This window comes from Brienomyrus brachyistius, chromosome 25, assembly GCF_023856365.1.
Source record: "Brienomyrus brachyistius isolate T26 chromosome 25, BBRACH_0.4, whole genome shotgun sequence".
In the NCBI taxonomy this organism is placed as follows: domain Eukaryota; kingdom Metazoa; phylum Chordata; class Actinopteri; order Osteoglossiformes; family Mormyridae; genus Brienomyrus; species Brienomyrus brachyistius.
In genome coordinates this window covers 1,190,268-1,434,060 of record NC_064557.1, presented here as the reverse complement: position 1 = coordinate 1,434,060, position 243,793 = coordinate 1,190,268, and the positions used below count along the sequence as shown (strand labels likewise).

The 243,793-nt window shown below is 41.4% G+C and overlaps 7 protein-coding genes, 1 long non-coding RNA gene and 2 other non-coding genes across 24 annotated transcripts; 5 read left to right on the top strand and 5 right to left on the bottom strand.

Moving 5' to 3' along the window:
- Positions 1-1,279: 1,279 nt before the first annotated feature.
- On the bottom strand, positions 1,280-15,563 carry LOC125720734 (uncharacterized). Its single transcript, XR_007385554.1, has 3 exons — positions 15,484-15,563; positions 3,386-3,532; positions 1,280-2,924 (listed from the first exon to the last, which is right to left on the bottom strand). It is a non-coding gene; the product is annotated as an uncharacterized LOC125720734 (long non-coding RNA).
- A 974-nt stretch (positions 15,564-16,537) lies between these two features.
- trnaq-cug (transfer RNA glutamine (anticodon CUG)) lies at positions 16,538-16,609 on the top strand. Its single transcript has one exon. It is a non-coding gene; the product is annotated as a tRNA-Gln (tRNA).
- Positions 16,610-16,993: 384 nt separating this feature from the next.
- Positions 16,994-21,994, top strand: tmem33 (transmembrane protein 33). The gene is made up of 8 exons (XM_048996530.1): positions 16,994-17,177; positions 18,322-18,394; positions 18,488-18,582; positions 18,747-18,934; positions 19,918-19,985; positions 20,213-20,346; positions 20,544-20,627; positions 20,819-21,994. The coding sequence occupies exons 2-8, from the start codon at positions 18,350-18,352 to the stop codon at positions 20,946-20,948; spliced, it is 744 nt and encodes a 247-aa protein (XP_048852487.1). The 5' UTR covers positions 16,994-17,177; positions 18,322-18,349; the 3' UTR covers positions 20,949-21,994.
- Positions 21,995-23,152: 1,158 nt separating this feature from the next.
- Positions 23,153-23,225, top strand: trnaf-gaa (transfer RNA phenylalanine (anticodon GAA)). Its single transcript has one exon. It is a non-coding gene; the product is annotated as a tRNA-Phe (tRNA).
- A 3,358-nt stretch (positions 23,226-26,583) lies between these two features.
- On the top strand, positions 26,584-31,320 carry exosc9 (exosome component 9). The gene is made up of 12 exons (XM_048996527.1): positions 26,584-26,838; positions 27,090-27,184; positions 27,381-27,500; positions 27,860-27,962; positions 28,651-28,788; positions 28,942-29,024; positions 29,124-29,256; positions 29,505-29,593; positions 29,959-30,102; positions 30,228-30,394; positions 30,489-30,567; positions 31,074-31,320. Exons 1-12 carry the CDS (start codon positions 26,773-26,775, stop codon positions 31,150-31,152), a joined length of 1,296 nt encoding a protein of 431 aa, XP_048852484.1. The 5' UTR covers positions 26,584-26,772; the 3' UTR covers positions 31,153-31,320.
- Positions 31,321-35,687: 4,367 nt separating this feature from the next.
- LOC125720730 (annexin A5-like) lies at positions 35,688-49,441 on the top strand. Of its 2 annotated transcripts, none has more exons than XM_048996529.1 (13): positions 35,688-35,815; positions 36,092-36,121; positions 39,124-39,208; positions 44,034-44,128; positions 44,532-44,645; positions 45,630-45,720; positions 45,889-45,968; positions 46,167-46,217; positions 46,696-46,789; positions 47,001-47,096; positions 47,417-47,475; positions 47,568-47,690; positions 48,978-49,441. In XM_048996529.1, exons 2-13 carry the CDS (start codon positions 36,119-36,121, stop codon positions 49,038-49,040), a joined length of 954 nt encoding a protein of 317 aa, XP_048852486.1. In that variant the 5' UTR covers positions 35,688-35,815; positions 36,092-36,118; the 3' UTR covers positions 49,041-49,441. The 2 variants fall into 2 exon arrangements, with proteins under 2 accessions (XP_048852486.1, XP_048852485.1); XM_048996528.1 differs by having other exon boundaries at positions 35,726-35,871.
- Positions 49,442-62,062: 12,621 nt separating this feature from the next.
- Positions 62,063-63,265, bottom strand: LOC125720733 (fibroblast growth factor-binding protein 1-like). The gene is made up of 2 exons (XM_048996531.1): positions 63,118-63,265; positions 62,063-62,994 (listed from the first exon to the last, which is right to left on the bottom strand). The coding sequence occupies exon 2, from the start codon at positions 62,959-62,961 to the stop codon at positions 62,299-62,301; it is 663 nt and encodes a 220-aa protein (XP_048852488.1). The 5' UTR covers positions 62,962-62,994; positions 63,118-63,265; the 3' UTR covers positions 62,063-62,298.
- Positions 63,266-66,738: 3,473 nt separating this feature from the next.
- Positions 66,739-118,945, bottom strand: LOC125720726 (prominin-1-A-like). Of its 9 annotated transcripts, XM_048996515.1 has the most exons (28): positions 118,412-118,945; positions 98,451-98,509; positions 95,939-96,144; positions 86,175-86,295; positions 85,628-85,691; positions 84,228-84,317; positions 81,122-81,330; positions 80,930-81,004; positions 80,416-80,479; positions 78,638-78,797; positions 78,166-78,318; positions 77,333-77,456; positions 77,103-77,206; positions 76,882-76,966; positions 76,563-76,709; positions 76,232-76,303; positions 75,748-75,840; positions 74,998-75,015; positions 74,164-74,217; positions 73,794-73,874; positions 73,638-73,706; positions 73,097-73,186; positions 72,325-72,440; positions 71,639-71,659; positions 71,106-71,174; positions 69,817-69,902; positions 68,580-68,614; positions 66,739-68,430 (listed from the first exon to the last, which is right to left on the bottom strand). In XM_048996515.1, exons 1-26 carry the CDS (start codon positions 118,632-118,634, stop codon positions 69,833-69,835), a joined length of 2,637 nt encoding a protein of 878 aa, XP_048852472.1. In that variant the 5' UTR covers positions 118,635-118,945; the 3' UTR covers positions 66,739-68,430; positions 68,580-68,614; positions 69,817-69,832. The 9 variants fall into 9 exon arrangements, with proteins under 9 accessions (XP_048852472.1, XP_048852474.1, XP_048852473.1 ...); XM_048996517.1 differs by lacking the exon at positions 71,106-71,174; XM_048996516.1 differs by lacking the exon at positions 74,998-75,015.
- Positions 118,946-125,956: 7,011 nt separating this feature from the next.
- On the bottom strand, positions 125,957-157,366 carry LOC125720728 (transmembrane anterior posterior transformation protein 1 homolog). Of its 2 annotated transcripts, XM_048996525.1 has the most exons (15): positions 157,140-157,366; positions 147,224-147,354; positions 144,332-144,450; positions 143,147-143,179; positions 139,885-140,047; positions 139,589-139,724; positions 139,355-139,452; positions 139,052-139,121; positions 137,557-137,637; positions 137,153-137,262; positions 135,759-135,818; positions 135,593-135,661; positions 134,866-134,942; positions 131,988-132,142; positions 125,957-129,270 (listed from the first exon to the last, which is right to left on the bottom strand). In XM_048996525.1, the coding sequence occupies exons 1-15, from the start codon at positions 157,327-157,329 to the stop codon at positions 129,038-129,040; spliced, it is 1,725 nt and encodes a 574-aa protein (XP_048852482.1). In that variant the 5' UTR covers positions 157,330-157,366; the 3' UTR covers positions 125,957-129,037. The 2 variants fall into 2 exon arrangements, with proteins under 2 accessions (XP_048852482.1, XP_048852483.1); XM_048996526.1 differs by lacking the exon at positions 143,147-143,179.
- A 4,678-nt stretch (positions 157,367-162,044) lies between these two features.
- Positions 162,045-219,502, bottom strand: LOC125720683 (LIM domain-binding protein 2-like). Of its 5 annotated transcripts, XM_048996421.1 has the most exons (10): positions 219,259-219,502; positions 203,274-203,376; positions 184,285-184,460; positions 179,914-180,036; positions 175,468-175,551; positions 171,982-172,105; positions 170,129-170,182; positions 169,249-169,382; positions 167,777-167,806; positions 162,045-164,969 (listed from the first exon to the last, which is right to left on the bottom strand). In XM_048996421.1, exons 1-10 carry the CDS (start codon positions 219,388-219,390, stop codon positions 164,739-164,741), a joined length of 1,191 nt encoding a protein of 396 aa, XP_048852378.1. In that variant the 5' UTR covers positions 219,391-219,502; the 3' UTR covers positions 162,045-164,738. The 5 variants fall into 5 exon arrangements, with proteins under 5 accessions (XP_048852378.1, XP_048852379.1, XP_048852382.1 ...); XM_048996422.1 differs by lacking the exon at positions 167,777-167,806 and having other exon boundaries at positions 169,243-169,382; XM_048996425.1 differs by lacking the exon at positions 167,777-167,806.
- Between the last annotated feature and the right edge of the window lie 24,291 nt (positions 219,503-243,793).

Genomic DNA, 243,793 nt, shown 5'->3' with positions numbered 1-243,793 from the left:
AAAAAGGGGGGGGAAACAAAACAAAGACAGGATGTGATTTAGTTGAGGGTATGAATGGATCGGCGGCAGAGGGAACGTAAATGAGAGCCAGTGAACGATGTGCACTTTTATAAGGGCTGACAATGAAAGGCGAAACAATAATCACTCACAACTTTGATGGCTTAAACACATTCTCTGGCTGGGCTTAGTGTGTGCAGGCAGCAACTGGCACGGGGCAGCAAGGTTAAGTAGAAGAGAAGGCAGCCATACTTCAGACTGGCAGCAGGCAGCACCAGAGATAATCTAATCAACGGCGCAATTCAATTAGCCGGGTCTCTGGGGCGGCCATCGGAGGCGAGTCGAGCTCAGCACCAGCACTGGGACCTCCTCCCCGACGGGCTGCCAGCCCCAGTTAGCCGCCGTAAGACCAATGCAGATGAAATTTGAAATATGAAAATCTCGGATAATTTATGGGAGTTGTCAGGATGGCGGCAAAGCCGCCGGGCCGGGCGAGTCCCCGCGAATGCCTGGCAGACCGGGCACGAGTCCCTCTCGCTTGGTGCATAACCCCGATGCGGCGCTCTCTCCCTTCGACACACGCACAGACCGACTCCAGCGCACAATCCCGCCTGTGTGCTTCTTGTGTGCCCCCCCTGCAGCCACCCCCCCCCCCCCCCAGCTCAGAGGAACGTAAATAAAAGAATAGATCATCAGTGCTGGCAGAAGTGGAACCTGTGAGGGAACACGGGCAGCGATTCTGGCAAATTACACCTCATTACGTCCGGGATTGCACCATCTCGCGCACCAGAGGAGATTTGTTCTCATCTGTGCGGATTCATTGGGATTTTTTATTTTTTTTTATTTCGGTCTCCATTTTCAAATGTGGAAATCAAATTACAACACAATTACTTTCCACCCAGGCAGATGTTTATGTTTGTGTAATGTGTTCTGAGTACGCCATTTTGTCTTTTCCCTATAGCCAATTTTCTTTCTTTGAAATAATATGTACAATAACACACACAAAAAGCACTCCCCCAAAGCCTCCCACCAGAAAAAAAGGTATTTTTATATTCAACATCCTTGCAATTTTCACTGTAAACATTAGATTGCAACTTATTTTATCTATTCACACTCAGTTCATCCATCCATCCAACCAGCTATCCATCCATCCATCCAACCAGCTATCCTGATTAGGGTCACTGGACCCAGTATATTAAATTATTTTGAAATAAGGGACTTATAGCATGTTTATAATATATGATACACTTATTGGCAAAATCGTAATATTATAGACATTTTATTTTAATGTTGTTGAAAAAGAAATATTGCAACATTCATGACAATGCATTTACATATTAGGAAAAATATATTTCATACATGATTTGACTCACATTTACAATATCTCAGGCTGGGTTATAAGCATTTTTGCTATTTAACCAGACGTTTTGATCAATGTGGTTGATTTTTTTAAGCAGTGACTAAGACGAAAGCCAATTAACAGTCTTCAACCAGATTTTATTACACATTTGGAAATTGTTCTAAATTTCATTATACTAAGTGTAGTTGACAATTATTGACTATAAACATGCAAAACATGGATCAGTATTCTGGATGTCAGATTTTCAACACTATCACGGATAGATTTATTTTCAATAGAGTATAAACTTGATATTGTTTTCACAAGACAAGTCTGTATTGGTACATTGAAAAGCGGCATAAAACAGTCATTTTTGGAAAATCAGTGTAATTGTGCCAAAGATTCCATCCATCCACAATCGGTTACCTGTACCTGTTATGTATTTCTCATGTCTACTTATTAGTGAGCTACTGGCAAGGGAGCTACTGGAAATATTGGACCTCCAACCCAGACCAATCAAATCATGTTACAATTTTTTTAGCCTTGGAATTATCCTTAACCCCCCCCCCCCCCCCATCTGCCTTAGCAGCACCCTTACCTACCACAAACATCACAAACATTATGTAATATCAGTGAATTGCATCAGAAAGGACTGAGTGTGTCTCTAATAATCCATGATGGCTTTTATAATTGTACATCCACTATAAATATCAGTAAAAGAAAACAAAAAAAAAACAGATTTTCTCTGCTGTCGAGTGAGTTGAAAGTCCGACCGGATGTTCCATGATCACAGGCATGCACTGCTGCTTTTGAAAGGGGGGGGTGGGGGCTTATGAGGACTGTGTGAACTCAGCATCACGTCCATCAGAGGCGGTAAAGAAAATGCATTATATAATATTACAATAGTGATTTTGTTTTTGTTACGAAGATGTGCAAAATGTGTTTTTAAATGACAATAAAACTGTAGCAATGTGTTATTTTAAATGTACTTGTCTCATTATTTATTCTCAAAAACATAGGGTGTACTGCCACTGCTAACACGATGGGCTAGTCACCTTCATGTCACAGCTTCTCAAATACAGGGGGTGGGGGGTTATTCCACAATGCAAGGTTTTTTTTCCTTTAGCCAGATAACTTTAGCAAAAAATGTAAGGATTGTCCAATAGGAATGTCACTTACCTGTCCTCTAATTGGATGTGCTTCACGTTTGGCTTCAAGTTGCCCTGTGTGGTAATTCTGCTTTGTGTACAGGATACGCGCTTCCACCCTGTGTTGTTGACTAACAAACAGATTTGCTTCTGTACAGCTACCTTAGTCAGAGACATGCAAGCTAACGGCAACTGTAATCCCCGTCATTGCATGCAGTGGCCTGAGACGGAAAAAGATGGAAATTTTAAGGCACAGGCACAGCGCAGCAAACTGGACATTCACAGGCGACGGCAAAGTGACGCAGCAGAGCAGCCAGCGTATGAAAAGGAGAGGCTTGTGAACGGTGTACTTCTCTTTCCTTCCGCCATTCATCACAGGGATTGTGCTCTTTTGGACTGTGACGGCAGGAATCAGGTGCTCATCCACCCCAATAGATTTCCTAGCAAAGCATCACACTTGTTAAATCCAAAGGTCAACCGGTGGCCTTTTGAAGGCGGAGACACAAAAGCTGCATTTCTGATTCTCAAGTGAGAAAAAAAACACACCATTTCAGAGACATTTGCAGTTCATGTTTTTACCAAGTAAATGGTGGATTATTTTATGCCTCTTCATTTATATCCAGTTTATAAAATCATATAAACAGGAAACAAAACACATTTCAAGTCACAAATTGACGTATTATATTCAGCGTTTGATAATATAAAGTGATGTTAACAACATTTTACAGAGTATAGCCTCTAGGTTACCACATTCAATTTAAGGGAACCTGAAGAGTTGGTGATAGATTCCTAAAACAACTCATGCAGGAATAACAAAATTTGTATCTGATTTAATATCCGCTTGATGCATATGCAGCCGTGCTTGGAGGCCTGGTTGCGGCTGGACGGGGGTGGTGCTTACTTGGGTGGAGGCTGCGTGTGAGCGATGGAGCGGTTGTGGCCAAATCCAAATGAAGGGGGGGGCCGTTGGGGCTGGCGAGTTGCAGGAATGGCCGATTACCCCCGGTCCCTGGCGGATGGCCTTGCTGCAGGACGTTGTGTAAGACCACTTAAGTAAATAAAGGAAAGCGGGTAGGAGATTATTGCTGTCATTGTGCTGCCGAAGATGTTGAGCTGTTCCTCACAGCGCCCACCTAGGACCTATCCGGAAAGGCCAGTCAATGGCAGACAATAGTGGCGTTAAGTATGACTGTGGGTTTTTTTTATTGAAGGTTGACCCCTCATATCTGGTGCTAGGGAGGGGGGAGTTATGGATCTATTGGTTGCCTATGGTGCCGCTCAAGACTGAAGCGTGGCAAGAATTTTTTTAGGCAGGCGGGGGGGGGGGATGGAGGTTTGACTGCCTGGTTGGTGTCCGGCCAAAATCCGCCGGTCACAGCACAATAAAGACCCAATAAGAAACCAAGATTACAATAACCCAATGTTTTTTATATTTTAAATAAACATTTCTCCCATAATAGTAGCAGAGACTTCCATGTCCATCTTACAGGTGTTTACAGGTGTTTGGCCCATTAGCAGGCATGGTTTGGTTCTTCCTTTTAAGGACAGTGTATCTCTGTAAGTCAAAAAGAAAAACCACACAAAATATGTATTTCGATACAAGAAGCACATTAGGTGTTTATAAGGAAATACAGTAGTGGCTAAAATTGTGGAAACACCTACCATTTTGCAGCATTACGCTTTAAAAATTGCTACACTAATATAGTAAACAATCAAGCCATATGGACAAATATACACTGGACGATTAATCAAGTAAGTGGAGCCACAGCTGAATGATCTCTAAAAACCGGAAGGGGTTCTACAATTTTCCCCACTAGTGTATATTTTAACGCAAACAAACGTACCATTAAGAATAATTCATTCTGATAATGTCACTTGTTCATTTTGCACTTCTTACTGCTTTCAGTCGCCTTATGCGCTAAAAGGCAGCCGGACTGCCACCCCCTTTAATTACCTCCATCAGCTTTTTTTTCAGTTTTTTTCTCCCTCCCTCCCTGCCCCATGTGGCACGGGTGCCACACCGTTTTCTCGGCGGCGGCCCTCTGCGTGACGGCTGAGGGGCGCTGTGTGTGTGCATGCGTGCGTGTGCGTTTGCCCCCCCCCCCCACCCTCCTTTCACCCTCCCCACTTCCTCCGCGGCACTTATCCGGCCTCAGACGGCTGGTGGCTCAATGGCTAAATGGATTATTGGACAACAGAGCACCTTCCCTCCCTGTTTCGCCTCAATATGCTTGGGCTGTGGCTATTGAGGCCGCCCAGCCCATCTACTATCTGGGCTCTATTGAAGCCTCTATGGGGCTTTCTCCGGCGAGGGCTCAGCCTTGCCCCCCGATTCATCAATCATCTCCCTCCAGGCTGGGTCTCTGCGTAAAGACATGCCTCATTACACCCTTCAAGGAGATGCTAAGGGAAGGGGATAGAAGCAAAGGACAGAGAGAGAGAGAGAGCAAGAGAGGGAGAGAACCAGAGAACAAGCGGCAGGGCAAGAGAAAGGCAGTGAGATGCATTACCTCCTCCCAGGAATCCACATGTATGAATTCAGTTCTTCCCTGTAAGTCCAATCTCATTTTTCAGGCCCAAAACCAAACATACACACATACCAACAATTATAGTAATAATCAGTGAAAATGCAAAAGTTCAACCCTACCATTAGATTAAAACCTGCACACCCTCGTGTGCAAAAACATGTATTAAATGTATACAGTGAAAAACCAAAGTTCCTCTGGTAGCTCTTAAATGTTGCACGCAATTAATTGAGTAACTTGTAACAATGTTGCCTTCATTCTCAACAGGAGAAAAAGAAGGAGACGCAAAGTGTCTGGGCTGCCAAATGTATCGTGTACAGTTGTGGTTTTTAGTTTTTATCTGGTCTTAGAGTCGGGAGTATTTTGACCCTCTAGGCTGCCATCGCACTTGTATCAGTAGCAAGTTCCTAAACTACAGCACACTTTAACAAACACTGTCTTTTGACGTTTTCATTTGCTAATAAAATACTGAGCATAGCGAAGACTGTGGAGGCAGCTGCCGAGTGGTCTGTTATATATCTATGTTAAGTTTTTATTACATTTATTAAATTTCCGAGGAAGAAGTCGCTGCCTTTTTCCTATACAGGAAACCTCTACGTCAGTTGTAACCAATCATATTCATGTATATAACGTATTTTGCATTAATTTGACAGACTGTTTGCTTTCTGATCTGAGTGCATTACATTTTTGCCATGTCGACCATCGTCACGTAAAAATCTGTTAAATCAATTAACTATTAATAATATAAATTGAGAACAACACTCTTTTTTTGTTTTAGTGTGTTGACACTGAAAACACGATACTTTGCCTCGTTATATACTAAGCAGATTAGCTGTTGTGTTGAGCTTATATTTACAGCGCAGCACTATGTATCTGTTGTATAATCTGCACTCCTCGAGAACCATCCAGTCTGCAGGCATTCGCTTTTCAACTTTTCAAAAACTGTAGCAATTCACTTGCAACTGGATCAGCGGGTGAATTTAATATCTATTCAAACGCTGACTGTAAAGAAAGAATCAAGAGACAAACCAGCTAGCAGATGCTACAACGCTCATTTTCAGACTGGCAAACACCAGTTTAATTTAACCAGTTTTACATCGGTACATAGTCAATCACATAGACAGGGGAAGCATAAACTAGATAACTGCTTAAAGGTATCATTATTACAGGTCTGCAAATATGCGAAACAAATCTTAATACCCAAACCTAGCAAGCAAGTAATCAAGAAAATTCGATTTATATGTGTGTGAGTGTGTGTGTGTGAGCGTGTATATACACACAAACACACACACACACACACATATATATATATATATATATATATATATATATATATATATATATATATATATATATATATATATATATATATATATATATATAATATTATATTATATTTACTGACGACGCAGAATAACCAGTTTCCGTTTTAGAAAGAGGAGAATTAAACTTTTTATTTTGTCTCATACCACACTGGAAGGAAATCGTTGAACTTTCAGAACAAAAATCAGCTTCCAAAACTACAACACATGCGCAGCTGAGACACTTCTTCGTACCTTGATTACTGCAGAAACGACAAGCTTTACCGACAGGTTAAACAGCATGTAGGGAAGGACGTAAACAGCTGGTACCTTATAGAATTTTCCATTACCGCTCTAAATTCTTTTAATGTAATTCTTAATTTCATGTAAACACAGGTCCTAATTATGAAAATACGACAAGCGTAACAACGAATTATAGAATTAAAATTATGAAATTGAAAGACAAAGCATTAGCGGTCTTAAAAGAGCTGGGCAGTATGTATACCGTTTACATCTCCTCTTTCCTTCCTTTTTTAAGGCAGCGCGCACTATTCCTGCGGCTGCTTTAACTTTTTTAATAACGATTTTTTTTTTCTATGCCGTAAACTCTCACTCAGTTCCTGGTGGAATTGCACAATCAGATTAAGGTTATATTTTACAGCAGACTGGATGGAGCAATAAAAGAGTGTGCACGGAAATGGGTCTTCGCCCATCAATTAGATCTCTATTAGCAGCCAATGCGGGCCTCACCGCAGGAAATGTCACGTCCCTGCTCGAGCCAAGCCGCTCCTTCTCTCCTGAAATTAAACCATTTTTCATGGCTCGAAACCTCGGTGCCAAACCGCCACGCTTTCTCCTTCGCCAGCTCCCATGCACAAAACGTGCACAGCTGCGTATCTTTTGCCACATGGAGCATGTAGGCTACGAGCGCATCGGCCACCAACAATAACGGCGCCACGTTCTGCAGCGTCCAATAGTTCAAGCACCTGCAGATCAGTGTCAACATAATCTATCATGGAAAAATTATATCAGCTTCATTATTAATGATAAAACATTCATTAAAGCGAGTGCCCCACATTAAGGAAATTAACACCACAATGGGTGACATACTGTACCTTTGAACCATCTACCATCGTACATTATCTCAGTCAGCCATTCTTGTTTCGAACGTTATTAATATTCATATTTTGCGTATTAATGTTTTTACGTTTCTTACGATTGGCCTCTTGATTATTCCTATTGCAAACCATTGTATTATTTATTTTCTACCTGAGACAGCCATAGGCCTGCGTGTTGATTTAAATTGTAGGCCAAGGATTTCGTTTTACGTAGTAACTTTCAGTCAACTACTGTCCAAAAAAATGTTTTGCCCTGCACACATTCGGAAAAAAATATTTCCGATTGTAGTTTAAAAATCTGTGATTTTTCCCCCCTGAATCATATGACCGGTTTTTGTGGATGCCTTTCTTCGGGGTCCACTTTTCTGCCAGCCATAAAGTTTTTGATGCATTCATCTGCGCTTATAGATATGTCTCTGTTTCCATAAGAATGTGCTACAATAACAATTGTAATGGTTTAGTAAGGATCATTTATCATCAATGACAAACAAAAGTAAGACAGTGCGTCAAATAAAGCTGTAAAGGGACGTTTAAAAGGCTACGGTAAGAAAAAAACTCGATGTTGGGGGGGGGGGGGGGGGGGGGTACGGAACGAAAACGAAAGTGTCACGAAATTGAAAAGTAACGTTTGTATAAAGAAAGTACTGTTGCCTCATTCAGACTTGGTATATGCATTCGAATGGACTTTTAGGTATCGACTTGGCAGAAGTATCTCCTCAATGCCTCAATGCAGCCAAGACAGACATGCTCTGGGGCTGATATTATAATTTTCATAATGCTCTTTTATGCGGAGCGAGTCTCCTTCAGTGCGGAGCCCGCAGAGATGCTGAAAGAGGCTTTGAAATATAGAGGACTAAAGCCGGTGAGAGCCCCGAGCCCCCTGCTGGAGTGAGTGGCATGTCGTGCCCCGGCTGGGGCGCATCTACTCCACCAGCATCAGCCATCTCCTTCAGGCCATCCTGCGTTCTCATTAGCATGCCAGGCATCATCATATCCGGGAGATGACCGAGGTATGCTGTGCCACTATTGAAGAACAGCACAAACCGCGAAACCTCTGAGTGAATTACAGCATGCACCCTAGGATTAGGAAAACGTATACGTCACCTTAACAAAATTATCATTTATTTAAAAATAGGCCTACAGGACTTATGTAACGCACTCATTGTGCGATCGGGTTACGCTTTAGACAATGTTTCACAAAGTGCGGCTGAAAGCCACTTTTGCATTTTGAATTGTTGACAGACGATTCAACGTCAAAATCACTAGCGTTAATTCATGCTATATAGTATAACAGAGGGCTGATAGTTTATTTGTCGCCAGTTTCAGTTTTATACATATAGGCTAGTGCTATAACGTACTGCAATCAAACCACAGCTAAAGTCTCATTCCCGCTATTTTCCCTGCTACTACACCGAAGCAGAAGACGTGTAAACATTTTTGCGACCAGTAATATAATACTCTAGGCCTACATTTAAATATCAACGAGGTATGAATTAGCAGTTAATGACTAAAATGACAGAGAAAGCAAAGTTTTCCAATTCCCTATAAATTCTGCTCTGAGATCAGACATTAACCAAACAGTCATTTAATGTTGCAACACACGTTTTGGGTACCTGTCGTAATTTGTAATGCAGACGATAGAATGGTTAATATGTTTGTTCCAGCTTTTAATCCTGGGCGATAAACAAGTTTTTTTCAACAATTTCTATCAAAGAAACGCCATTTATCATCTTACGAGACAGCATATTTTTTTTTATCTAGTTCTCTCCGTTTTAGACCAGATTCAGCATTTTTATGGAAAACCGCAGTCAATTTGATTGATGAAATCTAAAGATGTCTAAAATACTACCAAAGGTCCCCAACTGTGGCCCTCCAACGGGGTGCTTCAATGTTGTCATTGTTACTAAGAAATAAAGCGAGAAAACGTAAAGAAATGTCCGAAAAGTTCGAGATTTTGGTTTAAAGGGGAAAGAAATTAAGTTCCACAGCCATTCTTTCAGTTCACACGTGCAGACAGTGGGAAAGCCAAACCGTTTCCACCTCAGCTGGATACAATAGCTATTTGTCCCGAATATGAGCGTGTTTAAATGTGCGCAACACCATTATGCTACATAGTTGACATCAAACATGTAAAAAAACTCATTGCATAGCCCATTTAAATCGGCAATGCTATACTTTAGACTACAAAAAAAAATCGCATTTTGTTTACTTCCACAAAAGACTGAGTTTATTGATTATTCCGGTGGGAAGGTCTCCGATACAGAGCGTTAATATCCCGTATTTCGTCAACAATATCAGCATCATTTTTATTGACAGAATCATTACTTGGCGTTTATCGCAGCTCATTTGCCATGATGCACAGCAAGACTATGTCACCTGGCCAATTGACCTTAATTGATGCTCTCTTTTATTAAAAATATATGGAGCAAGCTACTACGACAGAAAAAAAACAACAAATAAGACCCCTCAATAAGACACGGCCACCTTAGCGTCACCTATGGGAGTTTCCATAAATCTCTCTTCATTTTAACTACATTTGCCCCCCGTCTGCTTCAGGCAAATGGGGCCCGTGTCAGGCTAGTGTTTATGCCTCAGTGCTTAAGACCACCTGCTCCAAAACACAGACAAGCTCTTGTCAATTAGCCACTGACGAGCAGGTCCTGCATTTGCCGGAAGCGCTTCAGCAACCAGCAGCATACAGTCCCTTCAATTAGTATCAATTTCTGTCGGGATCTCCAGGGAGGACGCATGGCGCTAGGTCAGGGCGAAGCGAAGAAAGTCAACAAATACAAGTCGTAACAGGCGGCCCTATACGTAAGAGCTTTTTAGACAATAGTTTCTGATGTGCTTCAATTCCCTGCTATTAATATGACGTCATCGGCATATCGAAAGTGTATTCCCGACTCCACAAATGACGTCGATATCAACATTGCCTTATTGCGATAAATATTTAGTGCGATTTTAATCAAATTCAACGTGTAAAGGCTACTGAAATTTTGTCAATTAAATTGTGACATTATTTTGGATTGTAACATTTGCTAAGAAAGTTCACGTTGTCTACAAAGTAGATAAACTTAAAAAGAATTCAGTGCACTCTGCGGTCTGTGTCACCCCAAGCAGCTGGTGGCATCTAGAGCACTCGCTGCCCTGGCCTTTGGCCTAAGGGGGGTTCGCTCGGACAGGCCTGTCCGCCCGGTTTAACAGCTCAGTGGTGGTTCGGGTCAGAGGGGCCAAGTTTCCAGCAGGACAAGCAAAATCTCCGGCAGTGGCAGCTGATTCAAACAAAACCCCAGAAGATCGGAAGGCCCGGGGAATCATTAGGGAAGGAGTTTGTTTAACTAATTAGCAAGCTGTGTAGTCATGGGGAGACTTGTAGAACAAGGCACTTTTTGAGGAAGATTCAAGGTTCAAAGTACAGGATGAGGACACGGCAGATTCGGCTGTGTAGCGCCCTGAAGTTCAAGAACAGTGCAAACAGCGCATGCCAGCGAGGAGAAAGAGACGGCAGTCAACTGAATAGGAAAATAAGTCAAATGACGGTAAAGAGGGGAAAAAAATTCCAAATTAGATATGGGAAAGTTTAGGGAAGAGGTCGCCGGGTCAAGAAAAGTCAACAAGAGTGCAGTCCACATAACAGAAGGAATTTAATATTAAAAATACATAAATCTTCAAGTGAGGGCAGCAGCATAATAGGGACAAAGCGACCGAGTGTTGGAGTCAACACTGATTTGTTAACGGCAACAAAATTGATTGTTTCAGGTTGTTAACATTTAACACAAAAGTTAACATCACAATAAAAGTTAAAGGCAAAACAGAATTGTGTCCACAACCATAATTAAAATAAGCGGGAAAGTTGCAATCGTAAGAATCGCAAATCGATTTCTAACTGCGTGAACAGAAGAGACTAAAAATATCAATCGATAGAAATTTCATAGTTCAATATTACACTATATGTAAATACATTCCTTTTTACATTAGTGTTGATTTAAAGTAAAATGTACCTGTTGGTGAATTATTTTATTGACAAATACTTAAATAGACCATTACAAACAACACCAGAATTAACAATAACAATGTTACTCAACACGTAATATCAAGGAAGATATTATTTCGTAGAAAAGGCGCATCTGGGGTCAGTGCCAGTCGGTCGGACTCCCATAAAGATGTTCCAACTTCACCGCCATGCAACATTCTTTATCAAATTACCCCTTTCATCAACCGGGTAATACCCATCTGTTTAACAAGCCCAAAATCTTTCGCCGATATCCATACGTATCTTAATAGCTATATTTTAAAATCCGGGGGGAGGGGGGTGGTCCACGAAGTAGGATTTCTCAGTTGGGTTAACTTGAGCTAGAAGTCATTGTTCAATAACAATTTAAGTAAGGGCCATTCCTATGACAGAAAAGTCTTCTAGCTAAAATTAACCCAACTAACTGAAATATCCTTCGAATGGTATTTATTTGCTTAGCTGTGTTTCAATCGCGGTATTAAACGATTAACAGGCAAAAACTGAAAAAAGACTCGCGCGCGCACACATACTTCTCAGATAAATGCCTTAACCTTAAACTATTCCCAATAGTAATTTTAATTTTATGGTGTAATGAATAAATTCCCTATTTAAATGACAATTTCGAAATGCCTCGATTTAAACGAGCATTGAAATGTCCACAGCCTTATTTAGTTCATTCTTTTTATTCTGTGAAGTTGTGTTTTTACATCACATTTCGAGGCAATGATGCAACTGCATAAAACAGCCATAATGTCAACGTCGGCTTTTCAGCGAGGTCCCGTATTTCAACCGCGTCTTTTTTCCTCCTAATTTGTGTGCGCGTGAGCCATAAGAACTCCATCTGACCTCTGGCAGTTGCGTGTGTGTTTAATGACCTCTCTCGTACGCCTTATTTGTTCCAGATCTGTCTACAGCGAGCTCAAATACCATAATTCACCATCAATGGCATTATTCGGGAAATCTTTCCATTTTGACAATTTAATACCGTGGTTTAAGCTTCATCGTGACACTTATCATTAGTTTGCACAAATATGTGCGTAGATACGGGTCTTCCATTGGATCCCTCCTTGCTTTAGGGGAACATCCTTAAATTAACACATCCGATCATTGAAGCAAGGTAGAACGAAAACGATCCCACGCGCAGGCCTATCTAGACCAGCCTTAAACAACCCGACAATTACTACCAGGTTCTGCATTCTGTCACGGAACAGCTCAATTTAGCGGCCGTTTAAAGGGATTTCTGAAATATTTTTCCTGTGAGAATAACACTCAGAAAAATTATTCCATGGAGACCTCACCTTCCACAGCGCTTCAATAAAATAAGCATCAAACCCACTCGATGAGTATATAATTTTTAATATATATGCAATACATGTTCACTTTGTTACCTTGACTGACAGAAAATAATATCGGCACATCGCAATATCCATCCATTACTTTCAAATGATCTGCACGTTGTATCTGCTTGTGCATTGATTAATTCATTTCCTGATTGAGTCTGATAAAGCAATAACTATATAGCTCGGGTTTTAACATTTGCTCTTCTGGGGTTATCTAACAATGCCTCTTTTGGGAGCAGGACGGTCAAGTTGCTTAAAATATTTTTATTAGACCTATATATATTTATAAATATTTTAATCTTATTAGTTTTAGTCTCCATTAAAGTTGGGGTTCGCTTAGGCAGCTTAACACATTACACAATTATTAACACGAATAGTAAATGACATCACTCTAGTTTAGTTGAAGTTTAGTCGTGTTTTGCGACTAACTGGGTAATACGCAAATTCGTTAATATATACGTTAATATGCAACACTTACCGAAATGTTAAAATCCTCTTACTATTATATAAATAATGCATTAGCAATTTAAGATATGTACTGCATTCTGTAGATTCATAATGAAATAAAGAGATAAAATAATTAGGGAAAATATGAAGACAAAAGGAGACAAAGGGGTGTGACGTTGCAAAAAAATGGAATCCGCAGAGATAACGCACTACAGAAATTTTACATGGAAAGATGCACAACGTTTAATACGGAATGTGTGCAGGAAGTTGTCTGGCCGTGGGCTCCACCCAGCATGTTAGCGAGAAACAACGCTGAAATCTAATTTCTTAGTGGCGGAAGATTTGTATCCTTATATATATCCTGTAGTCACCGTGAGCATATATGCAAAAATAAATCTACTTATTATGTAGTTTCTGCGTTTTACTAGTCCATTTGCAAATATACATGGAATCGGTTTAAAATCGTACAGCAAAAAGATTACACGCGAATATGAATTCAAATGATTTTTCTCGTAAGAGTCAAGTCTTCCATCAAATCGGCTTCTAACGCCAGAAAAGACTATAAAGGAATACAGGAATGTGTGGGTACGCCCAGTCTGTTTTGTACGCACAATTACGAAGTGACCGTGGCTAGTTGCATTTGAACTAAAGAACAAATGCCTTAAACACACAGGTCATTCAACTCGTAGATTATTTAATCAGTGTTTAAAATGTAATGTTTAAATGTTTTGATACATTTTTTGGATAAATCACACCACTCTATGCTAAACCATCTATTCGACCCGCTTAAGTACAGGCCTACAAATGTGATATATACTCATCTGTTAAAGTGTATTTATTATTTAAGAATTATTGAGAAGAAAAAAAAACTGAATTTGTTTTTATGTTTTACTGCACACTTTCGATGCTTCCTTTTATGGTTTGTTTTAATAAAGCTTTCCTCATCGCGCTTCTCATTTTTAAATAAAGGATGTGAATAGCTCCCTTTGGTCGCTCGCCTAATGTTTTCAAATCACAATTCACAGAACAACTAAAAAGGCCCACTCTTATTTACGGTAGTCATTCCGCTCTAATTTCTCGGGGTCTTTTCACTTGTCACGGTTTTGTTTTTCGGCTTTTCAATTCCATTCTCTTTCACATTTGCTTGATTTCTTTTTATTTCAATACAGCTGGGAAAATAACACAAGCTTTCCTCTGATTCCAACGGAACTTCCATTGAAGCTTTGTTTTCGTTCCTTTTCTCTTTTTTTTTTTACCTGTTCATGGCTTCACTGTCCATCGTTTCCCCTAGTCTGAAGGAATTTTCTACATCGGACTGTCCTGAAAATGCTTGGTAGCAGTTGGAGATTTTTTAAATAACCGACCAGGAATAACGGAACAGAAATATAACGAGAATTTTCGTTTCAGATTAATAAAGATTTTTAATCTATCAAATAGCGTCCTAATCGTCAGTATTCATTACATACAATTCATGAAATGCAAAGGGGTTCCTACAATGACATCAAAGTATTGTCGTTGTTCAAACAACAATGGTAATATTAAAATAATGGCATTAATACATGTATTATTTTTACGGTTACGTTTTTGATATCCGTTTTCTTTCCGTAAATACGTTTGCAGTATATAAATGAGAAATGTCATTTTAATAAATTGTACTTTTGGGTGTGTTCATGCTCAACGAATGCACTGTGGAACTAAGAATACAAGCGGAAATAAAATACAAAAAGCACTGCACAAAACAGAAACAGAAGATGACGAAATTTAGATATTAAAGAAAGAAATAGAATGTATGCACAATAAGCCAATGGGAAAATTCAGGATTATACATCCTTCTCTTGATATATTTAATATTCGAAATGCGTTTTGTGCTACAACGAATTTGTTATGGCTATCGTCACATATTTAAGAAGTAGGCCTTAAGCCTAAAACAATAAATCACTTCAAAGTTGGAATTAACAAGCTAAATATAGATATTGATTATTTAATCCGTATTCTTTTAAATATTTAGGTTTAAATAAATTTTAAAAAAACAAACGCATACTTACACGGAAAGTTCACGTGTAGCCTAACATCATATCGAGCCACTCAGCTTCTACTGTGTTTTGAGAAATGTTTCCTATATCTACGTGAGAAGCTACTAATCTTCGGTTGAGCAATTAAAAAGGAAATATGAGCATAAGGTCTACAGTGTAATATAAACGGAGCCAAAAACAAATAAAATTATCCGTTAAAATCACCATAACAATAAGTACTTACAGCGAACTTGAACCAACCTGGGAGACAACAATATATCCGTTTTTGTTGCTATACGGTGGGATTTGTCTATTTCTCTGACAGACTTAAAGGAGTGGGAACTTTGCATCCTTCTGCACCATTTTATACATGATGAGTCGTCAGTAATAGGATTATTAAACAAAAACCGTCTCAGGCGCTGGCGTTAACCTTTTTAAATGCCTAATTAGGTTTTTGCACAGAAACAATTCGATTTAACATTGCATTACCTATATTTCCAGCTGACGTTCAAGCAACTGAAAATGCATTATACGGCTATCTGCCAAAAATCAAAATATATATAATTTCACAAACAGTAAATGTACAGTACATATTTTAAAAATTCTATCTGTATGATCTTCTAAACTAATTACCCTCGGCTGCTGCCTTGCTCAATTAAGGTGACAGGGAAGCATCGTTCTATTGTGCGCCATCTGGCGAGTGTTTTATGAAACACAATCACCTGCGTTTTGTAAACTTTTCTTTTTCTTCCGTCTTATTTCTTTTGGGCTTGTGTAGGCCTAACAGTTACAGCAAAAGTACAATTTATATAAAGATTTATAAATGCAGCTGAAAATAGTTTATTATTGAATGCCGTGTAACATATTTCATATAGGCCTATCAATGAGGATTCCATACGCTGAACATGAGATTGTATGTAGATTAAACGTGCATGGAAAAGAAGTAAGATTACCTGAAATGTGCAACTATACCGTCACCGTACAGCAGGTTTCCTTGCAGAAATGAAATAATTCCCGGCGCATTATTATCTTTCTAGAGCGCGACAATTATACACATGTATTGCTAAGTGGCGACCTCTTGTGGGTGACATGATTTAAAATTAAATTCTGCATATATGAAGATAGCGACACCTATAAATCTCAGGTTTACTGGGATGATCATATGTCATTAAAGAAGCAGACACGCCGTGGGTAAAAATTATAATCCCGACATAGATTTCAAAGACACATTTACATCATAACGTTTTAGTTCTGAATAAACAATTCTTTTACAAAGTTTAAGAAACTGTACATCTTGTGGTTCCATGGTGTAATGGTTAGCACTCTGGACTCTGAATCCAGCGATCCGAGTTCAAATCTCGGTGGAACCTACAGCATTGTGAAATTTTGTGTCATTTGAACTTGAATCTTTGCTCTCACTCTTTTGTATTTAACACGTATTATTATTTCCAACACATGGCTTATGCGATCTCAGCTACAGAAATAGGAAATGAATCAAGCAGTGTCTTAACGTAAACACCGCATAGCACAGTATGCTTTGAAAGCCCATATTGTTAAGGTCGGGTGTATATATGTGTAAAAAGTTTTAATATATCACATACGATTTACCAATACTTTAAATGATGCGCAAATATTTAGGATCATTTCGACTAAGTTTCCTTGGTGCTGTAAATATACTTCATATTGCATCATAGATACATCTCGCGGTGGATTGGGGAATTTTTATGCTGAGGGACCGATAGAATATCGCGAGTGCAAGCTGAGCGAGATTTCCGGTTTGAGCAGAGTAACTAGAAGTGAAGACTAGCGAGGAAAAGGTTTATTGTGCTTGTGGTGGGAGGTTGTTAAAGACTACATAAGTACATTCTGTCAGTTATTCGTCTTATTCAGAGGTAGAGGCGGAGTAAATTAAAGTTCAATCGCGTGTATTATATTCAGGTAAGTATATTCCTCTCATCTCGTACAACCTTTCAACACAGGCTGGCTAGCTAGCGAAGAGCGCCTATGCTAATTCGGGAACATTCCATCTCGCTCCTTCGTTAGCTTCCTAGGGAGATGGTAGTGACTGACCTTTCGTGTTCATTCATTCTTTTTTTTTTAGCAGTTTGCACATCGAAGTAAATATCAGGTGGTTTATTTTCTCTGCATGGGCGTCGTGTTGCGTTAAAGCAACGTTCTACGTTCATAATTTGCATTAGCTTAAAAATCAGCTAGGTACTTAATAACCATGTTGCTCAATGATCTTGTCACGGACTTAATTATTAGTTAGTTACAACCGAGGCTGACTGACAAACCTCTACAATGTTGTAAAAAAGATTTTGTGTTATGTTGCAAAGAACGCTATCTTTACTGTCTTATATTGTACATATAATGTACGACATCTATGACACTGGAAATGTTACGGTTAGTTAATTGTTGAGTTGCAGAGTTAGCTTAGTTCGATTTGTTTTTGTTCAATTTACTTTTTATGTATTTACATTGTTTAATGGCATAATGGCAGTAACGAAATTGCAACATTCATATTTCCTCAAATTGCTTTGACCGTTTCATTGGTTAATGGTATAGGTCTTTGTCACAATTATACTAGTATTGTTATTTTTGCATTTTACTTATTTACCAGCTAGTTCTGCATTTAGCAGTTAAGGGCTTTGCTTTGCTGAAGTGCCCAATGGTAAAATAACCATAATGATATTTGTACTGGGGGACCTTCAGATCACTAGATAATGCAGAACAAATTAGATATTCAGATTGTTCCACCTACAATTTTAATGTAGCTATAATGACTCGGGGAAAGATGTGAAACGTCCTCAATTTTCTGCTGGACACACTTTAGACTGCTAACCTTTGTTAATCGTTACAATTATCACTTTAAAGATTTCAGAGACCACAATTTGATGCAGGTCAAAATTTGCGAAACGTCAATCAGACATTTTATACATGGTGGGAATTATTGGGTGGGGGGTGTTTTCTCCATGTTTTAATATGTGGAACTTGGTTGTTACATGCAGCAGTACTTAATAACCGAACATCTACGTCAAAATGTTTGAGGGCGTTTAATTTCAAGTGTCCTACACTTCTACAGAAGCAGAACTGCGAAGGAAGATTTAGCAATGGCAGATAGCGAAAACACAAGTCCACCTCAACAAGGTGCAGTGGTAAGTGCCTTTCGTTTTAATGTATTTTGCTTTAGGTCAGTTGGATGTGTAGTAGTATCAATGACGGCCTTTTTTTCTCCCCGTTTATTGCAGCAGTATATGTTGAACAACAAATTGGAGACCGCTATGTGGCTCTCGCGCTTGTTCACAGTCTACTGTTCAGTTTTATTCATCCTACCACTCTTAGGGTGAGTCTTTTTTTCTTCTTATATGTGAGCTAATTAAAATGTATTTTGGGTTCCTGGTATGGCCTTATTTAGATGATTCAAATCTATAAAGGTTTGGGTGATCAGATAGGCCGAGGGTGACTTTGGCGGCTTGCTTAATTGTGCTCTTTGATCTCTTCTTTCAGACTGCATGAGGCTGCAAATTTTTATCAGCGCGCCTTACTGGCCAACGCTCTGACCAGCGCTCTCCGGCTGCACCAACGACTTCCGCGTTTCCAGCTGAGCAGAGCCTTTCTGGCCCAGGCCTTGCAAGAAGACAGTTGTCATTACCTGCTCTACTCTCTCATTCTTGTCAACTCCTACCCAGTCACAAGTATCCTTCCTCAGAATCTCTGACTAAAACTCGGTGTTTTACGTTTTTGGCCTATAGTTGTTGTTATAATTATTGTCACTATTTCTGGAATAGAATAGATCTTTATTGTCATTGTTTAAAAAAAAAAAAAAAAACACGGAAAGAACGGTTAGCAGCTCTAGGATTGTCAGCCTAGAAAATGACATAAATGTAAACATTGATATGGACAAACATAAGTAACCCTAAGTATCCAGGGACATCACCTGACATCATTATTATTTTTTTGATATGCTTTATATATTTGTATCCCACTATGGCACCTTCAGCCATTGAAGTGATGTGCAACCATGCAAGCAACAGTTTTTTAGGTTTTTTTTATTTTTGTGGAGCCAGTGGGCAGGGACAGATGTATGGATGCTATTTGCACCCAGGTGCAAATAGACACCCCATAATAATCACAGAAGCTCATGACGGGAATAATTGTCCCAGTTTAATACCCAGTATGTTAATGTCATCACCAGTCTGAATATTAGTGACCCTGTTAACAGTCCCCCAGTCTGTTTATACGATTTTTGTCTAATTGTCCAGCTATACATCATACACATCACACGCATCCACTTAAATCTCTTTTGGGTATATTAAGGAATGCTGCCTAGGGTTGGTAATATCACTTTTATAGTGGCTTACTAGTGAAGATAAAATTTTCTTAGTCCAGTATTCAATTACTTTATTGAAAAATGAATTACCAAAATAAGTTTAATACACAGGAGATAATTACTTTTTGCTGGGTACATTTGTAGCAGTGTAAAATAGGTGTTCACCGTTGTGACTTAGTCTGTTCACTGCTGTTTATTGGCTAGAAAAGCTATAGCTTGACCTTATTAAAAGGCCTTTTTAATCCCTATGTCATTTGTCGGTTGCCAGTAGTTTACCTGTGGATTTTGGAGAGTAGATACATGGCAGGGGTTTGTTGGCTTATGTTCTTCCTTAACCATCATCTTCAGTGAGTATCTTTCCAGTCTTTCTCTTCTCCCTGCTTCATGCTACAACGTACACAAAAAAAGTCCTTGATGTAAGTTTTTCATTCTTTTTTTTCCAGGTTAATGAATTTTCCCCTGGAAACAAAGTACATTTATTATTTTGCTATTACGCTGCTAATGTATATCTGTGTTTTCTTTATGATTTACACAGTGTGCCACTGGTTTTATACCTTTTCAGTGCATTGTTGGTCATGAAGGAAATGCGATTTTAAGAGATTTTGTATTTGGAAGAATGTAACCTTTAGATCTTCCTGTGCAGACAATGGGCCCTAACAGCTTGGCCTTTGTGAGGAGTTTCTTGAACAAGCTGACAGCCAACCAGCAGAACATCTTGAAATTCATTGCCTGCAATGAAATCTTCTTAATGCCAGCCACTGTATTTATGTTATTCAGGTTTGTATCAATTGATTCAAGTTAATGTGGATCATCTGTATCAGTGGTCTATGTCCACGTACTATACAAGGTAGACCATTTGTATCAGTGATTTACATTAATGTATTTTCCAAAGTCAAGTCAATAGTTGTGAAAAGTCAAGCCAACGTCTGTTCAATCTTACATTCTAACTTAAAATCTCCTCCACCCTATTCCAGTGGCCAGGGGAGTTTATTGCTACCTTTCATCTACTATCGGTTTCTCACCCTCCGCTACTCATCCAGGAGAAATCCTTATTGCCGGTAAGAGGCTGTACCCCCCCCCCCCAAATCTGCTTGAAAATATACCTTGTTGCATGATACTCCCATGTCAGAACTCCCTTCCATGTGTCATTTTCCCTCGTACCCTTGTTTGGACATCTCCTGATTAGCTCCTAGTGTTTACCCCCCTCCCCCCAGTATGATGCTCTGCTTACATGTTCCTCTCCCAACAGCACACTCTTCACTGAGCTACGCATCCTTCTAGAGCACTTCATCATGAAGCCGTCATGCCCGGCCTTCCTCCGGAGGATGTGTCACAGCAGCATTGCTTTCGTCAGCCGCCTGGCTCCTACGGGGGTCTGACCACAGACTGTCGCCGGATGTTGGGATCTCTCTCCAAAGCAACTTTCCAGCACTGGGGGGAAAAAAAGGACAGTTTGTCTGTTAGAATGTCAAGGTGGTGTTCCTGCTGCTTTCTGTCATTAGGTTAGAGTGAAAATCCAAGTAAAAAAAACGCTGAAATCAATTCCACCTCCAAAAATAAGCCTCTTTGGGGAAAATACCATTGTCCACTACTTGTATATTATCTGCTTTGAATATTGTAAGTTTATTTCCACCCCCCCCCCCCTCCCAGTTAAACCAGAGTTAGAAAAAAAAAATCGGTCAGTTGGAATCGTTTCTGTGGTGTGAAGAGAAGTTGGATCCGCTGTAATACTAACACTGTAAACTAAAGTTTTTTTTAATGCCAATCTGTAAACAGGTTTATTATGGACATACAAGCAGTAGGGGATGGGAGAAGTTTATGCATTTGCCTGGTATAGATTGTGTTTCATTTTAAATGGTAAGAAATCTGAAAATAAAGTCAGTGGCTATAAAGCATGCAGAATTTTTGCTTTGTTTTTAAAGAACAACATTTTCTCAGCGTTTAAGCCGAACTAATGTCTGATATGTACAAACCTGTATGTCCTGTGCTAATTTATACAAAAATGTTATTTTTGTGTAATATTTTTCAGTTTGATGTCATTGGAGTTTTTTTTTTTTCCAGACTAATTTATCTGCATGTTATGATTTCGTCTGCGGTTCCACCAATGATTACACTGCATTTTAATGTGTGGTGTATCAGTGGGTATTACCATTGGAAGGGTTGTTTGGCCATTTTGTGATTGTAGGCATGGCTGAACAAATACACATTTGCATTGTTTTGGATGTCTCCAATTCTGATGTGTACACTTACATGGTCTACGATAAAACTCGGTTACTAGGAAAGTTTTGGACAGTTATTGTGAAGTTTGGATAGTAATATATTGCCATTCGTAGATTATATAATTGCTAGTGACAGCCCTTTTTAATGACTTGCTGGGGGCTCAAGGGCCATGTTTTTGGCAATAAACAATTCCTTGAAAAGCTTCCTTGGTAGAAATGCATGTGTGCATGTGGAAGAACAAATGTCTGAAGCACCCCGGTGTTCATGAATTACATGCACCTTACTTTTTGCCTTTATGGAAAGACCTGGATATAGAGATAACATTTGTCAAGCGATGTTGCTGTGTGAAATTGCTTGAATAGGTAATGGAGTAACTCTTCTTGTTATAAAGTTATGAAAGCAACTATATGAAACAGCTCGTACAAACAGACTGAAAAACGGTACATATCCCAGGACCGTCACTGTTATAAACCTGAAATGAATGAAATCAACTCTGTTACTCTGTGCAATACTGAGCCCTCACTGTATGTCTGTCTACATATATAATACATCATCTCCATGTACAAAATGGGCTACAGTGCAACTCTCAGTTGTAGCATAATGCACTGTAGATAGATATATATGTGTATTTATTTCTATTCTATTAGAAATTCAGCTTGATTATTTTTCAGATTTTTCTTACTAAAATCATTCTGCGCTGAAAGGAACTGCACCTAATTTCTTTGTACAACGATAATAAAGATTCTGAAACTGGCAATTTTAGCATCCAGAATGCATCCTGAGTAGAATATTCCATATGGCCCACAGCTTAGCGGTCTGTGCATTGAATCCAGCAGCTAAACTTGCGTGGGTTGACCATTATGCTGCTCTCTTTCACTGGGCAGGTCCTCCTTATAGGCGACATAAGCGTCTGGCAATTCTTGCCTAGGGTTCCACAAGATCCAGGGCCAGCTCAGCCTCCACAACTGATTTCCACGAACGTCAATGTGGTATTCATATATCAGTTGGATAGCCATGTCCTGGTTATGTCTGGGTACCCTGAAATAATAATATTGCAATTATGTAATTAAAGGTCTGACTAAAATTATGGGCTCGTCCATTATAATAGGCCTACATTCACCTAATTAGTTAATCTTAGCACCTAAGCAAACTATACTGTAACTGTACATAATGACAAGTACCATGATGAAATTATTTGTTGAATAAGGTCACTGGTTTTGTTAGAGACGTTAAATTACTCCTTTGAGTAAAAATGTTGAAGCAGAGTAGGACTTTGGGAAAACACTGATGGAAGCCAGGGGAAATCGTAGATTTTTTTTAAAATTAGCATCAGTTCACAGGTTCGAAAATCATATGCATATCTGCCGAAATAGCTCAGTTGGGAGAGCGTTAGACTGAAGATCTAAAGGTCCCTGGTTCGATCCCGGGTTTCGGCAGTGGGTTGAGGTGTTTTCTCAGCTTTTCACACATACATGAGATGAAATGCGAGACAATGCTGGAATATTTCGATGTTTTGATTCCGAATTCATGTTGCTATTAAACCATTTCCATTAGTAACCAACTCTCCCTATCAGCGTTGTTTGGAGGAGATCCTGAGTGGCTAAGGATCAAGTTATTACGTTGAGAAGAATTTGATTTTTAAAAGTAATACAATCAACGAGCTATGGAGAACTGGGGTATCGATCTTACTAATTCATACACCCTTCGCGAGCGATCTACCATTTGTAGCGCCGAACCCTAGTACGTTTCGTTTAGATTGGGGGGGGGGGGGGGGGGGTGGGGGTGAGAGAAAATTGTAGGGAAGACGAGAGGAAGATGAAGTGAAAGGGGAACAAAACGAAATTTTGAACCGAGAGAAGACTTTAGGACCCAGATGAAGACCCTCCGTGATGATAAAATGGTTAGATAGGTCCAAATGCCACGAATTCGAATTCTGTCTGAATAGCGAAATATAAAACTGAAATTGGGTGAACTATACAAAGTGGAAGATTTTTTGGTAAATGATTTAGAAAAATCTCATGAAAGCCATTTGCTTTCAACTAATCTTTTTTTCTATTAGCTGCAGGTCTCCTTAAAAGGTTTTGTCTGGACATTTAAACAATCTATATAATATTTAAGAGTTAAATGGGATAAAACCTAGACAGGCACCTCTCATTTCTTTATGAACTTGTTCAGGTGAAGTGCGACGGCTCTTCTAAAATGGCACAGTGGTTTTGTTGTATAGAGGCAACATATTCTTTAATTGCACAACGCAATATTTCATTGACCAAGAAAACAAACCATAGATAAATTCAGTGTAACACTTTGTTCACAAGATCCAGCTACTTCAAATAAGTAATTCTTTTCTTTTTCACGTCATTAATGTCTTCAAATCTCCATTAAACATTCCTTGGTATATTTTAGCGACCATAGCCCGTGGATGAAGTATTTTCGGCCGACCGCGATTGACCAGTTCACCACCAACGACATAAAGTATTATTCTTTTATCGTACCTTGATCTACCTACAAACAATGGTCAATCGCGATCGAAAAGTTGGGTACCTCGGATCTACATTATTTACATGTAAAAGTGTCCCATTTACCTTAAAAATACTGTCCCACTTTTACCGCTGAAGTGAGACAGCACTAAAGACAAAAGCAAACAAAAACGGAATATATTTTTCCAAAAATTTGCTTTATTTTTAAAACAATCCCCAGCTCTCTTCTACTAAAATACATCTTAAATGACGTACCTCAATACATGCTTATTGGTCGTTGTCAGTCACGTGTCTGCACTCTGACACGCCCCATTCGCCATTTTGAGTGTATCGCGGATGTAAACATGTGGCTAATAAACTTAATATTTCATATTCAGTGTTTTTTCTCCACAAAAATGTAACGTTTTATGAAACTTTATAGTTAATCTTCATTACCAAAATTTTCATTGCCAAAACACACCAGTCATTTAGGTGAAAGAGCCAAGAACGCCACAAAAATGTAATTGGACATAACTTTATTGGTAATGTTTAAAATAAAATAGAAGCGGAAAGCAGAACACAGGCTCGGTATACAACCAGTTTATACAGATCCTTCTAGACATCATGTGAAACGTTAAAAACCGTACTTGCAAATGTCTCTATACTTAAACTATAGCTAGGCATTGGTTTGTCAGTGCACAGCACACAGTGACAGCCTTATCTAGCATTGCGGCTTATAATCCATGCACGCGAATATACACTCTTCGTTACCTCCTCTACCTACTGTCCATATGCTCTTTGTCTCATGTTGTGCTCCACCTTTCTGCCATTTCTACCATGTGACTTAGTATGACAGCCTTTCACACAGCACGAGTGTCCATCTTATCAGAGATAATGCCGATGTTATGTCGAGTTAGGCTACCGTAGTGCTAATCGATAGATCTAACCCTAACCCCCCCAAAAACCCTTATCCTAAATCTAACCCAAACCCCAAACGGTGGACTGCACATACACAAAAAGGCTCGATAGTACGTCTCGATGGGTAGCTGAACTGCGTTGTACACAACCAAAATGGCGATTCGACCCCCAATACACTGCGACTTTAGCAAGGGTAACGTCAGCTGACAAAGACCGATAGTAGCCTTCTTTCGAAAGATTTACTTCGTTTGTCGGTCCACTTCCCGCATGGTTGCGCTACCCAACGTGTCTTGACATTCTGAACACAGCCATCATAAACACGCCACACGCAAAAAGCTGGTGAAGACACTGCTGATTACCTGGATCAGGTGTGTTCAGTCAATCAGAAGCTGAAAGACAGCTGGAACGTGTGTGTGGGGCAGGGATAGCTGGAAAACAAGCAGGGCAGTGGGTCCCGAGGATCGAGTTTGAGAACCGTTGCCTTAAGTCAATCTACAGGCTGATGTTGTTGTCTAACATTAAACAAGCTGACAAACAAAAATTGGTTCAAATTCCCCTTAAAAAAACAAAAACGAAGACTACTTGAAATAATCGGTTGGAATGTATGGTTACTCACAGTTGGAGACCACTACACTACAACAACGTGAACTATAATAAGAAAGAATAGAGCAACGGCTCCATCTAGTGACAAAACTGTGATACTACCCAGGTTATAGAAAGTTGGTTGGCGTTCGATGAGTCAGGTGCGCTGGGAGGGAGCAGAAACGCGGACTGCTAGGGAGACCTCGGGGACCGGGTTGGAAAACAATGCCCTACATATCTCAGTACTCGCATTATAATCTGAAACGGGACATCGAGAGACAGGGTGAGACACACTTGCTTCAGTAATGGCTTGAGCGCCTTACTCATTGATCCAGCATAAGCCCTTATCTCTTTTGTTCTAACTACGTGTTCATTGACTTAACAGCGTTCATTGCAGAGTGTAATGAATAGCACTCGGGACTCTAAATCCAGCAATCTGAGCTCATATCTTAATGGAACCTGTTATTCCTTCTTAAGACTCATCTTAGCTTGACTCACTTATTACTTTGCGCTTCTCCCACAAAGGTTTACTCTTGCTTTATTTAAAGAGCTTTCCTGGTGTTAGGTTATGGGTGATTTTGTATGGCTCTTGTTCACATAACCTTGCATTGGAAACATAGCCTAGCAACACTAGTGCCCAATTTGGCTCATTGACAGCTGTATGCTTGTGCTGTATTATCTTCCTCACTTGCATGTTGCTTTGCACAACAATAAGAGAACCATGAATTAAAATGATTGAGAACACTGCAGTTCAAATGCTTATTGCATTTTTGCAAAACCAATGGAATCATATCGATATTAAGCACAAGTTTCTGGTGCTCAGACAGAGGGTCCCTGGGGGTGGGGGGATACTCAGTTTGATCTAAACACATTTCCGAATCGGAATGTTCCGAAATTTAACGGGTTAAAATCGCTCAAACAAAGTGACGTCATCAACGTGCGCCTGAATGTAAGGGAAAGAAATAGTAGAAGCAAGGTGTGGGTAGTGTGATTGGGAGATTGTCCGTATTTTTGTATTATTTAAAACATGAGAGAAACACCATTGTCAAATTGCGAACGGCAGTTTCTGTTGAAGGCAATTGAAGAGAAAAAGGTAAAGTTCCGCAGAATATCCAAGTCAAATTTCAGGCGTTACTTTTGCTGAAGTTCGCGTAATCCTTCATGTCACAACGTGACTTTAAAATATATATGCTATAGGTGGCTCCATTATTTACACGGATTATAATCCAACAAAATGAATATGTTATAATTTAAATCGTGTCAGCACGTGGAATTCTTGCATCATAAGCTTTATCTTTGAAAATATTTTGCAGCTAAATCATTTTTTTCATTATTTTCCGGCAGCGTTTGGATGGAAGACAGACATATGACTACAGAAACATCAAGATTACGTTTGGAACCGATTATGGATGTTGCGTTGTTGACGTGGGAAAGACAAGGTGAGTAATTTTAGCCCGAGTTGTGATGTTCGTTTTCTCGAATGTTAGTTAAAAAATCTGTGTTTTTCTTTTCTTTTGTAACTGTTGATGAAGTCATTTAGCCCTACAATATTTAGGCTAATTTCAGTGTTTAAAATATCTTCATTTTTGAGTACATATTCCAGTTTTGGGATCTGTGTGTGTTTTTAACATGCAGAGTTTTGGCGCAAGTGTCGTGTGAACTGGTAGCTCCTAAAGATAATCGACCAACGGAGGGGATTATGTTCATCAACTTGGAGCTATCGCCTATGGCTTCGCCTGCTTTTGAATCTGGCAGGTATGGTATATTTATCATTTGGTAAAACTCAACAGTTGTAGTAAATAGCAAGCATGCATGTATAATTGTACAGTTTTAAAGCTTTGATTCAGAATGCATGCTTATTGTTAATTCTGCGACTAGATAACTGAAGCAGTTCACGATTCTAAAATAGCAATGTATCTTAATTGAAGTCTTGGGAGCAGGTTGATGATAATGTTTGACTATTAAATCCCCGTGTTTTCTCCTTTGTCATAAACCTGATGGTTCTTAATGTCCTTTCAGCTGGTTTAGATTTGCATGTCATCTGTCTGTTCATTTCCCAAAACAAAGATGTGTGCATTTCAATACTGAGTTCTCTCTTGGCTCTTTTCTTTCAGACAGTCTGAATTACATGTGACGTTGAATAGGCTGTTGGAAAGATGTCTCAGAAACTCCAAGTGTCTTGACACAGAGTCACTTTGTGTAGTATCAGGTGAAAAGGTAATTTTTTATTTTATAATTTCTAAGTTGCCTTTAAATGCAGTGGCCTGAGACTCAGTCTAGGTTTGTAGGTCCCCATTTCAGTATATGGTTCAGGTGCATCCTAGAGGGGAAGCCTGTGTCCATTTATTGTGAGGCCTCAGTTATGCAGCTACAAACTAAATATAATAATGAACATGCAGCTCTGTTGCTTTGAATGCACTTTTATGCTTTGTTGTTGTTGTGCCTGTAATTTCTGTGTTTTTATATACACAACGAAACAGAGGTTTCTGCACACTGAGATTTTCTGCATTTGCGTGCCACTTATCAATGACTAAAAATACACTTAATATTCTTTGCTAAAAAATAAATTTACAGTATGTTCACCATTTGGTTACCTTTATTAGTAAGAAAATGTCATCTTTGATTCATCTTTGACACATGCACCGTTAGAGACATTTTCCATGTTATAATGGAAACTTGTTTTATTTAACTTGTATTTTCATTCAAAGTTGTTCACTCAACTTTCCAGTGTTGAACAAAAATAAAAAGTCTGCGTTTTATCAAATAAATGGAAAGTAAGTGGTAAGACCTGTGGTGGCCAAAAACGTTTGACTGGTGGCGTAGGAACTTACTGCCTCAGTGCGAAACATTCTGTCAAAACAACAACAAAAATTCCGAAGGGTTAGGTGTATGTGTTTGTTTTCAGGTATGGAAGATAAGGATAGATGTGCACGTGTTGAACCATGACGGCAATATCATGGATGCAGCGAGCATAGCGACTATCGCAGCACTGTGCCACTTCCGACGCCCAGACGTCGGAATTCAGGGAGAAGAGGTCACCATCGTGAGTATCACTGAGAAATTCCTGTACCATCTGCATCTTATTCAGTTCCTTCCCCAACAGTTGTTGCACGTAACTGCTAAATTCCGTAATATAGTAAAATCCATTGTGTACATAATGTAATTATAACATAATAAATGTTAACCTCCCCTACAGTACACCCCAGAAGAGAGAGACTTAATCCCTCTCAGCATCTACCACATGCCTATCTCTGTCAGCTTTTCCTTCTTCCAGCAAGGGTAAGTGTTCAAATATCTAAGTTAACTTCCCTTCGTCGCATCTCTCTATGCATCCACCTTGGAGCGCTCTACTGAATTATCGTTTCTGTTCTTTTGCAGGACTTATCTTTTGGTGGATCCATGTGAGCGTGAGGAGAGGATAATGGATGGTCTGCTGGTTATAGCAATGAACAAGCACAGAGAGATCTGTTCCATCCAGTCCAGTGGAGGAATTATGCTCCTGAAAGAGCAGGTGAGATCAGTCGGAATCTCCGCACCTGTCTGGGATTTTTTTCTGTATTTTTGTTAGCAGAAAATAATTTTAACAATTGTGATGTGCATTGTATGTAAATATTTCATTAAGAGAGTGTCCTCAGTGTTGCTTTTCACGAAAACATATGAAACTGCATGTTTAGTAATACCTGTGAGTTTGTGGCTTTTTTTGTTAAATCTGATGTGCGCTGCAGTACTTTGGCAAAATGTAAATGCGTAATTTTACAGGTTCTTCGATGTAGCAAGATTGCAAGTGTCAAGGTCTGTGAGATAACAGAACTAATCAATAAAGCCTTGGAAAATGACAGGAAAGTTAGGTATGTTTTTGAAATTTTATTTCAAAAGGCTTCTCCTTTGAGGTTTAAACCATTGATCTGGGTGAAGTTTTTCTGCTTAACGGGAACTATTTGTACCAGTTGTGTACCATTATTTAAAAAAACGAAGTGTTTGTCAGTAACCTCATATAAAAGCCAGGTCATTCGGATGCATAACATCTTCCTTCAAAATCAGTGATACCAGAGGTGGTAACAAATTTGTGTGCTGGGTTGGGGGTGGTAATTTTAAACCAGTCACCGATTTGGTGATACAATTTGGTGAACTGCAGGAGAACCTGCTTGGGCTTGTTTTGGTTTTACTGTCCAGCTTTGGTTGATTTCACAGCAAGCTTTACATATATGTGCAGGAAAGAAGGTGGCAAATTTGGTTTTGCGGAATCAATGGCAAAAGAACGAATCACAGCACTGAAGACTGAGATTGCCCCCGTTGAGATGACAGATGTTGAGAAGGCCGTAGACGACATCTGCAGAACGGAGGCTCCACGTGAATCGTATCCTTTGGTTTAAAGCTTCTGGTCTGATTTTCAGGGAAAGCCCTTTGTTACCTGGAAACGCTGGTTAGATGGTTAGAACTGACTGTGCCTTCTCGACCCCAGCTTTTCCTTGACAAAAGGAGTGTCCCATCACCAGTGGTACGTGACCCAGGAACAGGCCAGGTGGGAGAGGGCCTGCAGAATGCTTGGGGCCTGGATGAAGTGGAGGAGGACGAGGAGGAAGAAGAAGATATAGAGCAGGGTGGACCTGAAGAACAGCCTGAATCAGAATCCATCACATCTACGAAAGGTAAGTGTTAATTTATGGGTCATGTTAACTTAGTCTAAAAATGTATTCTTTGTGTTCCTGCCTAAAGTGACTTAATTGTATTCTTCATTTTCAGGGGATGTCGTAGTTATCTCAGACAGTGAAGAGGAAGAGGTTGTAATATTGCATCAAGGAGTACAAATAAAGGATTTTAAGTAAGGGAAATATATGTAGATATTTTTATGTACTGTCCCTTTCGTGATATTCCATTTCTTTCTGGTGTTACAAAATGTCTCTATGTACAGTAATGAATTAAATAACTCTTAAGGTATACTTTCCTTTCAGATGAAAGAATTTTTTGTATCCTTTCACTCAATAAATTTTTTTTCCCGTTTCAAGTTAATTAAACCTTTTGTTCTATAGGTCTCTACATTCATGTACAATTTAGTTTTGTCTTAAGGAATGTTAATCATTGTTCTTTTGTCATCGTGCATTTCCAGTAGTTACCTTTAAATTTAGTGATGTCACGGTTCTAGGGTTTTCCTTTATGAAAATGTTCATAAAGACCATAAAATGACCGCTTTGATTTACTTGTAATGTGGTCCTTATAACAAAGTGTTCATTTCTGAATGGTGTTGGCCACAGGACTGCCCAGTTATTGTCCGTTTAGCCACAGGACATAAAATGTCTGAGAGGCTGCTAACTTAGCTTGTTTTAACAGGGAGGAGATGAGCAGTGGCCAGAAACAATGTACAAGTGCATCGAAAAAGAAGAAGAAGAAGAGGAAACTAGCCCATTAACAGACATTTGACTCAAGCAACACCGGCAGTAACAACAAATTACATATTGTATATCTGCTTATTATGCCTATGAGAAACGTTCATTGAAAATTATATTGATATATTTGGACATTTGGATTAAGCTGTCACATGAACTAGCAATAAAGATTAACTGGAGTAAAGACAAAATGTGAAAATCAATGTACTAAGGATATTCTAAGTCAGGGCTCTTCAAATCTGGACGTCAATTCCAAATTCAGGCCTTGTTTTCAGTCCTCCCAGGCTGTTAGTTGAATATTTACTGATTCTGATTGGCCAGAGGCTTCACACCTGGCTCACGGGTAAAGGGAGGCTGGAAAATCAGCAGGGCTCAGATGTTGAGGACTGTGATTTGAATAGTCCTGTCCTAAGTTTACAGAAAACACTTGACTGCATTAACCACCCTTAATTTGAATACCTGGAAGAAACCCCATGAATAGCTCTGGCCTGGTCAGCATCATGTAGCATTGCCGGTTTGATCGATTGGGGGGGGGGGGGTACTTGTATATCTCTTAATTCTGCCAACGTTTGCAAACTACTGAAGGAACAAGTATCAAATAACACAAGTCAAGTGCTCATCTCATATTTGTTCATCATTAATGAATAGTGATGCATCTTTCACCTCAAGTAGCTACAGCATTTGTTCATGATTTGTACTTCAGTAATAACTGAATTACTCCAAAGTATTTGTGCCCCCTCAAGTAAAGTGTTACTGTTTTTCCCTCTTCTGAGAGGAAGCAACTGTTTTTGCCGACCTCATAACCGAGCCCTGGGGAGAGCTTGGCATTAAACATACATCAATATTTATTTAGATAACACCACAGGGTCTACAAAGTGCTTAACAGACACTTGAACAGAAGAAAAAAAAGAAAATGACAGGTAATTAAAATAACTGAAATAACTACTTACGAACAACAAACAAATCATAAACAATCACCTTATAGCACCTATATTTACAACAACTAGTTTCTAAATAATTATTGGTGTAATAATCAGAAAAATAAAGAAATGGTAATATTGGTACATGTACAAAACACATAAAATACGTAATCGAGAAACTTCGGCACCAGTTTCTACACCTAGAAAAATAAGTGCATCATACATAAACTGAAGAAACCTGAAGAAACGATGCCATTTAGTGGTAGATGGCTTTTGGTCTGGTGGCCTCTGTCCTCGTCCGTCCCACTCTGGGTCCTCCCCAGATGACCCATGTCCTCCTCGGCCCAAGTCCTGGTCCTCCTCAGGTGGCCCCTGTCCTCCTCCACCCTTCTCCATCTGCTCTACAGGTGGCCCTTGTTCTGGTTCGCCCATCTCCTGGTCCTCCCCAGTAGGCTCCTGTTCTCTTCTGCACTTCTCCCTATCCTACACAGGTGGAATGTCTCTCTTTGGAGCTCCCTTTTGGTCTGGGATCAGTTTCACCAATTCACTGTTTGATTTGGTGATTTTGGGACCTGGGCTTAGATTGTGACTATCTGTGCCTTTGGCCGAGTGACCGCTGACTTTATCCATGCTGAGTACAGCTTTATCTTTTTGCCCAACCTTTCTCAGTTTCCTCCACACTCTGAGGTGAGCGTGCTTTGTCTTTGGGCCCTGAGCCTTTTCATTTTTCAGTCCCTGCTCCTTTGTGCAACTTAATCCCAGGCTGTTTTCTTTCTGCCTCTTCCTCCTGAAGATGTAATGTGGGTAAACAAAAGTCGAGTCAATTTTTCTGGAGTGTCTGCTCTGAAGTTGTCGCTAAGACAGTCATGTGAAGGTGAAATCAGCCTTTATATAGCTAGAACTTCATTGACCAATCAGTGATGTCTTCCACCACTGCATTCCGTGCTGACATCACGCAGGGCTAGCCATATAAGGCATTTGTCATTATATTGTTTATACCAATACAGGATTGCTGATTGATGTTTGAAATCAGTAGTTTATTTTAAAGTACTGTACAGTACTGTACTCTGTAAAATGAAATATTTTCTGATGTTTGAGTGATATACTTAGGCTCAGGACCGGCGTCAGAGCGGATCTACCGGGCTGGCATCTAACTGACTATGGAGGGGGGGGGGCACTATGAGCGGCACTAGAGGTTGACAATTTCTCATGACTCCTGTGGGTCACGGGATTACCAGCGATGTTAACGTTAGCTGCCATCAACAACAAAAAAGACCCAGACAAGTGATCAGTCATCATAAGGCCACTTAAAAAAAAAAAATTGGTTCTCGTCCTTTTTTTTTTGGATTGTGTGGGTAGGGGGGGAGAGATTTTTATTTTATTTTTTTTTACAAATTTTGATTGACTGTTTGGACTTTCAAATATGTAAGAAAATACATATTTGAAAATACATACCGAAGAGAGCAGACCTACTTAGTACGCCTCCTCAGTTCTTCCAGTTTGTTGCGTTTCAAATATATTAAATGTAAGAAAATACAAGAATGTAAATTCCTTGATCCATGTGTATCTCATAAATGCCTTCCCAACTATGGATTTGGATACTTTATGCTGATCTTTCATTCATGAATATAAAAATGATACTATTTGAAACCAATATTCTGTTTGTCATTCCCATTCTAAATGAACAACCAAGATTTTAAAGTATATATCTAGAAAGAAAGTGTATTAAAACATGTTAAAACACGAGGAATTTACAAAATACAGGAACCTGAATGGTTGAACAAGGAAATGCAACTCTACAAACAAGTACTTAAGAACATGTACCACATCACTTCCCCAGATTTAAATCTTTGCACCAGCCCATCTCAGGCAGAGACAAATTTAGGTTCATGAAACCATTCCAAGACTAGGATTACACAATTTTGAGAAAACTAGATTGAAGCTAGTATTTTCAAGACTATATGAATTTAACTGCACTGGTCCAAATCACATCACGAAACCCTGTTCTATTCAAACACACTGTCCATGAACTATTCCTTCAAAAGTCTTTGAGAAAGTCTGAACATATACACACTACAACGATTCACGTCTGATTCAAGCCCTTTAACCCACGTCTTGGAATGGGTTTTTTACGCTTGCAGTCTGCACATTGCGGGTTAAAACCCGGCTTATCCGATAGGTCCTCTTCAGAGCCACAGAAAATGCAGATCAACTCATGGCAGCCTGCGGAATAGTATGTGTATTCAATATTGGAATGGCAGGACAGATTAGCCCTGACAAAGACCAAAGAAGAAAACGCACATGGCAATGTTTTGTAAACATTCACTAGCCAATCAGATCGTCAGAAAATATCACGTGATCAAGATTGACCCAGAAAATGCAGGGATGACTTAAAGATGGTCCGAAAAAAATTATCAATCATCGGCTTCATATTTATTTTTAAAAAGCATCCCATCCTGATCCTCTGCCATCATGTCGAATGATACATCTCATAATTGATGAATGACCGAAATAAAGTTGTGATTTCATAAAAAAATTCCTAACTCACCAACACTAACTCTGACAAATGACAGTCGGGCCCTGTCCAGCAGCCGAATGTTGTCGTACACACCATCACTGAATTCAGCGTAAAAATCGGCTAGCGAGACATCGTGGCCGATCTTCACACCGTACCAGTCTTTCAGGAGCACCCCTCTCCCTTCCTGGGCGATACTGGCCACCACAAAGGCCATGGCATGGAGAAAAAGACCTAAAACATCCGAGAATTTCCCCACTCAAAGTAAGTGTAAACAAAATGGCTGGAAAACGGCATCTGCGCCGAGGGTTCCCGAGGGTTATAAGACTATATATCAATTGGATTTCACACACAAACTGGGAGACATAGGCCTATTCTCAATCACTACCCTAATGTGACCGCTGGCGGTTGAAAATTCTATTTTATCATACTTTCCGCGCGAACGTCAAATGCTGTACCAAACAACAACCAATCAGCACCAACTAGCCTACATTCTTTCAAGTGAATTTATGACAAAAAATATTTGAAACCGCTCTTTATTAATTTCGTGAATGTTTACACGTTTAATATCAAAAAAAAAATTAGATATAAAAATGAATATTTTGGAGCCTGTGGTGGTGGGTGCTGGAACGTGTGCAGGGGGGGCATGGCGACTCGCTAGGGGGGCAATGCCTTCGGATGCCCCCCTTGACGTCGGCACTGCTTAAGCTGCATCTCGACGCTCCCCATCACGGCTTCGACGCATCGCAGGGTCGCATAACAAATGAAAAAAAAGATTATTTTTTTTTTGTGGGGGAATTTTGCGAAAGCCGCAGTGGACACGCGCAGGGCGCCTGACTCAAGTCAGCGGGTGCAGCGAAATGGCGTCTCCATGGCAACAGGGGTAATAAACACCGCCGGAGGCCGCAAGTTTGAAATTTGACTTAAAGTCCTTATATGCAAATCTCGCCACCATCTAGGCAGTTATTTCATAAATATTTTAATGCTGTTCCTAGGAACAAGCTATCATAAAAACTTTTTTGAATGATTTCTTTCTTCATAGTAACATGGCTGTCATATGGACTATCAGAAGGACGTCCCCAAAAAGAAGTGACGCGGCCGTCCGGGGGATATCCTCCGTCTGTGCGTAGTTTGCTGGGCTTCTTTCTGCCCTTTTTTCCAAGCCCGACCCCACAGGACCATGTGAAGTGAACTTACCCAGTTGGGAGTAACTCGTGGGCGTTACGGGGTGCGGCAGAGACGCAGAGCCAGGTCTGGTGGCTACGTCGCCGTGTCAGTTCGCGTCTCCTCTTGTTCCTGACAGCTTCGTAAGATTCTTGCTTTTATGTAACAGTTCGAAATTAATACGCTTCGTCAACGCGTGCCGTTTTAATCTGAGATTTTAAACAATAAGAGCATGAAATCTTTTATAAAAAGCAGAGAATTTATTAAGTGGAAATGTTTAAATGGAAGTTTGACTGATGGTTACTTCGATCGTTCGAATGATGGATTTTTTGGCTGATTGTGTGTTTTTCCCTCTACAAACAGGTTCCGCTGAAGTAACGTACTCTGACCATGGTAAGGGTTTTCAGTTACTTTTCTTGTTCACTGCTTTCGCTATAATATGCAGACTGCAATTTATGAATATTGCCGCTTTTTACTGTATATACAGCCGATAGCTACATTTTTGGAAATCCCTGCATTGCGCAGCGAAATAAAACTTCTGCTTAACTTCCTGACATTTCTTTTTAAAAAAAACATATGGATTTTTTTCCCGGTAAAATACTCTTATAAGCTAGATTTTATATATTCAATGATTTCGTAGGCTAAAGGGATTATACGTTTATTACTATTCTATGCTCCGTAAGAGAGAAAATGGTAAATGAGTGTTTTTTTGAAAAGAGAATGAAATGTACGTGTTGGCCTGAACTATATGATGGAATATTGCAATGGATTCGGTTGCTATAAACAACTGTCTTGCGGTTTGGATAGGTTAGTAATTCGTTTCTTATGTTTAATGAGCAAACCAGGAGGATGAGCTGTGCTTTGGTTGTGACTCACACTGGTGGGTAGCAGCCCTAAAGGGTGGGTCCTTACTTTTTCATGGCTCTGGTTGTTTCCACAACTCCCAGTCTGTTGCAAGCAATTACTGGGCGAAGACGGGACCGCAGTTGTTTTGCTCTCTTGGATATTTGTGTGGAGTTTACAGTATGACTGTCTTCTGTACAATATACTAGTGATTGGTGCAAAGCTAATAAAATCTGATAGCTCTTTAAAGCCTCATTAAAAATGTTACCTATCATAAAAATGTTTTCTTGAGTACTTTTGTTAACTGCATGAAAAAACTGTTAAACTGTTCAGTCTGTGTCACTTTACAATTGATCACATACCATAATATATAGACCCGGGCTGGAGCTTATTTAACAACTGCTTGTTTTAGACATTGGTTTGCTATAAAGCATTCCTAATATAGCAGCATGAAGCCAAATATGTTTTACTGGGAATAACCGGAAAAATGTACTTAGTTTGTGTGCATGTGTCAATGGATGCTGTAAAACACCCCCCATACTACTCACCAGTACAGATGCCATAGAATTTATTTTGCTCTTCCCATGCTGGTTGACACTTTGCTGTTGTGGTTTCTCAGGTTAAGTACTGTGTACTTTGTCATGCTATATGTCTTGTTATATGGTAACAATCAAATCTTCAAACTCTACTGCATGATGTTTCATCCATATTTTCAAGCATGCAAGTATGGGTGGTTCTAAATATATAGTTTTGGTGCTGCAATTAAATTATCAGCAGCATCATTTTTAACTTTAGACTAGAAACCGGTTTGAAATGTAGGTAGGCAAGTGCATAGACAATGGGTATCACAGCACTGACAGTTCACTACAGTTACCTACTCAGGTTTAGGGTAGGTTAATTAAATAGCTTAATTGAAGGAGGGTTGAGTTACGCATCACGGTGAGTATCATAACAATGGGCCAACTGCTCAGTGGTTAATTTAGCCACAGTTTTCAGTTTAAACTGAATTTAAAGTGCAACAATTCACGTGGCTTCGTAAACTCAATTGCTACCCCCTCTCTGCCTGTATAGAAGTCACAGCTGGATTTTAAACTGAAATTGAATACAATGCCGGTTTAGGAAATACTTAATCACTACTAGAGGATATTTATTCTGCAGTTTGTTTTAAAATGTTCCGTGTATGGTTTAGCTAACAGTGTCCTCAAATCAGATGTTAATATCCTGTTTAATATTTTGCAGTCTTTATTGTTTTATGTTTTTTTTTTATTATACTGTTTAATATTTTGCAAAATATCCTGTTTAATATTTTGCAATCTTTAAGCATGTAAGGTATTTCAGTATGTCAACCCTAGTGATGCCTTCAACTAACAAGTTATTATTACATTGGCTAGCCTTGCACAGGCTAAAGATTTTACAGTGTCTGGGCTTAACAGTTCTTGCTAAGTATTTACCGTATTGTGTAGCTCTTGGTCTCGTGTTAAATCGCACTTACAGCTGTGCTTATTTCTGGAAACTCAGCCTAGCCGCACATATACTTAGCTGACTCCGTGACTACCTTATGCCTATTTTGTACCATCTGCCTCACTTGTGTGTCAGTTTGCATTAGGGTGTGTGTAGGCAAGTGTGTAAGTGCAGGAAACAATGATGTAGTGATGTAATGAACATGAGTGGAAAGCATTGTGGCCAGGGTTTGTAATAGATTTGTGGCCGCTCAGAACATCCCTGCACTCAATCAATGTACTGTGTTGCTAGGAGACTGGATGTGGCATGTTCGCTACCCGATCTCGTGGTTTAAGTTTCTAAACATGCATCTCACATAATAAGGCTCTTTATTTCTCCAGGAGGTCACGTTTCATGTCTGGGAACCATTGTGCAAAGATGTTTGAGATCACGTTTGTGCATTTATATTGTTTTGTAGCAGTACTAAAGTCAGGTTTATGGTGGCGCAGGCGGCAGTGCTATCGTGTGGCAGCTGCAGGGTTACAGGTTCGAGTCCTGGTTCCTTTTGACCCAATCAGAGTGTCTTTGAGCAAGACACTGAACCCCAAATTGCTCCTGGTGTGCAGGTTGGTGCCTTGCATGGCAGCCTCTGCTACCGGTGTTTGAGTGAACATGAGGCATAAGAAATATGTAGAGTGCTTTGTGTAGACAAGTGCTATATAAATGCAATCCATTAAGAGTAATCCAACAATCAAAGAGTTTGACAAATCTTCCAATGCATTGTTTGATGTGTAAATTTGTGTAAGGTTTATAATTGGGTGTGAATTGAATAAAAACAAGTACTTAGTCTTTGTTTGTCAGAATAATGTATTTACTGCACAAAGACAGTAAACTTTATTCTGATATATTTGAAATGTCTTTAGCTTCCTTTTGTCATGCTGGTCATGAGTTTGCCCAAACATTTCTGAGCACTCTGGCTATGTGCAAAGCTCCCTCGGTGGTAATTTTTGGTACTTCTGCCTGAAAGATGGCCTGTGACGGTACGAAATCATCGTTAAAAGTCCGGTGTTAAATGAACCAATCGGAAGTATTTGTGTCTGTTTGCTCACCAGGCTGCCAGAGGAACCGTAAAGCCATTTGCCAACTTCAATGCCAGCCATGATGCTGAGGTTCTCTACAAGGCAATGAAGGGGTTGGGTAAGCTAAGCGCTCCTGTTTTAATAATAATAATAATAATAATACATTTTATTTAAAAGCGCCTTTCAAGACACTCAAGGGCACTGTACACAACAAATGATAAAACAAACATAAAAGGAGATAATTAACATAATCCTTAAAAAACAATCCAAAATAAGAAGACAGATTCAAAAAATGGTTATATGGAATAAGCAGTTTTAAACAAGTGAGTTTTGAGTCTAGATTTAAACAGAGGAAGAGAAGTAATGTTAGTAATGTCGGGAGGAAGCGAATTCCAGAGCCGGGGAGCAGAGCAGCAGAAAGCCCTGCTCCCCATAGTGGCAAGACGGTGGGAAGGGACAGAGAGAAGAAGAGAGGAAGAGGATCTGAGGCAGCGAGATGGAATGGCGACCTGAACCAAATCAGACAAATATGGAGGGGAGAGGTGGTGTATGGCCTTAAATGTATACAGGAGGATTTTGAAATTGATGCGATATTTAACTGGTAGCCAGTGAAGCTGCTGCAGAACAGGAGTGATGCGGTGGATAGAAGGGGTCCTGGTGATAATGCGAGCAGCAGAGTTCTGGACAAGTTGGAGCTTATTGATGGATTTTTGAGTAAGACCAAATAAGAGTGAATTACAGTAATCGATACGGGAAGTGACAAGACTATGGACAAGAATGGCGGTGGCGTGTGGGGTGAGAGAAGAACGGAGACGATTAATGTTGCGCAGATGAAAATATGCAGACCGAGTGATATTATTGATATGTGAATTAAAAGATAAAGTGCTATCTAGTATGACACCAAGGCTTTTCACATGTGGGGACGGGGAAACCAAAGAGTCATCTATGGCAATGGGAAAACAATTAGTTTTGGATATTGTTGATTTGGAGCCTACTAGAAGAAACTCTGTTTTAGTACTATTAAGTTTAAGAAAGTTTGAAGAAAACCATGATTTAAGTTCAGCTAAACAGAGGCTAAGGGAAGGTGGAGGAAGAGTGGAATCAGGTTTAGTAGACAAATAAAGCTGGGTGTCGTCGGCATAGCAGTGAAAATGAATATTATATTTACGGAAGATATGACCAAGAGGAAGAAGGTAAATAATGAAGAGGAGGGGCCCCAGAACAGATCCCTGGGGGACACCAGTGGCAACAGGGGAAGGGTGAGAAGTGAAAGATTTAAGCTGGATAAACTGAGTGCGGTCAGACAAATATGATTTAAACCAATCTAATGGTGTATGGGAGAGACCAATGGAGATTAACCTACTAAGAAGAACAGAGTGAGAGATAGTGTCAAAGGCTGCGCTCAGATCAAGGAGAATAAGAATAGTAAGAAACCCAGAGTCAGCTGCCATAAGAAGGTCATTGGTTATTTTTATGAGTGCTGTTTCAGTGCTATGGAGAGGGCGAAAACCGGACTGAAACTGTTCATATAAATTGTTATTAGTTAAGTGAGAATGAATCTGGGTTGCAACTATTTTTTCAAGAATTTTTGAAAGGAATGGTAAATTTGAGATAGGGCGGAAATTATCAAAATGATTAGGATCAAGACCTGTTTTTTTCAATACTGGGGTGATAGCAGAAGTTTTGAAAGAAACAGGAACGGTTCCAGTGGTTAGTGAAGAATGAATGATTGCAAAAATAAGGGGAAGCAGAGAGGGTAGACAGGCTTTGACTAGAGGTGTAGGAATGGGGTCTAACTGACAGGTGGAGGATTTTGACTTACAGATAAGATCTGAAATATCAGAAACAGAGGGAAGCTGAAAAGCAGAAAAACAATGTAATGGCAACATAATTTCAGGAGAGGTACTACAAAAAACATCAGGAACCAAGTCTTGATGGATTTTGTGAATTTTGTTAATGAAAAATAACATTAGAGAGTCACAAAAGGAGGATGAATAGAGGTGAATAGGTAGAGAATCTGGTGGCTTGAAAGTAGAGTTAAGCAGTGAAAACAGTGATTTAGTAGAATCTTCATTTGAACAGACAATGTTAGTAAAATAAGTAGATTTGGTTTGATTAATGCATTCCTTATAATATGAAATATGATTATTATACATTTCTTTATGGATTGTGAGACCAGTTCTTTTATACAGACGTTCAAGCTGTCGACCCTTTGCTTTCATAAGCCTGAGTTCAGCTGTATACCAGGGTGCTGACTGAGAAAATAATACAGATTTGATTTTTATAGGAGCAACAGAATTTAAAATACTATTAAGACTACTGTTATAATGAGAAACCAGATCATCTAAAGTGAGCAAGTTATTGAAATGCAAAATACTTGAAAAAGCAACAGAAAGGGTGTCAGAATTAATTTGTTTGATGTTACGGTAAGAAATGGTGCGAGGATTCTTTAATACAGAAAGGGTCATTTTAACATTAAAAGAGAGTAACAGATGATCAGTGATTGGCAGTTCGTCAGCCTTACAGTTGAAAGGAGTTAATCCAGAGCAGCAAACTAAGTCCAAAGTATGGCCCTTAGTATGAGTGGGAAAGTTTATATATTGATTGAAACCAAAACTGTCGAGGCAGGATGAAAAGTTTATGGTGAGAGGATGATTACTGTTGTCCATATGTATGTTGAAATCACCCAGGAGTATTATATTAGGAGAAATAGTAGCCAAGTGGGTCAACAGATCGGCAAAGTCACTTATGAAATCAGAATTTGGCTTTGGAGGACGGTAGATAGCAACTACAACAGTTGGAACAGGTCCCGAGAGTTGACAAACAACGGATTCAAAAGAACTAAAGATAGGTACCGACAACGACCGAACTTTCCAATTCTCACGATAGATTACCGCAAGACCTCCACCACGGCCGGACTCCCGAGGTTGACAGGTGTAAACAAACCCCGGGGGAGTGGAGTCGTTGAGCTGGGAGAAATCTTTGGGCTGCTGCCACGTTTCAGTCAAACAGAAAAAATCAAACTTACGGTCGGTGAGGAGGTCTTGAACGAGATGTCCCTTGCTCGTAAGCGAGCGGATGTTAAGCAGACCGAAGTTGACACAGGTGCTATCAGATTTGGCGAAAGTGTTAGCCGACCTGGCCAGGCTGGCTAATACACTGTGGTTAACAGCCCGGTCAGAGTTCAGTGGAGAACAGCGAGAAGTGGACCAGAAAGATTGTATTGGCTTGGCGTTGTCATAATGAAAGTTCCGGCGAGAGCCCCGATGAATATACTTTCGGCGAGGGAAAAATGCGATGTCCGTGTAAGGATGAAGCACAGCCGGCGGTAGAGCAGCCAGGTGAAAGCGAAGTCGGAGGAGCGCATCAGCTGTATACTGGTAAAGGCCAAAACCAGGTCGATGGACCAACGACATGAGAGTCCAGGCAAACACGAACAGTACACAGGTCCTACCAGACAACATCACAGGGGAAGACGCCGGAAAACCAGGCAGCCAGGTAAAATGAATCCGTCAGATATTGTAGTCCGTGGGAGACCGCAGCCAAAACAAACCGGTAGGTTAAACTAGGCCCAATACTCAAACTCTTGCAAAATCCGCCAGTAGTGTCAGAAAATATAAATAGATAAAAGGTGTTTACTAAAAATATTTAAAAATAAAATTAAAAATAAGAATACCGGTGAGAATACCGGTGAGCAGCGGCAGCAAAAACGCGCCAGCGTTCACTCAACCTTTTATACTATATACAGCGAAATAACATAAGCTGGTGGCTGCTGTCTGTATGAAATGTATGTTTCTGTTTTGCAGATGTGGGGTCAGTTTCTGAAATACCCAGAATTAGAATTGTTTGTTTATTACCAAGTACTTTAACATACATAGAATTTACTTTGGGGTGGCATGCAAGAAAAGCAAGAACAATAAAGATAATCAATGTATAAATTACAATTTTGGTCTGAGTGTAAGATGACCCCTCACATTTTCAGCAACTCTTTTTGGAAGAAAGTTTGGGGGAATACCAAATCTTCTCTATAAAGAAGAATAATTTTACTTGATAAGAACACATAAGAAGTTAACCATCTCACTGTTAAAAAGCAACCACAAGTAATCGCATTACAATAAGTGCATGAAACTGCGAAGGAGGGGAAAGGGTTTGATAGACAATATTAAAGACTGTTTACTCTGACTGAGACATTTTGGCTAATGGGAACAAGCCTGACTATATAGGAGTTTAATATTAAATTTTAAGAATTGTATTACACTACGAAAATTTAATTTAGTCTAATCAGACTGTAAGGCTACATTACATATCAATAAATGCATTAATCTGAACACTGAAATAAACGATATCACAATTCTCACAATTATCTCTTGCTTTCTATATCTTTCAGTCCTATTAGTGTAGACGGGAGGTGGATAATTTTTAAATATTTTAAAATAATTTTTAATCTACTGTTGTATGTGTATAATGAAATTAAATTCTAGTCCTTGAATGAAAGGTGACCCCAGCTTTTTTCATGTAATTTTTGGGGAAAAAATACCGTCTTAAATTCGGGCCAAAATAGTGTATAAAAAATTAAATACTGCACCCAGTGGAAATTGTACATACTCTAATGTTTACATTTGTTTTTCCCGAATGTAATTGTTTTTCATGATGTGAATAAATGTGTGTATGTGTATTTTAGGAATGCATTTTATGCACAAGTAGGTTTACTGAATCAGTGGGAAAGTATTGTTTGTTGTAAATGGATATTTTTCTCTTTTTTCTTGTTTTCCGTGGGTCTGAGTTCAGCTGTGTGTGTTTTTTTTAAGCAGCATTTATCCCGTTTGAACTGAATATGTCTGTGGATGAACGCTGCATGCTTGCATGAAATCTTGCTTTCAGGAACTAAGATACTCCTATCATATCCCTGTTTTGTTTTTCTGCCAATCATTGTTGTTTTCCAGGTACCGATGAAGAAGCGATTCTTACACTCATAGCGGCACGAAGCAACAGCCAGCGACAGCATATTAAATCGGCCTACAAGAGCACATATGGGAAGGTCAGGGGTGGTGGACGTTTGGCCTTGGCGACTAGGCCATGATACAATAGCCCACTAATGTCATTTCGAATTTTAAAGACACATAACGAAAAATAACTGTGCTACATGTGAAGTAGCTATAGTTCATGGCACTGAAGGCTTCACACCGTCCTGTAGTATTATACCTGCCCTGGCTACAGATACGCAGCCCCTGTATTTTCTGGTTCCCTGTTGAGTTGGCAGCCTGGAGCAGCACCTTCATGACTTTTTAGCCGGATTCACTCCATACTTGGGGTGTTTGTTACTCAGCACAGGGATGACTGTCATTTTCATATGAGTCATTAAGTAAAACAGAGACAGAATAAGCAGGTGGTAGACGGATGGATATGTTGCTCGCTTCAGTACGTGTGCCTGTTTCTTTCAGGACCTGGTTGATGATCTGAAATCTGAACTTGGGGGAAAGTTTGAAACACTCATCGTTGCTCTGATGACTCCTCCTGTGTCCTATGACATATATGAATTGAGGAACGCAATAAAAGTAAGGATGTATTTCCTTCACTTTTAAATGTTTTGCCGCCTAAACACGCACATTTTACCTTTTGCTTCTGAAAAGATCGATTAAATGTCTCCATTCCCACTTACCTACCACACACACGCTATAATTACTCTGCACAGTAAGAATTTGATTATATTATTGGTGTTCGACACTGATAGACAAAGTAACCCAGTGCTGGCATCTGACAGTGATTGACAGGCGATTATCATCTTGTCCATGAAATTAGTATGACTTGGACTGCACACAAAGCAAAATAACAGATTTACTATGCGGCTTTTATTTCAGTGTAGCATTTCACAAGCATTGCCCTTTGAACACAGTAATGTGTTCGCCATTCATGCAAGTTGGGAAGTTCAACATTGTCACATCACCAGCTACTGTCTTCCAGTCAGCGGCCAGAATTTCAGCAGTTCAAGTGAAACTCCTTGGGGGTAATTTTGTGCTTCCCAACTTCTGTGGATGGTCAGAAAAGACATTTACCACTATTATTTAGAAAATTTAGCTATTCTTTCTCTGGTCCTTCTTTCACTTATAGGAGGGAGCAGTCTTGACAGGCCAAACCTAGAGATAAAAAAATAAAGAACCATCCGCAATTTGATCATTTTTAGATGAACTAGGCTTTTAATGGTGCCCAGTTTTATTCTTTTAACTCCTCTGAGACTTCCAACATTCTTTTTAGTCTGTGTTATATTTACTTATCTATAAATAAAATATAGTGCTGTGACTATTGATCTAAAGTGAATATTGACCTATACCATTAATGATGATGATGGTGTATGTGTGTGTGTGTGTGTCTGTGCGGGTGTCTTTGTGCATGACTGTGGGGAGGGGGGTGTTGAATATCATTATTTTCCCCAACTGTATTTTTAATTAATATATTGTATTTTTAGGCATTGCCCAGGGCTACTGCATAGATAATATTGATGGTGATTAATTGCTCTGGTTTCCACTACTCGTGCCTGTCAGGGTGCCGGGACAGATGAGAAGGTGCTGATTGAGATCTTGGCCTCTCGGATGGCTTCCCAGATCAAAGAAATAGCTACTGCGTACAAGGCAGGTGAGGGTTTGTGGGGCTAAAGGCTCTGAGAAATACCTTCTATGTTTCGACCCAATTCATTTTTTTGTTCGTCCGTCTATCCAGAAAGTCTGTAAGATAGTCTCTGATAATTTCGTGATTGGTTATTGGTTACTGTAAATCGTGCATGATTGTGCTGCTGTTTCCCAGAGTACGATTCAAACCTGGAAGACGATATCACTGGGGACTCATCGGGACACTTCATGAGGCTGATGGTCATTCTCCTGCAGGTGATGACCCTCTCCACTCAGTATTCTTTTAAACGCGCACAACCAATTCCTTTTAAACACCCAACCAGAAATAAATAAATATCCTGTTTGCTGTAATAGTTTTACATGGGCATTACACCTCTTTTTGTATCGGATATCGATATCAGACATAATCAGAACAGCATGTGAAGTGTCTGTTTCTCTCCTTCTTTGAAACAGGCTAATAGGCAGCAGGGAGTTGATCAGGGAGCCATTAAAACTGATGCTGAGGTAAAACCTGTCATTTCGCTACCTGGCTACATTCCTGCTATCAACATGTTTATCAGAAGAGTCTGTTCCACAAATAAATTGCAGTTCACAGACTTACATGTGTGGAATTGGATCAGTATTGATTGAATGAGTCAGTTCTTCATTTATTCTTCGATGCTTTGCATTGTTTGATTACAATGTGCTTTTCGTGGGGTCTGGCCTTGTGTGTTTGGGTGCGAAAAACTATTGGTGTGTTTGAAAAACTATTCGGCAGTGAGAAACTTCATGTGGTCATCCAGACCCAGATGAGCTGCCCTCTGTCCCATCTGGTTGTTAATTGCACAGCGACATCACTGTGGTCAGCATGTAGTCAATTCTGTGCTCTTCAAACTATGGAGGTGTTAATGCCTATTGGAAAGGGTTTGATAAACAGAAGTGTTTTTAAGGTGATCACACACCTTCAAGGTCCCTACAGATGCCTTGTTGTGGCTCCCTTCAGGGACTGTTTGCCGCCGGAGAGCAGAAGTTTGGCACCGAAGAGGAGACTTTCATCACCATCCTTGGTAACCGAAGCGCAGCTCACCTCAACAAAGGTGATTATCCAGGACCCTGCAAGAAAACTAATTATCCTTGTGTTATTCATCTATTATGAATTATCAACCATTCAAACAAGATGGCACATGCTTGAGGACGCCAGCAGAATCAAAATCAGATTCAGAAAAACTGGTACAGAAATTGATCCTGGACAGAAATTGCTCAGCAATGTACTCATGGGTGTGAAAACAATGTATTCTGCATTGCCAGTGTTTGACGAATACAGAAAGCTGAGTGGCTTTGAGATAGAGGAGAGTGTACAGAGGGAGACGTCAGGAAGCCTGAAGGAGCTGCTTCTGGCCGTGGGTAAGTGCTGGTCTGCTCCTTCTCCTCAAATGCTGTACGTCCCTCAGACCATGTCAGAGTGTCCAATGGCAGGAAAAGTGGCTACTGTCCAATATGTGGAGCAATTTATAATTAGGGTAGGGTGCCATTTGCTCTGTAATTATACTATGCGCAGCATTTTTAGTGATGTTTCTGCATTCGAAGTGCCGAGATAAGAAACTATGTTATGTTTAGCCACTTATTTTTTGCTTTTTCATATTTATGTGTTAATTACAGAAATACAACGTTTTATTCTTTTTTGATTACATGGCTTTAAAGCATTAAATATCTTTCTTTCATAGTAAAATGTGCCAGGAGTGTTCCGGCTTACTTTGCTGAAAGCCTTTACTGTGGGCTTAAGGTATGGCCACTAAATGTTTTACATGCATGCTGATACCTTTCTTTTCTGGAAGAAGTTGTCTCAGGACTAATCCCAGGCTTTGTGCTTCTCAGGGCGCAGGCACGGACGATCACACCCTCATCCGCATCATGGTGTCCCGGAGCGAGGTGGACATGCTGGACATCAGAGCCCAGTTCAGGAAGATGTTTGCCACCTCGCTGTACTCCATGATTAAGGTCTTGAACACACTTATTACTCATGCCACATGTTCTCTCTTTCCATTTAGGGTAACACTTTGCTTAATAGGGCACACATAATATAGCATTATGCTATTACCTATGTATTAATTAACCACAAACTAAGTCTTAGTTACATACTGAAATCAGTATTACTGATCTCATGTTAACTCATTATTAATGAATCTTGATGTATCTTTTATCTCAAGCAGTTACTTTGTTACTACATCAGTTAATTCTAGTGGTGCAGTGGATCACTGTTGAACATTTTGGCTTCCCCGTGAAATATTTTGATGGGAAAAGGGTGGTGGATAAAACCACCACAGTTTGTCGACAGTGTGGCACGAGGAAGCCGTATGAGACTGGCAATACGTCGGGCTCGGCCGCTCATTTGAAACGACATCACCCTGGTGTGACGGGAGTTAAGACAAAGGCTGCACAACAACTGCTGATATCCGCGCCATTTAAGCAGCACTTTGCTGCCCAATGCGACCGGGCTGAAGCTATTACATATTGCGGTGTTTATAGCTGCAGACATGAGGCCATATTCCGTTGTGCAAAACAAGGGGTTTAAACATATGATGAACGTGTTTGAGCCACGATATGATATCCCATCACGCGGCTACTTCAGTGACAAGACCGTTCCAAGCATGTATGAGCAGGAAAAGTCTAAAGTTATGGCTGAAATAATTATCATGCCCTATATTGCACCTTAATTTGTTTTTATATAATTGCGTGGAATGAGTCTTCAGTTGAATGTTTTTTAATGGGCAAAAAAATACTTAAATAAATAAACGGAGAGTTACATTTGTCTTGTCTTTTTTCTTTCTTTGCTGATCCGAAAATTGATCCGATCCCATCCGAGTTTTTTGATCCATTGTACCACTAGTTAATTCTGTAAATCTTTGTGAACTACTAAAGAAACTGCTGAAGGAACAACTAATGAACTACTGAAGGAATAACTAATGAATAACACAAATGAATTACGATCTACTGCTTGTTCGTCATTAATGAATCATGATGTATCTACTGTAGCATCTATATTTGTTTATAATTTGTGAATTCAGTAGTAACTCTGTTATTACTAAGTATTTGTGCCCAGTAGTGTTACCCCATTTAGTAGCACTACAGTTTAATTTAAACTTGACCTTGAGTCGTAATCATCACCGTATGACTGTTTCTAAATATAAATCTTTCCCTAATAGTGTGATGTAGTGTGATTGACATTAAGATTTTCCTTTAGTCAATTTTAGAATTTTACTGACTAATGCCTGTGGTTTGTTTCAGAATGACACCTCTGGTGACTACAGGAAGACCCTGCTCCTCCTTTGTGGGGGGGATGATGCATGATTGTCACAATGGGCCACTAACATTAGCATTATACAGCACGTAACACAGTCACCAGTACTCAGCTGATAGTTAGCATGACTGCTTTTTTTGTAACTTATTAAAAATGGACAGTTAGACGTGTGTTAACAGAAGTTTTCAATGGCCACCCTGAAAAGAAGTGGAAGTATTTATAATTTCATTAACAGTATATATACTTTTATAGTCACCAGGAATAAATATTAATTAAGGTAAAAAAGTCCGAATATTGAATTATGTTGCACCTTCCATATACAATGTTCTAAAATGTTATAACAAATTGGACGAGTGAATTTTACTGTGTAAACCAAAGGCACATATTTCAATAGACAAAAAAATAATGCTTTTGACTATCGAGTAAAGAATAAATTTTCCTGAACACGAAAGACGGCTTCTGTGCTTCTGTCCCAGGGGTGGAAAAGTGTCCATTTCTTCTGCAGTTGTCTGTTGTTTCGATACACTCTTTTAGTGTTAAATATAAGACTGCTTCCAAAGAAACGATGTACCCTCTGGTTCCATGGTGCATAAGTGCTGTTCCAGCTGCAAGAGCTGCCTGTTAATTATGTCCTTTGATTAGCCCAAATGCAGCACGGACCTGCAGGAATGTGGTCAACTGTTTCATTTCAAATCACATTTCTCCTCTTCTTCCACTGTCAGACATATTGTCTTCACTGATCAACAGTCTCGTGTTAGCTCGAGAAGAGCCTCTCGCCTGGCTCGTGTGCCGTACTTTGGCTTAAAATCTGACACTTTTCATAGCTTGCTGCTGCTCCAGGTAGACATTCACTGCATGTGGTCCACAGGGGCGATGGGCTCCAAAGAAAGAGGCACAAAATGGCAAGAGGGAAGATCCCGAACGTGCCGGAATTGCTCAGTTGGGAGAGCGTTAGACTGAAGATCTAAAGGTCCCTGGTTCAACCCTGGGTTCTGGCAGCACGTGATGTGAGTCTTGGAGCTCGTGACCGGTAGGGGTGTAATGGTTAGCACTCTGGGCTTTGAATCCAGCGATCCGAGTTCAAATCTCGGTGGGACCTGTCATGGGCTCACTTCCGTGCCCCAAGGCACACTCTTGCTCAAAAACCTTTCTTTTGCACTTTTTGTTTCTGGTGTAGCTAACTTTTTCCACCGCTTGGCCGGTTAGCTCTGCTGGTTAGAGCGTGATGCTAATAACGCCAAGGTCATGGGTTCAGTCCCCTCAGGCTTTTCGGCATTGAGCCAGTTGAACATGCAGAGAATTAATATACACTGAAATTGTAATATGAACGTTACGGTATCTAAAGGGGGATTATAATTTAAAGTTTTCTCGAGACACAGGGTTCAAGTCTCAAGTATTTGCCCTCAAGTCCTAGTCTAGTCCAAATCTAGTCTAGTCCAAGTCACGAGTCAGTGAGTCGAGTCCCCACATCTGCTAATTCCTTTAATGACCTAATCTTTAGAACAAAACACGGTCATTAACCGGCCAAGTGTGTTCATATAATGGATACAGTTATTGTTCTGTTGCTAAATATGAAATATAATGCAATCCTCCAATTAAACATAATCTCAATTGTTTTCCTTGTTTGTAAAGGATATTGAATGGATAGGTTTTCCTTAACAATACTTTACTTTTGCATTTTTTTCTTATCTATTGGGCTGGTGGTGTACAAGTGAGGCAGATACTGTATAACTACCATAATGCTGATAAGGACTCCACAAAAGCAAATCTAATCTTATAGTGGTCAACCAGAAATTAGTGCATGATAGTTAATGTTATGTGAAAACTGCTTCAGCACGTTCCTGCGGTTTAGTCAAGAAATTAAAGTAAGTTTATTCATTTTAGAAAAGAAATACCTTTACTCAAACCATTATGCCTTTGAGTTATGCTTTCTCTATCATTCCAGTTAATAATTTCCGGGCTTATTATTGAATTGTTAGAATTGACACTAGATGGCAGCAGAGGGTTGCGTTTTCCTTCCAGGTGTAAGCGAAATAAACTAATTACCTAATTTATTGTAAATGCGTTAAAAGTTACGTTCAAAGAAGCAGATACATCTGATTGGATGAAATTATATTACATTAGAAAATATATCCTTAATTTCTATTAACACAGTATAGGTAAACAACAACGAAAAAAGTTTGTACTCTAAGTAAATAGGATCTGACAAAGTGTTCAGCGTTTCACCACGTACTTGCTTGAATGACAGGCTACTGACGTAAAATCCGCTGTTATTGTCACAGCTCGTGACGCATTGCAGAAGTCCAGAAAATACCTTTAAATCTTAAAAGCCTATTTTAGCTACGAGCGTTTCTCAAAACTGACTTCTATTAAGATCCCGGTGGAATCTTAATCTTTCTTTTGGTATGACACACTCCCACTAAAGCAGGCTTTGGGTGACATTAATAATTTATTTTTTGCATTTACACACACACACACACACACACACACACACACACACACACATTATGTGCAGTAATAATTTAACTGCGCTACACTATACCGATTGTGTTAGATATTTTAACATACCATAACAATAAAATATAATAAAGACCTTGCTGTACTTGGCCTGTATCTCTTTCAAAGGTTAGTGAAAGTTTTGCAAAGCATTACAAGTTGTATTCGCCTGTATAATTTGTGTATAAATCGATCGTAGGTCCTTTCATGTCTCTGCATAACAGAAAACAACTGATTAAGACCCGTGGTTTCCAGTGATCCCAGAGATCTTTATTTGGTTTCTGTCATTGTACAGTTCCAAACCTTAAACCTTTTCGTATGTCTTTGCGTTGCCCTACAACTTCTTGGGTGTTCCAGACTGGTTCTTTTTGTCATTGATTAGCGCTAAAGTCCAGCCAATGGGAGGGGCAGGACCAGCAGTGACTCACATCAGGCCACCTCACTCCACTGAGAAACAATACTGCAACCCCGCCTTAAAAACAATTACTGTGCGGCCCCCCATTCACAGCAGCAGTGCATGTGGGGGCGGGCAGAATGTTGGTGGGGGTGGGGTGTCCCAAATTGGGAGGCCTCTAAAAAGCATGACACTCTTGTTGCAGAAAGGTCTGCAGCCACATTGCAGCGTTTCTTAGTGCAAGAATCTGTAAGGTTACAGAGCATCAATTAGTGGGCCGATAGGACAAGAGTCATAAAACAAATATAGATACAGACCTAAATTCTGACTGAGTACCACACATGTTCATCCTATGCAATTTACTTGGCAGCCAAGATACATTTTCTGTGCACAAATGCATGCAAATTAACACTCTCTGAGAGTGATGACATATCCATCCATCCATCTTCCAAACCGCTTATCCTATTGGGTCGCGGGGGGTCCGGAGCCTATCCCGGAAGCAATGGGCACGAGGCAGGGAACAGCCCAGGATGGGGGGCCAGCCCATCGCAGGGCGCACTCACACACCACTCACTCACACATGCACACCTACGGGCAATTTAGCGACTCCAATTAGCCTCAGCATGTTTTTGGACTGTGGGGGGAAACCGGAGTACCTGGAGGAAACCCCACGACGACATGGGGAGAACATGCAAACTCCGCACACGTGTGACCCAGGCGGAGACTCGAACCCGGGTCCCAGAGGTGTGAGGCAACAGTGCTAACCACTGCACCACCATGCTAACCACTGCACCACCATGCCGGCCCCGTGATGACATATATACATACAAATTAACACTCTCTGAGAGTGACATGCCCACCCCTGAAATTATATATCTATTAGGCCAACACAAATGACACCTATAAAATGTATTAAATTCCAGTTAAGAAAATAGTATGCGTGTACTTATTAGTGCCAAGTGCAAAGCAAATTTTTTTCCCACACTGCAAGACGTCCTTTTGTTAAAATTTTGTCTCTGTTGTAGGAATCGCCTCCAGGATTATGTTATCATAGGACCAGAAAAACGGAAGCAATTTAATCTGGGTAAAGTGCATTGTCTTGAAACATCATGATTTTCAAGATTAAAACTCATAATGACACATTTCCCGTTACATCAAGATATATTACCTGCTGAATGTGAAACTGCACCCTCATTTACAAGACCATACCTATAATTGAGCATAAGTCTATATAGCAAGTCAAACTCCTCGATTCCTCATACGGTAAAATTAATATCCAACATTTTAAAAATGTCAAGGTGTTCATGTTGGGACACAACCTATAAAAAGTGCGCTAACATTTTTTTTTTTGCATACAAGTAAGAACTTGGTCCAATGAATAAAAATGAAGTTGAGATGAGGGGCACTTTGCATTGCAATATTAAAAGGCGGGGCTGTAAATCAAGAGGCGTCAGTAGAGGTTTTGGACATACATGCAAAACCTCGTTACCTGCCTAAAACACCTTTAGATAACATATTTTCAAATGTAACTCAAAAAGCAAGCAAATTGACTAAACTATCAGAGAGGTGTGTAGCAATTACTGGACTGAAAATAGTAGAGGTTCATCCTGTAACTTTTCTGGACTGGCTACCATTGTTGCCTCACACCTCCAGGTTTGGGGTTTCAACCCCATGTTCCCTCTGTGTGCCTGGGTTCTCTATGTCAGTATGTTTACATGCACGATAAGAAAATCAAATTATTGTGTTAGTCCGACTAAAACCAGACTTTTAAAGTACATGTATACATGATCTGACTGAAATCCCACTAAAACGAAGTCTTTGCCGTGCTGGTTATGTCGGCGTACCCTGGATTTCTCCCACATTTGGGAGACTAAACTTGCTACCCTGATTATCCTGAAATGGACCAGAATGTGCATCTGGTCCAGAATGTGCTTGTGCTTTGGAACATGTGCTGCCTGGGATCAGCAGCACACCCCGAAAACCGAGACCAGGTGACTGCAAGATGGATAGGAATTTTATCCAGAATTCTACATGGAATAGCCCAAATGAAACTTAAGCTATTTTCTGGCTGACATATTCAGCAAATAATTCCCAAACTGTATGGCTCCTGTGACAATCAACAGCCACCATTTATTAAATCTGATAACTGTCCATCCATCCATCCATCCATCCATCCATCCATCCATCCATCCATCCATCCATCCATCCATTATCTACCGCTTTTCCGGGTCGGGTCGCGCAGGCAGTCTAAGCAGGGAAACCCAGACTTCCCTCAGCTTGATAACTGTTCTATAGACTATTTTCGCACCAGAAACGGAACTGGATACATGACAAGTACGTCACTCTCACAACTCGCCGATATATATAATCAATTAATTATATTACATAAAGGTGTGTACATTAGTCACCAGGACTCTGACAATTAAATGAAAATTTAATGGCTGTAGCAGACAATATTCTGGAACTGTTTCAAAGGACCATTTGGCAGCCCAATAAAATAAATGAAACACTTTTATAGTTTTATACAGATGGAAAATGTGATTCAAATACATACTGTGACTGCATGTGTATGTGTGCTCATATATATGTCTGTGTGTGTGTATGTATGTACTGTAGGTAGGAATCGGCACAAAGTAAAAATCCTTTTTCATGCAATCTGTTCAGGCTTGTTCCTCTAACCACTCTCCCACTTTTTTTGTTATGTGTGTCTGAATTCTTGGAGTTTTTTTTTCTTGTCCGGTGGAACATCACAAAAACTTATCAATGCTTATTTATAGATCAAACAATCTATGCTATGGTGACTGCCAATTAATGTATAAATACATTTTTCATGAGAAATAAAATAGATAGAAGGAATAATTATCTGATGGTTTAAATTTTTATAGTTAATTATGAAATGTTTTATCCCACAGCTTAAACTCTGCAAGTTCTATATAGCCATTCATTCTGGAAAGCCTACATACTCATTACCATCCCAAAGAATTATATCATTCACTAGTTCTGAAGGTATAATATATTACAAGAAGTTCAGGTTACCTACAGTATACGTCAGTACAGGAAAGACTTGTATGATTTTATGTTTCGGATCAGCGTATCAGGTTTGCGAGAACATGGTAATAAAATGTGATAACCATCAAAAAAAATGGGATTACATGGTTTTGAAAATCTGTTTTAAATTATAATGATGTCTTCAAAAGTTGGATAGAATTGGATAACAAGATAGTTACACGCATATAGATATCGATATACAATCTGTGTCATTCTCAAGGAAGTTTCCTTTTAATTAAATTCTTACTCAACAACCGCATACCTGCAGTGCCGGAGTATTGGATTTCCCATGGGAAAAAGGTGTTTTCCTAAATCAGGAGACCAGGACATTTTGAATTGTTATTGGCTTGAGCATGACATGATCTTTCCCGTCCACCAATCGCGATGCATATGGTAATCACTGGGCTCCTCCTGTTTTTATCTCGACAAAGAGTTATGAACCAGTAGCGGCAACCCAAAGAATTAGATGGTATCTTGGGAAACTATAAGCCGTCAATGTTTGCACATCTAGCAGTCTTATTGTCTTATAAAATTCAATGTGCTGGTAAGAACATGTTGTTGCATTGTGATTATATGGGGGCCATGGGATGGAAGCCTTAGAAGTCTGAATAATGTCATTAAATTCCATTTTAATATCCCTCTGAGAGCATCAGGTTTTCCATCAGCAGACAGTGGAGTCCAGGATGTATCAGGATGTATGTGTCACTGCACCCTTTTTCCTTTTTTAAACCAAATGTCAAGAGAGTCTTTTGAATGCAAAATGCAGTTGCTGAAAAGATGAAGACCAGCTCGGTCGAATCATTTCGTTGTTTGTCTTCTCACATTTTATCTAATTTGTTTAGCTATCGGTTGTCCCAGTCCAGTGTTCGGAGCATTCATGCGCTGCCGTGGTTTTGAGGGAACACACAGTCCTTCCTCAATGCATTTTAGCCAGATCACACAGGGGGCTGGACCTTCTGTGTCGACCGGCAGCCTTTGAGGCAGACAGGAATGTAGCCTCGGCTATTGCCATTGCTGGATGGTGTTGTCCCCACGTCCCCGACAGATTTTAAATCCAACGGAGGCTGTACTAGAATAAGTCAGAAGTCAGATCATTTGTTCCCTGCCTGCCAGACGCACTCGTACTTTTAAGGAGCGCACCGGGCTAACTTGCACCTGTGGTGGCAGTCAGACTGATCTGCAGTGACGTTGGTAGATGGAAGCTTAACAGCTGGTGCTAAACCAAAAAATACTGGGGAAATACCCCCACTAATGACAGAGTGTAAACAAAGCGGCATTCTGCTGGATTCCAAGTGGGTTTGTGGGGTGGGTTCCCGGTCAGTGGTCATTCCAAACCACTAACTTGATTAAATGGTGAATCACTTCTACTGCTCAGACTCATTTAAAAACATAAAATAATATATAGAGTGATTTCACCATTGGGTCCTTCAGTAAGGGCTTTAACCTCCAAGGACTGGCTGCTTTCATAATTGTACGTCATATAGGATTTGGAAACCATATTGGATATAGGATTTGCTAAATATGTAAAGAAAACGCAACATTTGATAAATGAACATATTTTAAAATAAAAAAAAAGCAAAATCATACAATGTGCTAAAGAATTAGTGCCATGTCACAGTGAAGCATGAAATAACTAAAGGAAAACGTTGAAACGAGAACATGTGCACACATGATGGCAGAAGGAGTTTGACAGTCCTGGTCGAGTAAATTCCGGAACAAAGGGGTTGTTACGTTAAATGCCAAAGCCACACATGAATGGGTGACTCACCACAAATACTTCCAGAAACCAAACAGCCATGAAATATTTGCTTAACACTGAGGTGGGCGAACCTTAAAGACCAGGAAGTGAGGCATGTTCCAGCAGTTTTATGTCTTCTTTTAAGGAATTTCAGAAATATCAGGATAATGTACTCGGATTTCGTAACTATTCAGCTGAATGGTTACATTTGTGTCAGTGTCGGGATTGCATGTTCTCCCTATATCACTTACATTTCCTCTTATAAATGAAAGACTTTCTTTGGGGTATCTACCCCTTCCTTAGGCCTTATGCTAGAGTGATCAGATAGTACATGTTAGGGAGTGTCCTCTAAACATGGATTATCTGGTCACCTTACCTCGTCATTTTATAGAAGGAGGGATGTGGTGACCTTTGTTTCCTCAAGACCACAGCCCAACGTGGAGGTCGTTGCCATGGCAAAAGATTATGGGGCTCCCCTTGCCACAGTTGTCCTAGCATTTCCAATAAAAAGTGCCTTGCATAATTGTAGTGCCACATGATGTATATGAGCGTGGTGAGCGGTTTTATGGGAGTAGACTTTGATCAGCTCTTCCACTTGATGAATGGAGGCTTAGAATCTCGCATGGCCTGCTAACAGACTACGTTTACGAAAACAAGACGATTTTGACAGTGGAAGGTGAGACTTGGTTACATTCAGCCAAGGTTATCAAGTCAAGTAGATTTGTTGTAATTTCAACCATATACACAGTACACAGTAAAACGAAACAGGACCACGATGCAACACAAAGAACAAAATCAGAAGCAACACACTTATGAATCAATCTGGGGCCTCAGCAAAACATGTATGTATAATTTATTAAATGAAGATCTCTTTAACAAGACTCTTCCCTGCTTTTATTTATTTGAAATAATACTTGGTTAGACAGCTGCATGTCCGTCTTATACTGGGTTTTAAATTCAACAGCTGGCAAATTCTTTGCTAAATAAACATCACAATGCTTTTGAAAAGAATCTGGTGTCATTTATGTATTCACCACAGATCTTTATACGTAAATAAGAGGAAACACCCTAAGGGGATTTAGGTGTTACAAAGGAAGAGACACACAGTCTTTTCAGGTGTCTGGGACTTTGCCCAGAGAATCTCTTTGACTGTCAAGCCAATATTACCAGTATATTTTGCTTTATTGTAGAATAACACCAGTCACTCCTGCTGCTGTGGATTCCAGGCTGTAGCGTTGCGAACAGACGACGGAACACAAAGCATACGTGCGGACGTGTAGGTAACGAAAACACCCTCAGGAGATGAGCATGGTCGTAACGGGAATCGGGAGCCTTCATCCCAAGCTATTCTCTGCACGCCCCATCTTCCCTGCTTGTGCCTCCTTCTGGAATTCCTTTGACGAATCAATGGCGAGCACCTGCTTCTCTCTGCTTGCTCGCGTGACGAGATAATGCCGGTAATTGTTTCCTGCGGAGGGTCATGGGTTCAGACGCTCAGCTGGACATAAGCATTGTGCGGACTGCAAACTGCACAGCTACACAAACGTGCGCAGTGGCGAAATGAATCTCAAGGAGGACGGTTATCTGACTAAGAGCAGTGCCGCGCGCAGAATTTTCGAAGGGCGGGTGCTTGAATGAAGGGGGAGGAATGGAGGAAATTCTGTCTACTGGCTCATGAGCTACATGACTAACACACAACAGTGTGTGAGGCTCCTGGACAGAAGCCAATGACCAACACTAGATCTCTACAGAACAGACTTTCAGCACATCACCAATAGGTTCTTTAATGAGACTTCCACTGTAGTGTGGAAAGTATGTAGGCCGGGGGGTGGGGCGTGCCTCAGCAAACTAAGCTTCTGTGCCTGTGATCTAAAGATCACCAGTTTGAGCAAGGCCCTAACCCCCAGCTCCCTGGGCACCACAGGTGGCTGCCCTCGCACTATAATCCCCACAAACTTGCTCTCACCTGTACGGAGAGCAAGATGGGGCAAAGAGGCTAGTGGAGGACTTTGAGTTGTGGTGCAGGAAGAAGCACCTACAGCTGAACATCAGGAAGATAAGGAGCTGGAGGTGGATTTCAGGCAATGACAAGGATGTGCAGGACAACAGAGGAGCACTATACACGAAAGGCCAGAGCAGGCTCAGGTCTTTTGATGTTGAGATGTTTCACTAGTCCATCTGTCTAAACTCTGTGTATCAAGGGAGTCACTCCTTAGTCTTTTTTTATCCAGGATTCCTCTGACTGCTCGAGACTCTCAGTTCCTGGACCATTCAGCAGTGGAGAACGGCCATGCCCAAGACAAAAGGGAATGCACGACTACTTAGATCCACTTATTTTTTATTGTAAAGTATTTGCATATTTTATTGTATGGTTTGTGTCACTGCCTGAGAAGATGATCAATCATTTTTAATTTTTCATCAGAAACGTTTTTCCCTCTGAGGAAGCTTTATATATGTAGGATGCATGCTTGAGCTGATTGGAAGGGGCAGGTCACCATTGATCCAGTCAAAGAGAGTAAATTTAGATTGGGCTCACGGGGATCATGTGGCTCAGTGTGCTGAGCCCCTGGGCTTATGATCACAAGGTTGCTGGTTTGATCCTGGCTTTGGGGGAATACTCACATGGCTGTAGGCCTTGTCCTTAATCCCCGGTTGCATGAGCACCACTGCAGGTGGCCATAGCTGCCTTTCACTGTTAAGCTTGTTCTCACCTATGTCTGTGTGTCATGAAGAGCAAAATGGGGTAGGTGAAAATAGACATTCCCCATAGAGATCAAAAAAGTGTTACTAAGCCAGGTATTGAACACCAACCAATTCAGTAATGCAATCCACCCCAGTCCCACTCGTAAGTACAAATAACTGTTCTGCTTCTTCCTTTTCATCTTCAGTGTCTATTTTAGTGCTGCGGTTCTACAGTTTATTCCTTTCTCCCTGAGTAATTCTGTTTTTCCTTTTCCTCCATTATTTTCACCCTTACCCATTTCATTCTCCACCATCCACCCACCGAAAGCAAGACCTCTTCCATAACTATTTAATTAGCATAAAACTATTTAATTAGTCGTACCTACTATTGAGGACACTGTGGTCGAGTCCTCGGCACTTTTTCTGCAGCTCCAATAACCTCAACCCATCACGGGGCGCACCTAGTGTTTGATAACACTTTAGACCTTGGTATTTTTAAAATCCAGGCTATAGCTTTGAGTATAAAACAACACTAGCCATATAGTAACCTTAGTGTGCATAATCCCCTTGCTCTTCTGAAAAAGTTCTGGAATTTTACACAGTTACGGTGCTTTAATTGCCTAGAGCTCAGGGATATAGCTCAGTAATGGACACTCAATGGTGAAGCCCCAATATGACGCAATTCCTGCTTGAAAAGAGTCTATGCGCGACTGCGTGTGGGGTGCAGGACTAACGCGTCATAATGCCTCAGTTTTAGATGGTAACTTGCGAGGGCTGGCCTCAAAATGACACCCAGAATTACAAGAAACCCCATGCAACAAATGATAATATAGCTAATTCACCGTCCTTGTGGGAAAGGGACCAGCATGAGACATAAGGAATAAGAGGGTCTCAGAGGAGGATGTGTGTGATGCTGCTCACCTGTTCCACAGTCCTGTGGTTGGATAAAAAAACAACAACACACATTTAGCCATAGATTCGTCAAGATGAAATGCTCCACTGAGCGCATCAAGGAAATCATTCCATCCAACGGCCATCCGATTGTACAACCAGTAAATCACTCCGTGCAGATAAGCAATGCTGCCTGTTTTTATTAATATCTGCCTGTCTATTTACCTTTGTGCAATAATTATATATTTTATTTCGTCACCACAGCACTGTACCCACTTAAATACCATCTTCATACATTTTTTTTTATATAGAAATTGTTGCATGTAGACAATGTTGTATCGTTTCTTTTTGTATTTTGTGTCTCTGTGTTCTGTGCCTTTCGAAACTACAAAAAAATTTCCTCCAGGATAATTAAAGTGTTCTGATTCTGATTAATTAGCTAGAAATCTCACGGTGTCTGATGAGCAAAAGTCCAGGAGCCATTTGTTTAAAATATTAAACGACTGCATAAAGCTGACCATGTGTCCTAAGGTGCGACTTTCCAAGTAAATTCTACATTATCCTTAATGTGAAAAATGAAAGGAATGAGCAAATACAAATCTAACAACAGATCAACAATTTATACGCAAATACAGCTGAACAAAAGTTATAATTGCTGAGAATTTCTGCGCGCTCAGATGTTTGGCAGCCTGTCTTAATGACTGATTGGCCTTCACTGATTGGTATTATCTCTGAATTTCTGATGACTTTACTGACAGTTCATAAAAGACATCTGCGAGCCCTGTGGTAAGAATATAGCTGTATTGGAATGGCTAATCTGTGCTGGCATGCTTGTTGATATCTTCTGGCTTCCTTGAAGGCTATTGGACCAGCTGAATTATTTCAGCAGGGATTAAAAAATAAATTAAATTAAATAAAAAAATACAATGTTGCAGTGACAAAGCCAAGCAAAACAAAATAACTCCACTGTAAAATATCTTTTCTTTAATAACAGCCCACCTCTGAGAACTCGGGTAAATGAGCCAGTGGCTATAGCTTTGAAGTGTTTCTCTTGGCCATGCGATGCAGTGTGGCTGTGTTTAACGTCGATAAAGGTGAACGTTGGGGTCAAGCACCCATTCATTAACATTGTTCTGTTAATGCTGGATGTGTGAGTCACGCTGCAGTGTTCAGTTGATTTAAAACTGACACCTGGGAGTCAAGGAAAATGCAAGGCAACCTCAGTCCCTAGTTCATCTCTAAAATCAAGCTTCAACATGACGATACAGACAACCCTTTGACAACTTAAGCATGGAGAAAAAAAGTAACAGGCCAGAGCTTAAAGATTCAGCATTTGCCGATTAATGACAAGCGGTCTTGAGTTCCCCACACTGTAAGATACTAGAGGACCGCGTAAAGTCACAAAAACCATTATCAGACGAGTGAGGATATCACCCACGTGTCTGCATCTTTGATTGCGTGTATTGTGCCGTCTGACGTGTGAAAATGTCAGTGATTCCTCGTCAGGAAAAGAGAAGTTAAAAATGTCTAAATACACGGACACAGCTCTTACCAAGAATGCTAATAGACGTCATTCAGAAAATTACTATGTCTAGACTTAATAATAGTCGGAGATGCCATTTTTTCAACCAGATGTTGGAAACTCAGGGAATAACCTGTAAATAATTGATATTTATGTTAAGTAAACTGTGGGTTAACTACAGCATGCATGTATGCTGTAATTTAAAAATGAACCAATTTTAATGCTGAATTGAACTGTATGGAAAACTATACAGTTATTTACATATGACAGCAATTCCGGAGAAAAAGTACACTGGACATAATGAATACATAAAAATATTTATTTAGGCATCTTTAAAACGTATAAATACAAAAGTATAAGCAAAATTAAAACAAACAGTTCGTGGGAAAAAAAGAAATCAAATCAGTGCATTATATATTTGCTTTTTAAAATATGTTAATAATCGTAGGGAAATCCCTTGCCTTTTGTACATTCGGACGCTAGAAAGACATAGAGCTTGAAGTGAAGGGTTTTAATCACACTAGGTGTGTTCGGTACTCAACAATCCCCGTTTTGTACCATTGAGAAGAAGAAAGTACACAAGGATGACCACGAGCCGTTGCAGTATTCTTCTGCCCGTTTTTCATTGTCAACGTCCTCGGTGCACGTCTTGTTACCCTTTGAGGACACAGACGCGGGAGCAATCTCTGTCGCTTGCGGTGCGAGGTTTAGTCTGAAATGTGCGTCCTTGGGGGCTTTTTTGCAGACGCCCGTTTTAATAATGGCATTCACATCCTGGCACAAAGTCTTCTGTTTTTTCAGGGCACGGGCGATCTGCTTCCAGTACATCTTGACGTTGGGCGCATACTGAGGACATTTGGCAGGTGTGGCTGTGTACTCGCAGTTAAAAGTCTCCCCTCCTTTTTTGCATGTGACTCCAAGCGTGAATTTGTCCTCGCCGTTTGCCGCCCAGGTGCACTGCTTCTTATCTTTCGTGGAAAATTTACCCTTGAAGGCTTCCTTTCCTCCTCGGGTCTTCTGACCCTTGTCGCTGCCCCGAGGTGCCGCGGGGGGTTTCTCCGGCGTCGCCTCCTTCTTTCCTGCCCCCTTGCCTTTGCCCTCTCCCTTTCTCCCCTGTCCCTTCTCACTCTCGACCACGAAGACCTGTTGGGCGATGCAGGCGACGAGCAGCAATAGTACAAAGTTGTTAAAGATCATCATCTTATTGGAATATTTTCCACACGCGCTGGGAACCTGCAAAAAAAAAAATTTACAGGAAAAGCAACAATTATATAGCGAATAAATATACCACTATTATTTTTAAATTGACCGGCGAACGTAAAGTTGACCTGAGACTATTGCTAATGTGGATCTTACCGGTTTTGGGAAGTGCACATTAAAAAACGGGATGCTGCTGCGGCTTCTGTACACCTGGAGTACGCGTGTTTGGTATTTATATGCCCCCGGACACGCCCACCACGTCAGATTTACAACACAATGAGTCTCCAAGAGGCGCGGTTTGAAATTCCCGGGATCTTTCCTTAGATGAATAAACTGGAATGCAAATGTCTGGCACGCTATATAGGCGGGGACCTGAAGCAGCACGCCAAAAACGTAAACGTTTCGTTTTATCTTGGGCTCTGAGTGCGTCTAAAGCCTAAGCACGAAGTTGCGTAATACACGTGTCTCATTTTCTTTCTTTTTAATAACACGCATTTTTTAAAGTAACCTCATTCACAATCGTTTAACTATTGGATTTTTAGTAGTAATAATAATAATTTTATTAATATTTTTAAATTATATTATTATTATCATCATTATTATTCTTATTTTAGTCGTGGCCAATTATAACAATAAATTGGCCAACTTTTATTACCTTTGTTCGACTGAAAATCCTCTACAATCGGAAACGCATGAACTTTAAGACTGGCTTTTAGAAAATGTTAAAAAATAAATATCGCCCTCCGTCTATTTCCTGTTTCATGTTTAAAGGCTAGTTTTCAGAAAACGTATTCAGTATAACAATTTAGAGAAGAGTTTGTCCTGTGGTTTAATTAATTTAAGGTGTTAGTTTATGTTAGTGTTATATTTGCCCGATGAAGTTCCGTTTCTCTGTATTGGTTTTAGAATGAACGATGGTATATTTCGGAATTGTAGTCTAATCGTATGATTTTGATTTTATTTTTAAGAAGCAAACTGTTTTAACACTTTTCATCAACAAAGCCATCGAGTCTTCCGCAATTAATTATCGTATCCTATGAAAAGTAAAAAAACATTCCGATTTGATTTTCCACGATAGAGAATTGATGACTAAATCGCCGACATTATTTCAGCATCTTTGTGCAGCAGTGCTACCTAGTGGGCAACAAAGTCTAATGGGCTTGTTTTTTTCCGTCGTGGACCATTATTACAGCTTGTTTGTTCATTTATTGTTTGTTATATTTAAAGCGACTTATTTCATGGAAGTATGAATCATTTGTGGTGGAACAGGGAAAGAACTAAGCTACACAGGGCTCCGGTCCTCCAGGACTGCAGTTTCACTGCCCTCCCATAGATGATCAGCAGTAATCGACCCTGTCATACTTAACGGCACAAGACACACAAATTATAGGCCCTTCCTGATGTTTGGTGTGGAAAAGAGCCCATCTGTATCGTGAGGATTGTATGGAAACTGCCAAAATGTATTGGGCTTTTGCTGATGTCGGTTTATAAAAGTGTTTCCCAATCTCGGGAATCCCCCAGACAGTTCACATTTTGCTCCCTCTCATCTCCCTGCCAAACAGTCCACATTTTTGCTCCCTCTCATCTCCCTGCCAGACAGTTCACATTTTGCTCCCTCTCATTTCCTTGCCAGACAGTCCAGATTTATTCTCCCTTGCCGGGAGCTGGGTGGGAGCAAAAATGTGGACTGTTTGGCAGGGAGCTGGGAGGGAGCAAAAATGTGGACTGTTTGACAGGGAGCTGGGTGGGAGCAAAAATGTGGACTGTCTGACAGGGAGCTGGGAGGGAGCAAAAATGTGGACTGTTTGACAGGGAGCTGGGAGGGAGCAAAAATGTGGACTGTCTGACAGAGAGCTGGGTGGGAGCAAAAATGTGGACTGCTGTGGGCCTCTGAGGACTGGATTGGGAAACACTGGTTTATACAATTCAGACTTGATGGGATGTAATTTAACTTCATATTTGTAATAAGATTTCTATCATTAGTGACTTAAAGCCTTATTTAACCGAATGGCACATGAAAGAAATGTACTCTGTAGTGATTTACTATTTACAAAAAATAAATATGGACGTACTGCCATTCTGTTTGGGGAATACCCCAGTCTTGCCTGCCATGGAGTTCAGCCCCTCTCCCCACCATCACAGGAACCTAACCAGGTTAAGATGGTAGAAATTGGATGGCTCAGCAGGTTGGGACACTACGCTTGTATTTAAGAAGTTGCATGTTCAAATCCCAAGGTTGGCAGAGTGATGTCGCTGTCCTCCCTGCAGACCCTGGTCTCTCAAGAAACTGTTATGTAGCAAAACATTTCCTCTTACACACTACTGAGATGAGCTGAGGATCATTTTAAAGGCTGTTTGGATAAGGCATTTTGAGCTTTTTGGGAATTAACCTATTCCATGTGTAAAGGGGGGGGGGGGGTGTCACGCCAGGTGTATAATCTGAGGGACTCGCTAATCCGCAAAGCATGTGGAGAACGGTGCCAGTATACCTGTGATGTCACATGGTCACTAATAGAAACATCAGAGGCAGGATTGCTCAGCTCAGGAAGCGAACAGTCTGCGAGGATCAGGGCCAAGTGAGGGGCCGGGCACCTCAGTCGCCCACGGAGACAGTCTGAACTGAACTGGCGCGGGGCTATAGGGTGATGAAACATCACGCCACATCACCTCTCCGTATTGCTGCCGAGGTGGGGGCGGTGGGGTTCATTTCTGAGCATTTTCTTTTGAAAGTTGAAAGGGAGCGAGTGATTGGCAGGCATGTCGGGACAGGAGATTTTTTTTTTTCCCTTTTTGTGTCAGGACAAGAATAAGTCGTTCTGCCGCTGCACCTTCGCCCCTGACATGAAACCATCAGAAGGAGGTGCTCTTAAAGCCAGCTGCCCACTTGGTCTGTCCTCACGTGTCCTCAGTGTACTCTAGTCTCTAGCGTACATGTATTTTGCATTAACCATTCTTATGGTGTATGACATTCAGTCAGCCCTCCATTTCCGCAGATGCTGCATCCATGGATTATATTTACACGTATATAATAATAATTCCAGAAAGTTCCAAAAGGTTACACTTGAATTTGTCGCACGCTGAGCACTACACTGACTCCATGAGGATGTGTAAGTATAACCTGCCATTCAATGAAAGAAATCTGAGTGTTGAAGCAAAGAAAATGATACATTGTTGCTGACATGTTCTATGTAATTTGTATACAGTGTTATGACTGTTCATACAACCTTTGCATCAGGGACGGATTACGGACCGGACCAGCGGGGCCGCTGCCCAGGGGCCCTTGGGGTGCAGGGGGCCCGTGGGGCCCCTAGCCCAAAACTATTTGCAACGCTTATCAACAATGTATTTTCGTTTGTCTATTTTAGAGGGCCTACATTCTTTGATCCTCTGCCTACAAGGGCCCCTGACCCTATAGGGAGGGCGTTTGGCTGCCAAGGGCCCTTGAATTGTGGTGGTGGTGGTGGTGGTGGGGGGGGGGGGGGGCTCGCGAATGTTTTACGTTGGGCCCACACAACCCATAATCCGTCCCTGCTTTGCATTGCATTAGGTATTATGAGTAATCTAGAGATGATTTAAAGTATATGGAAAGATGTGTGTAGGTTATACGCAAATGCTACACAATTTTAGATTAGGGACTTCAGCATCCATGGATTTTGGTATCTGCGGGGGGAGGGGGGGGGTCCTCGAAGGTATCGCCCGCGAATACCGAGGGATGACTGTATATAATTCATTAATTCCATTTTTGTGTCTGTGTTTAGTTAAATAAAAAGGAACGACTCAACAAACTGAATTCTTTATTCACAATTTTTACACGTTCAGCTCTCCAGTGGTGTCAAGTTCCAGCAGCAGCCATTGGCCAATTTCTGGGCAGAAGCCCAAATACATAAATGAATAAAAACAGTCCCGTACTGTTTTAAACTGGTTAGAAACTGGCTACTAGTTAGCGCTCAAGCCCTAAACATTCACCGAGCCACTGCATGGCTTGCGGTTCAGTTCGTAAGGTGGCGTTCGGGAATCCTCAATGAACGTACGCAAAAAGAGGTGAAGACGAGACACCCAGGCTACAAGTCTCACACAGCATGTGTGTCTAGTTTGCTTTGAATACCAGGTGTTATAATAATAATTACTGTGAATGCCTCGATGCCTCTCCATAACATTAAACCAGAAATAATATGTTATTACCGCTCAGAAATATATATATATATATTTTTTTTGGTAGTCAATCTTCACTATTACGTTATTTCGTAAAAAAATTATGGAATATTATTTACTTTCATCAGAGCCCCCAATCTAACTCCAAAGACCCCAGAGCTACGATAAAAAACATTTTGGCTTCAAATTTGGCTTCAAATTGTCCCTTTAGTGTATCATACCACCAAATTAAGTTAGTTACTTTCACAGTCAATATAAATATACGTTGATGATTCTATGTCTAAAATCATTCAGTTAATTTCAATAGCTTAATATTGAAGTAACGTCAGATATTATTATGTCTGGCAACAGATGACAGAATGCTTGTTACATCTAATCTTTCTGTGATGCAAAATTATATCTATGCTCATAATATTGAATCCTGTCACAATATACATACTGTCTATATGCCAATAACAAGACAACAGTCAAGCTGTTTCTAAAGAAAATGCTGCGGAAATCAGCCAAGATTGCCTTTAATTTTAAGGTGTGCATATTTACCAATTAGTTCGTTATTATTAATTTTTCTAAAAAAAAAAAAAAAAGAAGAATCTTACATTGTAACTGTTTTCACAGTAAAACTTTCTTTGAGACAACACTGCAGTAACTTACTGTAACTGAACTCGAATAGTTTGTGCATTGTGCAGCAAAACCAGAACTGTATCCTAAATGCTGATGATGTACACAGTAGAAGAACCATAAATACGAAGGACATGGTTTACAAAACAAATATTAACAAAATATACGGGACATGTCCCAAAGTTGACAGCATACAAAATGTACATGTTGGTTTTGTCATGTAACTGCACCGGTAAATATCCTGAAATACTGCTAGCTGTGACGTACGTTGGACAGTAATTCATAATCAGGCTTCAAGTTTTATCTCACTTTGAATATAAAAACAGTGTCGGCTTTAAAAAAAAAAAAAGACACACACACACAACCTAAGAATTTCTGGTGTGGTTTGGTGTTCTGTCTGCTGACCTTGAAAATGGGCAGAGGGGGAAAGTTCAGGTCCAGAAAGTACAAATCCAGACCAAGATTTTGTTTCAACCAACCAGCTGAGCATAAAGAGTGATAGTCACAGAGTATGCAACTGGTGGGTCGAAACAAAACCTTGGCCTGGATTTGTACTTTCTGGACCGGAACTTTCCACCTCTGAAAATGGAGAGGCAGTGGAGAGGGCACAGCAGGGAGGGGGAGACTCTGCACACGTAGACCCTCAACAACGGCCCCTTCAGCAGCTCATCCCTCTATCGTTTTTGTCCATCAGGAACCCTGCGTAGGAGGGTAACAGAATTAAGGGTTTACTTCTCAGGAATGTGGTGACATCCCCTCTTTTGTCTTTAAGAAATGCACAGTTCTTGTTCTCGATTGCTGGTGCACAATACGATCTGTCAAATAAAATTATCTCCATGGAAACTTACCAACGAGGGTCTCTTAATTCATGCCATTGATGGTGCTACAAGACAGACATTGATATGGGTTAGTTAGCCTGAAACCAAATATTGACACAAACTAAATAACTAATGAAATGCGTTGCAATTCTAACATTGCAGCTTAAGGGGAATTTACTTATTTATTTGACAAGAAGCTTGAATGAATACAGAAACAAAACAGCTGAAATCAAAAGCAAGGAAGGGCAGAGTGCATCCACAAAAGAGATCTGTGCTGAAAAAGAGAAGAAGTTAGACCCCAGGTGCTATTTGGTATCTGAAACGGCATCCAGACTTACGCTTCAGTAACCTAAACCACAGCAAAACTATAGACCTGCAGCATTCTGAATGTAACCACTTAGGTACTATCCTTAACTTTACCAAAGAGTAATGTAATGCAACGTAAACATTACATGTTTGCACTTATGACATTGTGGACATCTTTACGCAAACATACTTGACAAACTTGGTATGTCTGGCTGTTTTATGTGATCTGGATAAATGTATTAACCATTTAACATACATTGCAGGAGATGCTGGCGGTTTAGGTCAGATTGTGACACCGTCGGCTGTTTACTGCAGAACTTCTCAGTCAAACTACTTGACATAAAGATGTATCAAATCATGAGAAATGACTTGACACAAGAATCCAAAAGAAGCATGGACACACTGGATAACTCGAGAGATGTTGTGTTTTGGTAGTAAAAACGAAAGCGTGCAGCAGCCAATAATATAATAACTGACAAAAATGTAACAGTTTTTTCATTCTTAATGTAATACAAGTTGAAAATGTACTAACTGGCCAATAATGTAATACATTTTCTGAAGCAATATTGTGATAACTTTTTGCCAATAAAAAGTTATTACTTTATTGGCCGGTTCTTACATTATCGATTTTTATTACATGAAGAACCGAGAAATGTATTACGTTATTGGCATGTTATTACATTAGTGGTAGTTATAACATTATTGTCTGCTATAGCTTGGAAAAGCAGTTGGCGCCATGGCGCCACCTACAGTATGGGATGATGTATCACAAGAAAGGGCACGTCAGAAGAGCTAAGAGGTGCCGGATGACACTGCTGCCCCCGGTGGATGGAGGTCCAAAGTGATGACGGAGGACATGAAGAAAGCAGAGCAGGCCACACCTCAAGCGCAGACCCAGAGGCGCACGAACAGAGCGAAATGAAAAGATGCGATGGACTTCCTGTAGCACGGCTGTCTGTACCTGACCAGTCGGGGTCTCACCAGTCCGCGTGCCTGGGGGGTGCTGAGGCGCGGGGAAATCTAGTCATTGTATCATAAGTAGAGATGCTAATGGTGCAAAAAAACAAGTCCAGGGGATGGTTAACACCAGAGCAGCTTTCACGTGGCTCATTCAGGCCTTTCAGCTAACAGAGGAAAGCTGTAAGCGTGGTAGAACATGTACTGCTTATGGAGGTACGATGAAATATACATGCAGGTCAAAGTAGACCCCACAGAGACCCTGTGCCGAGCAGGCGGCACAATAGGCGGGTGGAAAGAACATTCTAGAACCTACATGGTTTTTAAAGACGGCACACAAAATTAATGGAAAATTCTAATGACACATGAAGAGATGGGCCATGCAACGGGGTAAATGGAATATTATTTTAGGACCAACTGATATGTTGCGAACCACCCAATGGGGGAAACATTCAACAACATTATGAACTGTTTTGACTACAGCCAGCCAGCAGTATGACCCTTTGTGGGCAATTTAGCCTCCAGCTTTTAAACTCTGTCATGCCACACAGGCAGCTGAAGAAAACTGTCGGAAGCCCATTCATGCGGTTAGGAGACTTCCTCAGGTGTCAGGGGTTGTATGGATGACAGATTAATGTGAGTCGGGGGAAGCGAGCACGCAAGGCACATACAATGGTGTCCATGCAGAATGCCTGCAGTCCTACCTCTTCTTACAGCACACTGGGAGGGGACTGCAAGTCAAGGCATGAGTGCCAGCAATGTGCGTGTGCCACCGGCGTTAGTCGCAATTCTATCGTCACGTCATGCAAATCAAGCCCGCGACCATGCAGTCTGGCAGCAAGCGGTGAAAATGTCGACATATTTCTGTTAACATTTCAATAATTGACTCTTTAAATGTTTTACTTGGCAATAATGAACTTCTGTTATCACTGTAATAGGTTCAAATTATTTCAGATAATCTTGCTGGATGGTGGCGATCGCTGTGCTTTGTCACCGTAAGACTTTTCTCGAATATTGAACTTGACTTCCCTGTTGATTGAAACTTCTTCTAGTAAATCCCATCTAAAAACCCTCTTTAGTAAAAGTTATTTGGCTATAATTTGTAGTAATGAATACATACTTAACCAGCCCGTGAATAGGTCTGAGGGTCTTGTCAGATGATTACTATAGCCCTTAACATGCACTCATTCCTTGCATGAACATATCTTCTAAAACACCACTACAACCACCACCGACTGCATCTGAAAGGGCATGCAATTAAAAAAGTATTATATATAGATATACGGATTTTACCTGGCCATTACAGGGTTGGGAATACACTGCAAATGCTGATTATGATAACCATTATTACCAATTTCCATACTGAAACAAAACATTGGATATAAAAGAAATGTAAACAAAAATGCACAAATGGTAATAGATGGAACTAAGTGACAATGTGGTCTGATGCTCTAGAATGACATTTACAGGCTGTACAGATGTGCATGTAATGTGTAAATGGTCAAGTATACATCCTAAGATGCTCTTTCAAATATGAAATAAAGTGATAAAAAATCAAATAAACATGACAGACTTGTATTTGTTTTTAAAGGTTAGGTTATTCGTTTCTGTCGTTTTAAACTGTTTGAGCAAATAAAGCAAAAAAAGGGAACAAAATCTCCACAAAGCACAAATTTTACAAGGATTTAAGGCTAAAGGCAGCACCAGAAAAGTGTAAGAAAGTAGCGTTATAAAATTCTTAGCGTAAGCGGAGAACATCCAGGAATGATAGGTGATAAGCTGGATTTAATTTAAAAATAGAACATAAAATGGGGGCGAAACCTTACATTTTCATGGGTATTGTCACACTACAAAGACATAAAGAAGGAAAAAAAACACCATTACATGTTGTACAATAAATATGGGGTTTCTGGATTGCCGATTAAGATATCGTCATTCTGTATTTTTTTTAAATAAAGTAAAATGTTTTAACTGTCCTCAAAGTGCAGAGTGCACCACATGATGCTTGGAATGGAGAAAATAAGTTATGAAAGACAAGAAAAGCAATGGAAAGGGCAGGAATGGTTATCACAAGGTGAAGTGCCAAGTCCCTGAGACAGAGGAACTGAAAAGAACAGAGAGGAGAACACGGGTTACTAGCAAATATTAGAGGGAAGAGTCGAATAGAAGCGGTGGGGGGGGGGGGTGCGTCAGGGATAAATCAAACAGACAAGGAAGAAGGTAAACAGAAATAGATGGGGAAAAGAAGTGAAGAGAGAGGCATTAGAGAAGGACAAGAAATAGGAGGACAGATTAAGGGCAAAACCAATGGAAGTGAGGAAGATTAGTGGTAAACTAAGGGGAAGGGGCCATTAAAAAGGGAAAAGGGGGAAATAAGGAATGGGAGAGACCAAATGGAAGTTGGGGCCGGGGGGTGTGAGGGGGAGAAAATGGGAATAGGAAAGATCGAGAGAACGAAGAAGAAAAATCCAGTCCGATCGGACGCTTCCAGCAGCGGATCTGCAATACTCACTCATCATATACATCTTCAGTGTCCATTCGGCGATAGAATTTGGCCAGCTTTACGGACAGTATAATGTTGGGTATGAGGAGTACCGTACAGCAGCCCAGCCCAAACCAAAAGGCATTCTGGGAGAAAGAGAAGGAAGTGCAGCTCGTACAGGTGTGTCGCTCCGGTCTTCACACACAACACTTTCTTAAACTTGTTCTCACTGACTTGTGGAAAAGTCAACAGATCAACTCAAAAATTCAAATTAACTAAACTATTTTTTAACTTCTGCGCTGTGCTATAGATATGAGTGCAAAAAATGTGCATATTACTTTTTCTTCCTGAAAGACTAGAGCTCAATCACTGCAGTAACATCAGTTGAACCTTTCTAAGCACCCCCTTTTCGAGTCTGCACTCTCCAGATAAATAAGCTTTTGTTGGTTATTTGATCCTGCAGAAAAGAGTACTTCTATTCTACGAAACGCTGTCCGCCTCACTTGGCACTCAATCGGAACTGGATAACAATTTAAGCCTTGCAGCAACATAAATGTGTCGTGACTCAGTTCCCAAATCATTTCAATTCCCCTCACAAATTCCCCTCGCCACACCTTTGACAGCCTTTCTAACGCATGAGCCGCCGCTGGTCTACCTTTCAGCCCCTACTTTCAGCCCATTGCTCCGTAGAAGTACACGTCTTATGTTTTTCTTGTGGGTAATGAGCAAACTGCAACTGAATGCACCTCCTACCCAACAGCCCCAACAGACCTGAACACCATCACAAGATACTGTATCTCACCACTGAGTCCACTATGAAGCTACAAGCAACGATATCTGCAGTGTCCATGATGTTGCTCAATGGCTTGCAGACCCCCACATCTAGTTCAATCTGAAAAACAGTGTAGCGTGCTAATCAGAATCAGAACCATTCTCTATCATGTTCACATACGTGGAATTTAATTTAGCATGATGTGCGAAACATTGAAGGACAATCAAGATAATTAATATAATACATTATCTATGTCAGTGTTTCCCAACCTGGTCCTGAGGGATTTACAGATGGTCCACATTTTTTCTCCCTCCCAGCTCCCTGATAGACAGTCTACATTTTTCCTCCCTGGGAGGGAGTGAAAACGTGGACTGTCAGCAGGTACCTGAGGAGCGGATTGGGAAATACTGCTGTACGTAAATCAAGATAATGTGCTGGTGCAGATCATTTTGCTGATGTTGCTAACATGGTACAAGCACCTGCAGGTGGTAAAGTTGTACACAGTAAGAAAGTTCAGAAGAGAGAGTCAGGGATGTTATTCATGAAGTGAAGTTCTCCAACAACTACTTACTGAATTCTTGGCCCACTCTATATACTGTTTAAAGTAGCCGACAATGTTCAGGATATATTTTGAGGTTTCCTAGATGAGGAGAGAACAATGAGCCGTGTTAATTAGTGAAGTAGTTTCAAATGTTCATGTTTTCCACTGTTACTTTAGCTACTTTACCTGCTTGACCACTTGCGTCGCATTCTGCGTGATCAGATATTCTGCCATATCGATAGTGTTCAGGATGTCGGTGATTTTCGCCTAAGCATAAACAAACAGGATTTGACAATAACATGTGAGAGTCCCTAAAGCCAAATGATGTACAGGATTTTTTTTGAGGAAAGGTAGTCCAGCTCTTTGCCACACATGGACTTACTACTTACAGAAACGTCTTAACATTTTTCCCAAGTTACAGGTCTACTTCTCTTTAGATAGCTGGCAACAAGGCATCCAAGGGACTAATGAACCTTATCCAAGAGTTCTTTTGAGTGAGCTTATTACACGCTGCTCCTTAGTGGGGAAACATGGAGTGACATCATCCCATACTTACAGGGAGGTCGCTGGCTGTCCTCTGCAGTATCACAATGCTCTGACCCAGTGTGTTCTGTGACAGAAAGCAGAGTACATGCTCACACACTAATGCACATGCTCACATAATGGCGCATGTGCTCGCACAGTGGTGCATACCCTCCTCACATACTAGTGCACACACTGGTGCACACGCTCAAATACCGGTGCACGCCCAGACTGAAACATGTGCAAAATGTGACCGTAAATGCTCAGGAGGCCGGAGATCTCTCTGATGTTTCTGGTGATGTGGGGTACTAATAGTTCAAAGTGGATGATGACTTGTTAAAATTTAACAGAACTACAAGGAGTAAGACAACAAAATAACATGCATGTCTGTGCATGCAGACATGTACAATGATAATCAAATACATACAATCCACACGTTACCACAGAACATTTCAGTGATATATTTAATCACGAAAATTTCTAATATAAGCTTATATCTTTACGTAGGTAATGAAATGCATTAGGAATTTCTAATAAAGTGTGATGGGTCTTTTTTGTTATGCAATATAACCACTTGGTATAATGTGATAATCATATGAAATATTATAATTATGTTCAAAAACATATACTATGAAAATAAAAGATTGCATAAAAAATAAATAGTGGAAAGAATTTATGACTGCTAACACGTACAATATTATTAAGATGATTGATTGTATACGATTTATTTCATTTGGATCAATCAAAACCAGTAAATCAGGTAAGGATCTCCGGAGCTTTCTGCTGAAACACAATCGCAGGCTGCAGGACGGACAGGCACAGATAATGTTTGTCCAGTTTCAGACACTTACAAGGGAAACATGCTTACCTTTGCTCTAACATACTTCTTGGCAGCCGTAAAGAGGAAAACGACAGGGTGAAGTAATCAGAATAGATAAGGCTGACAGACCCTAAGAGCAGCAGCTGCGGGTGCATTTCATGTTGCTGAGTTAGACTTTAAAGTTAGACTTTAAAACCACGCTGCACTTTATTTGTGTGTTGTCGCTCCATTCAATGCAGACATAATGCACTGGAGATACATTGTGCCACAGATGTAACTATGGTAAATGATATAATGTCCGCTTATTTCAAATGCAGTGCTGTCGGCAAGCCACTGCCACTGACTGTTGAGCACAGAATAAGCATTTCAGAGAATTTCAATGGATGTGAATTGAAAGTTCAGGTCATGATGTCACAGAGAGGCACCTGGAACAGCACACAACTGTCTAATACAGGGAGACGGACTTTTAAAAGCGAGCATTTAACCTGTGAGTTTCATTACAGGTCGAGTCCCCAAGCATACTTTCCTGCTGGATAATATAAATACTCACTGGGGTTTTACTTACATAAAAATTGTCCGAGGTCTAGAATGAAGAATGACTGGTTCAGAGAGAGAACCAATCAGATTGTATAGGAGGTGGGTCCAAGCGACTAGAGGAGGTGGGACCAACCAATAAGAAGTCTTGGTCTTGCCTCATCTACAGTCTGATTGATTAGCCCTCTGAGCCAATCATTTTTTGTTCTGTCCTCAGAACATATTTGTGTAAATAAAACTCCCTCAAGTATATAAATAGCCTACCATGGCCTGCTCCATGGGCACCACCCGCTGGCTGTGGATCTGCCGGATGATGGTGGCATGGCCCTTTAGTGCGTTTTCTAGCGCCCCCCGTGGCTGTAGTGGGGATAGAACAGACAGAGCCATATCAAGCCCTCCACTTCCTTTCTCCTGAACGCTGGTTCTGAATCCAGCCTCAAAGGCCTCAATTCTCAACATGTAATCAAGGTCGCCACTGTTTCCAGACCCATCAATGAGCTCTGATAAAGTACCGAACAAGATATTCATAAAACACAATTAATAGTCTGAATATACCAATGGCGGCATAGTTCTGAATTCAATTACTTTGCCCTGTCACTTTGCTTACTGTCTCGCTTCTTGTCTTTTGCATTTTCAGTCAGTCTTCATCTGTGCTCTACATGCACGCTGCTGTAGATCAATAAAGTTCATTCTAATTCTAGTTCTAAAAAAGCTAGTTTTAATTATTCAGATCATCTTCAAAACGCACCAGATCATCGGCCAGAGCTTCCAGTTTGCTGGCAAATGCCAGCAAATCTACCCTCGTCACACCTTTGTTGACCTGTAAGAAATGCAAAGCATGTCACTGCAGAAATACAGAACAGAACGTGTTTACACCTTACAGATACATCCCAAGTCCTTCTGAGCAGGAGTATAATTCCATGTAATTACGCTCATCTCCTCACCATTATGAGCCTACGCAGATTACCAGAGTATAGTAGACAGTGTTTGCAGAGTAGACTATACTCTGCTTGCAAATCATAGATCAGCCAGAGGATGTAGAAACAGAAGGACCGTCCACAGGTTATAAGGCTGGTTACCTCTGCCAGGAAGTTGGTGTAGTTGATCTCATCAACACCTGTGTTGGCAAAATTGAGAAGGTTCTGCCTTCCTGCCAGCTCGAGCAGGACGATACCCTTCAAGTCTACTTTGACGTCTTCAAAGATCCTGGCCATGTCCCTGGTGTACTGGGAGAGAGGAGGACCAGCTAAAAACAGCATGGAACAAACATCGGAGGAGGCTCCAACCCCGGATGTTTAGATGCAGGTTGGTTTATAAAAGGTTTATTTGGCTTTGCGTGTCCATCAGTGTGCTCATGGATCAATGGAGAGTCTATGGAGGGACTCTACACAGACTCACCACACTGGAGTTCAAAAACCTGTTCACATGGAAAATGTTGTCCAGCTTCAGTGCAGAGAAAACACCCTTGTCTTCTTTGCAGTTACTACCAAAAGAAGCATACAGGTACAAACAGGCAACGATGCATTGCAAGAAGAAAATGTATGAAAACTCCTCTGCTGCCACCTGCTGGCAACTTCAACTCCAGCCATGACTAACTCGATTAAAAAATGAAAAGTGACCTGTAGACACTCTCCAGGGTCAGGTCGATCTGAGGGTTCTGGAAGAGCATTCCTGGGAGGAAATTCTTCATGCTTGTACTGACCATGTATGGGGTGTCTATGACCTGCACAGAGAAGTGTTACAAAAACCGACACATGCCACTTATACCAGATAAATCAGAGGAATGTTTCTATGTGCATCCCCAGAATGCACTGCTCTCTGTAAACCATCGACGTTCGCTCTCACTTGCCTTGAAGAGTTCCCTGTTCTCAAAGGGCTCGCACAGGAGTTTCTCCACATTGCCGCCGACAACAAACGTTACGGTCACCACCCCCATCAGCACCCAGGAGAAGATGAAACTGAAGCCGGCGCCACTGAGACACATGGAAAAATGGATTCGCTCTCAACGTTTGATGTTTTTCTCTTGCTATAAATTAAAATTCACATGATCGTCACGGGCAGGGGTGTGGCTAGAGATTCTAGAACCTCACCTTGGGTCCTATGCCCACATTTACATTGTAACAATTTTATAATTTTGTACATTCAAGGGCCCCCGTATAGTGTTGGGCCCCCTGAATCTGCCAGGGTATCCATGCCCCTCTGACAAGCCCTGGTTACAGGATGTGTTTAGAGAGTAACAAACGCATCGAGATACATTCCATTTTATTGTTGGAGTGCGTGGCTCAGCCTCTGTGCCCGCGATCAGAAGGTTACCAGTTTGAGCCCTGCCGTGGCAGACCAGTCATATCTGCGGGCCCCTGAGCGAGGCCCTTAAACCCCAGAATCATACACGCTGCAGGGGGCTGCTGTTTGCTGTCAAGCTTACTCTCACCTACATATGTGTCTATGTGTCATGGAGAGGAAGCTGAGGTAGGCAAAAGGAGAGTTTACTCATGAGGGATCAATAAATGAAGAGATTTTTAAAAGAAAAATAATGGTACAAAATTTGGAAACATGACCACACAAGATCAGTAGGGACAGCTGTAGCAAGGATGGGTATACTGAGATTGCCAGGCTTCAGGGAAGCTTTGATTGGCTGGCTTGCCGCGTGGCCACGCCCCTGTGGAGCGTGAGGTTACTCACGCCATAAGCAGGTTCCCACCCATGTTGGAGAGGCAGCCGCGGGTGGTGGGCGAGGCGTGCTTGTCGTAACCACAGTAACCACAGAGCAGGCCCAGGAAATTAAAGGAAAGGATGAGCACCAGCAAACAGCATATAGCAATGCAGCCCGTCCATCTGCAAAAACAGAAAAAAACATTTTTACTTATGTACATTATGGCAAGTATATACTGCCCCACAAAGGCAAAACACAGTAACTACAGTACACAGCAACTGGCAAATAGAGCTTCAAAGTTATTAGAATTAAATTAAAGTGGAGCCTAATGCATTGATTTCAGTCATAATGCACTTCTTATTAAAATATGCTGTTGGTGTGTTTTGTCATTGTGGGGCACTATAGTGGAAATTCATACTGGTGCAGACGTCTCTGACCGTCAGACACGTTCTGGGCTCCTTCTGAAAGTCCATAAAGGCTGGGCTGAGATGTTACTGGTACCTGTAGAAGTCCATCAGCTCGATTTGTGGGTAGAAGGCCTCGATCTTCACCTGGCTCTGGGTGAGGTAGACGGTGAAGTTGTACAGGGTGGCGTGGATGGGGAACATCTTGGAGAAGGAGGCGATGTTGGTGCCAATGCCATCCAGTATGTCCTTGGCACCTGCGGTGGAGAGATACGTACAGTATTACTCACTCAACACAGGGCGATGGAAGCAGCAGTTACAAATGGAACCTTGATATGGGATCAGAACCAATATCAATCGGCATTATAGTGTCCAGGTTTGAGGGGATCATGTAGAAATGAAGTAACAGGTTGGTGGTTTGCTGAAGGTTTATGGGTTGGTTCTACTGTGACAATGAGGGCATTTATTTCTGAACGTCATTAGCAGATTCTACAAACCGCACGGTTCGGTTCATACCTCGGCTTTTTTTTTTTTTTGGAGAGGGGAGGGTTTTATTAAATACCAACAATTTGGAACACTACAGGGGGTTATTATCCATCTAAAGCCTTTACCACCCCCTCCCCCCCATCATAATCACTCAATCACGATTGGACCAAAGTAGTCACAGGACACATGCAGTTTGAAGAAATATGTATAATGTGTATTTACAAAAAATACAGCTTACCCTAGTTTAAAATAGAATAGTAATTGTGCAATATATATGTGTCATAGTGTCAATTGTGAAAAAATTAACAATGACTTTTGTAACATCAGTAAAGTAATGAGAGTGATGTAATGGTGACGTTCTGGTTTCCATTACCGCGGCATGAGATCGTGAATGTTTGTATCTCAGTTTCGGTCTGGGTTTCATAACTGTTGCACTATTAATATATTTCTTTAACAACCATGAATCGATTTATAAAGCACTAAATGAATGTATGCAAGTGCACCACTCCTGCATTGATAGTCTATGGAAAGAGTACGTGCATCACATTGTTAGAGCAGGCATGATGTACCCATTTGAATTGTGTATGACTAGTCATGTGAGGAGGACGAAATATGCGGAGTCGCAACATATATAGCAAATCTGAAAAGCAAGGGGAGTTGATAGGGATTCTACAGGAATGCATGGTAGGTTGAAGGATTCAGTGAAGATGAGGCCTACAGAGAAGAGGGATGCATTTTGCATCCATACTTCTCCCGCTTTTGTGTCCGTGAGTCTAAAGAAGACTGACCGAAGGAAAAGGGGCCCAACTCCTTAAGGGACCATCCTGCACCAGAAAACTCCGAGCTCAGGAGGAACAGAGCACTGCCCCTGTGGGGGGGGGGGCGGTCCTGACCACTTCACACAACAGAAAACTGGGGCCACTCTTCTGCAGAACCACTTAATTTAGTCTCACTTATCACGTAGGACAGCAAGAGGCAAGTATTGATTTTAATATCAGACCATGGGGGCTCAAAGAAAGACCCAGTTATATGTACATGGGAAAGCAACGAGGTGTTGAAGCTATAAAATATTTTAGCCAGAAAATATACACAATTGCATTTTATATATAGTAACCGACACATATGCTGCTCTCTTTGTTGTCTGCACTATAGTGGAATTACCTGTCGCACTGCCAAGCTTAAATCAGTGTTTTTCTACTGTCATTGTTTTGACAATCGCTGCAGAAGCAAAGACGTCAACACAATTTTAATGTTCTGAAGCATGATGGCAATAAAGTGGCTCTTATCTTAAACCTGAATGACAGTTGGTGAAGTTCATGCCTGGCTGCCTCACGCAAAACGGTTTTATTTGTTGCATTTGTCGTTGCGTCGACAGCCGCCTGCACACACCTGAAACCACGTCCTTCGTCTGCTGCTTCACCAAGGCGGGGGTGTCGTTAAATGATAAATACCCCTGCAGGGAGGCAGCAGACAAAGACAGTGATCAGTCAAGGAAAACTGGCAACATTTTCTGACATGAGCATAAAATTAGAAGGGACTAATTTCGATTTTGAAAAATGTGAAAAATGCTTGACGATCGACTATGGCAGGGGTGGCCAATCTTATCCAGAATGGGCTTTGCAGGTTTTCGCTGCAGCTCCTTAATTAGATCGCTAATTAGCAGACTGATTGGCTGAAGAATCCTCACACCTTGGTTCGAACGGCTGACCTAAGGGTTACCCCAAAAACCTGCATACAGACATATTCCTGGGGTGGATAAGACTGGCCATGCCACGACTATGGGATGGGAGACCATGGTTTGTAGATGTCCAGTAGATTGGACCACAGCGAGACCTGAAAACTGAGGAGCTCACTGGAGGACAGTGGATTGAACACAGTGGGTTAGTTTGAGAAGAATACTAACCTTCTGAACGATGTTGCTCAGGTCAGTCTGGAGAACGGCGTCCACTCGGGCAAGTTCTCCACTTACATCTGGCAGCTGAAATTCAGAACAAGAATATTGGCCTTATAACTATTGGTTAACACGTTCCCAACCGTGGCGACAACGAGCACTGCATTGGAGGCTGTGGCATGGGGAGGTGGGTGGGACACTGACCGCGGAGAAGTTGGCCCCGGTGACGAGCTGGCTGAGCGTGCCGCGGATGTCGTTGCAGGTTGCACTGTCGAAGCAGGCCGGGTCACTCAGGGTGTGTCTCAGGCTGGTGCGGATGCCGTTGAGTTCTGCCTGGAGCTTGCCGGCGCCGTCCTGTAGGGTGTCCAGTGCCGTTCTCACGTTCTCTAGCGCCTCCCTGGTCTCCTGCATAGCTGTGCGACATGGAGATACGCTGAATAACATTCCCCATAAAAGTCTTGCACCCAACAGGCAGCTGGACTCCCCTGGCAGGACTTCAAAGACATTTATTCAGCATTCTGTAGCTTAATTTATATGCTGTTATTTCTCACTCTCTTCAATATAATTCTGCATAGACTGTGCTTCTAGGTAAACTTAATTAAATCACATTTTTCAGCCACCCTTCAACTTCATGTTTGTTAGTTCAGCAACAATTACTTAAAATGTACTTCGAAAGTATTTTCCAGCTGCTGAGGCCTACCTTTAGAATACATATGCCTAATCAGTCATAGTTACAAGGTGGGGGGGGTAGGTCCTGTTCTTGGCTGAAGCTCCCTCATTTGCCCCAAATGCAAGGGGTCAATGGCGATGTGAGGAAAAATGAATTGCACGGGGGGGGGCACAGGGGCAAAGCTGATTGGCTCCAGGAGTGCCCCCTCCTCTGCCACACACAGATTCAAAACATATCATTGGCTAATAATAAGGTTGGCCTCCCTGCACTCTCAGAAAACAGGGGTAAAAATCCGTACCTTTGCTTGTCACTGGGGCCGTACCTTCAAGAGTCTGCCAGTTGTACCCTTAGCTGTGGGTAATTGTACCTTATAAGGTGCAGAAAAGTACTCTGAGGAGCATTTCTGTACCATTGGTGGTACATTAATGCTGTTTGTACCTTTGGGATGTTCCTCAGAGTCTATTTCTGTACCTTAAAAGGTACAATTACAAGGGTACAGCCCAGTGACAAGTGTCTTAGCTGAAGTGTAAGTGGAAAGTCACACGCAGATTTTGTTCTTTTTCTTATTTTAGTCTTTATTTGACTTATTTTAGCAGTGTGTTACACGCGATGGCAGGTCTGTCCTGAGACTGGAAGCTCTCCATCTACTGGGCCGGGTCCTCAGTGACCACGCTACACGCCGTCCTTTTGTCTAATCCTGCCCTTTACCTTTGGACTAAAAAAAAGCTATTTTTTTATTCAGAGATATTTTAACTTTTCGCACTGCGCTCCCTGCTGCAATGCCACGACACTGAAAACACACCAGGCTCATAAACCCTGATATAAAAATAGTTACATTATGTTATTTATATGTTATATAAATAATTTACATTTACCTTTAAAAACTTATTATTAGTTATTTATATTTAATAATAATAATAATAATAATAATCGATACTTTATTGATCCCCGTAGGGAAATTGTCTTTACGCCTCCTACAACTTCCTCTTTTTTCATAGAGGGCTGCCACCCGTAGCGGCGCCCAGGGAGCTGGGGGTTAAGGGCCTTGCTCAAGGACCCACAGGCTGAGGCTGGGTTTGAACCTGCGACCTTCTGACACAAGGTATTACAAGGTAATAAATCTGTTACATACATGTAAATACGTGTGCAGACTTGCCTCAAATTGAAAATCTCATGCCAGCCAGCTGAACAAAGTTGGCATCCCTGGTTTAGGCTCAGTAGCCTAATGATTTACTTTTTTTTCCCCCTCAGATACCGTCATATACCATATACTGGGGTGAACTGTTCAGAAGGTATGACGGTACGAAAAAACTGGTACCACCCAAGCCTACGAGGCAGGTTGACAGGTCACAGCACTCGATGGAAGTGCGGCCGGCGTTACCTTTGAGAGCCCTCTCCACTTTGGCTTGCAATGCAGCAGAGTGGAATGGAGAAATGGAAATTACAAAAATGAAACATCAGAATAAAAGGACAAGGCCTACCGTGAGTATGCAAGGGCTACCATGAGTATCAAGGCCTACCGTGAATATACAAGGCCTACCATGAGTATGAAGGCCTACCGTGAGTATAGAAAGAATTCCCATGTTACGCTAAAAGATTTGAGCTAAGCAATCTACCACCTACACACACACCCACAAACACAACAGACATGCAGTACATCGTGTTTACATTTGATTAACATGATATCTTCTTATACATCATACCTTCACACTGATAGCGGCTATATCACTAACAATACACTGTCTACATAAGATACAAAATAAATGATAAACTAACACCTTGAATCACTATCTTAGTGTTGAATTAACCAGCCATAATACACAAATACAACATCGCACAGAATGTTAAACTTGTAACATGAAATAGAAACATATGAACCGTAACGGCAGAAACGAAATACAATAAATTGAACAACAAAAGAATGCCAGGAATAATTACTTAAATAAAAGCCAACAATAGTTATTATGTGCTACTTACTGCTTGCAAAACTGCAGTGATTTGCAAGAGCAATTCCACATTGATTGCATTTAAATTTATCACCCTTTCTGACAAGCACTTCCCCCTAGCAACCCCCATGTTAAATAAAAGACATACTGGTTTTCTAAGATTGAATTTCAACTCATAACAAGGTTTTCTAACATATATTTATCAGTTAAATCATCCGCACTACCATATTCCACCTTTAATTCATAATAGTATTGACATAAATTTTAAAACCAAAAAGGAACATATATTGAAATGGATAAATAGAACATATGAGATTGTAAGATAAAGAACGTATGAGGTTGTTTCTAGTACAATAAAACATGGGTTTTATTATGGGTACACATGACAGCAACGTAAAACCAATTATTTAACTAGTTTTATATTGCTATATAGGCAGTGTTGGGCAGTTCAGGTCCAAAAGCTACAAATCCAGACCAAGTTTTTGTTTCTACCAAGCAAGTGAGTCCTCTGTGACTGTGACTCTTTATGCTCAACTGGTTGGTAGAAACAAAATCTTGGTCTGGATCTGCAGGTTTTGGACCTGAACTGCCCAACACTGTAACTAGCCAAAGTGGTGAGTTTTGGCGGGGAAAAGGCACATTCTCCTCAGAAACTTAATTCTGGCAGGACTGTGCGAGAGAGCTGTGGCTGTACCTTCAGTCACGCTCAGCACACCATCGAGGGCAGGGAGGACCTCTTTGCCAAGCTGACTGTGAATCCCATTACCAAGCAGGGCCCCAATGTCTGAAGGTGCGAAGAGACAAGCATAATCTCATTACCGACACAGGTAATGAATATCACATGATGTCACATGACATTTTAAAATTTTTATTAAACACATATAACATATTACCAATTATCACTAATCAAACAGATATTTCCTCCTGCCCATCTGAACATGATAATATAATACTTTGTAAACACTGTTGTCTCAGACGCTATTAGGATCCAGAATAATATTATAAAGGTTCATGCCACTGTGGAATAAATGAATCCAGGCACACAAGCAAACAAAATGTGTGTAAATTCTTCATTTGAGTCTCTGGGGCGGTACTGTCAAGAAAAAAAATTGCTCTAGTCTGCAGCAGGACTGCGTACAGAAAGCTTGCTTGTATGCTTTGAAAGTCTGAAAAAGAATCTTAAGACTTTTTGAAGCTGCAACAGAGAATATGCAAGAAAAGAGTTTTTTTTTTCTTATGTAAAAGACACAAACATCACAAAATGGGGCATCAGCTCATCGTGATTAAGGTTGCCTGGTCATTTGCAGAAACGTAACTGTGAGAGCAGCATGTAGGAACAACCAAAAGAGGCGACAAATGTTATCAAATACCAATACAGACAACGCTGTGGAGGCAGAAATTATTTAGTTATAATGTAAATTTTAATGCAATAATGTGTACATTTTTTATTAAAATGAACAGATAAAAAGAAATATTTTTGTCAGTTATGTTGGCCATATAATAATAATAATAATAATAATAATTGATACTTTATTGATCCCCGTAGGGAAATTGTCTTTACGCCTCCCACAACTTGCTCTTTTTTCATAGAGGAAGTTGTCTGCGAAGGGCTGCCACCCGTAGCGGCGCCCAGGGAGCTGGGGGTTAAGGGCCTTGCTCAAGGACCAACAGGCTGAGGCTGGGTTTGAACCTGCGACCTTCTGATTACAGGTTTGTAATACAAAATGACTAAAATGTATTTATTTAAGTAAAGGCAATAGGTATTTCTTTCAAATACTGGACAAAAAACACCATGAACAGAATGCATCATTGCATTTGAATCGGCTCTTTCAGTCAGTTACCAGTCAGTTTAATGAGAATATTCCCAGAAGTCAAGCGATATGCTTTCATTTAAAAATGCATTGGGACTCCCGAGGAGGCTCAAGTGTCAACTTGAGAACATTTGAAATGACCAACCTGATAAAAACAGTCTTTAAGACAAACAAGGCGACCAGGCTGATCTGGCCCAGCACTTATAAAGCATCAGAATGCAATGTGGAAGTGGGGTGGGGGGGGCTGGCTTACTGGCTCATAAAGACGCTGTTTTGTACTTACTGTCAAGGTCAGATAGGACTTTTTTCTTGACTACAGTGTACTGCGCAGTAACATAGTCAATTTGCTGAAACAGAAACAAACAGTTCAGCCAAACAGTGAAGTCAACGAAGAGGAACAAAACAAGGTACCCACTAAGCTACAGGAACAAATTTTCAGAGGCACAAGTGAGGAACAGAGAATTTATCGCTATAAAAAGTACATGAATAGTCTCTGATAAATACACGGTACTAGCAACCTAGGAACTTCCCACTCTCCCTTTACAGGACACACATACATCCACAAAGATGCTGCTGATTATTATGGACTGTGTTTGGGGTCGAGAGGACAAGCAGATTCATATGAAACATCTACTGAAGGGAGGAGAAGATGTGTTAGAAAGTCAGTGATAGGCTAGCATGGGAGGCGGGGCTAACAATATGCAAAGGAGTTGACAAAAACAAACATTAGACTGACATTTCAGGCCTGAATACCCCACCCACTTACATTATGCATATTTATATCACTTCCTATAAAAATCATATGAATCTCCACAGGCTGGACGCATTACCACTGGAGTGTCATTGGCAAACAGCTTGAGGTCTTTCATGTTGGTGTCGACTAGCCTCTTCATGCTTTTGACATGGGAGCTGAGGTTCTGATTGGCTGTGTATGCACACAGGACCCCCAATCTGAAAGAGAAGGACCCACCCAACACAGGCCTGTTCAGTTAAGTTCAGCATGCATTGTGAATGGCTATGTTCTTACTGTACCGTCTGTCTGGCTCGTTGCTCTGGTGTTGTCATCACATGGCCCTAAATTCTCTTTAATTCCATATGAGCTCTCCCACCGTTTTGTTTCAGCCCATTGGCTTTCGGCTCCAAACGCTTTTTCTTACTCTCCCGGAGGCTATGAAAACCCTAGTTTTAAATGGAAACTGGACTGAAATGTAGCTACAACGCTCTGAAATGCAATTTCCCCTTCAACTCATTCTCTGCCTCCCCTAAACTCTCTGCTGACCTGGTGTGTGAGTGTGTGTGTGTGCAAGTGCGTGTGTGTGCGCTATGGGTGGGGGGGGGGGGGTCTTACATCCAAAGTCCAAATTCCAAACAAACCATTTTCTTTTTTCCCTTTTATTATATAATGATTCATAGTGTTACATTATATATACATGTATATAAATTGTATTATCATATATAATATAAATATTAACACTTAACGTTAACTTCATCTTCCTAATGCCTTTATTTTGCATTTGTAGAACAATCAGTGCACCTTCATAATGCATTCATAGAACAATCAGTGCATCTACATAATGCATTCATAGAACATTCATAAGCAGCATGTAAGTATAGTTTAACCTGCTGTAATATACATTAATAACAAACATTATACAATCATATCATTATGTTTATTATAGTCATATAATGCGTGTTATTAATGTATGCAGTATTAAAGCTGTTAAGGTATGTTAGGATGTTAATGTATATTTACATGCTGCTTATGAATGTTCTATGAATTCATTATGAATGCTTTATGAAGGTGCAGTTAATGTAAAGCATTGTCATATAAATTATTATAGAATTGCAAATGTGGTCTCTCCTATTAAATACTACAGAGCATTTTCAACTCCACAACAGTAGGGGGCAGTGTAAGCATGAATAAAAATGATCATTTATCTGATCATCAGCATGAATCACGGTTACGATTCAGAAAATACTCTGCTAAGTTTTGGTTCAGATCACTTTCCTTTTTTCTAGGGCACCCTTCTGCATTTTTAAAGCGATTTGCTTGCCCTTGTGTAAGGCCCTCATGAGCATCTCCGATTTGCACAGTGAGGTTTCTGGACACTATCTCCTGTTTTACGGTATGTAAGAGATAAAGAAGAATAACGTTTTTAAGAAATGGCAGGTAGAGCATTGTGGTAACGTCCATGGCGCTCATTGGCCAGACCCAAACAGTTGTTATATCATACTTCTAACATCCAGACTCAATGTCAGTACGTGTGCCATGTGTTGAGAGAGCTGAGGTGCTGTGAGAGGGTCCTGGAGGAGCTACAGGGATGCAGGCGGTCAGGTGTGCTTCCAGTCCTGGGATGTCCTGGCACCCAGGACAGGTGAAGAGTGCATTAACCTCGGAGAGCCATACTACCTATCCAGCATTCAGATCAAACCCACCGGCACTGGAGTCTGCTGTTGCTTACAGCCTCCCACACCAAAGGCCCTCTTTCCCTTGACAATAGGAGTCGTTCTTTTAAAAGAGAACATCCTTTCCGTAAGCCGACCCTTGTGTGTCTGCCTAACAGAGGACAGAGAGCAAGAGTGATCTGATAAGAGATCAGCCCCACGGGCCTGCACTTAGCCCGGCTGCTGCTTATGAGGAATGTAACGTGAAGACGCTCGTGTTGTCAGTGGGGGCATTTTTAAGCCACGGTTGGTGGAAGCTGAGAGAGTAACAGATACGTACTATAATCGCGCCCTCAGCTTTGCCTCCCGCTTTTACGTTCCTCTGCGTCCTATATAAAGAGCTTGACTGGGAACATTCAATTTCAGCTACACCAGTCGCAAAAGGCCAAGGGTTTTACTCTGAGGTTGTCCTTTAAATAAGATTGTAAAAAGTGCAGTTAATGACGTTTGTGGGAATCGTTTTGCAGGCTGATGGCGTGGCTAGCATCGCGCCCTCTGGGTCCGCGGCGTAGATGAACGGCCGCTGAGAGACAGGAATGCGGCCCGGTGGCGAATCCACGGTTGAATGGGAGCAGGAACTGAAAGGAGCTGCACAAGGGGCACTGTCTACCCCAGGATGTCACAAAGAGCTATTGTGGGGTCCGTGCTCCGGCTGGGAGCCCTGTGGTCACCACGGACCTGAGCGGGGTCGGCGAAACAGCCCGGCTCCCGCACAAAGGAGCTTTGATGCTCAGGGCAAGAGCATTTCAAAATAACAGGCCATTCAGGATGGGGGCTCTTCCCAGCACCATCCCATAACTGTCGAATGTACCGCGGAGCAGCACCGAATTGCATGGACATTTGGAAATGTGATGTGGGAACGGCCTTAAAGAGGAATTACGTAGGTTGTGCAATTAGGATTATGTAGACCAGGGGTGTCCAGGTTTTCTATCCTACCTGTCTTCTAATGAGCCGCACCTGCTTTCAGGTAGCGTGATCATAAAGTAGGTAGAACAGAAAACAGTACTGGACAGTAGCTCTCCAGGAACAGAGTTGGGGACCCCTGTTGTAGACTTATGTAAACCTAATGCTATGGATCTTTGACTGTGTCCAGAAGGTTGTGGGCTCACATCCCATGGCCAGCTCAGTAATCATATCACTACTGGACCCTTAACCCCAACTACTCTAGACATGCTGGGTAAAGCCTGACCCTGTGCTCTAACCCCATGCTTTCCTCACTTGTGTGTTACTTCCAACAAAAGTGCCTAGTAAATATAAAAATGTGGCTCTGATAGGTAGGAATGAAAATTGCTGGCCATTTCAGAAAAGCAATTTTTCATTAGGCAAAGAAGCACTAATATGCCATTCAGTATTTTAATAAGAATGACTACTTGGGGAATTATAATAAAATGAAATCAGACATAATAATGAAATCATTAATGATTAACAGATGACATTGTGTTACGGTGAATGAATTTTTGCAATGGTGGTTTGAGCTGACAAAAAGCAGGCCTAGATGGTGATCTGCCTCTATCTGCAGATATTGAGAAATTAGACACAAATGTGACAACCTTATTTCAATTATTTAACAGATGCTTTTATCCAAAACAAAAAAGCAGGGTCAGTCAGTCCCTGGAGCAATTGGGATTAAGGGAAACCACTGTGAAACCACTCTGCTTGCCATGGGATTTGAACTAGTGACCTTCCGATTATGGGCATTGAGTTCGAATTCATAGAGCCACACGCCATCCCTTTCTTGAAGTGACATATTTAACAGTAAATTTATTTAATGCTAGCAAACTGCTTAGTCTTTAACTGAATAGGGTGAGGTGTGGTGGGTGGCTCAGTGGGTTAAGACTCCACATCTCGTTTGTTGGTTCGAATCCAGTGGGAGGCAGATATATCACCATTTGACCCATAATCCCCACTACTCCTGGGCGTTGGCTAATCCTGACCTCAAACTTTAGGCAAAAGCATCTGCTGAATGAATAACTCCTGGTTAGCCGCAAAAAGGACTCACTCATGGGAACAACGGCCTATCGCCCCTAGGAACAGAACCCTCCAATCTCTTTTGCTAAGGTATGCCTAACTATCGCTTCATTCATTACAGTTAAGTTGCCCCCAATGTGCCTTTCACAAAAATGCTCCTTTGAGTGCCCAGCTAAGATCTCCTCTCTTATTAAGACTTCCTATATTGAAAGCTCAGCTGACAATAGCCAATATGTGTGAAGGGGCCAGACCGCCCTGAGGACCCTCTTCAAAGGAGGTGTATGTTCTTCTTGCCGGCTACGATGCCATTGCGGTATATTGGCCTTAGGAGGGGAGCGAAGCGAGGTCTGGGAATGTGACAGCATTCTGGTCACCAGCCAAAAAGAGAATCACCTCTGATTCAGAACCGGACTTGATTAAACTGGGATGGAAATCGTGGGAAGAAAGCAGGACCCAACCCCCCTCCCCCAACCCCAATCGGCGTTCTTAAACGGTCCGGTCCTGGCAGCGCTCGGAGTGTACAAAACCCAACAATGACATAAACTAAATATTTAATCACCCTGAACTATCCAAAGGGCTGCCCAGCGGGATCTTAAGCCCAGCGGGAGCTTAGCTGTTAAGTCATCGATGTCCGAGAGAGAATGACCTCCACTGGGCAAGCAGACTGAAAATAACACGTTTTCAAGAGGAATTATTTAAACATTCAAACATCATTTTGTGTAAATGACGTCGTAATGGATTGCCACGCGTTATTATCAAGTACCTAGGGGCAACTCTGGGAAAGGCACTGTATAAAAATGTATTAAACCTGTGTGTGTATATATATATATATATATATACATATGTGGATTATGTTTATATTATATTGTGAGGACCAGCTATCCCCCACAATGTAATAAAAACCTGTTTTTTGACGTAGTGGGGATCATTTTTCAGGTCCCCACAAAGATCTGTGAATGCAATCAAACAGGTAAAAATGCCAAAAGTCTCATATTTTGTTTGGTTACTTATGGTTAAGGTTAGGGCTGGGTAGGGGTTAAGGTTCTCTTGTTGTGATTAGAGTTTTCTCCATAGAAATGAATGGAGAGTCCCCACAAAGATACAATTACAAACCTCTGTATTTGTTTGTGTATAGCTACTCTTGAAGCACACATCTCCAGTCAGATGAAGTCTTAGTGTATTAGTGTATTATTAGGGTATTAGTGAGAATAGCTACATAGTACATGTAGATGCACAACAACGACGGGCTTGTGGTTTATCTATGTGTTTCAGTAATGAGGCTTAAATTCTAGTGCACCAAGTCTGCTTGTCCTTTATGTAAGACGGATTCAGTCTAAATGCCGCATCAAACACCTGCCACTTCTTCAGTCCCTCGTAATTACACCCCGAGTCGATATTTCAAAGCGTCACTCTTCACAGCATATAGAAGCCCAAGGTGTAACTGTAATACTTAATCTCTCTGGTCATCTTTCATCACGATATACTGTCTTACTGGTCCATTCACGACACGATCCTGAACATCGAAAGAAAGAAATCACATCAAATTAGCAATTATGCGCACAGAAACATAAAGAAATGTACTTAAGGATAATTACTTATTCAGCTGCTCAGTACAAGAATTTAAATAACAATGATTTTGCATGCTACACAGCAATGACAAGTAACAAAATTAAACTGTAGATCTGAAAACAACAGTTCATGGCCCATTGAACAAAAAACTTAGTTGCAATAGTCTTTTCACTACAAAAGTTTAGACATAAAATTTGCACCAAAAGTGACAAGTGAAAATGTAACTGTACGAGTGTTTTTTTTGTTAATGACCTCATTACCGTTTTTAATCCGCGTGCAAATTCTCCACTGTTTTGAAAGGCGATTTTGACATATCTTACTCAACACCTAAACATCCAAACTCCACCATCATTCCACGGCTGTGTGTGAAGTTGGCAAACATCACCTTTTGCATGAGACGTGCCTTAATAATTTGTGCATGCCGGCAGATTGACAGGTACTGGTCCATGCAGTTTTAACATGTGACCAATCCATTCAGAGCGGGCTGCGATTGCTCATCAAGGAATGGGATTATAATTTAGACGTGCTTTGGTCACCAGAGGGGCAAGGCTGAGGCTTTCGGCACCTGATTCAAGCCTCTCTGCGCAGCTGAGCTGAACCCTGGGGAAGCCCCATCTGGCAACCGCAGAACCAAGGTGAACCGATCACCTCCTACGGAAAGAGGACCCTTCACTGCTGGCATATAAGAAAGAAATATCGCTTTGCACCTGAGACACCCAAATTAGCGTAATACTGTACTTCTAAACGCCTAATTTCACAATACTCCCTAAGCACGGCTCATTATATTTTATTTATTTGTTGTTGCTTTTATCCAAAACAATTCACCTTTTCTTTTGTACAAAGCACAGTCAGCCTGTCCCTGGAGCAATTAAGGATGAAGGGCCTGAATCAAACGCCCAACAGCAATATCACTCAGCAAACACGGGGATTTGAATCAGCAACCTTCCAAACACATATAAAGCATCCCTGCCCACTGAAACACACACCACCCCGGGATAGAATTCCCACCCCCAGAATCCTCGGAGCTGCTATCACGGACCAGTCATGTCGCTGAGAGGCCTTCAGCTTACGGTGAGTTCCATTTAAACCGCGAAGTCAAAAGTTCAGGAATTTCCCCGGGAACGCCCCTTGAAGTCAGCCCAGACTTCCGAGGTAAATGCAGTATGGAAGTCTCCCACCATGAGCAGTGACAACGCCCAGCTCAGAAATCTGATCATTCACCTCTAGAAGAGAATTCACTGCCTGGTGTATCTTACAGGGTGTGCCGATATAACATACAGAGCCATTAATGGACAAACTGTACAATAAAGCCAAGCGAGGAGTAATATAATACTTAAAGAATTGCATCAGTAATTTCCGGTCGACTAAAAATACAGTATAACATTTTTAAAAACATGCTAAATTAACCGTGCTGTGCAGCTATATTGGAAGGTTCCTAAATAGTTTAATGAATAAATGCATAAAAGAATGAAATGTGATTGTTTTTCCTGTAGACACATGAAGATGTATTAGATCTTCCCACAATAATAATTTGTGACTCGTACCTGACCTTTGCTCTAAACACATCGGTGCGTATTTCTGTGTGACTCTTCAAGCTGATGTCTGTATGTTCTGCCTACCTGTAGGTCCTGCTGCTACAGCAGTCTTATACTTTTTCTATGCAGAAGTTCCCAACATCTTGACTCTGAAAAGAAACATTCTTTCAAAGACTGCACTTTGATTATGCTGTGATAACATTGGTACGTGCCCAAGCAAAATCTTACCCATATGAGAAAACACGCTCTGTATGCCGAAAGACAATCCATGGCAAAAACTGCTGTTCCTTTAATACTGAAGACCATGCATAACAGTCTGAAATCCTTTTAAACGGTTTATGTCTACGGCGGAAAGCTGACAGCTCTGTTTCCCAGGAGTGCGAATATCATCTACACGTATAAGCAATCTAAGCTGTTTTGCCTGTTAGAAGAGTGACATTATAACTGTATGAATCCACGGCCTCAGTCCGCAGAGCAAGATAAATGCTAGAGAAAGCTTCCTTAGCTCACAGGAGCATTGCTCATCCAAACATAATGTCAGCGATGGTACCGTAAGGCTAACAAAGTGAAGTTCATCATCCTCCCTGAATTTACAGATGAGCTTAAATGCAGTCTTGGTTGGGGGTGTCATTACATCAACCTGAGCTATCACGAAACCGAAGCTGTTTCAATTGTCTCTTGGCAACAACAATGACGAGGGACGAAATAAAATGCGTTTCGGTTAGCAGTGTCGCCTCACACCTCTGGGACCAGCCCTGACTCCATGCGCTTGGAGTTTGCATCTTCTCCCTGTGTCAGTGGGTTTTCTCCAGGGACTCAGGTTTGCCCCCTACTTTCCAAAAACATGCTAAGATGAATTATATATATATATATACCAAACAGTGTGAATGTGTGTACACTTCAAATGGTTGTTGCCCCCATCTTGGGTTGCTCCCTGCCTTACGCCCGTAGCTTCTGAAATGGGTTTCAGATCGCCCTGACACTGAATAAGATAAGCAGGTACAGACAATGATCAACGTCCACCAGCTTCACTGCAGGGAAAGTTGTTTTGGCACTGCATGAACCAGAAGGGAAGCCAGCAAACACCAGCAGAGGTCCGATACTCCCAGCACTGTATGAGTCAAGATGTTTCTCATTCCACGCTTCAAATTCCAGCATGTTGCATTTCACATTATAGACAGCAATTACAGCAAGACGTGCCACTCAGCAAGCTGTTTGCTTTGGTATTTCAATTTACCTGTTTACGAGTAAAGCAGGAGTTCACGTTCTTTTTAAGACACGCGAGTCTGCAGTGAATACGCAACGACTTATTCCATATTAATTCGCACCTAATTTGGCTGGTAAACAAAAAAATAATGAAAAAATATATAGATGAAACAGATGGGTGTATTTTCATGAGTTATTCATATCTTGCCGACGCGTCTGAGAAGCACCAAGCTAGATATTAGAGCTACTACAAAGAATGAAACACATCCCTCTGGTCATGTGTTACTCTGAGAGAAGAAAGAAATTTCAAGCAGGCGAACTTGTGTCAGAATCCACTAATTGGAGTTCTTCTTCATTTTAATCAATGCATAGAAAAGAAAATATCTGTATAATTAGCACAATACAACAACAACAGCATCCTGCCCCCCTGCTTATCATTAATTATCTGGGATGAGAGGGATAGCCCCTGAGTTACAGGACAGACCGGGCTGATAGCCCCTGAGTTACAGCACAGACCGGGCTGATAGCCCCTGAGTTATAGCACAGACCAGGCTGATAACCCCTGAATTACAGCACAGACTGGGCTGATAGCCCCTGAGTTACAGCACAGACCGAGCTAATAGCCCCTGAGTTACAGCACAGACCGGGCTGATAGCCCCTGAGTTACAGGACAGACCGGGCTGATAGCCCCTGAGTTACAGAACAGACCGGGCTAATAGCCCCTGAGTTACAGAACAGACCGGGCTGATAGCCCCTGAGTTACAGCACAGACCGGGCTCATAGCCCCTGAGTTACAGCACAGACATATATATTTGTGTATTTTATATATATATATATATATATATATATATATATATATATATACACATATATACACATATATATTTTAGAATGACGAAATGAAAAATAGAAGTAACAACACTGACATTTCAGACCATCTTTTGCATTTTAAAACTGTCTAAGCCATACTGTCAAAATAGCTAACAAAAAAAAGAACATACATGAAACACATGAAAACGACGCCTGGATATTGAATTAAAATAGAGTTAAACTACACATAACAATGTGTCATATTTTTGTTCACCACACTATGGAAAAAATGTAGAAAAAAAAACAAAATTTCAAAAGCACTGGTGTGGAACACTGACTAAAACGCAATTATGCAAATGAAACAGTTCAAAAAAAGCCTATCGCAAAGTAAACACAACTTAAAACACACAAATCCCCCCCGAAAGCCCTGCTTTGTGAACAGAAAGCTTTACTTTCACGTCGAGCTCAAAAAGCTCATTTATTCTGAGACGCAGCAGTCAGTGCGGACAGCACAGCCATTTAATTACAACAGCTACCCTTCTTTGGGAACCTATTAGGGGGTTTCTAGGAACGGACAGTGCGTCTCCCAGTAGCTGGAATACAGCTGTGGAATGTCGGCAGTGGAGGATTTTCACGAAACAAAAGAAGAAAGAAAAGGAGAGGACAAAATGAAAGGGTTCAAAATTCTCGATCCGGGGAGATAGACTTAGTGTTGAATATATTTTATTTTTCTTCCGAAGCAGAGATCAGGGAAATCTCCCTTCTATGGGAAATAACTGGGGGGGGGAGAACGGTTGCGAAAGTGAGGAGTGAAGAAGCGTCAGGTTTTTTTTTTATACCCCTAGTTTTCGGTTCCACACTTTGGTCTATTTCAGAGCCTGTTAAAAGTGTTCTATGTGACGCGGTACAGTGTTGATTGGACCTGTGGTCGCGCATCGCTGTGGTTTATGCGTCACGTTCTGTTGGCACCTGGGAAAGTGCCGTCAGTGTTGTGGAGGCCCCCCCACCCCCCACAGTGTCAGCTGAAGGGGGCGGGGGCCGGGGGCGGGGGCCGGACTTACGTGATAATGAATGAGGTGACGGCGAGCATGCCGGTGAAAAAGCCCCGCTTGCAGTCGGCGTTCTTGCGCTGCCGCTGGTGCATCTCGCCGCCGCAGTTGTCGCAGCAGCGGCACATGCAGAAGCAGAGGCCGACCAGGGGCACGAGCAGCACGAAGAGCGCGCCCAGCGCTGCGCTCACCACGAAGCCCATCTCGTAGTAGATGGCCTGCGGAACCACAGAGGCGCAAGGTGAACAGGCGCTGGAGACTTCCGGGTCCGAGGGATGCGGTGTGTGGGGCTTAAGGGACAAGCACAGGGCGCCGACATCTACAGGAGAACGTCTGCTGTACCAGTCATGGATCCAAGAACATGAGCGAGATGAGAACATGGAGCCTAAGTGTGTCATGAACAAACGCTTTAGCAAAACTAATATTACAAATAGGTACAGTTTACAGGTTAAACCTATTTTGTATAGCTGAAAGAGTTACATAAGGACTTACGAGAGACTTGAGCTAACATATTTCAAGCGCTTGACAATAGATAAAAACAAGGCCATATATTTAGAATTGCTGCCTGTAAGTTGTGGTGGAGTTTAGAGGAGAAAAAAAGTTACCACTAATCAAGTGCAATTTGAACACGCGTGATCGTGTACATAATAGACAATATTTGATTATATGTTTGATTATTATTAACTTGGCAGAAAGGCCTCTATGTTACAAAAGTTTGATGTCATTAGACTGATTATACATTTTTTTTTGCTCATTTCAATTATAAATGCATGTATTCATAAACATGTCCATATCTAATGGTATAGATAAGGTTTCTGACACTATATTGAGTGTTTAGCAGAGAATATGGACCCAGTGAATATGAACATAAGTCCAACCAGATGGTTGAAAAAAAAAAGACATCAAATAAGACAATTTCACCCGCATTGTCATACTTTCATACTTTGTCACACTGGCAGTAGATTCAGTTTTCAAAAAAACAACAACATATGGATTATTAATAAAAAAATTCCAAATAAAATTGTGTGTCTGAAAATATTTAACCTTCGCTGAACATTGCTAAAAAGCCCAAAGAGGAAGCATTGAGTTTTTTTTTCCAAACTGTGAGCAATTTAACATCCAAATCGCTGAAAGCAGGAACATCAGCAGATGGTGAGAGAGAACAGCAACATAGAGGCTTCTCGCAGTTGGTGCCGATCCCAGAATCCACCGGCGGAGCGGAATAAGGCGAGGACAGACCCCAAAGAGAGGCTGAACCCAAAGTGTCTCCTGAATCTATAGCAGTGGGCCCCCCACAAGGCTCCCGCAAGGCATGCAAGGCCCCCCCCCCCCCCCCCACAAGGCTCCTGCATGGGATGCATTTTCTGGGCGGGGCAGGAAGGTAGTCATGGGAAAATTTTTCTCACAATTTATCTCTTTCACTGGAACATGACAATAGGCCAAGTGACTACAAAACACTGCGGTTACCTCTGAGAAATGAGGGAGTCAGCTGTCCCAGCAAATTTTTTGTCACTTGCTAGTTTCATGATTAGGCCTACTTAATGCTACACCAGAGCCTGTTGTCATCTAAGCGATACAGTACAATTCGATTAGTTAATTCAGTGTTTCTCAAAACAGTCCACAGGGATGCGCAAACGGTCCACATTTTTGCTCCCTCCCAGCTCCTAGCATACCTGAACCAAACATTCAAGAACAAGCCAAACGATCAAGAACAAACCAAAACAATCAAGCGCAATTCAAAACAATGAAGGACACTGACTACATGATACAGGTGTGCTGGGGGGGAGCAAAATTGTAGGCGCCCCCGAGGACGGTGATTTTAACGGGTGCGAGTTCTCGACGAAGCTCTTCAAATCTCCTTCCCATGACCACTCTACCCACATCATGCTTGGCGGTCAGATGATGGACTACTGGATGTGCTGAAGCTGGGGCGGGTGCTTGGGAGGGTGAGTGATGTTACCTGGAGCGTCAGCACAACGTTCTCGGGCTGAGGCGCCAGAGCGGAGGGAGAGCGCACACGCCAAGCGGCGGCGGCATGCAGGAAACAAAGGCATGATCACGGGTGAATGAGTCATTGTCGAAAGCAAACCGGCACAAAACAAGGCAGCTGTGATTCCCCAAGATGTAAACAAGCAACCCCAAAACAAAGCTCCGCTTTATCAGTGCTTCAAGTTTACATGTGGGCAGCCTATTCATTTTAGGGAATCCAAATGTGCTTTCAAATACATAATTAAAGCTAGTCTAATAAAGGATATGAATATAATTCACAAATTGCGGTCTACATTTTTTAAACAGTACAATGCAGTCAGATCGTTAATTTCTTTACTTATAAAACATATAACAAAAATACTTTTTGGTCACAAACGACATTTAGAATAGAAGCGTAAGCTCTGAATTAATTATCTTGGTGATTCATGTTTGGGCTTTAAAATCGAGGAGGAACTTAAGTAAAACCATGGCACCCATTCAGCGTGAAGCGTCCTAGCTATATTCCTTTAACTCCTAACGGTACCTGTCACATTACCTTCTGATACTGAGCTTGTAGCGTTCCGTAGTTCTCTTTGGCTAGTTTGGTGATGAGATCTGAAATGACATAAGGAGAAAAAAAACAGGTTCAGTGGTTTGGAGAGTAAGAAAAACAAAAAAGTCGATTCTTAATCAAATTCAAGCCGGAGTATTCGCTTGAAGCACACGTCTTATTTTGAACGAATTATGAGGCTCTGGGAAGTTATGCCGTGAAACATTTGATGGATGGCTCAGTCCTCACGACAATGAAGATGCCACTGGGAAGCCTAATTAATATCGGATTCAGAATCATTCCGTCAAATACAATCAACTAGCCAGTGTGGAGTCCCCGAGGGCGTAGATTTGGGTATGGACAGTAGGGACGTTTCCTTACCAATGTTATGGGAGCAGTGTGTGTGTTTAAGGGGGTTGGGGGATTTGAGGCTGATTTGGTCCCTACCAGTGTTCAAACAAAACCTACACCCTTGGAAGTCTTAATTAAAGGTACAACAGAAGCCGGGAACGGAGACCCCCCCCCCCCTAAAACAGTCATTCCAGACCTTGAGCCGGTATCCCAAAGTGAGATTTATTACTTAGCTGGATAACTTGTCGGATTTAAGGTACCCAAGTTTAAATGGACTTTATCTCCCTTCACTTACATTTAGCCCAGACTACCTTAAATCCGGCAAGTTGTCTTGCTAACCCAAAAATCCTACTTCGTGATGCAGGCCCTTGCTCATACAGCTGAGATATCAGCTCTGTTCCAGTTAAGTGTGGGAGGATGTGTCAGCCTTCTGGTAACCATGGCAGGAGCCAGATGAGGATAATGCACATGTCATAAGTGTTCCATGCAAAATAAGTGGGCAAGGACAAACATGGCCCATGGATTCCACATGAGATCTATGCGTGAAAGGATTCTGATTCTTCAAGCGACCCACTGATGGATTGTGTTTGGTGCAAAGTTGGCCGTTAAGTCTACCTAAATCTCTAGCTGACATCCTGCAAGATGGGCTCACATCATACTTGACACAAGCTTGCTGTTGGAAAAGCTAAAAGCCCCCCCCCCCCCCCGCCATGTCCTGCGGTGATTTAATCCGACGCCACGCGGTGTTCTCCAGCTGCTGACAGTTGATAGATGCAGCTTCTACAGTAGCTCAAAGATGCAGCGTGAGCAACAGAAAGTAAGTAGCAAATAGGGAAACAAGTAGGAACACAAATGTAGGAGAGGGTGACCACTCACACCGACAGGAACATGGGAGCAGCAAAAGGTCAGGTTACGTTTATTGATTTAGATTAACTGTTTATTTAAATATGAAAATTATTTAGAATTGAGTTTGCCTAATATTCCATGTTTGAATGTGGAGGAATGTGGAGGAATTTGATTGGACAAAATAGTCAAGCAGGAAGTAGGAAGTTTCAGTTGTTTGGTTTGTTTTTGAAAAACTCACATGGATCCTGGATTAAATCTACCTCTATCTCGTAGCCCTACGTTGCACCTTTTCCAAGGCAGCAATGTCCTTCTTAAGGTATGGTGATCAAACCTGAACACTATATTCTAGGTGGGGTCTTACCAAGGAATTATATAATCGTAACATCAGTTCCCTTGACTTAAACTCCACACACCTAAAGATGTAACCCAACATCCTATTGGCCTTTTTTATCGCTTCCCCACACTGGTGAGAGTGGGACATGGAAGCATCAACATACACACCGAGATCTTTCTCATAATCAGCTACCTTTATTTCAGTGGAACCTATAAAATATCTGTGCTTCATATTTCTGCTCCCTGCATAGATTACCTTACATTTACCTATGTAAAATTTCATCTGCTATATGTTAATATTCTGGCGCATTACAAAAAGGCAGATACTCTACTCCAGAAGAGTCTTTGATACCGGTGGAGACGTGCGTAATGTTAGCATGAATTTGTAAAGCATTTAATGTTATAAATGACCAGGAATTAATAAGTGTCACTCATCTCTGACCTTTTTAAAAGGAATCTTCCCCCCCCCCCCCCCACCCAGTAGCCATCGAGTAGTGAATGAATCGTGGATGTGTGTTTGTCTGTGTGTGTGTGTGTGTGTGTGTGTGGGGGGGGGGCAGTATTATTCAGCTCTGGAAAAAAATTAAGAGACCACTCTATATTAAAAAACAAATCTGCATTTATAAATCCTGGTTTAATCCTGGTTCTGCTGTCAGAGGCTACACTGTGCGACAGGCTGCGTCCAGGATCAAAGTTTCTAAGACAGCAGTACACAAGAATAAGGTGAAGCAGGAGACACTGGGAATGACCAGAAACCAGCCAGGTAGAGGGCAGAAGGGACTTTCTTAGGCCAGAGATGACTGTCAGCTTATCCGGCAGTGTCTCATAAATCAGAGGATGACCTCAAGTGACCTTCAAAAGGAAAGGGAAACATTAAGTGCAGGTGTGAGGTGCACTGCTAGGACAGTGTGTATCAGGCTCTTAGAGGCAAGGAAGAAGTCCTTCATTCGGGCAAGGAAGAAATACTTCATTAAGGAGAAAGAGAGAAGAACCAGGCTGTATTTTGCAAAACAAAATGTGTTATTCACAGATACACACACATAAATTGAGAAACGAGTGAAACAAATAATTTTGCTCTGGTCTCCTGTTTTATTCCCATAGCTGTGTGTGTCATTCTCTGTCCCCCCCCCCCCCCCCCCCCAGCTGTTTCATGCTGAGACAGACGCTGCATCAATAAAGACACCATTGCGGGGGGTGGGGCTCCCTCAGTAAACAACTCAAGCCTCTCGGTTTCAAACATCTATGATGCAACTGTAAATCTGGTTTGAAGGAGGCACCTGAAGGGGAGAGAAACAGCAGAGACCTGTGGTGGGGGGGATGGAGGGGGTGTAGAGAGAGCAGAGGGGGTTAGATTTACCTGCAGTGAGCATAGGTGTAAATATCACTGACGGGTTAGTCTGGTGTCAGTGTGGGGGGCACTATAAATGGGGGAAGTAAAGACGATGTGGAACACAGTTAGATTGGTCTGGTCTGGGGGCCCAGTATGATATGCCTCCATGGGGCCCATAAGGTGCCCCCGTTCTGAGCCACAGTCATTCATATTAAAATGACATGTATGTACTACTGTACTATTTCTACTGCTTACAGCTAATAGCTTTTCCATCACTCCTGAAATCGATCACTTACAGATGCTTTTAAATCCAGGCAGAGACAGAAACTTGGGTTTACAGCCGTCGTAAATGACGATGGGAGGAATGAATTTTCCAAACTCGCCGTGGGCGGAATCACCATGCTGGTACCACTGGACAGCAGCTACTGCCGCCTGCCATCTCACTTTAAAGAATTCGCCAGGCTGGACTGTACGCAGCAACGCAGAGGGTCTAACGTAGAAAACATCCTTTTTTCTTGGGTTTTCACATTAGCCTTCTTATAAATAGGAAATCGATTATGATGCTAGATATTGTTATAAATAATATCAGAATTAGAATGACAAAACTTTTATTATGATGGAGGAAATTGTTTATGATTACCGACTAAACAGTACACAGTCACACAAAAGGAGAACACAATAGACATTACACAGTAACACATGTAATAATTTGTATATAAGAATAAATATTTATAAGGATGGTAATTAACAGGTGGGTGGGTAAATATTGCAGTAGGGAGATGCTGTAAATAGACAGATATTGATAAAAATAGGTATTATTGCACAGGTGCCCGGATTGATTCATTTGTGTACAAAAAATAATAATGTTACAGACTTCATTGACATTAACCAACAAAAACATGTTAAATGTTAATTAATCATAATTGTTCTGGCGACTCCTGAGCCCAAAAGATAATAGACTGTGGAGGGATTTAAATTGTGTTTTTTAATTGCTAGGGGAGATAACTGGTGCATGTGCCTTTGTTTTCATTTTGGTGAGATTGGTTCTACACGACTGCGGTTGTTTGCATCAGTCAGATTACACGGGAAGGAGAGGAACACCGTGGTAAGTCTCGACATTGTCCGCCAAGCACTGCGTAAGATCCATCCAATAATAGTCATCTGTCAATGGGAGCTAGGAGCTTATCCCAGGCAGCATGGTACACCCTGGATGGGATGCCAGTATATTGCAGGGCATGCACCATTCACACACAATATTACAAGTTACAGGAAATTTTGAGGCAATAGTTACTAATTACATATTTTAGGACAGCAGGAGGAAACTGGAGTAATCGACAAGAAACAGTACAACACATGTGAGAAGCTACACACGCACACAGGTTTGTCATTATATCATAACCTTGTAATCAATGTAAAACAGATATTTCTATGTTTTAGATTACATTTACAGTAAATGTAGAGTTCTATAAAATTGAATTTCCCCTTGATTGGACCAAAAAAATGGTCTCCACAAAGTCAAAATAACTGGTCTTTATCACAGGTTGCCACAATGTAATGTATATGTGATTCACATGCACAAATGCACACTCACACACACACACACACACACACCAGGATTCAACCCTGGAGGCGTGAGGCAACGTTAACACCTGCTGAGCTGCCACGTTGCTTCGTAGCCCCTGCACAAATCTTGCAGAGCACAGCAATGCTGATAACCCTGCTATTCAGAGAGATATGAAAGAAGACAAGCAAAGTGAAGACACTTGCATTACCTTCCTGCATATTCATGAGCACCCTCTGGTTACGTGCTCCGTGTGGTGGCTGCGATTAGATGGAGATTGCCTATCATAGATGGATCATAGAGCCAGGCAATGAGACTGCCAGTCTGCTTTCTGGTGATGCCTGTGTGTCACGAGAGCCCTAAGCATTTCTGAGATCAGCAACAAACAGAAGGACAAGCTTCAACACAGAGCAAAGCAACCAGCTTTCAAGTGGGGACAACTTGTGCAAAATCTAACCATATGATCTCAAGTGATCTATTCAAGTGATCTATTTCAATCACTTGACTGAAGAGGAAATTTGAAAAATATTTAGTAACACTTCAGTTGAAGCTTGGCACAACCGATGGGACGAAGGACTTGGGGGCAGGCGTGGTGAAGAAACAATTTTATTGAACTCAACGAATAAAGATTGGAAGTAAATAGGATTGTGAGGGATCAAAATGGGGGAACTGAAACAAGGTAGAACACAGGCAACAAGAAGGTACGACATCAGTGACTGGACTGGGGAACACAGGACTGGGAAGTACGTATATACAAGACTAGCGAGGGAGCTAACAAGAGGCAGCTGGCAGTGGTCAACCAGAGGCTTAAGAATGAGAGGCAAGACAAGCAAGTAACAGGTGTGGCTTGATAGGGTCATGCCAGGGAGGAGACGGAAGGGTCAGATGGACATGGTGGGAAGGATGTAACAAAACTGTCATCTATAATGCCTTATAATGGTCTTTAAAAGAATTAATAAAGTATTACAGCATACTGTATATAATGCACTATGAATACCTACATAATGCATTATAATGGACAGTATAAGAACCAAGGACTGTACATTGCACTATAGTATGAATGTATCTATAATAAATGAGAGCTTCATGAAGCATTTGTAATGCATAATAAATATGGCTAAAATGTGTTATGTCTTTTCATAAATATTTATAGGCATGTTCATAATGCTTCAGGAATGCATTATAATGTGTTATGAATGTGTTCATTGATTCTTATTGACGTGGCATTCATAAAAAGTGTAAAAAAGAATATTTATCCCAGGGCTCCAGAAACAATCCAAAGCAAAAACATTTCTATAGATGTGACCTGTTTTCTCAGGCATATATGTATATTTTTACAGATATCGGATTTTTGTTTTGCTCAGCTTTGCCAAAGAGACGATTATAATGATTACCAGAGGTGATGAGCATTAGGGCTGGAGAAATGCTGCGTCCTACCACACTGTCATGCTATATCCCTGAAGCACATCACCTCACCAACATCACACTGCATCACCATACCGCAGAACAGTTTTGGAGCAAGAAACCTGGACAGCAGGGAGACAGACATGGTATAAATAGCCGTCTTCTGTCAGTGGTTGCTGGGAAAGCAACACTAATTCATCGCTATGTACCAATTACCGATAAATCATTATGTCTAATTTAGACTCCTAGTAACTAATTAACCCCTAAGTGCCAGTCAGTTTCTTGAGCTAGATACAGGTCAGAAACTCCTTATTCCTGTTGTTCATGAATGCATTTAGAAGTAATGTATAGTATACTCCAGTATACTCCACGAACCACTCATCAAATGTCAGTACAGACTCTGCTGCAGATAAACCGGATATAAATTAGCTTTCCCACCCCTGGAAAGAGCTATGAATATTTATTCTGACGTTGATGGGCTGACTAACACACTCCTCCACTACGGCAAGTTCTAGTAGAATCTCACCAAAAAAAAGTGTGTTGCACTGATAGGCTTTATTCTTTCGCATTAATTTTGACGCTAGTAAAAAACAACATTAGGAGCTTCCAAGGACTCTTTGAAAACACCTCTAGACAAAAATAAACATTATCATAAAAAGTAGGCTTGTCATGCACAGTGCCCAGCGTAGGGAACCTTAACCAAGAAACATCTCCGGGATCCAAGACAGCGTGTCAGCTCTGCATCCAGCAGCGAGCGCAGATCTCAAGCCAAGCTTCAGGCCCTCATGCACTTACGGGGCTGTTGACTTTAAAGGTGGTATGAGGATATACACACCTAGTTTTGGCATTACAGTTTAAAAATTACTACACAAATATTGGTGGTAATGATTAGGAACAATCAAAGATTGTTAGAATAAGAACACAGAATGCTGAATAAGGTTCTTTAATCTCTAAAAATTGGAAGTGTTTCCACAATTTTGCCCACTAGTCCAGGTGTAACGTAATACCAATAATAACAGAATGAACTAATATGGTCAACTTAAGCAATCACAATACTAATATCACAAGGCAGGCATAAATAATAATTACAGATTTTTTTATTTAAATGATTGTGTGAGATAATCCCTGCTTTGATCGTTGTTTGTTTCTTTGCGCTAACAAAAAAAAAATTATGACAGAACGTGCAGAATTTCACTACCGAAGTACAGATGATATGTGAACGCTAGCAATCAGAGATCAGACAAAAAGCAAGCAATCATCTCACAAAAGAAGAAAGAGGAATTTAATGAAAGGAATGCCGCAATGCCAAAATGGAGAAGGCAACATTCTGGAAATGCCAGAAAGATAGAAACCCAAGCAAAATCTATTAAAGACTGTTCCACTCAGATGTTCAGCTTGACTTCCTGCATGAAAGCCATCATCTGCCCAGGAAGCTGGGAGAGTCATGCTGGCGAAATCGAAGAACCAGCGAGAAACCATTTGGCTGGAGCCCACTGTTGACATGCCATCTATTTAAACAAGCGGAGAGGAGTGATATGAGTCGTAGCTCTAGGCGTGTGAGCGTGCCGCTGCCTGCACATAATGCCAGATACTGTATTTATCCACCAGACTGCAAAATGAGCAGCCATCCACCTCATCTCCCGATAAGAAACATTTTAACCACAACTCTTATATGAAAAAGATACATGCCGCTGGTCAAGCATGAATGTCCCGCAACCACTTATCTAGAAATCGGCTGCAATGAACTCGGAGGCAGGAAGTATGTGATGAGAAGCAGGCACGGGTACCGTAAGGGGGGCAGGGGGCGGGGGGGCGTAGTTAGGACGAGTCCAAGGGCCCCTCATTGAAAGGGACCCTAAAACTTTTCAAACATAATTAGATTGGTCTGGTTTTAGGGCCCAAAATGCTTTCATGCCCTCTAGCAGCTGGGAACACCCAGAAAGGCATGACAGCCCATTACAGGCTATATACTTACCCTCAAATACAATGGGCGTTTTAGAAATCTCAATCCAGTTTGGCTAACCATACATTTCTGGACTGCAGGGAAAGGCTGGAGCAAAAGAATAAAGAAGATCTGAATGGAAAAAACTAACAAAAAATACCCGCAGGTCAATGAAATGTTAAATTCGCCTTTAAACGCTGTGGGAAAAGTCCAAACCTGACGTCCGTGGTTCGGAGATCTGATTTCAAGAGTGTCAATGCTAATTACAATAAGCGCGACAAGCCAGTGACGGTCAGCTGGCAGACGAGGGAAGGGGGGGATCCAGGAACCACCCCTGGGGGGTGAATGGCTGGGGTCAGAGTGTACCTGCATTGGTACCACACCTCATCTAGGCTGTTCTATTAGAAAACCAGGCAGCAAGATCGTAGCCATGGAGTCGACACTGAGGGGGACCAAGGCCGTAATTATAATATGAACTGGGGGGACTTCGTGAGCACCTATGAGTATTATGATATATATTTTTGAGTATGGCCTTGCAAACCGTACAAAGGGATTCACAAAGTCTGTGTGGGCGTATACAGAAAAAAGTGTTTAATGAAGTGTTTCATAAATTATGAAAAGAAAATAATATATTACTACAGGCAGTACCCCGGGTTACGAATGAGAGTCGAATTTGTAGGAAAATCGGAAAAATTATAATACAGTAAATAATAATGATAATAATAATGTAGTAATACTAAAAGTAACTACAAACGGTTCTGTGCTGTACCTCGAGTCGACAACCCACTGAAGCCACATAATGTACCATAGTATTTCTCCTGAATTTTTTGTAAAATACAATATAAATGATGGCCGTTCGTTCGTAAGTATGAGTTGTCCGTAAGTTCAGCATTCTTAACCTGCCGAATGCCTGTATACACTAAATATTAATTAACACCGGTGACTAAGCCGTGATACATTACTATGAAATACAAAGCCAGCCTTTAACACAAAATAAATTACAGAATGCGTAAATAAATACATCAAACAAATAGCAACTAAAGTAAAACGCTTTATTACTATGTAAGGTCATTAGAAGTTATTTCGGCTCCTCTAATAAATCACAGTGATCCAAAGCGAAGTGTGTCTTATTATTACCTGGCCTTTCATCCAAAAAACTACTCACAATCCCAGCTCAGTTAAAACCTCCTGACCTGAAAATGTTACATCACACCAGCAGCCGTGTCACTTCAAAGGCGTCCTTTGCAAACAGAGCGAAATGCAATAATGCCTTAATATGTCAGCCAGGCAGAAACTTCAATTAGGTAACACTACCTCTTAATTCATCCATGTTATTACACACGCGGGCACACAGACACTTGCCTTTAAAGTGAATGCAGAAGCTGGCAGCAGGCCTATCTGAGAATCATCTCCATGACAGCAATAAAATTCTTTATAACTATAATTAAACCCACTTAGTGCTTCCATAAATAAAACCCTATCTAAAATTCTTGCTTTTTTCCCCAATATTTCCCGCCAATCCGTGCATACTTATTTTCTGTATTCCCCACTAATCCTCGTTCCAGCACTGACAGCCTTCCTAATAATAGGTATTGAAGATATGTCCTCTGTATCCGTCAATCACGTGAATCATTCCCCTCATTATACTGAACATGTTCCATTGAAAAAATGCTCTTTCAAAACAAAGTAACAAAAATGTGGTTGTGTCACGTGACAATACTATATGCAAGGAGTCTTTGACTGAACTGGTTTAAAAAAATGGCACCAACGGGGTTGGCTCTAGCTATACGCAGAACTGGCGGTTCCCTAAGGGTAGTGAAATCACCTGTGGATAGGGTTACCATACATCCGGGCTACCCTGCACACATCTTTCTTTTGGGCCCTAGTCCAAGCGTCCAGATTTAGCACTGCAACTCATATGACCCAATGTTGCAAGTTACAGTGGAGTAACGAAATGCAAGAAAATGGCACCAATTTTCAATATGCGACAGCTACTCGGTATCATCGCACAGCGTTTGCAAGGCTCATGCACACGTTTACTGTAAAAATTAAATGATATGCACATCTCTATACTGTATGTCACACTACTCAGTGTTTCCCTGGACGCAAATATTTTTTTACAGGGTCGTTAGGGAAACCTCATTAATATTCATGACAGAGGCGCTACCTTAATTGGTCGGTGAATGTGAGAACTCATTAATATTCTGATCCCCGGACACATCCTCTTTTTCGTCTCACCAAACATGGTAATCCCTTAGCTGCGGAGGAAGTGAAATGATCATCAGTTTTGTAGGTAACGGCGACCCCTCTAGCAAGGCTTTGCTAGGACCCCTGAACAGGCAGAGCAGACCCTTGGGCACCCAGATTCCTGATAGTGTGAGCAGAAGCACATCTAGGCATCTTCATTAATGTGCCTTCTCAACAGAGCACAGATGTCAAGCAAAGCTGAAGCCTCTTAAACTAATCTCAATTTACACTCCTTCTTTTGGATAAATTCAGGAAGTTTGAGGAAAGCTCCACAAAATCCTTCCTGCCCCCACAAGGTTAGTCCAAGGGTTAACAGAAGGTTATTCCAAGAATCCCTACTTTATTTTCCATTCACGAAAAAATGTAAAAAAATATAACAGAATATAAGTTTCTGAAAAAGCTCCGTTTCAGGGTAAGCCAGCACTTCATTGGTCGGCACCAGACAAATGCTCCAGCAGAACTATTACGGAATATACATTGTATCACAGTGCTGGCCAAGGTCCAGACGATTCTGTCCCTCGATGCATCTACACTAGTCGCCAAGATTGTGGAAACATTTCCGATATTTAGAGACTGCAGAACTTTATTCCGGTTACTCCAGTTGCTTATTTAATCGCCCAGTGTTTGATATTCCTAACAATTCTTTGACTGTTTTTAACCATTATTCGTGTGATGATTTTTAAAAAATGTTTACAGTGTTTACAGTGCTTATTTACGCAAATAGGGAACAACTGACCCAGTACCGTGGGCGTCGTTAGGTCCGATCGCTAGAGCCCTGAGTATTGTGGCCCTGATGCCAATCTTCCGTCAAAAACAAAAAACGCCAAACCCCAGGTAAACTTGACTTAGTCCCCGATATTTTCAATAGCTAGAATCTCCCCTGCGCAGCCATGGACCCGTTCCCCGATATTACCGAGAGTTTGGGAAGAGAAACCCATGAAAGTAAGTCATGTTTGTGCCCCACATGCCAGTTAAATACTTTGAGTATTTAAGGATTAGCGGGGATGTACAGTAGGGATTGGTGATGAATATAGAAAAAAAGGTTGCAAGGATTCGTGCCAAGAGCGATTCTCTAGAGGCCCAAACACAGGCCTGCTACACCAAGTGTTTGGCTGCTGAAGCAGATGGTTGGGGCCCAGAAATTATTTTACGACACAGACCCCTGGACTTACCAGAAAAAAAATAGACATCGTCATAAAAATGCTTGTTCACACTCCACTGGTTAAGACCATAAGATTATAAAGTCCTCTTCATTAGATCCACTTGATTTACTCCGGCAATTTTACCTGCCGGCAGCCATGAAACATTTCCATAGCTTTTTCATCCATATTTACCCTTTCGTCCTTCCTGTGGCAATAATTAAGCTATCCAAGCTAACGATGTGGATTACGCAATGCACCTGTGGTATGTGAAAAACGTCTTAGGCAGCGAAAAAGCAAAATTGTTTAAATAAAGCTTTGCCAAGCAAAAAGAATCTGTTCATCGTTCTTCCCAGTTGTAATACATAAGACTCTTATCCTTAGTGAGTCTGGTTCAGAGAGCAACTGCTTTAGGAATTAAAGAAAATACTTATCAGTGTTGTCTTTCTCAGGATCGCGACCTTAGCATGATGGTGGGATTTGTGTGTTTCAATGGTCCACAGATCTTTGTCATCAGGTAAAGCTCCCTTGGAGAACAAGTTTGTATGGAGAGGTCACACACCCAGAATAGGATTACAGGAGCCATTCTGAGAGGCAGGACTAGGGGTGGCATTTGCTGGCGGGCTCCTAGTGCGCAGACCACCCATGTAACCCAGCCTGGCTCAGCCCAAAATGACTACGTGGAGCCATTTTGCGGACAAGGTGAAAGGTGAGGGTCAGGCGCAGTGGCATTTGGGTGTCAGGAATGAGGAAAGGGCCCAGACAGATTAAACCCTGGTGACGGACTTTGGGAGATAGGTAGGGTTGGGCAGTTCAGGTCTAGAAGCTACAAACTTAGACCAGGGTTTTGTTTCTAGCAACAAGCTGAGTCCTCTATGGCTGACTCTTATTGCTCATCTGGGTGGTAGTAACAAAGTCTTGGTCCAGATTTATAGCTTCTGGACCTGAAATATCCAACACCGGGGATAAGATTGTGACTTTCAGAAGACAGTCCGTGCTTAGTGAAGGAGTAAAAGTCCCTTGGATCGTCTTCACGAGTGACGGCAAGAGTGGGACTTTGACAGGTGGGTGGGCTGGTGACTGCTGATAATGGGGGGGTGTGGGGGGGTCAGTGGTTGTGAAATGAGTTAAGTCATCAATCGAGGCTCGTGCTCTCTCAGTGGATCTACCGCCCAAATCCTGTGGATATATACAGTACAGAAGATCCAGAAAGACCTTGAGATGAGGCTGCTGCACCTTCTGATCGAGCAAAATTATCAGAGGTGATCCGGGGGTCTCATGAAGGATCTGTGTCCTGGGACATTACAAGCTGGAGTGTTTATGTCACCCAGCTGGCCTGGGGAGATCTGTGGATCCATCACAATGAGCTGAAGTCTGCTGCCTTGAGTATATAGCCCAGCTCTGCCCTGCAGAGTAGTGGTGTGATGGTAATGATGATCTATGAGTATATGATATTTTACACGTTTAATACTGTAGCAATGATTTTGGAGTTAATAGAGTTGTAGTTTTTAATTAATGAAAGGAATCATTCAGCAGGCCCGGGCTGCATAATTACAGGAATTGCAAATTCATGAAGTTCAACATAGCCAAAGATCTGCGCCTGTTCACTAACACAAGCAAAACTACAGCAAAGACCAGAACGGTGACCAATATCAGACAGTGGTCCTGGGGGATGAGAACGATCCCTTTAGGATCTGAAATCTTTAGTGTGATCAGGTCAGCACAAAAACAAGCTAGGAAACATCTCTTGCAACAGCAGGCCTTCCTACTGCATTTCCCATGCAGGCCTACCTCAGAAATCTCAAATGTGTATTTCCAAAAATTCCAACTATGGTGGTGCAGTGGTTTGCACTGTTGCCTCCCACCTCTGGGACTGGTGTTCAAGCCCCTAGAAGTGTTTTGTGCGAGGAGCTTGCATGTTCTCCCTGTGTTGTCGTGAGGTTACAGAAGATGGATGGATGGGTATTCCTGTCAAACGTCGCATAAACTAGTTTAGACTTCCTCACTGTTCTGAGCTGAAGCTTTTAATCTCACATATCTAACCAAAACCTAGTAAGAGTAACTATTTGACCTAACAGAAACCTCCAATTATATTCAGCAGGGTGGTTGCTGTTGCTTCAAAATATATGAATAAAGACTTTAATATCCCTCCTCTAATACTGACAGTAGCTTTAAGCAAATATCAGGCACAAATAATTAATGTAAAATCCCATTCTTAGAGCAGAGGCCTGACGCACGCTCTTCTGGCAATGAAAACCGTCATCCCCATGAGTCAGCTTTGCATCATCTCAAACAACAGATTCCCGTTCCCTTGCCGATCGCTGCATGCAGACGGAATGATTCTTCATGACCACGCAGCGGTAGGACAGACGCATTATCGGCCCACGAGCCTGCGCACCTCCCTCATTTTGCAGGGGCCCTCATGCCTCTCAGACACTTCAGATGATGTCTTTGCATCACACTGTTTTCTGAGGAATAAATAAACGGGGATATTTATGAGGCAGGAGAACGGCTACGCAGGGATAAAACACAAGCCGGACTGAGGATTTTTCGTTAGCGTCGTTAGCCTGATGAATATAATCCAGCATTGTCCAGTAGTAGCGACGTGTGAAATGTTGCGTTTACCAGCAGTTCAAACTTTCTCACCTTTCCTTGAATCCGGCTCACTGTTCCCAGACATCTAAACCCATATCTAGTAAGAGAAACCGTTTCACGTGAATGAAAACTCCAATTCGGGTGAGCAGGTTGGTGACTTTTGCTTCATAAAATGTGGAGAAAGGTCTTAGCATCCCTACTCTAATAGCATCTCGCTGTAAGCAAATATTATCTATCGTTCAGCTGTTAATATCTCAGATAAATAAGGCTAAAGGTCTATGTGACAATGATAATCACAAATTTAAACAAAAACAACCCGTTGGGCACATCTTATATAGTCCTACATATTTTTTATAAAATAATATTTTATAAAAATCATGCTACAATAAACAATCAAACCAATCGGCCTGGGGGGTGACTAATAGATTTGAGTTTCCAAATAATCATATTGTAATTGCAGCACATCAAGTAACCCTTTAGAGATAATGCAGCTAAAATAATCCATCAGGTAAGACTTAACAGTCGGGCTTTAATAACCAGAATCGTATTTCTGTATCACGTTCAGCTCTGTCAGTCCCGTGAGGCTTTGGCCATAACCAGGCATAGCGGGGCGTGAGGGCAGTGGACACACATACGGCTCGTGTTAGAGCTGTCAAACGCACCCAACCATGAGGCCTCAGTATCAGTGTTTCCTAATCAGGACCTCAAGGATCTGAGGAAAGTCCACATTTTTGCTCCCTCCCAGCTCCTAGTAGGGAGCAAAAACGTGGACTGTCTGTGAGTCCCTGAGGACCAGGGTGGGAAACACTGCCATCTATGAAGCCAACTATTTACAGTTATAATCCATATTTACATGTGCCAGTCAGCTGCCTGCAGTCAGCTAACGCATCCCTCCCATAAATAATGGCCTGTTCACCTGAATTATGTGGAGGAGCAAAGTTCAGGGGTTTCATTTCAAGCCCAAACCAGAATCACATGGTACATCTGCAGAAAATCAAGCTGTTTGTGGCAGAGAAGCCGAGTGTGAAAAGAAAATACAATTCGCACACTTTGTACTGTAGTTCTAAGAATACAGTACATGTGACATACTTACCTAACTTATCGATTCCTTACTCCAATGTGACGTGAAATACTTTACAGTAAGGAAACAATAAGAAAGGCAATAATTAACACAAGTGAAATATACAATTAAAAAAGTGGCATATATAGTGTGTGTAATGGGGGGGCAGGAGGGACGGAATGAGAAGACAGGTTATTATCGCTTGATTTGGTTTTCCAGAAAGTTCTAAGCAGTACGTAAAGCAGATTCTGATCTTACCTCAGAGAGAATTATCTGCCGAAGGGATAATCCTCTTAAAGTGGTCTCAGGGTTTGGCAGTGATTTGGTTCTTCTGCGTCCACACCCCCTGGTAGTGAGCTAATCTTAAATGCTGTCGTGGAAGTCGTCTTTAAGAAATGAAGGACCTGACCTGACAAGTATGTACACACAGTAACCAATGGATGTGAACACTCTGCGTTGGGCATTTAAATGATTTCACACGCCTAACTCGGTGTGAGCACACAAATGACAATGTTTGTTATTTTCCATTTGCTTTATATTGTGGCTGAATTAACGTGGAGAGAAGCTCACAGCTGACGACTGAGCTGATGGCTGTTGCAATGAGTCCGAGTTGTTGCATTGAACCCGGGCACCTCGGCAGCCGACTGTAAGGTTTCACAAGTTACAAGTTATTAAATAATACGATGCATGTGGATAAGTGAGTCTGATCTCCCCTATTTACCTCCTGAAAGCCCACAAACTTCATCCTATGGGTGAGTTCAACCTTAACTCCCAAGGAACCCTAACCCTAACCCGAACCCCACAACAATTTAAAACTTTACATAGGCATCTATTATTGCATGAGTTACCTTTTCCAATCATGAGGTATATGAGCATTAATTACACAAATGAATTATTGCACTTTTACTGCTTGTTATCTGAGAGTACCCGTTCCTGCTCGAATGACCTTAATCTCAGCACTCATTTACATACCATTCATCAAACACAGAAAATTCAGTGTCTTATACTTCAGTGATGTAATAGTGCACCGACAAATCCGGAATCTATCCCTGGAAGCCTAAGAAATAAGTCATAGGACACCTTTGATAGAATTTAAGTCCATCGCAGAGCACAAACATGCACTGCCACTAGAAACTGAACATGAATTTTGTATATTTGAATCTGCAGGCGTTGCATTAAAAAACTGAATCTGAATTTATTAGTTTGAATTTGAATTCCAGTTAACTTGAAACTGCATTTATCCAAATTCATTTCTCCCAATTCAATTTCAATTCTCACAATTCAATTTCAATTTATTGAAATGCACACCGTCCTTGAGGAAAAGTAATTGACCGTAGGTTTACAACGCAACTAATTTCCACGTTTATGACAGTTCCACAAGTCGGGGTAAAGTGGCAGCGTGTGCCGGGAGGTCGCAAGAGCATTACCTTACGATAAAATATGCAACTGGAGCAACAGTCGAATAAATTTCTGCAGTCTCTAAAAGTAGGATGTGTTTCCACAATTTTGGCCACATATCTGTGTATCTTCTTAACTCAAAATACTGCAGAAAGAATCTCAGAGATTAGGAAGCCACTAATTCAATTCACCCTGCAAGGTAGTGGCGAGCAAATCAGTTTTAATTAAAAGAACTACATGATTTAAAACATATTTCTACTTAAACTATTACTGTAATTTAAGCAGAGTCGGGCAGAGAGACTAATTTCACAGGCCCAGCTATGTGCTAAATGACTTTTCCTCCGCACAAATAATGACATTCATTTATGCAGGGGGGCTAATCTGTCCTCTTCCGTGTCAGATTACCAAAGAGGCCGGGGCTGAGCTGAGGCATTAGGGACCAGGGCTCATGTCACATGGCGGGACAGCAGTTTCTGCGAAGACACCGGCAGGTAGCCGCACACAGTCACATATAAAAGCAAATGCACTGAAATTGAGTTGCTGACTTCTGTTGCCATAGCAAATATTAATTAACGATGCACCACACGCCGTTCCACAATGAAATGTAACGGCAGTCCAAAATCTCCAAAACCAGGGCACCTACTTTCATAATGAAATCAGTGAATGGCTTTTAACCTGGCTAATTACACTACTGGCTGCTCCGAGTAACGTGTAGAACAAGTGGCGCATACTCAGTCGCTTGTAATGAAGTAATTCTCAGTACTGATATCATACTAAAGGGAGCCCAGCTTCACTGCACTGTGCGCTCAGCTCGAACAGTCATAAGCCAAGAGGTATCCATTGCTACGCGTGGATTTGTTTTCATCCTGCAGCCTCAACACCAACTGCACCACACAATGGCTTATTTAATGGGATTTCACATATCAAGGCACAACAGTCTGTCTGCGCCATATAAATTATATAAATCTAGTAATGTAACATAGTCGCGGTGTATGACGCAGGCTGCATGCAAGATTAATTCCTGACACATTAGTGTACCGCTCGCAACGTTTTTCATGGAATCCTGTGCATGTATCTTCATTAAACGAATGCCTGAGGTAAAACACTGCATGCAAGCAGTGGGTATTAAAAATGAAAATGTCATGAGTATGGAAAAAAAAAAATACTGCAGAAAACAGCAAAAGAAAAAGCCGAAATGCTTTGTTTTGTGCTCACTGATTAATTCCTTTCACTGACTGCTGAAATAATTATTGAAATTAAAACAGAGTCACCCTTGTCCTGTATTCTGTGTCGGATTTAACAGGAGCACATGCAAAAAACAGGACATGTTCTGCATGAATTGTGTGTTTTACTTTATTATTTATGTTAAGGTCTTTGCGGGACTCAGGCGAGCTGTTCAAAGACATTAAGAGCGCATTCAGTGAAGCTATTGATGTCGCATGTTATAACTTATATGGTAGTTTATGTGTTGCTCTTCACATTTAGACTGTCGAACGGATATTTGGTTGTGAAGGAAACACTCGATCTAAAAAGCTTAAGCAAACGTCCAGAGGCACAAGCGGGCAAAGCCTAGAGCTGTAATCTGTCTTAGTCACTTTGGTCGAAACCATCTGCTGATACTTGTAGTTATTAATTTACTTATTGCTTTGCAGAGGCTCTTACTTAAAAAGACTTTAGACCCCACAGTTTTCCAGTTTACCCACTAATGGAGCAGAATATTCTACTAAAATTCATCTAAAATAGCCTATTCAAGAATATATCTTAGGCAGAAGATACGAGTCCAGATCTAACAGCTGTCCTAAATATTGTTCTCAGAATAAAAGCGTTTCTTTCATTTACGAAGAATTTTCCGCACATCCTAATTAAACGTAAATCCATGACGTTAATTTTCAGTTTCCTCAGCCGGCCAACATCTGTTCTTCTGCCATCTGGGACAAAAGCTGCCATTTGACAGAAAACCCAGATTCAATTCACACCAGCATTTAAATAACACATCGATAGCACATAGGAAAACGCACACCGCTTTGGCACACTTCCTGACAGTAAGTCTCTTGGCTAAAATTTCTAATTCCTATGACTGCTGAGTTCAGTACAATCCAAGGGGCCCCATATAACACAATACCTTTAAGGCGTAGCAAGGGAGGAAATTCTGTAGGAAGTTCTGAATAAAAAAAAAAAACTATATATATATATATATACAAGGAAATTCTGTAGCAAGTTCTAAATTAAAAAAGCTAAATTAAGAAAAGTAAAATAATAATATATATGTGTGTATAGGTGGAATTGTGCTGTGAAGGTGGACTTCATAAAGCACGCGGCGTATTACGTTGCATGCCTCTCCACCCTTCATTTACACCTAGAGGATCATCCCTTGCTTCTCTGAATAGCACCAGTGACTCGATAAGGACAGTCTGTTTTCTTCCCACAGATTAAACAGCTCGGACTAAGCCATATTTTAATGCCCCTGTGAATACAGGTCAGGTGGCACATCAAAAATTAACCGATGACACTAATGTGTGCCTTAAAGTGCTAGAATGGTTTTGGACACTTCAGGGCCTTCGTGGCAATAACAGCAGCACACAAAGGGATTATTGGAGTTCGCTTTGATGTGACTTATTATTCCATTTTATTGGTAGACGACTGAAAGACTATTTAGGAGTTACGTCACAGGCTGACTGCTACTTCTGTGTCGTACAGAGCAGGAAGGACAAAGGGTAACACAATAGGACAGTAGGTGGTACAGTGGGTAGAGTGTCTGACTCAGTACAGTAACCTATCATAGGCTTTATTCCACTTGGGCACAACTGTTGTCTTGTCTTAAACAATAAATAAAGATAAAATGAAAACAAGACTTACAATGATGACCTGTTGGCCTCGATGGCACATGACAGGAAGTGATGCATTTGTTAACTGGTTTGATACAGGAGACGGACATTTACGGGGTCACACACTAAGGGACCCAAACATGAATGGAACACCTTAAATTTAATATGTAACTTGATTTCTACAATGGACCTGAATGCTAACAAATTAATAAAAAGGTCAATCACGTTAGTCAAATATCGATAACTGAAATTGTTTTTTGAAATAGATTTGGAGATGATGAACAGGATATCGGCGACCGGCACATAACCACCAATCATGCTGCCGGTTTACGGTCAGGCCGGCGGTGACCTCAGCTTAAACGAGCAGCACAAAGCTGGCGACAAAAGCAAACGACATATGGCAGCCCAGATTATACGATTAGCGAATCAGACAGGTGACTTGTCAGGCTACGCCTAATCGCGAGATTTTTTTAATTGGTTGCAGGTGATGAAAATGGCACGCGCTTAAAGCTGGTTCAAGTGGATAGCCGCCCTCCTTTTTCCTACGGCTCTCTGCGTGCCTTCTCAAAACAGCAACTCATAACATGACAACATATTTAAAGAACAACTTCAGCGCTATTTTGAACACGAGACTTTGCACTATATAACACTGTTTATAATTTTGTGTTTGTTTATTCTCATCCGTTATCATTAGTCAGAAGGTCACTCAAGAACTATTGTTTTATAATCGATCAATGCTTCTGTTTTGTTATCGGAATTTGCAATATAGCAATATAGACGCCGTAACTTTGACAGAGTAACGGTAAACTTCCATCATGCGATCACTTTTAATTGCACACCGTGACATACTTTTCGGAAAGCCTAGTTAGGGGAGCCATACATTCCAGCCAGCGCCAATCAAAGAGTTTTGGGAACAACAGCTACAACAAAGCTTACCTCTGGGGAATGGATTGGGTTGCACCACATACAAGAAAGCGTGGACCATGTGAAAGAGAATCCCTATGGGTCCGGGTTCATAATAGGCATGTGTTTCGTAAACTCCGGAGGGAACAAACCCAAAATCCAAAGTTCCTGACTGTGAGTCTTGATCAGCTGCCTGGAGCTCACTGGAAGCGGAGCCCAGACAGAGCAGAATGACTATCCCCACTTTCTCGACCATGACAAACAGCAGACAGGTCCACCAGAGCAGGACGAAGATCAGCTTCAAAAACAGCAAACAGTGGGAAGAGGACTATCTTATGAAGGTTAAAAAAATCTTATTCGCCTGGAATCTGTCTTGGTTCTTAGTACATAAAGAATTAAAAACAAATAAAGTATTCCAAAACGATGGACAAAAGAGTTAAGTTGTGCTCCTCAGGGATGGTGAACATCTCCCCCAGGATCGGTGAATTGCCAGCAGGAGATGCACTGTGGCACTCCCTCCTCTCTGCTCCCGCGTTCTGAGAGTGCTTTCCACCAGTGCTGAGTGGATGCGAGACTCTGTGAGTGAGTGAATGAGTGTGTGCGTGTGCAGGAGGAGTGAGCGCCGACGGCGCTCTGTGTGTCTCTGTGTGTGCGTGCATGTGTGTTACCCCTCGCAGTGGAGGCGCTGTGGGAGCCACAATGGCAGAGGAATGGATTGCATTGGTGATGTGGAAGCTTCAGTAAGGTGGACCTGGTTGGATATTCCCGGTGTGGGAAGCACAACAGCCTCACAATGTCCGCCGAATCAGCAGCATACCCGAGCTAATTTACTGTACTTTGCATCTCAGCAAGGTAATTTTTCACTGGCATTTAAATCTTTCCATATAAACCATTCCGACTGGTGATGTTAAGAGAAGGTTAGAAGGTTCTTGTATCTTGTGGTTTGAAGCTGATGAACACCAGGGATGCCGACCTTGTTCAGCTGGCTGGCGTGAGATTTTCAATTTGAGACAAGTCTGCGCTCACGTTTACGTGCATATAACAGTTTTATTACCTTGTAAATAGTCTGTAGGGTTTACAAACTGCCCCAGTGCTTTTGATGTAGCTAATTTTAGGTTTATAACGGAATAATATACATCTGCCGTAAGATTTCTTGCGTGAGAGTGAGAGTCTGAAAGCGTGAGTGTCACGCCTGATGTGTGAGAGTTGGCAATCTTGTGAACACCTTCTCACCATTGTCACGTATCTTATAAATGACATTTTCAACTTCATTTTACATCTCACGCACCTCATTTCAGAGGTAAAGTCTATACAACTACCATTTTTGTTTATTTGGCTTGTGCAGTACCATGAATCTCATAGTTATTCCTTGTTAAACAGATCATTGCCCTGGAAATGCAGCATCTCACTCAGACAGAACCACAAGACCCAAACACAGAGAATGCGTTGACTAGCCACTGGATGTCGTGTTACAGTGTGATTCTAACATGCCAGAGGGTGAAAACATGCAAGGGGACTGGGGCAACTGGAAGATGTGTGTGGACGAGGGGGGTACTGAGGTGACAAGACCAGTGACAACGCCCTTAGGGTACAGTGTCTCCCAATCCGGTCCTCGGGAACCTGCAGCGGTCCATGTTTTTGCTCCCTCCCAGCTGCCAGAGCAAAAGTGTGGCCTGTCTGGCAGGGATCTGGGAGGGAGCATAAATGTGGCCTGTCTGGGGGTCCCTAAGGACTGGGTTATGAAACACTGTTCTTAATGAAATGAATAAAAGACTCATGATGATGAAACAGCAAGACAGAAACAGGCAGGCTATACAAAGTCTGTCTTACCTGCCGGGATAAACAGTAAAACATATGCAAAGAGAACTCCGGAGGAGCCCACTGTGACCTTACAGCTAAACATGTAATCTTTACATTAACCTGAAACGGATGCGTTTCAGACCCTCAGCCCATGCTATTCCGATTCGGTGTCCTCCCTCGGCAAAAACATGGTAGCACCCAAGACGATTCAGAAAAGGTCAGTGTTCAACTAAAAGCAAAATAAATAACAAGAAATCAGACACTGACCTTATTTCTATCACTTTGTCTTAATATTTAAAAAATAAACTGATACAATTAATGTTTTTTTTTTGGGGGGGGGGGGGGGGGGGATTTGGAGGAGCACCAGTTCTACAAGCACATCCAATTAAATGACGGCGAGGAGCCCAGTGTAGACTGTGAGTAAGAAGACAAGACGAGGACGTTGTCCTTCAGAGCCCAGGGTGACGATCCACATAGACAGACTTAGCTTGCATGGTTGGGTGATTTAAAAATCAGCCTCTTGCCTCTCTGGGGTTCATATCCATGTCACATTTTTCCATGGTCTCATGATTTTCATATTGCTGACATCGATATAACTTTTATTCCCGAATACCTGCTGTATTTAAAATAAACAGACAATAAGAAACAAGCTTCTGCCCAGGTAAGATAGACAAAAAAAGTTAAAGATTAAATTATAAATTAGTTCAATTTGCCTTGAAATATAACTTAGTACTGTAAACATATCTGAATATTCAGATAAACAGAATGTGATGTATTGGCTAGTCAATCAGCACTTTTACCACCAAGCAATAATGTAAACAAACAGCAAATATCTTAACCTAAAAGGCATTGGAAACGGAAATGATCGCTCCCTGAGGTTGCACATTAGATGAATCTTGGTGCGCCAGCATGTCACTGATCCCGTGCCCCTGAGACATCGCGCAGAGCTGAGTTCTGTAACCGCGGTGATTTACAGAGATTTTCCCAGCGTTTCTCGCCCTGCCAACTCGTACTAAAAAAAAAAAAAAAACAGGTTATAAGTGACGACAGGGATTGACTTAGACGAGGCGCCCTCTCCAAGCAACGCCGGCTTTGATCTCCAATTCAGGGAGAGCCTAAGTATTGCCACACACAACAGGGCCTGCTTACTGGGAACAGAAGGCCCAGCATGAGGTTAGGCATCTTTGTGCCAGTGTGAAATGCAGTTAACAGCGCAGTGACAAAGCAGATGATTTGAGTCACTTCATTTTGCAGCAGACGATGCAACACTGCATCCCTGCTGAGCTTTAAAAGCCTACTGTAAGTGTCATGCCAATAAAGTGCCTTTAGTCACTGTTTAATGAAGCACCAGCAAAGTCCATTCAAGTGATTTTATTGCTGGGAGTCATATAGTTCCATTGCATGTTGAACCCAAAGCAGGATACTTTTAGGCGACAGTGTGTGGCTTAGTGGCTTAGGATGCTATGTCTGTTAGTGGCAAGCGGAGGTAGAAAGTTCAGGTCAGGAAAGAACAAATCCAGATCAAGATTTTGATTCAATCAGCCAGTTGAGTGCTCTGTGCATGTGACTCTTTATATTCAACTGGTTGGTTGAAAGAAAATCTTGGTCTGGATTTGTAACTTTCGGACCGGGACTTTGCACCTCTATGGCAAGTTGCTGGTTCGAATGCTGGCAGAGGGATTTCATCGCTATTTGACTGCCAATACTGCACCTGAAGTTCAGGAAATTACATCTATCGTCGTCTAGCTTTGTCTTGACACACTAAAAACAAACAAAAAAAATCCTTAAAAGACGTGAGACTGAAATTCACTACTTCAGCATTAATATGAATTGTAATAATGGCCAGAGTACGGCTCTTGTTGTGTGGTGAAGCCTTGAGCTTGGTGCCGCTTGAGACAGGCTTCCGGTTTGGAGCGAGTGTCTGCATGCTGTGAAAAGTGTAGGAGAGAGAGGTGGATAATTCCGATTGTCTTTTTAAAGACGATAACGAGCACTGTGCCATTTTTACATCATGCCTCGGGCTCCATTCACTCTTCCGCTTGTCTCTCCCACCCGCTCGTGATGCCCCATTATTCTTTATTTCCTTCACATTTATCCATTTTTATCTATTGCATTACACATTACACCCATTCATATATTACAAGGTCCTTTGTATCAGCATACGGTCTTTTCAGTTTGGAAATGAGGGCATTTGAGGATTAAAGCGTAATGTTATACTTCTAAGGCATCGTTACATGCGGCATCAAATTCTGCACACAGGCCACTGGTGTCATTTCGAACTCTAACAAAGCATCAGATTCAGGCAGCCTGGAAGTCTCTGCCCTCATTGTCTTGCCCATGTCCTGTCTTTTCATTGTCCCTCCTTTCTTGTCATCTCTTCATAGTCCCATTTTGTCATCCATATTTTTTTGTAAAATGAATATTCCACGCCATGTTCTATTATTAGTTTTGCTATCATTTATTATTACAAAAAAAAAAAAAACACCAAAAAATCCCAAAATGGCTATCAAAGTCTAGGTACGTCTGTATGTCTGTCACCTCGACTGATTTTCCAACTCACCCAGACATATAAGCTCAAAGTTCCAGACACTTGAGGTTTCCTGTTCCAGAAAGTGAGATTATAGTGAATCTCGCTCAGTTGCTATGGCGACTTCCTTTTCAAGGCTAACCTGCTCGGGGCCAGGCTTACTTGAAGTTAACTGGAGTTAAGTGTCAGAACACCGGCAGAGCCAGCGGTTACTAATAAGTTCTCGAATATAGCGTGCCACTTACTGGAGGACATGGAAGTTTAAATTATTCACTGAGATTTATGTTGGGAACAAGCATCAGGTTCCTGATTAGACATTCTGCCATTTCCTGACGACTATCTTCATAAACGTTATTACAACACAATTTATTTGAACAATTTTCTTCTGCCTTGTCATTGTGGATTCACTCTCAGTTAAATTCTATGTATTGCCTACTGCCAGCAATGGAAAGATTTTTGTATTATATATGTTTAATATACTGGTAAAACAATTGCATGCTGATCCATTCATGAAGTATGCTATCAGTTTATTACCGTGGTACTGTACTCGACAGAAGCCTGAGATGGTCATTAATAAAGAGCTCCACAGAATTGCAAGTTAGTTGGTTTTAAGCTTTAGCAATGAGCAATTTAAGGAAGAATAATTTTATATTTCAGCATTTCGTAATGCTTTTAGCTGCATGGATAGAAACCCGCATCATTATCAATGCCCCTTTGGTAAATGTGTGAGATTGTGTAAAGAGGAAATCCTCACACAGGATTAATGTGCAAGTAATGACGGAGTGAAAAATGTTTATTTTGCACCTTTGCTTGAGATGTAGCTGACACCTCCTGCTGCTTGGCTGGTTAGTGCTTGGTGCTAATAATGGTCACGGGTTCTGTTCCTGTATGGGCCAAATGATCCATTTCTCCTCATGATCCCAACTTACCGAATGGCCCCCTAATCCTGTCCATCACTTACTCTTATCTGTCAGCACCTCTGAATGTGCTGGGATAGCGCAGTTGGGAGCGCGTTACACTGAAGATCTAAAGGTCCCCGGTTCAGACCCGGGTTCCAGCAGCACGTGACGTGAGTCTTGGAGCTCGTGACCGGTAGGGGTGCGATGTATCCTCTGGTTCCATGGTGTAATGGTTAGCACTCTGGGCTTTGAATCCAGCCATCCGAGTTCAAATCTCGGTGGGACCTCACTTCCGCGGCCCAAGGCTCACTGTTGCTCAAAAAACATTTCTTTTGCACTTTTTGCTTGTGGTGTAGCTGACTTTTCCCACCGCTTGGCCGGTTAGCTCAGCTGGTCAGAGCGTGGTGCTAATAACGCCAAGGTCATAGGTTCGATCCCCATATGGGTCATGCTTTCTTTTTCTCCCGGTGACCTCGACCTACCAAAAACCATGGTGTGTCTTCCATGGCCAACACCTGCCCTCTTTCATTTAGGAGGCAGTCCTGCATTCCACATGCTATCTGTTGCACCTGTGTTAACCAGGCTGATCCTCCTGACTCTCGTCTTCGGCCTTTCTCAGCTGCAGTGCAATTCCTTCATTTAGCAAATAAGGAGGAGATTTCCCCTCTTAGTCTCACTTCATCCATCCAGCATACATGGTGTTCTTCATTTCAAAATATACAGCTATATAACAGCTTATGGGTCTTATTGTTATCCAGATAATACCACTGTTTGCTCTGTCCTGACTCCTTACACCTGCATTTCCAAACCGGTCCTTGGGGACCCAGAGCCGATTCATGTTTTTGCTCCTTCCCGGTGGGACTGGGACCAGTGGCCTGTACCACGAAGCGGGGTTGCTGGCTTATCGGGGTAACTTATCGGATTTAAGGTACCACAGTATAAATGGACTTCATATTCGTTCACTTATATTTTGCCCAGACTACCTTAAATCCGACAAGTTACCCCAATAAGCCAGTAATCCTGCTTCGTAGTACAGGCCCCAGGTTGGGAAATACTACCTTACATGAACTGTGCAGGACTAGGTGTGAGAACCACAGACATCCATGGGTTCTGGGTCACCCTGCACAGGGCATGTGGTGTTTCACACAACACTGCCACAATCAGGGAAGACCGATACCTGGCTACACCACCAAATTTGCAAGCAGAAGAACTTCCACTCAGTCTGGCTGACTGCAGAGATGCTTAAGTTCCCCGAGACACAATCTGCTTCTTTAATTAATTGCTCAAAACCATCACCGCTCAGCTGTCACATTTGCAGTTTTTTTCCCCTCATGATTCCGTGCTAATAAAAATGACACACATGCTTTAATTTTCAAATCATCATTTCAAGACAATTAAGTGTAGTCATCCACCAGCCTTTAACTTAAATTATCTTAATTTCTAGTTGTCTTATTTTAAAATCTGAACTGCCAAATGGTCCATATGGAGATACCTTTTCTACTTGCTTCTCCAGAAGCAGCTAGAAGTGACAAAGATGACATTTTCTTGAGCCTGAGAAATATAATTCCAGTGCAGACATGAGCTCGACAACGGCAAATATATCCTCACTGCATACAGTATAGATGTGCTCTGGAAATATAATGTGTAATGACACCATCTGATCCTGTAGGAAGATTGAGGTTAAATGAAGTTAAATAAGTCCAGAGGTGGAAAGTCCAGGTCCAGAAAATACAAATCCAGACCAAGGTTTTGTTTCAGCCAACCAGCTGAGTTCTCTGTGACTGTGCCTCATGTTAAACTGGTGGGTTGAAACAAAAGCTGGAGTTGGATTTTTACTTTCTTCCTCAGAAAAAGTCAATGTTCCGCTCGTGTCTCAGTTGTTGGAGATTTTGGAACCCCTGGCTACCTTCAGATAAAACAATGGAAGAACAAATGTTAATTATAAATGCAATGAACTTACCATTTATATAGGAGTAAATATCCAGGTAGGTGTGTTGCTCTGATGAGAGCCCTCCCAGGGATGCCATCAGTTATCAGCCACTGTTCTGTGAGTGTCAGCTGCTCTATTTGTGTGAGAGGTAGGGGCCTGTGACCGATCCCACCTGCCTTACGGGCCTTAGTCTTCTTCCTGTTGGCTATAGGGCGAGTTTTAATAAGCTGGTGCCTAAAGGTAAGCAAGAACTAAGGAAATAAACCTTAGAAGCAAAACATCTCCTACCAGTTACAATTACATTTCATGTTTACAACTTGTGTCAAGTGCATTTATTTCCATTTGGGTTACACAAATATTAAATATAAAAAAATCCACACACACAAGCACAGTCTATTCAGACAGAATAATACAGTCAAATGATCATTTCAGACCACACAGGTCTGGCAAATGTTTAATGAGTAAAATAGCCTTTATACAACTTTATACAACAGTTTTATAAACACGCACATTGACTCGGTCAGCAATTTTTTGCCAAGGAAAACTGCCATTCTTTTGCTGATGCAGCTGTGTTCTTCATAGTCTGTATTGGCAGACATTCATGTTTCACATTCCAATTGCACGAAATACAAAGCTCTACCATTGTTTTTTGTTGCTCACATCCATGGTGATTCCCAGTGTTAAATGTCCTTTTCATAACAGCTTTTTAAGTTCACTGGGAATATGCAAAAATTGGGGTCAGTCCACCCCGAATTTGATTACCCATATTCAACATCGTCATTCTCATACCGATACTTCAGGGTTTGCTGCATAATGCTCAGTTCAAAATTAAGCTCAGGGTTTTCTTAAACTCATTTTCTGTAATACCGCATTCTAGCGGTTCAATATTGAGAGGAACTTAATGTTAGGTACATTTGTAAAATGTACTTTATAAGACAGTGTGGCTGTCTGCTCACATTATCTAGTTTGGAGCAAGAAAATTAATTTGTCATGCTAACAAACTATGTCTGAGAAGTTAAACCTATGCGTTTATGGTTAAATTTACGGCATGAATGTGTCCGTCAACTGCAAGGTCTGAGGCCCCATGTACATACCCTACACAGACTGCCAATCTTTTTGACTTTCCAAGCTGAATATGTTCCTTACATCAAAGAAAAACCGATAGCAAATAAAAGTTAACTTAGCGGTTGATTTCCTCCATCCGTGTGACTTAAGTTGAGCTGCACGACGAACACAACATCAAGATGTATGGTGCCCTTCAAGGAGGCAGATAAACTGATCATTTACGCCAACACGTCTGTCAGGCCACTGCCACTCACTCTTCCTTCCTCTGTGCCTTCCCTCAATGCCATCTTTAAGGACTGACGTTCTCACTGCATAGTCACTGTATGCCATAGACATCAACAATCAGCCCCGGCAGGCGAAACCCAACCTTCCAAAAAATCTCAACACACATCCAATTAAGGTCTACAGTCCCCCCCACCCTTACAGAACAATAATATGTTACTTGGGTGAATTAAAAAAAATATATTTTGGGGACATTTCCATCTCGATAGAAAAGTGTAAGACACATCACCTAATTAAAATAAGAAATGGCAGCCCTTCAACAACGGAATAAGTTAACAATATAACAAAAAAAAACTTTTATTACTTCCCCCCCCCCCAAAAAAAAAAAAATGTGAAGCATTTCTTACAAATTTGCAGATCTTTGTCTTAAACATAAAATTGAAATATGTGAAACCATTACTCATAATGCTTACGACACATTACAAAGATACTTTGAAGTGTTCAAAATTGTTCCATGCAATGCTATTTGACATACCATCCAAATCGTTAAAATACTATGGTCTAATGTTTCAAAAACAGAAGCCTCATTCTAATCATTATTTCGTGATCAATATTACGCAATGAAGGCAAACATTTTTGCTAGTGAAATATTGTAGATGCTGGTACGGAAATCATGGTTTACATAGTACTGAGTTGCTTAGAAATAATTGCTTTATAACCCAAACCATTGTGTGTCATGCACTTTAATTGCACGTTTAAGTAAAACTCTATTAAATTTATGAAATTCTTACTGTGGGTCAATTTTCTTCCAGGACTATTTCATTGTGGAAATAGAATTGTGATTTTATAAATGAAAAACTTCTGGTTCAGAGACTACACAGGGCAAATGTGAATTAAAAAAAAATAATCTCGTATTGCATCTGGAATCGCATTCAGTTTGCGAAAAAATTAAACGTACAGGGAAAAACTTCTACCATGTGTTCGCATAAATGTGTATTTTCTTGAAAGTTTATCAGAGCTCATAATTTTATTAAAACCAACAAAAGAGTAAAGCATGTTTCATCTACTCCAGTCTCAAAATGCACTCCTAAGAAAATTGCCAGTAAATGACTTGTTCATGAGAAATACGAACAACACTGAAGTGGTCAATGGTGTCTGTAGAGAAAAATGTATCTAAACGTTTAAAAAAAAAAAACCTGAATCTTAAGACCACGTGGTACATCAGTGCAGAATTCAAAGCTAATCTGAATGAGTTCGATATGCGAACCACATCAAATAGTACACTCAATAATGTAGCTAAAAACATTAACATATTAAACTGTGAAATATGCTCAGTGTACGTAACAGGACAGGTTTCCTGGACTATGTACATTGTTTTATGAGGTTTACAGTGCATTTGAATACAAAACCATAAAGTAAATGCAAAATAGGCGATATCTTAACATAGTGATGCCACCAAACTGCTATCTCCAGTGAAAGCGTCAGCTCATTTTCTTCTGGGCGTTAGTTTTGGACTTATCCAAGGGCCGAGGCTTTTAAGAATTGCCGGCAGTAACATGTTACCCAGCTCGACTACAATCGGAACAAACTCACTGGTGCGGCTTGCATTACGACTATCGCATGGTCGTCGAATGCGAAAAGCAAGAAGGAAAGAGGCAAAAAAAAAAAACAAAACGGAGAGGGCTGCTTTCCCAACAGCAAGGGTGAAGTGGGAAGAAAGGGATATTACTGACTCATTCACAGGTTTTGACTTCAAAGCATTTTGATACGGGAAACGGGGAATTGATGAGATACGCAGTCCCTGACCAGCATCCTTTACGCTGCTTTCTTCAATAAAAAAAGGACGCGAATCCGTTCCGGAAGTGCCCTAGGTGCATTCCTTGGTACAGAGAGCCTTCCGAATAACAGATGGGAAGACTCTGGAGTCCTTCATCGTTATGTGCGAGCAGCCCGATGGTGGGGTCACGCAAACCCCGCTCACCATTCTCACAGGAGTACTGCGTGGTCCTCTATCACCAGGCTCTTCTGTTGGACATCCAGAAGTTGGGTCGGTGTACGGGAGATGTGGGTATATACGATTCTTAAGTCAGCAATAAATTATACGTATTTTCAATAAATACTCTAGTGCCTCTCGTGTTTGGCAAGGAACGGTTTTGGCAGTGTTTGCTACGCCAGGCCGCTTCCCCTGCGCGGATTCGAAGAGGAGGCTGAGACGGCTAGTCAATGCGATTCCCGCATATTGTGAAGCGGTCTATTTCCAGCAGATCTTTCTTGGGAGCTCTGTGCTTGAGTTCGGACCCATCCTGAGGTAAGTCCTTCTCCTCGGTTTCGTCAGGCGTGGTCAGGAACTGATCCGAGTTACTCTTGGGCAGCTCGCCGGTTAGATTCTCCTCCCGGTGGACCGGCTGGTTGGTGACAGAGGCGGACAAGTTTTCATTTAGGAGATCACCTACAAAAAACAAGGAAATGGGGAAATTAGGAGCCAATCTCGAAAAGGAGTGGTTCAAAATCACCTCAAAACTGCTGAACGGATTCTATTCAATCACCACTCTGGCTAACAACACAGTGATTTGAAAAACAAATCAACCATAAAACCAGTGGTGGAACATTAACTGGAAAACCAAAAAAAAAAAAAGAAAAGAAAAATGACATTTCAGGTGTTGTAGCTCCACATTTCAGCTGTCATTTCAGAGTTCCAAGTTCTGGAATATAAATGTCACAAACGGGACAGCAAACCACTTCTTGCTGTTAAGAAGCTTAAAGTGAACATCAGCCCAACACGAAAAACAGAGCCCTTTCTCTGCCTAGAGGCACGCTTGTGATTTGGGTGCATTAGCGGAATATGCATGTTGTCTGAAATGAAAACGTTGCATGGGTTTTGAGCGATACTGCGAGCGATGGTGAATGCTCAGGTTGGGTTTTTTTGGCTGCTATTTTTCTTTTGCCAAAATGAATCTTCGGGGAGATTTTAAGATAGAAGTAGAATAAAACTAGACTGGAATAGCGTTGCTTTTGAAAACACCGTCGAAATACCATGTACTGCAGAATACTGTCTGGATGATATGAAGGTATGAAAAACTAAATACTGGCCAAGCCTAGTAAATGCTTAAGTAAGAGAGACACACACTAGGAAAAATACATATACGTACCCATTTCAGTAGCTTTTAATCCAAAAACGTAAAAATGTGCAGAGCATCTTACTGTATGTCCTTCTGCTATTAAGTATTAAGCTTTAAGCGCCTTTCTCTGTCAGGTTAACTAAAGCTTGCGTGTAATTCTGTGTGCTGCTGCAGAATGCCGGGTCACTGCCCAGCAGGATTTGAGGGAAGACCAGCTGTCAGCAGCCAGCACATGACTTGGGGACTGTCTGGACCATACCTGCGCTTAGGGGCAACAAGAAGCCGGGGCGGGGCAGGGAGCACAAAGAGCAGGGATTGGCCAGAACTGCAGGCTGTTCTGTCTTGTGCCGCTGAGGGGTCTCAAGGGCCCCAGGCCCTGAGGCAGAGACAGGGAGACAGAGCGCAAGGCAACCACTGAGCGTGGGCCTGGTGTGGGGCGCACACCTCAGCCGGGAAGCGAACGCTTATGAGAAACATAAGCTTGGAATCTGGGGCCAGGGGAGGCTAGAAGGAAGTACAATAGATGACAGAATGGGCGCAAATAAAATGCCAGTCGGCATGGTATTAGTGAGCATGCTAGCTGAAAGCACAGGCAAGCTGGGTAAGGTCAAAAACCTGCAACGCAAATGCAGGCTTGTACGTGTTTGCAATGAGAGATTAAAGTTCTACTGCAGGGATCCCTGATTCCGATCCTGGAGGGCCAGTCTGTGACACAATTTGCAGATTTCCCTGCGCAAAAACACACCTACTAAACCTGGCAATTAGCTGGTGAGCTGAGTAAGGTGTTCTTGAGAAGGGAAATTTGCAAACTGTGGTGCAGACTGGTCCTCCAGGATCAGAATTTGGGGGACCTTGTTCTACTGAAACAGCTGAATCAATAGTGCAGCAACTGATTACGAATTAGTGTTTTTATGTTTCCGGTTAAGAATGTTGCTTTCCATCGATTGCTTGGTTGGTTGGATCGGTCGTGCATGTACACAAACTGCATACAATCTGATCCTCAGAATCTCTCAATTGCTAGATGAGCTGACCGGTAACAAACAGGCGCACCTCATCTAATTTGTGGGGCTTTTTAAAAATTACTGTCAGAGTGCAACCCTGAAATGACTGTGCCTTTCACTGAAGGAGCCCAAGAAGTGCAGTCCCACCTCCACTACCTGAGCAGTGCTGCTTTAGGGAGGAAAAGAAAAACCTAGATCCTCAGACGTAGAACCAGGAAATACATCACATGAGCTGTGTTAAGGTTCTCCACATGCAGGATTCCAGCAAATAGGCATGGAGTTGACAAAAGAGACATTAGTCTATGACTGCAATCTATAAATTGTAATTATGGATAAAGTTTTAAAGTTAAACTGCTGCAAAAAGCACAGTGATCTTAAGCATACGCCACAGTGATATTTCTAAAAGACAACAAGCTGTGTGCCAGTTGATTCTCAACACTTTCTGCAATTTAATTGGCTGACAAGGATGTGTAAAAATACTGGAAGCCTATTGGACGGTTGCATTGTAGGTCGATGTGCTGTGTGAGCCCCAAACATCTGAGGATGTCGCCATCCTTAACGGCTAAAAGCCAAAATTTGGGATTAGCCCGACTAACACTCACGAGTGTTAAGAAGTGAAAACTCACGAGTGCTCATCTTCAAACTGATATTGCTCATATTTCTAGAATGTACCAGTCAGAGATGCTGCAAAGGTGAAGATCCCAAGAAAGATATTTACCACAACCCCTTATAAATCCAATTAAGTAAGACTTCATAAAATATTCATTTGATTTAACATAACAGCTGTATGTCCTATATGTTTGTCAGGAAATCACTCTATTTTGACTGCTACCAATGAACTGCCACATTTAAATGTAATTAATTCCATTCACTCTATACATTAAATTCATAATTAGAGAAAGGATTTTTATTAGTTGATTATATTGATCACCAAGTATGTCTGACATCACAGCTGGAGAATAGGGAGGGTGTTTCTTCTCTAGAACAACGGTAGGAAACATGCCTTAAGGCCACCCTCCGTGAGTTCGTCTTGTGCCGATCCCTACCTGGGTGAACTGTGAACTTGCCCTTGCTGGGAGTTCTCCCGGGTCCGGCTGCTGGTGGGGTTTGGAACAGCTTCTCCTCCATGTTGGCCTCCTTGACATACAGGCAGGATCTCCCCAGTAGCAATATGCTGTTCAGCACTTTGAGGGTGATCATCCTGCAGGTAGACAGATGGGCTGCTGAAGCAACACGCCCCAGCTGGGAGATCTGTGGTTGGCCAGTGACTTGCTCCATCATTCAACGGAACGAACCACGTGGAACATCTGAAAGGGCTCCAGATAAATCCCGGCGAAGTCGATCACTGTATTTTATACGGTGTCACACTCACTGAACTTCAAAATGTGTGAAACTAGCAGTGAACTTTCGACATTGAAAATTTACCCTAAACTTATGTTCATTGCCTTTTTTAATTAATATGAACAGCAAAATCAGGCCAGTACATTTTAAACAATGTATAGTCAAGAATATCCTGCAATGGGGCTGTCACTATCAATGTGCTGAAAAGCCATGCCCACACAGGGTGAACATGCGAACTCCACACACACAAATAGGTGGAGCGCAGCAACAACGCCACCCTGTTCTGCTTTGTGTCTGTTGACAAATACTCAAGGCAACACCACCAACTTATTTGACAGACTCTGTTGGTAAATAATAAGTTGTCTCTGTCTATATAGTTAATTTTCAGTTCCTAAATATTACAATGCAAACTTTTTCCCAAAGCCATAAAAGCATTACATTAACATAATACATTAACAAAAAAAACAATAAATGAATAAATTTTATATGGTAAGATGATGGGGCTAACTGTCGTTTTAGCGGAGATTATTTTACTTTTTGCATTGCAGTCGTGCTCTGGTGATATTTAAGTCCTGCTTTGCAATGATGACAGACGACTTCACTTTCATTCACTTTTAACGTGAAGTGCTTCCACATAACTGATGTTTTCGTGCTTTATTTAGACCCCCATTCTGCGCACGCCTTCCTCCCGCCATACAGCCAACTAATCGAGAAGGAAAATTTTAATTGATGCTATTTTAAGTATCTGAATAATGTAGTTTAATAGAATAATCGTGATATCTCTACCCTGCAACAACAGGCGCTACATGTTTAAGACACATTTAGGCAACAGTGGAAGCCATCAGGGGCGGCATGGTGGTGCAGTGGTTAGCACTGTTGCCTCACACTTCTGGGACCCGGGTTTGAGTCTCCGCCTGGGTCACATGTGTGTGGAGTTTGCATGTTCTCCCCATGTCGTCGTGGGGTTTCCCCCGGGTACTCCGGTTTCCCTCCACAGTCCAAAAACATGCTGAGGTTAATTGGAGTTGCTAAATTGCCTGTAGGTGTGCATCTGCGAGTGAATGGTGTGTGAGTGTGCCCTGCAATGGGATGGCCCCCCATCCTGGGATGTTCCCTGCCTCATGCCCATTGCTTCCAGGATAGGCTCCGGACCCCCCGCGACCCAGTAGGATAAGCGGTTTGGAAAATGGATGGATGAATGGATGAATTTAGCCATGAGCTAAATGAATAAGCTTTGCAACTGCCTGCATGGCTTCACAGTATGATCCATTAAACTCATGGTTCAATCACAAAGCAGTTTTAGGTTTAACCTCCCAATCCATAATCGCACGAAACTGGGACAGATGCACTGATCTGCTTGCAGCATGAGGCCCGTAAGATAATCTCAGGCTCCGTCATCTGCCCAGGAACCCAGTGCCTTAGAGCTCAAATAGAGGTACCATAACAGAGGAACTGCATTTGGAATGGGCCCCAATTCTAACGACATTTCAGACTCACTTGCTGCTAGCATTTTGAGGCACCGAGTATCATAATCCTGTAGCCATGACTCCTGCCACAGCCTTTCATATGATCGCACTCTAATTTTATATTCCACTCGCTCTAATGTACTCATAAGCCTCCGAATATGACAGTGCTTCACCGAGCTCCCAAAAACAGAACAGTGTTGCGTTGATGCAAAGGTTATATCTTTTTTACAGAATTGAACTGCGACTTCTGAAACCCCGAGTAAAAGAATTTTGCAAAAAAAAAAAAAAAAAAAAAAAAAAAAGCTGAGAGACTTAAGAGGGTTTGCAGCCTCATTAAAAAGGTGATTCTGCATGTGTGCACTGGTGACTGCTTCAGTGTCAAACCTATCCATTAATTACAAAAGGCTTTTGGACCGAATGTACATCATCATTAAGGGTCTGAAAAACGTACAGTAACAAGGATGATCCTTACAACCCTCTGGAGAACTAATCAAAACTAGCCAGCATGGAGTTCTGAGCAAGGCACAGATGTTCAGGGAATCTTTTTTTAGAACCCTGTTATTATACATGGATTGAGTAATGTTTGCGAAACAGGAGAATAACACTGCATAAATAACGTTAATATGGTAGGAAGCTACTTGACTAACAAACTGCAGCACAAAGCAAAAAAATTATAATTACTAAAATTATTAAACGTTTCTGCAATGGTTTTATTTTACCGCCCCCCCCCCGAGCGCAAATGATTTAACAGTTTTAGGAGCGTCTCAACGACGACAACGGGAAAGCTCTGACAGCTGGGACAATGACAAAATACTTCTTGCACAATTCAAGGCCATTATATGCATTACTTATCACACCCGTCTTACGCAAATGCTCCGCAGGAGCAACCTTTAATAAACAGAAAGGAGGGCAACAGTGACAGAAAAAAAACAATATAAGATTAATTGTGTTCTGCACTCTCTTTACTATTGTAAGCTTTAAAAAAAAAAAAACGAAAGGCATACACATTAAAGGGTTTTACTATAGGACGCCATGCGCATTACTGTAGGAAAACGCATTAATAGGTTGCATTACTGAGCAATGCCTATATATTATTTTACCATGCAGTACATCTTACCCCAGGTAGAAGAGAAGCACGCACACACAAGACAGGGATCCCTGAATTTTCACCGAGCTCGTCACCACTCTGATCAGCTGTTGAGACACAATGACATTCCACAATGGCATTCCTGACATTCCACTCTGCTATACTCTGTCATAAGCAGTCACACATCAATCTAGTACCAATTTCAATAAAAAAAATAAATAAATAAATCTAACCTCATGTTTTAGCTCTTAAGAGTTAAATCACTTGCGGCTCATCTAATCCAGTTTTTTTTTCAAACCAGTCCTTGGGGACCCGCAGACGGGTCACGTTTTCGCTCCCTCTCAGTTCCCAGGGAGTTAGGAAGGAGCAAAATCATGGACCGTCTGGGGGTCTCAGAGGATTGGTTTGAGAAACACTGACCTAATTTCTTTCAAAAATTATATAAACCAGTTAGATCAGTAAATATTAACACACTTTAATTTTATTTTCTATAAAACGTATTACTGCATACTCGCATCCCATCTAGACTATCTCCTATGCTTTCGGGGATAAGGACCAAGCACACCATGACTGTTTACTGGATATATGATTGGAAGAGGTGCGGATAGATGGGTGCATGCCTAGGCTTCGGATTTTTTTTTTTACAACGAAACAGTCACTGGTATGGCATGATTTCACACAATCCCTGCTGTATTAATAAGGACAGCAGTGCAGTCGGCATAATTCTAAATAGTCAACTGGAAATTGAGAAACGTACCAGTAGAGCCAGAGGGAGAGGAATAAACCCCATTCGCCGCGACACCGAGTCGCTGTAGTCTGTGTACGCCTTAGGGTACAGAAACAGCAGAGATCACGGTGGGAACCAGCGTGCCGGCAGTACAGACATCTGCCTACATTTCAAACACGGCCATATTCAGACTTACGTTCTTCTGTCGACTGCTGACAAGGTCGAAAGCGAGGCTCGCCCTGTATTCGCTGTACACCTGGGGACGCGACAGCGACAAGTCACTCTCGTTCCCCGACTTCTGACAGCGAGCAGACGGCTCAGAAAAGGACATCAAAAAAGCATCTGCATTTCCAACACCACTGGCTCTTTATCTTAACATGACCACATGCTTTTTTTTTTTGCCTTTATTTACAACAGAATACAATTATACCATAATTATGCCACGAGTCGCACACTGTGCAGAATCGGCCCGTTACTGATGGCGATGCTAAAGGGGCACATCTTTCAACGGGACACTTGACCTATGGAACGATTTGCTATTGCATAACTAATGCATAACAGAGGATAGTTATCAGTATACGTGTTTGCCCTACAACTAAGACACGTGACAAAGTACCATGACTGTGCTAGTGCCACATGCTTTGTGGCATTCCGAATGGTTTTATGGAACACCAATGACACGTGGAATCTGTTCCTATGATACTTTATGCCCCCCCCCGATCCTACAGATCCATCAATAACCTCCCCCCTCCCCGCACTGTCGCCCAGATCATGTAGGATATATGTGCTGCATTCAGATCCGAGAGGTCTAAGTTAGAAGCGAACCCGTCTAATTAAGAGCAGGAATATGATGTTGAGTCATGCATGGAATAGGACATCTGAAGCTGCGTAAAGATCACTTCACATTCACTGCAGATGGGAAAGAACGTCGGCACTGAACAGGCAGGGCCACACTGCATCTGTAAGCTTGCGGGAAATCACTCTGAGGCTATGCTGACGTGCTGTTCCACACAGTGCAATTCTGGCTCTATAAAAAAAATAAAAAATGTTTCTACAGCACCGAACACCTTCAACTGTCAAGCAATGCCTCAAGACCAAGCTGTTCCGGAACCATCTCTACTAGCCTTACCTGCTCTCTGAACCCTGTTAATATCGCACTCTGTCTTTTGATTCATATACTTTTCTTGGCTACTCAGTATGTCTGACAGTGTTGTATAGTACTGTTACTACATCACAGACACCTGGACCTTCACCAGAAGCTCAGCCTAGTTGGCTCCTCTACTACTTCCCTCACTTGTACATCGTATTGGATAAAAGATTCTGCTGAATAAATAAATGTAATGTAATGTGATGAGATGTGCCAGCACAACTAACACAATCCTTGTTGACCTGCTTGGTGCCAACTGGATACCATTCATGTGTAAATCCTCCTGGTCCAGAGATGTACCAGTTGGATTTACGACCAGCTGGAAGAGATCGTGAATTCCTCTATGCCTCCACAGAGCAAATCCTATACACGCCTCCCCTCCATACATTATTTGCATCCCACTGCGGAGAAAACGATCATTTTTCCTCGGATGATTAGCTTACATCTGCTGTGATGTCGTTAAACTTGGTAATGAAGGCGTGCTTCACCACGTCAACAGCTATCTCTGAGGCGATCACCATGCAGACATCAGGAAATAAGACCCATAGGTGATCTAAGTGTAGAAATCAACAAAAAACAAGATATTAACACAGACAGATAATTGTTTTAGTTATATTGTCCATTCAATAACTTTTTTCGTTTAAGCTTCATCTGTAACATCATTCTAATGACAAGATATATATTTGCAATTCAAATGATCACTCAAGCTTTCACTTGACCAACATTATATCAGCTCAAAATAAAGCTCAAAATAAAGCTTAGTGAGAACATTCCAGGGCATGGAGGTATTAATTTCTTCTGCACCACTGCTGCAGTCCCAAGGGATGTTGATCGTTACGCGTTTTACCTGGATTCCAGGAGAACTGCTCCATGTTTCGGAGACACACTATGAGTAGCAGTACGTAGTTCGTAAATCTTTCTTTGATGTCTGCAGAAAGTGAAAAAAAAGCATTCAGTACATTTTGCAAAAAAAAAAAAAAAACAACATCAATCTCTGGACCTCTGTGCATGCGTATCTTCAGCTATGTTCAATGCTTATCAAAGGGATTATATCGATCCACACGACAGAACCAGATAAGCGTCCCACCTTACAAGTGACAGGACTCCAGTCCAGCACAGGGTGTTTTCACAACACATCGCACACATGCATGCACACACCTGCGTTGTGAAAGGCTTTGAAATGTACCGTCAATCACTGCTCTGCTCAATACGAAATCTACAAGGAAGTGGGTCAAACCAATCACTAATGACCGACAGCACATAATAATCCCTTCCCATCCAAACGCATCCCAGAGTTCTACAGTCTTACTTTGTCCATCAACAAAATGAACTGTAACTAGTGAGAGTAAAGCAGAGCCCAGAACTCCCCCCACACACCAACTCAGGTGCTGCAGGCCCACAGAGATGCCAGCAGAGCCTCTATGTTTTCCTAATGGTTTTTGATTTCCCCCAAAATCTCTCTCTACATAAACATACATGGTTCCTTCCACTTAATGGGCTTTTTCAAGGTCAAATTAATACCCTCCCTCCTAAAAACATCTAGGATCATTTATTTCATCACCACAGTCTTACAAAAAACAACAACAAACTGAAACAGCTGCTCAGCTGTACTAGGACATCAGCTAAAAACTCTAATTAAATTAATTAGGAGAAAACGTACAGAAGAAAAACATAAGAACGGCATTCATATGGTGGGAAACAAACCAATAACCTTGAGCTGTAAGACCCCAGTGCTGCCCACAGTGAGCCCAAAAGGAAATTTCTTCCATTAACATGAAATATTCTGCCTGGGTTTGCATGACTGCCTCAAGAATATAAAGTTCCAGATCCAGGACCTGGTGCTGAATCCTGGCTCCCCATCTCCGAATCCCCAACTGTAAATGCCCTATGCAAACTGCATGGAAAGGGAGCAGGTGAGCTAATTAAAAGGCTGTACATTCAACTATAAATATGGCAGAAAAAACTCCAAATTGGCTGCTTAGGGCTTTGTGCACTGCAGTATTCAAGGTGCACTGAGCAATATTGATTTTCATGTCAAAAGAACTACGTTTAAAGTTGAGGTTCAGTGGAATAAGCTGTGAAAAGCATGGGCTGCGTTCCACCTTGTTATTTCAGAAGCAACACCCAAAGACACATAATCTCAAGCGAAACGCATCAGCACCACTAAGGCAGCATTTCCCAATCCGGTCCTTGGGGACCCCTCAGACAGTCCACATTTTTTGCTCCCTCCCAACTCCCGGTATGACTGTCTGGCAGGGAGCTAATAGGAAGCAAGAATGTGGATTGTCTGGGGTTCCCTCAGGACCAGATTGAGAAACACTGGCCTATGGGATCCAACTTACCGCTGTTGGACATCTGAAACAGGTTGTTCTTCTCAAACTTCTTGAAAACGCTTCCTTTTATCTCAACGAACTGCAAAAGTGAGGAATGTGTTTAAATATGACTACTGGGCCAATGCAATGACTGGCTCTTGCATGCATCCATTTCGTCAGAAAAATACACAGTGCTTACATGAACCCTGCAACCTGGAATTCAAATATACACCCCAGTCCTGTGTCAAAACACTGAATCCATTTGGAACCTGTCCAAGACATTGGCATGTTAATTAAGCTTTAAAAGCTGAAATGCTACCCCACAGAACTCACATTATTGGACATCATGATGGTGAGCAGGGACTTGTTGTGGGAGTTGAAGGCCACGTTGAGCGTCGTTGCTTGGACCATGATGAGAATGGCATGGAGAACTGTTACGGAAAGTTGAGGAAAACAAGGCTTCCCATCTACAGGCCATGGCTGAGGCCCAGTGAGACCCAATGGTGAACTTCCAGGGCACCTGCATGAGGGATTAACCACGGCACCCAAGCTGGGGTGAAAGGATACACACATAAAGCACGGCCATGAAGAAATGGGGTATCACTCCTATGTGGGCTCTTTTCTTCTCCTTGGGTTCTGTGGCTGTCCAGTACAGAGCATCCAGGATGTCTTGACCGAAAGATGAGAACAGGCGATCTGCCACCTGTGTGGGGATTCGCAGTTGGAACAAAGTTTGGGAACCCAGTTTCAAAAATGCAAGAAGTGTAAACCTTCCCAACTGGCTACATCAATGTGACACTCATCTTCTTGACAAGACAAAGTCAACAAAACCTTCTGAAAACAGAACAGCGCTTGCACGGTACCTCCAGCATGTTGTAGATGATGTAGAGCTTGATGACCGACTGGCCTCGGATCAGGTGGTACATCATGGAGTAGTCCACATAGTGCATCATTGAGTAGCAGATGACCATGATGAAACCCTTCAAAACATCACACACCTGGGCGGGCTGCAGTAGACGCGAGCCACTGGAAGAAAAGCATGCAAAGGGAAAGACGGAGACGGACAAACAATCAGACATGGGACATTCGTCAGCCCAGCGGGAAATAGAACTAATCAGGACTGGGGTTGCAAAATTCTGGGAATTTTCCCGTTAATTCCCATGGAAAGTTTCCAACTTGGAATATTTCCAAAATTCCCCAGCTTAACTTCCCATGGAATGGAAAGTTTCTCAAAAATTTCTGCCCCTTTGCAACCGCAGGAGAGAAGGCAAATCAATAAAACTAAACAGGAAAATGGGTTCTAGTGAAAAGCAGAATGCAATATTTCTAACAGAAGACCTCAATCAGTCAGAATGCAGGTCTACAAAGGAACAAACGGCGAAGAGCACAGCTTTATGAAGGCCTGCCCATAACACACAAGGCAATAACAGCTGTCATTACAGTTAGTCATCACCATTATGCCACACTGCTTCATGAGTAAGGCTACTACTCAATGATAGTAAAGCCAACTCTTGTAAATTGCATTTCTGCTGAAGCACAAAACACAAGGGCATGACGAGCTGGTAGTGTTTTTTCTAAACAAGTGAAAAGATCAGTTCCATAAATGGTTCTTTAACCTGCAATCCAACAGCAGTTGCTCCACGCTGCAATGTTCCAGGTACTGCGACCACTAGTTGTCAGCGCTGGTCATCAACCTGACCAAAGCGCACTGATATGTAGTTAGTGACATTACCGTTTGAAAAGGATCCATCATTTTATAAAACAGCGTTTCCCAACCCAGTCCTCATGGGAACGCCGGACAGTCCACATTTTTGCTTCCTCTGTTCCTGATTGGCTGGGAGCTGGGAGGTATCAAAAACATGGACTGTCTGGGGTTCCCCCCAGTACTGGGTTGGGAAACACTGTTATAAAACACATAAAGAACATGTACTTTTACAAAATATCAACTGAACGTATTTTGCGAAAAGTGACCATGACTAGTAATACTGTATTTGACTTTTGGAATAAACTTTCAGAAGGGAGAAAATCAAAATGAACTGTAAAGAAGGATAACAACGATCATTTTAAAAAAGAAATCTAAGGAAGTTTTTATATATAGACTTTTATATGTAGGTGCATATATACACTGATGTCTAAACGAAAAACAAATATAGGTGTGAACAGAGAACTGAACAGTCCACAGGATTCCCCAAAAAGTAAGCACATTCCCACCTAATCATGCCCGGACCTGTTCCCATTGGTGGGGCTAACTAAAGACCTCAAACCGGCCCCATGCCGTCTACCTTTCACATAGGAAACTAAGAAAGCGACACTAATAACGCAAGACGAATGAGGAAAGACCATTCTGAAATTACAGTGCTTCTCGCAGAAAGAACTATACCATTTCAGACAATAACTTTCTGGTACCATGGTTTGACAGTTACTTTCTAAGTTAACCATGTGAATTGAGATGTGAGCGATGCTTGAATTCCAGTGTACAAATCAAAACATTTTAATTCAGGATTTAAATTCCCATAACAGGCCCACTTTGTTAACAGCAGACATAAAAAGCTATGGTTCTTAGACTTTGTGGTGCGTTTTTAGTGCCATCTATTGGCAGACGGAGGAAGAAGTGCTTCCACCAGTAGCCAGAGCTTGCATTTAGGGTTCTGATGTGACAGTGTACCTGATGATTCACCTTAAAGCCACATGAAACAGGAAACTGATAGAAATTTAAACAAAATAGGAAAAAATATTACTTCAACTGAGTGTCTAGGTCAGTCACTGGGACAAGGACTGCCGTCATAAGCGTCTGCCAGCTGAGGTCCATTCACCTGGAACCTATCTCACTGTCTAAATGTTGCTGCAATTCCGGGAAGACAGTTTATGCAAAGAAGCACAATTTACAGGAGATGACGTCCACACAACACAGCTTGCCTGCAAGATGCACGGCTTCTAACCTGAAATCATGTCATCTTTAAATCTAGGACTAAGCACAAGACCACGCATGACAAATGCATGTCATGGCTAATATACTACAGAGAAATTATTTATCATTTCCACACCTCTTCTGCTCCTCTTTATCAAATGCAGTAGATTATACAGCATATTTCTATAATTTTTCATTCCTTCTATTTACAGTGTTTGATTCTTGCACAAAAGGAAAAGATACCGAATGAAGTACCAAATAACTGATTAATGCAAGCACAGCGGCCTCTGGTGGACATTTAGGAATACTGCATCTAGTCTAGGACAAAAATATAAACAACAGCTGCACTGGTTTTAAGTATCATTCCCAATTCATCAGTTGCCATCACTCTGTAAAATTCTGCATTCGTTTACTAATTCTTAGCTTCTACATAGCTGGCTCTAATACTGAGATGCCACTGAAGAGCCTGATTATCTGTATCAGGTGTGTTAAATCACGGCTGTACCTAAGCTCTGCAGACTGGTAGTTTATGTGGCTGTTTTATGACAATACCAGGTCTTCCAGAAAAAGGGCGCTGAAGAGTTGCGTTAATAGCTATCTGCACGGGTCCTGTCCAATTTGCGCATTCAACTCAGAAGACTCAAAACGCATGAACGCAGCATGGCAGAGTCGCAAATATTCATAACCATAGTTAGTATCGAGTATAACTATAGATTTTAGGCAATCGATGGAAATTATTCTGATTATTCTGGGGAATTGAGAGCTCACTGTGCATCTTAACGAGAAGCAGGAGTTAACAGGGCAGCTGGGGACAGGGGGAAGCATCGCGGCTTCTGCTGACTCACAGTCAACCTCCTGACCTTGGAGCACGCAGGGATGGTGGCAGGAGGGGCCGAACTGGACAGAAAACCCAGGACCGATGGCTATGTTTGAGTTCCAGAAAGCTTAAAGGTGCCTAGACATGATTAGTAAGGTCAATATAGTGGTTGGCATAGGGTACAGAGCAGGGGGGTGTTACAGTTGGAGAGTTAATGGTGCTGCACAGGAGGGAAGTCAGGGTAGAGCTTGGCGCACACAACCACCCCGGGGCCACTTGAGATGGAAGCGCAGATGCAGGGTGAAGCCAAAAGGTCACACTGCACGGACAGGGTCGATGGGGGGGGGGGAAGCCACGGCAGGACACAGGCATGGGGAACGCCCACCTACTCAGTGCATACCTCCTCTTTTTGCAGAATGGGCATATATTTGCCCTAAAGGTGGAGAGAGCAGGAATACAGTACAATGAAAAGGTACATTCACCTTTCAGGGTCACTGAGAAGATAAAAAAGAACTTCCCTTGAATCCATGATAAATTAAAAAAAAAAAAAGGCTTCTACCAACAGAGGACTAAATGGGTATTGATTCTGTCTCTCTTGCTTATCTAAAACGCACACATGTGCACACACACTCACGCGGAAGCCTGGGTGTCTTTGTATCGCAAAGTATTAGGATGTGAATTTAGAGCTTTACAGTATCTGGTTACAGCTACTTGGCCAAGTGAAGGGGAACAGGAACGTTACAGGAGCTAAAAGTCTAACTAGGGTGAGGGACAGGAAAGTGTAAGGGTAGGGTAGGGTGGGTGTAGGATAGGGCAGGGCAGGGTAGAGTTAGGACAGGGTAGGGTAGGGTAGAGTTCAGTAGGGCAAGGTAGAGTTAGGACAGGGTACGGTAGGGTAGAGTTTAGTAGGGTAGGGTATGGTAGGGTTCAGTAGGGTAGGGTTAGGGTAAGGTAGGGCAGGGAAGGGTTAGGGTAGGGTAGGGGTTCAGTATGGCAGGGTAGGGGTCAGCAGGGTAGGGTAGGGTAGAGTTAGGGTTATAACAGGACAGGACAGGGTAGGGTTAGGGCAGGGAAGGGTTAGGGTAGGGTAGGGTTCAGTATGGCAGGGTAGGGGTCAGCAGGGTAGGGTAGGGTAGAGTTAGGGTTATAACAGGACAGGACAGGGTAGGGTTAGGGCAGGGAAGGGTTAGGGTAGGGTAGGGTTCAGTAGGGTAGGGTTAGGGTAAGGTAGGGCAGGGCAGGGTAGGGTAGGGTTCAATATGGCAGGGTAGGGGTCAGTAGGGTAGTGTAGGGTAGGGCAGGGCAGGGAAGGGTAGGGTAGGGTAGGGTTGGGTTCAGTAGGGTAGGGTTAGGGTAGGACAGGGCAGGGTAGGGTAGGGTTCAGTATGGCAGGGTAAGGGTCAGCAGGGTAGGGTAGGGTAGGGTAGGGTACAGTTAGGGTTATGACTGGACAGGGTAGGGTTAGGGCAGGGCAGGGCAGGGCAGCGTAGGGTATGGTAGGGCAGGGCAGGGTTAGGGAAGAGTAGGGCAGGGCAGGGCAGGGTTAGGGTTAGGGTTAGGGAAGGGTAGGGTAGGGCATGCTCACCTCAGTCCACAGCATGGCAGTGTGAGGAACCTGATGAGTGCCAGTAAGACCCGCAGCGGGAGCAGGGTGAACACATAGAGGAAGGCATCCAGGCACAGGAAGAAGCCGAAGAACATCAGCTGGGGAGTCAGAGAGGAGACAGCATGAGGCCCACGGCAAAACCGAACATTAAGTCACCATGGTGTCCAGTGACAATAAATAGCTTTTTAAAACAGATTGTCCCCAACTTACATCCGATGCGACTTACGACTCTCACATACGGGCCAAGTTTAAAACAAAAGAAAAAATAATAATTAGAAATTAAGTAAACGTATATAAAAATACATTTCGGACAGCCGTACACCTGGCAGAGCTACCCTACCCAGCGTCATTCTCACACCCAGAAGTGCGATTATCTTGTTATGATGTGCGACCCGTCTGTCAGACCAGAACTCAGTCATAAGCCAGGGACAGTCTGTATTAAACACCAATTAAACATTTTATACATCTGCAGTCTTGAATCAAAACCATAAAGACACACACCCCCGTTTCCAAAAAAAGTTGGGACGCTGTGTAAAATGCAGATAAAAACAATGCAATGATTTGCAAATCGAACAAACCCATATATATTCTTAAAGTGGAACAAAAACAACACATCAAATGTTGAAACTGAGAATTTTTTAATTGTTTTATTGTTTTACTAATATATTCCCAATGTGAATTTGGTGCCAACTTTTTTTTGGAAATGGGGCCGTATTTCGAAGCCTTCAAGGATAGTGGTGAAGTGCACATGAAAGTGGTTTCATCTTTGTTCAAAAGGAAAGCGTGTTTCTCTCCTTCACATAACATGCTGCTACTTCCCCTTAAACAAGTGAAACATCAGCTTTCTAACCTCCACTTTAGTCTACGCAATGTGACACTTCTACACAAGATTTATAATCAAACAACCAGAAGATATCAAGCAATCTACTAAAACAGCATTATTCACGGTGATCAGTCTTCATTGATAAAATCAATTTTATATTAAAATACATCAATATTAGGGAATAAATCATATATGTAATGATGATATAATAAAGCAACTACGCATGAAAAAAATCAATGCTGAAACTTCAAAACTAAATTGTATCCATTCAAAACACAAACTTTCACGGAAGACGTGTTAAAATGGAATCTAACTATATCCTATAAGTCAATCATACTGCACACTCTCGTTTTATACAGCAGCTCATTCATATCCATTTTATTTACCTTAGAACAGCGATTCTCAGCCCATGGGGTCACGACCCAAATTTAGGTCGTGGCAAGTTCTGAAAGGGTCGTGAGGAACAGTCGGAAATGTAAGAACTTTAAAACCAGCAAGCTCCCATGCTGACCTACGATCCGATTCCCCAACCACAATCCTAGAATTAGCCTATATAAACGGGTCTTGGGTCTGTGAATGCTTAGCGAAAAACTAGCGAACACTCAACCAATCCACAAAGCCAAACCACTAATGCTTAATTTGACATTCACTGGCAGATCCAATCAGATTTGTGCAATAGGCACTGCGTGCTTGATCATGGCGTTAATTTAGACCTATACTTCATATAGGGTCGCAACTGAGCTGGAATGGAATGAAAAAAAAAAACGGTCGCAGTACAAAAGAAGCTTGAGAACCACTGCTTTAAAAGACATGTTAAATAAACACAGTAGCACATCTTAAAACTGAGGCAAACCAAAAGCAAGAGCCAAAAGGAGCCAGCCAACATATACATATGAAAATGGCTAATGGACACCCCCAAACAGCTTGCTGCCTTAGTGCTGGCCAGTTTTAAATTGGCATGTACTCAGTCCCACCCAGTGGCGAAACGGCATCAATGCCCAAGATGTTCAACTTAAACTCTACTTCCGTGACCTGATCCTGTACCTTACAGACAAAGGCCTGCAAAGCAAATACAAAATAATACCCTATAATTATATTCCGCATTAATTGCACTGTAGATCAAGCGCAGGTTTTGTCCTCAAACTGTCTCATGGCATAATCACTCTCAGTTAATTTTACCACAAGTCTTATTATTTTTCGAGAGTTACTGACATAAATCTCTAGTAAGTAGACATAATCATTCCAATCTCATGACAGACTTGGCAGCTGAATCCCATTTCTCCGAAAGGAATAGCACCAATGCCAGGTTTTGCCAGTAAACTTGGAATTAATAGGTGGAAAAAAAAAATCCTGATTCTCACAGAATCCTTTAGCCAACAGTTGTCCAGCTTACCAGGAAGAGAAACAAAGTAAGACAACGGGATACTTTCTCTAAACAATAGTAGTTTTGTCTCCATCTTGTGGTGTTTATATGCATCTACATGGAGTATTTTACTGATGACCAACAGACTACGGCCAATAAACATGGGACAAAAAGAAACGCGGGTGAATGTGGTGTGACAGAGAAATTAATGTTTTATGCGAGAATCGATAATTCGACAGTGGTTACAGACGTGGCTGCTGAGTGTGTAGGAGACTGGGCAGGCTCACAGAGTAACCTAAACCTGTCCTTGTCTGTTTATGCTACTGTGTGTTCGCCTTGTACTCACACACACATCCATAGGGCAACCCAGTATCAGGCACAGCCAGCCAATCTGAGGTCTTGGCTCAACCCGCCAGCCAGAGAGACCTATTTCCTATTCCAAGACTTGTCCTATTTAATGGGCACACGGAGCTACAGCCCTCCCAGATCATTCTGACAGGAAGTCCATGAGGAAACCATGAGTGCAAAGAGTTCCTCATTTACTCATAATAATCAAATGCACCTCCCTGATCTGTGGGTCTCAAGACTGCACCGTGTTCACATTTGGCTCTGCGCTGTAGCTAAATCCCAAGCTGAATCTCCACAACGGCAAATTTTTAAATGATGCTCGGGTGGGGAGGCCTACCTTCTCCAGCTCCCGAGGGATCCGCAGGCACGTGTACACTCTCTCCCTCCGTTCGGTGTACTTCGCCTCATTGTGTTCCAGGAAGTACCCCCGGGTCAGCTCCGTGCTGATAAAGCGGACCAGTGAAAGGTCTGCATTTGAAAAAGAAAAAAAAAAACAGAGAGGTGACATCAATGTTAAAACAAAGTCATTCAAAAACACACAGAACAGTAATGTCCATAAATACGATGCTCAAGGCAGTACACTCACTGCAAACAGCAGATTACATGGATGCCACACTGTTTTTACCATTTTTGCATCACCAACTATTCTAGGTTCTTTAACACATCTATGACCCAGTATCCAATAAATCATTCAAAAGAAAGAAAGGAATATCTTATTAAATTAAAAAAATTGACAGCAATAAACATGTTTTTAATTCAACGGGAGAGCAGCAACAAGTTAAACAGGTTTTTACCCCCTCATAAATAGTAATGCTTGATTTATACTACAGCAATGGTTTTGAGTACATTGTTATATGGTTATTTTTCCCAGTTTCTAAATATGTTAACCCTGCATGTTTCAGATTTGAATGAACCCACCTGACACACACACACACACACACACACACACACACACACACACACACACACACACACACACACACACACACACACACACACACACACACACACACACACACACACACACACACACACACACACACACACCAAGTCCCTGGATGGTTCTGCTGAGCTCCCGTAAGCAAGGCCACTTAACTGGGGAAAAGCTTTGGTAACATACCTACTTCTAATAATTAGTAGAAAGAGTAAATCGCTTATGACTAAAACATTAGCTAAAGAATTACATGTAGGTTTCTCTGTATGTTAAAAAAATAGAGATTACACCCATAAAATGAAAAGAAATTGCAATTTTACAAAAGTGCTACCCACTGCGACACCGTACCGCCCTTAGTGCTAGGCTTGCACAACATGCAATACTATTATTGACATTGCATTTCATGCACATGCAACTGTCGCTTTGCGGAGACAGACGGCTGTGTTCACTTCAAACCCTCAACATGTTGTGCAAAAACATTTTTGATCAGTCATGGGAAACTAAATTTAGAAAGGTTTGTGATTTTACGATGGTTCCTGTTTTCAACATTATCTAATACAGCGGTTCCTGTACCCACGAGTGTCTGAGGCCACGAGTAACTTGAGTCACGAGCATTTTTATTTAATAAAATCTCGCTGTACCCACATGCAGTGTTTGGAGCCACAAGCAGTACTGCCCGCCTCGTTATCTCTACATGCATAAACGATGGGGAACAAGGGAAACTTGCCCACGTGGATCAGCGGCGGTCAGTCCCTCACAGCATCTTGTGTTGTTAGAATCTCTTTGAGACCATGTGAACTATTTTTTGTGCTTTTTGTCCTTTAAAGGCTATTAAACTAATAATTAACAATGCCTCGCAGAAACATAACCGATTCAACAAAGCCTAAGAGGGCTCAGAGAGTGATTCCCATTGAAATTAAGAACGAAGTAATTGAAAAAACCGCGAAAGAGGTGTGTCTGACTCTAGCCTTTGTTTGGAGTACAACATGAGTTCGTCGACCATATGTACCATCCTTTAGAAAAAAGAGGAAATAAAAAAACTACAGTCTTTCAAAAGTATCTCTACTATGTCTGAAAAATGATTACCTGCAGTGGATGAAGTGGAAAGGCTTTTATTAATATGGGTGACTGAAAGGGAAATCGCTGGTGATAACGTATCCGAAGCAATAATATACGAGAAGGCTCGGTCAATTTACAGTGATATCGCATATAATTATCCTGAGGGCAGCGCTGATCGAGAGTTTAGGGTCAGTAGGGCCTGGTTTCAGGGTTTTAGAACCAGAAGTGGCATTCACTGTGTTAGTAGGTATGGTGAGGCAGCAAGGGCCGATATTAAGGCTGCCGATGAATATGTGGGGAAATTTGGGGAAAAAAAAAAAATGGTATCTCGTCTCCAACTTTGTGCAAACCAGGTTTTTAATTGCGATGAAACTGGTTTGTTATGGGAAAAAAATAATTTGAAGTAATTTGTTGCCACCGCTTTGTGTCTGTTGCCACAACTGATGACAAAACTACCAAGTTATTTGACAGATTTTGTTGGTAGATAAGTTCTGTTTGGTTATATAGTTCATTTTCATCTCTGAAGTATCACCTAAACTTTAGATATCGTAACGTGAACTTTAATATCGTTCAGCCCTACTCAAAATAGTTGAAAACCTTAATGTATACATTTGTTGTAATAACCCAGGTACTATGCAAATTATGTTTAACATATGCAAATGCAAATCTACGCTCATATCATCTGTACATAACTTTCCAAATTCTTTTATTTCATCAGGAGTTTGTTGTTGATTTGTAATGTAAGAGAATTTAAGATTAATAAAGTAATTCTGATTCGGACTGATTCTGAAAAACACACAATACACTCACGAAAAATATTATATGCTTATGTACCATATAATGGAAGATGATTTGGCTATGTGACAGGGCTGTATAACCTTTGTTTTGGTAACGCTTATTCTGACAGAGAATTTAAATTAAATGATTTATATGAAACCGTGTGATGCTGAAGACAGACGTAGCTAACCCTCACATTATTGGGTGAGTCCGTTGAACCTGAATGTCTTCTTTTAAGATGTATTTGCATAGCAGTGGTGCTGTGGTGATAATTTAAGTCCTATTGTGCAACACTGACAGACAACTTCATTTTCATTTACTTTTAACATAAAGTGTTTCCACAAAACTGATGCCTTCACTCTTTATTTGGACGCTCATTAGCGATGCGCTACATTCCTTCCACCATATTGCAAAGCAATCGAGAATAAAAACTTTAATCAATGCTTTAATTATTAAGTAATCCAGTTTAATCGCGTAATCGTGACAGCTCTACTTTATTTGCTAACTGATGCTGGACAGGCCATGATTAGCATTTCATCTGTACCATTTGCATCTCTTCATTTTGTAGATCCACTGACAGCATGTGGGCCGGCAAGGCATAAAGTAACTGCAATTCTGATTGCATCACCATATGCTGTTAGAAAGCACATCAACACCTGTTGGCAAAAGCAGTGTCATGTGAAATACCAACTGCTCTGCCAGATGCGTAATTGGCAGCTTCCCCACTGTGGCTTTATGTTATTACGTAACAATGTAAGCAGTTTTCTTGTGTGAAGCTGTAAATGTCTCAGTCAGCATGTTTACATGCAAGCTAAGAAAACTGAGTTATTGGACCTTTAAAGAGCATATAAACATGTTAGTTCGAGTAAAATCGTACTAAATAGAATCTCTCAAAGTCGGACTAAGACACCCGGATAATGCAACTGGGAATCGATTTACTCCTGCATGTATACATTTAATCGGACTCAAACTGGCCTAGGTGCTCTGCACATGCTCCACATTCCCCCACCGCCGCCCGAAGAAGCTGCTTGGAGCATAGCAGAGGTCGTACAGCACGTACAAAATGTAAAGCGCTGTAAGGCTGTCCAACTCACCGCTCAACTACAGAGTGCTTTCCCACTGCACCAGGTACTGTACTTTTGGTACTTCAAGAAGGTAGCAAAAGTACAGTACTTCAAGGTGTTGGTTTTACACTGGTAAAAACTGGTACCAGCACCGAATGACATCATACTGAATTCGAAAAATGGCTATAGTATACTATGGGACTGGACAACGTGCCATATTTACACCAATGCATGTTATGCGCATCCAATTCTTACATTGCTAGTCAGTTAGATTAAGATCAGGCTTTTTCTTACCTTCAATTTGGTACAGATATCATAGCACAGGGAGTTTAAATCTCGCTAAACCATTTTTACTCTTTCATAGGAAAAAAACAATTTTAATGATTTTTCCTTTTCACAGTTATCTAGTATAGGTTTAAAAATCAGTTTAAAGTTTTACCTCTGCTGCTTTTGCATGAGCGCTGCATGCGTTCTCCAAGACAATCATAATCCTTTTTACCTTTGCAGTTTAAACCATTCCTAGACGGGTTCGTGAGAAATTTATGTTGAACTCCCTTTTTGTTTCATCCATCCATCCATTGTCCAAACCATTTATCCTACTGGGTCGTGGGGGGTCCGGGGCCTATCCCAGAAGCAAAGGGCACAAGGCAGGGAACAGCCCAGGATGGGCAGCCAGCCCATCGCAGGGCACACTCACACACCATTCACTCACACAGGCACACCTATGGGCAATTTTAGCAACTCCAATTAGCCTCAGTGTGTTTTTGGACTGTGGGGGGAAACCGGAGTACCTGAAGGAAACCCCACGACGACATGGGGAGAACATGCAAACTCCGCACACATGTGACCCAGGCACATGTGAGGTAACAGTGCTAACCACTGCACCACCATGCCGCTCCTTTTTTGTTTCATAAATACCCCAATATTTATTACAGCAAAATCACATTGCAATATTTGAATATTTTACAATACCGGGCTGTCATGGTATATTAAAATACTTTATTTCTTGTTGTGCTATCCTGGTCTTGTATGTGTTCTTCAGACCAGATTTCACTTAAAGCTTATATCACTTCATTTGTCCATTTGTGTAAATGGATCTGATATTATTCCACCATATTTTCTGCTAACTTTTGCACAGTAATTTATTTCTAAATCCTTTATTTTACTATGCTAACACTACATATTTTACCTCTCTGACGGCGCTTATTCAGTTCTAACCCAGTCTGGTATTACACCGACACCTAAAACGCAACAGATGACTTTCATATCCCGTCTTTCATTTGGGAGAAACACCATTTTGCCCATATCATTAATAATAGTGGGAGAGTTGTCTCTGATTTACTGAATAAGCAAACGCTGCACTTTAAATATTGTTCAAAATGAACAGCACTTTAATCATTTAATATTTAGCCTAACAAGTCACAGTTGTGGATGATCAAAAGCATAACCATCATACCCAAAACGAGTGAGATGTGCTCCCTGCTCTTTGCCCTGCCAGTGAAGATACACGACTAACTTAACTCAAATGCATCACTTTTGCAGAAAGGAGTCTAGCGAGAGCAGAGTGACGGAATTTTGTCAGATTGGTACTGAATGCCGGCCAGCCCTGGGAACCAGCATTACTGGGTTAGCTAAGCAGCGCCAAGGACATGAAGTGACGGCAATATTTAAAAATTCTGCAGTCTGATCAATCATCTTGATAAGAATAAATGTGCTAAACAGATGCGCTTTAGCCTCCATGGCATTCCAGGTGAAACGGATTAAATCTCACATCAGTTGTGCTGTGTTCAGTTTCCTGTATGCAGCAAGTTGCTAATGACGTGCTTGGCAGGCTCTTTAAACCATTAAATTCATAATCAACTGTGGTGTGATATGACCCATTGTATTTAATATTAGACCTAATATTTACTCAAAAACAATGTGGAAAGCGATTAACTATATTTCTGTCAATGTAAAGGCTGATTTACACTCCTGTGTAGAATCGCAGAGATGTAGTCATGTACCCCACGGCATAGTCTGACACCTGCAGTTACATTTCTGGGGAGGTGTATGTAAGGCTACAGGGCTACAGGACCACCTACAGCATAGCTTCTACATAGAAGCATAAATCAGTGTTTCCAAACCCGGTCCTCGGGGACCCACAGTCGGCCCATGTTTTTCCTCCCTCTGAGCTCCCTGTCAGACAGTCCACAGTTTTGCTCTCTCCCAGCACCTAGCAAATACGGGGACTGTCTGTGGGTCACTGCCATAAATCAAGCTTAACAATTAACAGGTCTTGCAGACTTCAGGCACTTGAATGGCTGCCTGAGTTGATGGCATCAGGGAACAGACAGCTCTGTCCCACTGAGTCTGACCCAGATCAGCAAAGGCAGCAGAAGCAAGACCAATGTCAAGCTTTGATGCTCTCTCCCTCTCTCTCTGTCTCACACACACACACACAGTTGGTCTTCCTATCTAAATGGGGACCGTCCATTCATTTCTATGGGAAAAACCATAATCCCAATCACGACACCCTTAACCCCTACCCAGCTCTAACCTTAACCATAAGCAACCAACTAAAATACAAGATTTTTGGCACTTTTTTGATTGCATTCACAGATTTTTATAAAAATGAGGTTATCCAAATGGGGACCTGAAGAAGTGTCCCCAAAAGTAAGGAAGTTTCAGGTTTTACCAAACTTTGGGGACATTTTGGTCCCCAAATGTGATCTATGCAAACACACACACACACACACACACACACACACACACTCTCTCTCTCTCTCTCTCTACGAAGTGTCTCACCTTCAGCAGCAAGTAAAATCAGTACACAGGCACGGACATGAAGGCAATTTTGTGAAACGAGGCTCATTCCAGTATTGTTAGAGTCATAGGTGATTCACATTAGGTTAATTAAATGCCAATTTGCAATATTTGTTAGCTGTAAATGAGGTCTGACTCTTAGGTATATGAGTTAAAGTCCCAAAGACACTCCCCAATTGTCAGTGCATCAACCACAATAACTGCAAAATTGTTTAATGTGTCAAGGGGAGCAATCTCAGAAATCACAGCAGCATAGATCTACGAAGAAGGAAACATCAGAAACAAGAAAATTGATCACATAAGTCAAAACTCACTGACAGGTATAAACAAAAACTTAACAGGGTAGTTGGTAAATAGTACAAAAAAATGTGATCTATGCAAACACACACACAAACACACACTCTACGAAGTGTCTCACCTTCAGCAGCAAGTAAAATCAGTACACAGGCACGGACATGAAGGCAATTCTGTGAAACGAGGCTCATTCCAGTATTGTTAGAGTATGGGTGGTAATGTAGTTTTTATTTAAGAAAAAAGGTCGCAACCCATTAGTGCTCTGTCTGTTAGGCTGTTTAAAATATAATTCCAGTAACATATCTAATATAACAGTAACAGTCAATGAGCCCCTGCTAAAGTTGCAAGCAGAACCTCTGTTGAACTGATGTGAACATGGCAGAAAACAATGTTTGGCTTTCCTCTTTTTTTTAAAAAGAACATTCTTTTTCGGTTTGCCAAAACTGGAAATTCCTGACACAACACACTCAGTGCTGCATGATTTCCACTGGCATTACATCATGTTAGAAACAACACACTTCGTGGGAGTAGGATCCGGGTTTCAAGCATCTCATTCCAGCCAAAGTAGCTGGCTGGAAAAGACTGTTATACAGATGCAATCAACTGGATAGTGGAGACAAATATTTTGAACAAATTAAATACAAAAAAAAACAATCACAAATAAGCAGACAGACTAATATTTCCGCTTTCAATTTAAAAATTCTTCACAGCTGTTTTGGAATCGTCATTCTCCACAGTACACTGCAGCAATATACCATAATATAGTTCTCTTGCTAAATTTACCTGCTGAAAAACAAGCAGACAATAGGTTCTTTTTTTTTTTGCATGTCCAGCTTCCATAAGACTCTCTGCCTTCCCATCAGCCACTGTGTCTCTCCTGCAAGGTGTGCCAGTCCACATTCCCTGCCTTGTTTGCTAGTCTGACATCAGTGCACAGGTGTAATGTCCCTATCCCATTCAGGGAACAACCTGTCCTCCTATTCAGGTTTCTGACATTCAAGTTTACCCCAGAACACCCGAGAAATACAATCCACACCCTAGAAATGCAAATCAAAACATTTGCTCAAAATCAGACTCATCACATTCTTTGTTAATCTACAAACACCACAATAATATCTGGAATTTTATATACCATACGTGTAAAACTGCAACAGTAATAATTAGTTATTATTGTCCGATGCAGTGTGATGACAGTAGGTTAATTAAATGCTCACTAAATCAACAATTGAACTAGTAGGACAATGAAATGTTGACATTATTTTATTTCTTTTCTGTGTCATTTTCTTATGTTGAGCTGCTTCTGCCATGCAAATTGACCATTTCACGTTCAGGAAATGACCAGGAAATTTCAAGACCTTTTCACCCACATTAAAATCCAATGTAGTGTAGACTCAAGCTTTAGTGCCCATTCTTGCCAGAGAATAAATCATCACACAAAAAAAGCTCTAATCCTAACCCCATGCTAACTTTCTAAGTGCCAAAATAATAACAAAAAAAAACAAGGCAAACCATTGCAAATCACAAAAATAATAATCTTTCTTCATGAAAGCCTTTTGGATTCTGTTAAAATAAAGGTGACCAGTCAGTCAGTTTAAACAAACATTACCCTCCCACAAAGTGAATAATTATTCTGATATTTCCTGACTTGCAATGTTTGTTTTTAAAAAATTATCAGACAAGTGTGGGTACACATAAAATTGCAGCTCATACACCAATCACGTGTATTCACCATATGTTGGCTTTCATGTTATTAACCAACTACTGCCGGTAAACTATGCCCCTATGCACGAGGCACAAAGTAATATTACAGTAAACCCTTCTCTTTCAATGCACAATCCAGACAACTACTTCTGAATTAATGCAAGACTAAAACTCTTAAACATAATGGATGCTTTCCTAATTTTAAATATTCTAAATATGTCCTGATTTTAAATATCGAGATATTGCAGGTACATGCATATTAAGATGTTAAGAGCGCAATTAGATACATTAGCAACTATGCAATTATAAAAATAAAATAAAAAAATCATACTTCTCACATCATGTCTGCAGGACTGATATTATATCAACTACAAGATGTGTGCATGAATCAGAGATCATCTGGTCGCTTGTATGCAGTAAGACGGCAAGTTGGACCTAAATATCTCCTGGGATATAGCCAATTTACAAACAACACCCTTCAACTTCTGCTATATTCCAGAATTAATGAGAAGGTTCTTTCAGCACACAGATTTTTAATTATGTCCCTATATCTCGTTATATGACTGTAACATCACAGGATACTGTTATGTAAAACGGCCATGAATTTTCACAATGCTTAGTTTCCGTTTGCATGAACCTTTCTCATAGTATGGCCTTTATGATCTCTAACCAGGGCCAGTCAATTCAATTGTCGACACAGGTGCCCGCTTAAGGTGCCGACTTATGACGGGGCGCCGTCTTGCCAGCCAGTTTCACTTTGCCTCGGACTGGGGGGCGCTAGCGATGATGCTCGCCTAGGGCGCCACACCGTTAATGGCTAGTACAGTCCTAACAACCGCATATTTTGCAAACACGGGGCGAGGACCATAAAACTGGATAAATCTGGCTTACTAGAGTGATCATGGTTAGGAAAACGTTAGACTTTTTTTCTCCGTTCCCTTGGGTTCCTTTTTTGCAGATCGTTTCCCGTTAGGCAAACACACAGAGTCGACCAACTAACCTGGATATTAATGGCAGTGCGCCTGCAGCTACAGACAAGCCAGGTAAATTATGCTCGAAACTACAGGAAAACACTAACTTTGATGCAAATAAGTTTATAACAGAACATTTCACAGCTGTTATTCCCCAGAGCCGTATTCAGCAGCCCGAAAACTGAAGCCAATGCACAGCGTCAATGTCAGCTAGGGACACGGCGCTTCCCTTTCACCTTTATCGCAAAAGACTAACAAAACGGGTCCGGCGTGAACGAGTCAAACACACAAACTTAGCACAGTCTTCCGTGAAACAATTCGATTAGCATATTTCATATCAATTTAATATTGCAGCAGCCGTTCAGAAATATCCGCGGCTTTTATAGCAAAGCTAAATGAGGTCCACCGTTAAGGAGCCCGCTCTATTCTTCCATAGGCGTCAGTTATTAGTTAGCTATGCAAATTTTCATTTATTTTCCTTTTTACTTCATAAGTTATCTTCAAAGCATACGGGTCATAATACGTATATGGCGGAAATATGCTTTCTAATACCTCTAAAATCCTTTGCATCGTTCATGTCGGTAGCTGTCAGATGTAACTAGCTAACTGACGTTTGCTATACTGTCACTGAGAGTTAGCATTCCTACTCACCTGAGAGATTCCTCTGTTTGTCCCTTTTGCCAGTGTTTCTTTCATAAAATCCCAGGGTTTCTGTTACCTCCAACGTGCTTTTGTATTTCTCGGGCCGTAATTTGCTGTTCGCCGCCGGTTTCTCTTTTTCCTTGTCGTTATTTTCCGTCTCCTTTTCCTCCCCGAAGCCAGACGCCACCGAGTCCGCCATCTTCACTCAGTCGCAGCGAGCGATAAACACAAAAACGTCATTGCTCCACACGCACAAACGGAGAACTACATTTCCCATGATGCTCATCGTTTTTAAACGCTTAACTGAAAATTATACTTTACGAGGTCTGCACAAATGTGTAAATGCTAAAAAACAAAGATTGCACAAGTCACGTAAGAAGCTGTGAAAGTAGTACATCTTTTAAACCTGAATCTTAGATTAAAAAACTATTTTTTCACTCTTAAACATAAAATCTAATAAAAACATCCTAAACCCGAAATATACAGAGATTGTTTTACCTACAAAACATTATTCTTATGTGCTATTTCCGAGATTTTACAAGCATTACATTCATTAGGGACAAGAGAAGAAACATGTATAATATCTGTACAAGAAATATTATCCATTAAAAGATAATTAGTCATTAAAAGATGATTCTTGATGTTTTCAGTTCAAATGGAAAATAAGGGAACGATTGTAAACACACCTTATTTTTGGTGACTCAACCCTGCCATTGATAAACTATCAGCAACAGTATTTACTTTGATTAACAATAACAGGCTGTAATTCTGGGTGTAAATCTGTAATTAATATATTAGCTAAAATTGAATTTGTCACATTTTATGTCATACATTTCGAGGGTAGATATATGAAAAACATTAATTACAGTTACAAGCACAGCTACAAAGGTGATTCACATTAGGTTAATTAAATGCCAGTTTGCAGTATTTGTTAGCTGTAAATGAGGTCTGACTCATATAGGTATATGAGTTAAAGTCCCAAAGACACTCCCCAATTGTCAGTGCATCAACCACAATAACTGCAAAATTGTTTAATGTGTCAAGGGGAGCAATCTCAGAAATCACAGCAGCATAGATCTACGAAGAAGGAAACATGAGAAAGAAGAAAAATGATCACACAAGTCAAAACTCACTGACAGGTATAAACAAAAACTTAACAGGGTAGTTGGTAAATAGTACAAAAAAAAGGCTCATAAACGACCAGCACCTCTGTGACCCTACAGAAAGCAACATGTTATTAGTTTCATGAAAGTGAAATTTATGGCCTCCCTCACCAAGGGATGCCTTCAGCTGACAGTGTCTGATGATATGGGGAATAGTGTCTTGGGAGTCATTAAGACAAATGATTGCTCTGTCGTTTTAGGGCCAAAGAATATGGGGCCATTTTACAGTCAGGACCAGGTGCACCCTATCCCCGTAAATTCAGGTTACTATCAATAACACATAGTATACTGCTTAGTATGCGGACGTTTCACCATAATGTGTTTGGCTTCCTGGGTCCAAACGTGATTCCGGGTTTGAACGTCTCCTCTGCTGTTTGCGTTCAGTGTGCATGCTCTCCCTGTGTCACATGACCTTCCTCCCAGTCCCAAGATGTGGAGTTAGATGTGGAGTTACACATGCAGGTGAAAGCAAACTTGGTGCTCAGAGCCACCTTGCAACACCGGGAGGGTTACTGAAGGGTCCATGGACGTATGATGTGCTGCTAAAGCTAACTGACATATCACCTGTCTTTAATTGCTGTTACTGATTTGCAGCTTGCTTGTACACTGTATATTTCACCAGGATCATTCATATCCCATGTGTGTGTGTATAGACAACTGACCTACCTGTTCTTGTTCTTCTATATTCCTTTTGTATAAGAGTTCTGTAGCACTTAAATTTCTCATTCGTGGGATAATAAAGGTCTATTCTATTCTATTCTATTCTATTCTATTCTATTCTATTCTGTTCTATTCTATTCTATTCTATTCTATGTGAAGGATTTGCATCCCGTCCAGGGTGTATCCCAGTCATCATCATCGCCTGGGATAATGGCCTGCCCCTTGACTTTGCTGTGGAAAGTATGTGGATGGCTGTTTAGCTTGCTGCTTTCATTGCCACTAGATGGCAGTAAAGTGCAATATAACAAATTAAATTATTGAAATTATTCTCAGTTTAGTTTGGAGAAAAAAAAAAACACTCAGGCTTTCTGTTGCCGGAATACAGCATTGATACATTGTGGAATAAAGACAGTCATTTTAGATAAGACTTTTGTTTAATAGAGATGAAAATCGCTGTTCTTAAACCACCATGCCGAGTCTTCCCAAACCTTGGGGACATCAAGCCATTATGGGCCTTTGTGTAATTTTGGAGTCTGATTCAAATGACTGACTACTCATCAAGTCCTCTTAAGCTAGTCCAATCAGGGGAGTTGGTGGTGGAACAGAACAAAAAAGGATGATAAAAATGAGAGGCCAGGGAATCCCCAATCAAGACCAACTAATGCACCGTGGATTTTAGGCCTGAATAACTGGAGGAATGCTGTAACTGCCAATAAAATGCTTGTGTACACTGACTGTATAATTAAACAAATTAGACTAGCTGAGCTCAGTGTCCTGAAAATGCACCAAGCCGCAGACTGTACCCTTAAGGTTCAGGGATCATGCTCCTTGCTTCATAGGTTTAAAGCATGTGCCTGGAGTCGTAGTAGTGTTTTCTGTTTTCTATGCAATCTTTACGTGCTGAGGTGACCTACAGTTATCAAATTGCCTATAGGTGTGAATGTGTGGAGTTTGCTCTGTAGTAGGTTGGTGCCCCATTCTGTGTTCTTTGCTGTTTTGCGCCCATAGCCTTCGGAAAAGGCTCTGCAGGATGTCTGCATAGGACAAACCAGTACAGAAAACGGATGCATGGATGTTTATGAGCAGAAAAATGTCACGCATCACAATTTATGCAGAATCGCCCGATTAACAGAACGTTAAGAGTTCTGCTATTAATTCGATAGACAAATAATATAGACCGACCAAGAACATGATATATCATAGTAAACGATGTACATAAAATATATTTCGGTGATAATAATGTATAAACGACAACAAACATGTCATACGAACAGGATATGACTTCCTGATTGCAGGTTAGATACAAAGATAGATATCGCAGGCTAAATTCCATGAAGCAAATGTAAATGTGACCAGGCGTGACCAAGAAAGCTCCAGTGATGCATCTCTTTTTCTCAGTAAGTACTTTGTCTCCGGCTTGCGAGGTCGACTGGGCCGGAATTTGTTGGATTCCCAGACATTGCTCCTTGAGGTGTTTAACCAGGCGTAAATCTATCTTAAGCTAAAGCCACGGGTCAGATTTGAATATTAAGGTAAATGAGCCCTTGATAGTAAGAGTGAGCGCGGATCAGAGCGTAATGGTCATGTTTCATTGTGATGAAGACGATTAAAGTGGGAGCGTCAGTGTGTGGAATATTAATTCGCAGTGGTGCATTTATGGGGGGGGGGGGGGGAGACAAAGGGATGTAATGCAGAAGTACAGCTGACTCTAATTCTCCCTGACAGTGTGCAATATACACAGAGACGGTTTTAAACTGGGTGCAAAACATCAAACTAGCAACACATCTGTAAACAGTGATCGGTAGACATTAGTTACTGTGGGAAAGGTTAAATAAACTACACGAAACAATGCTAATATACGCTAAAAACTGTTAGGCTTCTGCTCTGTCACTTTAATGGTCTTATTCGCTCTATTTTAGTTTGTAACTTAACGAACAGTCACCCAGTCACATGGGGCTATCCAAATCTAAGGGTGTATTCCAAACTGCTTTCCCACGCTAGCAACAAATCGATAATGAGTGAAATGCTCTAACCTAAACTTATTCTAAACTCGATGTGATACCACATGAGGTGCTATAGTTTCTTATAAGACTCCGCAGTAATAAAAATTATCACTGTCCGAGCAGTGGCCACCACTCAAACCACACATTTGGGCTGGTGTCTCAAGGCTTGGGTGCCCCCTGCTGGCCACATATAGCTCCCGCAGAAAGTTCTGCTAACCAGTTAGCTGGCTACAATGTTCTGACTGTGCTCACTAGCTATTCATATACATTTTGAGACATCTGAGTAAGGGGGCAATGTGACTTTTTTGATCAGGGCACCAGAAATAACAAACCTGTAAACTGGAGAAACACACTATCGATGGTATTTTAATTATAAATAGCAGTCAGTTTGGGTGTGTGTGTTTCAGATTCTTTTACCTGCTTTTGCTTGTCTTCTGACTATAACTACATATGTAGATTGTAATTACAGGACATCCTGAAAAAGTCCATTTAAAGCATTTCTTTGTTTTTTTATGTTTGTTTGTCCTTTGTTGTTTTCCATTGATGCTCTGCAGTTTCATCATATATGGTATTATGACAATAAAAGGTTTTGAATTCAATTTTTTTTTAATGGATAAACAAACTTGTCAAATGTAATTGTACAGCAGTAATGGTCACGTAGCGGTGGTGGTACTATCGCATAGTTGGCTAAAGTGCCTGTTTCATAAACGGGAGATTTTGGGTTCAATTCCCAGTAGTGCCTTGGGTTGACCTCAAAAGCCCTTCTGAGTGTGTAGTTTTTTTTTTTGGCTGGTGTGTGTCTCTTGCCCATTATCTGCAGGTCATCAGTTTAAATTCTGTAACCAGCAAAGTAAAGTCACCTTTGGACTTCTTACCGAGGCCCTTAACCCCAACTTAACCCCTGGATTCTGCCTAATACCAGGCTTTAACCCCAAAACCAGTACATATTTCTGTATGTTTCATAGGAGAGCAAGATGACATATGTGAAAACTATACAATTTCCCCAAGGAGGCGAATAAATTACTACTATTTTATTCTACTTCTTACTTTTAGTGAATTAAATGGGAGAAAGAACTTTGTAAAACGCGTAGGGTTAGCGTGGTTTATTGGCACACAAAATGGCAAAGCATACGTAAAATACATCAGAGATGACATACATATTTGCTAATATTTTACATGTTGTGTTGAACAATATCAATACGGGGACCAAACAAATTCAGAAATGTTCTTCCTTTCTTATAAATGCACACATAAATACACAGTTATAAAAAGAAGACAGCTGAGGCAGGTTAATGACAGTTAGGATCAAAGAAACACCAGAGTCAATTTAAGTACGATAAAAACACGAAAAGCCCGCACATTCTCTAAGAAATGGGTTCGATGGCTTTAAGATGTCTGATTCATTAGCTTATTTACAAAGCTTTGACCTTTGAATGGTGTTCCCAACCTGAAAAACATACCATACTGGACACAAGTATCAGAAAATAGTACTTATAAAAAACAAATGCATTGTTGTCTGTAATTTAACAAAAAAAAAAAATCTCCAATATCTAAGACTGACTGTTGTGAGCAATGTTCATGGATTTAAATGGCACATTCAGTGATATGTTTTAATTCCTCTGACATGCATTGGCTCTCTGGCAACAGTGGGACTGTTGCCATGTATTTGGAGACAGTGTGGAAGAGATGATGTCGATGGCAGGCACATGGCTGGATCAGTGCTCTAGAGCAGCCCCAGTAATGAAGGGGCTGGAAAGCATGTGCACCAACATGCAGACTGTGCACAGAGACAGGCTAGTGTCTAACACCAGGTCTCAGTCTGGGGATTGGATCAGGCGCTGCAGCAGGGCTGAGGGAGGAACACATGACGCAGTGTGTTTCACGGTGGCGTGCAGAGCATCCTAAGTATGGTCACACCGTCATGCACTGACTTTTTTTTCGGATGCTGAAGGATCTATACACAGGAACCCATTAAAACGGTGTTTCTCAGTCCGGTCCTCGCGGACCCCCAGACAGTCCACGTTTTTTTCTGTTCCCCACCAGTTTCTGGTGGAGCAAAAATGTAGACCGTCTGGCAGGGAGCTGGGAGGAGCGAAAACATGGTCCGTATGGAGGTCCCCGAGGACCGGGTTCAGAAGCACGGCTCTAAAATATATTTTGGAAAATATATAAATATTCTCAAAAAAAAAGAGAGAGAGAAAATATACAGGCCCCAGACTGATAATGAGCTCAGTAGTTCAACACGGAGCAGAACTCAAGCAGATGAAGGAGGATTTGGGAAATATAAGGGGAGAAATAAACAAACAGGGGAGTACAAATCACTCCCACACAGCTGGTGAGAAGCAAACTTCACACAGAACAGCCTTACGAGTCCCTGCTCCAAATTCACTGTGCTGGAACATCCATCTGACACAAAGTCACATAACAAACGCCAACCATACAAACTCAAAAATCTTCAAACATCCACTCCCAGTTTCTCCATTTGCTGTTCGATATACAAGTTCACCCAAGACTGGAAGTTGTTTTTGGATCCATAACAATGACAATAAGAAAAAAAAACATATTAATATGAGCATTATACATGCTGTGCTATTGAAAGTCACTGGAGCAGTTTTTTTCTAATGGGAACAGCTTTGGTTTGCAAAATGTAACTTGGGAAGAGTGGCTTTCAGAGAGCTTTGACCTTAACAAGATCACAAGTACAGGGAATGACAGAGGGGTCTTTTAGAATCACCAGTTAGAGCATCCCAGTGGAATAGTGGAGCACAATTATGTGATATTTTCTATTAAAAATGATCAGAAAGGGGTTAGTGAGGCATCAGTGTAAGCAGGAGGTAAAGCCAAAGAAGGACACACTATGCCCAAATTAAGACTTTTGGTATTTACACATAATCAAACATAAATGACTATGGCAAAACTTCAGCAAACGAAATAAAAAAAAAATCAGATTTTTAAGTGTTTTGTCCAGTGTGTTATTCAGTTTGGGAGTCGATATCTTAAAAGACTACTTCACATAATCAGAGTTTCTAAAACTATAGAAATAACTTGGAGCTTCATATTCAGCATCATTTTCTCACTCACACTTAATTTACAACCTGATAGTAACAGGTAGGCTTGATGATGAGGCTAACGATAACAAACAAACGTGAAACAAAATTAACTGGTCTGTAGAAAACAATTAGTGCCACGGTGCAGTGCTTTAAAAGGCAATTCCAGACAAAAAAAAAACGCAAATGGAGGAACATAACAAAAGATGACTCACTTTTGTTTGTTTTGGAATAAAAGATTCGCTTTGCAATGCAAATGCAAATATGCTGAAACAAATGCGGCGTTCTCAAACTCATCGTTTTCAAACTTCCCATCCGGGTTAAAGCAAACTCGTGGGTAGATCCCTTTAAAAGTCACAGACTGCCAGACAGGAGCCTTTAAAGCTTTTTTTTCTTTTTAAATTTGTCAGAGATAGCGAGGCCGGTGTTGATCAGCAAGTCTTGTGTTGGCCAGGCCATCCAGACTGCTGGTTCCTGCTGGTAACAAGGGAGGCAATCAGGTGGCCTCAGATATATATGTATAGCGTGTTGTTCTTGTTCCAGCACACGTGCATGTGTGTACGCAAGACATTGTTTTGTAGTATTCATATTGAGGTTTCTCCTCGCTCTGTTCCAGGGAGAGGACAAAAACAATAGCTGGTAAGTACTGGCTGCTGCCCCCTTGTGCCTGGGATGGGTACTGCACCTTGGGAACCCATCGAGTGCAGCATGAGGTCAGAGGGCATGGCCATGACCTTACTGCGAGGGTTGGGCTGCTGCGGTCTCCGGTTTGGCGTCCTGCCCGCTGGAGGGTTTGCTGCTCCAGGGGCTGTTGTTGCCAAGCGCTGGGGAGCCACTGAAGTCATCCTCGTCGTCGATGCCGTTGGCTGCGTCATACTGCGTGTTCTCCAGCCGCGTGATCAGCCGCTCGTCCTCGTCTCCGAACTCCCCGCCCATCAATGTGGGCTCTCCGACTACCATCACATCCTGCCGACAGAGTGATAGGGGCGGCATGAATGCGTCGCTGGGTGCCAATAGGGGCCAAGCTACATGAAAAGCTATCAGCCAATCAGACGGCAGCTCTGTAAGTTCCCGTTACCAAATGTGACGCTGCCTTAAACACGTTTACTCTGGATTTTGATCTGGTCTCTCTGTCTCTGCAGCATAAAGGAAGCCATTCAGCAGATTTTGCTGAGAAAGACTTTGTGCCTGTCAGAACAGAGACACAGAACACAGTAGACAGGCAGAGTACACCTAGTTAAGGAGAGAACGACAACAAAAGCTTCCACACGTCAAGGAATTTTACATTTTACGTGGACTGTGAAATACTTAAGGGCACTACAATATCCTTTTATGTTAGTGTTTGTACTGTGCAGGTTCCATTTGCAACTCTACAGCGTCAGAAAGCCATTTCAATGAGATGCAATTTAATGGCGCATCCCCAGTCCTGTAACACTTAAAAGGGAGCGCTCACATTCCAGAAAAACAACACTAGTTGTATAAATTTACACTGTTTCCTGGCAGAGCTAAAACGTCAAGTGGAATATGAACTACTAGCTAATAAAGATCAAATACAAAATAATTGGGAAATTGGTGGTTCTTTAAAGTAACACTCGGTGTTTTATAGCTTGAACAATGGTGTGGTATTAAGCTATACCATGATTTATGTCAGCCTGTGGGGCATCTGTGAACTTACATTAATAAATTGCATTTATTAAAAGACTTGGGTTTACGAGTGTTAACGTGAAGTCCACTTCCAAATCCCCATGATACTTTTTTTTTTAGCATAACATCCATATTAACATTAACAAATGAATCAGCATGTAACTGATTCTATGCATGTAACTGATTCGTGTAACTGAACTGCAGACAGACCCACAGAGGCAGGGTTCTTTGGCAGAGATGTGGCCCCTGCCTCTGTGATGCTGACAGAAGGGGCGGAGCTCTCCATGCAGTGGACGGAGCCATGCTCACTAGCAGTTAACCACATGTCCTCATCCGGCCAATCACAAAGCTGCCTCGAATTGTAGCATAAATAGCATAAACTCTCTGTGGCGTGCTTAGTTGTGCCTGCTTGGTCTGAGGGATGAAGAACATATATCACCCTTTGCTGAAGTCCCCCTCCATACACCTTACTGGAAAATTCCAGTTGAAACCAGAACCTTGGCTGCAAAACCACATCTTAAATTTATTCTACATTACTCATCACCTAGTAAAGTTACAGGCACAATATGGACCGAACATATTGACCTACTACTGACGTGTCAGCAAAGTCTCCAAAAACGCGCCTGAAATGAATGTGGAATTTCAACTGGAATTTTCACTAGTGCAAAACTCATGGTAGACAGACACCTTGTGTTATCGACATGTGCGCGCACCATTATTGCATGACTGCGTTGTTGGCCGTTGACATAAACAGTGCGTATGTCCTGTTTGTTAGCACACATGCTAGATCTGAAATCGCTGCTGCCTCTTCTGGCTTTGTCCTCTTAAACAGACTGGGGTAGACCGTAACCTAGCCAGCCTGGATCCCACGAGTGCGTGCGATGCTGTGAGAGGGGGAGCACGGGCAAACGACTGCGTGGGACGCATATCAGCCATTGCCTGTGCAGACTCAACTCTGCCAGGCTCAGTGTGGAGGGAGGCCTCTTGTGTCTGCGTGCCCGAAAAAACGAGAGTCCTCTCTCTATCCGCCAATCCCCCTGCTACCACCAATACACTTGATAGCTCTGCTGCTTGATTATGGTAATTAATTTTGGTAAGGTTTTGACAAAATAACAATATGCGCGCTGATTCGATAATTTGCATAGCTAATTAAGTCATTAACAAAAACCTGCTGATTGCCAACAAGCCCCGAATTTGCCATCTGTTATTGTATGGTGCCTGTCACCAACCCCTGTGCAAAGGATCCAGAGCCAAGCTGTGCGAGAGAGACAATCTGTCCAGCTGACGTTATGGGCTAGGAGGGGCGGCAGTGTGAATGGCAACTGCATCGCTAATGCTCCCCGCCCACCTGATTATAGGCAGCCACTAGGCTGACACTAACTGGGCTTCAAGCTAGAAGCTGACAGGCCCACACCACAGGGATGGCACTGGGGCCGGCGCTGGAGGAGCAGTGAGATGCCCAAAGCACACAGGAGACCGTTCCCATCTTTAGCTCTGAGACGGAAACTGGGGTCTGTTCGACAGTGAGCAGTTTTTACAAAAAAAAAAAAAAAAAAAAAAAAAAAGGTGGATGTCCACAGAATTCTGCTGATGGAATTTAGCCACTTTGTCAAAGGGAGGCAAGCATGCCAGCGGGCGCAGTTCACAGTAGCTGCCAGCAGAGGTCAGTGTTGAATATGCTACCGATTCATCGCGAGTAACCCAATGCGCTCACTCACCCCTCCCCCCACTACTACACTGCCCCCCCCCCACCCTACCACCCCGTCACGACCATGCAGAGACGCCTGCATTGTTATTGGGATCACGTAGGCGTGTTCTCAGCCGCAAAAGTACAACTTCTCCCACAAAGCCAGCAGACGTGCAACATATGCAGTCAATGTGTTCCTCTGTCTGCTGTCGAAACGCGTCAACATCCGAAGGGGGGGGCGAGTTGGGGGGGGGGGGAGGGGGGCTGTGGGCACTGGGGCTGTAATGAGCTGTCGTGTTCCACACAGAGATATATGACAATGGAGGAGGCCGTGGACCCCACTAGCCCCCGGGAAACCCATGTTTAAAGGAGCTACGGAGTTCAGACTTGCCTCTGGAAATGGGCATGCAATGAGTGACACCAAACTATGCATTTTTCATACTTTTTTCATTTGGACAGGATCCTGATGCTGCTGTAGGTAGATAGAAGAGAGAGAGAAAGTCTTACATTCACAAGAAACACCCTTGTTCACTTCATTTACGAACAGGCCCCAAAAACACCGTTTACAACAAGGCTCGAAAGCCAAAACATGCAGTCCCACACACTGATACACTGCGAGCTTTACATTGTCTTGCTCTGAGGAAAAGGTACGCCCCCTGGGGAATAAGAGGAGCATTGCAATGAATTTGGCATCAGCTGGGCAAAATGCTTGGTGAGAAAAATGGGTAAAAAGGGACAGGGGAAAGTAGGCATTACCTCCTCCTGTCCAGCCCTTCGCCATTATTGCTCATACTGAGCGTACTGTGGCCCTCACTGTGTAGATGATACTATGATCCCGCTTAAGGTCTATGCGTGTTTATGAGCAATGTTAAGAGTATCAACCTTGATTATCAAGTAACATTTGAAGGCAGCAGGTTGGTTATTTTCTCCTCCTCTTTCAGAAAGACTTGAGGTCCTCGCTGTTTGTTATCTGGGAATTGTACATTGGCACACTTCATTCTCTGGGACTGTTTACTGAATCACCTTCTTTTATGGGGTCAGGAAATGATTTTCAGGTTTTTTTTTCCCTGTATTGGTGTTGTCTCTGTCTTTCTGGAAAATGTATTATAAAGCTCTTTGCCCCCACTTGGTTGTAAAAGCAGAAATTCATTGACTAACATACTGATTGATGAGTATGAATCCCCTTCTGGGAAGATAAGAATTTGGACTTGCGTTTCTGAATGTCTGAACTATGTTTTTGTGCTTAGACATGGCAGAGCTCTGCAGCTCTGTAAGGGAAGTCTGCTGTACAGGTATCGAGGCGCAGTCAGGAAATATAAACAGGCACCAAAAGCTTCGCCTTCGCATGCATCTGGAAGTGAATCTCAAGGGTGTGCAAAGCCAACATCACACTGAGGTCTGCTGTACTGTAGCACCTTGTCCCCAGAGGGAATCTGCTTTAGCTTTAAGGCAACGGTATCTAAGCGAGAGCAGGAAAACTGAATTTGTATCTTTTATTTTCCGTATACATGGAAGAATATTTGTATCTCCCCTTTATGCCCAAGGTTTTGGCGCATGACTGTATGCGCATGAGGATATTTTGATCCGTTATCGTATAGTATGTTAGCAGGTCATGGCATTATGCTATGCCACAGTATGCTATAACATGCTAACATCACATCTAAATTGGTGTTTCATTTCATTTCATTTCATTTCAGCATTTCATCTCAGTATTTCCATTCATTTCATTTCTTTTCATTTCATTATAGGTGTATATGCATCTGTGCATGTTTTACTTAAAAGTATGGTTTCTCATTGACATGCAAGTACCCAGGTTCATTAGTGCGTGTACGAGGGTATAGGGGTCAGTGAGCCGGTGTGTTTGCCTTGGGGGGGCGAGATGAGGGCAGGCCAGAAGGGGGTGCTTACAGGTACCTGGCTGGAGAGGGTGAAGTTGCTGGCCGGGCTGCGCTTCTTGCCGCCGGCATTCCCCGTGCTGCTGTTGGATGCGCTGCTGGCCGAATTCTTCCTTTTCCGTCGCTTCGTTGCCGTCTGTCTTGTCGGTTCTGCTACCAAATGCAACAGTCAGAAAATGGGGGAAAAAAATGTGTGTGTGTGTGTGTGTACGAGAGAGAGAGCGAGCGAGCGTGCTCTTACAGGTGTTAGCATGCAGGGCAAACAATGGATTAATCATACGTCCTGTCATCTAGAGATGTCTGCTTAAGAAGAGATTCTCCCACTGCATCGTTTGGTATTAATTCATGCTTTGTTCTGTCACCATTTTAACATCTCCCCAGACATGCACTAGTAAGTACAAACCCTTGCTTTACTGTTTTTACATAAATGCTCAAAAAAAAAAAAAAAAAAAAAACACACAGTAAGCAAACTGTTGTAGACAGATCGTGCAGGCTAAACTTGATTAGATTAATTTAATGTGAATTAATTCAGTGGGGAAAATGGAAAATGGTTTCACTTCACAAATTGATAGCTCTGCTATGACTGGATCTATTTGTTGCTACATTCTGGTGGTGTGGCATTACTGATTACACCAGTCCGGAACTTCAAAAGTGACTTGTAGGCCACAGCATAATTGAACACAGACTACCTCTGCAGGCATCCAGGAGAGATATCCCAAATACAGCCCCGGATCGCTACTCGGGAAATGGGCATAAATTTGACTGGGCTATTTGAGATAGGGATTGAGCATTCATGGCACAAAAATGTATTTCGCGATATTCCATTTGTGACTGATTGTAATTCGTGGCTTGATCACTCTATTTGGCATGACATTTTTCATTAAAAAATGAAAAAGTACCTTTTTTGAGATTTGTAGGGAAAATTTCCGTTTTGAAGTTCTGTGGGTGTCCTGCTGAAATCAGACCCAGAGGGAATTGTATTTATTAAAGTAATTACCTTCCGTAATACTGAGACACACAAAGACCTTCATGACAAGACATAGAAACGAAGCATGACGTTATAATGCACCGCGCGCCTACAGCACATAAGGTGTGTATTATTATGGGGCTTATCAATCGAAAACTTTCATGGAATCCCAGGCGTTCTTCAGCAATTCAATTAGACAAATAAGACAATGGTCATATTTTAACTCATTTGCAAGTTACACATAAAACACTGATTACAGCATGACTGAGAAAATGCAACACAGTTATGGTGATTCAGCTATGGAATTTTATGTTATGGGATCTAAAGATGCATTTTTAAAAAAAATAATAACACATTTTAGCACAAAGTACAAGTTACTTTAGAAATAGTGATTTACTGCAGTAGCCTGAAATTGAAATACATTTTTGAGGTTCTTACTAATCACACCAGGGGAGATATTTTGAATTTTATATTTAATTAATAATACGAGATTGGTTATCTGTCCACCAAAATACCAAAGCCCAATATTTAATAGTTCAGTTTGACTGCACTCATAATGTTGTAAATTGGTTCTTTAATTTCCACAGTCTTTGCCAGGTCATTAAATTATTAAACCAGGTGTGAAAAGCAGATATTTACCTCCAAATACCCCATTAATGTGACACATATATGGGAGCCTCCATTTAATAATATATTAGCCTAAAGTCTATTTCAGTTTATCACTCAGTTCATCATACAAATGCTGTTCCGTCTTTACAAAACAGTTTTTCTTTTAATGTCCGTCATAAATGTGAGGCAATATGCCTGGCAATAATGACAAGAAAACAACAGTAACGACTGATCGGCTTTGATATGATGAACATAGAGCACAGAACAACAGGCAGCTCTACATATAACGAGGAAATTAGAGACTTTTGGTAGCAAAATGGCTGGCAGCTTCAGACCAAAAACAAAGAATTTGCATTCTCTTTCAAGTAATACTCAGGAAGAAATGTCAAAGATAATGTATAAATATAAAAATGTGTATTTCAGAATTCCAATAGAAATAGTTCTGTTTAATATCCTTTGTACATGTTCAACTTGACATTCAAAGGTACTGCTCAAAATACCAGAGATTCACTTCCAAGTCTGAGGAAGTCTGAGTCACATTCCTCCTTGACCGGCTCCATGCTTCATAAATAAATTACACGGAAATTAGCAGAAAGCAGCGTTGGTAATAATCAGCTTGCATGAGACTGTAAATCGAGGAAATGTTCATTGGGTGAAACGTGGCAGATAATGAATGAATTAACAGAGCTCTGCCTATAGGAGCTTAGGGCTATAATAGGGAGCAGATGTCATTGTTGTTATTTTGGTGGGGGGGGGGGGGGGCGGGGGGCAGTTGGTGTCAGGCAGAATATTTTTCCCGTATGCTGACAGAAGAGAAGATCATCACCAGGTACTTGTACACAACATTGTTGATGTTCATGCTACATGGATCTTGTGTGATATTTACATTCTCACACTCGAGTCAATACAATCATAATCACCTGCACCAGAATATACACACACACACACACACACACACACACACCCTCTCACACCCCACCCAAATATACACATGCATTACAAACCTTAGCCCACTTCTCTTACATAAACAATCAAACGTATAGAAAATCACCCTTATTTGAGAAGGCATTGAGAAGGAAACCTATTTTTTTTTAGCCCTGGGAACACGAATAAAGTAAGAATAAAGCCAGAGGAGTTGCCAACAGCTAAGTGAGTTCACAAAGCACTCGGTGGTACCTGGTGGGGCCACCATCCTTTGCCATTTCTGGAACAGGCAGGTCTTCAGGCAGTCCCGTGGGCTGAGATTGTAGGTTTTATGCCTGGACATCAGCTCCTGCATAGGCTCCAGTATGACACACAGCTGTAAGCACAAATTTCAGACATGGATGTTAGAGTTGCTGTGCTACTGCAGTGTACGCCCGAGCTGAGACTGTCAACAATCTAAAAGTGAAACAATGTAATCAAACGTGCCGAAACAATGTAATCAAACGTGCCGAGACAATGATACATTATAAAAACCTGGCATTCCTTTTGCTAACAGAATAAATAAGCAACAAGCCAACAGAAGACTCAAGCCCCCTCGTTGCTCTTTTGCCTCTAACACCACAGTTTTGCACCACAAAAGATTTTCTTTAGTTTGCATAAATGAGACAGATGCCAAGTGTACAAAACGTAGTGTTTGCCACTAGATAAATCAGTCACTTTTTTTTTTATCTCTCCCTCATTCCTGCTGTCGATAAAATCCCCAAGTAGAAAGAAATCAGATCTTATGAAGAAAAGAAAGCGCCCAGTGCTGAGCTGGAGACGTCCAGACGGATGTCCACCCACAAATTACGCCGCGACACAGCGTCGTCACGGAAACATATGGTTACCATTGCGCAGGAATCCGCAGAACACCTGGCGCCGTAAAACACACGGTGCTCCCAAAAGCAGTCTCCAGCGATGCAGGTCTCCAGGGAGGCGAATGTTATCTGGTACGAAACGCTCACTTCTGTTACTAGGTTGCGTGTGAACCCATATTCAAAATATTCATCCTGATCAAATATGAATCTCGGCCACATTTCATACATCTTCCATTTAAAAAAAAAAAATACTTGTCCAGATTACAACTGTTTTCAAATATGTCAGCATCCTGCCGAGTACGCTGTCTGCAATTAAGGTTTCCTCCCCATGCATTTCCAACAGCAGCCAATTAGAAATCACGTATGATTATTTTTCATATGGTTAATGAGCCCCCATGCTACACAGGGATTGGGATTTTCACCTCCGTCATCCTCCTTCTGAGCAGTGGCCTGAGCCTAGAGCTCAGGAATGATCCTGTGTTTTAACTCAAACAAAAAAAAAAGAAAAAAACAAAAATGAGGGCTATTTTTAGACTGAATTATAGAAAGGCTGCCACTTTAATAACCCTAAAAGCTACCCGGCATAATCAGACGCCAGCCGGGAAGCTACCTTGACCCTGAGCCAGGCGGCTGTCTCTCTATTTCAAATCACTAAGCGCCACACAGGATGGGGGGAAAAATAGTGTTTTATAAAGACAACAATGACTTAATTTCACTGAAGGAAAAATCTGATCCCTCAGATCAAACCCACAAACATTATTTTGTCACCTGTTCAACCTCGTGGTGATTTACACAGTTCATACAGCCTGAAATGTACTGTAATGACTGCCATTTTCCTAATCTCTTTTTTTTTTGGTCCAAAGTAAACAACTTATTCATTATTTTATATTGCATCTTTTCAACACCCACCACAGAGCTCATGTAAAAGATGTCACTGAAGTCAAGGTCAGATTGTTGATTGCTTAGGTGTGGAGAGGCATAGGTGACCATTACCTCTGGGAAGCTACTCACTGGACTCCGAACCCCATCTTGAACATTCTCCATTCCACTTTTCTGTTTCTTGTAGTTCTCTCTCAATGCCCTGGTAATTCAGCCTTTTCTGACTGGTGTCAACCCACTCCTGTTCAGCTAACCACGATTTTTCACAATATGAATGGGCCCAACTATGTGCTCAGATTTATACCTAATTCAAGTCCAAAGATTTCCATTTTTGATGCTTAAAAGCAACATAGCCAAAGGTCCGGGAAAGTGCCAGTGGCTATTGTCATTGAGTGCCACCCTTCCCATAGCTTCTGATGGTGTCTAGGCCACATATATTCAGTGCTTGTGTTGCCAGCAGATACTGGAGCTGCATATGAATGTTGCTGAAAGTCAAAGGTGAGTCTATACTTCCAAGGCAACCTCTGTCACCTTAATCCTCCGTACAGGCAGCAACGTCGCCCATCATGATCCAGGTTAAACTGCACTTGTTCTAAAAGATTTGCTCGGTCAGTAAAGACTTATGTAAAGACTTGCTTGACAGAAATAGAGTTAAGTTACGGTTTCTAAATTTTCAAACTGTCCTGCGTGAGCACAGACTATGTCAACCCAGACTCAGGAAACTCAGAAGTCCTCACTTCTCTTTGTGAAATCTTCACTAAATGAGACAACACTTTATACATATCTTCCTTGGTGCTTGAATTCATTATTAGTTTACCAAACTAGTTTCAGTTGCATCGACGTTGTCCCAGCGTGCTTTAACTGTGACTACGTCTTTTATAATTTGTAGCTACAAACCGCCTGATCTCAGATTCCACTGTTTATGATAATGCTGAGTAGCGTTTGATGTTTTATTAAGAAATGTCATGTAAAGCTTTCACAGGGTATAAGACGCTGACAATTTGATGTGATACATCGGGACCTCCTTCAAGTTCCGAGGCACAAAAGGCGACACTCAGGATGAAAAAGCAGAGTGTGTAAAAGACTGACACTGATAAATCTCATGAATAGAATAAAAGGTGGCACTGGCAAGAAAAAAAAAAACACGCATACATATTCAACTGGGACACATACGCTTGCTTTCAAAGTGCTGATTTGTCAACGAGCTCTTCTGCTCTTTAGGGCTTACAAGGAAGGACCAGACGCAAGGTTACGCAAGACTCTGAGAACAAAACACACAAATATTTCCAGAAGGTAGGCTTTCATAAACATGCTAATATTGTCAAGACAACTGCCAACAGTTGCCTTTTAGATGATGTCAGGGTTGCCTACAGGTGACTGCTGTCTGTCTCTGCCAATGTGTGGCCCCCGGGACCATTACGAGGGCTGAAATTCTGCCCTGCAGTGAGAGGAATGAGTTTCACTGGGTTTTAATAACTAAGTAGGTCCATGGGTAGGGCCACTTATGCTGTATTTACAAGGTGCATCGGTGTTAAGGACGTCTGTGAATTTTCTAAATCCACTGATCAGATTCAACGGGGTTTATATTACAAAACATGCTAAATGCATTTCCTTCTAATTCACTTTTGTGAAAACATACTTTCCCATTTCATGTATTAAATGCATGAAGGCACACAATACTCCTGCCCCCACTAGAGTATGTTTTGGTGAAAGCCATCCTTAATATCTTTATGGGAGATTAATATCTAACTTCAATGTAAATGTGTTTAAATATAAAAAATGTAATTTTGACAATTAGATTTCTTTACAGTTATCATATCAGACTGGCCAAGGTAGAGGTAAAGCTCACACTGGAAACACCAGACAGCACATCGCCCAACGAGCCACCCAAGAAGCACACATGGACACTTAACACTCCATCGTGGACACAAAGGGCTGAGTGAGGCAGAAGGGGATGGAGGTCTATTGAGGAGCATTGTAAGAGCCCTGGAGATATTCTTACCCTGAGGTAGTTTAGGGTGAAGTTGGTCAGACCCACTCGGGTGATGTTCTTCGACAGCTGCTCCAGCACCTGAGGGTCTTGTGCCTGAAAAGCGGAGTACAGAAGATGTTCGGCATACAAACAAACCAAGTATGGCACCATCTCCGAAGGCTACATAATTACATCGCTCATATTTCAGACGATGCTTGCTTCATGGGTATTTTAGATCGAGAGCAGCTCTCTGTCTCTGTTTCTGGCAGAAATATTCATCGAGGAACAAAGCAAGGAACCAATTCGGGCAGGATGTTGTGGTAGGGTCCCCTCGTTGTTTCAATGACCCCATTCCTCAAACATTCCACTCTAGCAACCCCAGTGACATAACAGCTCCACAGCCCTGTGAAACACTTGTCATAAAATCCTACCACAACCTCATGGCTGGATGATTCAAAGATAAAGAAGGAATCCAACAAACAGCTTTTTTTTCTTTTTCTTTCATAGCATGACTTTTTCTTTCTTTCATGACTCATAAGACTCCCTGCAGCCTGATCACAAAGTGCAAGGCTACGCATCAGCATTAACTGAGACCATCTACTCCCTGGGAACTAGAATTAATTTTACACAAACTAAAGTTTGATAATTCCTGCTGATTTAGTAAAGGTTTAAGCCATTCAACAAAGCAATAATCTGCAGCCGCAACTTGTGTGTTCACCTGCGTATTTACTCAACTGCCATTGAGTGTTTATGTTACTATTATTACTGTTTGGTGTTATTATTATTATAGTGCCGGGCAAAGCTCATGTAGTACCCTAGGCAAGCTCCACCGCTAGCAACCCCACCCCCATGCACCACTCTACATGCTCCTTGTGCCTTAGGAGGGGTTAGTGAAGCTTGCTAGGGGTGGTAGCGCCAGTGTCATCTACTGGGAGTTGACTGGCTCTCATTGGATTGGCATGGCAGGTGGACACTTAGAAAGGTTTGAGAGACTAGCTTTTCAGCTGAGGGATGCTAACTGGATGACTACATAGCAATGATCATACCTGCCAACACTTCTCTTTTCCCGGGTTCCTCTTATATTCCAAAGCCATCTCCCTGCACTCTCCCGTTTTGTTGTATCTCCGTGTAACTTCGTAATTCGTAATTTCAATGGCCCTCAAACTTTATTATGGGTAATTGTCATACACGGACCCATAAGTTTTGCATGTTTGTCTGACACTATCCAAGTTGCCAGATCATCTATGAAACACAATTTGGACACTTAATCCACGCACTACATTCAATTTCAGCCCATCTGTCACGGCAACCTGGCAACCCACAATCCGATTTTAAAGGGGTGTGCACAGGCTTATACCAGTGTTAAACTGCAATGAATCTGTGATAAACTGATGCTGATGCTTTCTCAAAACACAAACGAAAATACATAAATCGGTCTGGTTATTTATTTACTCACTCAACCAGTTTTATTCATTGATCCAACCCCCACCAGAAAAAAACTCTCTAACCTAAATGTTGGCAGGTATGGCAAAGATAATGCCCGCATATGTCTAAAGGTCCACCGAGAAATATAATTAACACATTTTAGAAAATCATCCTGCTTGAGTTTTTATTGTGAAGGGCTACCTATTAATGGCTGTGCAACACAAGGCAAGAGAAAAACGAACCCAAGATGGCCTTCATCCAACATAAACATACGCCAGAGAAACTGGGAGTCTTTCTCTAACAGAATCAGGCAAATGTACTCGTCGCATCATTTATCCAGCTGGTTTGTTGCGATCTTGACCTTAAATGGGCCTTGAGGATATAGGGAGCAAAAACCTTACTCCACTTACTTGGTGTGGATACCGTATAATAGTATAAAAGGTACAAAACAAATCATCACTGCACAAAGCATATAAAATAAAATCTCTACGTGTGAATGGGGGAGTGCAAGGGAATTCAGTAATGGCCCTCCATCATATCTGGAACTGTTTACTGGAGAGCATGTTGTGTTTGCGGGAACCCAACACAGATCCCTCCTGTGCTGAGCATTTGAAAACCCCTATTTTCCCCCCCAGGTAATAATTGTTGCTTCTGTGCGGCTGCTGAATGTCTTGCTGGGAGTGCGAGCAGACGGCAGGTTGTTCGGTTATCCACAGCGAAACAGACGCGCAGGTAGCAGCCCCGAGATGCGATAAACGCGTAAACGGAGTATCATTAAGGTGGCGGCAGCAATTACGCCGGTGCGATGCGCTTCTAGGGTAAACAGCTAAAATTAGTGGCGGCGTCACGCCGCTGGAGCCCAGCACATGCAATGAAGACGGGGTTCCGTGCGCCGTAAACAAGCGACTCCCGCCAGCAGCGTCTTAATGAAGGCATAGCGGCTTGTGACCTCTCCCATTTCACGCAGGTGCAAAACCGGCGAGAAGAATATGGCTTAATGCAAGACAGCCATTATTAACACGCAGGAGCAGTCGAAAAATAAATGGCAGCGGCTTTGCTCAGCTACAATAAACATTACTTAACAAAGGCATTCGTACTAAAGCATTCGTATTAGCTACTACATACATTATCATAATTCCACAGACAAGCAATAATTAAATTAACATTTTGGAATTAAACGTGCCTATTAATAGTACATTAAGAAGCCAATTATGTTAAATTCTAATTCTGCATTTCTTTATTACTTTTTTTGAAAATTAAAAGAGAGTCTCTGAATTCTTCAATTCAAGACAAATGTTCAATCAAGGCACAGTGGATGCATTAAGCGTGGATGCAGTCAAAAGACAAGAAACCTTGGCTTTAGTGCCTGCTCAGGAATAACCTCCTCGCTCTTCAACAAATACAGTTACAATAGAAAGAGACAACCTCCAGCGACTTATGGGGGTATATCAGTGTTAAGCTTCAACAATACCTTTCTATTTTTCAGTTTGGAATTAGGGCAAATACCCTGAAGGCCAATTATAACGCTCATTATTCCAGAAGAGGCTTTGATATAAACTGCAAACTAATGAGTAAAAACCTGCACCGACACAATTTTAATCTACCTGCGATGTAATACTAGTATCTTATCATTTCATTTTAGTTGTTGATAAAGAACTATTTTCATACTTTTCAGCGCTACCGTTTTATTAGCTATGCATGTAAATAAACTGTGCGGTAAGAAGGCATTTAAAAAGGGCACGAGTTCTCCTTTCACAAAGCAGAATTCCTTGCTGTTAAAAATGGGAACAGCAGATGACTGTGAGGTGCACAGAGCTTCTGCCATATATTAAAAATGTTTCTTTAACATAATGAGTCATAAGCTTTATACAACAGACGACTCCCCTCATTAAATGAACAATAAGAAACAAATCTGAAGACATACCACACTGACAACGTGCAGAGGAGTCTTGAGTTTACTGTACACAGAAGGCGATTTCAGAACTGTCATTGGTCATTAATATTACTGTGAATAACGATAAGAATTGGATATTTCTCTAGTTAAAAAAGTAACAATATAATCGTATCAATACAGTAAATATTTGGCATTCGTTTAAAAATAACATAAGACTTAGTTACCTAGTGAATCAATTACATTTTTTATAATCGTTGTGAAAGGGCAAAGGAATTAATTACAAGGTACATCGTTGTATCTGGAGGAAACGGCCGGCCATAATTTTCTTTAACGAGATACACATAGCAATATGGCTGGACTAAGTAAGAAATTAAACAGTAAGGAAAATCTCACCTGTGTCAGCAAGGACAGTGGAAAGACCATAGACCATGCTTACTTTGTTATTGACATTAGACTGACTCCTAGCACCTACACAGACAGCATTCACAAGAACATCTTCTATCTGTCCATTGTCCACCCTGTAGCTCCTCATCCTCCCTGTCTTTAACCTTCGACCTTTCAGAGTATTTTGGGTCTCCTCATAATATTCCCAGAATACGAGGTGGTCTGGTCATGTGTGGTCAAGTGAAGGTTCAAGCTAGATTTTTCTGGTTATTCCTTTAAAAGGAATGATTATTAAAATTGCAGAGCTTATTTAGTTTTGCTTCCTATGACACAGTAAAAAATTTTTTTTTTCATAACTTATTGTCTTGACCCAGCTGACTACTGTGATTCTTGCGATGTGACAATTACAATGCATAACATGCAATGTTGACATTAATATTGCATTTAGTGAGACTCTAGATGAGACATTATTTAATTTTCATAGAGCCACACTGCTAATCCCGTAATGGGTCTAAGGCAGATTATATTGTAGAAAGTAACCAAGGTGAAGACTGGGCACCCATAGAAACATGCGCTCAGTCACTCACTGAAGGTATTTCGATGACAAAGATCTGCCTGAATTGTAGGATGGCTGAGATGTAGCCCAAATAAGCATGAAAACGCAAAACTGGGTCTGAGCTTCATCTTGAAACCTCAATGGTATTATACTGGAATCCATCCCAAGTAAATGACAAATGCACCAAGACGTGTGGTACTTGACAAGAGGAACTTACGTGCACAGCCAGAATGCTGCGGGGGACTAGTTCCCTGTACTGCCTGATTGTAAAATGCCATGTCTTGATCCTCATAAGGTCGTCAAAGGTGAACTCGAGAATCAGACGCCCTTCTGTACAAACCTGTTGGGAAAAATAAGAACCGCACTGGTTATCTTAGTAAAATGTTTTTTCACCACCACATTTTAAAAATCCATCCATCCATCCATCCATCCATCCATAACTACTTATCCAGTAGGGTCCAGTAAGTATTCTAAAGATCCATCATGGTGATGTTATTCTTACTGAAATCCATCCATCCGCTTCCAATCACTTATTCAGTATAGGCTGATAGAGGCACATGGAAACTATCTCGGGCGACAAAGGGGTACAAGGGTGAAGAACTCTCAGGACAGGATGCCAGTCCATCACAGTCGAACGCCTGAAGTAATGTGTACATATGAGAATCGCTTTAAGCATTCGACATTGCACAGAACGACGTTCTCCAATACAAGGCTGCACATAACTTGAATCTGCCACATGCATAACCGCTTGCCTTCGACATACTCATTAATGGCCGAGTTGCAATTGCGTTTCTGTTACGTATTTAGCACTATTGCTCCGCACATCTCTGACTGGCTTACTATCACTGACGGTATCTGTGCACTCTTGAACCCCATGGAGGAATCAGCTGCCCATATGTTACCTATCAAGTATGACATGATATTAAGATGATAAAGATGTGTGCGTGTGAGGGGTTAGGAAAAGGTGAGGTGGCTCACTTTCAATTAAGCCCCGTGCAACGCACGGTGTTCTCACCAGGACTGCATAAGCAGCTGCTTTTTTACAGTAATAAGCTTTACAATAAATAATAAATAGAAAGTAGGTGTAGATACTTAATCTTATAGTGACATGCTTTGAAATGTTTTGATGGTAAATCTCTGAGAAAAGATATAGTTCTGGGACCTGTACTCTGGTATGCATTTGATGATGCTACTTAGAAAGTGGGTTCAAATTGAAAAGCATTCAATTCTGCTTGAAAAAAATTATAAAAGATTTAAAGAAAAAATCTATAATGATTCAACATATTAAAGAAATAGGTAATGCTCATATACACTGTGTTCTGTATTATGGCCTAACATACATATCATATTATTATATACATTGTTAAATGCTTTTTAAATATGATCTTGTTTCCCAGACAATGAATCCTAAATACGAGAGTTACCAATTAAGAAAAACATTTTCTGTTTTGCGGAATTCATGTTATGGTACTCTGAGCTCTGACATTTTGTTGCCATGGAAACCAAAACCAGCTGATTTGTTGGCATGGCAACAGAAAAGATGTAATCCCAGCAGACACACTCTAATCAATGCCCCCCAGCACAGATGGTCTCTGGAGGATCAACAAGAAAGAAGCTGGCAGGCAGACAGCGCGTCACGTGGTACCACTAGACCATGCTCGAAAAGAAAACTAAAAAAAGATTTTTTTTTTCCCCTCCAACTAGTGAATATATAATTTAACCCATTCCAATACTCTGCTCTGCTAAATAAAACATAATAAAACAGTTGACTCGGCAGCCTAAAAATTTAAAAATACTCTGTTGCAAATGTGCAACTTTATTTAACGGCATGCAAATTGCTGAGGGAAATAACTTCAGGAAACTACACTGCCACAGTGCTCATTTGAGCCTGGAAGCCTGGCTGTCGTCTGCAGTCAGCTGTGGATGTGCTGTGTTAAAGCTCAGTGTTGGGTAGACATGTGGTATTTCTATACAGGGCAACAGATACACTCCCTGTCCACATTCCCTAGCATATACTGTCTCAAAAAGCAGCTACGGGAGGCCGATGTTTCCAAGACACCTCCTTCTTCAATCAGTCCCGAAAGCACAATGAAACATATATTTAATAAATGCAGGGCATTTTTCTTGAGATGAGTGTAGGACTCCGATAACTAGAATCATGTACATAGTGTTGAAAATAAGCAAGAAAAGACGCCCACCAAAGCACCTGCTCTTATGTGGAGAAGTGCGACTGGAGGAGTTTGAAATACCTTAGCAATTATGTTACTCTAAATGACAACCAATATCAAAGTCTGCTTTTCACAGCCTTAAACAGGCTTAAAAATGCATAAGTCATGAGACCAGAACAATTCTTTTTTTTTTTAAAAAAAAAAAAAAGCGCAACTTAGCAGTTATATGTCGCTTATGGATTTGTTTTGATGGTAGTTACATTGAATACAATCATTTCAGTTTCTAAGGCGGTCACCTGTCTGCTGGGTTTTTTTTTTTTTTTTTTTAATTACAACCCACTTGGAGTGATAAGGCAGAAAACTCAGGAAACAGCTTGTTAATCTCTCGTGAAGCTGATACTCTTACAGCCTCTTTGTTCTCAGGAAACCCACGGCTGATGAATAATTTACAGCTAGACTCTGCGCTTGGAAACCCAGGACAGGTATTTCGTATGAACGTGGGACCTTCACTGCTCTGTGAAATAAGGTCATGGTTACAATATATGTGTGCGGCCAGAAGTATACATTAGCAGGAATATAAAATTTTAAAATATATGTCTTCGGGAAGATAGCAAATGATCAAGTCAGGTAAAAGCTGTCACCCATATAGGCTGGTTTATATTTTGTCCTGGTTTCCTTCTGGAAACCTCCATCGACTCCCTGAAAACTTCCCGTCATGAAAAGATGCTGAATGAAAAATAAAGTTGCAGCGAAAAGTGGCGAAGGCAGGGATCGAAACCCTGTGTGCGAATTTGCACGAATCTCATCATGAAGTGAAGGCTGAAGACAGCTCAGAGCCACAGACAAGCTCGGTACAGCAGGACACATGAAAAAAAAATAAAAAATCGCAGGACTGAAGCTCACGACTGACACGTCCTCCCACATCCGGGGCACCAGCCAGATGGATGTGTGTCCAGACAAATTGGCACGTGGCACCTGAGTTCCGGGTTAGCCCCTGGCAACGGTGCAGAGGTATGATGTATGCCAGGCATCTCGGGGGCGGGGGGGAATTTCCAGTGCTGCCAGGAGGTCAAAGATGATGACTGACAGTATCCAGGCTCTTCATATTTTTAGCGGGAACGCATGATCACACAGCCACGGGCACCTAAACAAGTCATCGCAAATAGACACTGGTGTTTGAATAGAGATTTTGGTCCACCAGTCTTTTCAAATGCGCAAGAAGGGGATAAGATGGCATATTCCAGAATTCCTGAAATGCAGTGGAATTTTTTTTTGGGGATTTTCCCAAGTATACGCCATTCGGCGTATTGACAATTAGGGCTAAATTAGCATGTGCACTGTCAGGTTTGCATGACTGGGAGACCAGTCTCCCACCCTGACTGATTAATCCACCAATGCGTAGGTGTTTGCAGCCGCATTAACAGCTTCACACCACTACTGCTCCTTCCCAAGCATGGATCCAACCTGCTACCCAGGACCATTCTTCTCCATTCCCTGTAATGGAAAACCTGTGGGCTCAATTACTGTGGAGGTATCAAGTTTGTCACTTCATTCCCTTTGTTATGAATACCCCAAAACCAATGCAAATAGCCCGTGATACGTTTGCGATGCCACACTTCCTGTTTTCATTGAATAGCTCTGCTTTGCCTTTTTCTGTTATGTGGTGGTTCCATTAAGATTCTAACCAAAATGCCAAGAAACACATAATGTCTCTTAATCTGAAGCAAGTAATGCAGCTGAACACTGCAAAATGTGAAAGCAGACAGAAGGCTGTCCGATTTCTCTGAATACTGACTCTTCGTGATTTTATTTAATGCTAACAATAGCAATATAAGGGACTGAATTAAATATTTGACAGAAAGGTAAAAGGGTGTATCTGAACATACTATTTGTTAATGCAAATTATACATTTTTACCGAATATATAGCAGCTGCTGAATTATTAAAAAATCCACCGCCAAGGCACCTGCTCATGTGCCCGTTATTTAAAGGAGCAATTTTTTAACTGGAAGAAAAATCCAAAGCTGAGCTAAAACGCTGCACAATTTTTTAAAAGGTGAAAGTGTTTACACACTATCAAAAATTAGTTCCGTAGACCTGAAGGAAGTGGCAAGGGATCAGGGAATTTGATCAAACCATGAATCAGAGCAAAGAGAAGCTTGCATTTTATGTATCAAAGACACATGCTATCAGAACATGAATGAACAATGTGCTGGGAGAACAGACTCTGGAGTATTTAGATTTCGACCAATAACATCTCATTAATGTGTGATTGTTAAATAGGCTAAAAGCACATATCGTCCTCAGAGCCTGTACTGTGGAGAACTACGCTGGAGTGCTCCAGAATTTAAACTAGAGGCCAAGTAATTTTACCGTTCTGCGCGGGACTCCGAATCGCGGGAGGGGGGCAGAAACCTTTACCTTTGTAAACATCGGTTTTCCATGCTGAGTGACCATGGTGCATTGATCACAGTCCACAGTGATGGATGAGTTATGGAAGGACTCCTTGGAGTGTTTGAGGATGTAATACAAGTCGGTGACGCCGCCTTCGAAACACAGTGCTGAAATATGCGAGGGAATGAGCGTCCTCCCACTGGCTGTGGAAGAGAGAGAGAGAGACAGAAAGAGAGAGAGAGAGAGAGATCTCAGTGAATGTTGCTTATAATCGGAGCAGCAAAGCAAGCACATTATTCTTTAGAGTGGCGCAAGCACTCTGAATGGATTTTAATCAATGCTGATGATCTTACCCTTCTGCATTTCCGGTCCTGTTTATTAAAATCAGCCATACATTGATCTGTGCAGGCACAGGACAGAACTTGTCTACTTTGTATGTTTAAGATGACGACTGGCAAGAGAGGAAGGTGAGCCCCATAGAGCTAATTTGATTTTCCCCCCCATCTGCTGCCATAGGAACCCGTCAGCATCACGATAGAAAAGCAAGAGAGGAAAAGGAATCGTCCCGCTGAGTGGAGAGCGGTCTGGGAGAAAGAATGGCTGGGAGCAGATCGCTCCTGAGCGTCTCCGGGCAAAGCGGTCAGACGCGTGAGGCCTCTCGTAGACACCTGCTGGGCCTAGTGAGCTTGCTCCACAGTGAACCCTTTAACACGACGGTTATAAATGGTCTCAAACCCTAGGGGACCCGGCGGGGAAAGACTTTCAGTAAAAGTGGATACTAAAAAGGACATACCTGAAGGCATGCCGAGGTGCCTCCCACAGGGGGAGAGTACCGAGGGGCCCTGTTCCTTTTAAAACTCCAAAACACTCGTTCTGACTACGGTCTATGCAGTAAATCTCAAATTCTTTCCCGTCAGACGCAGGCATTTTGCTCAGCTAGTTAAATCAGGGTTGCTGTTGCTCATATTCACGGCATTCTTTTCGCTTTAAGCGATTCAGCAAAAAAAACAAAAAAGACTCCCTGGGAACCTTGAAATAAATAGGAACTGTAACTCCATGCAGCCTGGACGGCAAACCATCAGCCTTCGCGGCTAATATCTCAGACCTGCCCAGGATACATCAGGCAGCTGTGGGTTATCAGTTAAGCTAGTGAGCTGAAAAAAATATTTAAAACAACCCTCCCTTCGAACACTTAGGGATGTGTGGTTTAAGCGCTTGCCTTGTAAAGGAAGGCGGTTGTGACCAGCTTGTTTGGAATTCGGCAAGCCAGGCATGACTAAGCGAACATAAAAGCTTGCAAGTCCAACTGCTGGAAGCCGGGCGGCTGAGTGGAGGTGAACCACCGTGAAGGTGTGTGTGGAAGTGGGGCAGAGCTGACCCCAAAACACTGAGGACTGGTTAACACAATGCCATGCACACCTTGCCAGAGCTGGAGATTTTAACATTAATATTTATTTAACTTTTTGTCCAACATGACGTACAAGTCAGGCAAACAACACATTAAACGCATATGGCTGTTCAGGAATTCACTAGGCATGAGCACAGTTAGGCTGAGCTTCCCGTGAATACCCAGGTACAAGTGTAAGCAGTATTGGAGCAAGAGCTACAGAATAACTCTTAAAGTAAGAACCTAATAAGACAACAATTCAAAGAGCAGACTTTAAATGGACAGGTACTCTTCACTTGTGGCATGCAGGCAGGTGTCGAAGGGGCATGGATACCCCTGCAGATTCTGGGGGGGGTCCAATCCCTTAAATGCACATTTTGGTGGGTGGGAGGGGGGGGAAGGGGCAAGGTGACATTTTCTCAGACAGATTTCCAGGTACGCCCCTGTGTGTAGAGCTGTGCAGGAAGGTCGGTGACGTGCATGCCTAATCTGTGAGAATGTGAGGTATAAATTCCCGATGCCCCTCTCTGCCGTGAATATGTGCCGACCGGCTCTAATGTCAATAAATCCAGCCTTGGCTCATTTCAGGTTCATTAACGCTAACGAGTGCTGTCAGTCAACAGGTGGAAGCTGACCTGAAAGCGGATTTCGCAAGATGGGAACATGCTTCTCCCGTTCGGGGCTGCGGTGCCACTTTCTTTGTCTGTGAAAGAGGGTCCTTGCTGCTTGGCTCTGCTTCAGAGAAGAGCACTGCCGAGATGGGATTAGCAATCGCTCGTTTCGGTAAACAGCCAGCACGACACACGGCTCTCAAGTAATGTGTATCCAAACACGCAGTTTACAAATAATTAACATCCTGTTAATTAGTCACATTAATCTGTGCCACTTTATGGAATCGTTCCCTCTGAGTCCACCGGATTGGCTGCCAGTGGCTGGGGCCCGGCAGGACGTAATGAGGCCTTGTGCGACTTTGCCGGGAGCTGGCTGTGAGTGGTAGATGTTGGGGGGGGGAAGCAGCCCCAACCCCCCCCCCCCCTTGCGGTTTGTGGCCACGGTGACAGTGGGGGGATGAGACAGTGTGCACGAGCACACCCACTAACAGCCACGGAGGAACAAACATGCGAACACGCTCACAAACACAGAGCTACACGTGAGCACACCAACACTGACGTGTCGTAGATGTGTTACAGATTCACAGTATTCCTCTCTAGCACAACATCATGCACACGCAGACGCGCACTACTGTGCTTATGGGACTTCTTAATGATTGTCATATAATTAATTATTCCTAAATCCATTCCAATAAACAAAAGTAGTTTAAATTATTTTAGTTTAGTTTTTCTTTTAAGCAGAACATAAAAAGACGTCATTCCCCAACATCTGTTGTTCAGAATTTGTTGTATTTTTGGGGATATTTCATCTTCACAGAATAGTGGGCCCTGAACACCTAAAAATACAGGAATGCGCCAACTTACTAATGAATACTCTCTCTTACACACACACACACACACACACACACATTCAGCACACTCTAAGCAAACCCACACAAATATTACAAACAGGTACACCTGTACACACAAGTTTAATGAGATTCATTAGAGAAGGTGGATCATCCTCGTTTGTGCAGTGATGGAAAATTCAATCATGCTGTAAACAGGCTTCAATCTACTGTAAATCATTTCAGGCAGCAAAACCTCTCTCTGCTGTCAATTCAATAAAGAGGAACAAGACAGGGAGATACAGGCAAGCTTAAACTCAACAAAAATGATGGAATAGATGCAAACAATCGACTTTTTCAATGCATGCCACGTTAAATGCAAGGAGGATATCTGGACCGACTGTGGAGAACATCTGATAAAATTAAGTGGAATTGGGATTCAAAAAATAACTTCCACTACGCTCAAGCAGGCGAGCGACTCACCAGGGGACCCCAGAGGCCTGGAGACTCAGAATCCTACCTCAGCGAGTAAGTGGCGGGCAGGGCTGCACCAGGAATCATGATTTTTTGGCAAGCTGCCGCTAAGCGGGGCCCTGGTTGCCCCTGGTTACTCTCCCAGTCTCTGCGGGGAGTCAAACCATAGGAGGGAACACAGTCTGCTGGTAACGATTACATTGCCCCAACACAGGGGGTACCACCGTAACTCATAAGCGTAGTTCCGGAATTTTTTCTTCCCAAAGACATCTAACAAAGCAGACCGTTTGAAACACCTAGTAGAGCTTCAAAAGGGCAACAGTAAATCAACTTAAATGTAAAATATTTTTGTACGAAACATTACATATAACAGTATACCATAATAGTATATTGGCTGGTATCCATCCATCTTCCATAATTGCTGATCCACTACAGCATTGTAGCAAGTCTCTAACCAGTTCCAGGAAGCATGGGGCACAAGGCAGGGAAAACCCTCGGGGACATGCAGACTCCGCACATGCAAACGGTCAGCCCTGGAGATGCAAGGCTGCCGCTCTGACCACTGAGCCCCTGAGCCACACCATCACGGGTTGCTTCATACAGAAGGCTTAGAAGGCAGCAGAGACCTTTCCTTCCACAATGTCATGGCCAGTCTTTCATAAACGGTGCTAAATCAAGGTCCACCGGAGGTATATGGTCTTCCTACCAGTCAGCGTATTGGGAAGCATTGCACTTGGTGCATTAAAAAGGGGTTTCCTGTGTTGTGAGGAGGATGCTGTCTTTTAGCGACACTACAGCATGACAGAAGTAATTCGGAACAATAATGCTACCACTTAGGGTGTCCGTCTGTGTGCCGTGAATGAAAGTGCATCAGGAGACAGCGGTAGATCAGGAGAAGGGAGCTAACAAAATTCCCTGTCCCATAATAAACACAGGAATAATCCAAAATATACATACATCACTGTATATATATATATATATATATATATATATATATATATATAGAGAGAGAGAGAGAGAGAGAGAGAGAGAGCCTTGCGGTCTGAACTCCCCCCCCCACCCCCGACCCTGAATAGGACAAGCGGTTACAGAAAACGAATTTGTGTGTGTGCGCATGTGTGTACGTGTGTGTGTGTGTGTGTATATATATATATATATATAGAGAGAGAGAGAGAGAGAGAGAGATAGAGACAAATACAGAGAGAATAATGCATAATACAATAATACACTATAAAGACATAAACACAAATTTCTTCTGTTCTCCAAAAAGTTGCCGGTATCTCACTGGACGACTAGAAGGGCACCGCTTCAGTTCCCAAACGTCTCCTCAGGGGCACCCCAGCGTTTCCACTTATTCACTGAATTTCTCCACCAGCTCACTTAAATAATTAATTTAATTGGTTAAAGAAGTCAATGGGGTATCGATTAGCCACGTGAGGTGGGTAGCAGTCGAGTCAAAAAAAAAAAATGCATCGGCGTATTGGATGGCTGCTGCGAGTGCTGTGGTGATTTTCGGAGAGGTTTTTGAAATGACTAAGCTGGCGTACTATAACAGACATAATGCCATGGTTTTACGAACACATCATTTTCTGTGACTGCCTCAGACTTTTGCACCATAATGTATCTGCGAGGGCGTAGATTTGGGTATGGATGGTGTTTGTGTGTGTACACTCATATATTAAATAAAACTGAACAAAAAATACACATTGTGCCTGAAAACAAGCAAGCCTCTGGCAGCGCTACGTCTCTGATTAGAAAGGCAGGGCAATCCAAAAAGCGAGGGGCCAAAGTGATGCGGGGGCAGTCTTGCTTGGCAGGTATGGTACATGGAGGGGGGAGGGACTGGTACAATCGAGCTGACAGTGGGTGCAGCAGAGATACAATAGCCCCCCCCCCCAACTCCCTCGCCTGGTTTGGGGTTTTCCACTTCAACCACTGGGGATTGGACAAGCTAACTGTTTTTCTGAGGTCAGATGCAACACGTGCTATTAATAGCGGCATTATCGCCGCCACCGTCTCAACCGGCTTCGTACCGACCCCCAGGAAGGAAGCGAGTCAGTTTAGTTCCCCTTAGCGACGCCATCAGGGGCACCTCCTTCGTTGTTGGCGGCGGGTATTTTGTTTTATCGCCCTGCGGCCTCCTCGCTTCTTTGCCCATCCGCAAAGCCTCGCTTTGCTCATGGTGATTCACCCCTTCATAACCAGCCCACCGTTGTGGTAGCTGACGCTGGGGTATGCATTGTAAAACCCACACTGCCTATAGCAGCCAGCTAAGCTCCATGTTATTGGAAACACCCACATGGCTCAGACTAAATCAATTTTAATTATGACAATTACACTGTGAATAATAGCTAAGATATATTTGATTTATTTTGGACGGAATGGAGCTCGTTTCCTCTCAGAAAAAAGGTTTGCACTGGTAACTAAACTGGCCACTAAGCTTCTTAGCTACTTGGAAAAATACATAAATATAACCCAACTAGAACCATTACCATGTTATTTCTTACACTGCCTTTAATAATATTTTAGCTTTGTCTACATAAAAGCTTTCTGCATTGTACATTACAGTAAACATTCACAAAAGTCATACAGAGGACACATGATTGGACTAAATGCAAAGGTGTCTTCTGGAAGCATAACAGCATGTGTGCACATCCTGCATGTTTATTTAGCTTCCAACAGAATGTTCAAAATTGTTCCTCGGTGCATAGCTGAGGCACAAAAACCTCATCTTTCACTTTTGTGCTTACGTAGATCATAGATATTTATTGGAACCAGAGTATGCAAATCCGCTGAGGGAAAGGCACTCCAACAGAGTGCAGCACTGCATTGGAATGCTTGTTCCAAGCTATGTCTGGGTAATTGACCGTCTATGCAGGAGCTGACTTCCGATGTATTAATTCTGGGGAACAACACACTTTTCCATTTTACCCATCATCAAAGAAATAGGAAATTCAATAGGCCTGCCCATTAAGGAACACGGGAACCCATAATTGCTTTTAAAATGTGTATCACACTTTCCATTATTAAAATTCTGACTGTGAACACCTCGATACAAAAAATGCACAGCGCAGGCGGATCGCAACCCTGTGATGTAGCGTCCTGAGAGGCGCGGGGGGGGGGGGGGGCTGTGTTGTCTCTCTCTTTCCCTCTCTCTTTATTATTTTGACTGAATCCAACGCAGTGCATAATGTGAGATTTTCATTCGAGCCTCGGCTCACACAGAGAGCCGGGTTTGGACAATAAGGGGGCCCCCGCACCGCCTGCCAGTAATTATCCCTCCAGGGAGTCTTACTCACTCAGAGCTTCAACCAACACTTGACTCACGCTTCCCCCCACCACCTTCCCCCTCCCAGGCTGCGGAGCCATTGCCGCGCCCCCCCCCCCCCCCCCCCCCACCCGAGCAGGCAGTTTCACCGTCTCATGCCTTTTCGCTTCAGAACAATTCCAAAAATGTTCAGAAAATGACAGAAACGAAAGGAGGGGAGAAAAAGGGAAACAGCTCCAGCTCCCAAAAAACTTTTCTTTTGCAAACTATTCCAACAGTCTTTAATTTAACAAAAAAAATGTTTTGACAGCATGGAGGTTAGGTCAGTACCTGGCTCTGATCACCTTGTCCACTGCAGACTTCCATTACGGCCTTTCCGATGGAGAGGGGCTAATGGAGAGGATCCAGAGAACACCCCTATGCTCCCTAAATGTGCGCCGTTAAAAGCCCAGAGAACAATAACCCATTCAGGAGCGTTCCTGTAATGGTTTTTAATTGTAGTGGAACTAATTGCTGTAAATTGCAGATATTTTATAAAGCACTGGCAAGCATTTTCTGCGGTAATTATCTGCCAGGGCTGAGTGGGGCTAGTTTAACTGCTGGTATCGCCAACAAAGTTGCTCAGAAAGTGATGGGTTAAATCAAACACACGCACACACACACACACGCACACACACACACACACACACACAACTGAACTACTCCTTAAACCCTGAAACATGAAAAATTGATCACTGACATAAAAAATTAATTCTCCCCATCTTTTTTAGATGGAGCATGCAATTTTAACACAGTTTTATGTTACTTTGAGCTGCACACTCCAACAACACCACACTTGCAGTAGCAAACAAGTTGTTTCTCCATACATCCCATTCGCATGGGCAAAATGCTTGTGGAGATGACCAAAGCATCAACAAATGAAATGAATATGAATGGTTTGCCAACATGAATAAAACTAGGACCAAAATGGGATTTTTTTTTCAGATATCAGCTGAACAAATCTTACAAAGGAAACCTTGACCAAGGCAATGTCTGCATTTGAATGAATTTCAATAATAATTTACATGAGTTAGAATGGATCTTGAATTTTTTTTTTTGGGGGGAGGGGGGGGGTGGTGGATTTGAATGCTTCAACTCTATGGGATTTCTTTCTCGGTCATCTTGATGTGCATTTTAATAAAAGCAGTTTATGAACCTTAATTTAAAAATTTCGTTTATTCCATATAAAGAATGAAGTAGTACATGTAGTGTGACTCATCATTGCAAGTCAAAGGGAAATCAGTTCCTCACAGTGTCAAATTACCATGCAGCACACCGACCACTGCTTTCATGATCCTACACATGGCTTTGCTAAACAAGTGATAATAATGGACTGTAGACTATACTGTAGATATACAGTTTGACTTCATTTTCATTATTTTAATGTTTTATTACTGAACAATAATTAAATAATCACAGTGAATAATATATGCTACACTTTCCTCACTCCCTTAGCCTTTGCCTGTCATTTCAATAAAATTTTATATAATCTTACCTGATATTTTTTATTGCCCTGGTTCTGATGGGCAATTAATTACAAAATGCCGGGGAAGGAATTCTCGGAAATTCTGAAGCTAATCTTCACTTGCCTTGTGCGACCACCAATGGCCCACCTTCTATAGTTAACTCACCAGATCGTTCAACACTTAACCAGAAAGATATCTTTGTCTTTCTAATGGACCACCTGAAACCAAATGTCAATATTAAATTAACGCCCCATCCAGAAAACACTACCATAGCTACCTAAATCGCTAACTAAGTACTATGAGCTTGACTAATGAGTAAAAATGAGTTAAATGTAATGAGCAAGTAATGAGTAAAAACTAACACATAAACAAGCAGTAGACTGTGCACAGCAATCTTGCCTGGAGAACTGTTCTCCATTCCTCCTGAGCATCTATTCGGCAGGGAAACCAAACATCTGGCTCGTTCTACAGGATGAGCTCCACAACATGGTCACAGATGTATACATAACACCCTTTCGCGCACTTTCCTAATGTTAATATTCTTCTCACGCTCCCATCAAACTCAGTTTCGATAGACCAAGACCCGCTGCTTTATCTTACGAAATCCTCAATGGTAATATAAATCTTTAATAAAGATGCGTAAGATGTTGAGGGGTGTAGCCAGTCAGGTGAGTGGGTGTGGTGTGTTGATCCGACCCACCTATTCCTTCATTTGTGATTCACTAGACGTGTGTTTCCTTTTCTCTCATCCTCAGTAAACAGATTCCGACAGCGAGCCCCGTCCTATCACATGCATCCTGTTCACTCACTTCCCGGCACCCTGCCAGAGCTCGTTTTGTCCCCCCCCCCAACCCGTTGTTTGTTTTCCCCCTTTTGTCCAGCAGCTCTGCTGCACTGATCCAATCCATATTTTTGCAGCCCTCAAGCCCCCCAAATGGTGCACATTCTTTGTGCCCACACTCCCATCAAATGCCCCTAATTTTCCACCCACCCATCACCTCAAAACACACTCTACACTGATCTGGTTTTTAATAAAGCCAGCATTTAAACTTAGCATTAGCATTTAAAGTCAAGTCAAGTCAAGTAAAGCTAAGCTTTATTGTCACTTCAGTCATATACCATACACAGGGAACGAAATTACGTTCCACCTGAACCCCCAGTACAATATTCAAGACAGGACAGATATTACAGTTCCCAACCCGTGTTGGACTTTCTAACCCACTGGTTTAACTGAAAATACAGAGCCCAATTGTGGAGCTGAGAGTGACGGGGGGGGTTCTTGAGAGAAATAAACCAGCCGTGTTACACGGTCTTTTAAAACAGGTTTTCCACTAATCCCCTTAGCGATCCCCAGTGAGCGGGATCGACCCGCGGGAGTGCTGGGGGAGCAAGGCGTCGTCGCTGTGGCGGCATTAGCACTCGCTGTGATTAAGGATTATCAGAGGTAACAATGAGCAAACTGCTCCGTCATTATCATTGATTTCGGCATGCCAGGAGCGGCGCACGAGTGGCGCTCAATCAAAGAGTAAAAAGCTGCTCTGATATATTGTAACAGAAACATTAAGGAAGTCCCAAGAGCCCCGTAAAATGCTAAAGCCCACTTTTAGTTTCTTTGTACTGCAATGATCACAATGTCCAGGTTGTGTTCCCCTGTCTCAGGCTATAAACATGAACAGCTTACAAAAGTAAAAAATGAATTGATTAATGCATAAAGAGTGTGATCAACCGTAAACCATCTAGAATGCTCCTTAAAAACAAATCATTAATTAAGACAGACATCATGGATGCTTGGTAGCTGTTTATCTGACAATTTGTTTTTTTTTTTTTTAACCAAAGAGCTGTTGTTATTATTTTAAGGCCCAGAAAAACAGGAATTCTTAAATAGGAAGCAGTATACTATAACTGCCATTAACTATTAACCTAAAGACACGTACTTGTATAATGAGACTGTTTTAAATTTGTAATTCACAAAATAATGTAACAATTCTGAGATTCTACATTTAATGTCTTTCTTCAAGGGGTAATAAGCTTTGAAAAAGGAAATACGGCTATTTTCCAATGAACTGGCACTTGAAAAGTCCACCTGTTTGATTCGAGCTCATTATTCAACAAGGCAGGAATGTACCACTTTGTTTTAATGATGATCCTGTCAGGAGTGAAAGGCTGACTGAGTGAATCAGAGAATCTTCGGGGGGGGGGGGGGGGGGGCATGGTGGCTGAGGGGGTAAGACTGGTGCCCTGATTGTCCAACGATAGGAGACTGAATCTCCATGCCTGGAGTTTATGTGTTCCTCGCTTTCTCTCACAGACTAAAAGCATGCAACTAGGCATATTGGTGTCTCCAAGTTGCCCATTGTGTGTGTACATGCACCTTGTGTGCAGGGTGTACTCCAGCCATGTGATCTATGCCTAGCTGCAGGCCCCCCTCCAACCCTGATCAGGATAAGTGGATGGATGATGGATAACAGTAAGGGTCAGAGTCTTCCTCCCCTTTGTCAAACTTATCACTGAGTTCCATCCTAATATCTATCCATAATATCAGCTACTCTGGCACACATGGCTCAAACCCAATTCCTTTGTCTAAATATTTGGTAACACTTTACATTAACTGCACCTTCATAATGCATTCATAATGCATACATACAACATTCAAAAGCATCCTAACATACAGTACCTTAACAGCTTTAATATATATATGTGTGTGTGTGTGTGTGTGTGTGTGTGTGTGTGTGTGTGTGTGTGTGTGTGTGTGTTTGCGAGTGTGCGTAACAAACATTATATGACTATACAATAAAAATGTTAATTATTCTCAAATAATGTTTCTTATTATGGTATATTACAAGCTGTTAAGGTATGTTAGGATATTTGGGTATACTCACGTGAATGTTGATACTCATTGAATGCTCTATGAATGCATTATGAAGGCACATTGAATGTTCTACGAATGCATACAGGAATTATGAAGATGCAGTAAATGTAATGCGTTACCAAATGTTTTGTACAAAAAATTATGATCAGTGACATTTGCTTTAATAAAAGACTTTTGCTAATAAATTTCGATATTTTTTTTAACCATGAAGAATGGGTATGACATGGCACTTAATCACAACAGACTTTTTTAAAAGCTGTCCCAGAATTCTTTGATCCTTTGCTAGAGAACTTGCTGAGGAATTTCAGAATTGTAGCACAGGGGTAGAATATTCTGGAGGCTTTCCTAAAAGATTCGCTACATCAGCTCAGACATTCTGCTCACTGATTTGTGCGTTCTGGTAGGCTGATGAGCAAAACGCTCAGTCAACTTAAAATATTTCAGGTTAATAACAAGTCATCAGGCCATAAAAGTATTAAAAACAAAACCAAGTATAACTGTCAAAACGCGGGGACAACCGATGGCTGAAAATTAAGGTGTGGCAGGTTCTATGGTCAGGAACATTCTGCGAATGCAGATACTAAGTAACAGTTAAATACTGTATCTCAATTTTATCACATTGAATAAATGTCCCTGTACTAGCCTGAATGCACTATAAGTTTTATTGGCTAAATAACAACATCCTTAATATCAGACTGACCACACAGTCTGATATTAACCACACATACGCACACACATTCTAATGCATTGACAGGGAGTGTGTGTGTGTGTGTGTGTGTATGTTGGTCAGAGGAGAAATCCTGAAGAACAGTAAGAAAGGTGGTTCAAATCTGGGATAGAACGGGCTATTTCTACTGCCCATTGTTTCCAGAACTGCAAGGGAAATGGGGTTTGTTTTCCAACGGGATACAAAAAGTGGTGAGAAAGCAGGAAGATCGAGGCAGGCCAGCTCAAAACAAAACTGCAGTGCATTGCCAGGCTTCCCATTTCCTGTTTCTATTACCCTCCCTAAATCTGACCTTACCGCCCCTTTTCCAGAAGACCTCTGCAACCTGGCAATGCCATGAAAGTGTTAACCTACCCCCCCCCCCCCCATTATTTTCCTCTCACTCTCACTCCTACCCCGTCTCCCCCACGTGTCGGCATCCTCCCTGGCTGCCGTTGTCAGTCAGCTGTCAGTCAGTGCGGAGCCCGCGAAGGCCCGAGCCTCCCTCCACCCGGCAGAGCTGCAGCTGGGCCAGGGATCCACAGGCCTGTCAATCACTGCAGCAGCAGCTCCGATTCGCCGGCCGCCCTCCTGCATCCCGGAGCTCCCGCTTCCAAAATATCTAGCAGTACCGACAATGCCCCCTTCGTGCCCCCCCCTTCCCCTGCCGCACTGGTTCACGTTTCCTGATCTTGGTCTCATGACAAGGCCAGGCCTGTGAACAACTCCAAAGCGTACGAGAGCTGTGGCTGCTACGGTGTGCCTCCCATGTGTTTTCCCACACATTATTGCAGGATGCTTTGCTGCACCAAGGAAAAAAATAAAACCACGCTTCGGTGACAGTTTAGCCTTACGCCTCTGTCACCCTCACTTTTATCATTCTGTCACCTTTCACACTTGTCAGTATGGCAGCATGCATTTGCTGAACTCTATGAGATGCAGAAATGTAATACATCTAGAGATCTCGGGAAATTTCATTTTTTTAATGGCTTGTCATTTGTCAAATGCCGGCTCATTGTTCCACTATGATATATATATATTTACCTGCAACATTAGTATTTCTGCATCTATTCAGTCTAATAGTATTTATACACACACATGCACGCACGCGAACACACGCACAAATATATATATATTTTTTCTCTGCGTCATCCTCAGACTACACATATAAATTAATCCTTTTCTGTAGGTTGAACACAATGTTATAGCACTTCAGTCGCTTAATTATTACGATCCCTGATCCCGTTTCTACTGTGTAACATAAAAGCATGAGCAAATTGAAGTGATTTACTTTTAGAGCTATTTTTAAGTGTGAAAATTGCTGAAAGATTGCATCATGTTGCAGTCTTTTTTATATAAAAAGGCACCACATTGCAGTATAATGCAGACTCTTTTTTCTAATTATACAGTGTAAGGGTTTTACAGGCAGTGTCAAAGTAGTAAATCCACCCTCGAGACAGAAATAAACCTCAATTAAATCCAGTTACCATCCAACGACAAATGAACAAAATAGCACTTGAGTGTATTGCATTTCCATCAGTCGGATAATTATTTTGTATGCGCTGCAGCAGCCAAGCTGAAAAGCGTGTTATGTGACCGACTGCAGTACGGAGACAGAATGTAAATAGATTTTAGCATTGTAACATTGATAAACAAAAAAACACCCCAAAACAAGCCGGCTGCAGAGCATTTTGGAGAATCCCGGTTATATTAAACAATGCAGGGCCTGCAGATATATTGTTCTCATCTTTTAGCACTATCTTCCCCAACCACAGGTTATTTCCTATGAGCCTCCTGCTAATAAATCACATCCCTCATTACAAACGCCTCCCCTGTTTATTGCCACGTTTGACCTTGGATGCTGCCATGCTTTGGGGAGAAGGTCAACTGACCCTTTTTTTGTGGCAAGAACATGGGAGACGGGGCCTTATAACAGACATGACACACAATATTTGAAGCGGTCTCTACATCTGTGGGTAGGTATTTATTTTCCTGTGCAACAGAATGACACTATATTCAGGAACAAGCCACCAGTCAGTAACCAACAGCAAGAAAGGAGAATGAGAGGGGACAGATGCACTTCCACCCAAAGATCGATCAGAACATTTGGGGAATGAGTGGCTGGACTTGCTGGACTAGGTTAGACCAGTTAGACAAGATCATTATAATTTTTGCAAGCATACTTCATAACTTGGTAAATCTCCCTGAAAGCCATGCACCGCAATATCACAGGAAACATACATGAGATATCATATTCATAGTGACTCAGACAGATTAAAAGCTGTGCTTCTCTGTGGGATGGTACACCTTTGCAAAATATCCTGGGGGAGACGCCAATAATGGTTCAGAAGGGGCAATAAAACTGGCTTCAATAGGAACAATCCTTAAAAAACCCTGAAGCGCCCACAAAAAAACGCTAAAAAATCTCTGTCATGGCGCAATGTTAATGACTGGCTTCAAGAAGAAAGCTCCACTCTCTCTTTTTGGAGGGGTGGACCAAAATCTCCACATCATGACAGGAACGATCTACTGCCTCTTTGCACGGCACCTAGACCCCTTACCATTCTGGATAATCCCTGCCTGCCTCAGACAACAGGTCTCTTGTTACTATGGAGGAAGGAGGTATAAAAAGAGTTCCATCCCCAAGTCTTTACATCCAACGTCCAAAATCTCCCTTCCCATGGAGAGTTCTCTAGTAGCTTATATGACATGCTGAACACATTCAAATCTATTTTAAAGTCTAGTCATTAAGAAGAAAAAAAGGACAATACCCTCAAAAGAAGAAAAAAAACACAGATGAATATGTTCTGTTGGGGAAGTGTTATCACCATGACTAATCTGTAAACAATTTAGGTCTTAGGTCAAAATATTTAAATATGCATTTAACTGATTCTTGGGATTTGTAATAGATAATGGATAGTTAAGCAAAGAATAAAAAACTGCTAAGTGTACATGACCTGAAATCTTTACTGGAAAAGGCTTCTTTTTACATCTGCAGCCTGTATTCATCTCTTGTGCTCCATGCATACACTGCACCAGAATGGCATTCAGAATGGAGTGACCTGCAATCAGGATGGACATCCACCAGGGTGTACATCACCCTTAGTATTGCAGGTCAATTAAGGGACCTTTATTAGATTATTCTGCAATCTGTGCTGCCATTTGAAAACATTTTTCACACAGTTAGAATAATTTAATGCTTTGCTTTGAGCAGTGATTCTGGGGAGGGTTTAAATGATGGTGGATTGGCAAAATCGCACCATATATTGAAAATAGTTCGGGGGCAGTCATTCACGTGTTCTTTAGTTTCATTTACTTTGGAAAGTACTACACAATTTATGCAGAAACAGACTGCAAATGCATATGGGAATGTAGGAATCCCAATGTATAGAATAAACATAAAATCACTTATTTATTCTCATTCTTCTTCAGATAATACGATTAAATGTTGCTCATCATTAAGCTATTTATAGTTTGAGGAATGCAGCTAATTATGGTATTTTGTTAATAAACGTGTGGTCTGTCATTTGCTTGTAAAAGTGGACCCTGATCACAGCTTTCATTCATCGATACATCTTCCATCCTCCTACCACTTTTCATAGTCTGAATTGCTGAGAGACAGGGGACACAGCAAGTAGAACTCTTTATTTCCATTGCATTATGGGAAATTGAATATAAGGTTAAGGCTATGGCAAGGGGACATAAAACCTGTCACAATCGTACCGGTACAGGAGGCCAAGAACACAGACTGTGAAAATGAGGGTATCCACTTGAAGCCCGGACAAATGACCTCATGTAAGCCAGTGCGTTTGATCCCAGGGGGTTCTAATTGGTCGCGTGCCAATCTGCCATTGTCACCCAGAGTGATGGCCATAATGCAGCGGAGATCAGACAAGCAGCCTGAATCACATCAAATCAGCCGTCAGCGGTACACCACAGAGAGGACCTTCAGCCACGACACAGGGGACAACACCACTAATCTGTCACAATCGCTTCACCGTCACGGGACTGGAAACAAGACATTCTGGTGGCTTACAGAAGTGCACCATACATCACAGCCATGTTAGCAGGAGATGTGGAGATTTGTAAAGGTAACGTAACAATGTGATTAGTTCATTCAGGGTTGTGGTGTATTATTTATATAAATACATTAGACTGACCTTTATTTGAGCAGTTCCCGCTCAGTCAGTTAAAGCCAACATTATAATACAAGACTCTTATCTTAGTGGATTACATTACAAGGTATTTAACTGGGGGATTAGACGAGTTTCATCTCACGACACATGGACAGATGATCCTTCAGGGAATCGGGTGCAGCACCCTTTTGGGAACTGAGAAAGTATCCAGTCTCTGGTAAAATAAGGCTAACTGGGACAAAACCAAGCCAGATCCCTTGCATTAGGTGAGTCTGTCTATAAACCTACAGTCGGGTGTATCGTACTCAAACCACTCAAACAATCCAAAAAACAACAGATATCCTAAATTCATCCCAATAATCTGCTTTAATTACAGTTTTCACAGTTCGTGTTCTCAAATAAAACAAGGAACTATCCATCCATCTTCAAACTGCTTAACCTGGTCAGGGTTGCGAGGGGGAGGGGCGGAGCCTGTCCCATGCAGCACACAGCACAAGGATGGGGATGGATAATGGATGTATGAGTAATATCACATGAAATAACACTGTAAAGCTTAGCATTCGTCTCTGTGATGCTTTGACTTCTATACATATATGTCTTAAATTTGTTGCTGCTGAGAAACAGTTCGGAATCTCATGCTGGAAGTTTCTCTTTTCCCGCGATGACTAATTTCTCATTCTGTTTTGCTCCCCAGAGGAGTCACACTTCCTTCTGAGGTATTTTTACTGCAGCTCCTACACACGCTCTTCTCTCCCAACCAAGTGAGTCAGAAAGAAGCTGGGTACCTGCAGGATGTGGCTCAGGTGTTTTTATATTAGTATATATTTTCTATAAGCTCTACACATACAGATATAAACATACACACAAACAAATGTACATTCATTTAATTAAAAATCCATCCAATTATCCAGTATGGGCTCACAGTGAGCCTGTCCCAGGAAGCATAAGGCAAAACGCATGGGACCACCCAGGGCAGGTTGTCAGTCCATCATGCATGTGTCCAGGCCCATCCTATGGGCAATTTAGAGACAGCAACTCAACTAATCACATGTTTTCTGATTGCAAGAGGAAACCAGACTACCTGCAACAAAACTGCACAGAAAGCATATGAACTCCACACACCCACACAATGAGGGGTATAAATTTAACCCATGACCCTTGAAGTATTAGACAAAAGTGATACCCAGAGAAGCACAGTATTAGCCTTTAGCACAGCTGTCCATATTTAAATTATTATAGCTATCACTAAATCATAATGATTAAATCAGAAATATGGTAAATAATTACTGAAATATTTATCATGTCAGAGTTGATGCCTGTCTGGCCGTGTCCCGTGTGTCTTTTCCCCATTTAGCTGGCAGGTCCGGCTGGCTGTCCCATTTGGTGTTGCCCTAGTGCGGTGCCCCAGCTCACTGCGCTGCTGCATGGCTCAATGGGCTGAGCCTATGGTTTAGAGCTTGCTATTCCCTCTGTCATGAGTTTGAGGCTAGCCTTGCCTTTCGTTTAATGTATTGGTTTTATTTTATCCCTCGTGTCTGGTATTGTTTACCTATGTATTTGCTTTGTGCCCTTTACAGTCTACTCCGTCCGTGCCTTGTTTAATTATCATCTATTGTACCTGTGTTCCTGGTCTCTCCTAGTGTAGTTAGCCTTCAGTGTTAGTGTTTCCTAGTCTCTAGTGCTTGTAAATTGTAATGTACCCGACCTGTTTCTTGTTGCCCTTAGTCCTTGTGATTGGTTGATTTTATTATGGTTCCCACCTGTCCTGCGTTTTGTCTTCTTAGTTGTGTATTTAAGTTCTTGCTTTTGTTCTGTTTCAAGCAGTGGTTCATTATGGTTTGTTTTCCAGTCTTTTTCCCAGTTGTGCTCTGATTGAGTTCAGTTATGTTACCTTGTGATTAGATTTAGTTTAGTTAGTCCTTATTTTACCTGTTTTTAATCCCCCCATGACCCCTTTACTTTCTGGTTCTCCTTTTATGTTCTGTTTTGTTAATAAACCCTTTGTTGAGAGTCACCAGGTGGATCAGATCTCCTTCATGAAGCCCCGCCGTAACAGATGATAAAGTTTTGTTAAACCTGATAAAGAGTTTAGATCTGATCCCAAATCAGTGGTGCTGATGCCTTATGTCATCACCAACTAAACATACAAACTTAAACACACACACGCAGTCTCCATTCATTTCTATGGGGAAAACTCTTCATCTCAACATAACGAGCTTAACCCCTCCAAAGTCTTAACCATAATCATCCTCAACCATAAATAACCAAACATAACACAAGACTCTGCATCTTCAGTTTTTTCATTGCATTCACAGATTTTTATAAAATTGAATTTCCCATTTTTTCAGTCTCCACAAGGTCAAAAAAAAACTGTTTTTTTTTTGACATTGTGAGGACTTTTTTGTAATATATACAGTACACACGCATACACACACACATGCACACACCGTTCTGATCCACAGCCCTCTCCAAGCTTCCCCCAGAATCGCCTTGGCATAATCAGCGGCCTGCTACAAAATGCCAAAATATCATGGCACACTGGCAACGCTACAACTAGACGAGTGGAGGAAAACCACGCGGAGCCTATCCTGTTAAGGGAATCATTGCCAGGATACTAACTTCCCAGCAGCTCTGCTGCCACTAACAAAAACCCAGCAAAACAAAGCAAACAGACAGAAAAACAAACATCACTGCACCGGAGGATTTTAATGCACTCTTAGCGAGGCAGAGTCATCCGAATCCTCGCAAGTTGCCGGGGGCAATAAACAAATCACTGTCCACAGGGTAAGCAGCTATTGGATGAACTACGAGCGGCACTCACCATACGTGCAAACAGACATGTTTTTAAAAACCCTCCAGGTCTGTGAGATGGAATCGGAATCTCCACAGTAAAAAAAAGCCAGAGTTGTAAAATACTCTAGATTTTATGATGAGTGATGGTGTTACCAGTTAGATTTTCCAAAGTGAATTGCATCAGTGGTACATGTCCTTGGTTTATGATGCCAGTAACAACCTGGTCTTGTGATTAAATAAAAAATATTACTTATAAGAGGAAAAAACTCCCAAGTGGACACTTTACCAGTTATCCAGTTTACAATAGACTGTATGTGAACACAGTTAATATACCCAAAATAAAAATTCTATTGCCTCTCCATATTTTTATAGTTTTTTAAAATTAATTACACATATAATAAACAGCAGCTACATTTTTATCTCAAAAAATGAACGCTTACTGTATCTCTTTGGTCCATCTTCCAGGCAAAATGAAAGCGTTAAAGTGGCATCATCTTCAAAAAACTCCGTAGAAAAAGCATCCCACCACAGGTTGTCACTTTCCTGAAATATAAAAACAAACATTTAAAGACCATGGAGAAAGAAAGCACTGGAAATATAACCAAATATCTTCCGTTTGTGTTAGCTAAATATCGCTATTTCAGAATTCATCATTCAATTTCATTGGGAATGCAATCATATCAATACAGCTGAACACCCCTGGGGCATACTTTCTTATAGGGAAAAATGTTCAGTCTTCAACCCAATCCCTTTTATTCAAGTCATTCACAGTATTTATTATGTAACGGAAGGACAGGGATAGCTACATACTTATTATTAATCCTTTCATCACTATACCTTGTATCACTATATAAAAGACTTCAAAATATCAGTATAAAAAATATAAAACCTTTCTGAATCACTGAATCGATCTTTGTCTTTTGTGAAAATCAGATTTGACCTCTTAATTGACATTCTTTCCTGGATAGGGTTTCCACAGTAAGACAATCTTTCCGTTTTAGTACATATTCAACACACCTTCCCTAGGTCAATGAGAAAGATTGCCTTAATTTATATAATTTGTTTACTTGAATGTTTAATGTGTCACACAGGTACCACAACTAGAACTGTCTTTCTACAAATTTATTACATTATTAAAGAAATAACCATTGTTTTCATTCCTCAATGTAACCTTAATGACATTCAGTTAAGTTATTCTGGAAGTATTCCTCAAGTAATGAGTCTCTTACACAGAGGCCTAAGGCCAGGTATACTGCAAGCATTTCATTTTAACATGTTAAAGCATTTAGAAAAGTTGAACTACATATAAGGATTACATTCCAGATATAACCTAGGAGGCTTGGACTGCGGATCAGCAACTCCTTCAGATGCCACTGAAAATCCCAAAGACAATATAGACCAGAGAACCCCATAAAGTCACCTCACCACCTACGTAACAACAACTAAAAAAAACAGCATTATGTACGTCGAATTTAAATTCAAAAACCCCGTCTGTTCCATTTTCACTATGGAAAAAAAAATATCTGTCATGATCAATTAGAAACGAGAAACAAATTATTTTCTATGAATTATAATTAACATAATATTTTATTTGTTATAAGTAAAAATTTAAATGTTACTCAAAAGTGTGCAAATCGATTAGCAAAAAAAAACTTATGTCGGTCTCCGTTGATACGCTTGAATGATGTTATTAATTAGATTAATCCTCTCTTGTACTTGAGTTAAAACGTACTCATGCATACAAAAATAATGCTAAGTTTTGCCATCAGACTTAAGTACTAATAATTCGCTCTTTAACGCCTCGCAAATCGCCCCCGGTCCGCGCACACACACACACACACATACGATGTATATGCGAAGAACTAATGAGCGTCAGATAAAACAGCCGAAGAGATGCTGACGCGGGCCGTCCGATCACATCATTATCCCTGTGCCGACTACCGGTTTTAAAACCGGCAAATGATGCAATTAACGCAGCTGACAGCGATACTTAATGTTATAGTACCTTTCCTATATATTGGATATGTGTATTATCTCTTAAGTTCACCAGGGAGTTCTGCCGCCTTCCGTCGAGCGCGCGTTGTCGAGATTCCCGCCTTTTCCCACGTAGCTTAGCGTAGCTTAGTTTGGTAATAGTTAATATTTACATATAAACTTGGTACAATGACGTAATGTAACGTAATTTGACCTGATATTAAAACGTCACAAATGATAAATGATAATAAAAGCGGCACACCTTCGCTCATTTTTTGCTTTGAATAAAACAAAAGACTACGAAAAAAAAAATCAAAATACGTGCAAAAACGGCGCACGTAGGGTACCTTTTTTTATTATATATTGATTTATTTGAATTGAGGGGCTTAGGGATGAGGTGAAGTAGAAATACGCAATTCCTGTGCATTCTTTTTCTAAGACACTCCGTGTTGCTAACATAAACCTGTTAGTGAGGAAGTGAAATGAATGTCCTGTGCCTGACATTGATTTTGTGTTTTGACAGATTACTATTTTCTTAAAGAAAGCTTGCTGCCGCCACCCAAAAAAAAAAGAAACCGATAAGGAGTGATTGTGCAAAGCCTCTTCATACCTTACCCATTCCTCAGAAAGAACAATAAAACATTTTCAGATGTATCAAGTTTTCACTGTTGGAAATTCAAATAATGCTCTGACAGCACTGATAGTCACTGTGTACATGTAGTATCTGAAGTACACAGATCAGCCGTAACATTAAAATCTCCTGCCTAATATTTGCCCTCCTCCCACTAAGAGCTATGAAGGTGTCCTGTGCTATCTGGCTCAAAGACATTAGCAGCAGATCCTTTAAGTCCTGTAAGTTGTGAGGTGGGGCCTCCATGGATCGGACTTGTTTGTCCAGCACATCTCACAGATGCTCAATCGGATTGAGATCTGGGGAATTTGGCAGCCAAGACAACATCTTGAACTCTTTCATGTTCTTCAAACCACTCCTGTATAATTTTTGCAGTGCGGAAGGGTGCATCGTACTGCTGAAAGTGATCACTGCCATGCCAGGAATATCGCTGCCATGAAGGGTGTACATGGTCTGCAACAATGTTTATGTAGGTGGTACATGTCAAAATACCATCCACATGAATGCCAGGACCTAAGGTTTCCAAGCAGAACATTGCCCAGAGCATCACAGTGCCTCCACCGGCTTGCCTTCTTCCCATTGTGCATCCAGGTACCAGCATTTCCCCAGGTAAATGATGAACACGCACCTGGCCGTCCACGTGATGTGAATGAAAACGTGACTCATCAGATAAGGCCACCTTCTTTCATTGCTCCACGGTCCATTTCTGACGTTCATGTGTAGGCATTTTTGACAGTGCACAGGAGTCAGCATGGGCACCCTGACTGGTCTGCGGATACACAGCCCCATATGCAGCAAGACATCTTTGCATCACAGCCAGCATGAACTTTTCAGCATTTCATGCTACGGCGGTTCTCCTGAGGGATCGGGCTAGATGGGCTAGCATTCAATTCCCACTCACATCAATAGATGAGCCTTGGGCTCCCATGTCCCCGTCGTAGGTTCACTGGTTGGCCTTCCTTGAGCCATTTTTGGTAGGCACTGACCACTGCCTACTGGTAACACTTCACAAAACCTTTTGTTTTGGAGATGCACTGACCCAGTTGTCTAGCCATCATAATTTGGCCATTATCAAAGTCAACTATATTCTAATGCATGTCCATTTTTTCTGCTTCCAACATGTCAACTTCAAGAACTGACTGCTCCCGTGCTTAATATATAATGGTACCCTTGACAGGTGCCATTGTAACAAGATAATTAATGTTATTCACTTCAGCTGTCAGTGGTTTTAATGTTATGGATGATTGGTGTATGTTGTCTAGTCCTTGTGAACTTTTTTGTATATAGTAGTATACTGTTTACCTATCATCTCCCTGATTTGCTCTCTGGACCTGAATTACCCAACTCTACTAGCAGTATGCGGCACAGGGAAATGATAGTTTATTCCGTATCTGTATAAAGATGTTGATGGGCTGACAATAAACCTTGAATCTATATTGAAGATTCAAGGGTCTGTCATGTGTGCAGTAAGCAGTCGGTTCCAGTAAGCAATGAAAATCGTTTTCTACAATGTCCTTCTGCTAAACACAAATAACACAAAACATAGACCAGAAATAGCGATTAAAATGCAAGTATAAATTAAATGTATAATGAAATATATAACTAGTCCAAAATATGTTTTGACTGCCTATTATGGCATTATGCAGTAATACACCTCAAACGCAAAAGAGTTCAGGAAGACGGTGATCATAACGTGTTATAACAGCCTCCGATGACTAACAAAGAAAACAACAACACTCTTTTTCTTTTATTGCTAAATGTGGCTAGCTGTGTGCTGGAGGCTCATGGGTAAGCGAAAGAGCTCCCAGCAGACTGTGTGACCTCTCTGGGTCATCACAGGCAGAGCAAAGTAGTCTTTGGGGACCAGCAGTGGGGTATCCCACAACAGTTCAATCACCTTTACTGCCGACCGTGAAGGACAACAATTCAATGGTAAGCAGAATTGTTCAATTAATTAGGCAAAAGTTTATAATAAATCAGACTGAATGCAATAATAAATTTTGCTTTTGTAGGGGCTTGAATGCATGCAATAAAGTATTGCTATAATAAATTGTTCTGCATAATTTCTGTATGGTCCTCTATATGCTTGAGATATAGGTCAAAATGGTACAAAATAACTATGTTATGTATGTAGAAACTGAAAGCTTTGCACATTTTACCCTCACTCAAATCTGTCGGCACCACCTCAAACAGCTGTAGACTCTTCAGAATGGAAATCTTTCCGGTGGAGCCAACTCTATATACGCATGCATTGTTCCCACAAGTACAAATTTTACATTTGAAGACATCCCAATGCTTAGGGTTTTATTGCAGAGCTGCATTTTTTACTGCAGAGTTGAAGTTTCACTCTTCGGGTCAGCATGCGAATTGCTTAGCTGCTCGCGGTAGTCCGGGATGCTGACAGTTGTTCCCCGCTTCCTCAGCTCTGCCTTTACAGCTTGCCCGTGTTGCTTGCCATGAGTCTTTCTTGAGAGCCCTTCAGCCCCTTCAACAGCATACCATTCCCTGTTAGTTATCTGTACGGGCGCCAGCGCCCAAAAAGCGAAGCATGGATGTGACTAACGCGATCCGCTGATGGCTTGGGCTCGGCCTGTGATTCAGGGACCACGGTCATATATAGCTGAAGTCACGTGGATAACGTGATGTGACAAGGCCTCACGGTCGGAACGTAACCGAAACCTTCACGCTAGAACGACACGTACGCATTCTTTTTAGTAGTAGTTACACCTACATGTCAACGACCCGTTCATTTCCCTAAGAAAGGATCGGGGAGGATTGAGGCCTAAATATCATATCTGACTTTGTGGGACATAAAATTCTGAGCAGCTCCTTGACCACTTTCCCCTTACAAGACGTTTTACTATCTGTCTGATCTCAGGAGCGAATATGGCACAACCCCCCCCCCAAACTCATGCCATTGGCCGCCGTCATATATCTTGCGATAAAACATGTCGGCAGCCTCAATACTATGTATAAAGGTATGTGAGCTGAGTCCTCGTGCGTGAATTCAGCTTAGCAGCAGCGCTCTGGGACGACGCCGAAACTCCAGGTGAGCTAACACGCCAACCAGTGGTAGCTCAGCTGATAAACAGATATTGATTTTTACATATCATGCTTGTCAAAGGGATTTATTGAGGCATCAGTGCCTGCTCGCATAAAGATCATAGCAGAACAGCTCAAAGGATTTACACGAAATCCAGCAGATTTGAGAGATTCTGTTGTAAATAACAATAACTCCTTCCTGACAATACATTCTTTCACTGCGATCACTACTAAGGAAATCAGCTTGCTTAGTGTAAAAGCAGTTTTATTCCGTATTTCTCAATGGACCCTGACTCTAAGTACACAGTTGTTTTTTTGTCATAATTTTGTATCTGTGTCATCTGTGATATTTTAAAGAAAATCTCTATTCTGGTGGCATTGCTAGAATCTTTAAAGTCATTTGAGCACAGCAGAAAAATATATTTAACCAAAAAAAATGACTTAATTGCATGAAGGAGATGATATTGCGATAGTGCTTATTGTTAGTCAGTAAAACCTTGATTTATGGCAAAATCTTCGATCTTGATATATTTCAGATTGAAGGCACCTACTCTTAAGAGCTTCATTATTCAGAAATTGCTGTAATCACACCAAAGGTACAGAATTTTTTTAAGCCACAGAATGTATTTTGTTGTATTTGAAGAAGGACTTACATTTTGGGATAACAACAGTCGATACAACTGTCTTCAGTTGAAATATTTCAGTCAGCCCTACTTGAGAAACGACCACTTTCAGTACAAAAATTGTTACTGAAAAAAAATGCATTTAGTGGACATACAAAACTGCATTACATCCTGTCTTTCTGAAATCCATATTATAAAGAAACCCAAAGCAATCTCATAGAATATGAATATTCTGCCAGCAAATTATCTCAGATTTTCAATTGTAACATGCTGCAATGAACAATTAGACTGTATTGCAAATAACTTTTATGCATTTCCCGAACTTCTGGAAATCCACACGACTCACGCTAACTTTGTGTCAATGAGCCTCCAACCACTACTGACAATTCTCGTCACCGTTCAGAAGCCGGGCAGTAACTATACCGAACAAGCCTTTGTCGCTTCGCAAAATACAATCCTACGCCAAAATAATAATTTTAAACTGGAGCTTTCTTTCTCTGTGACTGCACATGGTCAGGGATGCAAAAGAGTATATAAAGTCTTTAAATTGTAGCACGCGTACAGTCATGTTTTTTTCCGAAAGCAAAACCAATCTCAATTTGTTTGTATCGCAAATATGCTTAGTGGGCTAAAATTATACCAACGCCTTAAATTAAACAAGGATACTTCCAAGTACATACTGTGTATATACCATGATAATTTCAGGGACAAACAGTGAAAATAATTAGCCTGGATCATAAATTCACTGCACCATAATAATGATCTCAAATTATACATCACAGCAATCTAATTGTGACCATCCCAAAGAACAATGGGGTAATACCATTGGTTGCTTGGGCCGCAGTTTCAAATTCCCAAAATAAAATGAACTAATGCAGCCTTTAACCGGGCAAATGTTAAGCTCTGCTAAACAAAAAAGCGACGACTGGCAGAAAAGGCCTCGTCTTGCCCCTGTGTTCCTTTATACGCCATCCTTGCTCAATAATGTGGGACAAATTCTTACAGTTGCATCAGGACATTCTGAGGCTTCAGACCGGAATGGGAGCGGACACTTCGAGCTTAATGAGCGGTACCGAGTCGAGTCATAAATAACACATTAACACTGGGGAGAGCTTAACAAACTCCACTAATGGAGATTAAATGAAACTGACAAAACTAAATACAGAGGGACTAAAAAATGAAGAGGCTAACTAATACAAACACATTTCCATTACCGCGGCCAATTTCCCAAAAAGGGAGCTATTTCCTACGAAGCTCCACTACAGCCGTGACTGTGCATGACAGTGATATTGGAAGTTTGGTGCAGACTTCAGCCATCATGACTTACAGGACGCATTTGTGCAAAAACTATCATTGCATCTCTCACTGTGCCAAACCCCAGTCCCAGAAATAACGCTCTGCTAATAACTGAGCTTTTACAGCCCAGCGTCTGTGCAAATGTTGCCTTAACATGCAAATCAAATTTTATCATGCATTCATCCATCTTTTAACCATTTATCCTGGTCAGGGTCATGAGAGAGCCTGGAGCCTATACCAGACAGCACAGGGTACAAGGCTGGTATACACCCTGGATGGGATGAAGCATCATTATGCTGGCAAAAATAATATAGTATTACCAATAATAGGCTTCCCACTCCTGTTTTACAGCTTTCAGCTCATTTATTACAGCTGTTAATGTTATTTTCACCTTCACAGTACTAATGAGTGAAGAAAAAGTTAACATTTAAAAATGGTGGCTATATACTGTTTTGATGTATTGTGCCTTTGCCGCAGCCTGACAGAAATATAGGGACATGAATAAAAATTAAATATCTTCGCTACAAGGCTAAAGGTATGTTTGTATTGCCATTACAGAATGCCGGGGGGATGCGAGCAATTCTTATTCAACATAAAGTCACTGATTGCTTTATTGACGTAATTAGCATTTTATGCAGATGCATTGTATGTAGGTTCTAAGTCTATTGGGTCTAATAACCATATAACTCAGTTTTCTTAGAGTCCACGTAAATTCATAAGATTGCCAGTATTCCTCTCTACATCTCTCTGCCACATTCCCAAGTTCCTGTCATTCAAAAAGCCGCGATTTAAACATTCTATGAAAAAGAGGGATGTGACAGCCAGCCTCGGCGGGCAAGCCGAAGGGGACACATGCTTTCAAGGCCTTGAGCGCCATTCCATGACAGCCCTCCTTCTTATACTCCTCAGTCTTTGTCTCTCCAGCTATGACGCTTCAACGGCACAGCCAGAAAGCATGCTTTGGACCGCCTGTACTGCTGAATCAGCCGGTCTGCTACCGTGCCGTGCACATTGACAGAGCACCCAGAGCAAACGGTCAGAGAGGATTGCAATTACAGCCAATTTTATGCCTGCGGTTTTTATTCATTACTCGGTCTCGGAATACTTATTCTAAGAACAAGACACATTTTGTTTGACGAACATCTTCGCCAAGAAAGACTAGTCATTATGGGTACTTGCAAACAACTTAACAAAAAAATGTTCATAACAAAAAATGTGGGGTGTCGCACTAAATTGGGTGTCAAATGAGGAAGACCAGCACAAGATGATACGATACCCAGAACTGTCTTTGATGGGCTCCATAAGAACCAAACCGAAATATTTATTTTAAAAAATTAGGCATACAATGAAATGCTCATCAGAGACAGCACCTGATAGGCCATGTGCGTTAGAGGGATCGCCCATGTTCACATGGAAATGTGATTTCGCTTCGGTATCAACGTTTGCAAATGGAAAAGGAAAAAACTGCCAATTCTCTCTCCTACCTGAGAATCTTGGCTCTCTGAGATATATTCACGGCTGTGACATAATTCAGTCGCTGTCTTCTCTTCTCTGCCTCTGTTCTCTAGCTATATATACTATATAAATATATAAATGTACGAGTGACATTATTATAATGTTACAAAACAACCATATGTAAGTTTGCTATCGTCTTCTTCTTAGACCATTCCAGAAAACAGCCTAAATTGTGGAAGTTTCTTGTTTTGAGCAAGGCTTTGGTAAAATTATTTTAATTTTTAATTTGTAGTAAGGTGACCAAAAGCTTCGTAATAGAATTTGTGGACACTGTGGTTTTAAATCTTAAATTTGGGGAGGAGGTACCTGCATATTACATGTTATTTTTTCAAGCTGTTTCTTGTCTCTATGTTCCTTCATATTCAAAGGGCTGCGGTGGAATTATGCAAACACATGAAGCAGACCCCAGGACCTCGGCCCTGGGAGCCTATGGCCTTGTATCCTTTCAGGCACACAGGCCTCAGGCTCCACAGCGCTTTACGATTCCCAGCTGCAATACTTTTGCAAAGTGGATACATGGATAGTTTCATTGACCTTTACAACCTAGAGGTCAGGGATTTCCAACTGTTTTCATCCTTACACGTTAAGGCAGTCGGCAGTGTTCTTCATCAGCGATATAATCCTGCTATAGGTAAACGATTGTACAAAACATATGCACTTTATATTCACCTCATAAGCTATTTACCTACAACTGATCAAAGGAATGCTGAACAACCAACTTCAATTGGCCTGTGAAGGCACATCTAGGCTGTGAAAAATTAAGTTGCAAATTCATGGGCGTAAGAGACCCACTGTGAAGGATCTACTACTGCTACCACTGTGAAGGATCTACTACTGCTACCACTGTGAAAGATGCTAGAGCTTCCTAAACATAAACACTATCATATGGAGTTTACTGTAAACAGCTGAATCATTCATTAAGAGCAGAGGAGCGACGTCTTATTTAGAGATTTGTTTGGAATATAAATACTGAAATACTAAATGAAATACTAAAACTTAAGCGCTTAATTTATATCTGTCCAAAAATCTTAACAGGGCTCAAAACAGGAAGTAGAGAATCAATACACAGAATCTAATAGTTCCTTGATTTAAAGCCAAAGAGAATTAAACGATGGATGTGTGACATTTAGTAAAGTAGAACATAGGGGTAAAACCGAACCCACTAAGATTTACCACATAAAAGTGTATTATAAAAACACCTTTGAATAAACGCAGCCTTGTTTACAGTTATTGCCTCTGAAACACCGGATAGCTACTAAAGAAAAAATAAAAGGTCTAATCTCACGTTTCATTCAACGCTCTTTGGCTTTTGCACGCAAGGTCAAAACAGGACTGAAACAAGACGTTATTTCCTTCCTCCTTTAGTTACTAATTGCGCGTCGACGTCTGTCAAAAAATAATGACAATTGGAATATTTATGTAACGTGTTTTCTTTCTTCATTTCGCGTGCATTTACATACAATGAATTATTTCTTATTCGCATGCTGACAAAAGACAGAAGTGGATGGGACCCAGCCTTCTCCGTTATCTGTTATCGGTGCGACACTGCGGCCTGGAAGGAACTCTGGGAAAGTCACAGGAAAAATGTGGGAGCATTGTCCGCGTTTCCTGCAGGCAGGCCCACCGCCTTATTGTTCTACACGCGTTTTCCAAGCATATCATGTCAAATCATACCCACTCCTGCAACATCCTCTTTCCGGCCCGGAGCTGATACAATATTTATCGATTTGTTGTAAGTGCGTCATTACAGATGCTCTATCAGCATAACCAGTGCAAAAACAAGCCCCCTGTACAAGAAAACAAAAGGAAGAGTGAGTACCAGTGTCACAAAAATAGCTCTCCTAACTTGCAGCGATCTCACTGCATCCATGTCGGATCGTGGCACAAACGACGTGATCTTGCATGAGCAGCATTTTGTTCGAAATCCCCAAAAATCTTCACGGTTCCAAGAGTGGTCAAGAAAATGAAATGTACCTGAAATTCAGGATGCTGGCGCCATAAAGAAACTGTAAGTGGTGTCATATCTTGACTGTTTAATTTCAGGTAGCAACGATGAAATGATGTCGACTTCATAAGTACAAAATAAACAAAACAAAAAAATAACCGGGACATTATAGAATGAATGTAAAATGTAAAACAGCTGCATCTCCGTCACTATTACGCACTGAAGCAAACATAAATGAACAGCGAAGGCATTGGAGGCCAAGACTTCTGCCGCCATTCATCACACTCGCGTGAGCCGAGCACGCGAGAGCTAGCGTGCTCCGAGCCATTACTCCAGCATTACGATAGGGATTCCCTCTTGACACATCAGTCAGCGTGTAATCTCCAAACTCACTTCAGGGGTCTGTAGTGCCATTCATCCGGCTTGACAGTAGGCACCATTTCCCTCACTTTATCCCACAAAATTGTAAGGTATTTAGGCAGCATTTTGATGGCCGTAGGGGAATCACCCTGACGGAAATCTTTTTTGTTTTTTCAAATAAAACACAAGGCGGCAGCTCTTTCTTAACAACTCATGCAGATTAATACCAGGGTATAACTTAATCAGGATTACATTTAACACCTTTGAGACTGAAATGACAACAATCAACAAGACCAGATTGTTATGGATCCCGGTGGTCAAATATTCCTAAACATTTTTAGAGGGATGGCACAACCTTGGCGTGGAGGTGCAGCTTATATTTTCCTCTGGAATCCAGGGCTCAGTAGATTGTGCCAGAAATTACAAGCCGTTTAAACAGCACATAGACCCAGAGAGAAGCAAATAACACTGGGTGCTTCAGTGCAGCCTCATTTGGATTACGAGTTTACATAAATGCGTAGATCTGGTACATATAACCATCTGGAATTGCACTAAATAAAGTTAATTATATCTCCTAGCGTTATTGTCTTCTTTAAAACTGAGTTCTGTTTCTCCTGCACACTTTTAACAGCATGATGACGTCATTGCGTCCGATGCCATTGATGATGCCTCTTTCAGTCACCATTGTCATTTTACACGTCACGTGGACATGCAGCCTAGGTTAAGAGGTGTGGGGGGTGGGCAGGGATGGGGGAGCAAAGACAATGATTAACAGCTCAGTAGAAAATTGCATAAGTACCTACCACACTGTGAAAGCCAAGAGAGCACAAAGAATAAGAGGCTATGAGTACCAAAACGTTTGCTTTGGGTTACTGAGGTAACATCCTCCCTGTTAGACCATGCGTCAGACGAATCTCTCTCCTGCAGGGGGAGCCCTAAATTCCCTATTTTAAAAAGCCGCAAGGGCTCATTTATTCTTGTGCATCCTTTATCATTTCATGTAACCTGATAAAATCTCAACGGATTACACTTATTGTATACATGCCATATCTGGAGATTCAGGCATGCCTACTTGATGTTGAGGGCGTTTAAGGTATTTTCGCTTCAAAAGCTTCAAAATTGTCCATACAATTTCAATCAATATAACTTATATAATGGCTTACACATTAAAAGGATAAAAGGTACCCATCCATTTTCTTTACCCGCTTGTCCTAGGCGGGGTCTGGAGACTATCCCAGAATATATGGGCACGAGACAGGGATCAACCCAGAACAGAGTGCCAGCGTATCAGCGGGTGCACATACACACACACACACACACACACACACACACACATCATTCAGTGGACGCAGAAAAAACCCCACAATGACACAGGAAGATCATGCAAACTACACTCACATGCAGCCACGGCAGAGACTCAAACCCAGGTCCTAGTGGTGTGAGGCAACAGTGCTAACCACTGCGCCTCACTGCCACCCACAGCTGAGGCTGATCTATACCACTGTATAGAATCTACACTGTCGATACTGCACAGGTATGGTATAGCTACATGTTTGAATACCCTAAGGTGTTGCCTACACTGTAGCCTCTCCCCAGAAAAATAACTACAGGCGTCAGGCTACAGGTATAGGTTACGGTATATGGTACATGCCTACCAACGGCATAGATTCTACACAGAAGTATAGATCAGCCTGTAATCTATCACCTCTTATGATGTTCTGTACTCAGTCTACATGAAGTGAAGTCTGGCTTGTGGAGGATTTATTTGATGTTTGGATGGATGATCAAGTCAGGCTTCATTCAATATACACTTTCCAGCTGAAGGAATGAGTAACGAAGAATCTGCATGCGCTTGAAGAGCATAGCAGACATTATCTGACAGGGTAAACTGCCAAATGTTTGCAAGCTACAATTAATATGCATGAAAAAAACTCTTTATTGAACTTCAGAAGTTACCATCTGTCAAAAGACTGAATAAACGTCCATCCATCTTCCAGTTGCTTATCTTGAGCAGGGTCTGAGGATAGGATGCCAGTCAAAATATATATATATGATGAATGTTTATTTTTTTTGCTTTAGATGAACCTATTTAAAAGGATCAAAGAATGTGTCCCTGCGGGTCATGAATTGTCAGTCGAGAATAACATTTAAGAGTTTCTGGATACTTTAATTTTTCTTACATATCAGCAAAGATACACGTCACTCTCTTGCATATGTAGGTAGTAACAATTACAAGCTGTTATATGTGTATATTTACATCTTACTCACACACGAAACTATTTTTTAACTCAACTCATTTTTTTAAATTTGATGATGATGATGATGATGATGATGAAAACCCTTTATTGCTGTTGCAATATACCATGTCACTAGTCACGAGTACCAGCGAAAAACAGGCCATCAGCCGACCATACATATACACAAACATCACAGTAGGGGGTAGACCGGTCAGGAGACAGGGGAGGAGAGAAGAAAAGAAACAGAATAACATGAGGAGAGAGGAGGAGAATAAAAAATAAAAAAAATTAATTATTTGATTAATTGATTAATGAGGCTCACCACTGAAGAACAACCTGAAATGTGCCCAGCGACGAAAATCCTAACCAAGTCACATGTCTGATGAACCACTGAGAAAGACAGAGTGAGTATATTTCCAAACAATACACTGAAGATTATGCACAAATACTAGTTCAACCCAAAGACATTTTGCATGATATTTGCCAATCTGCAAATAACACGGACCTTATATTCAAAACCCCACTGATGTACGACTGTGGCGTATGACTAAGGGATTAAGCTTCAGCTTTGAACCCTTTGTCGCTCCAGGTGGCGAGTATCTAACCTATGGCTCTCTGTTAAGTAAAGGCCACTAAACTTTACTATTCTGTCTCTCTCCCGCTAAATTGGCTTTCAAGTTTATGACGGCAATTATCCACATATGGGTTCTGAAGTGGCACATGTGCACCATTTCTGAACACAAACCACAAAGCAGTGGATCTATCCATCTACCAACATCCCCGTCCAGTACATCAGTGTTTCCCAATCCGATCCTTGGGGACCCGCAGCCGGTCCATGTTTTTGCTCCCTTTGAGCTCTCAGTAAAACAGTCCATATTTTTGCTCCCTTCCAGTGGCAAAAACAGACTGTCAGTGGCTCCCCAAGGACCAGACTAAGAAGCGCTGTAGTACAGGGCCACGGGGTGGGTGTGGAATCCACCCAAAGCAGGCAGAAGAAAGGGACACCTTGGACAGAATACCAGTCCATCTCAGAGAATATACAGATGCACAAGCACACTGCCAGAAATTTAGAGCCGGCAATTCTAAAGACGCCTAACTGCAGGTCTTCAGACTGCAGGAGGCCAAAGTACCTAGAATTAAACCCATGGGGGAAAATATTGTTTAAATCCCAGCTCCACATAGACGAAGTGGAGATGGCATTTACACACCTAACCCCTTAGGTGTGAGGAAACAATGTTACCATGTGAAGAACCTAAAATGGATCGAAAGAAACAAAAGCACTGCACCACGTGTCGGACAAAATAAGGTAAAAAGATTAGCAGAAAATGCACCTTTTTTGACAATAAAAGACGTGAGTTTGCAATTGTTTGCTGTGGATTGCAAAGTCCTTAAGCATCAGCCTCACCGGTAGGTCATGTTGCTCAGGGAAAGAACAGTAAACTCACAGGTGACCTCTTTTGCATGCCTCAGTGTATTCATCCTAACGATCAACACCTAACCCATCAACAACAACCCAGTTGGTTTCTTTCACTTATTCCAGTCAGATTTTTACATGCCATAGGATGGATCAATTATTGCTGACCATTTATGATTCCAGGAATTTTCAAACATAGACTGTCATTCGGCGTGAATTTCTTGCTGTTTTTAGCGCAAATTAATTATCAATGCAGTATGGTAGAGTTGCCGACATGCTCTAAACAGAATCAGCGTTCCGAAATATTGGCGTTTCCTTGAAGAATAACAGAGGTTACGTTCGATGTTAGAAATATAGCTACAGAAGTTGGACGGCATTTTTCATTCTGGGTGCCAGGACTCCTACACCTGAAGCAGCACAGTACTATCTGACCATACAAGCAGTCATGCAGCAAATCTAAAACATGGAATAGCTAAATGGGTGGCTGGATAAAGGACGTCTGGGCAGAAAAGGCAATATTTCAGTTGTTGTTTTTTTTTGGTTCTTGTTGTGATTGTTTGTTTGTTTGTTGTTATTCATTGAGCAATGGCAGGTAAATCAATCACTGTATATGACTCCTAATTTACTGAAAGTGCAAAAATCTAGCTAATTAATCTACAACTTATATGCCTTACTATATATTTAAAATATGAAATAACACAAAGCTTGGTCCTTTTGTATATATTCCTTCATATAAGTCTCTATATTGTGTAAGCTAAATAGGCCTCTTGGTAATAGAATGTTCCTGAATGTACATACATTCTATCTCTTAATTGTGAGTGTTCTTTTCAGAAGCGTCATTTTATCTAGAGTAATATATTTGTTTTTAACATCAATTATTTAAATATATTTAGTATTTCCTTTTGCCAAGTTTCATTCTTAACTACGGAAACCGGAATTCCAACAGTACGTCCCTAGTTGCCTACATTGAACAGTTACTTTCATAGCTTGATTACATGCAAACAACATAAAGGACAAAAAAAATCCGGTCCAAGCCGTAGGTAATGCAAGTGATCGTCTTACAAAAGTTCAATGAACCAATAAAATCACACTTTTGGCTTCAGTGAGTTATCAGCTTCACGACCAAAAGCTGTCATATTCCACAGAGCATCAGTCGATGGACACAAAACTTTGAGCGGCGCATTCATTGCAAACACTTTAATACTCGTACACAAATAAGCATTCTGATTTAACTCTGGGTACTTTGTTTCCCTATAAAAATAAGATATAGCAAAGAAAATGTGACGGCATCTCTCCATAGCATGATCGTGGCAGAACATAATAAGTGCATTTGAATTCTCCGATTGATCCATGGTGGAAGAACTCGATCATTTTGGATCCGGACTCACCTCTGAGCGCGACTGGAGCCGTTTGTTCATTTCGTAGATGCGATATTCTGGCTGTACCATGTAGGGAGAATGCCTTCTGTAGAAAGGTCCAAATGGAGAGGAATAGAACGGGTCGTGGGGTGCGTTGGACATCTTGTCTGCTACCGTGGTTTAAGTTGCACAGCGCGATATTACCATCCATGCAGAGCACATGGACCGCACCGCTCCGTGCACTGTAAGCTCACCGCTACGAATGCAGCCACATTCGCAGCCACACGTTGTAAATGCCGAAACCCCCCCCCCCCCTGCACTGAGGCAGGAGAGGGAGGCGTGGGGGGGGGGAGGTGGGTGTTGGAGAACCGGATCGCTACAGGACGCAGTGTGCGGCTTTAGGATACAATTTTTAATAAAGGACATTTTTTATCCGTTTTGTGAATTAGGAGAGAAAGAGTTATGCCTGAATCTAAGGTTCCGTTTCCATTTTCCCGTTCAGGACTTAGACGGTATTGTTAGCTGTGTATATGTTTAACCGGGTGCCTGTCATGTTCAGCAGAAGCCTCTCACTGGCTCACTGTGCTGCATGATGAAGGAACATTTTAACTTTTTTGATCAACTGTCTTATAGTTATCAGTTGTACCGCAACAGCAGTCCTCAGCATAGTCACTAAGCGGGAGAATATTTTGAGTACACAAACACGCAGATAAGGTGAAATAAATGCTATGAGCTGGTCTTGCCTAATCCAAGCAAATTTTAGAAGCGTAATTTAACTCAAAAAAGAAATGCAATAATGCTGTTTGTTTACTGATTCTCCTTGATTGCTGGACGTAACTGTGATATCTTTATGTGGCTAACCCTTTATGCACGCCAGCTAATTACCTGGGGGTTTCCAATAGGTACAATATGCGCGATTCATGATTTATGATGCACAGTATGAACCTGAAACTAAGTATTGGGGAAAATCAGTGACAGAAGGATAGTGTCCTAATGAAACTTCATGCTGGACGTATTTAACGACAAGTCGCACCTAACAACTTTGTGTGTGATCCATTACATTATGCAGAACAGGACAAAAATATGTACCCATTCTGCATAGGGCCCTGAAATCCGGGTGTAACTAAGACCAATCATTGAATGAATGACAGGCTTATAGTACATATACCACAGATGTTTAAAGACACACATATTGCATAATGATGCATATCATTTTCAAGCATTTTGCACTTCAGGAGGTAACGGTGGAATACCCTGAGCATAATAAACACATCACTTGAAATTCCAGGGTGAGTAGACAGGATTCCGATCCATATGGTTTATCTGTGTTGCATAATGTTTCTGTAGGTATGCCGATCTCTATATTATTACCTCGAAAAAACCCGATAGCAACAAGAGAGGGAAAAAATCTGACTCACTACTATGGAGGTATGGAGAACTATAAGGAAAAAGCTGACAGTATTTATACAACACTCTTTCCTGCTCTTTTTTTTTTGGAAAACAACGTGTAGAGAATTAGATGAATGTAAAACATGGAACGATCAAGGGATTTTCTACTATATTCAGCAGTAAATACGTCATTATGCACAGTTAGCAAAAGATTTTATTTTAATTTTCAAAGGCTGTTTCGCTACTAGGTATCAGTTAGGTTAAGTATCAGTAGGTTTATTTGATTAGGGTATTGGCTGAATATGGCAATACCAGTTTTGGGATTCGGAATACATTACATCAATTTTCAAGCACATGTTAAGGGTCAGGTGGCATGGTGGTGCAGTGGTTAGCACTGTTGCCTCACACCTCTGGGACCCGGGTTCGAGTCTCCGCCTGGGTTACATGTGCGCGGAGTTTACATGTTCTCCCCCATGTCGTTCCCCCCACAGTCCAAAAACATGCTGAGGCTAATTGGAGTTGCTAAATTGCCCATAGGTGTGCATGTGTGAGTGAATGGTGTGTGAGTGTGCCCTGCGATGGGCTGGCTCCCCATCCTGGGTTGTTCCCTGCCTCGTGCCCATTGCTTCTGGGATAGGCTCCGGACCCTTGCTCCGGAAAATAGATGGATGGATGGATGTTAAGGGTCTCGGTGATCCAGAAACCATCCTAGCCAGCATAGGGTGAATTCCCAGAGAGAACACTGCTTCGCTGCAGGGTACACGCAAATGTTCGCCCAGTAGCGGTGGTTGAAAGTCTCCAACTAGGAGGAAAGAAGTGGGATCCTTCATGAACACAGGAATGGTGGGTGATCTCCACGCACACAGGAATGGTGGGTGATCTCCACGCACACAGGAATGGTGGGTGATCTCCACGCACACAGGAATGGTGGGTGATCTCCACACACACAGGGAAAAAAAGCCCACGGAGGTGCGGGGAGAGGATGCCACACACTGAGCTGCTGCCTTGCCCAGTATTTTTCCATTTATCTATGGTTCAGATTAGACCTGTCAGCATTGCCCCATCCATGCTAAAGCCTAACATCATTCGCTATCACGGATCAGTCAGGACAGTGGATAAACTCGAATCCACATAAACTTTCTGCCAAAATCGCAGGAGACGGTCACATAAATCAAAAAGATGGACTCATCATCCTCAAGCAATGTGATACATGCTGAATGAAATGTATAAGAAAAGCCAACAATAAGTACCACATACTCTGTCATTCAAGAATTCATTCACCACCTTAAATTTCAGCAATTTTGCTTAATCTTCAAGCAAAGAGCTCATTGTAAGTACCCTATTTCAGAAATGACAATCAAAAAATGTCATTGACGGTAAATCTATTGAGTTTATTTGGGATGACATTGATACGAAGACCAAGACTGCACTGTCAAGCCATGCTAAGCACTTGTAAGCATTTCTCAAGTAACACGGACAGTGAAAAATACTTAGAGTCTTTAATTGATAGAATTTTTTTCAGTTGCAGTCAGTGGCAAAGGTGGATAATCTGATGAACTTAAGATGCTGCCTGTTTTCACTGCATCAGTGCGATTTGTCATTTGTTTGACATTTTCCCTAATTGACATTCTGTACTTTTTTTTGTTATAAGTGTGGTACTGATAGTGCTCTAAACGTAATCCAACTAGCTCCAGGTGTTCAAAAGCCTTTGATTGATGATGTACATGCACACAAAGTCATTGGAATGTTTTGTAAACCTGTATCTAATGAGTGTATCTATCTGCATGCTTATATACAATTTCTATCACTCTCTGATTCTCACTCTGATGTATTCAGGTTTAGTGTAAGGATACGCCCTTATCTTTAAATAAATAACACGGGTTTTCCTCGAACAAATGCTAAATATTTTGCGGCTTCAGCTCACACGGTGCATTATGTAGACGAAATCTGTAAACCAAAATAACCAAAATAATTATTTTAAAAACAAAATACAGTGGCTCAGAGTGCAATCTCCAGCTCAGGACAGGAGGTTGGATTTGACGTTTTGTTTTCAGAATTTTTTTTTTCCAGGGATTGATTTTTCCTGTAAGCTAGAGCGGCGAGTCTTTGGCTTCAACCTATTTGAGAGAACTCTTAAGAGCAAGTCTATTACAGTTTTCATTAAGTTTATCTTCCCCTGTTCTCAAATGCTGTTTGTCAGATTTATATGTATTACAGAAGCATTTCATATGTGTTGCAGAAATATTAACAAGTGAGAATCCCCCCAATCACTGTTACGGTGCTTGCAACAAGGGATATAAATACACCGTTTATGTACAATCAGTGTTTGAGGTACAATTGTCATCATCTCTTCTCATCTTCCCACGGCTTTTCCTAGTGAGGATTATGGTGGCCACATGCCAAGCAGATCAGTCCAGATGTCCTTCTCCTTAGCTATAGAATCTAGCTTGTACTGCCCAGTCCCTGGATATTCCCATGCATGCTGAGAATATAATCCCTCCAGCATATCCGGGATCTTCTGGCCGATGGGACGTGCCCGGGACAGCTCCCTCTGTATCTGTCCAAGTGGCATTCTTATATCATGCCAGAAACTCCTCTGTTGATGCCTCTTGATTTGAAGGAGCAGTGATTCTATTTCTGGATCCCCCTAGAGTTCTGGACTCCGGACTACCATGGAGAGTGTGTCGAGCATACAGAGAAACCTCATCTCTGCCTCTTGTACTTGTGACCTTTCGGACATTATCCACAGCTCATGGCCATAGGTGAGGAGAGGAGCATAGATTGGCAAGTAAACTGTGAGCCTCGTCTGAGGACCTAACTTCTGTTTCACTTCCACGGTCTTCCTGAGTCAATCCCGTCAATCTCACATTCCCCGTAACCATCACTCGTGCAAAACATCTCGAAGTACTTCAGCTACTTCATTAATGGCCTCCTCAAAAAGGAGCAAGTCAAGTACCATGGTCTCGGATTTGCCGGTGCTGATTCTGATCCTTGCCACGTCATATTTACCATCAGATCTCTCAAGAACCTGCTGGAGATTCTGATCACATGAAGCCAATATCATCTCTAAATAACAGGGATGTGACTTCCAGCTCGTCCAGCCATGGCTGAACCTTTAGATCTTGATCATGAAGATCTCAAACAGGATTAGAGACAATGAATACCCATATCCAGAGCCTAGCACCCCATTTAGGTGATTTTCTCCTTTCTTCATTTGAGGGTCCAAAATGCAACCTCAAGTGAATTGCAACAACTGAAAAACTGACCTTAACTGTAAGGTGCTTTAGACACAAGCAATGTTCAAAAGTTTAGCTAGTATCCAGAGGTAAAAAGTTCACGTCCACAAAGCACAAATCCAGACCAAGATTTTGTTTTAACCAACCAGCTGAGTACTCTGTGACTGCGACTCCTTATGCTTAACTGGTTGGTTGAAACAAAATGTTGGTCTGGATTTGTGCTTTGTGGACGTGAATTTTCTACCTCTGGATACAAGTTAAACTTTTGAACATTGTGTCAGAACATGCTGTTCATTATGGACAGCCCAATGGCTTGCAGAGAAGTTCAATAACAATCCGCCACTTGAAGTCATCTTTGAAGGGCATTCTTCCCAATCACTCCCCTCCATTGTTACCCACTTGAGCACTGAATCTGTGTTGAGCATATCTTTATTGATGTCCTGTATCAAAAATATGTATTAAGACTAAAAGTATCAAAGTGGTATGATTGGTATTTTCAAAGTGGTACGGGCAGAAACTGAACACTCAAGGTTTATCGAGAACTGAATATGGATTTTTTTTTCATCATTATCTTTCTTGTTATTTCACCTCATGTCTCTGAACTTCTGGTGGTGATCCATTTCCCGGCAGCAGCTTTCAACCCACTTTATGTCAGCGTGGTCTGCTTGCTGAAGTCATAGTCTGCCGCTCCGCTCGTGTCACCGATACTTTGAAGTAAAACCTTGTTAGCACCTAGACCCTTTACAGTTTGCTTTTTATGTGACAGTCTGCCGTGGCACAAACATAATATGCCATAACTCAATGAAAACGTCAACAGAAGATGACAAGAAAAAGGCTGAGGGAATAGTATTTAAGCGGTTCCTATGCAGCCAATCTAGCCAAATTGGTTTTATCATGAAACCACCTATAGCCCACAAACCCTTTCGGTTTCCATCAGCTGCCTGCAGCATTTTGCCTCCACCCAGCTCCCGCTCTTTTCTTTATTAGTGGGAGGATCAGCAAACCATGGCTCCATCAATGGACACCCACAAAAGGATAAATATGAAGTAAGGTGCGTTTATTTGAACTGGGAAGTCAAACTTTCCGAGTTCCTGGCTGGAAATTTCAAGGGGAACGCAACAATTGAAGTCGGAATTCTGCCTCGGAAAGTCGGAGGATCCTCTGTGAGCCTCGACCTCTGAATTCAAGATGGCTGCTCCTTTCATCAACAGAAGTGAAAGCTGTATTTATATACATTGTATTAGCGCCTGTGCATTGTTTGTGCCTCATTGACACCCACAGCCATACACATAGTACTGTCCAACCGCTATCTGTAGATATGTAGCTATGATGTTTGTTTGTGCAAAATTACGCATGACGTCAGTCTCCTGTGCGACTGTAGTACTCTGGAATTAGGTTGGGAAAGACACAGATCCATAGCAGTTTTATAAAAACACTTCATTTACAAGGAATTTTTGCATTGAACAGACCTCAGCACCCTTAAATACTTTCAGTCTCCAGAGCGGTCAGTTGCGTTACTTTGGTCAGTAATAAACATTTTAACATCACTTACAATACTCTGTGGCCTGGAGTATGTTTTTTTGTTTTGTTTTAAAAAAGGATCAATCCAGTGTACAATAAATAAACAGAATGCAGTTAACACCTACATAGCAGTCTTCAGAGTAAAAGGTTTTTTTCATGCATATGCAATTATATCTAAACTGTTCAGCTTGAACTGTAACACATGTAAACAATGGATCTTCCATAACCTAAAGCTGGGAAAATGGTAAAATACTAGTGGATAATTTATCAGTTTGTTTAAGCAATGATAAATAATTTAAATATGATCGCTTTCATTATTTTGTATTTATAAATTATAATTTCTTTCTGAATATTGCATGTGACTCTCATTACGTACTCATAGTGTGACTACATTAGTGTGATGTCCACGCATTTGCCTCACTCTGCTTGCATGTAAAGGTATATGCTTCCTAAAATATGCTGTACAGTGTATTAAATATCTAAGTGTTACATCCCTTAACAGCTCAGGGGGCTTAATAAAGGTTACAATGTCACATCTACATGGACCTAGACACAATGTAACGTCTATCCCAATAGATCTGGTAATTGATATCATTGTTAATAGCTCACTTAACCCACGTTTTTCTTGCTTACAAGGAGTGACACAGAGAGAGTGATGTCATCTCAATGGCAACCACCACAGGAAGGCATAGTACACAGCACCGCAACACTATGTATGTTAAACTAAGAAAAGCAAGTTCAGTTTTGTGTTAGTTCCTAAAGTTGCAAAACCTAAGGTTATTCTTATAGAGGAGCTTGTCAGTCAAGACAATCTGTTAAAAAAAAGGGATTTTGTGCAGGGAAATGTATTCTTATTGATAAAAAAAAACCTTCAGAGAATCCCAGGGAATGCTGAATAACTAAACATTTTTAGAAACAGATTTCAAAAGGAATGCACGAACGGAGTGGGGTTTGGGGGGGGGGGGGGGGGGCGTAGAATAGCGCAGTGAGAAATGAGCAGCTCTCTTCCTCGCAAGCTAATGTTTACTGAATATGGATGAAATACTGCCTGCATGCTGGAGAGCAGGGCTCTGTAAGGGAATCTCATTAGCATTGTAATAGCTTGCAGGTTCATTTGCATTTTGCCTTGAGTGATTTTTTTTTTCTCCCCGAGATGGAGAAAAGGCTAAAACTTTGAAGCTCCTAGTTGTATTTCATTATTTAAGTTAAAATTTTAATTGAAAGCCCGTTTTGATTATTTTTCTTTCACCAAAAAAATAAATTAAAAAAATACATGCAACATGCAGACAATTTGAACAAATACACAGAACTGCTCTATTTAATTAAACCAACCTATATTTGTTCATAATAATTATTTTAGGAAATCAGATTTGTCTGACAACTACTTTGTAATCAATTAATTTTATATAATGTTTAATTTTGATAGCTAATGAGGCATATAAAAAGAAAAATATGCATGTATTCTATCATTTTGGTTTTTCAGTCACATACAAAGTCTGCACTTTAACGGCTTGATCTGGTTTTATAGCTTTGTGTGTGAATCTTAAAAATACTTCAGACACTTCTGTGTGCATACATGTGCGCATGTGCTACACACATGATGGATGACAATAATAATTCTAATTTATTAATAAAATTAGCACTGCGCTTTCTCAAACGGTACACGTGAAATGCAGTGCGAATCACTTCGCGAGTAAATTTCAAGTTTTCATGTTTACGTAAAATGTGAAATGAAATAACCATTGGTTGTAAAAACAGACTTTGGTCCAAACACGCTTAATTTGTGACCATCTTTTCGTTACCAACAAAACTGCGTAGGGATTTGCATAAAAACCATCTGTATTCTTGTCTTTTAGCCCGAATGCCAGGCCAGTTAGTCACGCGTTGCATGTAGCACTAGGTATGTACTTAAAACACATCATAGGTGTTCTCACGTATATACGTGTGTCTGCTTGTGCGCGTGTCCGGTTATATAGCCGAGTCTTGCAAGCACTCATACTTCAACGTCTGTCGACACTGAGTAGTGCGTACGTTCCTTTTACTCTAAGGTGAAGCAAAGCTGAATTTGGGCTTGCCCAAAGTATAAATACTCAACTGCTGATGCATGCAGCAAAATTTTCATCTCTGTAGTGGGATAAACATTCTGAACGCACTTGGATTATGTCTCAGTGTGATACGAGGTCAGAAAGCAAAGTCACTCGTTCGGTCTATGTTTCTGTGTCCGTGGAGTGCTAGAGACGCATGTCTGAAACTGATATGTGAGCCTGTGTGAAAGATGGGAAGCGACTCAGTGTTTTGAAGCACACAACTGCGAAATTCGTCATTGCAGTCCAGTGCAGCACATGGTCTAAGGAAGAAATAGAATGTACAGTAAGGCCGGGCACTTAGCGTTGCTCCCTACGCACAGATAAATCTGCAAATCCAATCTTACCGTAAACTTTCCCCACTTTTACTTCAAGGTATAGACAATTATTATAATTTTATGTATATGCTACCGATTGAAGATTTGCTAAAGAAGCTAACGAGTGCTATAATTTTTTTGCATAACCCTCTTTCCGTTTAAAGTTCCTCTGCATCTTTGATATATTCTGTTTGATATTTAAGTACATGTAGGGAGAATTTTTATATGATTTTTGGCTTTAATTTTTTTTTTCAGATCAGTCGGCGTAATATGTAGCATGTATTTCATTGTAGTTAATTAACAAGCACTAATTCTGCAAAAAAACATCCCCACTGGCATTGTAAAATGCACGAGGCCCTTCATAAAACATTCAGGCTTGTTTTTTTTTTTTGCGATACTGCAGTGAAATTACTACTGGGTGGGTTCTGTCCAAAATGGAGGACCGTTATGGGTTAGAACTCACATCTGTTATGGGTTAGAATACAGTGACTCAGAAGTTCAGCGCCACTTTAGGGACAAGAAAGGGGCCCTGTGGGGGGGGGGGGGGGGGGGGGGGGGTGTTTCCCAATCTGTTTCCAGTTCATTCTCAGTCCTTTCCCACAGTCAGAGAGAGGACAGGCAAGGATCTCGTGTATATTTTTATGGACAATGTCACCATGGATACCTTAGTTCTCTTCTATTTCAATTCCTTTCTGAGGTTATTCTTAAGAGATTTATTTATTTGCAGTTTACCTTGGCAAGTCCTGCCTGAACTCTAAATGTGAAATATAAATATATTCCATATATTTATACTGAGGATTGTAAAAGCAATTAAAAGGCCAGTTTCGCCACAAAAAAACAATTCTGTGCAATAAGGAAAGACACCTAAAACACACATATCAAGATGCATTCAAATGAAAATAGTCTTTGTATTTTGGCAGATTTTGTTCGAAATGTGGGAACCCGAGCTTTTACTCAGGACATTGATAGAATACTGAGATAATGTACTGTAACACCTTACTTACGACCATGTTTTTAATAATTTATAAACACATTCATAACGAATAATAATAATGCCTTCATGAAGCATTATAAACATGGCTATAAATATTTATCAAAAGGTATAATATATTTTAGCCATGTATATTATGCATTATGCATTATGAATGCTTTATGAAGCTCTCATCTATAATGCACTATAGATACCTTCATAATGCATTATAATGGTCGGTATAAACATTAAAGATGCTTTGTACTGCATTATGAAGGTATCTATAGTGCATTATAGATGAGAGCTTTATTAAGCATTCATAATGCATAATAAACATGACCCTAATGTATTATGCCTTTCTATAAATATTAATAGCGATGTTTATAAAGCTTTAGGAATGCATTATAGTGCAAATGACTAAAAACATGGGCTTAAGTGAAGTGCTACCTAATATATCTTCAAATGCATTTAGAAAGTGTTTACCACTTAATGCAGGTGTTCTCTCCTACAAAGGAAAATTCACTCAGGGGGGAAGTGAAAGGTGCACAGCACAGGTGGGAAAGGATGACCGCCTAGTTTCTGTTTAACTATAGGCCACGACTCGAGGGATTCCCTAATTAACCTGTGTTTATCATAGCCCACTGCACCAGGCTAAGGTGGGGTTCCCTTAACAAGGGGTGAAGAAAACAGCAGCGATCATAGATTCTCGTTGTGGAAACTGCTTGATTGAAAACAAGGCTGCCAAGTTGATCTTTTCCATTTGCGGCTTGTTGAAGAGCACCTCGGGTTGAAGGTCGGAATTCTCTCAAGTGCTGCCTGCGTTCTATAAATGCTCCTTATAACAGCCATCGGCATGCACATAAACGAAAATCCCCCCCCCCCCCCCCCCACCCTGATTCTCCCGCCCAGTACTGTGTCGGTGCTATTTTCCTGCCCGATACCATCTCCAATCTCGTTTCTCTGCTGTTTTGTTTGTGAAATACTTTTTTTATTTCCAAACATCATTTAACGTTTTAGCCGTTTGTATAGAATTTATTTTTCATGCTGGACTGTCTGTTCAAACTGGATCCTGAAACCTACAAAAGATCTAGGTCACTCTTTGATAACAATAATACTTTATTTTCCATTTCTACAAGCACAAAGGAATTCAAGGGTTTTCACATATCACATATGCGATCATGGTCTCATATAAAGCAGACACGCACACGCACGCACACACACACACACACACACACACAGGTGACAGTGAAGCCTGGGTCCAGAGCAGAGGGTCAGCTAATTATTCAGCATCTCCGGAGCAGTTTTCATGGTTAACAGCCTTACTCGAGAGCCTAAGAAGGACATATTTACACTGTCAGCCACGGGATTTGAACCAACACCCATCTGGATAGAGAGACAGACTCAAAATACACAAAACACACACCCTTATAATGTTACCTAATTTTCTAGACTAATGTTAACTATCCTCCTTCCACTATTGATTACATCTTGCTTTTTTACATTTTTATGGAATCGAAATTGCACACACATTACAACATTAAGACAGTCATGTAGCCAACCCTACATGCAACACCAGTGCTTCTCACAACCCACCATGTCCCTGCACTTAACGAAGTTGAAAAAATAGATAAATAAACACACAGTTGTCACCCTAGACCCAGGACCTCAGACCCTGAATGCTCTGAGCTATTGGTTATCGCCTCAGCATAAATTCATGCTCTAGCATCAGCTACTACCGTGACGCATCAGATGGGGAATTACCTGCAGGAGGCAAAGTATCGGGCATGCCTTGTTTCCTGATGTGCAATACATGCATAGATTCATCAAATTTAAGACAAGTGCAAATCAGAGACTGAATTCTACAGATCATTTTGCGTTTTGACATATCAGAGGTGGCTGTGTCAGAAGGTAGCCTGTCAATCAATAAAAGAAAGACGTTGGTAAACTATAGAAAATGCAGCCGATTTCGAAAAATCTGGAGATGTAGCACCGAAAGATTCACGTTCAACGTTCTACGTTAAAATAAAATCTTACTGCTGCGGCGTCGTTATCATTACAAGGTAACAATCAGCCCAGCAAACGAAGACATCAATAAAGCAGGTAAACAATTTGAATGGCTAATCTGTGCAACAGTGCAGCCCAAAAAAATCAATCAATGCAATGAATGGAATGTGGCCTCTTTTCTTAGGGAAGTTTTCTTCCATATTTTTGTTTTATTTAAGCACATAAAAGGTTAAATGCATCGTATTTTTATTAGCTTTGGTTTCTGCCACTGACGTGAAGTGCGTGGGTAAACTGTCATAATTTCTCTTATAAGTTCAGTATGCAATATATTAATAATGTATTGTAAAGTATTATGTATAGATTATGCATGTGTATAATATATGTCTATTTTGCCCATTTTCACCACATTTGAAGACATAATATCAATTGATAACTTATCATACGTGACTTTGTTATAGTCCTTTGTTCTGCATGGGAGCCGAACATATATATGATTTGACAAAATAAAGGAAAGCAGTGACCTGTTATCTTTTTGTTACATTGTTACAGGCATGTTTTTCTTGTGGCTGATAAAGTCAAAGTTTTGTCTTTGTGTTAAATGTCTATGCTGGTTACCATGGAGCTAACAACTGTATTACAATCTTATTTTTATATTGGAATTAACTGGAACAATTTGGGGTGGCATGGTGGTGCAGTGGTTAGCACTGTTGCCTCCTACCTCTGGGACCCAGGTTCGAGTCTCCATCTGGGTTACATGTGTGCGGAGTTTGCATGTTCTCCCCATGTCGTCGTGGGGTTTCCTCCGGGTACTCCGGTTTCCCCCCACAGTCCAAAGACATGCTGAGGATAATTGGACTTGCTAACTTGCCTGTAGGAGTGCTTGTGTGAGTGAATGGTGTGTGAATGTACCCATCCTGGGTTGTTCCCTGCCTCGTGCCCATTGATTCTGGGATAGGCTCCGGACCCCCCGCGACCCAATAGAATAAGCGGTTTGGAAAATGGATGGATGGATGGAACTTCCCTAGTCTGATACCTCACTATCAGAACATGGATTAACTAAGAGCAGTTCACTTGGTCAGTAAACATGTTTATTGTAAGTCCTGTTAACGCCTGTTAATCAGCTGAGGTGACTTTGAAGGTGAATAAAGGCAATAAATATTCCGTTAATTTGAAAATCTGCAGTATGAATGAACAAATGGCAACACCAAAGATACAAATTTTTGCAAAAATTAATACCAAAGCAGAATGTTTAGAATATCTAATAACAATAATTTTAATAGCAAATATATGTTTGGCATATGTTTTAACAGTGACATAAGCATTCGCTTTAAAGATATGAAAGTAATTATTTTATAAAACACATACTGATTAAAATGGTCTCTTCCTTTTCATCGAAATATTTGCTAAAGGACAGTCATATCCTTGGAGACTCTACATCAACTTTTTGAAAGAATTTTTTAATAAACAAGACTCCATAATTGCAAATTTAATTGAATCCAAGGGCTGATAATACTTGCTGCAAGCATAATCATTAAAATAATTTTGGAGTACGACAGTAAAAATCAAACTGTAAAATATCATTTGTGGCTAATCAAGAATTCACAATTGCTTGGTGTGGCAAATTCTATTCACACAGACATTAATATTGCAGTTGCAGAAAAAAAAAAGTATTTCTACTTAGAGTTACAGTGTTATTATCCAGGACTGATGCATCTATTATAATTTATTGTGTTTTATTATGTTTTATATGCCATGGAACTTTATTGTCTTGATGTTGCACTATTGTCTTGTGTGAACCCCTTCCAACACCGTGTTATAGCATGAGAGATTGTGTCACACAAGAATTTCATTATATTTTCTGAAAACACACAATAATAAAACTGGAAACTAGGAGAATTTTGGTTGAAGTTCCACCCTCTGAACGAGCCATTTAATACTCCCCATTAAAACATATGATTGTTTATCAGACCCGCCAATGCTTGGTTTGGCGAAAGCTTCTCTACGGTAGGGAAAACACTCCGAGATAATTAATCAGAGTAGGAAGAGGCAGGGCTGGCCGTGGTGGATGTCCGCGTCTTCCCATGAGCCCCTCCGTCTCTGCTGTGGTCGCCCTTTCAGCGAGAGTCTCTGGCAGCAATTTGACAAGCCGTCTTCGTAATTGTGTCTGAGGCCGGGGTAGATGTGAGGCGGCAGGCAGCGCCCCGGCCGCTCTTGGCTTGTAAGAGCGGGAATCGGGAGCGGGACAGTGAGGGGAGCAGCGTGGTTCCGATCCAGAAGGGCTGCGGCGTGCGTGTGTGTGTGTGGGTGGGTGTGTCTGTGTGGGTTATGTATATATTACACTGTGGGTACCAAATGTCTCCAGAATGTGATAAAAACCTGTTTTCACCTAGTGAGGACATTTTCCTGGTTCCCTCAAGGGGAAACGCAGTTCTATAAAGATCTGTGACCACAATAAGAAAATGAAAAATTCGTGTATTCCGTTTGGTTAGATATGGTTAAGTTTTGGGCTTGGTAGATTAAGGTTGTCATCGTCGGGATTAGGGTTATGCCCCTAGAAATGAATGAGTCCCCACAAAGACATAGATACCTAATCTGTGTGGTCTAGGTATACCTTACCTTGTGGGGACCAAATGTCCCCACAACGTGATGAATTCCCGTTTTTTTTTTTTTTTTTACCTTATTGGGACCAGTTTCCCATATGGGAAAACTTTATTTTATAAAAATCTGGAACTGCAATGAAAAAACTAAAAATGCAAAAACTGTATTTTGTATTTTATTTGGCAACTTATGGTTATGATTAGGGCTGGGTAGGGGTTAAGATTGTCATAGTTAGCATTCGCATTTTTCCCATAGAAATGAATGAGTGGTCCCCAAAAAGACATGATTACACGATTGTGTGTGTGTGTGCGTGAATATTCTGATTTTGGTCTCCACAGGGGGAAACTCGGTTTTATAAAAAAAAATCTGTGACATCAATCAAACAACTAAAAATATCAAAAGTATTTTTGGTTGGTTACTTATGGTCAAGTATGGTCAAGGTTAGGGCTGGGTAGGGGTTAAGGTTGTCATTGTTGAAATTAGGGTTTTTCCCATAGACATGAATGTACACCCCCCACAAATATCTGAATACAACCGTGTGTGTGCGTGTGTGTGTGTGTCCATGTGTGTGCCCGTGTATTTGTGTGACCGCAGGTGAAATTAAAGCACCACAGAAAATAGGAGATATGGGGAGATCGGCAGTCAGGACCGTGTCGTCCCGAGACTCAAGCGATGTGTGAAAGGCTGTTGATCAATGTGTGGACTTGCAGTAGGCAAAGCGAAAGGGTCTTTTTTTTGGGAGCAACAGAGATTTCAACCTCTCTGCCACCTTGCTCGGATGAAGTGGAAGTAATTCCACTGGGCCCATAATTCCTGCCACGTGATTATGGAAAATCGTGCTTGCAGCAACTAATATAGTTATTTTTCTGTCAGTGTTATTTACATCACACTAATTTCGTAACCCGCCCTTCATTTTAAAACAGATGTTGCATACTTGTGCATCTTGTCATTGCATTTATGCTAGAAATCCTATGCATGGCACAGCCAGGCATGCGCTGAAACTTCAGAGAATCACACAATGCAATACAGAGCCTGACAAAATAACATTTTAAATGCGAGCACTGCTCAAAGCACCCTTTCAGCAGCTTCCCAGTTTGCCATGGATGCGTCTTTCTCAGTGTTGAACAGGTTTGCGCTAGTGCTGATATCATGCTCCTTGGTCTTATCTTGGTCTCCCACAACCAGCAAATCAGACCCGAAGACTTGGGACCGCAAATTGTGAAATGTCGCATTGCATTCATTGCTGTAAATAACATGCAAATATAGACCAAATCGAAACCGATATAATACATTTTTGCAAAACAGGTTCTATTTAATGCCATATTCTTAATCATCACCTTTATTGGGTGTTTTGGCTTATTTCACCCTCCACTTTTTTGAAAGGAGATCAGAGTGAGCCTGGAACCTCTCCCAAGGAATAGCCTAAGTGAGATGTCAATGTCAGTCCATAGACACTAGGGGCAGTATGGAGACATTGGGTCACATTTCTTCAAAGAGTGAGAGAACAGCCATGCAAATCATGGGGAGATAATGTACAAACACCGCACACAGCGGCATGAATGAGCGCCAACGCTGCAGCTCTGGAGGTGTAAGGTCACAGCGCTACCCAGCCAGCCACTGCACCTGCAGTGAAGTTACAAAGCTATGCATCATATGAAAGTCTTTCAGAGGTTCACATGTTCCTCTGCTTTAAGCAACCAGTTCCACAAGCTGCCTCTGGCTTGGTAGCAACCTGAAAGATACATTGAGGGTATATACTCTAATTTTTAGAAAAAAATGCTCCTACTTTTAGCATATATACTCTTACTCTCAGGATGCATACTCATGCTCTTAATATACATGCTCCTACTCTTAGCATACATACTCTTACTCTCAGCATACATACTCATGCTATTAATATACATGCTCCTACTCTTAGAATACATACTCTTACTCTCAGGATGCATACTCATGCTCTTAATATACATGCTCCTACTCTTAGCATACATAATCTTGCTCTCAGGATGCATACTCGTGCTCTTAATATACATGCTCCTACTCTTAGCATACATACTCTTACTCTCAGGATGCATACTCATGCTCTTAATATACATGCTCCTACTCTTAGCATATATACTCTTACTCTCAGGATGCATACTCATGCTCTTAATATACATGCTCCTACTCTTAGCATACATACTCTTACTCTCAGGATACATATTCATGCTGTTAATATACATGCTCCTACTCTTAGCATACATACTCTTACTCTCAGGATACATACTCATGCTGTTAATATACATGCTCCTACTCTTAGCATACATACTCTTACTCTCAGGATATATACTAATGCTCTTAATATACATGATCCTACTCTTAGCATACCTACTCTTACTCTTAGGATAAATACTAATGCATTCAGTGCTTTCAATTTTGCAGACATTATGTAAATTTCATCATCAGGGGTTGGGGGTGGCTGCGGTTGGCGTGTATCGCAGATTTTTTTGTCTAGCGGGGATCTCGCATGTCGATTGCGCATGTGCAAGATCATTGACTGGGTCATATCATTTCCAACAGGCAACAGGTGGCAGCGGCAAATTTCACAGGTCAGCGGTCAACGACGAAAGAGTAGAAGAAGAATAGTTGTTGTTATTGACGTAGTAATTATGTCGTGCAGCTGTATGAGATGTGGAGGAACCCACATATTAATATAAATTTTGCATAATATCCAGACATTATCCTGCAGTACACAGTATTTTAAAAAGCAACACTATTCCAGCATTTTGGCAATAAATTTTGGGATGGACCCAGCTGTTATTGTCGTAAGGTTTTCAAAATACCACGGCATGCTGTATTACCGTAAAGGCTCATATCTGCTCCCTTTACATATGAAAATAAATACATTCAAACAATGTCACCGGTCACATATTTCCATGCTTCCTTTACGTTGGCATGGATATTAAACAACACATCCATTGGAAGGCAGGAGACGACACGGACCTCCACCTTTTCCTTCGCTATCATCCAGCTGACATTTAATTTAATTCCTGTCCAATCTCCTCCCAGCTGTTCTGCGATAATTGCTTGTCTCTGTGGCTGGACAAAGTAACATCATATAGGTGTTAAGATTTCATACCAAAACAACACACAAACAAATGCTCCTGGAAAAGTTACACCATTTAAAAAATTTCTTTGTTGTGCTTCTCTTGAACAATTGACCACACTGTCCACACAACTGCTGGTATCACGGGTGTGTTCCATGTAGTTCCATAGCATTCAGGAACCTTGCACAAATACAGACGAAACAACTGCAGAGTAAGAAGAGGAAGCTCCGTCTGCATCCATATTTAACGTTGAGCATGTAAGGGACTTAATACAATCCAAGCATAAACTAACTTTAAAAATGTTCATAAATAGTTTACCCATTTCAGTACACTGCTTGTATTTGTGTTTATTGCAATATATTTTTCCTCTTCTGGTTTGGTGGAATATCACAGGTGTATGCATGCACCGACCACAACGATCCACATGCAGAACCAAACGTAGAATGAACACCAGGCACCACGCGCATGACTGTCCGGAGCAGAACGCACACACCAGAGTGAAGTATGAATTGGCCTTTAGGATACATACTCATACTCCAAGGATACATACTCATACTCCTAGGATACATACTCAAGGATATATACTCCTAGGATACATACTCATACTACTAGGATACATACTCTAGGACATATACTCATAATCCTAGGATACATACACATACTACTAGGAAACATACTCATACTCCTAGGATACATACTCATACTACTAGGATACATACTCAAGGATATATACTCATACCCCTAGGATATATACTCATACTACTAGGATACATACTCATACTTGTAGGATACATACTCATACTATTAGGATACATACTCAAGGATATATACTCATACTCCTAAGGTACATACACATACTACTAAAATACATACTCATACTAAGATACATGATCATTCGTCTAGGATGCATATTCATACTCTAGGGTACATATTCATATTCTAGGATACATACTCATACTACTAGGATACATACTCATACTACTAGGATTCATAGCCATACTACTAGGATACATACTCATACTAGTAGGATACCTAGCCATACTACTAGGTTACATACTCAAGGATATATACTCATACTCCTAAGGTACATACACATACTACTAAAATACATACTCATACTAAGATACATGATCATTCATCTAGGATGCATATTCATACTCTAGGGTACATATTCATATTCTAGGATACATACTCATACTACTAGGATTCATACTCATACTACTAGGATTCATAGCCATACTACTAGGATACATACTCATACTAGTAGGATACCTAGCCATACTACTAGGATACATAGCCATACTCCTTTCACCAAAGACTGGTGAGGACTAGAGACATAATTAGAAGCAACTTAACTACTGCTATTACTTTTCACAGTCTAAAAAACACAAATAACATGAAAATGAACGATGCTCACTGGTCTGGAGGATCGTTGTTAATGCAGGGGGGTCCCATGGGGGAGTCTGTGAAGTTTTTGGGGGTCTTGGTTTGCAAAAGTAGCAAAATTTGACTTGCAAAAGGCAATATTTTAAAAATAAGCACAGCTGTGCCCGTGACACGGCGACAGGGTGCAGAGTATTGCAGAGTATTGCAGAGTATTGCACAGTGTTGCGCGGGGCTGAATGGCGGTTACTCTCTGACAGGTTAGTTGATTACTAGGGATTCTGACTTCCTTCAGAATTACAAACACTTGCACCATGTAACTCCAAACCTGCCCCCTGGTGAAATGACTAATAATAAAAATGATGGATCGCCAAAGAGCAATAATGAAACATTTTAATAGCAATAATAATAATAATTTAATAGCAATAATTAAAATAATATCTCGTCGGTAGTCATTTCCCTATTTTTTATTTTTATTTTTTAATTTGTGCCTCATTCTTAAACTATAACCACTACTGTGCCTTTTAATTTCCTAAGAATAAATACCAACTTAGTCCAAATTCATCCTAAGGGGGCACTAAATGGACAGGTTTTCCGCTCATTGTGTAGAAAAAAAGGCTGCAGATTCCATCCAGGCCCATGAGCGGCGAGGATTTTTAGACTGAAAGAGTTAATGTATTTCTGAACCATCACCTCCCCCATCACACACACACACACACACACACACAAAATTCCCTCCACCCCCATCCCTCATCCCTCTCTGTACTCTCCCCCCCAACCCCCCCTGCTCCCTGCCTTAGGTCAGTTAATAAGAGTGGCTGTCTGTGCAGTGCTGTCTTGAAGACTCGCGGAGCAATTTCTCCCAGGAATTGGTTCATGCAAAGCGCTGCTCCCACTGAGAGAATGGAATTTTACCCGCTCCAGGCCCCCCTCCCACCCCCCCGCCACACCCTTTGGCAGGAAGCCCAGCACGCCTGTTTCTGGGCGTCGGCTCTGGTCCCCTGACTCGCGGATCGCCACGGCGATGGACCCCTGGCACCGAAAGACGTGGGTGGCACAAGCTCCGATCGCCGACGAACCTTGTATTACTGCAGCAACACAGATAACAACATCACAATGGATACTAAAATAAAATTTAAACAAAACAATAACAAATCATATATGTGCTTTATGACCAAACAGCAGAGGGCGGACCAGTTAGAGGAAAGGGCCTTAAGGTTGTCAGGTCAAAATCTTACAGACTATCTGGTTTGACCTTGATCAAGACGGCAAACCCTAACAGCTCAAAAAAAAAAGCCTCTATGGATGGTTTTAAATTTAGATTTGAATAAAAATATACACAGAGCTGGTTGGGATTATTAAGAACTGTAATTACGAGCCGATATCTACTCATACTGTGTTAACAGCAGGAAAATGGCTTCCATGAGCAGCTGGGGAAATGTTTTTTTTTTTTTTTTTATACATTTTTTTATGCTGCGTCATTTTCTTAGATAGTAGTTCAATTGAATTACATGGCACGGCTGAAATTTATATAATATTTATATAGTTTAAAAATTAAATAGTACACAGCAAAAGGTATATAATTTGCAGTCCTTAGGTGATGAACATTTGCAAGCAGAAACGTGCAGCTAATATGTAATAGTAATACCATAGGTAGGACTAAAATGAAACGCATAGGACCTACATTTCTGTACTAGATAGGCGGCATGAAGGTACATTGGATGGACACTGGAGATGGATGGATGGATGGATGGATAGATGGATGGTACCATAAATGCATAGAATATTATTTAAATACTGTTGAATAAGGGATAATTGTTTTGCCGTAAACATGCTGTGTCATATCACATCACATGTTGCATTTATATAAATCACCGTTTGGTTAATTTAGTGCAGTTACTCTAGTATTTCCTAGAGCCACACAGGCAGCCAACACGTTTGTCACTTGATGCACAGAAACTCGACATTTTCCCAAAACGGCGCCCATTGTTCCCTTACGATTGGACTGGGCCCTTTGTTCACTTATAGTTCTGCTTCCCTCTGCTTATTACGCCAGGCCTTCATCTCGCGGCGCGAATGGATGACATTCCCGAATAGCTGTGTGCTCCTCCGGAGCTGCCTTGTTAAAATTCTAAGGAATAGTGAGCCTGAAAATTATTGCAAAGTCAAAAATATGAAACGGTTCGCCTTTTGGATTCAAATTAGCTCTATATAACATTCCTTCAGGTGCATTATCGAAGACATCATCTCCATGTCTTACATAGTTTAATGGAACAAGCAGCAGGGAGACCAGTTAAAACAAATGTTAAGTGCATATTCCTCAAATATTTTTAGTTATTTAGATAAGAAGTTGCATATAGAGGCAACAGTATGTATGTACAGTACATACATACTGTGTATGTGGACCACAAAATATATAATACTAAAAACCAAATCGAATGATAATTTACATTAATCCCTGTTATTAATATGGCTTGTGAATTTCAGTGGCCGTTCAGTGACAATCCAAGTAGCAAATACTGATCCAGTAACCCCAATGCCAATGCAATACTCCGGTCATTTTGGGTTCGCTGTCGGAAGCGTAGCGGCCATCCTCCAGCAAAATCGCCATGGCGTCCGCCTGACAAGCATGCGTTCTGATCCTGGGCACATCATGCTGTTCCCACATCAGACAGCTCAGCTTGCAGAAACAACAGGTTTTTCCCCTGCCGCTCCACAGTTGGGGGAAACCGCTCCTGCAACTGTAGCTTGCGCATCAGCAAAAACAAAAGAGGTAGATTTTAGCATAGCATAGTATAGTACAGTATAGTATAGTAGTATTTAGTATAGCTGTTTTATTTTGGGGAGATGGCAACATACTGCAGAGTGGATGGAACTTATAGTACTTAGTCAATAAATTTTACTGTTGCCATGCTGGTCAACAATTTATTCCATATTCCATAGCCCTCCCCTCGGTTGGCAAGGAGACCCCACTTTCTTTTGATGGCTCAGCATTTTCACCTGGGGGGGGTCTGAAGGATGGCCTTGCCTCCATCCCCTCCGTCCCCCCCAGTAAATATATGGCCACTCCAGTTGACACCCCTCAACAAAAAATGAAAAATGGAGCATTTAAATTCGCAAAACAGGACTGTTCAACCCGTCGATCGATCGATTGCGCCAAGTCGATCGCAAAAAAATGTCGGTTGCAAAATAATCGGTACAGCAAAAAAATTACCCTGTTGCCACCCCGGTAAAATCATGGGAGCTGATTTTCACCAAATTGTGTTTTTCTATCACCCATCTCACTTTTCATAGTAGCTAGGCTAAAATGTATAGCGATCAGAAGGACGGCCTTAGTCTTGGTTACGTCTGGAGCATGGTAACTGGTAACCATGCTGAGTGTAGGAATGCGCAACCTGTGCTGTTAAATAACCTAGCAAGTTAAAGGCAGTGAAGACACCAGTTTCATGAAAGAACCACCACACAGTTTTCACAGGAGGCCGCACCGGTCAGCCGAACATGCAGCTGGAGGAGAAGGTGGTGCTTTGCTGCAGTGGCCTCAGCCACAGACGTGCATCTGTGCAAACCTCGGGTCTGCTGCATGACTCACTTCTCCACACGTATGCGCCGCAACGGCAGAGAAAGAGTCCGTCGGATCCGCCGACCCAAATGCTTGCTCAACAAGCCTCAAAAGACCCAAACCTCTCCTCGCCTGCTGGAGCGAGAGAAAGGGAGGCGGCGGCAATTTTAATGCAGCCATTCTTACCGCCCAAATGTGCCGCGTTTTCAAGCTACTGCAGGGTGTTTTATTCAACTTCAACATCTGACCGGTTGAGGGGAAAAAAGAGCGGACTTCGCCTAGCAACGGTCGGCGGAATCGTGTCACATCACGGTGCGGCACTCGCACAGCCACTCCCCTCTACCTTTCCTCTACCAGCCGACATATCTGTTCGACACCCCCACCCCCCCCCCCCCAAAAAAAAAAGAAAAATACAGAAACACCAAGTGTAGCTATGCCTTTCTTTTTTTGAAATGGCTGAGAGGTGAGTTTTTTCCCCCCTCCCTCTATATTCCTCCATTATTCATAGCATTTTGCGCAGAATAGCATCCCTATTCTGCAGCAAAACAGAAACTATCTGTAAAGTCGGCAACTAAGGAAAGAAAACAAGCCGCGACGGACGTCCATTACATCACATTGATCTGCTGTAGTCTGCTTCCCTCTGTCTCCGCTTGATCAATATGCAGGATTCTGGAAGATGGCCGTGTTGCAGAAAGGTAGATGATTGTTTTAATTTGATAATTTCTTAATTCATATTAGTTCAAAGATTGAATTTGTTGCTGCAGTATCTCTTGTGGCCAGAAAAGCCATTTAGACTGATTAGTTTTTTTCTCATTTCATTTGTCAGTTAGGGCATCTAAATAGTTTGCAAATGCCTCTTTAGTTTAATCCCTCGCATGCCAACAGAAGACTCAGTCATCAAGTATGTGGTCTGTGCAACTATGTCAATAACAGGTACTCGGAGCCAAGTTGGGTGGTCCTGTGATATCAGTGAAGCCCCATGTAGGGATCAAGTGAAGACTAATGCTGCTTTTCCACTGCCACTAAGAACCGAACCGAACCACGATAAGACGGTTTTCCACTGTAAATTACGTGAGTGGTACCTGACCTGTGCCTGTGCGATATATTCCTATGATAAAACCTCGTACCTAAAAAGTATTACAGAATGACTGAAACCGAATGGATTCGTGATGCAGGTTTATGCAAGATGATGCTAATTCGGCTAAGATTTGATGCTTGCATAACTCGACAATTCTTGCAGGTGTGCTAAAAAAAAATAGGAAATTAGCACATAGTAAATCATCATGTATGCTGTGTGAGCAGTAACTAAGCGTCTTTCGGGTTTTACAATGCTGTCCTTCTAGAAACACGGCAATGCCTTTACTGAGCCGACCCTTCTGTAGTTGAAAACTGAAGCGAGCTGGAACCGCGCTGTAATCGGGTTCTCGGGTACGGCCTGGTTCCTGTATATCAGTGGAAAAGCACCCTAAGGGTTAGCAATAAAATGAGAGAGATTCAGTATTCTGCCCCAAAGAAGGATGCCCACAGATTCTGTTCCTCGTCTGCATCCCATCACTGAAATATTCACAGCATTCCGTGAAAATCTGAGGTGTTTAACAGAATACGGGCCTCTTCAAATACACATCTGTGTAGACATTTTAGAACTATGCAGATCTTATTGCTATGTATTGTAGTCTGTAATCCAAAGTGCGGTTGATTTCATATGACTGTTTTGTTTTTTTTACATTTTGTGTATTGGTACAAAAGATGTTTCGGTAATACTTTACACACCCATGTATGATGAATTATAGATACCTTCATAATTCATTATAATGCATTTATAAAGTATTGCATAGGTACCTTCATAATGCATTATAAAAGTCAGTATAAGCGATTATGATGCATAATTAAGGTATTTATAGTGCATTATAGATGAGAGCCTCGTAAATTCATATTCATAATGCACAATAAACAGCAATAATGCCTTTTTATTAATAGTTACATCTGTGTTTATAATATTTTATGAATGCATTATGAAGGTATCTATAATGTATTATAACTGCTTTAAGTAATGTGCTACCAATGTTTCCAATACAAGTCTTGTTAGAGTAATCGTACTGATGTACATCCATCATACAATTATTATTATATAATTATTTATTCTCTGAAATAAAGCAGAAGAGAAACAGATGATGGAAAATGTTTTGTGTCTTTAGTGTCTATACAGTGAATACGTGTTTTGGAGACAGGTATCATTGAAAATATTATCTGTAGGTAATTTTCTTGAGGGAAAATGATTAATTGTCCCATTGAAGCATCTAGATGGGAAATAAAGGGATACGGTGGACTGGAGCTTAGGGTGACCTTGAGAGAGATTTTGACCTGTATGTCTGTGCTTGTCCATTCTCTGTAAACAAATGGCTCCCATACAATCCTCATCTC

What these genes read in the sequence shown, in the direction of transcription:
- tmem33 (XM_048996530.1), top strand. Translation starts at nt 18,350, where the DNA reads ATGGCAGATAGCGAAAACACAAGTCCACCTCAACAAGGTGCAGTG. An exon ending in CACCTCAACAAGGTGCAGTG is followed by an intron (nt 18,395 to 18,487) that starts GTAAGTGCCTTT and finishes CGTTTATTGCAG; the next exon opens with CAGTATATGTTGAACAACAA. An exon ending in TTCATCCTACCACTCTTAGG is followed by an intron (nt 18,583 to 18,746) that starts GTGAGTCTTTTT and finishes CTCTTCTTTCAG; the next exon opens with ACTGCATGAGGCTGCAAATT.
- exosc9 (XM_048996527.1), top strand. Translation starts at nt 26,773, where the DNA reads ATGAGAGAAACACCATTGTCAAATTGCGAACGGCAGTTTCTGTTGAAG. An exon ending in AGGCAATTGAAGAGAAAAAG is followed by an intron (nt 26,839 to 27,089) that starts GTAAAGTTCCGC and finishes ATTTTCCGGCAG; the next exon opens with CGTTTGGATGGAAGACAGAC. An exon ending in GTGTAGTATCAGGTGAAAAG is followed by an intron (nt 27,963 to 28,650) that starts GTAATTTTTTAT and finishes GTTTGTTTTCAG; the next exon opens with GTATGGAAGATAAGGATAGA.
- LOC125720730 (XM_048996529.1), top strand. An exon ending in CGCAGCTCACCTCAACAAAG is followed by an intron (nt 46,790 to 47,000) that starts GTGATTATCCAG and finishes CTGCATTGCCAG; the next exon opens with TGTTTGACGAATACAGAAAG. An exon ending in GCCTTTACTGTGGGCTTAAG is followed by an intron (nt 47,476 to 47,567) that starts GTATGGCCACTA and finishes TGTGCTTCTCAG; the next exon opens with GGCGCAGGCACGGACGATCA.
- LOC125720733 (XM_048996531.1), bottom strand. Translation starts at nt 62,961, where the DNA reads ATGATGATCTTTAACAACTTTGTACTATTGCTGCTCGTCGCCTGCATC.
- LOC125720726 (XM_048996515.1), bottom strand. Translation starts at nt 118,634, where the DNA reads ATGGTCGAGAAAGTGGGGATAGTCATTCTGCTCTGTCTGGGCTCCGCT. An exon ending in TAGAGTGGGCCAAGAATTCA is followed by an intron (nt 73,187 to 73,637) that starts GTAAGTAGTTGT and finishes ACTGTTTTTCAG; the next exon opens with ATTGAACTAGATGTGGGGGT. An exon ending in GTGACAATACCCATGAAAAT is followed by an intron (nt 71,175 to 71,638) that starts GTAAGGTTTCGC and finishes GTTTTGTTTCAG; the next exon opens with TATGGAAATTGGTAATAATG.
- LOC125720728 (XM_048996525.1), bottom strand. Translation starts at nt 157,329, where the DNA reads ATGGCGGACTCGGTGGCGTCTGGCTTCGGGGAGGAAAAGGAGACGGAA. An exon ending in CAAACAGAGGAATCTCTCAG is followed by an intron (nt 147,355 to 157,139) that starts GTGAGTAGGAAT and finishes TTTCAAATGCAG; the next exon opens with ACCTTTCACTGGTCCGCTTT. An exon ending in CAAGTTCACAGTTCACCCAG is followed by an intron (nt 129,271 to 131,987) that starts GTAGGGATCGGC and finishes TGTTTTTTGTAG; the next exon opens with GTGATCTCCTAAATGAAAAC.
- LOC125720683 (XM_048996421.1), bottom strand. Translation starts at nt 219,390, where the DNA reads ATGTCCAACGCACCCCACGACCCGTTCTATTCCTCTCCATTTGGACCT. An exon ending in CCCTACAAATCTCAAAAAAG is followed by an intron (nt 169,383 to 170,128) that starts GTACTTTTTCAT and finishes TGCATTTGGTAG; the next exon opens with CAGAACCGACAAGACAGACG. An exon ending in ACTTCACCCTCTCCAGCCAG is followed by an intron (nt 167,807 to 169,248) that starts GTACCTGTAAGC and finishes ATCTACCTACAG; the next exon opens with CAGCATCAGGATCCTGTCCA.